General features: G+C 42.3%; 5 protein-coding genes and 2 non-coding genes across 11 annotated transcripts; 4 read left to right on the top strand and 3 right to left on the bottom strand.

The window, feature by feature from the left end:
* Window positions 1-31,296: 31,296 nt before the first annotated feature.
* On the bottom strand, window positions 31,297-62,584 carry COG3 (component of oligomeric golgi complex 3). 2 transcript variants are annotated; one of them, XR_015261675.1, is made up of 24 exons: window positions 62,345-62,584; window positions 60,107-60,253; window positions 59,476-59,537; window positions 57,615-57,780; window positions 56,747-56,821; window positions 56,533-56,625; window positions 56,092-56,217; window positions 53,803-53,883; window positions 53,556-53,599; window positions 53,224-53,350; window positions 52,625-52,716; window positions 50,019-50,158; window positions 48,642-48,802; window positions 46,619-46,724; window positions 44,822-44,946; window positions 43,112-43,201; window positions 41,085-41,205; window positions 38,715-38,803; window positions 38,481-38,615; window positions 37,184-37,259; window positions 35,409-35,536; window positions 34,460-34,558; window positions 33,680-33,862; window positions 31,297-33,293 (listed from the first exon to the last, which is right to left on the bottom strand). XR_015261675.1 is itself a non-coding variant. In XM_086771827.1 (23 exons), exons 1-23 carry the CDS (start codon window positions 62,504-62,506, stop codon window positions 33,264-33,266), a joined length of 2,475 nt encoding a protein of 824 aa, XP_086627953.1. In that variant the 5' UTR covers window positions 62,507-62,582; the 3' UTR covers window positions 31,297-33,263. The 2 variants fall into 2 exon arrangements, 1 of the variants encoding a protein (XP_086627953.1); XM_086771827.1 differs by lacking the exon at window positions 33,680-33,862 and having other exon boundaries at window positions 62,345-62,582.
* Window positions 62,585-63,647: 1,063 nt separating this feature from the next.
* SLC25A30 (solute carrier family 25 member 30) lies at window positions 63,648-92,974 on the bottom strand. Of its 3 annotated transcripts, none has more exons than XM_086771826.1 (10): window positions 92,844-92,974; window positions 72,609-72,687; window positions 71,042-71,189; window positions 69,884-69,978; window positions 69,519-69,604; window positions 68,228-68,327; window positions 67,537-67,657; window positions 66,872-67,010; window positions 66,035-66,115; window positions 63,648-65,279 (listed from the first exon to the last, which is right to left on the bottom strand). In XM_086771826.1, the coding sequence occupies exons 2-10, from the start codon at window positions 72,670-72,672 to the stop codon at window positions 65,238-65,240; spliced, it is 876 nt and encodes a 291-aa protein (XP_086627952.1). In that variant the 5' UTR covers window positions 72,673-72,687; window positions 92,844-92,974; the 3' UTR covers window positions 63,648-65,237. The 3 variants fall into 3 exon arrangements, with proteins under 3 accessions (XP_086627952.1, XP_086627950.1, XP_086627951.1); XM_086771824.1 differs by lacking the exon at window positions 92,844-92,974 and adding an exon at window positions 75,885-75,987; XM_086771825.1 differs by lacking the exon at window positions 92,844-92,974 and adding an exon at window positions 72,825-72,900.
* A 6,074-nt stretch (window positions 92,975-99,048) lies between these two features.
* On the top strand, window positions 99,049-103,418 carry TPT1 (tumor protein, translationally-controlled 1). Its single transcript, XM_086771823.1, has 6 exons — window positions 99,049-99,204; window positions 99,556-99,629; window positions 100,081-100,271; window positions 101,024-101,129; window positions 101,627-101,743; window positions 103,182-103,418. Exons 1-6 carry the CDS (start codon window positions 99,177-99,179, stop codon window positions 103,182-103,184), a joined length of 519 nt encoding a protein of 172 aa, XP_086627949.1. The 5' UTR covers window positions 99,049-99,176; the 3' UTR covers window positions 103,185-103,418.
* LOC147602353 (small nucleolar RNA SNORA31) lies at window positions 102,988-103,117 on the top strand. The gene has a single exon (XR_015257588.1). It is a non-coding gene; the product is annotated as a small nucleolar RNA SNORA31 (small nucleolar RNA).
* Window positions 103,419-104,129: 711 nt separating the features above from the next.
* On the top strand, window positions 104,130-104,265 carry LOC147602352 (small nucleolar RNA SNORA31). The gene has a single exon (XR_015257589.1). It is a non-coding gene; the product is annotated as a small nucleolar RNA SNORA31 (small nucleolar RNA).
* Window positions 104,266-113,675: 9,410 nt separating this feature from the next.
* On the bottom strand, window positions 113,676-210,244 carry GTF2F2 (general transcription factor IIF subunit 2). Of its 2 annotated transcripts, XM_086771821.1 has the most exons (9): window positions 210,014-210,242; window positions 202,399-202,472; window positions 201,893-201,911; window positions 200,329-200,473; window positions 191,111-191,149; window positions 166,989-167,070; window positions 129,039-129,138; window positions 121,081-121,224; window positions 113,676-114,563 (listed from the first exon to the last, which is right to left on the bottom strand). In XM_086771821.1, exons 1-9 carry the CDS (start codon window positions 210,077-210,079, stop codon window positions 114,444-114,446), a joined length of 789 nt encoding a protein of 262 aa, XP_086627947.1. In that variant the 5' UTR covers window positions 210,080-210,242; the 3' UTR covers window positions 113,676-114,443. The 2 variants fall into 2 exon arrangements, with proteins under 2 accessions (XP_086627947.1, XP_086627948.1); XM_086771822.1 differs by lacking the exon at window positions 191,111-191,149 and having other exon boundaries at window positions 210,014-210,244.
* On the top strand, window positions 176,247-177,652 carry KCTD4 (potassium channel tetramerization domain containing 4). Its single transcript, XM_010128257.2, has one exon. The coding sequence runs from the start codon at window positions 176,418-176,420 to the stop codon at window positions 177,189-177,191; it is 774 nt and encodes a 257-aa protein (XP_010126559.1). The 5' UTR covers window positions 176,247-176,417; the 3' UTR covers window positions 177,192-177,652.
* Window positions 210,245-234,928: the final 24,684 nt, after the last annotated feature.

Raw genomic sequence — 234,928 nt, 5'->3', positions numbered from 1 at the left:
CTTTCTGCATCACAGCACCCACAGTGCCAGCGGACCCCTCTGCTCCAACAAAACGGGGTGATCGCAGTGAGGAGAGTGCTTCGCTGAGGGCCTCAGTCCTTCCTAGGCTGTGGGCCTGAAAGCTCCTGAGATCAGATATCGCATCGTAAAGTCCTGCCACAAAGTCGCATCTAAACGAAGCAGAGGCACCGTCAGATGCCTTTCATTGCAGTGGACTATAGAGCAGGAGATTATAAGTCCCGTAGGATCAAGCAGACATTGCTTAGAGGGAAGATTCCCTCTACAAGCACAAATATCCTGAAGATAGCAAAGGAAAGTAGAGGCTGATTAAACTCATATTTACACAGCATTCTCTCCAGATCCACTGCGGAGTGGAAATTCCCCGGCAATATCTGTGTATGAAAGTGTATCTAGCCTTGTGTACATAGCACTCCTCTACCTTTTGGGATATGTGCAGGGAGCTTATGATGGGAATTAATTCAGTAGACATTTTGCGGTACGGCGCGGAGTTTAATCCTGACTTGATGGTGTTGCGCTCTCTGCCTTCTGCCATTGCCTGGGGAGTTACAGCTATGCAAAAAACACCATTTCCCCAGGGATGATCCCACGGATCTCCAACCATGTGTTTGCAGTACCCATCAGAGCTGCTGGGGGTGCTGGGTCCCACCAGCCGCTCCCAACAAAAGAGCTTGCTAATGTTTCTCCAGCCATCCCTGCACCCAACGGGGCACCCCAACCCGTGGTCATAGAAATGGTGAATTTAGCTTGTTTTTTAATAGGAGATGATGGGACAGCTCAGAGTAAGGAAAACAAGGTTTTGATGAGGAGGCGGTCAGCTGTGATGAGAATACCCACGTGGGGCTGGGCAGCTCAGTTTGCCAGCCTCACTGAGCACAGGGCAGTGTCCCAGGATGGAGATGGCAGGGGGTCCTACCATCACGTCCCATGGACAAGTCCACGCCCAGCAGTGGCTGAGAGGGGAGGAGTGAGGGGGCTGCAAGATGGAGTGTGACAGCAAGAGCCAAAGAAGTATGGGGGTAATGGCACCAGGGAGGCAATTGGAATTGCCTGTTATTAACACGAATACAGTCATTGCTCTGCCTTTGTCTCCTGATGAATCAGAGGAAATTGCCTCCCGATCCCTTCGCCTTCCAGCTACTTCAGCTGTGTTTTGTTTCTCTAAGATTCAAATATTCTGACTAGATTTCAGCATATTATTATGAGAACAGAAGAGCTATAGAGAAAGTGAAGCTTCACAGAGGAAATAGCCAATAAATGTTGCTTTGAATTCGCTTGCTTTTTATGGCGAGCTCTGATGTCAGGGACAGATATGGCTTTGGAGAAGATGTGTCGCTGTGCTGCAGATGTGTTTGTGAATACTTAGTGGACAATCTCCTGTGATATTGTAATGGGCAGCTTGCCATTATCTACCAGATTTTTAAGCCTGTCATTTTGATGTGACTGATATGTCTATTTAATACCAGTCCCCGTGAACTATGAGCTTACAAAAGCAAGAACACTCTTCTTTTTGTGACTATCCTGTCTGGCCAGATTAGCAAAATGGCTATTTGCATTTTGCAAAAAAGGTTGAGCTTTGTAATGAAAATATATACTGGGTCAAGTGAAAAATGTGATGGTTTGATATCAAAATCCCAGAATGGCTCATGATGGAGAGGCGGAGGCCAACTTCCAAAGAAGACATCTTTAATTTTGGCACTTTCAAAGCATGGTATTTCATCCCTTTAATTTGCCATGGGCTTTTTGTTTCAAACATTTCTTTTTGTGGAGGCAAGCACGCAAACAAAACAAAATAAAACAAAAAAAAACGCACTCTATTTAAAATTCAATAAAAGGCTTAATTTGATCCTCTTAAGTTTCCTGGAAAAGTTCAATACGAACATTCAAGTACTGCATTCCTTCAAATTGCGGGGAAACTGCTGATCCGTTAGTTGTGTGGCTTTGATGTGCCAAGTGCCAAGAGAGGGTCCTCCAAAAGCTACCCTAACCCATGCTACTCAGTAGGACCATCCCGATGAGCGTGAAAGCTCAGCTTGGCAGGCACGATACAAGCACAGAGCTAGGGGCCATCTGTCCTGAAGGCTTTACCCTCCTGGATCTACAATTCGCATACTGTCATCTATACAGTTTTGTGAGGAGTGGCACAGAGAGAATGTGAAAGTCTGTTTGAAATCACTTTCCACTGCTGGAAGAGAAGTTCTCTGCACTTGCTGTATAGGCTGATTTTTCTCTTTTGTTTTAGGGGGAATTCAGGATAGGAAGGGTGACAAACTCTCTATTAAGGATGAGATCCTGCTCCTAAGCACTGCTACTGCTGCACATGGAGATGGGCGGGTGAGCTAAACCCTCAAGTCCATGGCTCGCTCTCTTCTGCTGTGTTTGAAAAGTGCTCTTTTCAGTTGTGCTTTTATTAACTCAAATTCCTTGGTTTTCAGGTTGCAAGATTTTTTTTTTTAAAGCCTTATTAAGAATATACTATAAAACGTCCTTTAAAACGTTCAGGAAAGAGGAAGAGCTCAAAGGTGGCAGCCAGTTTTAAGAGGTGATGGTGCACGGGAACTTACCTAGGTGAAACACAGCACTTGGCTGGAGGTGAAGAGAAGCACCATGCACAGACACGGAGCTAGGAGAGCCTCTGCCATGCAGACATTGTGAAAATGACTCCAGCTTGCCCCAGAGTAGTCTCTTAGCTTGCCCAGATCCATGTGTTGTGATCCAAGGCAATTGACAATTACAGGACGTTAGAGCCGGGAGATGAACACAACACTGGGTTGGAGGAAGCAGCAACCAAAATGGCTGAGTGATACTTGGCTTCCAGACCCTGGGTGGAGGGACCTGATTATTACCCTCTACTTGGCACTGGTGAGGCATATTCGGAGTGCTGCCTCCAGTTTGGGGCTCACCAGTGTGAGAGTACATGGATGTACTGAAGCAAAGGGTCACCAAGACACGTAGGGGCTGGAGCCTATGTGGATAAGAGGAGGCTGAGAGAGCTGGAACTGTTCAGGCCTGGAGGAGAAAAGGCTCAGGGACAACTCATTGCTGCCTATAGCTGCCAAATGGGAGGGTGAAGAGAAGACAACCAGACTCTTCTCAGAGCTGCTCAGCTGTAGAAGAAGGGATAACAGACACACACTGGAGTATGGGAAATCCCAATTAAATATTAGCAAAAATATTTTCACCATGAGAGTGATTAAATACTGGAGTCAGAAAGGCTGTAGGATATCAGTCTTTGGAGATATTTAAAATTTGACTGGGCAAGACCCCGAAGCCCCTGCTCTAGTTGACTTGCTTTGAGAAGGGGCTTTGACCAAGCAACCTCCAGAGGCACCTTCTAGCCCGGCTTGTTCTACAAGTCTGCGAGCACAAAAACTTGACACAGGAAGCAAAAGGACAGCAGTACAATGATCAGTAGAGTCAATGACATCAGAGATGCTTTAAAGCGTGATGAAGAAGGAAAGGAATCTTAACATTAATTTTTTACGAGAGAAATGATAGAATTGTTCATTAAGAGCAGAAATGACAAACTTTTCCAAAGCTAGTTCTCTAAGGAGATGAAAATTAGGCAACGTAATTAGATTGTACAATAATTACATATTTTCTGTCCCAGCAATGAAGGGTGCAGTGTTAGACTGTCGCTGGTAAAGCTAGGTGCTTTAAGATCAGATGCAGACAGCTAGCCTGGGGTCTCTCTGGGCCGTTGGTATTGGTTTTCAGAAGTCCTGAATCAGAAGGAAAGTTCCAGAGAACTGAAACAAATTATCCCAAGAGAAGGACTGGAGACTTAAAGATCATCCTTAATGTGAATCAACACAGAGTTAGGGAATATGGCTTTTGCCAGACCAGCTCAGTGATTTCCTTTAATGAGATTTGTAAGTTCAATTGACAAAGGTAAAAGTATTGATACCCTATACTTATTCTTCTCTGTAGCATTTGAGTTGATTCTGCCAGGCACTTGTATTAAGAAACTAAACTAGGTCAGCCTTGTGGATTAAAACGAGCTAACCAGCAGGTCTCAGACCTATAGTAATGGATGACCATTGCCAGAGTACCACAGAGATGGTGTTGGCTGGGACCTCGCTCACTCAGTGTCTTCATCACGGATGGTGCTGTGCTGTTCCTTCTTGGTGTTTACCAATTTCTCAAAAATTGTCCCACTGGTGAAGCCCAGTCGAGGGGTGAGGAGCATGGCCCCCTGAGCAGTCCCCTGCACATCCACAGTGCCCATGTGCATGTTTGTGGATGGGTTCCCACAGCTGGTAGAGACCACCCTGCCCATGCAGACAGAGCGGGCTGCACAGTCTGGAGGCGATCCATGGCTGCCCCAAAGCTGACACCCAGGGCATTGAAAGGGTTTGGGCCTCCTGTATCAGTAAAATACCTGGAAACAGCCATCTCAGTTTGCAGTCAGTCAGAGCACGGGAACATCACGCCCAATGGGAACTGGCAGGGAGGGAGGGGGAAAAGAGGAGGTTGCAAAGCACTAGTTCTGCCAAACTAACCTTATTATTTTTCTCTCCCTTCTCTTTTGACATTAAACAGACTAAGTGGTTGAAGGGAAGATGCAGACACAATTAACCAGATAGTGCAAACAGGAGGGCGAGTCACTTTTTATGGCTAGTTTATGTTTCAGACACACAACTACGCAGAGTAATGCAATAACAAAAATCATGCAGTATTTACCCTGGGTTTATTCACTGCAAGTCCTTCGAGAGCTGCTTGTGTTTGTCTTTATTTAACTAGCATGGTTGGATGGCCACCAGCAGGTCCAATTAAACAGATTCTATAGATCCCACTGTAGGTTTTTATTTTTTTCTTCATCAGCATGTAGCATAAAATGTCCAAAATAATTTGTCTGAGTACTAGTAATGAATACAAAGTGCACTCTCTTCCAGCCTGCATACAGTAACTTTCAGCTGTACAGTGTTTTACAGCCAAAGCAAACTGGGTTAATAATAAAATCACTGATGCAATCTTTAGCGTAGCCTTAGTGGGGACAAGGGTGCCATTGCCTGTTACAATGCGATGTATTTGGTTGCTCAACTTCGAGCCTATCTGAGCACAGATAGGCATTATGTCATCTTTTTTAGGCATCTTAAGCTTTGGTATTTAAGTGTTAGGTGGAAACTATTTAAGAAAATCCCACCAATGAGACTTGGAATATCAGGTATTTGTTTAAGTGCTTTGTTGAATTGGAGCCTAGTAGATCCTCTTGAAAAGAAAGTGATTTTCAATCTAATAAGGTTATCTTAGTGTGAACATTTTAACTACATCAATCAATATGCCCGTCAGGAGTAAATGACTAATGGGATTTCTCTTTCTTTCTTTCTTTGTTACCAGAATGATGAATTGACTTTGCCTGTTGCTGAAGATTCTCATCTCCTTAATGCATTGCAGATATGTCTAATGGACGCGAGCTGTCAAGGTCTGGCAGTAACCAGTCCCAACCAAAAATATTTCCTCCTGGGACTGGTTCATCAGATTCCAGCTCCGCTCTCACAGTGGAAAATGTGAAAAGGCTGGAAAAGAAGTACACGACTTCTAAAGAAGCCTTCAATAACAGAGAGTACAAGATTATATTGGACACACTAATCTTGCTCCCTTCAGCAAAGGGTCGACTAGGAAAACCAGCTCAGAGCCTGTCTGGGATGCAGAGCCTGAAGGAGCTTCCTCACCCTTTCCCACAAAATAGACCGAAAATAGCACAGAAGTTTGCTGGAAGACCTCTAAAGAAATTTAAAGGAAAGATAAGCTATCAACAGGTAATTTTCAGTAATCTGTTGGAGGGAAGGAGAGAGAGTTAGACAGCTCTCCTTGATCTTTTCTACATTTCTGTTTGCATAGGTAAATACGAGTGCCGTGCATGGGCACCTAAAATGGTGATGGATTTTGAGGAGCAACATCTGCCTGCCCTTCCCTGCCTGCCAGTGTGGGCTATGGTTGTGTGGATCACTGGGCTGGTTTGTACCATGTTTTGGGTAAAGGTATTGAGCTGTGAGGGCACAGTAAGGAGCACCAGCACCCAGACGTGAATCCCAGCCATGCAGTTTGTCAGAGAGCTCATCACAAATGCAAGGTGCTAGTCTAGGTGCCCCGGCTGGAAAAAAAAAAAAAAAGGAGATTTTACCAGTAATTTAAACAGCAGCAGAGTAAAGCCAAGACAGAGTGTAAACACAAAACCCACACATCCATTTTAGGCAGCACTTCCGACTTTCCAAGGTGTTCAGAGTCCAAACACTGCAATTTAGTTTTCTCTGGAGCAGAGTTTCTCTGTTGCATGTAAATGCCAGCAAATTAATATTAGACAATTATCTCTCTTATTAGATATCTCAAGCTATGTTTATCTTTTGTGTATGTATATATATATATACACACATATAGACCTTGCTTTTAATAATGTTTTACAGCTCATTAAGTAATCCAGCCAATGTTTGGAGCCAGATAGCAGGGACAAAAATGTAGTTAATCCATGGAAAGGAAAACCCTCTAAGATACAAGAAAAAAAATCCCTTAAACTTGTCCCATTTTGGTTCTGGCTGCCTGTGGTGACACAGCCCATCTCCTCTGCTTGCAAGGCATGATTTGGCTTGTAGCTGTATGCAGGACAGGGTCAGAGCTGACCTCTGTAAGTGCATGAGGAAGGGACAAGTGGCTCCATCAAAAGCCACTGGAAGAGGACCACACAGAAGCCATGGGGAACAGCAGCTCTTTCCCTATTTGGGGAGAATCTGGCTTTCTGCAACAGAGACTGGATCCCAAACTGGGGTCCAAGTGGGACAACCTGGCCTTATCCTAAGTATAAATCTGGTTTTTAGAGGAAAGATTGGACTTTTTCCATATTTCTTCTTTGAACATGCTATGAGCATGCATTCCACCTGCTATAGGAGAGCCCCTAGAACTATGCCTGCCCTGGCACAGCCAGAAATGCACAGCCGGCATGAAAGAGCCAGGCTAAGCCTTGAGGTGAAGGGTTACCTATTTCCTAGAGAATTTATGCATCGGTCCTCCTTGGGGGTTGGCCAACAGAAGTATTTTGTGCTCACTTTTGCATTTTTACCAATGCAAATTTGCGAGCTCCCAAGAACGAGAAAAATCTACTGTTTGCATATGTAAGGTTTATTTTTTAAGAGCTTTCCACGTGGAAATCAAGTATTCTTAACAGACATACGCGTGAGCTGCATCCTTGAGGACAAATCTGCCCGGGCAAGAGGCTGAGGATCTGAAGCAGCCGCGAGTGACTTGACTGGAAGAAAATGCATGCAGAAACCACACTCAGTGCTATCTTAGGCAATTGCTTGTTGGATTTCCGCATCACAATTTAAAATTCAGATGAAATATGAAGTTACTTTCAGCCTGCTTCAATAAAGGGTTAGTATTTAGACACAAGCAGATTTACTAAGGAAAATCAAATATCGGAATGCCTCATTAGGAACCTAGAGTGAACAGTTAATATGCCTTCAAGAATTTGTACAGTACACTGACTCACAGGGCTTCTTTGGCCTTTTTCAATCTCTTTTCATTGCTTTTTGTCTTTCATAAAAGTGGCTTATGTAATCTGAGCAGTAACCTTCATTTTGATGCTTTTTCTGGCTCCCTGTCATAGCCATGCCTCTCTTTTTTTCTGTGCGTCTTACTCTTCTATGTTTTATCTTCCACCATCTCCTTTGCCACCCTACTGCCCTCCCCAAATTCCTTCATGTCCACACTCTTTCCCCAGGCCTCCGCATGCCCTAAAGCTCTTCCTCTTTGCTCTCTGTTTTTTTTTTTTTGGGAAATAACTGCCACTTGGGATGTTGGCACTGAGGTAGGTTGCATAAGTGGTGATTTATCTGATAAATCATTTGACCTGAGCTGAGATGTACAATTAACCCTGTATGTGGGGGGCTGCAATAGACCCCAGGAAACGTGCAGCCTGTGGCCACTGAATTAACGGAGACCTGGAGGAGAAAGGCGCTGCTACAGCAGCAGACACCCCCCCCCCAGCACCAGGGCACTTCATCTGCCCATACAATGTGTTTGGGCTAAAATTCCCAGTTTCCTCCCCATTCTTGTAGTACCACACCAGAGAGGGGCAGTTCCGGTCCCCTTCGCCCCGTTGCTCCTGTGCAGCTGCACCGGCACAAGCAGTGAAGGTGAAACAAGCATGGGAATACGCCCTCCCAAAGAGTCGGTGAAATAAAGAGGCTCAAGCTGCTTACAGACGGAATCTGAGCGGAAAAGCAAAGCAAATTAGCTTGTAACTCTTGTCTCTTCCTCTGCAAAGCCTGCCCTCAGTCTTCAGCAACTTTTTTTACAGCTCATTTTTGGGAGCTTTTTCCTTACTCTCTGGCAATTTATTATACCACTAAAACCGATGGGGAAAAATGTTCCTCATTAAGGTGGGAAGGTTCTACCTGAAATACAAAGTAATGAAATGGCAAGAAATCTCAAGGAAAGAAAAAAAAAAACCCTGCTGTTCTACACAAAAAGAGGATTTTTTAATTTTTTTTTTAAGAAAGCTTTTTCTCTCCCCTCTAGCAGCAGCGACAGATTCCCCATCAGCTCAGCCCACTGGCTCTAAGCCGAAGGAATCCAAGTAAGGAAAGAAATTGGTAACATTTTTCTATATAATTCAGCTACGTTAGGCTGTATTTATGCCATATGCGGGTGAGCAGCAGGAACACCTAACAACTGGAGATTTACAGTATGCCTGAGACATACGCAGCTGCTGCTGTCCCCCTGCTATTAATAAGCTGGAAGTTATGCCTGTCCGAATGGTTGTCTTTGGGCCCCTCAGCATTTCCTGTATTAAAAGCAATGTTGCCAGCCTCTGCAGAGGTTTTTTGTGGATGTTGTTGTTGTTGTTAGACAGATAAATCCCGAGCAGCATCTCTCGAAGTGGCTGTGATGCGTGATTTTTATTTTGCAGGCTGCTCTTCCAGCTGGGGAGGAGAGGCAGGTCCAATTCTCCAGCCACATTAAATCAGCGTAATACCACCCTTCATGCCACCGATGCTGCTGCAGCAACATGGATTTACATCAGCCAGGGCTGTAGCTCACTCCTTTCTGCTGTCCAGTATAAACATTAGACGTATCTAATCTTCCTTGCAGGCAGAGAGAAGAGGAGACAAGAGGAATTGGATAGAGACGCTTGTTCAAGACAAATAAAGACCAAATTGTTTTGCAGTGTGCTTTAAATGGCACTCATTTAATTGATAACATTCCTTACATGAATACTTGAAGGACGATTTGGCTTTTTTCCTTGAAGATGTTGCCACATGCACTTGGCACCAAAGGAAATGGATATAAGCAGATGTTTAAGGGAAGGCTGTTGGCATGAATGTGCAGCAAGGTGGTTTTTTCAATATAGGGATACAAATTTATAACTTGCCGCCTGAAAGAGCATAGGCTTTATTTCTTCCCCAAATTATGAAAATGTTATAGTCTGTTGTGATACCAAGGGAAAGCGGTCTTACAGTTTCCGGGCTGACAGAAATTCACTAGACAAATACAAGAAAAATGAGATTTTCAACCCATCTGAGAGGTTTGTGCTTTCCCGCGAGGTGCGGAGCTGCTGCTGTGGGAGCTGGAGGGGACCCAGCAGCCCAGCTCCACACAGGACTGGCCTGAGCTGTCCTTGAGGGATGGCCATGATTTGAGGTTTGTACAGCCAGCTGCCCACAACATCTGGACCCCTCACAAGCAGGTTGCTCAGTCTGAGTACATGTCTCGTCCTGGGGCAGCCATCAGCTTGGCCCGTGGAGCAGCCTAAGTCACCTGCCAACTCCTCAGTCCCACTAATGGGGGGGGCTCCTGTGACATTTGGGATCAATACCTGTCCCAGTTAACCTGCATGTGGCCCTTTACTGGGCTCTGCTCCTCATGTATAAGATGGAGATGACGGCGCTTTGCTACCTCAACAGAGCTGGGAGAGCAAACACACGATGCAGGCACCAGAGCATCACTGCTCCCCCTATTCCTCAAAGGTTTTCATCAGCAGATGCATTAATTTGTGTGCACTGTGCCTAGAATCCTTTAAAATTCGTAGGTAACTAATAAAAAAGCAGTCATGTGTAAAGGCCTTGTTGAATTACTAATGCAGATTTAAAAAAAAATAAAAATCAAAAACCCTTCACTCTGTCCCTTGAATCAGATCAAGTCAGGTCCAGCCACAGTTTGTTCAGCTTCTTTTTTGTTTTTTTTTTTTCATTTTCCAAGGCCACAGGCATCTTTAAATCAGTATATCACAGGGGCAATCAAAAGTTCTCCCTGCGTTGCACAGGACACTTGTCTCTGGGCACCTTGATAGCTCTGTGTCATAGGCTGGCAATGACTTCATACCCTGCGAGGCAACTGCAAGTGAAAAGAGAGAGTGAGAGGGGGTCTGGAAAGCTCCCCACAGCCCTCTTCCCCGTTGGCCATGAACCACCTACCAGCACCCTACCCAGTGTCACCTCTTTACAGATGATGTGTAGATGGCTCTCCTGCCTCCTGCCACAGCAGAAGACTTTGAGGACAAAATGACCCAGATGGAGTCGAGCTATTCCATCGAGTCCCTGGCTGCCAGGAAGGACAGTGAGATCACTTTAAAGCAGACTTGTCTGACATCCCAAGTACTCAGAACTGCAGAGTCTTTTTAAAAGTGCCTTTTGGCATCCATTTACCAAAAAAAAAAAAAAAATACTCACAAGGTAGGTTTTGCTTGGCAGAAATGTTGATTCAGTTGAAGCACTTTGACAAGGATAAATGCCTCTCATTACCAATATCCTAAGTTCTGTTGCCCTCCTGTTATTATGGCACAAAATGCCTTATGGCATTTTTCCTTAGACCCAGCTTTGGTTCACTTTCCACCTTGTTAGGGGTTTCATGTAGAAAGCAGTAAAAGGCAAACTCTCAGACCACTACGCAGAGCTGGTCAGACACCAGTGAGAGCCCAGGGGTGAGCCAGGGCCATGCTTAGCACCTTGCCTGATGGTGCAGCAGCTTACAAGCACTGGCAAGAGGGCTCGGAGCCCATATGACCCCAGCCCACCCTGTCAAGGTGCAGGGATGAGCTGATTTTGCAGTGAGCTGTCCCTTGAAGTTGGACTTGCTCTTCATCACCAGCCTAAGCCATGATGCTGGAGCTGAGTGATGGCACTTGCTGAGGTGGGAGGAAGCCTAGCAGCGCTCAGTATCTCCAGCTCATGCTGTGTAGGCATGAGTTGTCTCAGTCAACAGAAGTGGTCATAACCCAGAATGGAGGAATATTCTCATTTTCAGCTTCTTGACTTTAAGAGGCCTCCTCAGGCTGAAGAGAGGCAGTGAAGTGAACTTCACTTGAAGTTCATGAGTGCTTCAATGGTGCTGTCAATTGCAGGCTGCCAGCAATGTGCAAAAGCTGTTCTTTCCCTCCCCGCCTCCTGCAGTCCTGAGGTTGTCCCTCCTTTTTAACACCAGCAAGATGGGCCTCTGCAGCCACCCAAGGTCACTTTTCTAGACCAGTATCTCCTTTTAGGCTAATGCAACTCCTCCATCTCCAGCCATCCAGGTTCAGAAGGATGTTTGAGGGCCAAAGTCACATTGATTTCCAGGGGCACATTGGGCACCTAAATGTTTTAGGGGATCCTGGCCTAAGACCTTCTCTGTAAGAAGCACAGCATTGTCACTAGGCTGTCTCAGCCCACAAGGGTTTATGAAATGCTTAGCTAGCAAAAAAAAAAACATTAACTTCTTGGCTACAGCTTTCTGCCAAAAGATAGGCAGGTCGTGCTTCAATGCAGATGTCTTGTGGAAAAAATGTGCAGTGCATTAGAGAGCTGTGACTCATAGAATAATTATCCTCGTTTCTCATAGTTTATTAATAATTTAAACCCAATCTTGGTGTTATTGATCTATCATTGAATCGGAGATTTATTTCAGATCTGTAGTCACTGAAGCAGTAAATTTAATCCCCCTTCCCCTCCCACCCTTCCATCCACTAAACTCACTTTATAACTAAAACATGATGTTTAGGCTGTTTCAGTAATAGGAGAGGAAAAAAAGAGCTCACAGGCTGTGGGTGGTGGGAGCAGGCTTAGCCCACAGAAAACTAAGCTGAGTGGCTTTAAGGTTCTGGTTTTAATGCACCCTTTTTGACCCAACCGTCCTCTGCACGTGGTCTCAGGGATGCCAAAAGGACCAAATGCTACTTGCTGGCATATGCATCACAACCAGATCCTAAAACAGTTTTGCCTGTTTTCATCCAGGTTTGCTTGCCCATTCCAATAGCTAACCATCTGGTTTGCACGCATCCCAGTTGTGGATCCCAGTCCTGCTCTTTGTCCTTTGGAAACACAGATACAAGCTCACCCAGATAAAAGTGCCTGCAACTCATAGGCTGTTCCAGGCACGCAAGCTCCTGGGTCCAATCCTAATCTTACTTAAACTGACGAAAACCTGAAGCAGCTGCCTGGATGTCCCAGGAGTACCATGACTGTAAAATCAATTTAAGTGTGTGGACAATCAAGCCCAGAAAACTATAATGTGAAGATTTCTACAGCAGTGCTCACTTGGCTGTAACATGTGCCTGGTGCATTCACCAATATAAGCAGCAAGACCTGGCCTTTTAAAGGAAGCCAGGAATAGAAAACAGCATGCTTTATGGCTGTAAAGTGCCCAGAAGAACAATTTTTTTTTTGCAGGCAAATTAAATCTATCTTTATTAGACCAATTGTAGTATACAGTTGGGGTGTAAAACGTGTTCTTGGTTGTACCAACTCTTTCTCAGGTCTGAAAGAAAGCAGCAAATGTGCCCAAATGCTCATCTGTTCTTTTCCATCTATATTAATGGATACAATCAAAGATACTGCCATGCCCTGCCAGTCTATCCTCACTGCTGTCCTTAGGCCCTGCAGCTGGAACCACAGCAAGCGGAGGCTCTTGGCCACAGTTGGGGCTTCTGCAGCTTTCAAAATGTGCAACAGGGCCAAACTGTCACAGCCTTGCTCTAAAAAGCAAACAAGACTCAGTGTAACCAGGCAGGGAGGACCGTAGAATCAATAGAATGTTTAAGGCTGGAAAAGACCTCCAAGATCATCAAGTTCAACCATCAACCTAGTGTTGGTAGGGTAAAGCCTTAGTGTGCACTGAGGAGTGTGGCCTGTTAGTGTATCCGATGTTTCTTGCCCAAGTGGAAGACATCCCTACAGATGAACAGCAGAAAGCAAAGCACAACAAACTCAGTGCAGTGTACAACTATGTTTTCCAGAGGTATCATTCTTAATTAATAGTTGCGGAGCTGGGTTTTCTTTGGTTTGTGTTTGAGGGATTTTGATGTTTGGTCCAGGTTAGCTAAACCTGGAACAAGACCAGGGAAATGCTGCTATTTCATTGATCCCACAGGACAAGAGATGATGACAGCAGTAACACATCGGAGTGCAGGTGCTGGGTGTTGTGGTGCTGTTGGGAGGGGAGTCAAGCCAGGGAAAGCCATGGCTGGAAATGCTGCTGGGCAGCTGGGTCCCTGTGATGCTGGGTCCCTCCTGTCCTGGTAGTTGCCATTGGTGAGTCAGAGCTCCTGCAAAGTCCAGGCTTGCTGGCATTAAACCTTTCTCCTCTGTGAGGGCTGAGAGAGTGGACTGCTAGAGACCTGTGTCACATCACCCCTAAGCTAGGTGCCTACTCCTCCAGATCGCTTGCTGGAGGTGTCTTCTCCTTGCTGTTAACAATATTACCATAGAATCATAGAATCTTTAAGGTTGGAAAAAACCTCCAAGATCATCACGTCCAACCATCAACCTAACACCACCACGCCTACTAAATCATCTCCTGAAATGCCACATCTACATGTTCTTTGAACACCTCCAGGGATGGTGACTCCACCACTTCCTTGGGCAGCCTGTTCCAGTGCCTGACCAGGCTAATTCAGGCAGTTCACTTACAGGAATGACCCTGGGCCTTGGTTCAGCTCACACAGGTCTTCTGGTCCATGGGACACCCTCCTCAAAAAGCCCAGGTAAGGTATTTGCAGAGGCACTCAGTCGGCCCACCACCCTCCTCCACCCGGGCTGGCTGCAGCGGGGGCGCATGGTCCCTACCTCGCCTGGCACCCATTGGAGGCTGTGATGGTGCAGAAACAGTTTCAGTGCTGTGTCGTCACGCTGTGGGAAACTCTGGTCTTCCCTCCACCCACGGAAGTGCTCTCCAGAGACACCGAGGTGTACCCCAAGGCTGGGGAGATCAAGGGAACAGCCAAAACCGAGGAAGAGGTAGCAGCCAGGGATGGAGAGGAGAATAACCAAGCAGGACAATGTGAATAAAGTACAATGTGACATTTAGAATAATCACAGCCACTGTGGGATAAATCTGAGTTTTCTAGGTGCCCATCTACCATCCTTTGAAAATCCTAGCCTAAACTAAAAATCATTTTGTTATTAACAATGACCGAGGTATTTCAAGTCCTCCTTTTGCTGCCACAGATCAGAGACTAGTACTGTTTGGTGGCCATGGAGGACAAGTGATCCTGTCCAGTCATCCAGAGCCATAATAAAAATGAGGAGGGAAATGTGAATGGGAGCATTTTTGTCAGAATACTAGAGTTAGCCTCTAGGAAAGGGCCAAAGTGAATGCCTGGGAGCACCAGCCTTAAACAAAGAGGTAGCAGCCCTCTCCCTCCCATGGTCTTTCTCCTCAGTTTCGGTGGGTTTTGGTTCTGACACATCTCAGCTGGGTCAGCATGGGATGTCAGAGGCTACAGGAGGCAAAAAAAAACTGTGGTTTGGAGAAAAAGCAGTTGGGAAATGGGATGAAAGAAGGAAAACTGTGAATCTGAGGTCTTCCAGTACCTCAAGGGGGCCTACAAGAAAGATGGGGAGAGACTGTTCAGTAGGGCCTGTTGTGACAGGACAAGGGGTAGTGGTTTTAAAATAGAGGGAGGTAGATTTAGATTGGATATTGGGAATTTTTTTTTTTCAATGAGGGTTGTAGAACACTGGAACAGGTTGCCCAGAGAAGTGGTGGATGCCCCATCCCTGGAAACGTTCAAGGCCAGGTTGGATGAGGCTCTGAGCAACCTGATCTAGTCAGGGATGTCCCTGCTCCTTGCAGGGGGGTTGGACTAGACAACCTTTGAAGGTCCCTTCCAACCCTAACCATTCTATGATTCTAAATGGGAGATTAGAGAAGGAAAAACTATTACTAGCTGTGGAGATATGAATGAAAAACTAAGGAGGACAGACCCTAGGGAGGAGAGGAAAACAAGAACAGGGATTAGGAGAGAGACAGAGCAGGGACAGGGAACAGAGGGAGGGACATTGAAAGGGGAGGTAGATATAAATTAGTAGCAAAACTTAGAGAAGAAATTTAGCAAAATTGCAAAAGGAAACAACAAAGCAAAGAGTGGCTGATTCCAGAGAGCGGGGGAGACAGGCTCGGCAAGACAATGCTCCTGATCCTTCATTGAAAGCTTGGTGACAAAATAGTGCAGAGAAGGTAACTCCTCTTTTCTACTTCTGTCTGGATATCTGCAGTCTTCAGAGGAATCAGGCTGCATAAGAAAGACCTGGGACTGCAAAGCACTGCTTTTCTGTTTGGGATAAAAAGCACTCATTCTGGGGAGAAAAGGGGAAAGAGCGGAAAGAAGAGATTCTTCCTTTTCTTTTTTTCTTTTTTTTTTTGTTTTCTTAGCTTATAGTTTTCACAACAGACTTTGACACATGTTTGTTAAGCAGAGAGTGGCTGCCCAGAGCAGGGGAAATGCTCCATGGTGAGGTCTGCCCCAGCATTTCCCAGAACAGACACCAAGCAAATGGATGGGCACAACTACAGGGCCGCTGCCTGTGCTGCCTCCCTTTATCCACCCCAAACCTCTCAATCTCCCATCACTGGGGCGCAGCAGCTTGAAATCGACAGGAGGAGAATTCCTGGAAACCCAGCTCTACTCTTTCCCCCACCCTGCAGCTCATCCCTTCATCCCTACTTTTGCTTGTCAGGCATTTGTATAAATAGGATTAACATCTGCAGTTACACTTAGCTAGGCTGCAAATTACACAGGCTATCAAGCCTTGTGCTTCAGGGTATACACCGATTACCATCGGAGGGGCAAAAATGAGTTTTTCCAATAACATAATATTGCATGATTGACTGGGGACATTATGGGGCAGAGTGGATTAGCCTTTGCCATCAGTATCGGTTATATGTCATTACCACATCAAAGCTCCAGACATGGGCAAGCTGCTTCCATGCAGGCAGTGCTGGAGGTGGCTGGGTCCAGAGGAGGAGGGCTGGTTGCTAAAACCAGCACCTATTTCTGAACCTGCTTATAAAATGTGCCTGCAGCAAGTTGCGCTCCCTGCTTCTTCTTGCCCACCTCCTAGGCAGCACGCTGCCTGCCTTCGGCTCACCAGAGGACCCCCTCCTCCCGTCCCTTGTCCTCTTACAGCCAAACCCAGCCCTCCCCAGTGCTACTGCAGTTATCCAGCCATCCCAGCTCCCTGCCCTGCCGCCCTCTCTTTTGCCCTAACCCAAACAATATTCCTCTGGTGGTGGTTTCCCCAGCTCTGAGCCAAAGGCCGAGTCCTGCAGTACAATGTATAGGCTGCTGCCCGTAAAACATCATTCTACAACACGATTTTTCAGAAGCCAAATTCACACATGGGCTCTGGGGGCTCCCCATCACCAGTCCGATACTTTGTAGTCAAAGAGGAGGCCTTGACCTACAAAAAACTGGAGCATCTCCAGGTGTTTCCCAACTCTGGTGGGACCAAGGGGTATCAGATGCATCGGGAGGTGCTGTAACAGGAGAGTACCTGATGGAAGGGTCTCCTGACCCCATCCTTACACTGCTTCCAGGGGCTTGTGAGTGGGGCTGAGGTCCTCATTAGCTCTCTGTTAAGTATGAACGACTTTGCCCGCCCTCAACTTTCAGGCCATCTCATTTCCTTCATCTTGTCAGCAAATGACTGTCTCATTTGAATGGAAGAGCTAGAATTGACAGAAAATCTAAAATAAGAAACCTAATTAGCAGCAAAACTTTTAATTCCCCTTTCTAAGCCATTTCTAAATGTGTTAGTGCTTATTTATTGAAACTGGCTTGACATTTAGACAGCTCCTTTTAATGCTAATAGGGTTGATTACCAGGTTGAATCCTAGTGCTTAGAGGAAACTGCTGCTCAGTATGCGGAGCTGCCAAGTTCCCTCTGCACAGAAATACCCACCTCTCTTCACAAGAAATATGTATTATTCAGCACAAATACATTAAAATAAGGCCATTGCAGGAGTGAGGGGTCGGTGCCAGTGATGCCACACTGGCAGCCCGTGTGGCTGTGGGGCGTCCGGACTCTGCCTTTCAGTAGCTAAAAACTCCCTCCAGCACTGGTGGGATGGGTGGCGTGGCTGCAGTGCTGGGGGACACCTGGCAGGACCCTCATCTGGTGATGGATGCGGAGTCCTGAGGAGGAGTGGGTGAGAGATGCAGCCACAACAGTGGAGGAGGAGGAGGAGGAGGGAGAGGAGGAGGAGGAGAAGGAAGGAAAGGGAGAGGGAGAGGGAGAGGGAGAGGGAGAGGGAGAGGGAGAGGGAGAGGGAGAGGGAGAGGGAGAGGGAGAGGGAGAGGGAGAGGGAGAGGGAGAGGGAGAGGGAGAGGGAGAAGCCACGTGGTTCCCCATGTTGCAGCCAAGAGCTGGAGTTTCCTCCTCTTGCCCACCTGCAGTTCACACTCCACTTTGAAGACTCTTGTCTTCCTCCCTATCCTACAGAGCCAAATACAGGAAGGACTCCTTCCTAATGGCAATCTAGGGGCAAGAAATGTGGATGCTGGGTTAGGTTTTCTTTTTTCTGCAAAAATTGCTATCAGATTATTTGCTTCTGTGTGTGTAATGGATCTTTTTGTGCTCCCTTTCCTGCAGATCAATCGACCGGACAAATGTCTGATTGCCCTCCTGTTTCAATATATATCATCATTACTCCTTCAGAGCCGCTGCAAAATAGCACAGGTGTCAATAAGAATAGAATTTGGCCTTACATTTACTTTAAATTAGGCTTTATGGGTGAAAATGGTAGGTTTTCAGAAAATAAGCCTCACCTCCGCATTACTGAGCATGCAATGTCAACAAGACGCTGCTTGGGCGATGCAGCATCCTCCAGAAATAGGACAGGCTCCTCAACGCTGAAAGTGACGAGCTAGCCCAGCTTGACAAGCTTTGCCCAGGGCTAGCCGACTGCAAGGAGATTACCCTGATCTGGGGAGCAGAGATACTTGAGCTCAGGAATTTCCCCCCGGGGTGTGATTACCTTGTAATAGCCACTATCCCTCATGCTCATTTCCAGCTGGAATGGAAGTGCCAAGTGCTGCTCCTAGTTTGTATCCATCAGCTGGTGAACAGCCAAGGCATGGCTTTTAAAGAAAAGTGCACAGGGACACAAATGTTCCTGTCATTAAAGCAGTGAGTTTAGAGCCAGAAAAGGCACTTATATATTGTGCCATCACAGCATCCAAGCATTTGTTTTTAATTTACATGGGGAAAACCTGAGTGAGTCACTCAGATTTGGACTGACTGTTCGAGCCACTGCTGTACATTTTCTTCTTTTTTTTTTTTTTTTGCTCTCCCATTATTCATAACCATGCATTGTAAGCAGAACAGAAGCTGCTCTTTCAACAATGCCTTGGAACAATAAAAACCAAGATGATCCAGGTCAGGCTGGGGGAAGGTGATCTGACTGTCATAAAACATCCTTGTTCTGAGACACAGCTACCACCATGTCACATTTGCACAGCATGGTGAGATAACAAATTAGAGGTCCTCACAAAGCACAACGTGGATCCCTTGGTTATCCTTGGTGAATTTCAGAACAGCTGTGTTCATTTTTGGGTCCCTCAGTACAAGAAGGACGTTGAGTTGCTGGAGTGCATCCAGAGAAGGACAGCAAAGCTGGTGAGGGGTCTGGAGCACAAGTCTTATGAGGAGTGGCTGAGGGAACTGGGATTGTTTAGTCTGGAGAAGAGGAGGCTGAGGGGAGACCTCATTGCTCTCTACAACTACCTGAAAGGAGGTTGTGGGGAGGCAGGTGTTAGTCTCTTCTCCCAAATAACTTGTGATAGGACAAGAGGAAATGGCCTCAAGTTGCGGCAAGGGGAGGTTTAGATTGGATGTTAGGAAACACTTCTTTACTGAAAGAGTGATCAGGCACTGGAAAAGGCTGCTCAAGGAGGTGGTGGAGTCACCATCCCTGGAGGTGTTCAAAGAACATGTAGATGTGGCACTTCAGGATATGGTTTAGTAGGCATGGTGGTGTTAGTTTGACAGTTGGATTTGATGATCTTGGAGGTCTTTTCCAACTTAAAGATTCTATGATTCTATGAACTTGGCCTCCAGCCGAGGACCTGCAAAGAAGACTTGTCCGTGCAGGACAGGTGGACTGGACAGACTTACTCAGGTCCCAGACCTGAAGAGATGGTGCAAGCTAGGTTTCTGCAGGGGGATGTGTTTTTATTTATGTTAGTGTGCCCATCGGGTACAGCGAGCACTCAGGTGGCTTGGTGCTTTCCCTTGGTCACTAAGGTCTGCTTAAGGGCTCCCACCAACAGCCACAGAAGGTCACTGCTTTGCCTTCCACAGAGGGAGTGTCCCATGAGAAGGTATCCATGCTCTGAAGTTGTTGGCCTACAGAGACGTTCATTTGAGGAGCTACAGGAAAAGGTGACGCACAGGCCTACAGGTCCTCGTGGAAGGGTTTTTAAGCTGCAAATCACACCTGGTGTGTTCAGGCTGGAAAGCCACCAGACAGCTCTCTCTCTGTGACGCAGGGGGCTGTATCAGTAACGGTGACAGGCAGCAGTACCAGACACCCCTGGCTACATTTAATCTGCTTTGCCTTGGTGGTGGGAAACATGGGCCAGTGTGACATGCAGGGCATAAGTATGATCACAAAGGGTCAGCCCCAAAGCGCACCTCGGCCCAACATCCTGCCCTGGGCAAGAGCCAGCAGAAGGTCAGGAAGCAATACAAAAATAGAGCAAACATTTGTTTATACTTCCCAGAATACTCTCCATTCCCCGAGTGGTCTGTGACTCAGAAACCTCCTGAACTGTAGCTCGGTATTTAATAGCCCTTGATGGATTCCTCTTCCATCGACTAGTTTACGCCCTATTGAACCAATGCAAACTTTAAACATCCCCTGTACCCTATGGGAAGGAGTGCCACAGCTAAAAATCTCCTTTGTTTATTTTGAACTTGTCACTTGATAGTTTTTCTTTGATGATCACTCTCTTCCTTTGAAGAGCACCGAATAATGCAAACAGCTGTTCCCCAGCCATGCCACTCTTCCCATCACAAACTCAGTCATATTTCTTCTTCAGTCTTTTCTTCTTCCAAGATAAAAAGTCTTAATCTATTCAATCTTTCCCTGAATGGAGGCCCTTTTATGTCTTTGATCATCTTCAATTGTCTTCCTCTGTAAGTTTTCTATTTCTTCTATATCACACGAGATTGGTGAATCAGGACTGCACAATAGTTTTCAAGAAATGGAAGCCCACGGATGTATACAGCACCATAATGATTTCCTCTGTTTTGCTCTTTCCCCCCTTCCTAATAATTCCTAGCTTTCTGTTTGCTTTTTTGATTGCTACTGAGTGTTGAGCTGACATTTGCATAGAGCTATCTATTATAACCTGAAGATTTCACTCCCAAGTGGAAATAGCCAGCTCAGAGCCCATTATTTTGCATGTAAAGCTAAGATTGTCTTTTCCCATGCGCATCGCTTTACATTTATCTACATCAGTTTTCATCTATGATTTTATTACCCTTTTATTCAGTGCCATGAGAGTCTTTCTGCAACTCTTCACAGTCAGCTCTTTGCCTCAGCTGCCCTGAATATCGTCTGCAAACTCATCCTCTCCCTGCTTATTGCTATTTTGAGATTATTTATGAATATTTCAGAAGCATGGGACTGTGCTTAGGCTAATTTAGCAATTTTCCCTCTCAAATCTGAAGTGCCAGGTCCCAAGGAGAGGGAAGAAATGTAGTTTCTGAAGCTCTTGGGGTGTCACTAGAGATCAGTCAGTGCTTCTGGAGGTCATAGAATTATAGAATGGTTTGAGTTGGAAGGGACCTTTAAAGGTCATCTAGTCCAACCCCCTTGCCATGGGCAGGGACATCTCCAACCAGATCAGGTTGCTCAGAGCCCCATGCAACCAGGCCTTGGACGTTTCCAAGGATGGGCATCCACCACCCCTCTGGGCAACATGTTCCAGTGCTTCACCACCCTCATCATAAAAAATTTCTTCCATCCATCCAGAGAGATGACATTGTGACATGCTTCCTTCCCCTCTTGCACAAATAGGTGCAGGGGGTTAATGCAGCTTGCTGGGATGTGTGTCTGCCCCCTCCATCAGACTGGACAGGACGAGCAGGAGGCCCTGTGGTGGCCCTTTCTGCTGCCAAAGCTGGGCCCTGGCACAAAGAGGTATGCCAAAGTCCCAGGGCCCCAGGAGAGGAGGTTAAGGGGAAGTGATGGTTGGCAAACCCTTTCTCGGAGAAAAACCTCTGCAGACAAATTTATGAGATGATACTTTGAACGCGTAGGGGCTAACTGGCAACTCTTCCTTGCAAAAAGCCACATGGGAGCCTGTTGAGCTTGTCCAAGTGAGTTCAAGGCCACAGTTGGACAAGGAGCCATCGTTCACAGGAGGAGAGCATGAGGATGATGGGACAGCAACTGCCTAGTTTCGAACTAGGTGGTCTTTAAGGTACCTTCCAACCCAAACCATTCTATGATTCTATAATAAGTTTCTTCCTAGCAAAAGGAAGAGTGACCGCTCCATGGCAGTGGCAGAACGGAAGGGAAGAGGGACATGGGTAGAGGAGCTGGAAGGTGAGGAGGTCCCTGGTCTGCCCAGATGCCCCATGCCAGCCCCACCACTCCTGATGGGTGATGCATCCCACAGCTCTTTTGCTGCAGGAGATATAAGGAAATGTTTGATCCTGTCATCCAAGAGCTGATGAGCGAAGATGAAGCGAATTAAGAGCTGGACATTGCTCCCCATGCCAACCCTTCCCAATCTGAGCTGAGAAGCAAAATCAAGGAGAAACTGCTGCAGCAATAAGAGACCAAGGGAGACTGGCCAAGGCCCTGGAAGCCCCATAACCAGGTCCCTTCACTCTGGTCCCAGGGAGTTTCATTGGTGGGAACCTGCTTGTGGCATTGTGGCACTGCTGGTCACATGTACTAACAAGTGTTAAGGCATCCTAATGTCACTTCTACGACGGTACCACTGATAGGAAACATCCATCACCTGGCCTGGGCAGAACATGCTGAGCAGGCTACAGTGCTGAATGGGGCCGTTAAATGTTGGACCAAAACAGTTCAGTGCTGCTGAGGCAATACTTGCCTGAGGGTCCTCATGCAGCTTATCATCGCTGCAGTGCCCTTAGAGAGACACAGGATGGCTTGATGAGGAGCAGCTAGAGCTGAGGGCTCAGCAGCCATCAGCTTCTCCATCTCAGTAATTTTGGCATTGAAGATTTGATACTCAACATATTAGGAAGCTCTCTAGAAAGGGGGATGAGGTCACATGATTTCCCAGATGACAAAAGGCTTTCCCAAGTCAAACCCTGGGTAACTGTTCTTTCCTAAGAGACCCTGAAGGCATCTGACCCCATTCGTGGCCTCCCTCCCATCACAGAACCCCTGCACAACTTCCCACTGCAGTTGCTTCAGTCTCCACACCCAGTAGTCTTGGTGGGCATGGATGTGACTTCTCAAGATCCTCCCAGGCTGCTCAGCAGCAGAACAAGGGCCTAACTCCTGTTTTACCTGGCTGGGGATGCATCTTTCCTGGGGCACACCATGGGTGGCTGTGGTTGGGGCACACCGGCTTCGCCAAGGTGAGCAGGACCAAACTTCATCACTTGAGTTATCCATGCTCAGTTGCCGTTTCCTCTTTTCTCCCACTGTTGGGTCTTTTGGGGTCTGACTTGTAAGTGCCATCATATCTTCATGGGAGCAACAGCCCATGATGAGAGGGGCAGCACAAGGTTTGTGTGCCACTTTCAAAAAGCACCAACCCACATCAGCACCTGCAGAAGATCTGCTGGAGCCAGACAATGAGTTTGTTGCAGAGCACTTAAAGTAAGTGTGGCCTGTTGGATGTCTCCTTTTTGGTTTTCAGGCAGGGATTACAGAAAGTGGCATAGTGTTGAGTCTGCTCATACCCCGTGAGAGTCCTGCAGTTCCAGTCAAGCACATTTAGACATCTCCTATAAGATATGGAGAAGATCTTGATTCAGCAAAATGTTAAAATGATTATGGGTGGGCACAATAAGTGGGTGGGACATACCAGCTTGTGGATGTTTGAAGACGGACCAGATCAAATCTTCATGGCTGAGGCGGAAAGCCGAGTCTGGCATCCCTGCGGTTTTACCGGGGTGGTCCCCATGTATAAAGGGTTTTGCTTATGGAGCAGCCTATGCAGCTTGAAGGCTGAACAATACCAGCCAGTGATCTCCACTCCAGCCGAAGCCTTAGACCTTGGTCTACTCATTTCCATACTGTTCATCCCTCTTACCCTCCAAATCAGGGTGCCTTATCCAAACTGTCTAGCAGGGTCAGATCCAGGCTCCTTAGCCAGGAATCACGTGGGGGAGCGCTCCCAGTCTCAGGCCAAGCCCTGGCCCAACAATTTAACAGCATAGGCAAGTGCTTTACAGGGTCCAGGTAATCTTGAATTCATCAGTAGGGACATCACCACTGTGGCCAGCAAGGGATGAGGTGTCCTGAGGTGTCAGCTTGCACCCCAGCAGCCATAAGAAGCAGCTCCACAGGGTCTGTTGTCCCAGCCCCAGTGACCCTGGGAGGGCAAGCAGAGACTGGGGATCTGCTCATCAGCCAGGGACTGGATGGGACCTCCCTGCCAGCTCAGCTCCCTGCAGCACAGCTCCTCTCTTCCCCTCCACCTCTTCCTCTCCCTTCCCAAACCAGATGGCATTGCAGTTTCTGCAGGCATGCAAGAAAATTACCTGTGATTTATCACACAATCAGTGGTTTTGTTGGCTTTTTTATTTTCAACATAGAAGAGCATTATACTGCTCTCCCCTCTTGAAATATAGGGGTAGCAAATCCTCCTGCCTGGGACCGTCTGTCTTTTTAGCCTCATAAAAAGCCTAAAAAATGAAAGCAGGAACAAAATCATTGGTTTGTTGCTTTTTTTGTTCCCTTCCATCCCTTACAACCAGGAAGGAACTCTTAGCTATTCTGCAGAGCCAAAAAATGTGCATCTTCAGGCTATAAATCAGCGCCGCAGTTATGGCTGGAGTCAGCCACTTCGCCTGTATGAAACGCTGTGGAGAAGCCCTTCCGCTCCTCACAACAGACAAAATCCAAGCACGGCCCCTTTCCGCACGTGAGAATTAGCCGCTGCTGTTAACAATGATGTTAAAAGGGAACGGCAAGGTCCCCTCACTTCCCCCCTCTCCAAGCTGCTCTCCGTTCTTCCGGAGAAGCAGGCGGTGATGCTGCTTATTCCTATCAGGAAGCATCCAACTCAGCTCCCTTGTAAGGCTGGGAGCTAAGCCCTTAGCACAGAAATGTTTCTGTTTCGCTTGTCAGTGTGTTACAGGACAAATTCCTTGTGTGTCTGATGGAAAGAGGGCTCTTGGCAAATTATATCATCAGAGAGCAGCTGATAACATAAAATAAGAAGAGCTGAGCTTTGTACATAAGACACAAAAACACAGAAGTGAAGGATGAGTTTTCCTCAGTTATCTGAAAGTCTTTAATTAAAATGTAAGCTAACAAACCGAAAAAAAAAACCCAAACAAGGCTAGGGAGAAAGCGCAGAGTGGACGGTCTGGTTTGCCAGTGCTCTGGGGTTGGTACCAGTGCAGAGCGTCCCTGTCCCCCCTGTACGGGCAGGCATCCCCACGACACTCCCCCCAACCCCTGCTTGCCTCTCGCCCCCTTGATTTTGCCCCCGCAGCACTGCCATTCTCCTGAGCCCATAAGACAATGCTATCCTGGTGGACAGACACTTCTCCTGTTCCCAGATGGAAGTGGTCAGGTTTAGTATCCAGCAGCAATGACGCTTGGCGGTGGCGGGGGGGGAAGCTGCAGGAACGCCCTGCCTCAAGGTCGTTCCTTGGGGAAACCTGCCTCAGCCTCTTGGGTCAGCTATGCAACTCGTGCTGCTCTTGCAAGGAAATGAGCTATGCAACAATCTTACAAGGAAATGAGGTCTACAGAGCTGGATGCCTTGGGGGTTGGATGTTTGAAGAATGGTGGAGGCTTGGATCGTTTCCCTCCAGATACTATCCCGTGATGGTTTTCTTTCAAAGCATGCTTTCTGTGGGCTTTCTATGGGTTTGTCATTCCTTAATTTTTTTCTCAGCTACCCATCAAGCAACATGGCCGTTCTCACGCTCTCCAAGGAAGCCGTGTTCCCCTATTGCGTCCTGGAAGACAGCAGGTACCCAAGGATCAGGGCTGCCTTCGGGAGCCAGAGCCATGGGGTCTGCATCCAGACCCTGATGGCCACCTCTGGTGAGTGCAAGCCAGAGGTGATATCGAGTCCCAGCTCAGCACCCAGCCACCCTGGTGGCACCACTGGGCTTTAAGGCATGTTGGAAGTATCTTCATTTTTTGTTCCAATTTTCTTTTTTCCTGTGTGAAAGTGCATGGAAAGGAGAGGGCTGTGCTGCAGCCCATAAGAGCAGAGGCTTCTCATGTTGTGCACAAGGGTGCTGGGTGCAGGTGGCATGCATGGCGCAAGGGCACTTGGAGGTCACCCCATCTCATATGCCAGTGACATCTGTCTGGAGACCTCGGCATGAGGATTGATGTTGGCTGAGGTTGGCCACTCAGCCATGGAGGTGGCTTGGCCCCGTTACGGTGCAGAGACAAGGACACATCTTCTTCACCAGCTTCTCATGGAGCCCCAGGCAGCCATGCTGGAAAAATGTGAGCTTGTTATCTGCACTCATAATAGCCAGAGTCGGGTAGTTTGAGGCCAACCTTGCTTTTGGTTGCTTCTCATATCCAGTCAGTGTTTCTCACTAAAGAATGATGTAGGTGACCAATTTCTTGCAGTCTAAGTTGTAGTATGAGGTTACTGATGGCTTTCAGTAAAAACTGGGCTGGCATTTGAGCCATCAAACACTAATTTTTGACACCTCACCCCCAGCCTCCAAAGTTTCCCTTCATAAAGCTAGGAACTGGGAGAATCAGTAAATCCCACCTCAATTTCACAAGTCCTCCCTGTGCTGAGACTAATTAATGGACATCCTGAATGTCTAACTGGCTACTACAAATCATTTTAAATAGCTTCTGCAATAATGCTTCCATCAGACTCCTGCCGTCCTACCATTCGCCTGCAGATGCGCCGGTCTTTCATCCATCACCAGCAGCCAGGTTTTTACAGCCTGGCACCGAGACAATCCCTAGCAGCACGAAACCACCGCTGACCCTGCCATGGGGCTCTCCTGGCCCCGCTGGACCACAGGCATCAGCCAGGTGCTGGCTGCCAGCTTGCCACTGAGCTTGGGCAGGCTGCTGTGACCCTCCCAGCCTCTCCCAGCAGCTGTAAATTAAGGGCAACGCTAAGTGATTACTCTGATATTTATAAAAATATTAGGATATTAGCTTTGAGGAGAGGAAAAGAGTAAACTAACAGCCTGTTGGTAGGTTCTCTGTCCCACACAGAGACCAGTTCAGGCTTGTCCACAGCTGAAGCTGTAGCACATCACAGCTGCAAAGTTACACATACTCTTTTTTCCTGTTGTTTTTCTCCAAGCTGCAGCACGAGGTCATGCTGGGGGATGCTGAACTGCTCTTGCTGCCCAGTGAGAATCAACTTCATGCTGGAGCAGGAAAAACTCAATGTAACACACGCAGTGAATTACAAAAACTCCCTGAGTGCCATGGGGGGGAGGATGCTCCAGCACCCAGAGCCATCTACCCAGGCTGTCATGAGATGGGGAGTATCAATTTGTATTTTTATGCTGTAAATATGGGCTGTTTCCCCCCACACACTGCATTTCTCTCTCCTTTGCAGTTTGCCAAAGCCGTTTTCCATACCCTGCCACATGCATGACCACACGTGTATGCATGGAGGACCTGTTTTTTAGCATAAAGGGTGCCAGAGCAAAAGAAATCACCATGCAGTGGGATTTTCAGCAGATGTAGACATGCAGTAAGAAGAGCCCACACCCTGCACAAGAATTTTCTCTACTTTCTGGGGACTCATTGCTCTCCCCCAGGGGCAAGCCAATTTTTGTAGTGTTCTTTTACTGTGGGACAAAAGCTATCATCAAAAAACAATTTTTGACCTGATGCATCAGGTTCCAGCAGTGACTCTTGGACAGCAAAAATAAGAAGTTTGGTCCAGCTGCAGACAAAAATGTCATTTGGGACCAGGAATTTGTTGGTTCTGGATTCATCCAGCTTTGTGTTTGTCCCCAGGGCCACCATGGACCCCTGCACTGGGATCTGCTTGGATCAGGACTTCAGCCACCATGCTCACAGCCCTCCTTTCCAGTCCATCACCATGAAACTGAACAGCCACACCACCATTAAAACCCTGGCTCAGAATCAAATTGATTTATCGTTCACCAGCTGCAGCGACCGCATCCATCTCAAGGTGGGGTCCCCAGTTCAAGGTGAGCACTTGCTGTGGTAGCCCTGCCCCGCCGGCTCCTACCTGCCAGCTGCTTGGAGATCCGCAGCAGGGAAACGGCCCAGTGGAGATAAGCTTGGGGCTGCTGCACAAAACTGGTCACAAGTTTTCAGGTGGAAAAATCACCATTTCATTCAAAAACAAATTTCCTGCCTATGTGATTCTTAATGAAATTCCCTTTCAGGAAAGCATTTAGATAAGATTGAAATGCTGTCACTAAAGGGCAAGAACAGCTGCCTCACAAATTCGTTCTGAAATACTATTTCTTTTCAAAACATTTATATTAAATGTCAATACAAACACAAAGCTCCTGATTTTATCTAAAGAGCATTTCACTTCACGTGAAACAAGCATCTGGGGAGAGGAGCTCCAAAATCCTTTGGTATTGATTGTCACTCAGGTTTCCCACCTCCGACCCTTCCCTGAAGGTGGAAATGCAGTTTTGGCCAGGGTTCAGCTCTGCTCAGTGCCAGTGTGACTGTCCCACCATACTGGTGTGCATCCCAGTCCTCCACTGGATGCTAACACAACTGGTCAGCTCCAAAGCATCCCTGGAAACATTCAAGGCGAGGTTGGATGAGGCTCTGAGCCACCTGATCTGGTTGGAGATGTCCCTGCTCCTTGCAGGGGGGTTGGACTAGATGACCTTTAAAGGTCCCTTCCAACCCAAACCATTCTATGATTCTATGATAAAACGCGGGTCACATGTCACCAGGAGCTCATGCTTGGTTGGGTGCTGTGTCCTCAGGGCAATTAATTCAAGTTGTCTTCCTTGGTGCAGGCACAAACCAAATGTTGCCAGCCCTCGTTGCAATAGTCTGCAAGAGGCCACAGATGTATTACTAATGGAAACAAGCATCTAGGGTAGCTATTCAGAAAGGTGTCAACAGTCCAAGGTCAGTATGTGGAACCACAAAGCAGTGGCACCTGCTCTTCCATCCCCCAGATTCGGACTTCTTCTCAAGACCCATTGCTATGTTGGGTAAGGAAGTCATCTTCCTTGCTCCACTACTTCTGGGCAGGCCACTCCCACCAAAGGACTCTAGAGCTGTGAGTTTAGCGTCTCATTCCCCTTGGAATAGGATCACTTCCAAAGAGGAGCCATAGGGTTAGCGTGCTCCATGGACACAGAGGGAAGGGCACCCTGGACACATTGCACAGTTCAGTGTGAAAGGTTCGGTTACAAGGGACGCTCTCCCACTCAGCCTCCCTTCAGCAGGTTCAGCTTTAATGCTCTTCACTTCAACAGGCCCCCTTTGCAGCTGAAAGACCCAGAGATGTCACCTACTGAAGTGACCAGAAAGCGAAGAGGAGCTCTTCCTTCAGTCTGCAAATATTCGGCTCAGGACCCTGCTGTCGAAAATACAGAGAATGTTGCAATACTTTTGGCAACCCCTCTCTCAGTGATATCACTCCTTGTGTTTCATCATCCTCTATCTGCATGAAATACTGAAATGAAGATATTAAGATGTGCAGCTAGCAGTTACGTCAGCATTTTACATCGACTTTTCCTTCATCAAGGTGATAACAGTCACTTTGCAACGAAAATAAAGCTCCTTTGTTCAAGCACGCAATGCCTATCTTCCTGTACATCAAGTCCTCGTAACACCAAGCTCGTCTCATTTGAAAGCACTTGATGGATCAGCGTATGATCAGCGGGGTTGTGCACCAAATCTACAGTACTTTGAAGGAGACTTCTTCCTTCTTGTAGTGGATGAACTGGACTTTGGGAACGTGTACCAAGTGTGACTGACAAACCTGCTTTGGCTCTTCTCTAAACACCCATGCTGGTGGAGAGGACATGAGGAAAAGCAGCTTGGGTACAGGGACCAGCGGTAATGCAGGAGAGGGAAGCTGAGGGGCCTCTTGGGTGTGAGGGCTCCAGCTGGTGGTAGACGGTAAGTCCCATGGCTCACTGGCATGGCTGGCCACCACTGAAAGAGGCCAATTCATTCTTTTTTCTTTTTTTTTCATTCTGTTTAGAGAATCAAAGATCTGATTTGCCTCACAGTGTTGGCTTGGTTTTAGTGTTCAATGAGGATAAAAATGCACAAGGGAAGGAGAAAGCAGCAGTTGTGGACACAGGGCTGGATCTACCTGCAGTCACCACATAAGGTTCACGTGGTGACTTCAGTATCACAGGCTTTTTCCCTTTACCTACCCACATCACCTTGACAACACCAAATATGCAGAGTTTGAGGACAAGACTATCAGTTCTGCTTGGAAAACACCCAGTAGAGCATAAGCTATGCTGTGGGCATCACTGTTGCACAAAAAGAAGCATGAAAGCCTGGCCAGCTGCTTTGGCATTCACTTCATTTATGACAGACAATGCAAAGGGCCAAACCTCTGTAAGAGGCTCCAAGTGGTGACTAACTTGTTTAACCGTGTTTAATTAAAGATAAAATGTACAAAGGGGTCTCAGAAAGATAAAGGGAATGATATTGAAAAAGGAAGAAAATGTTCACTGAGCTCATCCTGGGATGAAGGAGGATCTGCATGGGAAAGGAAGCATCAAGCAAAGAACAACATGGCAGACATGGCCCTGAAAGAGGGGATGATGCCATAAATCTGTCAGAACAAAGAAACACCCAGATAAGCTCAAGGAGAGCAGACCTATTGAAGAAGCCCAAGCAGATAAGGAGGGACCCCGAGCATGAAAACATTTATTAAACTAAGGGGATGTATATCCTTGCAGGTGCGTAACATTGCTAAATGTTGTGAATGACCAGCAAAATCCCACTAATTAGTGTCCTCAAAGTGAACTCTCTCATTATAATATGAAAACCAGACCTCTAGTACTAAAATTGTTCCCTCCTCAGATAAAGACCCCTACTCACCGAGCATGCATGGTAAATTTAATGTAAGGAAAAAACCTAACCAACTGTAGTTAAGTAGGTGTGACCAAAAGGCAGAACTGCTATTTTGAATTGTAAATATGTAATGTGATTGTAAACGGGTGTGCTAGGCTTTGTGGATTTACCACGGAGCACCCACCTCTGCGCAGAAATAAAATAAACAAACATCTCTACTCTTTGTGTGATCAGCTCTCTGCACACTGGGCAAAGAATCCAGATTTGGGACAACACAAGCACCTAGGAAGCAACAGCCACGTGTCTCTGCCCCATACCAGTCAGATAGAAGCTGAATTCCAGAAGAAAGGAGCATTTTTCCTTCGGTTAGTTCATTCACGTGACACTGTCAAAGCCAGAGGGCGAAGGGAAGCTTCATGCTGCCATTGCAGGGGACAAACCACAAGCCTCTGGATGATGCGTTTCTGCAATACCAAAGGCCAGAAGAACAGTATGTGGTAATGAGAAACTATGGGTAGATGAGCCTGTGAGTAACCAGGCAACGAGAACAGCTACCAAATACAACAATACTTGTGATTTCTGCCACCAGCTCCCAAGTTCTCTCTTAGTAAAAGTCAACCAATTAAAATATGTTCTTGTATTACAGTTGTGGTTTCTTCCCCCTAACAAAAGTGCAAGCAAAGAGACCGTTTCATCATACAAGATTGTTTGTCAGTAAAGAAAATACAAACTTACTTTTATTATCACCATAAAGAGGCATTACTTTAACAATTAGCTGTACATTCAGCACTCAGGTATACATCTGTGCCAAATAAAGTCAATTCTCTTACTGCTAAAAAAGAACACTTCTCAGCACACACTGCCTGTGCTTACAGGATGTTTATTGTCTCTGTGTTACAGTTATCTTGACAGACAAGCCTCAGGATACAGAATAAAGCTTTACTCTTGGACCAAAATAGGAGGCAACATTTTTATTTTAAAAAAATTAAAAACAGCAAGTTTCTAGTCAGATAATATAAAGCATCTTAAATTAATCTTTTGAAAGTATTTACACTATTTGTAAACGTAAATATCTGAAACTGTACATGTTTAAACAAATGTTTGTTTAGCAAACAGGCTGTATAAACTGATTGCTCTTCTAAATTTTCAACCAGCTGTCCTAGAGCTGTCTGGGTACTCTAAAAGAGAAAAGATCCCAAGCACAAGAGTGACTACTGCAACGGTTTGCCCTTCACGTCTTTTCTGTACATCTGTATTATGTCAGTCACGGCTCTGTACAGCAACCAAGCAGTCCTTCTGTAAAACTTTATAAAAAACAAATATACATATATTACAATGTGCTGGACATTATTTTACAGCCTGTATTTCTACATAAGTAAAAAGAAAGGGTTTTATTTTTCTTTTCCTTGTTAATTCCTTTAGTTAGTCTTTAAGGAGCCACGTAAGGTCCTACGAGTACCATTTATTTACCTCAGCACCACTGCTGCAATACTTCTCATGGCAGCTTTAAATCCCACCATCTTAGTCTCCAGCCATGTGATTTATAACAGCAAAATTACTAAATCAAAACACCACCGATGTGCATGGAAATTTCTTCATATTTAAAACTACAGAACAGGTTTTATAAATAAGTTAAAAAACTGCCATGGAAGTCACCACATCTTTCTTCTGCAGTACTGCACAACGACTTACACACTGAGACACCCCAAAGCTGCTTGTAGTGTTTCAGTCCATTAACGGCCCAGAGTTCTGCGTTCAGCTTTCTGAAACAATGGTCAATTAATGCATACTGAACACTGCATTGTTTACCAGTTACCAAGCACTTATCCCCTGTTCGCAATGTTCATTTGACAGGCTTGCACATTCCATTTCTGGCATCCCCACACACTCTTACTAGCACTGACTGCAGCACAAAAGCTGTACCAGTCCCAGTCCCCACTTTAACAATCCACGCCACCATTTAATCTTGAGTAAGGCCAAAAACCAGCTCTAAGCCAAAACTAAGTACCTGAGAATCTCAATGCTAAGCTTTGCAGTAAAGCCTCTGAAAACATGTAGTTCCCTCAGAAAGAACAGACATTACATTGCACAGCTTTCCACTGCCAATCCCAAGGAACGGAGATTCTTAATGTGGCGTAAGATTAGAGCATGAAACTTCATGACAGACCTCACAGGTCCCAATCAACAGTATAAGAAAAACACCACATCCAGTGTTTCAAAAAATGCTTCACATGCGGGAAATAAAGTTTTCCCCACTAAGAACCTCTGAATAATTTTCAAGCACATGGTGGGTTACCAGTATTTTTGGGGAGTTAAAAAAAAAAATCAAAGCATGTCTGTGTAAGTCAAATTGTCATACCAATGTGCTTATCTCCAAGCCTTGCAAATACCTATTACCACTCCCATTTGATATCCTGCGCTTTATTTCCAGTGTGTCTGAAAGTGCGGCTTTTCACTGTATACATCAGCTTGTTAAAGGAAAACAAGAAAGGTTTTCACATAAAACCCCCACGATTTCAACTTTGAAAACATCTGATTAAGGCAGTAACTGAGCTTCCATAACAGTGATCAGCAAAAGGATTTTTGTCTTCTTTTCTCCCTCCACCCACTTCTGAAGCCAATGAACAGAAAGATGATCAACAAATCAATAAAATGTTTTGTGGGTTTTTTTTCCTTTTTTTTTCCTAAAACAGGGTTAAGCAGTCTGAATAGTTTTGATGCAGACTGGACTGCACAGTGGGATCCTTCGTTGACTTCAAGCAGATGTCTTTGCATTCCCTTCACTGCTTGGCATTCAGCTGAAGTTTACTTCAAGCAGCCTCACTGCTGGGCTACTTGGACATCGATAAAAGTAAGTTCACCTGAAAGACAAAAGGAAAGCCTACATTAGACAGAGCAGCTAAGTTTCAGAACTGATGTTCTATATTTTAACCTTTAAACATACGTATTATAACCTTTAAACAGAATTCCTAGGAAGCACATAGTCTTAGACAAATCAGGAGAAGACAGCTACAAAACACCTGGACAAAATTTCCAGTCAAATGCCTACTTCACAGGCTTTTTAAAATGCAATTAAAAAAAAATCTGCTCACTGGCAAAAAAAGTTAACATTCATCTCAAATATCTGAAATACATTTGGGATCCTTTGCAATACTTGTCTCCCACAGATTACAATAGGGCTTCCCACACACTTCAGTTTGTAGAAGTGATCCTAAGGATTAACAGATAAACAATTAGAGGAAGCCACTTCCTCTAGGATAATCCCGCCTCCTTCCAGCGCATCACTCCCATTCCGTGCTCCAGGATAGTTATCACACATCCCTGTAGCCACATTCACTGCAGGCAATATCCTCTAATCCATAAACCAGTTTATCTGGCTAAATATTGGCGTCCTGGGATAATCATGATTCCATCCACATTCCCTGGACCACTACGGTCAAAGTGAGATTTTTTTAAAACCTATTTGGTTTCTGTCAGAGCATCCTAATACAAAGAATTCTTAACCCCAATCACCTCAGAGACTAATGATCTCATTATGCAGGGTTACATTTCCATAAACATCTGCACATTTTCCCAACGCAATTTACTTCAAACGAACCCTTGTAATTCTTTCTCATGCTTCCTAAATGTAAAAGTTGCGTCTTTTTGTATTTCTCAAAAGCAAGACTGCCTTCATATGCACAGGCTTTTTTAAAGCACATTCACTAGCTTCAACATCTCTCCAAAAAGATAATGCTCAGAAATTGCAAGACTCTGCCATGATGCTGTACAACTCAATCCCCAGCAACATCAATCACCATTTTCAGTTTAAAAACTCTACTGGGTATTTGTTAAAAAACAAACAAACAAAACCCCCTTTCAGTTGAGAGCCTAGAGTTTGGATAAAGCCCCGAGTTTAATCATCCAGGATTAACAGGGATAATAAATAAGGGCTCTGAACACTGAAAAGACAGAAATTAAAACAATGTTTAAAAAAAGCCAGTCACACTAAAAAGTAACTGATAGAACAGGAAGCTTCAATATATACCTGTTCCATTGAAGGACAAGCTATGATCTGGAGATCTTCATTACTAAACTCTTCCTTTAATAAAGCATGGAGTTTCTGGAACATTTGTTGAACGTTATTCTTTTAAAGGAAAGAAGAAAAAAAACTCAGTATTAAAAAACACAACATCCACCTCAAACATGAACCAGAATAAGCACAATGTACGGTGAATAGCTACTGAAGTGACCAGTTAGGGAGAAGAGGTTGAGCTTTAAGAGTTTTTCTACTAAACAAGTCCCAAAAAAGCCACAAGGCACCCATGTTGGCTGTGACATCTGGTGGGTTTACAGAGGGTGTCCCATTGAATCTGTACCATCCTCTCTGCCTCCAGTGCTTCTGCCCATGTGTAATGGACCAAGCTGTACTGGTTTTGGCTGTGACAGAGTTAATTTTCCTTATAATAGCTCGCGTGGTGCTGAGTCAAAGATGTACAGAATGGACAGAACCACTTCCAGTTGCTTCCCCATAATGTGTGTGTGTTATGTAGGCTGAGTACAATGGAGAACAGGACAGCTTTTTGTTTCTAAAAAAAAAAAAAAGCTAAATATATAATTATGAAATATATTATTAGGGTTTTTTTTTTAATTTTATTTCATGTGTCTTTTCAACAGGCTTCTCAGATCAGCGACACCACAGTGACTGTGACAGTCTGTTCACTATTACGTGTGCATGGTATTTGTCACGTGTTTACTGGCCAGACTGGTAGAGTAGAATAACTCCACAGATATACAGACATGTATGTATGTGTGTCTGTATATATACACTTATAAATATATGCATACATACATTTATATAAATATATTATACATACAACCATACACACAAAGAAATATAAGGTGAACAATCCCACAAAATGTGTTGAAAGTCTTTAACTAAATGGAGGCCCAACACCCACAGGAAAACACGCCGAAGTACATCTAGCGATACTCACTCTAACTGGCTTAAACAAAATTAATTCTGTGTCTTTATTGGACAAGTACAACGACATGCTTCGTAACGTTGATGGCAGCTTTGTTTTTATTGTCTTGTAAGTGGAAGAGACCAGATCATTGATCTTTGCTGAAAGTAAAAGAAAAAATACTTAATAGGCTAAAACGGCATGCTGCTAGTTGAAATCTGCACTCCAGAGTATCACCTCCACTCTACTGGGGCTGATCGTAACCACAGGGTTGAGTGAAAGGGAAAGAGGGGGTGACCGAGCTGTGCAGTATGAACCCATCATACAACCACAACGTGCCAGACAAGGCTTTTGTTTTGGGACCTACTCAAGACATCAGCCCCTCTCTCCCTGCAGAAAATGCATCCAACCCATTTCTGCAAGAAAACACATCCTCCTAAGGTTCCTGAAGCCGCAGTCTTCCCAACAGCAACAAAGTTCTACATACGCTTTGCCCCAGAAATCTTGCCTGGAAAAGAAATTGCTGGGAAATAAACAGTACCAGTAAGGAGAACAGCATAGCACAAATTCTCCTTACTGACCACGGGCCATGTTTGTAAGAAGGAAGGCTGCACAGCCATCTGGATTTTGAATCAACTGGACAGGAATCCTCTCTCCAACAAGACCTTTCTTTATTTTAATGATTTTACAAGCTCTTTGCTTAAAGGGCAGGAGAATACTCCATTCATAGCTTTACATTACCAAAGTTAAAATATTATGTTACATTTCTACCATATCTAAATTTTCTACCTACTCCTGCTTTCCAAACAAATGACTCCAAGAAACAGCAGAAGCTCTGCTTAGATCTGCCTCTACACACATAATTCTCTCCAAACAAACAATAAAAATACTCTTGAAGAAGCAGGAGATGTTAAGTAGAAGCTTGAGTTAGCCCTTGAGTGTGACCCATAGAGCAGCACTGCATTATGAATGAACATGGCTGGCTTTGCATTTTAAGAACACCATGCAACAGAAGGTTCCAATGTATGAATTGGAATAATCAGATTTCTCAGTGTCACCCAGAAGCACATTTCTGTAATGTGAAGAGCAGAACCCAGGAACATCTAAACTACTCCAATGTTCCTACAAAGTATTCATATTTGAATTCTTAGGGAGAGGGAAACAAACTTGGATTCCATTTTCGCATAGTGACAGGAAAATTGAAAAGGAAGTAAGTACCAAACGTACAGACAATAAAAGGTTCAATGCAGATTAATTTTTTCCTACAAAATCAAAAGCTTTATCTTAACGTAATCAAATAATTCCTTAAATACATTCTGTATGCAGTTGCAGAAATGCTGTTTTCATGCAAGAATAGTGACAGCTTGAGAAATACTGAAGTAATTCATCTACCGCACCAATTAAATACATATTCTGAAGTGTGTCACGTTTTGACTTAGAGGTATCTTAAGACACTTAAACCAGCACACACGTAAAAATGGAAGCCAGGATTTTCAAGGAAAACGTAGGCAGTTTTTAGGCACTTATAATTTTCCAAATCAATCATAGTTTCACTGTACAAATTAATCTGATCAGTTTTTCCGATTGCTATGTTTTAGAAGTCAGGCACAGAGAGAAATGACATTCTGAAATACTTGAGCCCCATATGATAACGTAGCTTATACTGGTCTACTGAAAATGGTGAACGGAAAAGGTCTTTTCCTCCATTTGATGAGAAGTTTTTAGAAGTCTCAAAATAGTAAACGATCAGGGCTTTATTAGCCTACAAGCACCTCAGAGGTAAAAGGAATACAAAACCCAGCAAATACCTGGTTGCGCCCAAGGTTGCTGCGAAAGGCTGTATTTGGGACCTCCTTGAGTGGCCATTGTTTTTAAAGCAGCTACCTAAAACAAGTACAATCAACAAAATGATGTTTCTTTCAGTTGAATTCACAACAAAGTGACCAAGTAACAATTGCACAAGTCTCTTAGATACTGCAGCGTACAGAATCTCCTCTGCTCTCTTCTATGCACTGACTTAACACGACACAGGGGAAGCAGCTTGACAAAAATGCAGTTTAAAATTACAATCACGATCACTTCGTAAATTCAAAATGAGATTAAATTTACAAAGACATTTAGGCACCTAAAGGTACAAAGAAACTTCAGAAGAGATACATACTTAAGCAGGTTAGTCAAACTCTCCAGATTCCCAACGAATCATTTGGATTACCTGGACAATCTACCAATCTCATGGGGTACCCATCTGTATTTTAGGCATGCCACTGGCCCCTCAACCCAGCATGATAGGCATCAGTAAACGTAATATTGTAATCCCCTAAATTCTCAAAAGCCAGCAGCTGGGATATTTTTGACGTCTGTGCAATGCTGTAGCTCCCATTTCCGAGACATCATGCTGTGAAACCACTTAGTCTCAGCACACAAGGAGACACATCACACTTTTAATTTTCCAGAAGTAATAGATCCTGCTGCATGGTTTTCTCAAGATACCTAGAAATCCTAAGCTCTAGAGCAGGTTCTAGAAAGAAGTGTACTGTAAAACGACATCTTTTTTGTTCCTGTGCCCTAGGATGTATAATTTTTCTGACCAACTTTTATGAGGAATTTGGCACAAACAGGACTTGGGAGGAAAGTCCTGCTCAGACAGCATCTCACTGATGTAAAATATGCTAGGAACAGAAACTTAACACGCTTCACAGCCATACTCTGAGAGCTCCCTGAAGAATACGCATGACCCCATATTGTTTTTGAAGGCCTACAAATTCAGACAAGGTAGGAGCTTTCCTGCAAACAGAAAAACTCCTGTCAACTCTCACAGACCTGTTTCAACTCAACGAAACATTAAAGCTTCTTGATCGAAGAGCATAAGAGTTGCTTTTAAAATCAAACTATGTCACGTTCTATGTCATGTTAATTCACTAATCTCAAAATGCCTAGAAAATTGTTGTTGGAATGTAAAGGCAAGCCCAACCTTATAATGGGAAATGCTATCGTCTTCAGCTAATCAGACAAAACTTACAACTTCTCCTATACCCAATTTAAGTACTAATTCCCTTGTCCTACCAGTATTTCAGTTAGAGTAACGAACACACAACACGTCTGTACCTTCGTCATGAACTCCTCCAGCTGTTCTATGAACTGCTTGGTTTGCTGCTGAATAAACTGCTCACAGGCCGACTTCAGATGACGATCTACATCTTTCTTAGAGTCGATATAATGTTCTCTGATTTCTGGAGTACCCTTGAACAGAAGACAACAAATCTCTCCTTTTTATTTGCCAGAGATCACCACCCGCTTAAATGACCAAACTTTCCTTAACACAATAGGAATCCGTATTACCTCCAGTAAGAACTGTATCAAGGCGTTGTTGCTGTTTAGTCTAAAAAATCTTGAAACTGTCTTAGGGTTCAGGATTTTAAATGCTGCATCTGTAAATAAGAAAGTCACTCATGCTGTAAGTCAACAGGATTCAACTCCAGGAATTAAAAGCTTTAATCATTCGTTTACTCATAAAAATGGCCTAGCATGATTAGAAATATTACTTTCACAATTCCACTACCACTAGGTGTGGATGCACAAGTGCACACACACAGAAGCTCGATTCACTTTTTTTAGTTGCACGTATGGTAAAGAGTTGCACAGTGTAAGTGGATAAATACATTACATCAACCTAACAAATGACTGACACTGGCTGCAGTGCTCTCAGCACACAAATTGTGTGAGATCTTTTGTTTTTGTAACTATATTTACAAATCAAAGACTTTTACATAAGCTATGTAACTAAGCAGTTAAAGAACAATATGCAGAATTTGGCCCATGTTGGCTGGGAAAACCAAGTACAGTTGCCTGAAGTAACTTAGAACTGTCCCATTTTTCTTCTGTGCTCAATTATTTTAGTTAGGACTAAACAACAAAACATCAAGGTTGATATATGCTCATGTTTATGGTCTCTGCAGAAGTCCCAAGAAGTTGTAAGAATGCCCGCAATTAACACACGATACTGAAATTATTCCTATAGTGTTAAGGGAATGTTGTCAACTTGAAACCTAGTCCGACCAGGGCAAAAGAAAGTTATCAACACAGTTTCAGTACGGCTTGTTGCCCTAATGTCATTCATTTATCATCCTACACATCCATCTGCTTTTTTTCTTTTCAAAATTAATTCTGCACCCCTCTTGCTGTATAAAACAATGGGAGGGAAATAAAATGTAGGAGAAGTGCTGTCAAATGCGTTAAACAAAGAGGGAGTACTAGGTACGTAGGCATGTAGGCTTTGCACTGAACTAAGAATCTGCACTCTGATGCAGTTAAACGAGACTGCAGAGAAAGATTCATTTTGTTCTCTAAATTATTTCCCAGGAATTCTACTGATTCCAAAAAGAGCTTACGTTCTTGACTAGAAGCCTATGAACTAGACAGTGTGAAAGTCACTTCTTCCCACTGTATACTTCAGTTACAAGAACCTTAGCACTGTACTACTATAAAAAAAAAAATTGGGCAGAAGCATGACTTTTACATTAAGCAATGTCCCTTTGTCTATAACTTCCCAATTAAATCGTAAATCTATGTGCACACAGCTTGGCTAGAACACAGTAAAACTTCTATCAGCCATGTTATTTTTCTTCTACAACTCACCCCAAATATAAAAGCCCTACTGGCCTATGCTACACTACATCAAGAATTAAGCACAATGTACTTCAACACCACCACCACCCCCCAATACAAAGAAAGTGTTTTCCATTACTTACCACTACCACCAGAAAAGCCCTGGCTGGCACAAAAATTTATTCTATTAAATGAAGATGGAGAACAAAGTTGTGTGTCAGCCAGAACAAGACACCAAAAGGATGTATTTGCCCTTTAACCTCCAGTCAACTAGAAACTACTCAACAGGTAGGAGGTTTCATTGATGTTCAAATGCAACAGGTGAAATGGTTAGTGTAAGAATTGCTTGCTTCAGAGTTAAAACAGCAGCATATTAGACGGCAGGAAAGAAAAGTTATTTCTTCAGCTTTCTCTTCCGGAACGGAAGAAGAGAAACTTGACACACTTCCAATTATTTTCCCCATTATCTTTATAAACTTCACAAGTGCATGGCTGTTCACTTTTGTATTGAAAGGTTTTTTCCTTGCATTTTACAAAGGAACCACAGTACAATTTTAAAAATCATGACCATGGCCACTACCCCATTTTCTCTTCCTACAACAGACATGGTTGCTACACAGAACTAATCAACAATACTGCTTATTGAACTTGCAACATAAGAAATCCTTTCCTAAACAAAACCTCACAGAAAGTTAAAAATAACTAGTTAACCTAGACCTAACTTAAATTCATCTGCTAAACAGCAGTACCAAAAGATACGCCTTTAAAGGGTCAGAAAAGGGGAAAGACACCACTGTGCAACGGAAATGCAGATTACTTCACTGTTCTTAAAAAGAACTGGATAAATAAGTTCAGTCAGCAGCAAAAAGCAGTCAAATGCAATTCATACAAAAAATAAAGAATGTGTTAGATACATCTTGAATCAACCTTAATAAGAGAATGGGTTTGTTTGGTTTTTTTTTTCCAGAGAAGGTAAGAATAAAGTAAGAGGTTAGAACAAGCGTACAGGTCTTTGCAAGTGAACATAAAATAAACCTAGAACTTTTGCTGGCACATTAAGGGAGGACAAACCATCCCGTTCTGTAGCCAGCAACTGTTCAGTACCTCTAGTTTTCTTAAGGTCCAGGGAAATTTCCTTAATGGTGAAATCAGTGTGGAAAGGAGCAATTTGTTCACGAAGAATCAAAAGGTGTTTTATTAAGAAAAGCTGTCCATCAACCTGCGTCTTAAGCACAACAAGAGAAAGAACATGCATTATGTGTAAAAAACAATTAAATGAAGAGCAAAGTTTCAACACCTCCACTTTTATTAGTTATTTCCTATAACAAAATGAATACTAATAATCTTACTAACAAGCTTTTTTCATCAGTCTGTAGTGCCATTAACTACACCCTGGGATCAACAAATCCCACTCCTGTACTGTTCCTAACACATGGCTCTACAGAAGTAGACTTCATTCACATTTCTTAGAAGAACTAGATTACACAGTCATATTACTAAATGTCCATATCAGGTACAGGTATCCATTATTTGAAAGACACAAACTTATTCTTCATAAAAGCCAGGAATTATTTAATGTAATTCACATAATTTATAGTTGCAAAACATGAGGTTCTAAAAATTTTTTATTCATTGCAATGGTTAAGAAAAGCCAAACAGGCAGATAATCAGGGTTATTACAGAAACATTAACTGTGCTATCGTGTAAAGGTCTTACCAGGCATTTTTCTCATGTCATTAAACACAAAGCTTAGTTAATTTCTAAACAGTACAGCAAAGATATAAAGAATAAAACAAGGCCAAGTTCACATCACTGACATGATCACTTTTGCACTGCTTATTATTTTAGCTATGTGCTTTATACTGCATGCTGCTTTTCATCTTTGAAGTTCATGGCTCACTGAAGTTAATGGAGGAGGACTCAAGAATTCCAATTTGCTTTTGCAAGCTGGAACTTTCCTTGATATAATGTTAAATAAAACAGTAAAGAAGAAATTAGATTTAAATATGCAGTTTTAATAAATAGAAATGCTTACTAAAAATAAATGGTGGAAGGCTTTCTTGAGTTTGTTTTTTTTTTTTATTCTTACATGCATGATTTCACCAGATAATGTTAAATTACCTTGCATCAAGAATAAAGCAGTACAGATCCTAGTCCTGGGCTAACCTATGTAGGGCTCACTGCAGGATCAGTTTCGTTCTCGGCAACAAGTTAAGTCAACGCTGACCCAATATATAGTGCTGGAATGGATAATTAACTGCAGAACTCTGAAGCAATTACATATGAAATAATCATCTGCTCAAGCTAGAAGGAAACGCGGTTTGAATTTCTTTTTAAAGATACTACGTTTAACATGTATTTTTCAAAGGACACTCAACTAAATACTTCAAAACAATTCTTCATTTCCCATAGCAACTAAACTTTTTTTAATTACTAAATATTTACCGCTTATACAAATCAAACAATTTTAGCCTACTAAGACTTTCCTTCTATGTTTTTTAAATTCACTTCCTGGCTGTTAGGAATTAGCAAAGTACTACAGCATTTGTATTAAAGGAACTGTGTCAGGAAAAAATAGTTTAGTCCAACTACTTAAAGGAACACTTAAGGTTAAAATTACTTGATGAAACTGCACTGAATTCTGAGCAACACATCAGATCAAACCTTTATAGACAGTTCTGAGCACAGAATACTTAACAAATCTTCCCAGTGAATTTTAAAAAATTTTTGAAAATTCAAACAGTGGAGGCAATTTTTGAAAATTCAAACAGTGGAGGCAATGAGAAAGAGAAAAGAGTATCAGGCAATGAAAACAAATACAGAGAGCAGAGACTTCTAGCAGAATTTTTCTCTAGGTATCACCTTGATTGAATTCATGTGAATTAGAGCAGCCTGTAAACAAGATTGCTATGATTTGTATTCCTCCTTTTCCAATAGGCTAGCATGTGAATAATTATCTTTGCTTTACAATACATTAACCATAAATAAAAGCTGGCAAATCCACCAGGTCTCTGGGGGCAGAGCAACATGCTTTGACGGAGATTTCAACAGAATTCCGAACAACTGCTTCACAGCTTTAGACATACACAAGGGGGGAAAAAAGAAGCCATACCCAAAGCACAGATTCTGACCTTGTTTTTGCTGATAGAATCAGCAGCTCCCAGCAGCGAGTGGATGCAGGCAGATAAGGCCTCTTGCGATAATCCCTGAAACACTGCCCTCTGCAGAGAAGAAGAAATCAGAACAAAAAACAAAAAGGGTTAGCAAAGCTTAAGCAGGATTTAAGAGTTGTGGCTTGCAAAGCATGTGTTTACCAGCACATAAAACTCTAGATTAATTAGCTACAAACATGTCGTTTAAGTATCAAATAAGACAGGATGGAGCATTCATATCTAAAAGCTTGCTACAGCACTGAGAGTGGATACAGGTATACAGTCACGCACCCTCCGGCTCTGAATCTGCACCCAGGTAGTGACACGGTCAGCAACACCCAACGCATTCACAGCTATCTGCATGAACAATGCTGACTGGGTAACCTGACTGGACACTTCATGTGTCAGGGTAACTATCTGTGCGAGCAATTTATACTTGCTACAGACATGAGATCATTCGAGTGAGCTTAACCTCAAGCAAACTCAAATTACCTCACATTTGTGCCAGGTTAGTAAACAAACATGACAGCTGTCACGGCCCAGGTGACAGGGAGTAACTCATTAAGCTGCAGCAACCAGATCATACGGCTGAGCTAGCCGTGGGAACACGGCTCACCTCCACCAGCACTCCAGTACAGCACGTGACAGCCCTGACTGCCCCAAGACTTGCCAGTAACACTTCATTCATTTCTTCTATCTACAGGGTGCAGACAAGGCGTACCAGTGCTGCTAGAACATGCCAGTGAAAATATAAATAAATCACTGTGCAGATAACACTATAAATGAGCCTTGCAAACAACACAAAAATCACCTTTTCTCCAAAGATCTAGCTAAAAACAAGGGCAAATACTCATTTAACTTCAAGGAGATTGATACACTAAGCAACAAAGTATTAATATTTTGCAGCTTCTTTTTAAGCAAATAGCATCTTGGTAAGCACTTTCACATAACACGTATCAAAGATATTTTGAAACGCATTAAATCTATCTAATAAAGACACAACACATACAGAAAAGCAAAAACATTTGCATTATGTTTCTCAGAGACTTACTAGCCTTTTACGCTATTAGGTGACAAAACCAGACTCTAAAAGGCAAGTCTCAAAATACTTGTGGAGTAAACACCACTTTTGTTTCTGTTAGACATGAAGATTCCTACTGTCTTAAACTTTGGAAATGTCTCCTCCATTTTGGAAGGTGAAAAGACATGCTACAAAAAAATTTTGATAACATTTCCAAAATGTGTAAGTAGTAGAGTCACCATTTTTAAGACCAGAAACCACCTTGTCTGATGTCCTGCAAAGTACATAGCAAGAAACACATTCACCCCATAATTTCAGCATTCTCTGTAATTAACATAAAACTTTCTATTCTTTCTTGTCTATTCACTCCTCAACTTCAATGCAAAAAATATCTTGAGCTTCAGGCACTGAAGTATTTCTGCAACAGCAAAAGCAATAGATGTACAAACCAGTGCTGCTTTTCTAATCCTACAAATAAATAATTGTCTTGGAAATTATAACCTAAATTTGTCAACTCACTTGTTTTACATAAAGATAGCAGTAAAAAGTCTAAGAGATAACGGAGGCCAATAATCGTCCATTCCTAATTTATATTAACATATTTAGACATGGTGCTACATACTTAGTAAATTCATTTTTAAAAATTAGATACAGAAATTTTTGCATACATCTATACATCTGTACAGTTTGGAGAGACACACTAGAGTCCTTCTGACAGTGGGATACCACATTCCATGCAGATCTGCTGGTGAAATCGTGGTCTGGTGTCTGGGATTAAGGGATTCTGCCGAACCTGTTTAAAAGTAAAATACACACATGACAAACTTGGCCATCCGTCATTTCAGTTGCAGCAGACTGCAATATCGACTGCACTTTATATTGATTCCACAGTACTAAGACATATTTTATTGCACCCAAACAGGTTCGTGGGATTTTTCCTTCCGAGCAGGTCAGTACTAGATTTCTAATATGTATAGAGCACATGGCTGTGAAAGACATGAATTCACTTCCAGGGACAGCCCAGCTCGACCTTTTTTAGTAAGTTAGTTTTACAGGCATGTCTCCAACAACGCACTCACACACTTAGCTTAACAGCTGAAATGATCAAACAATTAAAAAAAAAAAAAAAAGAAAAAAAAAACCAAAGAAAAACCACAGTTAGTGATCATGGAACTACAGGAGATGCTCAAAAGGAAAAAGAAAAAAAAAAAGGAAAAAAAAACATTCCATCAATTTTAGTTCTTCATGCTTTCCTTTCTGCTAGGGATAATCCTACATGGATTAAACAGCTGCAGAAAGTGTAGAGTTTAAACATCATGTTACTAACTGCAAGAATAACGGCAAAACCAGTTTCATCATGAGGGAGTTGTAAAAACAAAAAAGTGCTCCTTCTGGGTAACCTTTGTAGTAGTTCTGTATGCTCAAAATGGATTTTCAACAACAATGAACAGACAGAATTCTTGTATTGTTTTCATTTTGTCCTTAGATCCTGGAACACAGCTGAGTCAACAGCATTAGAACTCTGATTCCAGGTGGGATTTGCAGCACTTGTGAATGCCACACACCTGGCTTGAAGCAAGATGAGCTCCACTCTCAATGGGAATTGTGCAGTCCAGCCAGAAACAGTCAGAAAGACCTCTGCAGGCCTTGCAAGCCAAATGCAAGAAACTACAGGGTAATCAGAAGGAATATGAGAAACAACTGACAAAGAGCTGAGAAAGGCGCTGCTGGGAAGAATAACACTGTACCATTCTAAACAATGATAAAATAAAGGAAGGAATTCTTCACGGATCTTAAACAAAAATTCAAAGGGTTTTAACACTCAAATGACTGGCACCAAAAAGAACCATACTCCATGGAATTTGCTTCCAGTTCACTGTAATTTACAGGCACATGGGTCACAAATTTAAAAAGTCAAGGACTATACTGTGAGTTACTGTAAACTGCTAAAATTACTAACAGGTTTCAGTTAAGTAGAAACACATTCAAAGGAAGTCGTCATCTTCCCAGGTAAAGGCACACGCAAAGACAGCCCCAGATGCTCAAAGCATTCATTTAAGAGACATGCCTGACACAGCAAACCACCCTTCTATCTTAGCACAGCTGACAAACAGAAGCATCCTTAAGTATACATTTTGACAGCAGGGCTACTTTGCAGCAGAGGATACAGAAGCACAGTTTTACACGAAGTACAACAGATGCCATCAGCTACAAAAGTAGTTGCTTCACAGAACAGATTGCACTGGAAGCACAAAGAAATGCCACCAAAAGAACAAGATTAAGTTGTTTCTCATTTAAAAAAAAAAAAAAATTATAAAGAACCTTGAAATGAAGTCCACTTCTCAAAATCTCTTAGGAAAACAATCCTTTAAGATACATGCAAGTTTCTCACCGATGGTTCAGGTTAACATTCACTCTCCGTGAGCTTTATGCATTAATTCAACAACATGAGATATATTTCATACCAGATTTAACTAAGCTGCAGGACTCAGGATCTTCTAGTCGGACATCTGAAAATGAAGCTTCAGACGGCAGCTTCTTCTGTTCCTCTTTTAAACTCTGTGCAATTTGCTGCAGAGGAAGATACACCACAATATATATATATATTTTTTTTACTCCTTAATGTAAGCGGCATTATGCTGCTTTGATTACAAGAGAAAAGCATACTAAACTGCAAAGAGAGTCAGCTACACTCAGCTCTCCAGTGCTTCAAAGACATTAAAAGAAATAGACAGATGCTTCCAAAACAGTAGCAGAAACATTTCAACATTAATTTAAGATTCACAAGCATGACACAGATCTGTGTAAAGCACTGTTCTTCCATTTTGCCTGGTTTTACTAATCTCTAAATAATAACCTGTGAAGCTACCTAGAAAGAGAAGCTCAAACTAGGGGAACCCAATTCAATACTCACTTGGATTTCACACAGGTAATTTCTGTGACAGCTTTATTCCCATAAACGGTATGTGTAGATGGCCCAAAAGTACCCTCTAGTTTATTCCCAGCAGGAGTTCAACAAAAAGCTTTCCCCTAACATTACTCAATGCTTCCACACTTCAACCTTTTTCACTACTTGGTCTGCTTCAAAGCAATGAGAGGCAGCAAGAATGGGCAAAGAACTGCATTAATATTTGAGCAGAACAGCACAAGAAATATTTCTGCCTTGTGCTTTTAACACTGGAATAATTCATTTACTCAGACAGAAGGTCTCTCTAAACAGCAAGGTTTTGAGGTTTAAAAGCAATCAAGTAGCAGAATTAATCTCAAATCTGATGAGTCTTGCAGGGACATATGAAGAGCAGCATAATTTCTCGATTTAGAATGAACTGTAAAATTCACTTTCTTCCTCTTCCTAACTGAACAACCATAGGACTCTAATTAGGAAACAAGGTCTTGTGTAGACCTCTTGTGTATCTGCATTGCTTGCCTGCAGGTTATAGCTAACATCAAAAATTTCTCACAGTCATTACTTTTATACAGTCCTATTCTGACAATTTTAACAAAAAAAAAAACAACCCAACCAAACAAATCTGCAATCCTAACAGTTATATTAGTAATACTTCTGATCACTAGTTGTTCTCAATAGAGGGATCCCATTTAACTACATTTTGTGTGGTGGGCTTCTCAATTACTATTTTTGCTTTTTCTTCAACAGTTTATTAGTCCTTAAACTTTCAGTATAAACGGCAAGTATCCTACAAACTCACTAGCTTCAGGATTTGTAAATACTTCCCTAAAAACCTATGAGTGTCTCTTATAATCACCAAAGCATAAACTGTAACATAATAAAAGCTTTAGATGTATATAAAGACAAGATTATAACAATGTGAGTTCAGGACTCAGAAGTTTCTCACTGTGTTTATCTGTTTACAGGCAAGAATTGAACATAGTAAGGTATGTTATACAATGTTGGTTTCTTCCAGCCCACAGCAAAATATATATGTAGCTACAAAGCTTCTGTGGTTTATATAAGTAATGCTCTGATCCTGTCAAACAACAGTTTATTTGCAGCTGACCAGTTGGTAAAGAAGTCCTACAATTTTCTAAGCACCACCAGCTATTCTGGTAGATAAATAAAAAGCAGAACAGAGCAATAAAATCTGGATCTTGCCAGTCCACATCGGAATAGCCAAATCAACCCTCAATCTTTTGACAGCTTGGGCCTCCCATTAAAAAGTGGATGGCACCAGTTATCTGTGGGGTTGTGGGGGGATCTTTATTATGCTTAATCCTTTCCATGCAACACTACCTTTCTGTTGCAAATCAAATGCAGCTTGCTTTAGTCAAAAAACCAATTCAAAGCCTTTCATCGCCCCCTTTTATTTCTACTAAGTAAGTAGTATTAGCTTAATTCCTTTCAACAGGAACATTGAGTCAATACACCTAAGAACTGGAAAACCCCATCTGCAAAGCACTATACTGCACAATTCTATATACTGCAGATAAAAAGAAAACCAATTAAGGACAATAAAAAAGCTGACGCTATACCTCCATCATTTCCAACTTGTCAGGATATGCAAGATCACCCGGAGCAGGCTTGTAGCCTGTGATATCAGTCTGAATGTAAATATGTGTCCTATAGACAAGACGCTCTTGTACATCTTCTAACATCTGCTTGACACCAGCTGCAAATGCACCCAGTTGTTCAGCTGACAAAGGTAAAAAAAGGCACAAATTTGTTAATTTAATCACAAAATAAGCTCATAGACACAAAAGTTTGAAGTACTGCATATAGAATCGGCATGAAATTGGCTTGCTGCAGATGAAATTAGACTATTTCTGGAGCAGCGGCACGCAGACAAATTTGTCACAAACAAGGAATTACTGAACTCAATATTGCAGATGCTTCAGCTCCTCAAATTTTCATTTGATTGTGAAAATGCGATCTCACACTGATAACATCAGATGCCACGTTAGAATTAAGCATTCTAATTATTTGAGAGCTGGGAACTTAGAGTGACTTCTCTCCCTGGATACCAAAACAACGTGCTTTGGTTCTATCACAGCCAACACCTGCAGTGGGACTGTCAGGAGCTGACAAGTTAACTCACCTACCTACCAGAACAGAAGATCCAAATCACCCCACGTCACTTAAGTCACTACTTAAGATTAGCTGAAAGATTATTTCACCATTTTTTCCTCATTCCCAACAGTGTTACAACTCTACTTCCAGGAAAATGAGCAATTCTTCATAATATTTACACAAGGAGCTATGTTGTGTTATATACCAGCTAACAAGTATGATTTCTGTTTGTTCATCACTTGGTGCAAGTTAAGACTGTGAAATGATCCCATTATGCATTGGTCGTACTAAGGAAACGAGACACCAGAATTTTTTATGATGATTAGCTCACTTCTATGAGACTACAAGCCCTGAACCCTTCCAAAATTCCAAAATCTCTGCCAGCTATGTAACTCCTCTGCTGAAGTTACAACTTCTAGTCTGGGAAACACTACAGCAAGGAAATTGAAAAAATCAGGTTTACTTTCCTTTGTTTTATCATCATATGTGCAGAAAGCTCTACACGGATGATGCATTAGCAGGGCCAAGCAAAGCAATTCATTGGAGTTCATTTAAATCGACCCTGGTGCATGTATATGCACTGAGTGGATGCTTGCTTGCATTTGTACAATCTAGAGAAAACAGGACTCTATAACATCAGTATATACAGAGACCCATCAATACAGACCTTTCTATTATAAATGAAAAAACATGATTTATTCAAAATAACCTCACCTCATCTTTAACACATTTAATACCATTAGAAAAAAAGAACAATCTAGGGATTTTTTTTGCTATCCAATTCAATAATTTTATCAGTTAAGAAGACAGTTAAAAACAATCAGGTTCCATCTATGAGTTACCATTGTTCTGTACATGATCTTCAAGCATCTCATTTTTGAGAATCCCGCAGAGTTCAGAAAGTGTCTCTAAGTGAATGACATGGATGATCATTGGCCTCAAGACATCATACAGCGAAAGACACAACTTCTCCAAGAGTTCACTATAAAGAAAAAAATAAAACAAAGCAAAACACTTTCAGGATCCCGCTACATCAAAAAAAAAAATTTGCCACAAACACAGATTATTTTATGGCAAAGATTTTTAAAAGAAGGGTGAGAAAACAATGCAACACAGTATCATAGAAGACTTAAGATAAGGACTGTTTAAAACATGAACTGCTGATTTCCTACAAAGTCTTCCAAGCGATGTACGATACCAATTGCTTTAAATGGTGGTATAATTTTGAAATCATTTTAAAACAATTAAAAAAAAAAATCCCAAAACAACCAGTAACCCACCAGTCACAAAGTGAAGATACTGCAAACTGGTTTACCTGGCTTCTATGTAAAGAAGGCTTCTGCTGAGCTCAGAAACACCCCTAATTTCCCCCTGAGAAAAGGTGCATCTGATTCCAAGTACTCCAAGTACTTAGAACCAGGGGCACATGAAAAGGGACACAGAGAAGCTTGGCAACCTTTTGTGTAACAAATTCCAACACTGCAGAACATACTTTCCAATCTAACTGAAGTTATGATATCAATGCAGTATGGAACACCAGAAATTCCACTTTGATTTAATTTTTTTCTCTCCTGTTCCAAGTCATGCATATCTTGGTTAAGACACCAGTAGCATTCATTCTAGACACTTCTGCCACTGTCAATACTTCCTTCACTAATCGCAGATTAGCTAGTAATGCTGTTGCCAGTAGCTGAAAATTCAAGTAATTCCGCAGTTAGACTTGGAAATACAAACACTAAGAATATTTAAGTATGTACAGTGTGGTACAGTTGTTGAGTTTATTACATTGTAATATTTTTTTTTCTAATTCAAGAAAAATGTCTGACAACAGGGCAAGGACACTTCAGTTTCTTTCAGAGCATGGACCAGAAACACTCACAAAAACGCTCACAGAATAAACATTTTGAATGTCTCTCTTCTGTTGTATTCTATAGATTCATAAGCAACTGGATAAAACAGTAACTCTCCATGTTAAAAGCATAAGCAAATAAGAAAGTTTCAAGACCCTTATTATTAAACACAACACTCAACCTTAGATCTCTACTCTTAGCTAGATTTCTGGTAAACTCCTTTTATCTGTACATAGACACCTAGGTATTATGTCTTCAGAGCACCTCAGCACTTCAGAAAAAAATCAGGCTAAGATTACACAGCTAAGAAAAAAAATCTAATAAAGTAGTTACTAATTGAAAAATTTTCCTCAAAATATTTTATTTGGATGTAGGCAAAAACGCGAAGCAAGTTCTTATGAAAGGAGGTAACTACTGTCCATAAAGATTCAGAAACAATCAGAATTCTATTCTTACGCTAGCGTGAAGAGCAATAGTGACAAAATTTCTGTCTAAAAAACATTTTACACTGTTTTCAATTAGGGATGTTTACTTCAGGATTCAGACTGAGATAGCTAAATTGGTTCTTAAGCGAATTTAGTTGTCACCTCAAATCCTGAGCATGTCCCACACAAGACCTCAACTTCTCAGAAAAAGAGAAACGCTGCTACTACTGTGGCACTACGGCTTATTTCTAGTGATGCTTTATGTGTTTATGGTTTTCCTTTAGCTTTAGATGACGGGGAGGGTAGTCGACAGTATTTTTTCCAGGTTGCACTTATACAACTCAAGCTGCACTTGATTTTAAGATAACAGACACGCTGTTTTTGAGTGTTGCATTATATGAATAGGAATATACTTTATTTATAAACTTCACAGCAAGGGAACGTGACCTGCCCAAATTTCAAAATTGAACATCGTTATTAAAACATACCAGCAAATTGGAGAAGGGAAATAATCTACTCAATAGCTCTAATGTTACAGGTCTGTTGTAAAAAAAAAAAACCACAAACCTACAATGCTTTTTTAATGCAGTTACCGTGTGAAGACAACAACCTGTCCCCCTTCTAGCTCTAGGCAGAGCAGATATAGATACTGTCCTTGTCAGGAGTCCATTACCCTGCCTTCCATTCAGCCAAAATACAGGTACACATGCAAATATTCCTTGACAGTAAGGGTAGCTGACTAACTCTGAATCCTTGACAAAAACTGGCTGAAGTTCATCAGCTTAATTTTTGCACTGGAGTAAATGAAAAGCACTTCTGCAACTGACTGTGCAAGTCATTGGCATAGGGGCAGTATAAAAACAGCTGAGAGCTGTAGCACCATAAACTTCTACAGCTATTTCCAAAGCAACTGTGTGTCTTCATCTCTTTCAGACCATCTACAGAGCATTTCCATTACCAGATTATTTATGGAGAATGTAAACTTTCAGCTTTGCTTGAAGAAAAAAGAAAACAAAAGAACATCAAGTTCTCATTAATAAAGTGAGGAAGGTTTGTTCCTTGCTGGTTCTTACCAAACCACTTCAATATAACCCTATTTGCCACGTAACATTACTACACCACAGCATAGTAAATACAACATGCAGTAAAACAAAACCAGCATGTACCACCTACTCCAGTTTTGGTGTTGGTTTTGTGAAGAATTCATTGTAAAGCTGGTGTTCATCCTGGCATACATGGACCATAAAGGCACAACCACTTCGTACCTGTATTCAAAGAAATACAAACAGTTTTATTTTCCTTGCATCAGTACCACAGGAGGTATTATAGATATTATTATTACATATTACATAATTACATTACATATGGTATGACTATTACTATTACTACAGCTATTATTAAATTGAAGCTTTGTGAAATTCAAAATTATTTATATCAACTATAAAACTAAGGACTGAAAAGATGTTACTAGCCAAATAAAAGATCACTGTGCAACTTCTGTCCCTTTTTGTTTCTGATGAAATTTAAGTAACCACATTTTATGTTTTTGCAAATGTCTCTTTATGAACCTTGTAGCACAGTTTTTACAGAATAATCTTCCACAAAACATGTACTACTTGAAAATATTAGTAAAATGTCAATGACTCAAAAAAACCCACAAAACTGACAATTCTGTATGTAAATGATTGAATTAAATGAGTATGTTTTACTGGGGGGGGAGGGGGAGGATTAAAACATAACAAAAACCCCCACAACACGAGTACTATACCTACCAGAGCACAATGATCTCTGTTGTTCTGACTGGTTAACTCTGTAACAGTGCTAGCGATACTTGGACCAAGCAACAGCTCCCTCTGGTCAAGGTAACATTGATGGATTTCATTGAGAACTTGTTGATACCTAGCCAAGAAATTAAAACAGTAACTACATCCTGAAGGCCCTTTTCTGGTAAACATAAATTAATTCTAATACACTCTTTTAGGTCTACATAATTTCAATCTTTAAAACTTCTTTCAAACTAAGAATGTGTTAAACAGTACTTAAACAAAAGTAAAGATTTTCAAAACTTAAAAGTGTTGAAAATAAATTATGTAGACATACTCACTCTGGCATTTTCTCAGATCTTTGCTCTACTTGTTCAATAAGAGTCTATCCAATAAAAAGAAAAAAGTATTATCAGCAAATTATTTTTTTCTAACAATTGGAAAACAGCTTGCAGTATTTTTCCATGGACACAATATGCAATCTTCGGACATTCACACTTGCACAATATGCAATCTTTGCATTCACACTACTAAAACTCAAACGCCATTTTCCATAGCCTCCTTTTTAACAGTTACCAGCCTACTTACTCTGACTTTGGGAGCAGCTGCTCTGAATTTTACATAAAAGAGAGTGAAGGCATTGTCAGAATTTGGCACAGCTGAAGGATCCTGAAAGAAGAGATGAGTAATAGATTAAAAAGGAGAACACTATATTTGGCTTCTAGTATTTAATGGCTGAGATAATTAGGCTCTAAAACAGGGTATTGGCTCTTTATGCCTATACTGCCAGTGCAACAACTCTTTGCCGCTTTCCATCTAGAAAGGCATGCTTGTTTCAGAACCCAGACAAAGCCAGATGGAAGAATAAAACCCAAAACACAAGTTTTAACCAACAGTCTCTACAGCAAAAGTTTACACTTCCAGTAATTACAGCATTCTCCATTATAGATAACAACTTTCTCTGGACCTGCCACAGTAGTACTGATTATTGCTCCTTAACCTGTGGTAATAAAATGGAGCAAAATTTCCCTTTTACCTGACAGTCCCAAGGCGGAGAAGCTAAGTTTCAGCTCACATTCAAGCTTCAACCGGAATGTCAAGTTTTGAGACAGTTCTCCCTGCAGCTCTCCAGCTTAGCTGAGCAGACAGCTTGAACTTAGACAAATTCTAACACTAACGAAGCAGAGACCCACCTTAGCCAGCAGGCTTTCTTCCTTCCTGATAACAGAGAGAAGCAGATGGCCTTCCCTTGAAACATGGTGGGGACAGAAAAAACTCTTCCACCTTTCCCACCTCCTATTTTCATCCTTGTGAGCAACCTGACCATCCTTCTACAAACACAGATCAAAATTCCCACTCACACGTGAGGAGTAACAAAGAAGATCTAGATCTCATAAGTCCCCTTCCACTCCTGACAAGACCTTGTTGCACTGCAACAGGAAATCTCAACACTTGATCACAATTAAAGACTGCTAGCCTGGTACTGCACTTCTAGCAGAAGCAGACACTAGCTGTTTCAAAGAAACACGCAAGATATCCACAAAATGCTCATGTAGATGGGGAAGGAGGAGGTCACCTGGCTCCTAAAAGAGGTCTCCTTAAAACTGCTAAGCAGCAATTCAAATACAGAAATAAGGTTTCACTTCTTTTTGTAGACATGCTTATTATCAGAGATGTCCAATTCTGCTTGAATTCAGCTCAGTTGTGGCAATCCATTGTCATCAAACCAAACTACAATACTTTTTTAAAAATAAAAACAAATTTTGTACCAAACAAGAAAAACATTCAATGCCACTTAAAGATCTTCACTCCAAGAGTATCCTTTAGCAAATTTCCACGAACATTGTCTAAAATTCCCTTCTTCTGCCAGTTCTCAGTTCTAGCTTCTTTCAGGTTCACTGGTTATCCCTCAACTTTGCCTGCAATAGGACTGAGCACAAGGCATATGACAATTAACTGGAGAAAAAAAGTTCCCCCCTCTCTTTTCTCCTCTGCCAAAATATTGCAGCACAAGACTATTAGCCTTTTAATGAGACCAAAAACCTCCCTAACTCACTTTTATGCCTAAATCCCACTGAGTGGGAGTAAAGCACCTAACTCTTCCCTGTGACTCTCTAACATTGCTGTCAACATTTTAAAACTAACCAAAAGATGCCGCCAAAACTGGTAGGAATGTCTCACAGTTATTCTCTGCATCTACACAAAGCACTGCAGACTTATCAAAAATAAATATACAGGTGACCAAGAGCACCCCAAAATACTTACTGCAATATAATACTGAAAGAATTATGTCATGAACTCAGAGTTGTTGTGCTTTAACACCCTTCATCCTGTAACACCCAGCTCCTGTACATTTTCTTCAAGCATTCCCTGCAACCTCTCTCTCCGTCTCTAACGATCCATCTCTAAGAGAGACCCCCACAGTACGTGTATTTCTATCCCGTACACTCCCATTTGGCAACACAGAGAGCAGCACGCACTGCCGCTCATTCAGAGCTACAGCGCACAAACTGGTTCAGGAAGGTATGCTGTCTGGCCAGCTGGCTGCTGCCTCTCTAACAGAGTCGTTTATCCATCCCTGGCCTTCACTGAGGTTACTGTTCATCTACTTCAATTCACCTACTTCATCTTCTTCAGTTTCCAGGACTTCTTAATTATTACTATTTTTAAATCTTTTGGATCACTAGGTCTCTATTAGATTTGACTGAAGCTTGGCCAATCTACACAAACACTGTGGTACAGGACTGACCTATTGTCACACAAAACTGCTGATGCTTCCCACCCTCAAAAAAAAAATTAAAAAAGAGAAGAAAATTGCACAGTGTTACAATAGACATTTCCGTACAGCTTGAGTTACCACTTACTGATTCACCTTACCCTTTTCATTAACTGGCTTGTGAGGTTCTGTAGTGTATTCACAGTGTATGTCTTGATAAGGTGCATAGCTTTAGAAAGGCATTGTTTAAACTTAATTAAATATACAGGATAGTCTTTAAAATTTGGCTGAAAGAAATAAAAAAAAATCCATTTTAAATACGAACAGTAAGGGAGTAAAAAATTTATCAAAACTTAAAATATTCTTTTTACTAGCTAGAAATGCTAGTTTGTACAAACTAAAAGCAGTATGTTATAACATTTAAGCAGAATATTAAGTATATTCAGTAAAAATTTCTTAATTTTATAAACCATCATCTTTGCTTTCTTACTCTGTTTGGTAGAGGGAGCATTTTATCGGAAAAAAACCGACCACAAAATTAATATGAATACATAATTTTGGAACTATTAAGATTTAACTAAAACCAATACAGAATTACTTACATGTGATGAAATATATGCAATACAATCATCAAGCTTAGCCAGCATGGGAATGAATCCTTCACTGTTCACAGACAGCGTAGGGGAATTCAATTTCTTTGGAAAACAAGACAAAGCATCATTGTAAGGAATCCAAGTAACTTAGTGTTGGTGACAAAGTGCAAAAGATCGGTACACTTTCATTTTCTAAGACTTTTAGCAGTGAAATAATACTTACTGTGTTAATGTTTTCCAGTTCATTAAAATAAGAAAGTTTCTGCTGGATGTTTTCAGCCAGGTCAACAAGCTCTGACTATTAAAAAACAATAAATAAAAGAAAATCAGCAACCTAGCAAGTAGTTTAAATATATATAAAAATATACATAAAGTTGCTCAGCTTCCCTTTCAAGCTCTCAGCACCGACCGGTGCTAACCAGCACTAGATAACTTGCAACTAAATAAGTACAGCAAAAGATGTAGAATTCAGCAGTGCTCTCTTGTTCTCTCTTAACAGAGAAAGACACGTTACTCTCAAAAGAATATTTAAAAACCACATATTCTACTGTTTGTCAGCATTCCATAGATACTATTGCATACAAACAGCAATGCTGTCATCAGCATTACAGAGAACTGTAGAAAACCTGTATTTCAGGACTGGAGCCTTTAAAAGTTCTCCCTTATCCAGTCACGCTAAAAAGACAGGTTCATTGTATCACTGTTGGAGCAGTTTATGAGGAGAAAGAAAGTACCAAGGAAATAAGCTCTTAACTTTAAAGAAACCTTTCTTCTTGCAATAACCAGCTCAAAATACTTCTGTAAGTGATACAAATTCTTAATCTCAAGAAAGTTTGCACTTGTCAGGCATCAGTTACAAAAGCTGCCCTCAGCTAGCTATACTTCTTGATTCAAGTGTGTAATGACACATACTGAACATTTTACTGCACAGGGCCTGATACCCTAGCTGCAGGTGGAACAAACCGAAAGTGAGGTCCAAAGCAAATGGAGGGACTGTCATCACAACTCACAAGTTTTTCTCAGCCTGAGAAAAAGAAACTTTCCTTTATGGTATCTTAGCAGTTTCCAGTAATCCTCCCATCAAAGATTACCTGCTCTTTCAAAAGTTGTTCACAGGCCTCATGCAGCGTTCCTGTCTTGGTGGACACAAAAAGATACTGTTTTTGCAGTGACTCCAAGTGCTGAAGGGCACTATTCACATCGTTCAAGATAGCATCACACTGTTCCTGAAAGCCAGACAAGTAATCCCTCATCTGTCTAGAAAAAGAGAATCAACAGATAACAGAAGTAAAATTTCACTTTCTGCATTTGCAAATCCAGCTGCCTGTGGAGACACGGACACTAGCTTTCCCTCTCTAGGAATAAAAGTCCACTGGCATCAAGCAAGAGTACACAATAAGTAGATGTTTTGTGACCTGCAGAAATAATAGAGCTGTAGGTCTTGGAAGAGCCGCTGCGGTAACTCCATTTCCCCAACATTTCTTACAGCCAGCCTACCCAGAAAGCAGCAGCATGCACCACAGCTAGAGCACGTGAATACTGTCTACATGACAGCACACACACAGGGACTACTGCAGGCTACTGCTAGTAGCCAAATTCTACCTGCCTTGCTTCCAACAGGAGTGTTAACTTGGGTCTCTCCTTCTATACAATTTTCAGTTTCCACTTAAAAATTGCTTTTACTGTCCTAAAATAGCAGAAATTATCCAGAGGATTCAAAACTTGCTGTGAGGACTGAAAGAGGCTTAAATGAAATAGATCCAGTATCTAATGTCACCAACTTTGTCTAATGCTCCATGTAGATATAAACTCTAATTGATCACTAAACGTATGTCAAGGATTCAGCTTGACTAAACATCATGTAAAATGAACTGCCCATGGATGTCAGCTAAAACTTCTGAGCTCTACTTTACCACATACAAAGCAGTACATAAAATCACAATTCCCTGTAGTCATGTGCAACCCTTCAGCGTACCACAGGCAAAGAACTTATTTTCCTCCCGCTCCTCTGGCCTCCTGCAAACAATTACATATTGGTCGCCCTACAAACCATTCTGCATCCATGGCACACTTAAGTATCTGTGTGCACTACTATGAACACGTCAGCTGACAAAGTGCAAGGGTGCTACTCTTCTCAGGTTGTTAACGATCTGATCACGGGCTTAGTATACGCCTAAACCTCCGCTTTTAGGAAATGTCACATCCTCAAATGTCAGAGCAAGAGAGGAAGAGCAGACAAAAGAAAAGCAGAGAAAAACAGAGGAGGGGAATACAGCAGCATCTCTTTGTAGCCAAAGGCAACTTTGTAAAGTCTCAAAACACAAGCCAGTTTCCATAAAAGCCATCAGCAGATTTGGCTAAGCCATTCAGCTGTACTTCAGACGAGCAGTAACTGCAAAAGTCAGTGGGAAGGGGCTCTTCTGAGCGTGACGGAAAAGTCAGTTACACAAAAATAGACGAGAATGCCGAGTCCCAAAACCAGAGCTGAGCAAAGTGTCAAGGAATGCAGGGAATGCAGATACAGAAGCACAGCCACAGCCACTGGTGAACTGAATAGTGAGAGCAGAAATGACTACCAGCCACACCTGCTTACACAGTCTCGCCCTCAGAGGATGCCATTGCAATAGCAGTGGCACTTGAAAAGGCATATGAAAGCTCTTAGATTCTCTTCGTCTGCAGCCCTGTCTATAAGCCCAAACTAATTTTAGTTTGTCTTAATATACTGGGCAGTTCAGAAGGAAATCCATGTCCCTTTTAACTGCTCTGCCACAAGGTCAGCAGCCTTCAGGATGGGAGTGGAGCATGCTGCCTTGGAAAGCTTCAGCTGTTCCAACACATTCCCCCATTCCTCACCAGCTGGATCTGAATGAGTGCTTAATATTAAACGGACAAGATGAAGTTCTTTAAGGTTTAAACTGCTTACAGTGAAAGGAACTGAGGAAGAACATGTACCTGTATTTGGCACCTTCATCTTGATCCATCTGTGTTTGTACCTGAGCAAACCAGGAGAAGAACTAGAAGAGATTTTATGGTGTGATCAATACAGATATCATATGAAATCAACTTAAAAAAAATAATAATCAGATCTATGAAATGAAGATGAGCTTTTGTTAAAAACAGAGCTGTTTCAGAACTTAATTATCAATCAAGGAAACGAACTATAACTCCTCATTGTAGATCCCTTCCAACTGAAATATTCTATTCTATTCTATTCTACTCTATTCTACTCTACTCTACTCTACTCCTCCACTAAATTAAAACGGGAAAGACTGAAATTCACCTGGGTTTATTTGCACAAGAACAAGGCTGTCATATTACAACGGGGACGGGACAACACACGACATTTCTCTATATTATGAGCCAGACCACCTTACTCTCACATAAGACTCCACTCAAAATGGGAAAAGTATCTGTCACTTAACAGATAAGACTTTAACAATTTTTCCCCCCAAGTTTCTTCATGCATCTTAAAAATGGCCCCCAAAATGTAAAAATCCACCAAAAGCTAGGCAAGGGACACAGAAACTCACAGAATTCTCTGAAGAAGATTACTACAACTTGGAGGTTATTCAGCATCACTTACCTGCTGTGCTGTTTCAATTCTTTCATCCTCCATCCCCAGTAGGGCAAATCCTTTCAGGAGGACATCCTCTGTGGATTCTGGCACTGCAGCTGTCAGCGTAACAGTCAGCGACTGGGATGCCAGGCTGCACAAATCTTCAATTGGAAGCTGCTCAGAAAAACCCACAAACTTTATTTAGAGAACTTACTAAGAGTGTATTCAGCTCAGCTACAATAACACAATCCAAAGCATCAACTTGAGAAAATCACAGGCGTCTACTTCTGAAGAAACAAATGCAATAGACATTTTATCTATCAATATGATAACACACCAACAACTACCATATCTATTCATTCAGAAACACCTAACAATTTTTCTAGTTAAAGTGAGCTATACAGTATTTTATGTAAGTAGACATTTGTGTAAGAAAGAAACTGAATGTACGTGTACCTGACGCACTGGTGAGCTATACTTCAATTTCCAATTTAACTGGTTCTACACTCAGAGAAATGCACTAGAAAAGTATCTGAGAATATAAGAATTCAGAACACATTCAGAAGCAAAAATAAATGCCACTATTGTCTACACTACAGGGCAACACCACCACACAGGAATTGTCAGATGTTTTTGCCAGATATTCTGAGAAAATTCAAGACTCAACACTGACTTTATGCAGGAAACAGTGTTTCATACTCTTTCAAATGCTTTTTAATGAAGAAGTGAAAATAAAAAGAGAGGCTTTTTTAGAAGGCAAGGAACACCTCTGCTGAACAGAAATTATCAGCCATAATGATTTTTTTAAGCAAGAAAAATATGGAAAAAACTTGAGAGAAATTGTGTTTCAGTATGATTGGAGACTATTCATTAGCTTATATGGAAGAAATTAATTCAAGAAAGCAAATATCGTTATAGGCTCTTAATGTAATACTCTTTTTCATTCATTTGACAAGTAAAGTACGTTTTCTATTGCTGAGAACATCAGTAACATAAAACCAGAAAACACTACTTAAATACAAATTAGTATCTCTCTAGAAAATTACTTGCTTGGTAAGATATTCATGGCTTGGTAATATTAGTCCATCAATAAAGAACAATCAGGATTTCAACTATTTGAGAAAAAGACAGATTGACCTATCTTGTCCAACTTCCACATATCTCTCCCCTTCACCCCTCCAAAACAGGCAGGATCCTAGCTGGGGAGCCAGGGTTTCTCTTGTGACTACTGCTGAGGAAAAGATGAGTTGAGCAGAGCTGAGATGTCACTGTCTCAATCTACTTCAGCAGGAGCCGAGACCGGCGGAAGTACTCAATGTCTTGGCATCCCTATTTGTCCTGACTGGCAAATACAGCACCTGCCTTGTTGCAAAGCTGGTTTAGATCCTTAAGAACACCCTCCAACAGCAGCCCATCCTTCTACAATCACTTTGGATGCCAGTCAGTGTTTACTTTAGTACAGTTGCATACAGCTTACACAAAAAAAAAGAAACCAGGAAGCACAAAATAAAACAGGTGCACTTCAGGAAGGATTTACCCCGTCTCCTTTGTTACTCTGACCTTTCCGATGCTTGCTGAGAGCCAGCTTTATTGGCTTTATGTCACTATATCTTGTGCTATGATCCTGTTCAAATACAAAACCTCTCATGAAAAGTGAAGTTAAGGAACGTAAACATTTTGTTCCTCTTCCTTTCGTAGGCAATGGAGCACTCCTAAACAATCACCTCGTCTGATATTTCATAACTGAGTGGGAGACCACGTCTTCCACGGTAGTGACAAAGTATCGAACTTTTTACCACTACTCCTGGCTTCCTACTGCTGGCTGAATCACCTGTAAGCTGTACCAGAAAGTAACAATGGTGCCAGCAGCTATGCCTTGATCAGGACCGAATTAAAAGGACCAGACCCAGGTGACTCCACAACTAAAGCTCTCAATTTCAAGAGGACGAACTTCGGTGAAGGGAGGGAAGCAGTGAGGACAGGCAGAGAAGGCCCCGTGGATTTTAAGAGAGAAGCTGCCACCGCTGCCCACAACCCCCCTGCAAGCCTGGGCGGGAGGCAGCAGGGGAGGGAGTTCGCGGCCCCGCCGGCCCGAACTCCCGCCAGAAGGCAAAACGCTGCCGAGCCCTGTAAAAACCGGGGGAAAGCGGCGGTCCCGCAGGCCCCAACCGGGCCGGGCCGCCAGCCCCGGCCGCCTGGCGACGTGGCACCGCGGCGCCCGCCTCCCCGCCCGCCCTCCGGCCCCGGCAGCCGCGGCCGCCTCACCTCGGGCGGCACCGGCAGGTTCTCGGCCGCCGCCTTCAGCTCCAGCACCGAGTCCGTCTGGCGGTCGCTGAGGGGGGCGGCGGGCTGCGGGCGGCGGTCCCACAGGTTCAGCCGGTCCCGCACCTCCCTGCCCGCCGGTTCCGCGGGCGCCGGCTCCGCCATGCTGGCGGCGGGGTCAGCGGCGGCCGGGCCGGGCCGGGCCGCGCCGAGGAGGGGAGCAGGGCGAAACGCAACGGAACGCTTGGGAGCGCGGCGGCGCTTCCGGGGGGAGGCACTGCGCGCTCCGCTCCGCGTCGCGTGGCAGCAGCGTCATTGGCGGGGAGGAGAAGTGCGTCAGCGAGCGGGGCGGAAGGCGGAAAAACGGCAGAGAGGCGGCTGGCTGGCACGGCGCCCCCTGGCGGCAGGGAGGAGCGCAGGCCGCTGCGGCACCACCAGGTCGCGGCCACCGTGCGGCACCAGCGGCTCCCCCGGGCACAGCAGGCCCCGCTCGGCAGCGACCGCCGGGCAGCCTGGGGACGGGGCCGGGGCGGGCACCGCCGCGTCCCCTGCGTTCCCCGGAGCCTCCAGCCGGGACGCCTGTGTCCTCCCTCCCAGCTGTGAGCTCCAGCAGGGAAGTAGGCTGAGGCAGGGGGCGATCGTTCCTTTTTGAGAACTGAAATAATTTTCATCGTTACGCATTAAACCTAATCCTAACCAAGGCATCTCTGAACTAAAGAGCTTGAAAACAGCACGAGGTATACACCTTCAACCGAGATCCCAAACTCCCGTGTTACTGTTCTGACACCTTTGGTGCTCAGCAGTTCATCTCAGCCCATCTTGTCCATCTGTCCCTCTCCAGCTTCCCCGAGTCACGGCTGCAGTGCGCTCCCGCCCTGCTATTCCAAACCTGCAGGTTCCTCAGCCCCTCGGAGCTGCATCCAGACTTGTGCTTCCACACATGAACTCCAGAAATCCACGCTGGTTTAAGTGGAACAAACATATTTTGCTGCTACACCAAACTAAGGCGATTGATCTGTTTCAGACCAAGCGGCTTTCGTAAGAGAGCGGGAAATGGTTTTGCAGTTCGAGATATGCCGAAGAACAACGAAAACATATGGTTAACGCACGTTATTCAGCCAGTAAGTCACAAGGACGTAAGCTTTTAACTACAGCCATTTTCGTCTGCCTTGGCTAAACAACCAGTAACACCACACAGGTCAACGCCAGCAACAGCTTTGCTTTGCTGATCACCTTGAAGTACTTGAGAACTCCCCCCCCTCCCATTTGAAACTCAAACTGAAAGCAGTTCACAGTAACTACATAGTGATTTTAAAACTTTTAATAAGCTTAAAAATGTAAAACATTAGTTGTTTTTTTTTTTTACACTTAGTTTACATAGTGTACAAAAATATTTACAAATATTTCTATTAAAGCATAGAAACAGCTGTAAGGAAAAAACACTGCACACAAGCATACCTACATACATAGAAAAACATTGTACCTTCGGAAGGAAAGTGCATTGTGCATTTAAAAATCCATTTGTGAATTCAAAATTAGTAATTTTAAGTGATGATAATTTCACTGCTATTTCAAAATTACTAAGTGGAATGTATGATTAACCAAAAATGTTTACGAGATTAACACAATGCCACAAAAATCCAAAGCTATGCACATGCTGCTTTGCTACCCTCTGTGAACACAGGATCACTGCAGGACCTGCACCTCACATGTTTCCTTTCTTGACATTCAAGAGCAACATTTGTAAGAACCTCGAGGTAACAGTTTAGTTAACAGCCCCGAAGTTTCGATACACATTTAAGCCACGGGGCAACGCTTTAAGGAAGTTGCAGCTGACTTCTACATACAGGGTTCACTTACATGTAACAGCAACTCGGGTCTATCTGCTCTACGGAAGTGCTTGGCAGTTTAGGGTTTGGGTGTCTTCCTAGAGAAGGAAAGCGGTCTTCATAACAGACCAAACCTCTTTGGAGGGGTTTGGTTCTTTTCACACAGGCACCTACATGACACAGCCTGAACTGCTCAGGGTACAACTTGCATCTTTCAGATGATACGTAACCACTACAAAAATAGTTCTTCCCAACAATGGAAGCAGCATGAAAAGTTTCTCTGCAAGACAGGCAGATGAGCATGGGCTCATCTGAAGTTCATTCCTAACTGCAATGTACACATGAAGATGGTGAAAAATCACCTATGCTGAAAACCAGCAATGACACATTAGGGAAAAAACAAACAAACCCACACAAATAAAAAACTTTCCTCAAGCTATGCAAAACTGGCAACTGTAGCAACCACACTTTCTAATGAAGCTGGATTAATCCCAGCAAATTACACAGACACCTAAAAACTTAGCACACAGGAAATCTCTACAACCAGGAGCAGATTTTGTATTGCAGCAAGTATCTTGCTGAACTGAAGGCCTGGCAAAGATGTCTCGTGACACTTTCAGTTCATTGGAAGCTAGAAACGATTGCAGTCAAATTGTATACACTTCTGAAAGCAGGAAGAGCCCAGCTCTTTGGCACTACCTATCTTCCTTTGGAGAAAGATAATTGTTTACCTCTTACACCTACAAAACACTGTGCCTCTGAGTCTCCACAGCATGAAGTTGCATTACATATCTTCACATTCAAGAACACTTAAACAGTTGACAGGTTCCACTTTGGTTCAGTCTAGAAAATAGTGCACATCATCCACGGAATCACATGAGCAAGCCATTGTCACAAGAACCAGTTTGCCTTGAAACCTCTTCCAGGTTGTTCTCCTTCACAGTCTTGCAGTGGCCTCTTCCTTTGGCCAGCATCTCAGACGATGAAGAGCAAATACTCAGGATAATTTACAAATTGCTCGAAACTCTAACAGTACATTAAGAGAATTCAGTACATGGTTCAGCATGTCAGAAGTCTAATTTCTTCAGCTGTTCATATGTCACAAAGAACTGCAACAGCTGATTAAGGAAAACTGTTTCCTGTTCACTCAGTGCAAAATGGTCACTTCACTACTAAAGAAGAGTAGCAGCTGTGTGAAGCTTTGCTTTTCTCGTAGTTCCCTCCCATGTAATAGTGCTGGATGATCATTTCTATGCAGAACAATAAAACTTGCTTCAGGGCACTTCTGTACATCAAAAGCTTTAAGGCTCTTCCTCAGGATCTTAAAAACAGCACTGAGGACTGAGGCCGGAGAGTACTTACAAAAGTCCTCAGAAACTTTAGCTTATTCAAAGCTAAGTGAGTAAAGTAAGCTTGCTCATGGTAAAAAACATTACTACCAACCCACTTCCCAGGGTTCCTGTCTTGACACACAAACCAAGTTGTGTGAGACTAAGATAAATACAACCTCATGACTAACTGCCAACAGTTTCCCCAGTTCTAGAAATAGCCCCCATTCTTAACTCATCTGGTCAATTTGTTTTAAAACTAGGCTCCAAACTAAGGAAGTGGACAGGTGTGAAATTGGAGGAACAGAAAAATGTTTTGCAAGATCACATTCCAATATTCACTCTCTCTTAATTACAAATTCAATCTGACCAGCAGCAGATGATTAAGAAAATGGTTAACTACGCAATTTTCCATTCATAATAACGGAATATTTGTGCTGACATGACACTTAACACACTGAGCATTCTGTCAGACCGCCTGTCAATACTTGTTGTATGGCTAGCTTAATAGTTTTGCACACCTTTGAAAAGGATACAATGATATTCCAAGGACCAAGCCTTAACCAGTTTGGCCAAAACCCTTTATATAGAGCAAAAAATCCTTCATTCTTCCATGTCTGGAAAAAAAAATAAACACAGCAAGAATACTAATAAAGAATTACATAAGTGTAAGAAATCTAGACAGGATCTCAGCTAACAAGGGGATGGCTTAGTGCTGTAACCTTGATTTAAACATACTGTATGATGGGACAAAGAAACATTTCATTAGATAAAGCCAAGATTAGTAATGCCTGCAGCATCACCTAGCAGGTAAAGATGCAGTCTATGCCACTCAGTACCCAACCCAGATTCACCCAAATAGCATTCCTTGACTTTTTTTTTCCCCTAAAATATCTTGCAGAGTACTGCATGTAAACCTGCAGCTCACTTTAGACACCCCTTTGAAAATTTTTCAGGTTGCTTTATGGACTTCACAGAATTGTATTGGACAGTGTGACTTGGACTGAAAAAAAAAACCCAACATCTGCCCCAGATGTTGTTGTTCAAGAACTGAATTACAATTTCCTATGAATATCCTAACATCACATAAAGTTAAGAGACAGTGCTGCTGAGAGACTTAGTCTCTTCATCCAAGGAAGGAAGGAAGTGCTTGCAGTACATACCAACTGTCTTCCTGCCTTTCTGTCAAGACAGGAGATACTTTTCACACCAAGTGCATTATTGGCAATATAGTCCTTTTGAGCATTACGGCAAAAAGCATATCTCAGTTACGTGGATTCATTTCTAGGGAAACTTAGAACAGTTGTGTTCTACACCAAAATCTTTCTTTGATTGCACCAGTTTCTACTTATGTTGATACATGAACTACTTACTTGTAACAAGCAATCCAAAGTCCCCTTGTAGTTTAAGTGTCCCCCATGTTGTTGGCTTCTCTGATTCATCATGCGTGTTCTCACAACATCAATTGGGTTGGATGCGAGGGCTCCAGCTAATCCACAAGTAAAACTTGAGCTAATAAAAGAAAGGTTTAATGAAATTTGACTTACCACATTTACACATGTACAAGAATTCCCCCTCTCCAGAAAACATGCAGTAATAAGGAGTCCTTAATGCTTTTAGTTAAAAATTACATCAGCTAATAGATGCAAAAAAAAAAATACTCTTCATGTACTATAAACCATTACTTGGAATATTTTATATATAGCCCTTATATACAGTTTCTGTATACTTGAATAGATATTTGTGAGAATAGCAATTATTTGATCAGAACTTCTCTAACCTCAGTTTGCACAGCTGAGTGATTCAGACCATCCACAAAACAAGACTCCATATTCAAGAGAAAGTTAAATCCAAATCCTAAGTAAAATTAGCTTTCCTGCTATGTGCTACCATTTGAGATGCTAGTGCATTAAAAAATATAAACACATCAGAAGTATATTTACATCTAGACCAACAAGAGAAAAATCAAAAGATTCATCCCCCATAATGAGAACTAATGAATCATAAGCTATGCGAGCAGTTAGTTACACAAACGTACAGGAAGTGAGTATATACTGTATCTCCCATAAATCCAGACATAATTATGTGCTTCTTGGTAAGGTCATACACTGGCAGTTCCACTCCAACAACAATAGCAGCTCTCTGTGCAGTCAATGATACTCCCTGGCAAAAAAAGGATATAGTTGAAGTTTAATTTTAAACTTTGTGCACCATCAGAGAAACCTAGTTTTTATAATACAAAGCAACACACCATGAAAGTGTTAGAACACTGTCAATTCAAACAAAGCTAATTAGTACAACTCAGAGGTATGTGCTCCAAAAATGCAAATTCAACTTAACACATAGATTTCTTTCCCACACTGAACTGCAATTTCAGTTCCTTTATGCCACTGCATCTCCACTTAACACCTGTTTTATTAGTATGTTTTAAACAGATCAGAGCGTACAGATTGAGAGGTGTCTTGCAAAAGGTTGTTGAACTAGAGCCAGTCACCCCAATTTATGCCTCCATTTGTCTCCCCTTTGAGAAGTGGCTAATGCTTGAACACAAGACTGGCAGTAATCCTTTGCCAAAATGCACCGAGCCATCAGCAGTGCAGCAGTCATGACAAACTATGTATGTATTAGCTACCCACTTCCCCATATTTTGGCTGAGAATACTGTAGAAGTACATGAAATTCAGTTAAGCAAGAATGCGTACTTAAAGTATAGGATACAGTTCAAAACACTTGCCTTCCATAACCCTTTAGTGCCTTCCTTTTGGTAGATCTGTATGAAGTTGCCCATCATTCCTCCTTGAATCACACTACCTTGGGCTTGCATTCTGATCTGAGATTCATTCGAAGATAAAATTAGAAAAATAAATACTTTTCAAACATAAAACCAATAATAGTTTAATACAGATTTAAGTTACAGTCTTTTAAGTAGTAAAGTCAATTTCTCTTTGAATACAAATGAATTGCTGACATTATCATAACCACAATGCAATCTTCTGAAGGGCCTTTGCTACCCAAATGCAGCTGCTAATTTTGAACAAGTACGTGGTGTAGTTCTTAACTGCATTAACTCATGACTATTTCTGTACTTGTACGCTACTCCATTTAGATTAGACTGACAGATGGGTTCTGCAGGATGTCCTTTACAGTGTTCTCACAGAACATGTTAAAATGAAAGGTTAAAAAGATTAGTTTCAGCTAGTGACAACCACGGTCTTCGACCTTGTGGACTTCTAAGAATGTCCTTGGGAAACTGTCAAGGTAACTACCAAATACAAGTTTGGTGACAAGCAAGTTGGTACATGGACATAATTTTAGGAAACAACTGATTGAAGCCACACTTGAAATAGAGGCTTATGTTTGAAAAACCTCTACATAACCACACTAACTCTATGAAGGATTAAGTTTTTAGTAGTTTTAGAAGAACAGAAAGTTGTCTTGACTTTTTCATTTGAGGCAGCCACGTAAGTCACATGCTACAGTTTTCTAAGTTAAATACCATCAACCCTTCTAAGTAACTGGAAAAGAGGTCAAATGACTGATGCTAGAACACTGTTTTCATAGGACACTGGATTGGAAAGAATCATACAGTAAAAGTAGTACTCACTGAAACTCTTGCCTCTGAATTGATCTTCACCTATTTTAAGCTCTAGAAACATCCTAGTGTAAGTGTTACCCAGAAGTATAACTAAAATGTGCAGTGTGGCTTCCACATAAACACTATAGCATGAAATTTAAAGCGTCATCTCAAATTATTCTCTTCCCACCCCCAGAAAAAGTTACACGGATCCAACTACCTCCCCAGCTATCAGTTTCCTGGTGCATACTTCTAAATAATTAGTACAGACCAGAAGGAGGTTCCAAGAATTCAGTATGTTAGTGACTTAAAAAAAAAAATAAAAAAATTAAGATAAGAGATGAGAATAAACAGGGTTAAAAACCAACAAATCCTGTGTTCATGATTCTGCATCTCCTCAAGGACAGGATAAAAACTAAGGACAAATTCTACGTAATACATACTTACCTTTAAGACATCTGTAGGGTTGGCAATAGATGATGAGATTACTCCCGAAAGAATGCCACACAGAACATTTATCATCAGGGTTTCATCTACTCCATAAACAAAGAAAAAGAGTTTAGCTGCAGATTTACAAAGCTTAAGATGCATAAGGGCAGGATGATGCCAGCCCTCCTTTAATCAGAGAAAGTGCCCATTACAGAAGGCTTATAAACTGCTCTGACAAGTTTTCCTTGCTGATTCACTTTGTTGTAATTAGTACAAGGAATATCTTCTCAGTAGACTTGTTCAAACCACTACAGTAAGATACAAAATGGAAACAACTAGCATCAAGCTAAACAGTTCTCAATTAAATCAGAAAACCCACTCACCTTCTGGACGCTCAACAAACATTCTTTTTAAACTCTGGTAAGTGCCTATTTTTATGGTTCCATATGAAGCTTGGCGTAGCATTGCAGGTGCAATCCTGTAAAAAATACAGTGATAATATTTATGCTCAAAATTGCAAAAGACTGATCAGCAAATACTTTTTAGAGCAGGAAACACTGAACACAAGATAGGTACCAGAGAAAAGTTTGATCATTTAAGTCAACAATTTAAACTCACTAGAGACAAAACAAGATTTAGGTTTTTTTCTTTCTTTTTTAACTAAAGCCTGCAAGAACATGAATGAACTGTGGACAGATTACTATTAGAGCATGCTTCAACTTGTGGTCTACAAAATAGCTGGAAAGAATGTCTGTAATGCAATACGTAGATGACATCTTTCCCCCACAATCTTGCATGTTTTAAAGAAAAGCATGCCCATTTATACACAAAATTTTAATTAAATTAAAGAGAGTTGAGGCTGAGAGTTGGGGCTGTTCAGGCTGGAGAAGAGAAGGCTCTGGGGAGACCTTATAGTGGCCTTCCAATACCTCAAGGGGGCTTATAGGAAAGGCAGGGAGAAACTCTTCAGCAGAGCCTGTTGTGACAGGACAAGAGGTGATGGTTTTAAAATAGAGTGAGGTAGATTCAGACTAGACATAAGGAAAAAAATGTTTACACTGAGAGTGGAGGAACACTGGAACAGGTTACCCAGAGAGGTGGTGGATGCCCCATCCCTGGAAACGTTCAATGCCAGGTTGGACAGGGCTCTGAGCAACCTGATGTTGTTGGAGATGCCCCTGCTCCTTGCAGTGGGGTTGGACTAGATTACATTTGAAGGTCCCTTCCAACCCAAACTATTCTTTGATTCTATAATTTTTTCTTCTGAGAGATGGAACAACCATAGCAGCATTATATAGAATAACTTTATGCTTAGCTTTTTATTTCCTAGCAGGTTTTGTTGTTTGAGGGTTTTTTTTAAACATTAAATGCCATTTCAGAGTGCAAAGATAGAAGCAATCTAAGCTTGGGCTTTCAACTTCCAGATTAATTGAGGCTAACCAAATACCTTGTAAATCTGAAACCCAAGAATTCACACACTGTAGGCTGATACTTATCGATAGACTGTTCATAAACCATTACTGCAAGTCAGTTAATTTTACCCAGAGTATAAGGCTTTCAATCCTTCTTCTCTGCATATTCTGACTAGTGCATGCACCATTCCACGGTAGCGGATCTCTTTATATTTGGCATCGTTAACTTGACCTTGAACCTGCAGACGTGTTTTGGTCAGATCAATGGGGAAAGTACCTTAAGGAAAAATCAGAGAGAAAATCAATCAAGTACCTACCTAAACAAAAATGACAAAGAACATGATATAAGAAACAGCAGCCTTTATTAAAAAGACAAAAATATTCTCAGGGGATAAGAGTCTCTCTTACGAAGACTTTCTTTTAAAGAAGTGGTTCATTTTATGTCACCTTGTTTCTCCTAAAAGTTTGTCAGAAGCCCTGCTTACCTCCTATGTTTACATTGTGCATTCACTATGTTTTCAAGCAACATAGTATTGCCTGGTTGTAAAGAGTCACACTGAATAGGACTTCGCAACCACAATCAAGTACAGAGCTTGGATGTGTACTCTTCTAATGTCTTTGAAGAGCATTTCATTGAAGGTAAATAAATAAATTTAACAGCACACGCTATACAGTTTCTACCCTAGAATCTAAAAAAAAAAAAAAAAAAAAGCAAAAGCAGCAGTACTCATTTCTGTTACTGCTTTCCTGTAGCCTACTGCTATGTCAAGTTCATGCTCTCCATGCTCCCTTTATGAAAGGGTTTAGAAAGCATAATCCTCCAGAGCTTATCTTTAGGAAAGGGAACACCTCAACATTCAATACTAACCCCAAACACTAATGGGAGTCTGGATTAACTACATCTGTTCTAACAAGGCTTCTATGAATTGCTTGCTTTCCTCACAAAACTTCTGGCATTATTGGTCATGTTCAGTCAAGTCAAGTAAGAGAGGTTTCAAACTCAAGTTTGAACAAGATTCATAAGAGAAGGTAGAAAAGGAAAACAATATAGTTTTAAGTGTAATTTTGTACTACATCTACTTTATTAGATAGACTTCACATGCAATCCCACCACATCAGACTATGTTCTGCTACTGTGAAAATACAGATTTCCTTTATTTTCATGTACATGCATTTCAGATAAGACTTTAAAAGGATGTTGGTATTTTAGGTTTGTCTTTAGAGTACCACTAAAACATGCACTGTCTCACAATTGCAGTTATTCTATGTTGCACATCAACAGAATTGTTCAAATCTAATTAGCCACTCGCATTCAAGAAAAGATTTAAACTGTAACTTAGCTACTCAGAAAAACTAAGAGAAAAATTTTACAAGTTAAGACCTTAACTTGTCTACTTTAGCAAAACAAAAGCTGTGTATGCTTACGACCATTATCTAGGAACACCAAATAATGGAATGCAAAAGTAAGGTCCGTATAAAAACAAGACTCACAAGGAATGTGAGTTTACACACAGAAGTGTTCTGACTTTGTAACAAAGTTCTGAGCAACTCTTCAGTCCGCATTAAAGAAAAAAAAAACTCATATGCTGTAGACCAACGTATACTACTGTGTCACTGATAGCATGGAATCAAGCTTATTTTAAAAGGGACTATCTGACTAAAGGAAAATGTGTAAACAGTTAAAGGAAAAGCTTACCACATTCTGCAGTGATTGATGCTAAACCTCCATAGATAAAGGGCTTCCAGTTTAGTGCCGACATTATTGATTCTTCTTTCTGTGAAATAAGACAATTTAATGCTCCTATAAGTACATCCGTTATATAAATATATAGGCTAACATTTAATAAAACTTTGTGCCTCATCCATTTAAGATGAACTTTCCAAGCATGCTAAGGGCAAAAACATTGAATACCTTTGACAATGAGAAGAAAGTCAGTAATACTGCATGAAGGCATCTGGGTTCAAATCAGTGTCTCTGCTATGTATTTGGGCCACCACTATCCTCACCATGAAAGGTTAGAGTAGTTTTTCTGTCGGGCATGATCTTAAGGAGCATTCCAGTGAATAACCTCCAACGGTTCTTACCAAGCTGAATTAGTTTGACTACATCCTGCCATCAAAGGGAACTTTAAGACAGTCATTACTAAACTTCTGTCCCATTTTTCCTGGTACCAACATTAATGTGAGCTGGTACACTTCAACAGAAAAACAGGTGTGCATACAGCATTTTGCTTCCATTAAGGTCTACTTCTGCTACCAGTGGTCACAACATTCATTCCTGTGAACGATATATAAAATAGTGTAATCAGTAAGAAAAGGCTGCTGTAAGTTTGAGAAAGTGACCATGCATCATAATTGGCATATGCTTGCTAAAGTAATCCAATTATCTTAGAAAAGATACAAGAACTGCAAATCAGGCTAATCCAGCCAATACAAGATTGTTCTTCTCAAAACAAAGTAGGTCTCTCCACAGCTCATTTTTTCCTCTTCCTTAAAATATAAATACTTTCAATTCCCCATTTTCTATAATATCCTCTTAAACATTGAATTCTACAGTTAACTTTTGCCAATTAATTTTGTGGAATAATTCTACTTGAAGCTATTTCCCTTGGCACTTCCATTTCCTGTTACTTTGTTTATTCACCTGTACCGCCCAGCTGGAAAATATCACAAATACACCAATTACTTAGCACCACCTTTTGTAAAGGGGAACCTTCGGTCACTTCCTCTAAAAGTGCCAATAATCCAGTGTCCAAATGAAGTTAACAGAAGTTGAGCATGCCTGAATAGTTATTGCAGCCCTGGTTTTCCTTTTATCATCTTTTCTTCATGACGAGTTACCTAGGTCTTCAGTTTTCTGACACTCAACAAAATAAAAACCCCATAGGAGCTCAAAGTATGCATTCAAACACTCAACAACCAAGTCCACAGAAATCCATCTTACTCTTTAGGCCACTTCAAAGATGTAAAGGCCACTTTAGGCCACTACTGATGTAAAAGAAAAAAAAAAAAAAAAAAAAACCACAAAAAAAGGCAAGTGCACCCACTCTATTACCAAAAAAAAAGTGCGGTGGAGAGATCATCAGCCACAGCCATAGACTATGCCAGCTTTTTAATACGAAAACATGAATATAATGCTGTGCCAGATGGAGGTGACTTCCAGCATCATGTTCTGCGTATTCCTGTCCTGCCATGATTAATGGCAGATCATTTAATTAATGGAGACAAAGCCCAGCTCAGTTTCCCCACTATCAGCCATGCACATGATCATTGCTTTTGAGAAACATGTCAAAATAGAAAATAATTAACTTTTTTTCCCCTCAACACATTAAAAGAAATTTTAATCTATCACAAATACTGTAACACTGATAAAACTAAAACATATGTATACTTTGTTTGTTTTGTATTTCACTCTGCTGAGGCAATGAAGGCTACTCAGTTTTTCTACGTAATTCTAGGACACTGACACAATGCAGAAGTGTGCGAGGACAGCCAAATGAAGTCTTCAATTTGTACACAGGTTTACTAATATTAGCTGAGATTTTTATATACATATAGGATACCGTAAAGCAGAAGTTTTATAGCACACTGTTCCTTTGACTTATCCCAAGGTAAAGGCCTTACACAGCACTATCAAGGTTTGTGGCTCTGAAAGGCTTACTAGTCTCCTGTCCTGCTACTTAGGCTAATTTGAGTCTTTCCATTTACTCTACCTTGCATCTCTCCTTCTAGCTTTCCATACTTAGAAGTAGAAATTAAAGCAGAGTGCTTTAATTGTCCACATTTTTGAGACTTTATAAAAAAAAAAATTCCAAAAACTACACCAGCAAGCAACGTTGCCCTTTCACCTCAGCTGTCTCATTTTCTGAATTCTTGTTTTGCTTTTAATTCAGAAATTCTTCCCTACTCTGATAAAAATAGTGTCTCCTTAGAAGAATGCCATTGACAATTCAATTGGCAAACTACTTAAAAACAGAGTACAGCCCTCATTATAGAATGAGCTGAGGTCTCCAATTTTACTAGAAAGAAACACTCTTTATCAAATATGCATTGTCATTCCCTGAACATCAGTAAGAGGACAGAGGTGATACTATCCCTAAAGGACACCAGGTTAGATAAATACAGCAATTCATTCACACACTCTTTACAAAAGTCAGAAGCAATGTTTATTGCTTTTAATTGGCCAATGTCACTGAAATAAAATCAAAAGCCCAGGTTCCATAAAAGAATGCATCACTTACTTAAAACAAATGCTTCGATATTTCCCTGTTGGAGAACAGACTTTAAAAGTCAGATATCAAATTCTTTATCGGTTAACAAAATTGTTAGTAGACTAGGCACAGAGTATACTCCAGCTTACAGTAGTTTTAGCTATTTAAAATGGATTTGACCCTTGAATGTCACAGAAGACTTATGCCAAATGACTCATTAGTCCTAAAAAGTTGTTACCTGTAACATAAGCATGCACATACACAGTAATTACTCAAGCAATACTTCCTAGCTGCATGGATTACACCGCAGTCACACAGCTCAGACTTTGTAATCAAGCAGTAAAGCATCATCAGAAAGAAATTAAAAAATCAGGGCTAAGGCTAGCAACTGTCCTGACAAGTTCTTGCTAAATATCAGCTGTCTTAGAAGCATGGACGCCAGTGAAGGCCCCCCCCCTTCCAAAACCCACAGGGATTCCCTGCAGCAGTCCCTCCACGCAATTATATCTTGCAAAAGGAGGCAACAACCACCCCCACACCGATCAAGGACACGAAACACACCTCCCCTCCGGTTTCGCTTTACGATGAAAGGCATCAGGAGTAAAGCCCAGTCGCCCTTCAGAAACGGCATTTAGCGAAGCTCACAAAGAAATACTTGAGGCCCCTTTTGGGCCTCGCCGGCCCCTCCGCCGCCTCGGTGCAAAGTGACCTCCCCACCCTCCACGACCTGAGAAGCCAGCAGCTGCCACCTCCCCACTCACCACCGAAGCCTCCTCCCACGCCAACAACCGGCTCTCTAAGCCAACAACCCGCTTTTGCCCCGCCGGTTATAAAGCCCAGCCCCGCTTCCCTCAGCCGCGGCGGCCGTTGGCGGGGCGGGAAAGGGCGGGCTCGCCTGAGGGGCAGCTCCGCCCCGGGAGACTGCAACCGGTATGTCGAGTATTTCAGGGCTCCTGGGTTAATGAGCAGGTCTCTCGCCCCCTCAGGGTTTCTCCTTATCGTTAACTAAAATGCCGTTGGTTTTGTCCCTCGGTTTGCAGTTGCAGGGCTGCCTGTGCTGCAAGGCAGCGGTATCTGGGTTAAGCTTCCTTAATTCGGTACAGGAACCTTAGATATCCGCTCTGCGGGGGAACAGAGAGGGGCAGGGTGGGTTTAAATAGCTACTTTGCTCTTAAAAATACCCCACTGAATATTTGACAAAATAGTTCCACAGATTATTTGATTATTATTATGACTATGCAGCTTTGTGCAATGCTATTTATTTGCAACGCTGAAATTATGCACTCAGTATGTAACCTTCACCTTGCCTTGCTTTGTAAGCGTATATCCAGTATCCAGTGCCCTTCCAGAAGGATCACAGTGTGCTGTACAGGACGTTGGCCGCGGCCACCATAAGGCTGCCTGGCCGGAGGAGGAACCTTATCCAAAAGTCTGCTCTACAGGTAGCTGTTACCAGTACACGAAGCCTGGAAGAGAACCAGAACTACGCCAGTCCCTTGGTTCAGGGCCCGCGGCTCCCTGTAAAATAGTTGAAATTAGCTTTCTCTTCCCCAAAAGGCAGCCGGTTCTGGCGACTCAGCACTTTCCTTTTCTGACTGAAGAGCTGCCAGACCTGCTTGTAGGATCTGCCCCCGCTGTGCAGCTCTGCTGCAGCTGTCACTCCGCTGCCTCGCAAGTGGATGGCATGCCTTACCCCTGAAAGGTCAAAACATCTTGCCATATTGCCCCCTCACTAATCTCAGGGCAAGGGTGGCAGCTGAGAAACTCTATTTAAGCATATTGGCTTCTGGTGGAAGGGATAATGCCCATTTAAATCTTGTTAAGAAGCTGGCTGTGGCCTTACATGAATCTGTTAATAACATAAGGAATGCAAAATTTGGGTCCCACACAGCTGTAAATGCTTCAAACAGGGAAAATAGGTCTACAACCATCCAAGTCCACCGGATAAATTTTACATTTCAGTTGTTAGGGCATGGGTAGCCCACAGAGTTCACGCTCCAGTCATAGTGTTGCAAAGTTGCCTTGCAGATGGGCCTTCTCAGAAGGTAGGTACAAACTCACACTCATGTTCACACCTCCTCCTGAAACTTTAGTAACTGTCTAGCACTTTCCAGGTTTTATATCTGAAGCGAGAGGGATCTTATTTGAGGTAAACTTTGAACAACTCCTTTCTTTTTGCACAGACATAATTTGAACTGATTCTAACGCTAAGTGATTTTGCAGGACAGCCACTTCTGTTCTCTGACTTCCCAAATTTCTGTTTCCTTTTAAGAAGGACTTTAGTTCCAGTTTGACCTTAAGTTGTCCCTGGAGTTTGGCCAGCTTCTTCCGCAGGCAACCGGTTTTTATTATCTCTGATGCAAACCGGTTCCTGCTCACACATTACAGCTTGCACCTGATCACATTTTTTAAATACCTGTTAGTACTCAACTGTGTACTTCTGCATAAAGAGGAATTCAGGCTAACTTTTGTTACTTTTAGTGACTTTTGGATGGATTCTCTGAATAACCTCCTTTCTTGTATTTTCAACCTGATTCATACCATGAGATACGTAATGCTTTTATCAATAGCAAAGAGACTATTTTTGGCAAGCTGCCTTGAGCGTGACATCACTGTCATATCAGCAGTTGACTTTGGTCCTCAGCATCTTTTCACATGTCTCTGAATGATTCATGTGCTACTGGTGTGCTACTGGTTACACAGTCTTACAACAGTTTTGTCAAAAAGCCAGTTCTTTCCTGCTGGGCTGTGTAAGGCTAAGGTTTAATTAATGAGTTCCCAGACCCCTAACCTTACTGCTCCTGAGTTTCCTCACACATTTTTTTTTTGTGTGTGTTTCTGTTTTAAACAAAAGAGGGCCACCCTCAAACAATTCTAGTAGAGAGCTCTGCTATTTGCGCATTGATTCTTGTTTCACTGTTTCCACTGCTATTTACGATGGAAAATCTTTTCTCTTCTGGTCTTTGCAGTGGTGAAGACAGTTCTGCCTGGTGTCCTACTGCTTACATGAATGGTTAGTGAAGTGACCCAGATGGTTATGGGCATTATTCAAAACCCCTTGTTGTTTTGTCACTAGTTGTAACCACTGGAGAGTTTCCTTTGTCCCTTGGAAATTTTCATAATTACTAGTCACGTAATTCTTTTGCTTTGTTCATGTCCCATTGGCTGAATGATGAAAGCAAGTCTGGCACATGGGAGCCAACCACTCCCTGCCCTGGCACAGCCTTTCCATCTTCAGTGTTTGCACTTTCTGTCTGAGCAGGAATTAATCTGACCCTAACTCACACAGCAGATGACTCTATTGGAAAAAAATAAACACTCAAGGTGCTATTGGCATGTGTAAAAATGTAAGACATAGGAAATAGTCCTTCCATTGCGTTTGCCGGGGCAAAGCCTCAGCTGGAGTGCCACGTGCAGCTACACGTGATGCATTTCAGGAGGGCTGTAGAGAGGAGTTAGGAGAATAAGTCTAGGGATACAAAACATGATCTACAAAGAAAGATTGAAAGAAATGGACTTGTTTATTCTAAAAAAAAAGATTGAGGATAACATAAACTGCAAGACTGAAAGGTGGACGTACACAGGAAAGGAATTATCTGTTCTCCACCGCTTGTATTAGACATGAGAACAGACTTTCTCGTGGTATGGACAGTGCTAGATGAGGCTGGCTGGGGAGCTTGCAGTGCCTTTGACATCACAAGCTTTTAAAAACTGTTAGGCAGCTGTTTTTCAGGAGTAATTTCAGTCTGGATGATCCAGCCCAAGCACAGGGATGGACTCTCCAGGACCTTTCCAGCCCTTTTTTCTGTAATTCAGTGACATTTCCTGCTCCAGCTGCTAGTATAAGTCATACAGGCATACAATGACAATACATCTTACAGTTTCTAACTTAGTAACAGACTCTGCTGTGCAGAGTTCAAGGAGAAAGGAAAGTGAAAGCAGCAATAAAAGTAAATTGTAGCCTTTTTGTTAATATTTTTTTTTTTATAATCTGATTCAGTTCTGGTGTTGGCAAGATACAAAGATCTTTATCGTATCCTTGTGTGGTGGATATAATAGGAGCATGTTATTTGCTTTTAATGTGTAGGGGGTGAAGGAACTGAGGACAGTTCCGGGCTCTGAAGTTGAAGGAACTGAGGAAGTTACGGGCTTTGAGTGGACGAGGGTGTCATGCAGCATGAGTTCCCAGCAAGGCAATTCTAGTAAATGTAAACCTGTAATCCAGACAAAATTTTCTGAAAGTGTTGCAATCTTCCAGCAGGTCCTGGGAAATTGATTTTTCTTCATTTCTGAGACTCCCTACAGAGAAAATAATTCCTATGTGTGTCACGGTGCTGGATTTGTTGTTATTTGAGTGGGCAAATGAAAAGCTGTTAAAGATTCTCAAACAGAAAGGCACTACAGAAGGCTTTTCACTGCTATACAGTACTTTCCAGCCTCAACAGGCAATCTGAGAAGTAGGCTGTTGTCCTCTGACCGCTTGCCAAATAAAGATCAGTCACAATTGCTTCACAGAGGCTTTTGTCCAACATGGCACGGCAGCTAAACAAGTAGCAGCTGGAAGAAATTATGCCAATTTGAATGCTTGTAGATGCAACACAAAGAAAAGCAAACATGTTTCTATGCCCTACTGAAAACCAGGCAGCATGTGATGTAAGATATGGCCTAACCTTTTCCACAAGAGGAGATGACTCAATGTTGAATGAAGGACAGAGAGGTCGGTGAGACACCAAAGAACATGGTACATACAGTATGTTTTCTACCACTTTAAGTGCACCCCTGACTTGGCAGTACTCAATATCCAGGGATAGTTGGAAGCTTCTGCTGGGGGAAACACATATTTGTGTTTGACAATCCTGTGAAAGCAGAGTTGCAGTTGAAGTAATTCTGCGATAGCAGAAATGTAACTCATACGAGATGATGGACAGTGAGATGTGGTGGCAGGTGACCCCAAGCCATGCCCTTCACAGTACAGGATTTAAGTTGATCAAAACACAGAAATGCCTAAGTAGGAAAAATTCAAACTTCCAGTGTTGTTATTTTTTAAAGGAGCCTCACTATTCTCTTTCCTGATTCTCAAGTTTTGATCATTTTCCCATAGTGTCTATAGAATATTTTGCATTAAATCATTACCCAAATAATCCAGCTTTTCTGTTTACCAGAGCCTGGCTGATTCACAGTATGACAACACCAGAGTCCCAGAACTAACACTGTGTTTGGCCAAGATGAGTTGATTGCTGTTAACCTTCAGCAAGGAGAGTTATTCTGCACAGCAGGGGAAAACAGCTGTAGGATTTTGTCCTTATGATTGTCATGTTACGAAAAACACATCTTGGATGAGTCACTCAGGTGTGCAGTGGGATTCCTTGCCAACGCTGCAAAGCAGCAGCCACAGGTAGAAAGTCACATCTCCGCTCACTTCCAATAACAAAGCCTGACAGAGTGGGAAAGGGGTGGTCTTCCAGGGGCTGAACAGGCACAGACTGCAGTGATAGACACCCTGGGCTTCTGGAGAAACGTGACAGCTGATGTGTTCAAAAACCTCCCTCCATTTTCCATCATTGTCCTGCCCTACACAGCGTTCAGTGTATGCCAGCTTTTGAACTCACTCATGCCTTAAGTGGCAGCACCAGTGAGCACAGCAATGTGCCTTGCAGCTGCAACAAAGGGTATTCTGCAACATGGCAGCACTGATGCAGCAGCTCATTGCCAACAAAAGAGGACGCTCCCTTACCTTCCTACATCCCCTTCCCATTTCCAGACACAGTTCCAGCCCTTTGCTTACACTGGTGATAGCTCTCATCTGACTCGTGAGCAGGTTCAACTCACTAAGTTTACAGAAAGTGCCCATCAAAACCTAGTCTTTTGCCAGCTGATGGAACTGAATTGGTGTTACGTTGGCACCAGCAGCAGTGCAACAGAAGCAGTAGGAGTGCATGAGTTGTAGTGGGTTAAGCTTTTTTGGAAGCGTCCAACTATGAGAATGACTAAACATCTCACAGGACTTAGCCACAAGTACCCGGCAGAGTGAAAATGTTTGAGGAGTTGCAGTATGCATCCTGCCTTTAAAGCCACATCCTAATACCTCTGGCCTCCTGTCCACTGTGAGCAGGAGGTGGCATTAACCACCAGATCTCGCACAGTGTGCTAACAACTTTTTCCAACCTTCTTCAAGGTTGGAGAGAAGAGCCTGCAAACAAGGCACAGTCATCTTACAGCCTCCAGGCTGCCAGCTGGACTGTGCATAAAAGCTCATCTAAGGACTTCGGATGGGCTCCTACAGTACAGCTAGAAATGCAGTCAGAGTCGAGCTAATTCACGCAGGAGATGGGTTGGTCTTGTTCCAGCATTAAGGCCATGGGGAATCCAGTTCTGTAGAATCAAAGAAACAGCCTGCAATATTCACTGCTTTTCATTTCAAATGCAAAGCCAGTAAGGAGACAGGGAGAAGAGAGACAAAAAAGCAATTAAGAGCGACAGATTAACAAGAGAAGATAGTGCAAATGAAGGCTGAGACAAGAGACATGAGGAGAACAGGCATGTATAAATTGTGCAGAAGCTGTTACTGGTGCTAGACTGTCTGAAACAACAAGAGGGTTTTTGTAAGTGAAAAGAATAACAGATTTTTTGAGAACAGATGGGCTGCCAGTTCTGTAATAGTTGACATGAGGATTAAGGCATTTAGGTAGCTTGCTCCAGAGGAAAGTGCTACTGGTGAAAGCTACTTCTCTTGACACCTTCAGGAGTCTGAGAGCCAAAATGTTCCAAGAAAAGTGGCTGGAGGTTGAGCTCAATTTCCTGGAGGAGGTCTTGAGGGACCTTGGGAGGTCACAGCACCATGCAGTCCCGCCTCAGGAGAGCCAGCATGGCCATCCTTCAGGCTGCTTGGAGAGCAGGACTTAGCAATAGATTATATACTTCCCCCTGGAAGGAGCTGAACTTGGGGTTTGTAATATCTGTAAATGTTATGAGAAGCTAGCCCAGCTCTTGTAGTTCTGACACATCCTGGATTTTATATGGTTCCAAAAGACAAACATCCACTGCTTTTATTATTTTTATATTTTAAAGTACAGTCCCTACCTGGCTTCTATAATGAATGTAATTGTATGTGTATGAAAATGCAGTAACTTATAGAGGCTACACAACTTTTTTTCAAGTGCTTCTCAGTAACATGCAGATGACAGCACTTTTTCTAATGTTGATTGTCACTGCAGGCTCCGTTGTAACACTGAATTTTGGAGATTATAAACAGGATGCTCTGTATTTCTAAAACCTTGGACAGCAGAAGCAATTCCAGAAATAGGGAAATCCCAGAAGATGGCTTTTGATCAATAATTGTACAGCATCTGAAAGGAGTGGGAGAGGTGCAAAGAGTGAGCAATGAAGTGTACAATATAGATGATCTTATTCTCTCTATACTGTCAGGCATATCATACAGGCATTTAAATGATGTGCTTAAAGACTAGGTGGGGAAAAAATCACAGTTTGAACAGTGACTGCAGCTCCATCTGGCTTATCTGAACAGAGCTCAGTCAATTAGCTCAGCAAGTCTCTAATCAGCAAAAAAGATCTTAGTTTAACCACTGCCTGCATCACCACTGCAGGAGATACAGCTCCCAAACTGAGCTGCCCTCTCACTTGGCCATGTTAACACATAGCTATGTGTCAGTCTTTTCGATCTAAATGTTAACACTCCTAAATTCAAAGGTGTCAGGTATCAGATGAGTTGTGTCTGAAAAGCCTTCTAAGATTAGCCAGACACTGGCTTCTGGATACCTGCCCAGAAATGGTTCTAAGAGTTTCCTTAAGCCCACGTAGCCCCTGCAGCAGCTCTGCGCTGTGCTGTGATCCCTTACCAACAGTGACAGAGCTGCAACAGCAGTGAGATCTTCAAAAGTTCCTTTACACATTGCAGGAAGACATCATTAGGAACAGAATACCTGGCACGCTGTCACAAGTGCAGCCCTTCTCATAGCAGGAGAAATCAGAATTGGGACTCTTACGATCAAAGCCGTTCTCTCTGTGCCACAGAGTTTTTTATTTTGCTGTTCCGTGTTAGAAACAATAAGAGCATTTTTGCATTTTCATTAATAACATTCTTGGTCAAAATCAGTTTACCCAGAAAGCTCAGCTGAACAGCTTTTTTTTTTTTTTTCTTCTTAATTCTTCTAAATCCACTGCAAAATACATCAGTTCTTTGGAAAACAGAGACAGGCCACAACATTTTTCCTCTCATCCAGTGCTCTCTCTCCCAACACTTTCAGCAAGCCTGGAGTGCATTTGCCAGGTTTGGACGTATTTGCCATTTGCTGACCAGAGGTGACGGGATCGGGCCCTAGAGCTTCTCATTGACATTCACTTCTTTCTCCTTTACTTTCACTGTTTTATTTATTTCAAATGCATTGAAACACTGACAATGTAAATGTTAATGAATGATAGGCTCATTAAATGGACCTAGGTTTGCCTCCAAATTTTAGCTGATCTCTCTTAGCCTTTTGAGGAGTATACTTTGAAAATACTTGGAAAACCAGAGCTTTGATTATACCAGAGGGCAGTGGTGGGAGGCCAACTATTATTTTGTAAAGCTCTCCGAGTGTAAGTTTTGGAAGCAAAAATGTGAAAAAAGTCTTGAATGAAAATCAAGAGCAAAATATGTCCCCCAGCTGACAACTGCTCATCCTACACTGAGGGTCTAACCTTACATCTTCAAATACTAGGCTGGACAAGGCAATGTTAAAATACTTCATATGCATTAGCACTTAAAGTGCTGCTGCAAAAGATGCATCTGAATTTATAGAGCAGATTATCCTCTTTAGTGTACATTAAGCCTAAAGACATGCTGTGACACCGACGTGAAGTATTGCACTGTAAATACTGAGATGTATGTTCAAACATTGCTCTGAGCTCATCTAGGCTTTGCTCTGTTGATTCTAGTTGACTGTGGCCATTGGAGTGAGGAGTCAAAGTGGCAAGGTGTAACAGTAGTCACTTCCAATTTTTGATGACACAGCCTGGCTGGTTTTATTTGTGCTAATGCATTAGTCCATCTTGGCTCCAGTATGTCTCCATTTTAAAATCTCCAGTGTACACAGAAATGTTTGCCATCACTGGCAGACCAGTGGTATACCCAGATGTAGATCGTTTCCACCCCACTCCCAATCTTATTTCATACTTGAAGAGGTGCTTCCAAACATGAACTTTAAAAGGTACACTCTTCAAAGGGCAGTCAGGAACTCTGTGGGGAAGGTAGAAATACACAATAAATCTCCTTTCTCAGAACTGCATCTCAGCTCTCGTTGCCTGTGTTTTGAGCCCAGATTTGAATGTCTGAACTTTTCCCTGAGTAGCGCGTGACAGAGCGAGTTTGTGCCAGGTTCCAAAACCGGCTCCCAGAGACCTCTCCTGACCACAGACAGCAGCCGGTGCAAGTGGCATAACCTTACTGCAGGGTCACTCTGCGCTGGTGTATTAAAAAGTAAGCTTTCTGCTTTACACTTCTGTAATGACATTTATGGATTCATGTCTCAGTTACTGCAAGCACTACAAAGAGAAAATACAGCACCTACAAAATAAAAGTGTGATCACAAGAAGAGTAGTGCAAATTAAAGCTGTTTATATATTTGTAGAGAATGCATAAGATCCTGTAGTAAATACATCATGACTAATATAGTGCTGCATTTTATATCAACTGTAAATTAATCACAAACATTTGTTAAGATAAGCTTTGTCTACGGAATACAAACTTACTATGCCTGAATACATTCAAGACATTCAGCATGTTAATTAATAACAGTGGCAATAATGATGATGCATCAGCTAAAATATTATGCCAACTGTGTTCAAACACAGTAATAATTCAGACCATCCTTTTCTTAGTTTAAAAACGCTCAAATGCATTTCCTTGCAGAGCAAGCATTGAAGAACAAGTGGGAAATCATGAAAGAACTGTACCCAAAATTTTGCAAATCGTCATTGTTTGGCTTCATTTCCTGCTACTATACACTATTAACATAAGAATTTTTGTTTGAACTAAGCCAAAATAAAGCCATGGTGTCACTTGCCAGAGCACGGAAAATAATACATTGTATTGTAAATCACAGCTCTTGCCTTGCTAACTACATGATTAAAAATGTAAAAACTACAGTCGTCTTAACGTTACTACTGTATCACACACCAGACAAAACCTGAACACTTGTATTGAACAGTCTTTACTTCTCCGATTTCTACTGGGCATTTGCATTAAAAGACTAAAGTTATCTGATCACCAGTATGTTCTCCGTGAGTTACATATGCAGGTCCATGGTGCAGTATAAGCAGTCTCTAGCTTTCACATTCTTCATATTAAAAAATTATTTATTAGCTAACAGTAGTTAACTTTGTATATGTATTAATATTATTTTTAATATTTTGAGATAAATATATGGATGATCACAGTATTGTTGAAATATTGGGGGAATAGGACAAGTCTGTCTTTTTCCCCTTTGTGCCTCCTCGTAAATCCATAGCTATCCCTAGTTACAGTTTTTAAGTTAGTAGGTCCTTCATATTAACAGTATAAAAGGGTAAATAAAGAACTTCAAAATTCTGAATACAACTGAAATTGCACTAATAGCGAAAAGAGGCTGGAGCAGTGCCTGCTGCTGTTCACCTCTCTGCAACTGGGCTCCAGCGAGGCAGCACAATTCTTACATGCTTTGTAATTCTTAGCCTTCTTCCTTGAGGCTTTAAAAGGATCTCATCCTGTATACTGCACTTCTGAGCTGTTAGTAATGAGTCTTCTGGGTACTTTTGTGTCATTAAAGTTACTGCCCACAGGTTTATTTTATGAGCAATGAAACTGAAATCAAAAGGTGGAAACCCAATTTGAGTGCCAAGAGCAAGATCTGAACATCACAGGAAGCTCCTACCTCCTTTGGGAATCAGAAGAAAATTATTTTGATTCCTAAATACAAATTTACAGGCTTATCCCTGAATACCCTATAAAGCAGCACTGCTCCAGCAGGGCTGGGACATGGCACTTTCCAGCTGCTGGTCCAAAACTCAGCCCTTTTTCACACGTTCCTGTCAGGGTTAACATTTTGCTAGACCAAATGCCGCAGTGCGAAAACAAACTGACAACCAAACTCCTGCATCAGCACCACTAAAATGTTTTATTGTGGTAGTATCTCAGGTTCCTACAACCCTTCTCAAATATCCATGATCTCCATACTTTTGTTTTCCTACCTATGAAAATATGTAACCACTTGTCACAACTGCATTAAAGCAAAAGAGAAGCTATTAATGAATAAACACATTTAGTCAGGACAGCCTACCAACAGTCACGGTTGTTTTCAGGAATGGAGAATATCAGCAGAAATCAAGGAAATTATGAAGAAGAATTTTCATGGCCCTTAATTTTCAGCGGGCCACAACAATCAGAAGATCCAGCTTTTGTGTTTGCATTTTTCATATGAAATCCTCAAAAAAAAAAAGAATTGCAAGTAAAAATTACTGCCCCGAGCCTATGTCTGCCTACGTGAAACTGCAATTAGTACAGACACATTGCACCTACAAGCAGTCAGGTTTTTCCTCTGGCAAAGCTGACCCTCAAGGAAGCCACTTGCTTATAAGCCAGGACTGCATGCAGAAACTGGAATGCCGCCTTTTGTGTTCAGCAGTAGCAGAAGAGTTCAACAAGCTAATGGAGAATTTGGGGTTTTTTTTGGTCTGTATTTCTTATATGAAACGTGTGAGGGCAGGCTTGGCCACCATCAGCAATCCAAAGCAGTAGATAATAAACTCAGATTAACAGAAAGAAAGAAAAACTGTCCCCATTTCCATGGCATTGTTCTTAAGTGCCTGGCTGGGGCTCGCCCCCTTTGCTTTTCTGCAGAGGAGTTTGAAAGCAGAGGCCAATTTCTATCCTGCTATTTAGGGGCTGACCACAGACAGCTCTGGGCAGCACCAGCTCACCGTACCCTGCATGATCTCACTGTGTGTCTGCAACACCCACTGTAACAAAAACCAACTCCTCAGCTTCTCTCTCAGATGTTCAGCACAAAACTGTTCTGAATGGTGAGGAAATGCACCAAAAAGAGAAGCTGAATAATTTACATACAGTTAATAGCATGCATAGTGCATCTGTTGCATGGTTTTCATATTCATGCTGTTCTCAGTGGAGAATCATTTGCTTTGTGCTGTAAGAGCATACGCCCCCGAGCTGTCTTCTTTTCTCCGCGTTCGCTTGCTCCTGTATATATTAATTATTTCAATGGGATTTCTTCCTAGTTTCCTATCCCCACAGAGTAATAATGATTTCTTCTATTAACCCTCACAATAGGTGGATAAACATTACTAGCCTCATTTCATGCACGGGGAATCTGAGACAGGAAGGTTATGCACTGACTGCCATCGCAGAGAAGGGCGGCTGTAAACACCAGTTTTGGCACCCAGGAATTTCCTTTTTGCCTCCCAGGTGCAAAATGTGCTGCCACCCCCGCTGCTGAGCTTTTCAAAATGGAAGGATGGCATAGCCTCTTAGGAAAAAGATAACAAACCCAAACCTAAGAGGCACTGTGTACATCATGGCCAGAGTGGTTTTCATTTAGAACAGAAAAAATACATGTGCTCAACTTTGGGCGTGTATACATGTCTCTTCTATCTCCTGACGCACTCTGCTTGCTTGCACACATGCACATGTTTGTGGGCTGAGGTGTGCTCATATGTCAGGATGTCCCAGATGGAAAATTTGCTGTCATTTAATGCCCAGTGAGCCACAGGTAGAGGAATATAGGACTAGTGCACATTGCGGAACGACTCAAAAATAAGACAGATGGAGGGAGCCTGTGGCTGCCCAAAAGACTGCAGAGGGTGGAGGTGACTTCTTGGCATGGCTGAAACAAAGCAACCTGACCTCGCAGCACCTCCGTAATCCTTCGCTTACCCAAGGATATCCAACACTGCCTGAGCTAGGCACTTGGGCACATCATTAAACAGTAAGGAAGCCGATGGCAGCTAACCCACCTGACGTGAGGGTTTTACTTGCTCTTTCAAATGTCAAAACCAGGTCAGAACTATGAGACAGCAAAATTAGACGAGGAAAAATCCTCAGGGAGGCAGCTAATGCAATTAGCATAGCTGGGAACTGGTGAGGCAGAGCGGGCAGCGGTCCTCCCTCACCTCAGCATGGCCCTGCAGCTTGCCAAGGGTTATTTCAGGCCAGAGAAACAGCCAGGGATGATTCCCTAGCCTTCTCACGACCTCTTGTTCACTCTTCCTTCCTGGAAATGTCCCTCCCTGAGGCTGCACATGATTGATAAGTTCATAAAGGGGATTCAAGGATATAGCAGATCTCTTCCAAGCGCTGTATCTCACAAAACCTACAAATCTATGCAGAGGAAGGTAACATTACAGTGTTAAATTCCCTGGCCTCCAGCAGTCCTTGGCTGAAGGGCTTCTTCCTAAGCCAGAAGTGCTTAATAGCCCTTTCTGCGTTTTTTCCATGACTCTTTCTAATTGCTTTTGCAATAGTCTAAACTTTTGGCATCCACAGCATCCTGGAGCAGTTAAGTTCCACAGTGTAACTACAAGGTGTTAAAAGGAGCCTTCTTTTGTCTCTGCTGAAGCTGTCACATCATTTTCTTGATTTTCCCATAGTTCCTGTATGCTGACAGGCAGTGAATAATTGACCTTTTTTGCTTTCTCAGTGCCACTGTTAATTTCAAAGACTGCCATCATACCCACCACCCCAGATGCCTCTTTTTAAAGCTGGTGTGGCCTATTCCAGTTTATTATTTTGCTCCTTGCCTCTCTTCTTGGTACTGTTACTATTTTTATCGTATTATTCTGACACAGGGAGGCCAGAACTGTACATGGCATTTGACATCTGGGCATACAACAGTCATATACAAAATATGTATGCATGTATGTAGATATTTACTCTGTGTGTGGGTGTGTCTGTGTGTGTATACAGACATATGCAGGGATGTTTCTGGGTTTACTCTCTATTTCTTTCTTAAAATTTCATTACTTAAAATTTCATTCACTTCTGATCTGCACTGAGAACTGCTCTTACGTTTTCACAGAAGTATCTGTTGCACTTCGGGCAACTCTGTCCTGAATTGTATTTATTAGCTAAACTGCTATATGTAAGGATTTGTGGTAGAAAAACATGAGTTGGGCTGGTTTCTCCATTTCTCCTCTCTACCTAAAGTGTCACAGCCCTGCAGATAGACTTCCATGTGACCAGTGACCCAGTGAAGGAACCAAAAGCAAGGAACACCCTGGTTCCTCCTGTGCGAAGGTACTGACAACTAATAAAGCAATTTTTCAGATAAATATGAAGACTGTGCAGCCAAATGTCAATGTAGAATGAGGCAGGCTGAGCTCCAGAAGGATGTGAGCACGAGATAGACCCTTCAATCTACCGTGGTTACGATCCATCCTATGTTTACAACACTCACAGGAGAATCGGAGGACCCAGCTCCCTTTTTCAGTAAATATTTGTTCTGCAGAGGAGGCTGGAAATCTCCATCATCAGGATATCTGAAAAACAAGGTAGACAAACATCTCCCCAAGGTAGTGCATGTCTAACTAATCCTCCTGATGCAAAAAGATTGGCTGGTTGACCTCTCAAGGTCCTTTCCTACCTTAATCTTAAAGTGCCTAAGATTATCAGCCATCTCATAGATAGATAAACAGATCAGCCCTTATTTTCTCAGGGTACATTTGTGGGGGACTGTTTGCAAAGAACTTCTTCTACCATCCTTCTGTTAAAATTCCCCATTTCGTAGCATCTCCTACAGTATGGCCGTAACTTTCTAAAACAATATAAACCACAGCAACTCAAAATCACTCAGAAGCCAGGTGATACCTCCTAATCCTCTAACATATCCTTTGTCGCTCGGGTCCGTTTCTGATATTCACAGAAGGGGGGAATATAGTAGACATAAAATCCGTATCAGAAAATAATAAATAACAAATCTGTCTTGAGATTTTGAAAATAATAGCATGTTTGTATTTGCAGCTGACAAGCATTATGAACTCAAGTTACTGTATTGCCATTTAGGAAGCTCTTTTCTAAAATGCAGTCTTTTAATCCTGATGCCTGTTTTCCTCTACAATATTTTAAAGTCATGCTTTGCACAAGGGGGAGACCAAAAGGTTGATCTACTCTTTTCTCTATAATGACACCTTTATTCCTGGCATTCTCCTACAGCATCTGCAGCAAGGTTTGCTTTATAAATGCAACTGAGTGTGTTCCTTCTTTCCAGTGCCAGGGTTTTAGGAATAACACCGTTAACATGCCATGTGCTCTGATTATTATTTCTCTTTTTACAAAACCGAGAGCTCACACTGCATAACAATGTACTAAAAAGCATGCAGCGATGGATTAAAATGGCAGAACTCAATTTCAAGCTTCAAAACACTTGTGAAGCAAATGCCATTTTGAAAAATGGCAAGAGAGTGAATTTAGCTTGGCAGGATTAGCCTCTCTAATGGTTAAAACTCAGTAGAAGCAAGCTCATCACAGGGGGATGCTAATTATCTGGAGACAACGGTATTTGTGTGCAGCATCCAACTGGCCTGGAGCCCAGAAATGGTCTATCAGTTACAGGCCTAAGATCAAATATTTTTTTTTTGCTGGTCCTGGGGCATTCCAGGTGATATGGGAATTAGACCAACACCAGTGGAAAAAGCTCTGGCCTGCTACCAAGGTGAGTAGAGCCCTGCCTGCCATCCACCAGCTCCTGTCCCGCCATCTAGTGGGGTGGCTCCATCTGTCACAGGCACCTGAATAAACAGAAAGTCTTACATCTGGAGGGCAAACATGGGTATCTAGAGGAGGGAAAGTCTTCTTTGAGTCTTCTCTATGGGGATCGCTAAGTTAACTGTGGGCATAGTTCAGCTCAGCGTCTTTGGGGAGAAAAATTAGGCAGAGAGGTTACTTGGCCTTTGAAAAAAGATGTTCAACTTTAGAGGGGTGTCTCTAGATAGAAGTTGTAACCTTGGCTCAAGTTGCAGTGAAAACAGCAGCAGTGTGGGACAGAGTCATGAGCGGCCATGCTGGGACCTTCTCCCCCCATGGCTCAGTAGTTGCATTTGCGCTCAGGCTCTTCCTTCACTCCCCACCTGCGTTAGGCTGCAGCCATGCTGGGCCTGGCCCTATATCTTGCTCATCCCAGCTCTGGTTTGACTTTGGACCTTGGTTCCACTCCACTGGCCTATCTGGGACACTGTGGGACTGCACTTGTGTTGGGGAGTACGCTGCCCCCTCCTGCCTCATCACCATCTCTGCTGTGGAGCTTAAATAGGATGAATTCCACTCTCATTCTTTCCAAAGCAATGAAACCAGCCAGGCATGCACTGATTTTTTTTTTTTTTTTAATTGGTGGATGAATTTATAAATCTCTCTCTGCAGAGAGATCCAGGCTTACTGCCTGCAGATAAGCAGAGTCCAATCACGGCAAGCACAAGTAGTTAAATCCCTGCTCACCTTTCCCTTAGGTTTGGCATGGAAGGAGCCTTTTCTGCAACATATCTCTAATCTGAGTCAAAGGACTGTACCACATTGTATTTAAATAGGACTGAAGTAAAAACTCGTACTAAGATAAAAGCTCTGGGCACTGCAGAACCTGAATGCTTCTCCCTCTGCACACATGTGATTTCCATGCAGACCCATCTTGACATGCAGGACAATAAACATATTCCTCTCTGACAACATCCCTTTTCCAAACCCTCATGTCCATTCTGAATAGGGATATGAGGATATTATTTTTATCTCAATTGTGTGAACAGGTGTAAATGACAGCACATAGTTCATCTAAGAATGACTGGGTGACACAGAATAGGGCTAGAAAAGACCTAGAGGCAGTCTGTCCTTCTGTTCTGGGGCAGGATCAGCTGATAGCGGTCTTCCAGTACCTCAAGGGGGCCTACAAGAAAGATGGGGAAAGGCTGTTTAGTAGGGCCTGTTGCAATAGGACGAGAGGTAATGGTTTTAAAATAGAGGGGGGTAGATTTAGATTAGAAATTAGGAAAAAATTTTTTACGATGCGAGTTATAGAACACTGGAACAGGTTGCCCAGAAAGGTGGTGGAGGCCCCATCCCTGGAAACGTTCAAGGCCAGGCTGGATGAGGCTCTGAGCAACCTGATCTAGTTGGAGATGTCCCTGCTCCTTGCAGGGGGGTTGGACTAGATGACCTTTGAAGGTCCCTTCCAACCCTAACCATTCTATGATTCTATGATTATCTATCATTCCTGGTGGAGCTAACATGCTTTCTGTTCTCACCTGAACAGGTTTCTAGCCTATTCTCAAAAACCTGCAGGGACAGAGAACTACCTAGACAGCTTATTCCTTGCTTCTCTATTGACACTACCAGAAAGCATTTCCAATGCCTAATCTAAAACTCCCTTGCAACAAAATAAACCAACTCATGTTCCTCCTAGCCAAAGTGGACATAGAGGACAGACAACTCCTCTCCTCTTAAAGAAATTAAAAGCTCCAGTGATGTCTTGTCTTCTCTTCTGTGTGGACAAAAACATTATTTCTGTATCTACATGGAGGCTGTCCTTTTCAGACCTCTACTCAATCCCACTGCTCTTGTGAACCCTCGCCAATTAGTCCATACCTTTTTCAAAGTGCATTGGCACAGCTGGAGCTGGTGCTCCAGGCGAGGTATTAGCAGCACTGAACAGAGCTCAGCCTCTCACATCTTTAAGACAGTAGAAGTTTCTTACCTAAACATCACCACTCACATATTCCAATATGGCGTGGGCTATGGCGTGGGCTTTGCTTAAAACAGGCAAGACAGATGACTCTGGTTCAGCTTTGACAGTATACCAGGACCCGAGATCTTTTCTGCAGAACTGCTGCCCAGTTCTCTGTCCTGTGTCCGTAGCTGATCATTTCTGCTTTGCACTGAAGAGCATGACATCAGACCAGCCATACAGAGTCAAATCAGGATCCGTCTAGTGCAGCACCATCTCAGCGTCCCCTGGCGTTTGCCAGCAGCAGAAGCCTAGGGAAGAGCAGAGGACCAGGCACAGTATAAGGCAGCACTTCCCCAGTACACCCTCTCAGCTTCTAGCAGTGTATGGCTCACAGCTTGCCTGAACCTCATGTGCATCTTTGAGTTTAAAAGCCCTCAATGGACTTTCCTTTAGTAAATTTGTCTGGTTGCTTATTGACCCACTGGCCTTGTCCAAGTGCATTCTATTGATTCAGGACATTTGTCCAATGTGTCAAGATAATTTTTTAATTCTAATCTCAATCTCCAGTGCACTTGTGGTCCTTCCCAACTTAATGTTGTTTGTTGCTTTAATGAATGCATTCTCAATTCCAGCATTCACCGCGCCAGCGCAATACTGAGTGGCAGCAGACCCAAGACAGGAGCAGGCCTTTCTGCCATAACTCTGTCAGTCACACGGATGTCTATAAGGTCAGTAAGTCTAAAATGTGGCTGCAGCTTTGGGCAGCACCTTGCTTCAAAGCTCTTTTCTTGGCAATCCCAGTCCTGTACTTCCCTGAAAATGCGCTAGTTGTGCTGCAGCCTGACACCCTCACACATCCTCACTGGCAGAGTTTTAAGTAAGCTGAATCGGTCCATGTGATGTCACAGATAAAAAGGCTTTTTGTTGCTGTGCAGTGACCTCTCTGTCTGTTTGAAGAAGTGCAGCCAGTCGTTAAGTGAAACAGAGCTGTGGGTGTACAGCCAAGGAAGATGCAGAGGATTTTCATGGACTCAGCTGCAACAGGAAGAAATGCAAATACTGCAAACGTCAGGGTAACGAAATCTATATTTCTTCTGAGTGCAGGAGGGGTTGCTGCTAAACTGAAGATCTTTCTCACATTCTAAAAAGTGATGCCTTTGTCTGGGATACCTTCATCTATCTAATCCAGTCTAACGTCATCTATTATTTGTGAGTAGATCAGACCTGATAAGCTACACTGATGATCAAAGCTCAACTCTTTAAAGTGCCAATCTTGGGATCTAGAACTCTGACTTAATACACTGCCAACATAGATCTAAACTATGAATTTTGGCTTGAGATCCAAAAGTCTCCAAGGATTGACAGGGACTGAAAGGCTAGCTGTATCATATAACCTAAGAACAGCTGAAAGAGTCAAACTGATGGCCTGGTTTTCTGAGGTGAATTTCCAATGAATAAAAAGGTTTAGTACTTAGAGATCAAATCTTCATTGTCCTGAAACTCCATGGAGAAGAAACATGAACAAAAGCAGCTGGAGCTACAGTTTCCATCTGGATGGGTGGCATGAAGGGCTACAGAGTTGCAGCTCCTGTTTCAGTCCTAAATTCCAACCAGGTTTACAAAGACACAAGCAGGTCACGGGCTTATTGTGCATCTTCTCTCCCAGTGCAAGAGCCTTTGTGCCAGGAGACGCACTGGGCACAAACTGCCCTGCCAGGCCTCTCTGCAGTGCTGTTGCAATAAAATTAAAAATTTTAAATTTAGAGTAATAACCAAGTTAACTGCTGCTATAGATACCCTTTTGTTGTAGTTCAGCCCCCATCGGGACCAGACTACGCAGTCTCTCTCTCGCTCCCCCCACCCTCCGAGAGAATAGGGGGAGATGATATAAGAAAAACGGCTCAAGGTTTGAGATAAGGACGGGGAGAAATCCTTAAAGTTACCGTCACGGGCAAAACAGACTCGACTTGGGGAAAACTATTCATTTATTTCTAAAATTAGCAGGAGAATGAGACAGGGAACAAGATAACCTCCCCCCACCCCTCCCTCTTCCCGGGCTTAACATTATCTCTACTACCTTCCCCTCCCGAGCGGCACGGGGTGGGGAAAGGGAATGGGGGTCGCGGTCAGTTCATCACACGTTGTTTTACGCCGCTGTATCATCGTCAGGGGAAGAACTCCTCGCATTCCTCCTCTGCTCCAGCGTGGGGTCCCTCCCACGGGCCACAGTCCTTCGTGAAACTGCTCCGGCGTGGGTCATCTCTTCCACGGGGTGCAGTCCCTCTAGAACAGCTGCCCCAGCGGGCCCTCCACGGGCCACAGCCTCCTTCAGGCCTCCACCTGCTCCGGCGTGGGGTCCTCCACGGGCTGCAGGTGGATCTCTGCCCCTCCGTGGACCTCCATGGGCTGCAGGGGGACAACCCGCTCCACCATGGTCTTCACCACGAGTTGCAGAGGAATCTTGGCCAGAAGCCGTATTACTCCTCCCCCTCCTTCTTCACTGACCTTGGCGTCTGCAGCCGTTCCTCACAACAGGCTGGCAGACGTCTCTCAGGATCCTTTTTACATCTTATTCACTTCTCATCTCCTCTCCACTTCTTGCAGCCGGGCCGGGCCGAGTTGGGCCCAGTCGGCTGCCTGGTGGGAGGCCAGAGGGTGAGGCCTGCAAGGCCCACAAGGCTCGTGCCTCCCCCTCTCTGCCCCCCGCTCAGCTGCTTCACATCTTCTCCTCCTCTTTTTCCTGTTTTCCCCTACTTAAATACGTTATCGCAGAGGCGTTATCACGGGACATTCTGCTACCAATCGGCTCGGCCTTGGCCAGCAGCAGGTCCGCCCTAGGCCCGGCTGAGTCCACTGAACAAAGGGGAGCGACTTCTAGCAGTTTCCTACAGAAGCTACCACCTTAGGCCCCCCCTCACTAACAAAACCAGAACACCTTTCTATAGCCATATCCTTAACGGTTTGAATCCAGGATATTAGTTAAAGATTTGTAATTTAAACAATGTGCTTTTGTCTGACCTGTCTAAAAGTAAGAAGCGTAAAATGATAAAATGGTAACTCCCTCAGAAACCGGTGAAGAACTGCTTAGGTTTGCCAAACTACTGAAGAAACTAGCGGAAAGGTAATTCTGGCATGGCCACTGACTTCTGGGCCCTCTACTCAAATCCTACCACTGACTCAAAAGAAATAGGCAGAGTAGCAGGACTGAGCATGCTAATTTTCATGCCAGGTGAAGAGATTCTGACCAATCATTTAATAAAATAGTGCATATGTATTAGAAAGTTGAATGCATTAATGTTTTGTGTATAAATAAAGACAATTTGGAGCTTTGAGGTGGGCTGTCTTGGGAGACCCACCCATACCTGTGCATGTATGCAATAAAAGAAAATACCTCTACTCTGTGTGCGGATTGGCTCTTTGCACACCGGCTGACAGACTCGCGTTATGAGATAACAGTGCCAGGTCTGGCTCAGTCATTTAGTCTTCAATTTTCCAGTTTCTCTCTACCAAGCTATATATATTTATATATATTCAAGACTCTCTCCCTTGCATCCAGCAAATGATGTAAAGTATCACTGCTACTACGTGACTTTCACACCTTTTAAAAAGGTTAGAAGAACACATTGGTGCCATTCCTTACATCACAACCCAGCCTCACCTCTCTTCCTTCAGCCTCATCTGTCCTTTATTTCCAATGACTGCACCTGGCAGGAGACTTAGCTGCAGGCAGGATCTCCTCCCTCTTCACACAGCTCAATGGGAGTTGCCACGATGGGCTGAAAATGTGCTGTTTATTTAGAGAAAGAACGGCAAGGTATCAGCTGTCACCTGCCATTTTAATACAAGACACAAATAATTAGTTGAGCACAGTCATATCCAGATGCTAATATGTGATGGAAGTGAGTGACGCTGCAATAATTCACGACTAGCTGATATCTGTCTTCCATGAGAAAGGCTTCTTGTGAGACTCTGCAGACACTCACCTAGAAGATCCTCCTCAAATGATACTAAAAGCCTCATCTATAAAAACACAGGACTTGTATCAGTCGGTGGGGATTTACATGTCCCCAGAGATGAGGTGCACTGTCAGGAAAACCTGTCACATCATGTCAGTTGGCACCTAAAATGCCCCCTGCTGTGGAGGGACCACCTTTTTAAACAACCATCTTGGAATGTTATAACCCTGGCTGGATGCGAGAGGTGCTTGAAGACATTGCCTGCATGGAAAGCAGATGAGGAACACTAAGGTTTTCTTCAAACAACGCTGGTTTCTGGGGAGAAAAAAAAAAGCAAGAAAAAGAAAAAAAAAAAGCATTTTCTATTTCTATTTCTTCGTTCATCATGAAGTATCAGCACATGACAGAATTATCTGTCTATATGGCATCACAGGAAATTTTCAGCACTGGTACCTCGATAAAGTGCTTCCTGCAAAGCCTACACCAATAAAAATATCACTGACTTAGTCCTAGGATTTATTCAGTGTTGTCTGAGTTAAAACAGTTTTAAAAGCAACTCTAGTTAAAAGGATGCAAAACCCTTTATGCATGTCAACACTCCTAGTCTCATTTAAAACTTTTTCAAGTTGATATGAATTTATCTTAACTCCACATCAAACTGGTGTTCACACAGGAGCCTTGACCTATTTAACCAACCCATTTAAGTAATATCTCCCTTTGCACAGCCGCAACTCTGAGTCCATCTACCTTAGCAGTAGTGCCAAAGGGTTTCTACCCTGATTCTCATAAAATGAGTCAACGGCTGAATTTCTAAGAGGTTTCAATACTATTGCAGAAATATTCATTTTTCTAGAACAATCTCTCCAAAAGAAAACGAAATCGAAGCACACCTACTAACTGGATGTTTTTAGCTGCACTATGGAGAAGGAGCCAAATGCTCCCCTGTCACTCAGCTCACTGCTAAAGATGGAAGTTGCTCTTTTTCCACTGTGATTTGTAAAAAGAGGGGCTATCTTTTATCAGGCCAGCTGCCACTGAGATAAGCTTTTGGGCAGGAGCCCCCTTTTCAGGTCTGAAATAGCAGCAGTAGTCTTGAAAGTGAAAACCAGCAGAAAACGACTTATAAATTGAATTAGATTATGTAAGCAGCTAGACCATCTGAAAAAAAAAAAAAAAAAGGCACTGATATCTGGAGCAAAGGAAGGGATGGCAGGGGAGGAGGAGATAAAAAGGGAGCTCCTCTGGCACACACAAAGAAAGGAATGAGTAATTTACTGCCTGAGGAGGGTGAGGGACAGGGAATTGTACCTTGTGCCCTGGTGTCTCTGTCAAGTCCGGGATCATTAGCAGCACTAAGCGTTGTAGGTCCCATGATGTGTTTTGAAAGTATTTTGTCAATGTCCCCTGAGAATCAGGGCTCACGGGAGGTTCTACATTTATTTCAAGTGTGACATGCTGCTGCAGAAAACTGTGTGTGCAAGCGGGAAAAAAAAGACGCCTAGCTACTGTCCTCGACGTCCTTCTGCCTTTCATCTTGACCCTGACTGCTGGGCTTACTCTCACTTATCTGTGGAAAAACAAGAAAAATATACCTGGAAAAATACAAAAAATATACCTGCCCAAGTCAGTCCTTCTGCAAGCACAGAAGTGATCTCTCTGAGCACACCCAACTCGATTTATCTGAGGGAGCACTAACGGGAAGACTCTAAGAGGTTCTTAATTATCTGTCCATTAAAAAAATACCATTCATTTGGAGAAGGCACAGCACTGGGCACAGTGAATACACATCAGGGCCTTCACAAGGTGCCAGGAGCCCCTCAGCAGCCAGTGAGCAGAGCCCCCATTGCAGCAGTCCTTGCAGGAGATGGAGGTGACGGCGGGGACACCCCGTGGGTGAGAAGGCAGCAGCCGGAGGCGGTCGGGGCAGCCGGTAACACACCTTATCCGGCAGCTGATGGCGTGATCACAGCAGGTGACATGGTGGCACCCCCGGCCGCGGCGGGAAACACGTAGCAGCCCTTCCTTCGAGATGCCTGAGGGTGGCTCGGGACCCCGGCTGAAGGCGAAGAGGCTTGGCCTTCCACTGCGGCCCCCCCGACCCCTCAGCACAGGCAGGCAGACAGCCGTCCCCCACCTCCCGGCCGCTCCTCGCCCCTAGGCCGCTCTACCGGCTTCCCAACGCCCGCTCCCGCCCAGCGGCCGCGCGGTGGCGCCGCGCGGAGGGAGGGAGGGAGGAAGGGGGGGCGGGGGAGGAGGAGGAGGAGGGCGCGCATGCGCGGTGACGCGCCGGGACGTGCCCGCTATATGAGCTCCGGCAGGCGCTGACTCGGCCCTTTCCGCCTCGCTCCCGCCCGCTCTCGGGTCGCTGCGCAGAGACCCGCGCCGCCACCCCGCCACCGCCGCCATGATCATCTACCGGGACTGCATCAGCCGTAAGGGCGGCGGCGCCGCACGGGGAAGGGGAACGGGACGGGAGGGGCGGGCGGGCGGTTGGTTGCTCCGTTTTTCGGTCCGGGGAAGCGGCGGGCCGCAGCTTGGGCCCGGCCGCTGGGCCCGGCGGCGCCGCGCATGTGCAGTGCGGGTTGGGGCGGACGGGGACGGTCGAGGAGCGCCCGGGCCGAGGCCGCGGGGCCCAGGCTGAAACGCCGGCCCCGGCGGTGGGGGCGAGGGGAAACCGGGAGCGGAGCGTGTCCCGGAAGGGCGGTGAGGGGAAGGTGGTTGCGGAGGGCGAGGCTGACGCGGCGGCGCCCGCCTCTATGTGTGTGTCTGTCCCCACCCCGCAGAGGACGAGATGTTCTCGGACATCTACAAGATCCGGGAGGTGGCGAACGGCCTGTGCCTGGAAGTGGAGGGGAAGGTGAGTGGCCCGCCCGCCCCGAGGAGAGGGTGGGGGGAGGCAGGCAGGCCGGCCTCGCCGCGGTGAGTCAGGGCCCGGCTGCTGCGTGGAGCTGGGCCCGTGGCGGAGGCAGGGCGTGGGGAGAGTGGGCTGCTTTCTTTGCGAGGGGCCCCGGAGGGGGAGACGCACCGTGGCCTGGCGCCTGTGGCCGAGGCAAGGCCGGCTACCGCTGCAAGTGGGGCATGAGAGGGCCCAGGGTGGCTCGGCTGGAATGCTGGTGGTGTAACGAAGCTGTGGTCAGGCACTGGGGTAGGAGCTGGGCTTAAGAAATCTGTGCTCGGGCTGCAGTCAGATTCCTTGCACTTAACTCTGGCTCTGAAATCATGCCCTGCTGTCAGGTCATAGATGTGTAAGAGCGGTAGTGTTAAGGTTTTTGCAGAGCCGTTAAGTGTTTTGATGTCTCTAAATCTAGATGGTCACCAGGACAGAGGGTCAAATTGATGACTCTCTAATTGGTGGCAATGCCTCTGCTGAAGGTCCTGAGGGAGATGGAACAGAAGCCACAGTCATAACTGGTGTTGATATAGTAATAAACCACCACCTTCAAGAAACCAGCTTTACAAAAGAATCCTACAAGAAGTACATCAAGGACTACATGAAAGCGTAAGTATTGGTAGGCTCTTTCTTTAAATGAGATTGCAAAATTGTTAGGTTGTAGAGATTTTAAAAACAGTGTTGAACTTTATTTGTAATAGGTGTTAGTTCTGATACAGGTGCCAAACTGGCTGTGAACATCAATAATGTCTTAATACTTGGCAAAACTGGGCCTCTAAGAGTTGATATTGGAATATCTAAGTTTATCTTGGCTGAGTAGAGGACTTGATCATGTGCTTTGGACACTATTTGTAACCTTGCTGTTTTGTAACCTTGCTGTTTTCTTCCTGATTCCACTGTGCTAAACTTTCATGGGGAAAGGTGTGGGGTGGTGGAGAAAGAAAAGCTTCCTGAAGCTAACTTGACATTTTAAATGTTCAAATATAATCTGATTAAGTGGAACTTTTTGCTAATTTAAGGTATAATTTATGTTGTTCAATGTTTAATGTGTTAGCATTAAAGGTGAAAACACTTTCTGGATGATAGTGATGGATAGTAGTCCTGATGCTGTGGAAATGGCTTGCTGATTTTTGTTTACCACTAGCCAAGAAGTAAAATGAGCTTGGTATGTGTGGCAGGTACTGTTCTGCTAAGTTACTAGCAAAATTATCAAAAATCTGGGGGGCTTTGAGTGGGGGAGAGAAACAGCAAAATCAAATAGTTTGACTGCCAGTAACTCTTTCTGCTATGATGTGATGCTGCACAGTGAAGTTATTGGACTAGAACATGTTTTTAGAGTTTTTTCTTTTTGCCCCTTCCAGAATCAAAGCCAGACTTGAGGAACACAAGCCAGAGAGAGTAAAGCCTTTCATGACAGGGGCTGCAGAACAAATCAAACACATCCTTGCTAACTTCAAAAACTACCAGGTAATAAAACTTACGTCTCCTTACAGCAGTTTGGCAGTGACAGAAAGTGTGATTGGTTCATCTGCTGAACTAGCTTGTAGGGAGTTTTGAGGACTCCTGTTGTAAGGACATCTAATTTGCCCTTCTCTGAGAGTATTAGAGGCTCTGAGAGTCAAGGAGGAGAAACAGCAAAAAGCTCTTAGGTGTTTGGGGATCTCATTTTAACTTGCAATGCTTGTAGTCAACTACATTTGGAGTTACTGCGATTTGGGACTGGTGGAGTTAGACTTGTAAGATAGATACAGCAGGGCCCAAGTGACCTTACTCTACTGTTCATAGCACAGTGTGGTAAAGTTACGTGGTACCAAAATGGACAAGCTGCAGAAAGCAAAATCCCTGCAGCTGGTCAGGGAGACCTTTAAACTGAACTAGTAGATATTACAGCGTTCTTATATAAAAAGGCACCTTTTCCTGGCACTTTTGCTCATTAAATGTCTCAGTAACACATTTCTCTCAAGTTCTTTGTAGGAGAGAACATGAATCCAGATGGCATGGTGGCTCTCCTGGATTTCCGTGAGGATGGTGTGACCCCATATATGATTTTCTTTAAGGACGGCTTAGAAATTGAGAAATGTGTAAGTACTGACCTGAGTTGGGTGAATGTGCCTAACTCCACAATTAGCTCTTTCAGTGCACCACTTGTTCTGCTGTATCCCTGTTAAAGCTGAACATTAGCTGCCAGTTTAAAAACTTAAAGTTCGTGTAAGTACAGCCAAATTGCCGCTTCGTATTCCACAAAGTGGCTGAAACTTCCCTTGTGTCCTGTTCATTTATATTGAAAGGGGACATAGTTTCACTGCAATGATTCATAGTAACTACATAGCTAAGAAAGGCAGAAAGAGTAGCCTTGGTGAGGTGTGTGTGATTGATAATGTTTTTAAAGTATTAGGTTAAAGATAACGTTCTCTGAAACAGAGCACTTCTACTGCCCCTCTTGTGAGCATTAATTCTGAAGTACCTTACATGGTTGCATTCTGTCTTCTTTCGCTTAGTCTGATGCCCTTATTTTGTTATGCAAGAACGATCTGCTAAAGTATTGCCCTAAATTTGGGAACACGGTAATACTTGACAGACTATTTAACCTTATTCTGTCTGGAATCTCCAATTACCTGAGCTCAGACAGCTCCCGTGGTTTACTTTATCTTTAACTACTCTATGCTGGAATGTGGTTGCAACAGAACAGTATTTGGAGCCCAACACTTGGGTTTTTTTGGCTTATTCGGAGAGCTGTGGAATTTGCTGCAGACTAGCAGTGTGGGATCACCAATTGCTTTGCCCAGTCATTGCGGACTTATGAAGTCTGTTTATAGCCAGCTAAATTTATCTGTAAAGCCTTTCGGGCTTTCTGGTATGCAAGTCACGTAAAAGATGAACCAACTTCTAGTGTGGAGCAGTAGCCCAACTAAAGGAACACTCTTATTGGCCAAAATGGACACACCACCTCATGCAGCTTGACTGAAGGGCCCTATCTGTCCTGGGCTCTAGAACAGGTACCCTGGAAGGTACCTCCTCAGAGCAGAAGCTTGTGTGCATCTCCCGTGCTTGGGCAGACCTTTTGGATGTGTAATTTGGGTAACTCCATCTGCTTCAAGATGGAGTAAAAGAATAGTAGCAGAGTGTTCCAGTGGGCAAAAAACTGTTCTAGCTTCTTGGTACAGCTCTTGAAAAAGATAGCCTGGACATTGCAAGCTTCAGTAATTTGTTCAGGACATGCTCTTATTTCAGAGGAAATCTGTCAAGCAGAAAGGGTGGGGAAGGGCATCTTGCCTGGCTTGCTCAGCAGCTGATGCCAGTTGCTCTGTATGATTGTAAAAATGCTCAGCATCCTCTGATAGACCATGAGCACTTTTCCTGTTGCTCTCTGGTTTGCACTAAGATGCAAAAAAAACTTCCTTGCGCTTTCTGCCTGCCTGACTGTGGCAGCTCAGATTGAATTAGGGAATACACAGATAAATTACAGAAACTTACCTGACTGTCATGACCTTGAACTAACACTTGCTACTCTTGTTTCAGTAACAAATCAAACAGTATGGTTTTGGATCACCCGTCTTCATAGCTGGCTGCTGTTTCTTCTTCATCGGCACAACACCAGGAATTGGCAATGTCTTAACAACTGGACTGATGTCATCTTGAGCTTTATTCACTTGTTTTGACCCTGATTTGGAGTGGAGGCATTGTTTTAAAAAGAAAAAAAATCAAACCCAAACATCTATCATGTAGGTTGTCTAAAATAAAACTCATTTAAACCCATTCTAGGTAATGCTTTTTGATCTAGTGTGTTTTTAGGGTGGCTTGCAGGAGAGGTTGCCGCAAGATGTTTGTCCAAGGATTTGGTACTGTCAGTAGCATAGCCTGGTCCTAGAGTGCTACAACCTGTCTCCAAACAGACCTCGCGCAGTTTCTACCTGTGGCATTGGAATGCAAGAGCAGGCTGAGGGAAGTAAGGCGAAGCTCAAGAAATGTCGTCATAGTGGAACGGACCTTCATCTTTCACGATTACACAGAGAAAGATGGATCTCTGGAAGATACCGAAATTAATTTAAAAAACCCAGCAGAATGGAGTATGTGCAACTCAAGCTGAGTGCTGGCTAAGCTTTGCCAGACAAGGATACCTGAGCCTGTCCTCAGTTGTAGTATGACTTCAGGATTAAGGTAGGAGGATGGATAGAGCACTATCTATGCCAGCACTCTTATCTGAGCCCAGGTGGTGTGGGAATTTTTTTTTTCTCCCCCCAACAACCTGGCTGTGATATTGGCTCCTCTGTATTTTGACAGCCATTCAGGAGCAGATTAACTAGGACTCAGTTGAGTGACAGGATTTTTGGGTTTTTCTGTACTTGCCTTCTCCTTGGAGAAAAATGTTGGAATGGCTTAGCCCTGTCCTAGGCTTATTACAAAGCAGGAGCATGTCTGGGCTGGAGCCTTACCCCAGTATTTATAACTTGTGTTCCTCAGTAGGAGATGCATCTGTTTGACAGACCTGGAGCAAACAGCCATTGCTTCTCTGGTTCTTCCTGAGATGCAACAGTAACAGGTTCCTTGCGCTTTCTACCTGTCTGACCTTGTGGCAGTCTGGATTGAATAAAGGAACACAAACACCTTCACAGAGCCCCAACTGGTGCATGGGGGTTTGTGTTGCTGCTGACAAAATGATTGTGTGAGTGCCTGGCAGGGAAGTTGCCTCGGACTGCAAACCATTACCTGTTTCCTAGTGCAGTGATGGCAGAGGTGTAGGAGGCTAAGCTGTCTGAAAGGAGAGGGCATGACCGTGACCTGCTCAGCAGCTGTTGATCTGTGTGACCTCAGGCCTCTGCTTCAGAGTTTTAGCATCTTTGTTCTCCTGTGTTGGTTTTTAGCCCCTGGCGCCAGAGGGCTGAGGTGGAGGTAGGTTTCTGCAGGGGTGAGATATGCGCAGCAGCAGGCGGGAGGAGTGAGATACTGTCTGTGGAAGTGGGAGTGCAGTGTGCCCTAGTTATCTCGGAGGTTCCTGTCTGGTTTAAACACACCCTATTTTAGTGCTATGAGAACTTCATTTCCATACCTTTTTTTTCAGCTTTCCCAAGAGAGGTCTTGGGCCAGCTGTGCTTCTGGCTGAGGTACAACTTTGGTGTAATCTGAGCAATATAAACTAATGCTCTGCTTTCACCCAGTGGGGCTGAAAGGGAGGGAGCCGGGTTCAAAGTCTAAATAAAATCACTGTGAGCCAGTTCTCCCTCTCCTTCCAGAGGAATTGTTCCATGGGGCCAGGTGAGAATGTTACCTCACCCTTCCTGTTGCATCTTTGTGAAAAAGTAGGAGCCTTAAAGGAAGGGGAGAGTAAGCACTTCCTTAATTTGAGACTGCTTGGTGGATTAAGCTTAGTGTGGGCAGGGCAGTGCTTGCATGGCCATGCAGCCTCCAAGAACCCTGACACCCATTTCTGGTGAGACAAAGTGTTTAAAATTGAGTGGAGCTGGGATGTGGGAGTGAAATTGCCTCTTCCTCCCTGCCTGGCTGCTTGGGTAGTTATGTGGAGGCTGTGAACAAGCCTGGAGCAAATAGCTGTGTGACAGCTGTGTGCAAATGATGAGGTGCTGCTTTGAAAAGCAGGTGCTTAAAAGTGTGATGAGCATGGCCTCGCTGTTAGGTTGAATGGCTTATGTCAAATTGCATGCCATCCTGTCTGCTCTGGGCTAATTGGGATATTTAATTGCTGTGTGCAAACATGCTTAACTAGTGGCTTACACGCTCTTGCTGATCTCATGCTTGTCTGTGTGGTGGAGCCTCTGATGAGAAGTTTCCCTTCAGCATGTTGTAAGAAAGCGTCAGTTCAAAGGCTCTTGAGATGCAAGATTTTGTTGTGCTGCTCTCTCTAGTGAGCTGCAAGAGATGTGGTTTTGCTGCTGGCTGCACAACGCTTTCCAGAAATGTCCTGCTGCCTTCATTTTCTCAGGGTAAAGGGCAAGTCTTGCTGCTCTGCAGTGTCAAGCTTGCCAGGCACCAGGGAGGAGAGGTTAAGCTGTACTTGGTGGCAGGGAAGGACTGTGGCAGTGACAAGCAGGGTGAGGTAAGGACAGGATCCAGCTCCTTGTGTTGGGAGCTGCTACATGCTGTTAAGTGGGAGGCCCGTGGCTGGTAAATGTACTTTTCAACCGCCTGTGACGCAACTCTGAGTTGGAAATGAAGTCAGTGTATTTCCTTGTAACACAATTCCTCCTCCTCTGGCCTCTCTTCACTTCAAGCAGCTGTTTCCTGGGGCTGAAAAGCTGAATTTTTTTTGAGAAGGCATGGCTCTGTACTGCTGTAATGCTACAGCTTTGGAGTTACTAAGTTGATAGAAATCCCCCATCACAACAGATTACCCTGGCGCTGCTTAAACACAGCCCGGACTGAAGGACAGCTTTAAAACCTATCCCCATCTTGTTTTAAAACACATGTTTATCAGGCTTGTATCTCACATTCCTGGGGAGATATTTTCCGTGGCTGGAAGTGTTGTGGAGTTGGGAAGGATCCAAATAACTTTCCCCCTGAGCCTTTTGGAGTGGGTTAAGCAGCTGGGTAGAAACCTTTTGTCTGCATGCTCAGATCTCGCCCTGTGTGGGGCCAGGAGGCTGCTCCTGCACCCACCATGAGCCAGCTGCTGGCAGGGGAAGGAAGGCTGATTGCTTATAAAGAGGAGAGAAATCTTCCTCCTTTAGTTTTGTATTTTTGTGGTTAAAGGAGTGGTGTTTTGGGGCTGGAGGAAGCAGCTACTGTGCTGGGTATGTGTCCCGTGGTACCCTTGGCCTCTTGCCCTCCCACCCCGCTGCTCCTCCTCAATGCCTGCACTTTGTCTCACAGTTTTGCTGCCCCAGCTTGGTTTTGGCCCATCTACAAATCCACTCTTTTTTGCCCTCTCAAAGCATCCCTGCAACATCTCCAGCCCACAGCCTGGTGCAGGGGTTCAGCCAAGCTGTGGTGAAAAATCCCACCTCTCATGGACCAGTGACTGTACTGTTAATATCCAAACGCTGCTGCAGCAGCTTGTTGCTCCTTGGTCGTCTGCTTTGAGGAGAAAGGGTACAGGTTTAGGGATGTTCATGCAATGAAGGGAACATCTAGTGTGCTGGGAGAGGTGCTGGTGGGGCCATGGGAGCTGGGTACCCCTGTTGCCCCCTTTTAGGTTCCCAGCCGAGCCAGCCTGGGTGGGTGATGGTCCTGGAGCCTTGTGCAGCCCTCAGCCTTGGCACAAGGAGGGAGAACCTGTGAAGGGAAAGTTAAATGAATGGATGTGGGGAACAGTGTTAGTTTGTTTTGGTTTTTACTTGCTTTAGCTCAAGGCCAGGAGGAACTTACTATAAGCTTAGGACATGAGTATTATCAGAGAAGCCTAGATAATTAAAAAAAAAAATTAAGAAGCTGCAACTTGTTCCCTTCCCTTAGCAAGTCTCTGACTGTTGAGCTGGCTCAGGCCAGCCTGCTGCAGTCCTGACAATGTTTTCAGTGACAGCTGTCTAGGGAGGATGCTTTCATTAACCAGTGACAGTGTCTGCATCAGGATACCTCTGCTTGCTTGCATGCTCCTGCTGGCTTGGAGCAGGTGAGACTCCTCCGCTCCCGTGGACCTCTGGCTGTGCCTCAGCTCTGCAACCATTTCCCTGGGATGCTACTGCTGTTGTAAACTGGGATGTTTTGCCCTGTGGCAGCTGGCAAGTAAATCTGTGGTGCAGCTAGCCCACAGCAGGAGAGCAGTAATTAAACACCATGTTCATTTAGCTTGTAGATAAATGTCTCATTGGGAGGGGGGGGGGGGGGGAAAGCCAGGCCAGCGAAACCTGAAAGTCTTTGCCATATACAGACCAAAATCCATTGCTAGGAGTGCAATCATGCTGGTTTGTGGTCCCTGTGCCTTGGCTGCTTTTTGGTTGAAGCCATAGCTGGAAACTGCTGTGCAAACTGGCTGGCGGCCTGGGGAAGCCTCTTTTCACTGCCGGCAGCCCTGTAAGTGCGTTCTGCAGGAATTGCAGTAGGGTGCTGTTGAGGATGCACATGGCTGCTGGGTGTTTCGAGCCATTAGAGCTGCATTTGTCATCCTCCACTTCTGGCAGAAAGGAGCCAAACACCATAGGAGGAGTTTTTAAGACTCTTCTGGTGTGTGATGCCAACCTGGCCAGTGAGGCAGTGGCTGAACACAGTGAGAAAAATGATGAGCAAGTGTTTGTCTGCAGCCCTCCAGTTATCCTGTGAGTGAACAGCTGGGATTCACCTCCCTGTCCCCAACCAGCAGCGGTGGGAGGAAGCACTGCTGGCATTTGAGTGGCCTCCTTTCCTCCCATCCTCAGCAAGGTGTGGGCATGCTGGAAGCCCTGCCAAAGCAATGCAGCTGTTTGGTTTTGTTGGGTTTTGGGGTTTTATTCCTCCCCCCCCCGCCACCCCAGGGAATGCCTGAAAAAAATTAGGTGTCCAAAAAGGATTTAAGGATTAGCTTCTGAGTAGTCCTGTGTTGTGGTTTATCCCTAGTCACCACAGAGCTTCTTGCTCGCTCTCCCTGTCCCCAGCGGGATGGGGGAGAGAACTGGGAATAAAAGAAAACTCGTGGGTTGAGATGAAGACAGTTTACTAGAATAGCAAAGGAAAACTAAAATAATATAAATATAAGGATATATATTATATAAATATATATATAAGGATATATATAAATATACTGTAACATACACCATGAATGATACATGATTTCTCACCACCTGATGTCCCAATACCTGATATAGCCTGTCCTGAGCAGCAAGCAAAGGAGTGAAAGGGAGGCAGCAAGGTAGAGTGATGCCCCACCCCCCCTTGGCCAACCCCCACTTATATACTAAGCATGATGTTTATGGCATGGAATATTCTCTTTGGCCAGTTTGGGTCAATTATTCTGTATGTCCTTCTCCCAGCCTCCTGCATCTCCACATCAGGGAGACCTGGAAAGCTGGATGGTGTCCTTGTTCTCATTAGCAACAACTCATATCATCAGGGTGTTTATCAACATTCTTCACATACAAAGTACAAAACACACCAGCTACTGAGAGGAAAATTAACTCTGTCCCTGCTGAAACCAGGACATCCAGAAAAGGCCACGTAAAGCTGGTTGCTCCGTGTTTACTGTGGATGCTCAGCTTGCAAAACCCCACTGTTGCTACTGGAATAGTCTGGTTCAAGGGTGGAGGTTCATCTCTGCCTACAGCTGTGTCTGCACCTGAGCCAGGCCCTGCCAGTGGAGGCAGGGAGGGATGATTTCTCTGTCTCCTGCAGCTGTGTGGTTGCTGTGGGCTGCAGCAATAAAACTGCCCGTAGTTGCTGGTGCTTGGTCAAGCTGCCCACAACAAGGGATTTAAGGGGGTCAGCGCAGCCCTTCTCCCATTGCCTTTGGCAACCGATTCCTGGCAGTGTGTGCTGTCTGGTTCACCTGTAGTGGCGGGGCTAAGAGTGCTTTGACCCTCAGAAACCCACTTGATTTTTAAGCTGAACGGGCAAGATAGCAGCTGCCCACAAGTAAAAGGGTTTTGTGTTCGTGGCTGCTTTGCTTACTGTGGGCCAGGCAGCTTTGGGAAGGACACAGGAGGAGGATCCCACAGCTGGGGGTGCTTGGGCTGGTGGATGCAGTGAGGCAGGCCTTGCCACTTGAGCCTCTTCTGTCACTGGAGTATAAATAGCCTCTTCCCAGGGCTGGGCTTGGCTGGTTGAGGGAGGCTCTCCAGGAATGCATGCTGGGTTTTATGTGAACCTCTCGGGCAGGGGGAAGAAAAAAAAAAGAAGACCTTAAATTAGATGTATAAAGCCCAGAGTGGGTTGGTCTGATTCCCTCCCCCAGTGCTATCAACCCTCACACCACAGACTGGTGGGGACACCTGGACAGGTGCAGGTATAGACCCAGGTGGCTGAGGAAGGACTGATGCTCCCTTTCCTTCCTTGGTTTTAATCAGGCTTTTGCCCTTGCCTGTTCCTCCTGTGCTCAGTACTTGGTTATCTGTCTTGCAGCTGCTGAAAGCCTTCTCTGCCTCCTGGAGGTGCTCAGGTCCCTGTGGAAATCCCACTTTCAAGAAAAAGCTCTAGAGGCAAAACTAGTTAATAGACCAGAGGTGAAAAGAAGCAGTCATTCCCTTCATTTCAAGATGGAAAGCCAAATACTGCAGCTTCTCCCATTTATTCACCTGTAATTGCAAATGCACTGCCTGCAAAAGCCCAAGTCCCCATGTGACACCGTCAGGAGCAGAAGGCCCCTTTCAGCCAACTGCACTCCTCCAAGGGATGTGTTTTGGCTGAGGTATGCCTAAGAGCAGTATGACCAGTACCAAGCAGCTTCTTGTGCTGTGATTTGCTGAGCTGGGCTAGACAACAGGGTAGCTGTAAGTTCAGCTGCTGGTGCTTGAATCTTGCTCATCATGCAAGACTTAAGTGATGTTCAACGGCACCCGTGTTCATTGACCCTCTGGCTTGGGCGTGCCCTGCGCTCCCTATCAAAAGGTATTTACCAATTCCCTACTCCAAAATGTGATGGACTGCAAAATTCTTGAGTTTGATGAGAGCTGAGTTTGACCTGCTTGAGCCAGACAAGAGATTTGAACCTTAAGACACTGGGTGCTTGGCTCTTCTCGAAAGGATCTTTCTTTCATCTTTCTGGAGTTTGCCATCCTGTGTGAATAATTAAGCACTCCTTGGGAAAGAGAAAGGCTGACCCCACAGACTGGTAGACACACATGAACTTGAGTAGGAGAGCCAAGAAAGAGTCCTCCAGTCCTGCTGCTGGTGTGAGAAATTGGGCAGGTTGTACCCAACCACAGCTCTTTGAAACACTCAAGAAGCGGAGCTGTATTCCAGGTGAGCCTGGAGCGATGGCTCAGCTCTGGTAACTGAAGAAGAAAAGAAGAAAAATTATTTGTTAGGAGTCAATAAATAGAGTGACTAATGAAAATGCCGCCTTGATGACAGGGACTTGTGAATGTGGGTGGGCATAGCTGACACACGCAGGAGGTGCGTTCGGTTGGAGCTGACTCTGAGCAGCTGGTGAAGACAATACGTAGCTGACTCAAAGCACAGCTGACTTTTATGGAAGAACCACTGGGATCGCAGCAGCGAGTGAGCACTGATCCCACCACGAGCTCTGCATCGAAGACATGGTGTTGGCAGCAGAGGTCTTGAAGTCACACAGCTTTCTGCTGGCCCATGGCTAATACTCATGGGCTGGCTGCAGGCAGATGTTTAGAACTGCAGGCCGGTGGGAGGGAAGCAGGGCAGCACTGGGACCAGCTTGTCCCATGTGCTGGTTCAAATCCACCCCACTTCCCCAGGCAGCAGTGTCAGCCCCCAGGTTCACACCTTCTCACCCATTCCCAGCTCACTGGCACGGGGATTTCTCTACTGGGGCAGCTCCATCACTGTCGCCTTGCACCATAAGCTGAGGCCCATGCTGCTACGGCCTGGGCTTACTGAGTATAAAATGTCTGATGACTCAAAGAACTGGTCATGCAGGAGAAGTAATGCCAGAGAGGACTCGCTTTTAATCTCATTTAATGGCGTTTAGCACATTGATATTTCTGCTCGTACCTATGGGACCTGCTCATGGCCCAGTGTTTTGACTACTGATATTCAATGACATCTGCATGAGTGGAGTTCAGCAGCGAGCAGAGACCGCAGCACATGGGAAGACCAGTAGGGAATCGGTGTTCGTCACTGCTGTGAGTTCAGAGTTTCAGTTAATCCAAATGTGGGGTCTGGGAATCAGACTTGAACGCCTACGAGCCTCCTCCTGTCATTTGGCAGATGGCAATCCTGCTAGAGCACTTGCATAAAGTCCCCTTGCAGAACAAGCGGACCAGAGCCGGAGAGTTTTTGCTGGTTATTATGTGCTGGATCCCAATGAGGTTACCCCAAATGCTAAATCATTATCGCAGCCTTGCATGAAGCTAGACCAGCCCTGCAGTACCTCGAGTTATTGCAAAATGGACAACGTGGGGCCCGTAGCAGCATGTCTACCCTGCTGCTTCTGGCTCTAGAGCAGTTTGTGCTGCAAGACCCCATCGCTTAGCTGCAGGCTGGATCATGACTTGCCAATGGCACCCAGCAACTCCTCCTCCATCCTTACTGTGTGCTCCCACCAGGCAGGAGGCAGCAGAGTCCTGGAATGCACAGCACAGGTCCCACTGTCAGCACAGGAGAGCATCTTTCATCCTCTTGGTCAGCATCCCTGCAGACGCGTTGTGCCCCTCTCATGCCACATGGATTTAGTGGCTGCTCTTGCTAAAATTCCAGTTGCACACTAAAAAGCTAGAAAGCCTTCAAAGTAATGCAAAAAGCAGGGGAAAAAAAAAGATGCTTCATGAGCTGCCTGGCTTCTAGACTGTCCATTTGATGTCTTTTCTTATTTTATCTTGGTGTAAATTTTCCCACTTGTTTTTCAAAATAGAATTTCCTCATTGTCCTGTTCCCCTTTTACGTTAAAAACTGGTGCTGCTCCAGAAAGGCACCTTGAAACATGGCACCTTGGCTTTCCTCAAGCTTTCTGTTGCTTGTTGGCTGAAAACTCCACTGCTCGTTTACTTCCAGCACTCTCCACATTTTTATTGGTGGCCATAAAAATACTTCTTTTTTTTTTTTTTATAAAAAACCCATAAAACCTATTAAAAATGGCATGTTCTGTACACTTTCCATTAATCCTGACTAGACCCTGTTTACCTTGTGCAAAGGCACTGTGCAGATCAATAAAATGCCTACTTAGTTCTTCTGGCATTTCATGCTGACTACATTGTCCCTCTCAACTGAAGACAAATTGTTAAGCAGGACACTCACATAAAACCAAAAATACAAGCAGATCCAAAATAGCTTCTTGCTAAGCTAATCCTGCTGGGGATCCCACTAAAGGGAAACTTTTCCCTCTGAAACAGCATGGTCATTTTCACCAGTGGCATTGAATTACAACACGACTAAATCAGGATTGGATGGCATTCCCCTGCATGGTTTTAGAAGATCATGTGCGGAGGAACACAAGGGAGAAGCTGACCTAGACTTTCTAGGTACCTTAGCTGCTCAAACAGGACATGAATCCAAGAAGAGCCTAGCTCATGAAAAGCAAGAGTTCTCATCCTACATGGTTGTGAACACCGGTCTCCGGAGGACTGGAACAGCATAAGGAAGACAGCAATGTGTGCAGGCTCTGGCTATTGCTGGGGAGCACATCATGTACCTCAGCAAAACACAAAAGCTGACTTCCTGGGTTCCTCTCAGCATCCTCAGATATCTCCCACAGCCATTAGCAAGCTGAGTCCCGCTCGTAGAGCCTAAGGAGACTGGAGTCAACAGCAATATTTATGAAAACATGTATACATGCATATCCCCGGAATGTGATCTGCTTTTCAAAAACTCTTAGTATTCCACCTCCTAGGAATTGGTCACTTCAGCCCACAGGAAGCTGAGCACCAGCAGGAAGCACATCTGTACAGAGACACCTACACAAACAATTCTAGAAAAATGAATTGAGCAAAACGAGAATGTGGGACTTATCCGTAAGGGGTCACAGTCGTTTTACAAACCTCCAAAGGCCTTCTGAAACATTCATTGCTTCCAAGTGGACCAATAATGCAATGTTTGCTTTTCACACAGACCTATTATTTTATTAGTGTGTGCAAAAGATGCACACATCTGAAGGACCTGAAGGAATGTGAAAGTTGTGCTATTAAACCTCACCTTCTACTTCATTTACAGGTATACTAATGAGTTTGTTTCCATGCTGTTTTCTTTGCTCTTTTTTCAACATAAAAGCTTTGAGAATATAATTAAATAGCCCAGTCCCATCTCTCTCCCTACTCCCTCCCAAAAAGGACGCTAAATAGACAACCCTTGCAATGTGCATTTCAAAAATGGGGGAACAGAGACACAGATGCATTAAGCAATCTTCCCCAAAACACACAGAAACCCAGTGGCAAAGTCAGCAATAAAAACATGATTTGAAAAAACGTCATACCTACACTATCTAAAACACAACGTGTCCAGTCAATAATGTAGAACATTGCATGATACAAATTAAAATAATGCTTTTATTGATATGCTTAAACGTAAAACATAGGTAACATCATAAAAACCAAACAAAAGATAAATCTATTCCTTGCTGTATCTAATAGACAGACATTTCTTTTTTTTTTCTAATCACTTGGAGGGGACTGTCATTTTCCCACTGACCTATGTATCAAACAGCCTTCGCTTTAGGGGGTCTGAACTGTGTTGATTTGTTCCCATGAAGTCTAAGGGTTATGATGAGCACCGCAGTTGTGCCTGTTTTTCCTAAAGCCTGATCCCCAAAGGAGCATCATGTCCGTTCCAACCAAACACTGCACAAAGGGTTGTGCATCTTTGCAGCCTTCCAGACAAAGCCCTGACAGATCCCAGCAGAAGTGAGGGTATCAACCTGGTTCTACTGGAATGCAAAACAGTTACGGGTTCCTCTAGGACACGTTTCCCTTCAAAGTCATCAAGGCTTGGAAAAGCCACAAAGCTACCAAGAAAAAGTAAGATTTGAGCTCAAAAGATTTCTAATAAAGATAAATCTAATACAAGTTTATTCTATAAATATTTTTTTTTTCCTGTCAAAAGACAAAACACTTATAGAAACATACAAGAAATATTCCTTGGGAAAAAAAATGAAGCTACAGAAAATTACAAAGTATCAGCTGCTTTAATTTAACTTGAACCTTGCAGAATTGCTCTGTGCTCAGTCCTGTCTGTAAACCCACCACGGTTCCCTCAGTGCAATCACTCCTATTCTCTCTTGCTTCGTGAACGCTTTTGTTAATCACTCTTATCTTCTCCTTGGTAGTGCCTGTATTCTGGCTTCAGCTCCCATGTGTTTTTGTGGGTCCCCTTCACGTTGTAGATGCCTATTTCTCTCAAAATTTCTTTCAAATATATCTGAAAGAAAACAAAAATTCAAATTATACAGGCAGGTGATTGCCACGGCTCCTACACGACGTCACACGAACCGCTCAATCACATTGGCTTGGTTCATAAGAATGACTTGGCAGACAGCAAGGTTGGCTGATCAGCAGTCACTTGTGCAATAACGACTCTGATAGACTTAAACCCCCCCGCATGCTAATTAGGGATTAAAGCAGCCTGGGTGTAATGCCCGGGCGCAAGCCCCAGGGATGCCGCAGGCAGCACCCAAGCCCCAGAGGAGATGGCTCCCCGGCAGTCCCTGTGCAGGGATGCGGAGAGGCAGGTACCAGCTAGACGGATGGATGCTTCATGGGCTGCCGAAACGCCTCCGGGAAGGTGATGCCGAGGTTACTGCAGACCTGCAGCAGCAGGGTGAGCTCACCCACGGGTGAGCTAGCCATACGCTTCCCAGTTCCGCTCTCAGAGTGCCAGCAAAATCAAAAGGCTCAGACATGCCCAATGTACCCCGAGTGTCAGACGCACAGTTGGTCTAAAAATCTGTGTGGTTACATTTCCCACACAACTGCGGAGGAGCAGGGACGCGGGCAGGCCTTCTGCCCTGAGAGCTCACTGCTGCCACAGACAGCGAGCTGTGCCAGTGGTGGGCTCCCTGGGGTGGTGGGACACAGCCACTGTGTGGGTCTGCACAGTGCCATTATTTCACACATCTTCTTCCTGCTGGAATTTATCCACCTGAGCTAAAAGCTCTTGGCTTTTCAGCTTCCTTGGGTTGGGATTATCTTGAAACTCCCTGCCTTATTTAGACCCCATCAAAGCCCTGAGCTGTTGGTTTTCATGCCATTTTGCAAAGCTTCAAGCATTTTATTATGGCCTCGTTTTCAGAGGAGAGCTGAGTAGCTGCCACAGGTTTTTCTAATACAGTCAAATATTTAGGCTAGAAAGAGAAATTTAAAAAAAAAACAAACAAGCAAAACTATGATAACCAGTAGTATAACCTTCCACACAAGACAGCTCACTAATATCAACCTCTTTTATGCTTTATAATAAACACCAGCGATTTGTTTCATTTTTTAAAGAGCCGTTTGCCTGCTTGTTTGTTTAAATATTAATCAGGACTGACTTGAGTGGATTGCCATGGCAACCACAGTCCACAGTTTAAGAATCCCCGCATTAAATTCATAATTGCTTTAGTTTGAGCAATTTAATCCTCTTTGAGTGCACATATTGAACTGGAATTACTGGAACCCTTGCATTTTCTGTACCTACAGTTCCACTAAGTTAAAATACCAACATACTCCAACTTATTAAAAAAAGCAAATATTCATTGACGACACAGGAAAAAAAAGAAAGGTTGATTGCCCAGTCTCTTTTTTACACTCTTCCCATTTTTTTGCTGAATGGAAAAGCTAGAAAATAAATAAAAACTATCTTCCCAGTCAGTAAAAGAGAAACTGATTGTTTCCTTCTCTCTAGGTACACATCAAAAAATTTACAAAGCAAAAAAATCCAGATCCCACACTAACGGTGATACTTTGTTTGGACTCATGGAGCAAAGTGGTTCTTAAAAATCTATCTCAAAGCAACGAGAGCGGTTTACAAGATCACTCTGTCCAACAAGTAACAAAGATGACTATAACAGACTGTGTATACAAATTAGTTTCTTAGGGATTTTTCTTCGAGCAGAGTGGCTGTGCACAGGAGCTGTGAGTGGGGAGCAGGGGTTCATTTTGCACTGGGGGGACGGCTCTTCAGTCTTCAAGGGTGCCCGATGCAAACCCCAGCAGATGGCAGCAGGAGATCAACATACAGCTCTTCACACACCTTCCCACATCTCATCTATCGCAGAGATGCTGTCATTATTTGAGAGTCAGGTACCTAAGACAAACGTACTCACTACAATAGCAATCAGTGTGCAAGCAGTTTTGCATGATGACACTGCTGTTGTGCAACGTATTTTTCACTGATGATGAAAGCAGCTGAAAAAGTGATTTCTATCTGAGTATGTGTACATGTGTATACCTGCATATCCACTGCTTTGTTTGCAATCCTTGTGCGTGCATGTGAGGTAGCTTTCAGTAGTGTCACTGACAGACACTTCAAAAGATGGCAGCGTGGGTGGAAGAAACACTCAGATTCAAGGTTAAATTGTGCTCTAGACCACACGGACAGATTAATGAGAATTGTAAAAAAATATAATTGCACCTCGTTCCATAAAGTACATCTATATGCAGCTCCTGAGCTGAGAGACCTAGTCTGCATTTGTGAAGCCAGGTCACAAGGCGTGACGATGCCGCAGGGCTTAGGCAGAACGAAACCGCTACAGCTGCACAGTCCATGGCTCCCGGCAGCTTGCTGCTGTTTAGTGCCAGAATCTTTGGGTGACATTTTGCAAGATGCAGTTCTCACCCCTCACTACGTGCTCACGCCTCCAAATCACCCACCCACTGAAACGAAGGTTACTTTTAATTGCAACTCATTGTCAGACCTGATTTCGCAGGCAGTTCTGCTTCCCTCTGGGCAAAACTTCCAAGAGTTTCAATTCAACAGCGTAACAAAATGGAACAAAACCAACCCAAACTGAATAGCGAGTGCCACAAGTAGGGGCACTTCAAGCTGAACGCATGAACTGCAGCAACTAAGGATACATACTCCCATTTGCCATCTCTGCTGCAGGGGGAAACAAAGAGCAATGGTTTTGGGGAGGGCAGCTGAGCGTGTTAACCCGAAAAATCACTTTGCACAACAAGCAATGCTGAATTATTGTAACTTTTAGAAAATTACAGACCAGGGACAATCCTGCTGTACTCAATCGTACTTGAGAGCAAGGGGCTTGACTAGATGAGTTCAGGAGATGTTACAATTTTTCCTGCAGGATCACTTCTCCTTCCAGAAAACAGGACCCTCCACCTGGGTGCATGCTGTGCCAGCTTGGTCTATACATCTGGAAGCATACTACTCAATCCGATACTATATCTTCAAGACAAACCCCCCACTTCCTTCAGTGGTGCCAAATACTGAATTTTAGAGCCAGGTGAGCACTAATCAGGGGCCCACAATTTCTTCTCAGATAAGGATTTTCTATGTTTATATACATATTATAACACAGAAGCTAATCTGTGGTAGGTCTGTTTATATATTTAAGGCATCCTCTTCTCTGTTACATCTTCCCTTATGATTTTTTTTTCCACAAAAAGTGAATGTTATTACAGAAATACAGGATAAAAAATTTCTGAAAAGTGGAGAGAGGAGTTAACTTCCAAGCTCTGAAAACCCTTGCAAAATTTAGAGGGAAAAAAAAAACCCCTCACCACACTTAGGATAACCATTACTTAAAGCCAAAATAAAAGGAAAAACTGCAATCTACGTCATTTTGAAAAAAAAATACAGTTCATATTAGAGTACTGGTTCTATACTGGTTCCATTCTTCACAAATATTTCATTGCTTACATAAAAAGCATATTATGTTCTCAGCCATTAAGGCCAAATCTAGCATTACTCCAGTATTTCCAGGGAGCACTCGGTACTTACATCTGGGTAGGTGGCAACAGATTCGCCTACTACTGCAAATTGTTATTTTTTGTTAAAAAGGAAAACAAATAAACCCAAGTTTCCCTTGGGTTTGCATTCAGAAAAGACTTGCTTTGTGATTAAAGAACAAAGATGGCAGCAACTTCCCCTGTAAACATGCAACATATTCTGTGGTAAGGATTCAATTTACTATTTACATTTACTGTTATATAAGAAAAATACCCTCATGTGTTTGTTACTTCACTAACAAAGATGTTGATTGCTTTAGAGAAATGTGTTTTCAATATTATTAGCCAGTGATGTAAGCACCTAGAACTTCATTTTAACAGGAGCTAAGGAGACAGCAGCAGCATTTTTTTCCTCATGTCTGAAAATAACCTCAACATTTAGAAACTCAGAGGAGAAAAATTAGATAGAGACAACCTTAGATACTATGACAGAAAATAAAGCAGTGAACACTCAGGAGAGATTAATTAGCAGGCAACCTCTGTACAGCACGGGGAAAACATGCCTATTCACCTGTTGGCATTTTACTTTTCTTTGTCAGGTACAGCTGCTCTGCGAAGAATAAAGTCACTGTGGGCACCGGGAACAGATACTTTATTGTAGAAAAAACCCAGAAATTGCACACCAGAGGCTGAAGTCTGCAGCACCAGCGATGCCTGCACACGAAGCCAACACTAGCAGGAACCAAGGGATAGTATTTTTAAATGGAAATGGACACTGTTAGCGGCTCCCTACAGAAATATTTTAATGGGAACCCAAATGGGAAATTAGGATAGCTTTAGATGAGGGTTAGATGACGTACCGAAATATAGTTTTGAATTTATCACGATACTGGTTACCCAGTGAATGAAAAAAGGCATCAGGAAGAGGATTTTGGTCATTTATTTCCTCAGGATATCTGGGTGTGAGGAAGCTGGATGAGCACCAACAACTATGGCAAAACCCCAGCCGGGAACGACAACGAAACCCCTAACTCACACACACAGCTTGAAACTGAGATCCCACAGCCCACTCCGGGGAAAAGAGTTTAACAGTTCGACTCATCTCAGGAGCCCTGAGGGACCTTGAGTCATCAGTAGAGACTCAAATAAGAAACAAAGATGCAAAGATATAACCCAAATAACATGAGATGTTGGGTCAAATTAGTTTACGATTTCCTTTTAACATATCTGTATTACTACAATAATTGGAAAAAAGAAAAAAAAAAGACTAGATTTGCTGAGATGAAAGTACACAGCACAGATCCACTATGCTATGGGCAGAATATATTCAGGAGCATGCGATGACAGCAGAGATATATAGACAGGCATAGAAATTTATCATAAATGTAATAAAAGTATTAATGTAAGGTATGTTGCAAACACAGAATACAAAATCACTATATACATCTAATCCTTAGGGCAGCAACTAAGACAAAAATTGGATTAATCTTGCCCAGCTTTTTGTGCTTAACAAAGAAACTTGTGTCAGACGCATAGCTTTTCCAGGCTCCTTTGAGCTGATGCAGAGAGACAGGTACATTCAAGAAGCAAATCACATCACAGGAGGAAGAAAACTTTTGTTCTCCCACGGCTTAAGTGGGAGTTGTAGGTGACTATTTCTAGCTGAAGTCGTATCAGACGGGATAAATCTGCATCTACTTACATTCAAAGTGTTCAAGACAGTGACTGTCACAAAAATAAAAAGTTAAAATTTTCTTGCCACTCCCTCCATATCTTCCTCCTGTTCCTTCCTCCTTGTCAGTTGCCATGACCCACACACCTTCTCTGCCACACAAATAAGGAGCTCACTCATTAGACAAATGAATGGAATAGAAGACATGAATACATTAACCAACTAGTTTCTTCCAATGTACTAAAACACCATGAACCTACACGTATTTGAATCGGGTAACATCACTGCGCAGCTTCTTAACCGAACGGACTGCACACCTTATATTATACAAATCCTCTGATACAGATCCACTTAATTCTAAACACGAAGTGAGCAAAACTGTTAAGCATCTCCATTTTAAACTCTCTTTTACAGAGGAATCATTTTTTTTTAACAATCCAGCTGTCACTGTTCCTTGTTCTGCCTTAGCTCTAACAACTTTTGAAACTGTTGCTCCATTTAGACTCAAACATAATTAAGTCCCTTTAAGTTTTCTGCAAACTGCAGCTGGGTTAAGGATAGATATTGAAGTCAGCAGTGAAAAACATCAAAAGCACCAAAGATACTTCATATGTCATTGTCTCCCCCCACTCCTGTCTGGTTTGTTCAAGGAAAGCTTGAACAGGAGTAGAAGGCAAAGAAACGGAAAGTTAGAGTTCACAGATGAAGGGGCTGGCAGACACTGCAGGATAACACAACCATCACGTGAACACAAATCTCTTCTTGTTTCTGTAGTGTTTAAAAAAAAAATCCCAAACCCCAAATATAAAACCACCAACCTCCTACTTTAAAAATTATTCTATTTCTAAAGAAAATAAAGTGGTTTTGGGGTACTGTCTGAGCTCCTAACATGGATAATGTGCGCATTTAATACTAATTCCATGAAATGCAATTTTTTTTTAGACCTACAGACAAAGAATAACCCCTGTTGCTATGCCAAGATAAAGTTCAGAGGCTGAAGGAAGAGCTGACCACCCACTTACACAAGCTCTCTACTGCTGACTGCATTAGAACTAGGCTATTACTTCAGTGAGGATGGGAGTAGCATGGGAGACACCAGAGCATTATAAAATTTGGTTTCTACTATTAAAGAGAACCCAAATAAGAAGGAGACCATTTAGGCTACTTAAATCACCTCTGCCAAGAAAAAGTCCACTCACTGCAATGCTTGGTATGCTACACAGTTCCACGACAGTGAACTTAAAAGACGATGATTTCCATTTGTTATCAAAGACACTTAGAGAACTGCATCAAAGGCATATAGCATATATTAAACTATTTTCTAGATATACACAATAGCAACTACTGCAAATGGTTATATTACAAGACTACTAGTACATACCACTGGCTGTTTGGTTATGTCCACCAGATCTTTTATGTTGTAATACTGATGTTTCTCAAACGCTGAAAAAAGCATGTCCAACACTTGTTGTTTATCAGCTCGAGCTCGTTTTCCATCTTCTTTCTTCTTCTTCTCATACTCAATCTATCAGATACAAAACACGTCTTAAAGACATTCATATGCAATGCTGCATAATTCTCAGTTATGAACATTAAGACATAAACCTCTTCTATTTAATAAAACACTGTTCAATGACTCAGTGCTTTTCATCTGGAAAATTTTCTTTTGAGTACTCAAATGTTCTTTTATCAACATAAACTAAGCATTTTGTCCTCAGCACAATAAGCTTTGCAGATATGCATCTCTGCTTTAACCAATAGAACCCCCCAGAAACAGAGCCTGTATGATGTGCCCAAACCTGGAAAGAGAAATCATATTAGTAGAGGAATCCAAACTGAGACGGTATTTTCACTCCACCTCTGTTGACATCAGCTCTGACATATAATGACAAATATAAAAAACTTACAAATTGCGATACTCAGGAAAATACACAGACAAACATGGCTACATCCTGCCCAAAGGATGCTCTAATGGCCCTTGGACACTGCCTCATCTGCTCCAGAAACAGCACTCAAGGCAATCACACCAATATAAAACCAGTCTTCACTAAGTGAAGACACACTTCAAGGACATGGACGGTATTTCTTCAGGAGAAACCTAAGTAGCACGCACAAAGTTACGGTAGTCCAAAAAAAAAAACCAAAAACCCTTCCAAGCAAGCAGAGGACCCTTGTTGCCACACATCATCCTATTTCAGAATGCATATTAAAAAGTATTTAACTATTATAATCTGCACAACATGACCATATATTTTTGCAGAAACTTTTATTGCTTCCAAAAAGACTTCCTGCATTTCCTCAGATTAATAATCAGAAGCAAGATTTGCAAAGACCAGCACACCCCAAACAAACCCCAGTCACCGCAGAGCCCCAACAACATCTGTCAGCACATCATCCCATCCACCCCCAAAACCACCCTCAATAACAAAAAACCATCAAGCTCCTTGGAACCAAAAAAGGTGACCCAGAAAGTCAACAAGTGCTTTCAGGCAAACTGTGTGGATGAATCCAAAGCAGCACAATGTACGGCAGAAGAGATGCACGTGATCAATAAGGGACAGACGCCTGGCTGCCAGTGGGATAATTTTGTATGGGAGTCATTCTGCCTCTGATGCCTCAAACCTCATCCTCAAAAGGAAGACCTTTAGAGAAGAATCCTGGAAATGAAAATTCACAAATCTATTGGATACTAAAATCTTATTTTTAAAAAGAGAGATTAGTTTTATGGCACAATTTATTTTTTCCTATGTTTCCTTGCCAGCTAACTCCCTCCTACTCTCTGAGCGAAAATAGCCTATCTCTCGGCATCTGTCCCAAAGTGGCTGAAGACTATTACCACCTTTGCCATTGCTCACAAGTCTCTGGCCAGTCAGCTCTGTCTTTCAAATCCTGAAACAGATGTCCATCATTAAACTGAACAGAGAGTGATTGTTCCCAACTCGTAGCATGAAGTTTGTTGCTTCTACTTAAAACCTAAGATGGGCTTGAACTTCCAAATACTTGTCTGCTTTTCCAGTTGTATGTTAGTGTTATAAAACCTCTCCACACAAACCTACACAATTTATTTTTATCCACTAATACACTTTGGAGTAATTATTTAACTCTTTAGCCTCTGCATTTTAAAAAGAAAAATCTTCAAAACAGTAATAAGCTTTGTAACTGTAGCAGCAAGTGAACCAGCTTCACAGTACATCATATTGGTTGCCATGGTCCATAGCAGAACTGCTACACCACAGAAACTAGAGTAGCAAAATAAATCTAGGACATTGGCCTTGCTATTAACAATAGCATGTCAAAATATTTTCTTCTTCTGAAAGTACAACAGACAATTCATTAGGGGCTTTAAAAGGTTTTAATTGTAAGGTGTGGAAGCCCTGTTGTGGATTCAATTCAGTTTCTCTACCAGTACAGTCTCACTATGCAGGATAATGCAAGCAGACTCCATCCAGTCATAAATGCATGAAGTAGAACTGCAAGAGCATTGAAATACATATTAACAAGTCTACTCTGCTGACACACTTCAAAACCCAAAATACATTCAGAATCCACTAATACAATCGAAAATTATACTACACAGCTAAAGGCTATAATGACACCATTCCTGCGGCTGTAAGCTGAATTCTTTTCCAAGCAGCATGGCCAGGGTGTGCTCAGGGTTATCTGCCTTGCAACTCCACCAACAAAGCAGTTGGTCACTGGGTATATTCACATGGTCATACAGGTGTTGGAGAAGCTGGGAAAAACCCATTCATCTAAAAGCCTACTACGACCTACAGCACTACTCATGTCCTGATAGGCGAACAAAGGTTTCTGTATAAAGCACCAAAAGAAATGATACAAAAAGTGGGGAGAGACTGGCCCTTCACTGCATGAAATGTAGGATGAAATATGAGGTGGGTGAGCGTGCCACCTGCAAGATCAACTGTGATTGCCAAAAAGGTCTTTGCATCTGATCTTCAGCTCATCTGTTGCTAGTCAGCTTGCAGCATTAAAAATGCTTTTAATTGACACCTGGCTTAAACCAGAATTTCCTAAGATGTATGATAAGCATTTACATTTTTCCTGCTAGAGAAACCATGTCTCCAGAGCAATCATCTACTACCACTGTCATGTCCAAACTCAGTGCAATGGTGTAGGGACTTGCTGCAAGGACATGGGTGCATGGTGAGAACATTTAAGTATGCAGGGTTTAAGACATGAATTTAAAATTTGGTTTAGTATGAAGCTGTTCCTTTGGTCTTAAAAAATATATAAATATGTCACATCTCAGTCTAAAGTTTATACCTCATGCTAGCATTGAAAAGCACCCGTTATGATCAGAATCCCATTGCACTGTATATTTTGGAAATCTCATTTCCATTTACAAGAACAATTTTGGTTTGTAATTTTCTAATAGGATTTGTATTTGAAAACCGCTTCTTTGCTTTGTAAACTGGAGAGAGTCAAAGGGAAAACACACTGTCATGTATCTAATGAGACTGACAATACTTCAAATAAATGAATTAATAAGACCATCATGAGGTATGTCAGTATCATCACTTTACATGGAATGAAATGAAGGTAGAGAAAACACCTGGCATGCACAGTTGCAGACAGTAACACTTCGTTTTCAAAAGAAAATGTGTAAATAGCAACCCAAACATTATTAAAAATAAACTAATCTAGTTGGGTACAACAAATATTTTTTTGGTCTTGTTTGAAAACTGCTCCAGATTCTTTCCCTTTGGTAGTTTATTGTCAAACACAGGAATTGCCATCCTGTAGGATACATTGTACCACACGGGAAGGAAAGCATGACTGCAAGTTTATGGAGTCCTCTTCAAAAATCAAAGCATCAACACCATATTCTCCTGGAAGCAGAGTTTTCTAATTAGCCACTGCAATCAGCTGCGGTGGGCTTTCTTTAAAGGTCCCTTCCAACCCTAACTATTCTATGATTCTTAAGCCTGACTTTGCAGCTTTTTTTGACTTAGGGATCCACAAAATTTTCCAGTTTCTCTGTGCAGTTGCTGATCAGGTCATGGCTGATACCAGTAAATAACACTCTAGTGGGTTTTCAACAGAGCTCTATTTGAGACACTGCCTTATGGGACACTAGAACTGGGGACAATAAAATGTTTTGAATATATGCACATGCTAACATTTTACAAGAGGAGGAGATGGATTCTCCAGCCTTAATTTGTTGCCAGAAAAGTCTCCAATACTTTAGAGGTCGAGTCCAGAAGATGGTACGAGAGATGAAGGCACCTCTATTTGCAATGCTTGACTGAATGATGGGTTCCTGCATACATCTGAGGTCACTGTTCAGTGTAAAGACTGAAAGTAAGCATTTGGTTTTGAGGCTGGCAACTTTTCTCTGACTCAAAAATATAGCAGTTGAAAGATGAGGTGTGAAAGATAAAGACAGTCAGTTACAGGCAGCATGACTCTGCCACAGCAGGAGCTATTATGCTTGTTCTTACCAATCCTTCTGCAATTTTCTACTTCCCCAAACAACAAAAACAAAATGAACAAGAAGAAAAATAACAGAAACATAAACAAACTGCAGCCTCCTCAGGTGGAAGGTCAAGCTGAAGTGCTGGAAGAAACCCATCCTCTCCATTTCTGTTTTTTGTTTTGTTTTTTAAGGAGCCAGAGCAAGAGTGAAGCACCGAGTTTATTCCTTCTGTACGTGGCAGAGCTACGGGAATCATGCGTAAGCAATATAGGCGTAATGGGAAAAGCTACTGGGACTCTCAAGACAACCTCTGAGCACAATAACAAAAAATCCGTGGTACTGTTTGTACCTCTTCAAATGACATATAGCAAGAATGTGTTTAGCTAGGAGCTAGCTACTAGCTACAACTCTCCATGTGTTGAAAAAAAACCTACTCACTTTAAAATTGATGCTTCCTACACAAAGGAGCAAAGTAACAATAAGGAAATTCTCAACATTACCTTCACCAATGTTAGGTCTCTGACAGGACTATTTCACAATTGGGCATAAAATCCTAATTATACAAATAATCATAGAATGGTTAGGGTTGGAAGGGACCTTCAAAGGTCATCTAGTCCAACCCCCCTGCAAGAAGCAGGGACATTCCTGACTAGATCAGGTTGCTCAGAGCCTCATCCAGCCTGGCCTTGAACATTTCCAGGGAAAATGGTCTTGTGGAAAATAACATGAAGTATTCTTTTTAACCAAAATACAATCTTGTTTTTGGTAGTAAATTGCAATGCCCAGCATTCTTCTTTCTCTGTTATTTTAGTGCCTCGGTACACTCTCCTCAGTAGGAGCTTCTATTTTACATTCTCTAGATGAGCTAAAGTAAATCAAGGAACAGTGTTTGTATTCCCAATATAAATGCAATGTGAATATTCTAATATTCTTCATCCATTAATGTACAAAAATAACTCACACAGAAAACTGAATATCAAACCCTCCCTTTGTTGAAAAGTTATTTGCAGCTGGTGTCCCCGTTGCCCACATTTTAATTAGCAACACTCCAGCATTCCCCTCCAACTTCAGCAACAGCTCCCACTGTTGTCTAAAAACACTGAGCGCATTGTGAAGTGCTAGTTAAAAAAAAAAGCATGGTATCTGTTGCTGTGTTCTTCTTTTTGTCTTGTCAATACACTGCTCATAGCAAGTTACAATGCAGCCTTTCATTTTTTTTTCCTTCCAGTTTTCTTTGCAAACAACATGCTTTATGCAGTAGGCTTAAAGCACTTTTTGAGACTCATATTACAGAGCACACATACACTGAACCTCATTAGATTTCTTTAAAACTGTGTGGTTTTTAAATTTAAAAAGCATCAAAATACAATTTAATTTCAAGGAAGGACCATCCTAAAACAAGCTATTGAGTGGAGAAGTTGTGACTTTATACCTGAAAGACTTCATACAGAAATCAATTTCTCTTTGTTTACCTTCCCAGTATGTTGCTAAGGTTGCTGAAAAGCTGCCAAAATTGCCTTCTTGAAGGTATCATTAATACTGAAGCTGATGTATTACACTGCTTCGGCAGACAGCTAATACAAAGGTGATAGAGAAGTGAGACTAAATCTAAAGTTTAATCTGAAGATGTCTGAAAGAAGTCTTAAAGGTTGTCCCATCCCCTGAAGCACGGATATCAACCTCTATAGTATGGGAGACTGGGAAGACAGGAGACCACAAAGAAACCTCTGAAGGGGTAACTAGGACCACCAGAGAACTTCTCTCGTGTATTACAAAAACAATTAAGTCACAGAAAGATTCCAGCTGCAAGTAACATTGCAAATTTGTAAACATGTGTAACATTTACAGATCTACAGAAATTAAGGTCCCTTTCCCAGAGAAGAAAAGCTAAGTTATAATCACGGCATATATCATAAAGGAATTGCAATTTCTTCTCGTGAAAAGGTGGGCTTAATATAATTGTTTTGGGAAAAGAAGAAAAAGAAAAATCACTATCACTTTCCCTGTCGTTACTAAACACAAAATTGGTATTCAAACAAGCTACTGCTGTTTCCCATCCACATGTAATTCCTTTCCCTCCTTGTTCCTCTTACGCGTTCATTTAGGGGTACATGGAGCAGCCACACTTAAGCCTCATTTAATAGTCTGTAATCTCTTCCTTCATGAAATCTTACCCCTTTCTTTCTTATTTAGTAGATCTCATTCTTTCCTCAGAAACTCCCTGGAAGATGACTGAGTGCATCAGTATACATGGTACATTTTTTTTCTTTTTTTCTTGTGAAAAGCCTCGTCCCCAACAGGGCTATCATATGATTACAAGCAACGTAGCAAGTTTTAAGAAAGCAACTGCTGCTTGAAAACAGCAGAAAAATATAACCAAGAGTTTTACAAAGTTCATGGACTTGTTCTCCCAGTTGTACATCCTTTCAGCCATCTAACCTGAACCGTAATAAAAGACTTAACAAAAAGACAGATGTTACAGAAAGTAGTCATGACTGGGCCCTTAGATTAAAGACATGGCCAAGAGTGACTCATGCGTAAGTATGTCCTACTAGATTTCTCCCATCAGAACACCTTTAAGGTAGACATGAAAAGTAAACACACTGCCAATGGATTTGCATTAGTATGGACAGCTATGTAACCAGTAAAAACGTTCCATTTAGGACACAAGAGCATCATAACCTTTAAGAAGTTTGGTTATGTCCTGGTTATACCCCCTGAATCTCACAAAAGACTTCAATTTCTGCAATGATATTACAACAGCAGTTTGCAACTGGAATAAAGGTTCAAAGATTGTCTCTAGGTTGAAGTCATATTGTTGTAATTACGCTAGTGTCAGGGAAATGAAACAGAATCCCACTAAAAAGAGAAGCCGTACATCACAGTAGCATCATAAAACAATACACTCATATAAAACTGCATTTACATAGCAGGATATACCAGCGTGACTATTTTGGTTAAATGTCATTCCCTTAGCTGAGATAATTATATTGGTATGATTATCTATGTATAGATCAGACTTTGAACAGTAACTACTACAAAACAGTCCCATGAGAGAGAAACGATTATTTTTGGTTCTGTGGAAATAGACTGCTTTTCAGAATAATGCTTAAATATCATCCAGTATATTGTCATTTGTTTTATGTAAATAAAATCTTAATAAAAAGTGTAAAAGTTTAAATGACTAACACAGTGACTCATTTTCAGTATGACTTAACATTTCTCACAGTCAACAGTAACAGCGATTATATATGCACACATACAAATTACTCAAAGAGGATCTTTAAGAAAAAGGACATTATAGTTTGTATGTACATCAACTGATCTGGAACAGCAGTGTGGGTGTAATATTGACAAAGCTAATGATGCAAATAACATGTACTATGAAGGTATGAAACTGTGAAAAATTATCAGCTGTTATTCTTTTCTACTTGTTGTCAGCTCCTGCAAAGAACTGGAAACTAATGATGCTTTTCAAGTCTTTTACCCACCTCCATATGATATTTTATTTGGCTCAAAGGAGTGCTTCTACTTCTCATAGCACAAAGCCAGAAATGCCTTTTATCCTTAAACTTCAAAATTACATTTAAGAAAAAAAAAAGACTGGCGGAAGGATGTAATAAAGCCACTAGAAAAGGCTTGGGTAAAGGCAGCCTGCCCTCCATCAGGTAACATGAGAGAGTCGGAATTGGCAGACCTCAGGACCAAGGGTGATACTGGTCTTGAGACAGAAAGAAGATCCCCAGAGACAAAATGAGGAAGAAATCAAGTAACACGGAGCGTTTCCAAAGGCAGTGGCTGACTGTGAGCGAAAGAGCTGCAGGACAGCAGCAGGGCAATTCTGGAGTCCTAAGCCAGACTCCTCCTGAAGAGAAGAAGGGAAAATACTGAAAGCTCCTTACATTATATTGATGATTAGCCACCGGTTTATAGTTTGTGGTTACAGCTTTGTCCAGCTGCTGTGATAGCCTTACAGGTTTAGAAGATTCTTCTATCTGTAATCTGCAAAAGAAAAGAAAAAGAGAATTAATAAAAATGTTCAGACAAGCATACACTCCAAATGAATTCTAAAAATCTGCAAGTATGAACCAGTCCTTATCAAAGGTCAGCTGCAAACAAATCATAAGGCAAAACAGATGCACTCTTCTGAATTAAGTTTTTCCTACTCTATTTTTGCTCGAGGACACTGTGAATTATTCAGACGCTATATGCTACAGAAGATACTGAAATGCTGAAAACCAAGCAACTGTGAAGATACTAAAAACCATGTCTGAACACAAATTTTATTCCAAAAGCTTGACACTCAGGTGGAAGAAAAGCCCTTGCTCTGAGGAAAGATCAAATTCAACCCAAATGAACCCAGAATCTCCCAGCTTACTCAGCTGAGGGCGGAAAAAAGCTTTTGATCCACCTCTGCTGACTCCCAGAGCACAGCAAAGATCAGACTCCATGACCTTCTCTTAGACATTGTAATGTAAAAACGTAAGTTTCTGTGACCTTTCTTTTAGCATTATAGTACAGTAACAGAGCACAAAAAACTGTTTTACAAGCACTTTTAAAAACATAGAGAAATCCACCCAGGTTCAAACCAACGTGCAATCAAGTCTCAGTCATACAGTTAACAATACATGAGCTTCAGTCCTCTTTGGGAAAGACTCTAAGAAGGTCAGAGGTTGCACACATTTTGTTAAGCTCATCCCTATGTCATTTAAATCTCATGTATGATGGTGTAGAAAGAATGCTCCATTTACTTGAGGTTTAGCACTCAAGAATTACCACCTGAAATGATGATGCACGAAATCAAGCTTTAGAAAGGAGCAGGACAACGTCCCTTCAGAGAAAATAGATGAATGGCACATACAATTAATATTGAAATAAACCTACGTTATCATCAGTGATGTTATTTTGTCTCCAAAGGTGTATCTTACAGGCAGAAGAGTAAATTTTTACTAAACACAATATTAGACTTAAAGCCCAATAAATGTACCGTGATGTTCACTTCTTTCCAAAGAAAAATTAGTATGGTGACATTAATGGAAATTATAACTACATGTTTATTTACTAATGTAAAACACAAAAGCTATAAAACAGACAGTACTTTAAAAAACACTGTAAGTGTTTGAGATCACAGATTTCTTTTTGTGAAAATATAACGTGCACCCAAAAAGCTAAATTTAAATTCAGCATGCATCTGATTTAACACCTGAACAATCTAAATAAATTACATTTGAAGTAAGCATTAAATTAAGAAATGAATTCTCTAGTTGTAGCAACTGGAAATAAAGTCAATTATCCTTCATAGCTAGCATTGCTGGATGGTAATTGCCAGCAGTTTTGTCTCATCTATAGATAGAAACTTGCTTCCTCTTGAATCTTTGTAGACTTGTAATTTGTTCTATAGTTTTAATTACCCTTAAGTGACCATTGCCTTGTATTCTACATTTCCAAATCAGAAGAAGGTACATCTGTGCCTTCTGTCCAAATGTAGTATGTTTTTCCTTAGCTTGAAGGAAAATCAATCGGAAGGTAAATGAGCAGTGAACATTTTTTACTCCTGTTCTGTCAAATAAAGGTAGAAGTTTCTATCACAAGAGTTTATCTTTTAGCCTTCAATCTAATTAAATGACTTTAAAGATTTTATTGATCTGGTTACCAAAGGTCTTCTAAACTCACCTTTCACAAAGAGGCACAGGCTAAAGCTAAATCAATATCTTTTCTCCAAATCTATCTTTTTCTCCACTTCTTCATTGCTTTTTTTTTTTTTTTTTTTTTTTGTCTCAATGACTTTTTTAAAAGTTTGGCTCTAATTTTTTTTTTAAAATATTTTCTTGCAATTCTTCACCATTTTTCCTATTGTTTTGATCCGGGGAGTTTTCCAGTCCTCCCTCTCCCCCATTGTAGATATTTTCCACCTCAGCTCTCCCCTCTCACATTTTCCCTCTCTGTAACGGAGATTTTCTGCTCAACCTTTTTACTGATATTGCTCCTGTTCATGAGACAGGGGCTCCTGGAGATGAATTGGGAATTCATGTCTCTCCTTTCCCCTCCAAGGCCACTGTAACACCTTCATGTGGACCAGACGTAGATATTTGATTTCTGATGTTATTCCAGAGTCCTTCTCATTACAGCTACAGCACCGGTAAGCGATAGACAAGGTTCTTAACAATATTAAAAAACATCAGATGGTCTCCTGTTTTCAGGGCGCGCTAGGCTTTCAACGGTGGCATTTCTCCATGATTAAATCCCCCCGTGCACTGAGCTTTACATTCATTACTCTTTACAATGTACATTTACAATATCCTCCATTACAGTAAAACAGCCAAAGAACATTGGTCCTTCAATGATGAAATTCCAGAACACTGAAAATATGGACTGAACACCTCAGGCTGTCCTCAGAAGGAAAAGCTTTGTAATGGTGATGGCAAACCCCCTCCAGCTTCTTAATAAATTAGATATTTAAGCATGCAAACAATTGATAGCTCTTTAGCCTAGAGCTTGTCATGAACTTCAGACACCACTCAGTGTTGAAGGTCTCTTCTTGTTCTGGCATTTTAAATTTACAATACAGGAAATTTCATTTCACATTGAAATTTGTGAAATGAATTTCACAACCCTCATTTCAGTGCAGCTTCTGTAAATTAATTTTTCTTTGCATAAAAGAACACCAGCAATTTATTTCTTAATATTTTTAACTTGCCATGCAGGATATGCATTTCAACCTTTTTATTTTAACCTGCTAATTTCCAAACCACTAGAAAACAAAATGTGTAGGAGAGCTAATGCACTTCTCAAAGGCCTCCAAAGGCTGATGGCAGTGAAGTTACATTTAACTTGTGAAGTTCCCCAGCACACAATCTTCAAAGCAATGAAAAACTTCTTGCCTGTTTAGGAAATGGGATGGAAGCCTATGAAGTGAAAATGGAAATGGACGATCTATGTTTGTCTATGTTTGGCAGAAGTCTTCAGAAAGATCTACATATACCGATTAACAAATATATCAGTATATAAAAAGTGGTGTAGAAGGAGAAGAGAGGGCAGAGAGAGGGAGGCGCGAGCCTTGTGGGCCTTGCAGGCCTCACCCTCTGGCCTCCTGCCGGGCGGCTGACTGGGCCCAACTCGGCCCAGCCTGGCTGCAAGACGTGCAGAGGAGAGGAGATGTGAAGAGAACCTGAGAGGTGTCTGCCTGAGCCAATTGTGAAGAATTTCTTGTGAGAGGAACAGCTGCAGACGCCGAGGTCAGTGAAGAAGGAGGGGGAAGAGTAATGCTGCTCCTGGTCAAGATTTCCCTGCAGCCCATGGTGAAGACCATGGTGAGGGCGGCTGTCCCCCTGCAGCCCATGGAGGCCCATGGAGGAGCAGAGATCCACCTGCATCCCGGGGAGAACCCCATGTCGGGGCAGACGGATGCCTGAAGGAGGCTGTGGCCCATGGAGGGCCTGTGCTGGGGCAGCCGGTTCCTGAGGGACTGCACCCCAGGGAAAATTGCCCCACGCCGGAGCAGTTTCATGAAAGACTGTAGCCCATGGGAGGGACCCGACGCTGGAGCAGGGGAGGAATGTGAGGAGTTTTTCCCCCGAGGAGGCAGGAGCAGCACAAAGCGACATGTGATGAACTGACCGTAACCCCCATTCCTTCTTCCCCCTCTGTGCCACTCGGGGCGGGGAAGGAGGTAGAGATAATTCAAAATGAAGTTAAGCCTGGGAAGAGGGAGGGGTAGGGAGAGGTTGGTTTTGTTCTTTCTCATTATCCTGCTTTCATTCTATTAACAATAATAATAATAAATAAATAGTTTTCCCCAAGTCAAGTATGTTTTGCCTCTAATGGTAGGTTGAATGATCTCTCCCTGTCCCTGTCTCAGACCTCGAGCCTTTCTGTTATATTGCCTCTCCCCGATTCCCTCAGAGGGTGGGGGGAGTGAGTAAGAAACTGTGCAGCTTGGTCCCAAGTGGGGCTAAACTATGACAGTCTCTCTGAAAGAAATTTCAGACGTATCCCTGTTGTACGTCAAGATTTCTTGCCAAAGGTTTCCAAATTATGACCCACAGATCACAGATGGTCTTAAGAAAACTGGCTAACAGTACAACGTTAACTTTTTTTTCTGTTTCTAATTGATGAAGTGCCATAGTGAGAACTAAAAATATATTACATTCCTGGTATTACTTTTTAATACAAGCAATTACAGCAGTTCCCACATGCCAATATGGAAATCTAAATGGGAAGCACGGTGACTCAGGAGGCAAACCTTTTTATTAATATGCATTTATTCTACACATGCATCTTGCTCTTCTCCCTAATAGCTGCCCTTCTCATTTCTTTTTCTGCAGCTTTCAAGACCTCCTGGAGAGTGACAGAGCCTCAGGCTGCCTTCCTTCCACCAGGCTTCCATGCAGAATATGGTCACGCAATCCTATGTGGAACACAGCTGCTGAACATCTGGAGTTAGCCTTCCCAGAATGCAGAAGTACAGGTAAAGGGCCTGACAAATGTGCTATAAACCCCAAATTAGCAAATGGTTCATGTGTGGATTAAGCACTGAAATTTGCTTAGTGCATTAAAGACAAATAGCCTGTAATCATTTTGTCTAGATGATTTGTTGCTACAGACCCTATTAGCAGGGAAAATAGGTTATGGTTTTGTTTTGTTTTTTTTTTTTCTTCCCCCAAAACTATGGCATAATTCTCGCCTATACAGAAAGTTGTATGTTTGGGTGAATATACTTGACTTTTAAAATTTGTATAGCTGTTGTTTGGAAAAAAAAGTGGATAAAATATATGTTTATACATTTTAGCAATTATACACTCAGATATTTATAACAAAAGCTATGAATTAGGCATTATTTTAGCCTTTTAGACCAATGTTGTAATGTGTTACAAATATTATTACTTTTCAATGCTCATTTCCTAAACAGAATTTTAAAAGTAGTATTAAACCAAAATATTATGAGGAGTTTTATACAGGTTTTTTTTTCAGAGTGGATCTGCTGAATCGTAATTGAAACTGTTGGTAGGAATAGAAAAAACAAAAAAAAAATCAATAGATACTCTGAGTCACTGGTGACACTGATTTAAAGGAGCAGTGGCTTTTTACTTATTACTCTTTATCATGATTTGCAGGAGTGTGACAGTTAAAAGCCTTAGTTATGGCTCTCTATGGAGTTAAATTTTCTACTTGACTCTTGTTGAAATAGCTAGGGCCATAATTCAAGCTAATACCTAACCTAAAAAATAAAAAGAGAAGGCAGGGTTTTTTTCCCAAATCTGCCAATAAATTAGTGACAGAGCAGCTACCAGCCTGCACACTGTGGTTTTCTCTTCCACCTCCAAGATCAAACATAGCTCTTCTGCCTTGAAATACAGCAAGTAACCAGCATGGCATTGAATTTGCCATAGTCATTTTCCAGCAAAATACATTTTATACTGCAACTCTGATTTGTCATTGTGCCTACAGTTGAATAAGGGGGAAAAAAAAACATTCAAACAGGCTGGAAATAATTCTATAGGACTTGTCAACATTCAGCAAGCTCATAAAGGGAGAGAGATGAAGGCAATGAATACAGTCCTAGGAAGAGATGCTCAATGGCTTTTAAATATATGTCTCTTCCAGCAATAAAAGATAAACCAAAGACCTTCAGAACAGATTATTTCCTCTGATTAATTTTCTGCCACAAAACAAATGTTTCAAAGATTAGAAGCAGGTATTAATCAGAAACTCTGCTAGGGCTTGAATTCTAGACATTTCTAAAGAAATTATTTCATGGACAGGACTGAAAAGTTTCAATACCTTTTTGTGCTTGGCTGTGTTTACACAAGGCACCAGTAAATAAGGAGCCAACCTTACTGTTGCAAAAAAGGAAAGACTGGTTTTCTTCTCCATCTGCAATATCATCTGACAGAGCTGCACTGACTGCCGCTGCCCAAAGCTTTGAAGGGGAAGAAACACAAACTCTCCAGCTCTGCACAGTTTTGCAGCTTTTTTTTTTTTTTTGACTCCTCATGGAAGTTCCCAGTCTGATACTAAGGGAGTGAAAACCACGGACTACTGCTCTCTTAGTCCCTTACTCTGTACTTCCATACTTGAACCAAACGCAGACAGCTGGATTACATGAAACTTTACCAAACCTGATAGGGCTTACAGAGATTTTTTTCTTCACCTTTCTATTTTGCTAAGCATCCTAAACACGACAGAAGTAGCTACATCCTACAGAATCACATCCAAAACAAGCTAATAAAATAAATGTAAGAGCATAGCTTCACACCGACTTCTCTTGTGTTCATTTGTAATGGATACATAAGGAGTGAGCAGATGATGGGGAAGAGATGAAAACTCCTGTGAGATGCTGAAACTAAAACTTCTCATAATTCTGTGAGAACTAAGGGAACTCAGCACCCAGTGGCGCACATGCTGCTAAAACCACCCCATGGCAGGGCCCAACCACAAAAAGTTACCAGAACAACTTCATCTCTAAAAATACACATTAATAATAATGATGACAACATGTTGCTACACAAAACAATCTGTCATACATTCTCAACGAAAAGAACTAGCAACATGCAAATTCAGCATGTTGTGTTTCATTGTAAGAAGAACGTTGTAAGTCTCACGTTAATGGAGGCAGATGACCGCAGACCATCGCACAGATGAATCTACTCTTCTCCTTCAGACATTGCGTTACTCCAGCACACACACCCAGTCAAAGCAAAGTGAGCCTATCCCTATTTACAAGGACTAGACAGGCAGGCACAGAAGAGGAAAAGCTGAATGGAAATGGCATTAAGAAGTGCATTTGACAGCATTAAATAACGAAATGTTTCAGATTATTAATATAGAATATGATTTATAACTAATTTTAAGTCCTGAAATCCTGGCATTTCAAGAAAAGTGCTGCAATTATTATATGTTCAGGAAACGTATTAGGTTTTTCTGAAGTTGACATCTTCAACTATTTATGTTGAAGGCTGAGCAATGAATCATATGAATAGAAGATAATTTCATGTCTAATAGACAGGCACCACAGTCATAACCGAAGACTCCAGTTCTACATATCTTTCTCCAGTACAGAATATGAGTATATGATCAGCAATTCAATATCTGCTCACGTTCTATGATTCTATGATTCTAATAAGTAACAATTTCTTACGCATTTTATTTTCTGGTTTTATAAAATGTGAATAATTTATTAAAAACACTAAGCTTCCATTTTTCCTTTTCAAGTTTAGTACTGGAAATGATTAAAAACCTTCTGCGTGGAGGTTGTGAGGATAAATAATGTAAAGATAAAATAAGACAGACTTTAGCATTCTAGAAGTGATATAATTGAATAACAACTTTAAACATTTTAAGTGATGCCCTAATGCAATTAACATGAAGAAAATTATAAGATCTGCGTGACATCACGGATATTTTTAATCAAGCTTATGTGTGTCTATAGATACTTGCTCTAGAAGTGTCCTGATGCTGATGAAATCAGGCTCTGGTAGTGCCTGGTCCATACTGGGGACATGGTGGAAGTGTGTTATCTGAGGCCAAGCTTAAAAAGGAGTCGTAACTCAGAGATATCTTCTATGTAATGTGACTGTTAAGTGAGTTTGTAAGTAGCCCATCCATTAGTGTGGCTGACGAAGTTTGTTTCTTGTCTTTGTCGCCATTAGGCTTGTCTGTCCAGGTTTGTGCATCTATATGTTCTGCTTGTTGCTTCTCCCCTTTAGTCAACACCCCTTTTTACACCAAAAGGGGTCCTTGACCAGATACCCTTAAGAGTACAGATGCCCATTCACACTTGTGGAGCAAGGCAACTTGTGCACCCTCCTTGCCAAAGAGGACTTGGGTCAACTCAGCATTGCCCTCTTCCCAAGTGAAAAGGCCATTCCACTGCTGTCATGCTATGGATTGATGGGAAGGCCTTGCACGGTCAATCATAGAATCATTTAGATTGAAAAAACCTTTAACATCATTGAGTCCAACCGTTAACCTAACACTACCAAGTTCACCACTAAACATATTCCTAAGTTCCACATCTACAAGTCTTTTAAATAGCTCCAGGGATGGTGACTCCACCACTTCCCTGCACAGCCTATTCCAGTGCTTGATAACGCTTTCAGTGAAGAAATTTTTCCTAGTCTGCAATCTAAACCTCCCTTGGCACAATTTGAGGCCATTTCCTCTCATCCTATCACTTATTTCAAAGAAATAAACATTTTCTTATTACAATTTATGTACTCTGGAAAGGCAGAGAAGTCTGCAACTCTGCAGTTGTTCCAAATGTAGGATTTTGCACTCCCTTCCACCCTACGGTCATCATATTAAATCAGTTAGTGCCTAAAAGGGAAACAAACCCTATATTATTGGTTCCTACCATAATTTCAACAGTTTCTTATTAGTACATACACCACAAACGTCTCTGTTCTGCCCAGTTTTCATCCCAACACAAATCCCAACACAAGCAAGAAGATGAAGTTCAAGAACAAACAAAAGTAGAGCTAGAGGGGACAATGTTCCCCAAGGACTAAGCCCGGGTGCAAGTGTATCCATGCAGGCTCTGTTACATGCTCTGTCTCTACTTGGGGCACCTCATCTTAGTTTCTAAGCAGACAAAACTGCAGGACAAGGTACATTTTTATACCAGGGTGCTTATATTTGTGGCTTATTCCAGTGACTAGGAACAAAGGGTGAAGTAAAACCTGGATGTCCTTTTGTGTTGTCCAAAGCACGTGGGGTACCTTGAACACAGGCATGAGACAAGGCATAGGACTGGCAGAGCGACAAGGTATGCTGAGCAGAAGAAATTAGGCAGCATGCCAGAAGAAACAGGAACACAGGTGAAATTTCAGAGGGAGCTCTGAAGAGCCTTGCAGATGCACATGACACATTGGTCATGTGAAAAAAGAGAGGGAGGTGACACAGAAGCTGGATGGGAACAGCCAGATAGGAAGAGGAGTCTGGTGGACATACTCCAGAAAACATCAAGGAAGGGGAAAAAGTAGGTTAAAAAGTCATAGTTTCCCTCTGGGTTTGTTCAGCTAAGACATGCACAGGAAGATCTACAGACCTCTACCTCTGAGCTAACCATCCGACATCATCTGTACAGCAGTCTGTACAACATGTGCAGATGTCCGTGTCTTAAATATCAGTAGGAATGAATAAGCAGTGAAAGCCGTTCCTTCCTTCAAGGGAAGCACCAGGAATCTCATGAGCCCAGTACTAATACTACAGAAGGCGAAGACTGGAGATCTACTAAGAGTGACTCATAAGCAATCTAAGCAGGACAGAAAAAGCCTTGCCTTTTAATTTCAACATGAAGATTATTCTCCTGGATTAAAGCCAGATGTATTCCTTTCAAAAGGATCACATACAATTTTAACTATGCATGCACACGTATTTCCGTTGTTCCTATCAAAAAAGATCCTTTAGGAAACAACTATAGGACATCACTTCTTCCCCTTTATGTTACTAGATATTTTAGAAGGTAAGTTGGAAAAGAAAATAAAGACTGCACGGTTTTGGGGAGGGTCAGACTTCTTGAAAAAGTACAAGTGAGCTTAAATACATGCAAAAACATATTAAGAAGTGTACTACTTATTTTTAAAATATTACTGTATGGAATAGTTTTATCCCCCCTGTTGCTGGCTCAAGACTTTTTCTTGCTTCGCAGACAGATGTTGGGAAATTTCTTGCCTCTTACTAAAAGGGACGTTTAGTCTAAGTTGTCAACAAAGAAAACCAACCAACCTACTGAGAAATAAAGTATCTGAAAGACTGTTGACAGCATGGGTGAAATGGCTAAAAATGACAGCATGGGTGAAACGGCTAAATCCTGCAAGCGCCAAGAACTTTGAGTTTTGATCTAGGTGACAAATTATGTCTGTGCCCTTGAGATTTTTGAACAGGAACCTGGGATAAGACTTGTTTAAGTCAAGCCCTGTTCCCAGCTCTGCACCCTGTTACACCATGTAGATCTGAAAATGACGTGTTTGGAGCCCCATTCTTATCCAAACTTTGGGGACGATCATGTCCTATATTTTAGGTCCATCCTGACTACCTCAGGTTGCACAATCTCCCACTAATATGAATAAACAACGTGTTTGCAAGTGTGCTGGTGCTTCTGCTCTGGAACTTGCAGCTATAAATTGTTTCCTGTTTAAGAAAAACTTAAACTTGAGTATTTTCTTTGATATCATAAACCAATTAGTGCCAATATGATACTTGGATGCCTGAAGAGATAAGAGGGAAGAAAAAATCTGACATCCTAATGTAAAAATCAAGACAAAACAGATCTTTATAAATGAAGTTACCTTCAGGTATTTATATATTTTAAAGACAGAAATGACCATTATAATCATGAAATGATAATCTAAATTTTTCTCCTGTGTTTTACTACCGACTGAAGAGTATCCAGTGATGCCTCAGGCTTATAATTTCAATTTCGCTACACTGCATCATTTATAGAAAAACATTTTGTCATTATTAAAAAAAATTATGAACAATCACTGTATGTTTATGACTTTTTATAATGTTTTAAAAGATACAGTCTCCTTTCTTACTTCTGTTTTCAAGGATGTAGTTTCCTTTCCTGCTCCCATTTTCCTCAGACTTCAAATTTCTTCATAGCAAATGGATTTTTGTTAGACGCTATTTCAATTTAGATTTTAGAAGAGGAATTTTAAATTCTCAACTATTAATTATTTGTAAAAGTAAAATAAATAGACTTGTCTCTAAATAACACAATCTTCATTTTTCTGCCAAAACTCATCTGCACTGCTTGTTGTTGCTTTGAAACCAGTAGTATAAATAATGGGGAGTAAATCCAGGCAACACAACGCCAAACACTTCTTACTGGTGTCTATAGATCAAGAGATGGTGTAATATTTTGCTAATGGAAACAAGAAAGAATAATTTTAGGAAGAACTCTGTTAGATGGGAAAGCTACATCTTTACCATACCCTGAAAGGCATAGATCTTGAATTACTGGTAAAAAGGTGGATAATGTACAAGCTTGGTCAGTTCACTCTGCAATGAAACCACTCACAGCTAAAGAGAAGCTGGAGAGAAAGAGGCAGACTGTTGGCTACAAGTCCTCAAATGAGGAAAAAAAACCAAACACAAACCTTACAGCATCCCTGCTAACTCTCCTCAGCCTGAACCTCTCCTCCCCTTCTGCAAAATGTCTTTAGTGAGTTACAGCTGCCAGCACTCTGCCCCTGACTACGCACTCCCATCTCTAAAACTCCACTTCCCAGATACCTCTCTACTCCTCCGATAGCTCTGCAAACAGCCACGGCATCTGGCTCCATTGGGGATCTTCCAGTTAAAATTTACTGTAAACAATTTAACAGTTTGTGGCAATCTGGGAAACATTTGGATTGCTTCCCTAGAAAACCTAGCTGGCTCAAATTCTTTAGGTTTTTCTCTGCCTCTTCCTTCCTTAGCCTGCAGACCTAAAATGCCAGATAGTGGAATGTCTTTTTGAGGACATCCACCTCCCTTCTGTTAAAATAAACTTGGAAACAACGGCAAGGGACTGCTGCAAAGGTCACTGAAACCCAACTGCTAGGAGGAAGCATTGCGCATGTCTGTTGATGTGCCGATGACTATATACTGCCGTTGATAGCTTAAAAGGTAATCTTGCACAGTTCGGCTACTGTTAGAGCTTAACCATATGCTTGCACTAAACTGCTGGATTAACCCACCCAACACTCATTCCCGCAAACAAAGAGAACCAAATTGTTGTTAACTGAACTCTGAAAACATGCTTCATGCAAACAAAATCAGTACTAAGTTAAAAAGAAAAGCTTTGTAGGCTCAGCAACGCTAGGAACTCTACACTATAAACAACAGAGCAAACATAGAAAGGGAAAGAAACCCATCCTTCTCCTTAGTCCATGCAAAAAAAAAGCAGTCTTGCTTATCCTCCAACTGGAAAACTCACCAGTTTCTCCTGCAAGCCGCAGAAAAAAAAAAAAGAAATGTAAAACAGCAAACCAAACAGCAGACTGAAAGATTTATCAGTTAAAGCAGAAAACATTTTTTTTTAAAAGCTGGATCATCATTCTTTCAGCCAACTGTATTTCCTTTGCCAACTGTACGGCACTGCTGCTCTGCTGTATTTGTTCACATACGTTAATAACATTTTACCTCCTCCTATTCTGCAAAACAAGTGCTTCCCCAGCTCCCTCTCCCAATACATTACATACCTGCCCACCTCTGCCTGAAAATTGATGCTGTGACATCCCTCAGCTCTTGTTCGAGGGGGGACCGTGCTCCCACAAACAGAGCTACAGCAGAGCCAGAGGCAGAAACCAGCCGTGCGGAGGGAGCCCGGCAAGCAGGAACAGGGGTGGGAGCTGCTGGGCTGCTCCGTGGCTGGGAGGTGATGGCAATGGGGAGAGAGGAGCCACTGTGGGGCCGCCTGCCACAGACCTCTGCTCTCACTAACCAGGCTGTGTGTGAAAGATGGTTTTACACCAGCCCTGCATCATTCAGCCTGGCTCGAGTCACCTTCCACAAGGTCTCATCTTTGAAATCCTGCTGTAGAGGGTAAACATGAGTGTCATTTTCTTAAAAAGCCTTACTTGGCTTCTGTGCATCACTGCAGAGGCTTAAGGTGCTGCTCACAGCCACAGGTGTATCACCATTGGCCCTTGGTAAGAGCTCTCACTCAGTATTTTGAAAATATCCTCAAGATCTGGAGGCTGTGGCTCAGCTTCAAGCTCTGCTACAACTTTACACTAACAATTCTCAAAGTTATTTCAAATAAATCTTTCCAGTACTTTCTTTTAAAAACACACCGATGACCAGAAGGCACAATAAGGACACTGCTAGGTTTTGAGGCAACTGAGCCCAGAAAGCATAAGATTTCATTTTGCATTTTTAAAATATAATTTAAAAACGAACTTTGCCTTTGGTTTGGAGAAAAAAAATCAACAACATAAGCCTGGTAGCTCAGAACATTGCTTTTTGAACACTCACTAGAGAGTTTATTTGTTAAGAAATAAACTTAGCTCCATGCACTTCTGAGCTCTGCTACATCAGTATTCTCCTCTTAATGAGAGATTTTCAGAAGAGTGTCTGCTATTTGTGAACATGAAGATACTCCCTCAGACTCTGTGAAGCCGTACCTATTCTGTTATTAAATAAAAAACCCCAAAGATTTGATTATAGATTCGTCTGGCATGACAAATTCCAAAACCAGTTAATGGCAGAAGCAGAAACGTTGTCTAGCTTCCCTAATAGGAAGCCGGATAATTTGGTTTGTCCTTAAGATCTGTGTGAAAGCAGACTCCATGCATGTGTAATTTGGTTGAGTGTGTCCTCCACAGAAAAAAACAGCCTTGAAGGAAGCTTCAGGACCATTACATTTTAAAGCTTGCTCCGTGTAGTTTTTCTTAATTATATCTACGACTGCAATTAAAAAAATAATACATATGTAAGAAAAAATGCTTCACACAAGTTTCACTGGTTTGTCATAAACCTACATGGAACTGAATTCTGTAGTCAGTTACCCAAACGTGTGTCGTAGTTCAGCCCCGATCGGACCAGACTACGCAGTCTCTCTCTCACTCCCCCTACCTTCTGAGAGAACAGGGAGAGAAAATATAAGGAAAAACGGCTCGAGGTTTGAGATAAGGACAGGGAGAAATCCTTAAAGTTACCGTCATGGGCAAAACAGACTCGACTTGGGGAAAACTATTCATTTATTACTACAAAGAGCAGGATAATGAGACAGAGAACAAGATAACCTCCCTCCACCCCTCCCTCTTCCCAAGCTTAACATTATCTCTACTACCTTCCCCTCCCGAGCGGCACGGGGGGGGGGGGGGGGAAGGGAATGGGGGTCGCGGTCAGTTCATCATACATTGTTTTACGCCGCTGCTTCATGGTTGGGGAAAGAACTCCTCGCATTCCTCCCCTGCTCCATTGTGGGGTCCCACCCCTACGCCACAGTCCTTCGTGGAACTGCCCCGGCGTGGGTCATCTCTTCCACAGGCGCAGTCCCTCTAGAACAGCTGTCCCAGCGGGCCCTCCACGGGCCACAGCTGCCTTCAGGCATCCACCTCCCCCAGTACAGGGTCCTTCACGGGCTCCAAGTGGATCTCTGCTCCTCCGTGGACCTCCATGGGCTGCAGGGGGACAACCTGCTCCACCATGGTCGTCACCACAGGCTGCAGGGGAATCTTGGCCAGGAGCCGCATTACTCCTCCCCCTCCTTCTTCACTGACCTTGGCATCTGCAGCCGTTCCTCACAACAGGCTGGTAGATGTCTCTCAGGATCTTTTTTACATCTTATTCACTTCTCATCTCCTCTCCACTTCTTGCAGCCAGGCCGGGCCGAGTTGAGCCCAGTCGGCTGCCTGGCGAGAGGCCAGAGGGTGAGGCCTGCAAGGCCCATGAGGCCTGCGCCTCCCCCTCTGCGCCTCTGCCCCCGCTCAGCTTCTTCACATCTTCTCTCCTCTCTCTCTTTTTTTTTTCTGTTTTCCCATTCTTAAATACGTTATCGCAGAGGCGTTATCACGAGACATTCTGCTACCGATCGGCTCGGCCTTGGCCAGCAGTGGGTCCGCCCTAGGCCTGGCCAAGTCCCCTGAACAAAGGGGAGCGATTTCTAGCAGTTTCCTCCAGAAGCTACCACCTTAGGCCCCCCCCTCACTAACAAAACCATGACAACGTGAAATATAATATATTGCAAAACTATTATTATTGAGAAAATAGTACAGTTTTCCAAAAACTTCTACTTTTAATTCAGTGTGCATAGACATATCAAATGGCAGTGTAAAACAGTGTATCTCAGTGTACTGGGTTTGGCTGGGATGGGGTTAACCTCCCCTATAGCAGCCCATGTAGTGGGTAGGAGGGTGCTGATAATGCACCCATCATTAGCTACTGCTGAGCAGCACCCGCACAGCACAGAGGTTCTCTCTCCAACAGCCTACCTGATGAGCTAGGGGTGGGCAAGAGGTTGGGAGGGGACTCAGCCAGGACAGCTGACTCCAGCTGACCAAGGGGATATCCCATACCACAGGACTTAGTGCTCAGCAATAAAAGCTCAGAAAAAGGAGGAAGAAGGTGGCATTTGTTATTAAGGCTCTTGTCTTCCGAAGCAGCTGCTAAACGTGCTGGGGCCCTGCTTGCTGCAGAGTGGCTGGACATCACCTGCTGATGGGAAGTAGATAATACGTCCTCTGGTTTTGCTTTGCCTTCTCACACAACCTTTGCCGTCTTTCATTAAACTGCCTTTATCTCGACCCATGAGTTTTTAATCTTATTTTCTCCCCTATCCTGCTGAGGAGGAGGAGTGAGAGAGTGGCAGGGTGGGCAAATGGTGGCCAGACAAGGTCAGCCCACCACACGCAGAAATGCTAATAAATTTGTAACTTTATAAAAAGTTATCTTGGGATTAGAGATTTTGAAAGATTTAAGTTTTAAAAACATGTTTAACATCAATATGGGAAGTATTCTGTACTAAATAACACACACACCGTTGCCTGCAGAGGAGACGCAGCAGTAAACACAGGTCAGCTCAGGATGATGTGAACTGCTGGGTACCTGTCCTCTCCTCCGTGGCATACATGGTATATTACACACACTTACTACTTTACAAAAATGCAGTTTTCATTTTCCCCACTCGTATATCTCCTATTAAGTTCCTTTCTTCTTACACAATACTATCACCCTGAAGTACACGTATTAATTCTTCTCATGTATTAATTACTAGCTTTGTACAAAAACAAAGTTATATGCATCTCTAGGGGAACGGAGAAACAAACCATATTTTGTGACAGTCGTGACATTTAACAGCTTTGGAGCTGGTCGACAGTGTTTAAATTGTGTGGGAGACTGATTTTTAAATGCTAGCCCTAAGTCCAGAGGAGCTGAGGACACTCTAGAGAGAAGAACTGGGAAACAGAATCCCTTAAAAGAAAGAAACAGCTGTAGCAAATACTTATTTCTCAAAACACAGAGAATAGTCAACCAATTACACAGAAATGTAAGAATTTTAACAGGTTTCTTCCAAATGGATGCTTTTGTACCATGTTATTTCTGCAGTATTTTTCAGACTGCTTGCTCTACTCCACCACACCCTTTAATTTTATTAACTCCACAAGATTTTGGAGGATTCCCACATCCTTCATTGGAGAAGGAAATGGAATATAACTATTTATCACTATCCCATCTTTATTGCTTGCAACATGTGTATCTAGAGCTGCAAATGTTATGTGTTTGTGGTAAGTGGGGAGAAGAAAGCTGTCTCTGATAGTCTGTTTCTTCAGCTATACAGAGCCTCAAGACTTTTATGGCAATTTATCATTTCAGCCTAAGTAGTTCCTGCTTTAGAGGTTACAGGATCTGTCTGAGCTGAAGACAGATACTATACACTGTATTCTTGTCTGCATTTGCCTTAGCAGAAACAGAACACAAACAGCTTTTCTGGCCTTGATAATTTTGGAAAATCCTCTATTCTGAACAAAAAAAAAGGAAACTTCTTTTTCACAATGGGAAAAATGTCAACTTATGCAAAATGCTGTTATAATAATTTGAAATTCCTCTCCACTTCATAAATTAAGAAAATTGTTTGCCATCATTTCTTCTCAAGTGCAAATTCTATTAATGGCTGCACAAAAACTAGGTTTGCAAAAGGGACTAGCAGTACACAGCTTTAAATAAAAAAGAGTAATGAAAAATAATAATATACAAAAATACCAAATTACAAAGAATCTAGTCTTGTGGATTTAAACAACATGCCTTTACAGTAGGTGTTCTGGGATGTGATACCCAGGCTAACACATGAAAAAAACACCTTACTGCAATGAAATACAAACAACCTGAAACGGGACTTCTCCCTTTGCACGTGTTCCATGACAGCCGGTACTGCAGTGCTATTTGCTGCAAACCAGATTAAATCAGTTTTAGAAACTGAATTCAATCGATTAACAGATTGCACCATCTGCTTCTACTAATATACATTAGAGAAAGTGTATTTTCCATAGCTGCATATTTACTTTTTAATCAGAAGACTACAAGACAAATAGGTATGGCTTAGCTAAAGAATGACTGAAACGCATCCTCATTTGTGGATGTCAAGGGTGTAAACAAAAAAGCAATTAGGTTATTCAAAGGCTGTGCAATGAAGTAATGAAATGAAATTAGGCAAAAGAAAATGTAAGCAGCACACTGGGACACTAACAGTCATTGCAGTGATGAGAGAAATACAAATGCAAAAAGCGTAGATGTAATAAAGTTTTTCACTTAATAATGTAGAAAAAAAGATAAATAATCGTTCAACTGAAGCATAAGAAGAGCTGGCTGGAAATCTGAATTTTTATTACATGCTTTTTGTGTTTTCAAGAAAAAAAAAAGCCTTGAATCAGGAGGTAAGCCAACATTTTAAGTTTTCATGGAACAGAAATCCTTCAAAACTTTGTTTTGGAAACCCAAACATGATGTTCTCAAAACAAAATATGCTTTCCCAGTATCCTCAGCAGCTGCTGACTGAAATTAATGCAATTCCTGTCATTTCACAACTGCCATTTCCATGGCTTGCTGCAGCAACAAAAACCACCTTAGACTCCACCCCATGGGCTGCCAGAGCATTCGTGGTGCCTTGTCTCTGGCAATCCAGCTACGTCAGTAGCCCAGGAATGCCAAAGCCCCACACCCTCAGGCCAGTTAGCTCCCTGTCCCACCCACTGTCAGGGCAGCCAGCCAGATCACTTCAGAAACACTGACATCTCATACACAAGACTCCTTCTTATAAGCAGCTGAAAAGTCAGGCTGACACATTGGTTAGATGCTCATTTGACATGCCAGCATCACAAAAATGAACCTGAACTAAATGCTTGAGAAGCCAGGGTGAGATTTCAGCACTATCATTCTACACATCCTCAGTAGCGAGGATGATTATTTCAAGGCCAGTAAGATATTGCAATTAATGAAACAGTATTTCATTAAAAATGGCAGTCTTCTCTTCTTTGAAAGGACAGTAAAAGAAATAAGAACTATTGGGGCACTATTATGCCCTAATGTAAATTCATAGAGGTATAGAACAAGTTATGTTGTAAGAGAAAAGAAATAATAAGACTCTTCAGGGCTGGAAAAGAGAAAAATGAGAGACGAAGATACAACTGAGGTCTACAAAATCATTTGGCCCAGGAAGACAACAACTAGGGAACAATTGTGTGGTTTGAATACTAGAACTAGCAGGGCATTAAATACAGAAGATAGGAAAATTCAAAGCAAATACAGGAAAGCAGTTCTTCACACACCTTGTAAATAAATGACAGAACTTCTTGCTGCAGGATATTATGGATGACCATATGGGTTCAAAAGGATAAATTCCCAAAAGGTAATTGTATTGATGGCTGTTGAAGACCAAGACAACCCAACATTCCTTGAGGTATGAACTGCTGGAGACTCCAGGATTGCGCTGAGGTATTCAGCAGGTGCTTGCCCTGTTCTAATAGTCTTGTCTAAGCCATCCATTACTGGTAACTGCGACATTTGGTAAAACAGTTTTTGCTCTGACCCAGCAGAGAAAGTATTAAATTCAGGCATAAAACATGTTATATGCATTAAATATAGCATTACGTGTATCAGAGGACAAGCATACATGCTAAATTTAGCAGTAAAACTGAAGAAACTCTGCACACCTCCATTCCCTTAAGCAGTGCAAGGCATGAGGTGTGCCCTCCACATGAGAAGTGAACAGCCGCGGAGTCTCTCCTTTATAACTACAGTACAGCTACAGGCAGGTCTGTAAGATATAGATGAAGATTTGGATGTGCTAAGTGCTCACTCTAACTCAATAAAATTGACAATCCAGAAAGAAAAAACATACCAGACATTGTTGTGATTTCTTCTCACTCACTTGAAATGACAGTCCTGAGAAATGTTAATTACTGGGCCATTAATCAAATGTCATAAACAGCTACAGTAAATGAGGGGAAAAAAAAAAAAAAAAAGAGAACTCTTATGTCATTCCAAATGTGTGGTAGATTTAATTAGCTTATGCTCAAAAGTACCTCTTAACAGAATGATGGGATCCAACACAAGGACATAAAGGCATATATTGTTACAATCTTATTGTTGGAAATAAATCTAAAAGATAGAAGAAAAATTCAAAGGAAAACTTTCTGAGTCGAGTAAGTATTGTTTCAAAAGCATGGCTTTTGACTTCAGAGTCTTGGAAGGAAGAAGCATCTCATATGACCCATATAGACAAAGGAAAATAAGATTAACCTGATTTTTGCCTAAAGCTGGGAAGCGACCATGACATAGAATTTCTGGCAGGACATGCAGAGGAACACCATCAGTTCACCTGCCAAATCTGGACAGGTCAGCTTCTTCATACATCTATTTCCCTGCTTGGAAATAAGGTATAAAATTGACCATCTAAAATGCAATGCCTTTCGTGACCCCTGGATATGCGCACGTTACAGAGAGTATTAACAAACCCCACTGGCCATGCCCTAAACATGCAAATAAACACAGAGGTGCCACTTTGGAATAACACGCAAGCTAAATAGTTAAGCCAAAACCAGGCATTTATTCCCGCTGGCTAATGAAACTGCAGAGAAATTAAATTACTTGTTCAAGACGGACATCAATGACAAAGCTAGGTATTTACACCCATGACAGAAAAAAATCTAAAAGAACTAAAATGTAGTTAAAAAAAAGTTTGGGAGTTACATTTTGGTAGGATAAAGCAACATAGTAATGACCTGATGAGGACAATCTCAAGCAGGGAACCTTATGCATCTGTACAGACATTCACATAGGCCCATCTCCTAAAGCTAGAGAAAATGAAGAATAAAAATGTAGACAGAAATTGAAGAATGAAAATGTACACAGAACACATTACAGAAAATCTGGAGGTTTTTTAATAACCAAGAAGCCATAATTACATAAATAAAAGAGGATTTCTTCAAAAAGGAGTAAAGGTACAACATGGAGGAACAAAGATAACCAACAAACAGAAAAGAAAGGCCAACAGAAAGCCATCGTAAGATATTAGTTTTCTGTACTTCACATAGGAGATGAGGGGATAGAATTTTGTTCATATACTATGAGTTCTTATGAGAAACACATCCATTTGTAGGGGGGCATAGTGAAGCTCCTATTGCACTTTAATGTCCATCCAGAAGTCAAAATAGGGCACCTTCAAGGCTATTTCAATGAAGAACAGAAACTGTTGACTAAGTCAAGTATTTCTTTCTTGTAATCTTGTTTATTAAAAAAAAAAAATGTCTACAGCTTCATTTTCCTTGGATATGGGCTTCTGGCTGCTTGTTTTGAGTCATTTACTTTGACAGAGTTATTTCCAAAAGCACCTATCTACCGCAGCCAGAAGCTATGTCTGAACAAGACGATCCTCCTGTCAGCTGGCTTTTATATAGCTAAATCCTCTAAACCCGACTTTTTTCCCCCGTCTTTATTAATATTGCAATGAACTGGAAGTACATCTGTATCTTGCCAAACTTTCAACTTTTTTTTTCCTTTAACTTAATAAACATTCTGAACAAAACCAAAGCAAAACTTTTTTTTTTTTTAAAGTGAGGAAGATGCCTGTACTCTGAATGAAAACTAGCGATTTGTCTTAACAGAAGGCAAAAAGGCAGCGTGTGCTAATTGCCTGGTCCCTGAGAACTCAGAGCAGATGACCCTTTTTAGCCTCAATTCCTTTCACAGGAGACTTTCAGTTCACACTCAAAACTGAAGGCAAAGCCAGGCTCAATTTATTTTATTCAGAGAGTAACTGAGTCCAGGGCGCTTACTTGTGTTCATAGTGATTAATAAGGAAAAGAGATGCAACTGTCAAGCCAGTGTGAGAAGCCAGGTTATCCAAAGAACACTTGGGTGACAAAGCAACACTTAATCATTCTGAAGGCAGCGTTACAGAATGGGTGGCCTCCACCCTGCATTTTGTTTCTAAAAAAACCCCACCATTATAGCAGTATCTTCTTTGCTTGCACAGCAGAGGCAGACCAGTGAGAAAAGAAAAAAAAAAAATCTAAAGAAGTAAACCAAGTATCATATGACCACAAAATACAGACAAGACATGGGATTCTGCACCATCATGAAAGAGCTGATTTTAATACCTGCTGCACCCGATGGAAGTCTTCCTCCTTGATTTAACAGGATTTAGGGATCAGGCTCTAAAAGCTCCTAATAACCACTTGGTTGGTGTAGCGTGTTATGAATTCAAAACATTGTTTGATTTTTGCCTTTCAAATTTTGCCAAATGTCTTGTACACCAGTCACTTTTTATACAGACACACAAATACATCAAAAGGCCCATATAAACATCAAAGCTGACCATGTAAGAAGATGTTTCCCTTGCTTCCAAAAAGGATATAAGTATTTCTGAACTCAGTAAGAGCTTGTGCGCTTGCTTTCCAGTAGGTTTTGGACATCTCTACCAAGTATTACTTCTACTTTGCACTCACCAGGTTTCCTAAATCCCAGAATAAATCTTTATTCTTTTATTAAAATAATGGCATATGCGACATTTGGGCAAACATGCTTCTAAGTCCTCTTCATGTTCTCTGGATGACACTTGCGCTTCACTCATTAGTTTCTGAAATCGATCTGCTCATAATCTATGTAACTCCAAATTACTTCATGCATAATTAGGTACTTCCTGATTTTCATTACTCATGTTTATTGCTGTAATATTTACACAGCACCAATCATACAGCTGCCCATGTACAGACTGGAACATATCACTAATTACATACGTTTAGTTTGGTTGTATTCCTCTAGAAGAGAGGATATTGTTTTCAAGGGCCTTGTTCCAGCCTCATCATCCAGATGTTCAGGGACCAAGAAGTCCCTGAGGTGTACAAACTCATTTGAATTTACTGACCCTTTCAGAGAAATAAAACCACAAGTGAAATATGTATGCCATTTTATTTCCTAACTTGTGTACATCCAGCTAAAACATAGCAGCTTAGATTCACTAAAGCTGGTAACACTTTACCTGTGATTCCTTACATACTGTTTTACAATATTTTTAAAAATTATATTAAAAGAAATGCATATTTTATCTGTTTGAAGTCTGAAATCTTTGTTGGAAAATAGTCTCAATAGATCAGTTTATTATTTGTTTGCTTTTCTCGCATCAATTTAGATGAACGCCTGCACCCCGTTTAGGCCAAGCAGCTGCTCTTCAAGCAGCCTTCACAAATCTTATTTTCCTCATACAGCTGAAGTCCCAGTATATATATACACAGATAAAAACACAGTCCTACTTATTTCCCCAAGACTTTATCCTACTCTCCATTTTGCCAGTTTCTAAACTTCCACAAATGGTATGCCTAGGTAATTAAAGCATGTGAAACCTCTCTTTCAGTTGTGCTATGCACATTTATAAACGTAGAGTGTAATAGAACTTCTTAGGTTTTAACAGCCTACAAAGTAATTAAACCAAATAATTCCCATATTCCAATCTATGTTCTGACAAATTTGATTACACAGACACAGGCTATGCAGCAACTAATATACTTCATTGAATACACAAAACCACAGCTCATTTTCCACCAGCACCGGTTCTTAGGCATGCTCAGGAACAAAAATCAGCATATCCATGCTACAGCTAACATACATCATTTACTAGCCTCACATTTAACTTACACACAGCTTAATGAAGTTTAAAAAAAAAAAAACCCTAAATGCTATAAAATAAACATCCTCCACAGAGTACAAACTAATATCCAAGTGACTATCAAAGTTACTTTTTTTAAAAACGATGTATTAATTGATAATTCTTTCTGTGTCACAGCAAGCAACTCTAAGAGTTCAGGACAGAGAAGGGGGAAAAATATCTGTGTATGATTGCAATAAAATGGCTGAAATTTGCTAGTTTTGTCCTTGCTAAGGTACCACAAACTGTTGCAGTTTGTGGGAAGCATTTTCCCTCCTAGAGTGGGGAATACTACATTGGGTATTTGTCTACTAATATAAAAAAGAGCCAAAAAGGGTTAAAAAAAGAAATACCAATAATATTAGTTTTAATAATCTACTCAGATCGGGTGATTTAGGTGTCAGATTATAAAACCTACACCATTACTCCTACTCCATTATGCAGCAGCATAACTATGCTGTAGGTGTTTCTTTCCAAGTTACTCTGAGTATCTCTCCTGGTCGATTTTGCAGGAATCTGTTACTTTGCACTTGTGGTACAAAGATAGGGGAAAAGGTTCAGGTGCAGACAGTAAGAAACCAAAACAGACACTTCAGTTCTTCTACAATTTAATAAGAAATATTTGTATGATTCAGATTCACAGCATGTGTGAACATAAATCCTCCAGAGATTTAATTAGCTGTATTTTATCATAAATTGCATTCCCATAGACAGATGCTGCTCCCGCATCATGCTGATAACAACAAAGACAACTTGACACTTAAGAGCACATCTGAAATGTGTTATTCTGAAGACTAGGTACAGTAAGAGAATCACTAAATAGCGCTGAATAAAACTATCAATGGTTTTCCCAGTTGGCTTACTATACTGACTTGAAGGGTAGTTTATTTTATATAGTATAAACAAATTAACCTCATGAAGTTATACATTTTGTTAATCTACCAAATGTATCTTTTGCTTCTGATACAAAAAAACCCCTGTGTATGAAAATTCTCAGTCTGCTGTACCCAGAGTTGTGCTTTACGAGAGCTTACAAAAACACCCACTTCTTTTAAAAATCATTATTTTGGTCAATTAACCTCTTGCCAACTGAAAGGTCATTTCAGCAATATAGCTATTTCTCAGTGCTCTAAGCACTTTGATCATAGCTTCAGACTTTTAGGATGCAGTACTTATTCCCTATATTTTACTTCAGAGGAAGAGTACCTACTTTTCAAGGACTTTGTGGAAAACAAACATGTATCACCACTTGCAAAGCAGTTAAATGATCCTGATTTTTCTAAGCAGTTCCCAAAGGTGAGAACAGGAGCAAACGTCTGAGTTGAAATCAGAATTCAAAATAAAGCAATTCTTTGAAATATAACTTGAAAATTACATAAGTTTTTCCACTTTGAAAAGTATTCTATAAATACAGACCTAATATATATTCCTCTCTCAGATATATCATGTAACATTTCCAGAAATGCATCCACATATCAGTGTTGATTTCTATGTAGTCTCCTATTTTAATCACACATTTTTATACTCTCGCCTACCCTCACATACACTAAAACTTCTCTTTCAGGCTGACTTCTCAATTCAAAATATATTCCAGAAAGCTGGGATTTTCTTCCCTTTTTTTTTTTACATTAAGAAATCTGGCCACGGATATTTTTATGCTCCTGTTTCTTCAGTCAGTTTTCCAGTTAGGAAAAAAGGAGTGAACTATGATACAGATAATATTCAGTTTTGTAAAAGGTTTTGAACATAGAGCTTTCTTTAACCTCATAAAGATATAGTTAACACTATTGGGATCCTTTCTTTTCCTTCTTTCAGATATGATAAAAGAACTTTTAAAAATGAGCTTAGCATCCAGAATATGTGTCTCATTCCTTCCAGCCCCAACTAAACTTTTTTTTTTAAATACAAATTATTTCACAAGTGATATTTTTACCTCCCTCTCCTTTAAAATCTGAAGCAGTTGCATTGTCGTGGTCATGACGGTCTAAGGATTAACAAGAGCCTGGGTTTGTGAGAAGTTAAGCGCTTGTGTTAGCCTACTTTTTACTTTATATTCTTCACCTTAAAGCCGTTGTCACATTCCTAACTTATTCCAACCTGAGTTAATACAGTTCAATCAATTCTGCAGAAGGACAGAAGCCTGTGTGTCTCCATCATCTGCAGACTGGAATCATGAAGCTAGAGCCTTATGTTATTCACAGAAATGAACCCTGTAAAATCCCAAACTTCCCTATGCCTATTAATGGGAGTGCTTTGCAAAGCCTCAGAATTGAATACAGTCCAAGAGCAGAAGGAGCAGAGGAGAGCTCTTTGGTGAGCTGTTTCTTTTCCTAATTCATTACTATTTCTTCTTTATCTTCCTCCTTGGCAAGGTCTCAGTCAGCACTCAAGCACATACACACAATCTGAGGGAACAGCAGGACAGTAATTCAAATTAGTATTACAAGTCGGAGGGTACAGTACCTCCTGATTCTGCCACTAGCATTAAAAAAAAGGGGTGAGCCAGATATTCCTGCAAAAATATTCAAGTATTCAAAGACCTAAAATAGATACTTCATTGGCATTAACTTTGGTTCACACTTACCTCAGTTATTGTTTCATTGTATCCAGCACCTGTGAGATAGTGCTGTACCTGATAATTTTTGTCAGGCTTTTTTTGGAGTTGCAGCAGAATTAATTCTGTGAAATGTCTGCCAGGATGGACTAATACATTGATAAAGTTGGAAGTTTGCTATCTCTGGTGTTAGTTATTCGTAAAATCAAATGTAGATTGTCAACAGAATACCTTGTATGAATTGAGCACAGAATTAAATTGCTTCATATTTAAAACTGCTGATGAAGATAATGCCTGGATAAACTCACTTGCAATTTCATCCGAGTCAGAAAGGGCCACCCTAACCTCCTATCAGCAAATCTTCAACAGTGCTTGGCAACACGAGGGGCATCTGGTACACTTAAAATTTGAGTGAGATAAGTACACTGGGTAAGAGAAAGGAAGGAAAAGTGGGGGGATGAAAAGATACACACAGAGAGTGAGCAACTGAAAAAACTCAGTCTGTCCTGCAAAACATCCCAATTTAGTCAGTCTGCTGCTATGGGTTTCACTATTGCCCTTCTCTACTTTGTAAGTTCTGGTCCGTGCACATAGTGGTTTCTAAACTGTTCAGAGATGGCTCAACTAGAAATGGCTTTAGATAGCTACGTTACAACACAATGGATCCCAAAGAGAAAAAAAATGTAAGAATTTTGATAGGGCAGGTGCAGGTGACATGTATCAACAGATACTGGTATGATATATATGGATATCAATAGGATATTAATTCCGCTGTGTAGAATCATTTTTAGTGCAGAATATTATCAGCATTTAGGTGTGTCAAAAACTTGGGTGAAGAGCACACTTCTTTTTTTTTAATCGTTATTTTCATTTAGTGGCTTTGCCATATTAATTACACTCTATTGGAAACTTAAATTTCAAATACCAGCATACCTCTCAGTTTCACTTTACGCTGTATCTTGCTTCCAAACTTGTGACTTGCAAGCACCTGAAACAGGAGGAGCTGACAATTCTCAGGTGTTACACTACTCATTTTAATTTTGTATTTGGACATTTCAGGCTTTTTGTGAGGCGTTGGGAAAGCACAGAGCAGTCACCTGGAACAGTTGCCTCCAAGGCAAAACAGATCTTCACAACTCCTCTGCAACATTGCATTTCTGCCTTCACTGCACAAGCAGGAGTCAGTTCCTTGCCTTAGGTATGAAACTCATTGTCCAGCCTTATATCCATAATTATAGAATCACAGAATCATAGAATAGTTTGGGTTGGAAGGGACCTTTAAAGGTCATCTAGTCCAACCCCCCTGCAAGGAGCAGGGATATTTTCAACCAGATCAGGTTGCTCAGAACCCCATCCAACCTGGCCTTGAATGTTTCCAGGGATGGGGCATCCACCACCTCTCTGGGCAACCTCTGCCAGTGTTCCACCACCCTCACTGTAAAAAAAAAAAACAACAAACAAACAAAAAAAAAAACCAAACTTTTCCCTGCTAAAGAGTTTCTCCCGTCTTTCCTGTAGGCCCTCTTGAGGTACTGGAAAACTGCTATAAGGTCTCCCCAGAGCCTCCTCTTCTCCAGGCTGAACAGCCCCAACTCTCTCAGCCTGTCCTCATAGGAGAGGTGCTCCAGCCTTCTTATCATCTTCGTGGCCCTCCTCTGGACCCTCTCCAACGTGTCCACATCCTTCTTATGTTGGGGGCTCCAGAGCTGGATGCAGTGCTCCAGGTGGGGTCTCACCAGAGCAGAGTAGAAGGGAAGAATGCTTTCACAGAATCACAGAATGGTTTGGGTTGGAAGGGACCTTTGAAGATACCTGATCCAACACCCCTGCCATGAACAGGGACACCTCTTACTAGATCAGGTTGCTCAAAGCCCTGTTCAACCTCACTTTGTACACTCTCAATGATGGGGCACCCACAACTTCTATGGGCAACCTGTGCCAGTGTCTCACCACCCTCATTGTAAAACATTCCTCCTTATGTCCGATCTAAACCTACTCTCTTTCTTTTAAATCAGCCTCTTGTTCTGTCACTACAGGCCTTAGTAAAAAATCCTTCTGTCTTTTTTTATAAGCCCCTTCTATACATTGAAAGCCTGCAACAACATCTCCCTGGAGCCTTCTCTTCTCCACGCTGAATCACCCCAACTCTCTCAGCTTTTCTTTTTAGGAGAGGTGCTCCAGCGCTCTCATCATCTTCGTGGCCCTCCTCTGGACCCTCTCCAACAGGTCCATGTACTTCTAACCTCAGGGGTTCCAGAGCCGGATGCAATACCCCAGGTGGGGTCTCACCAGAGTGGAGCAGAGGAGAATCACCTCCCTTGACCTGCTGGCCATGCTGCTTTTGATGCAGCCCAGGATGCGGTTGGCTTTCTCGGCTGCAAGAGCACATTGCCAGCCAATGTCCAATTTTTCATCTATCAATATCCTCAAGTCCTTCTCTACAGGGCTACTCTTAACCAATTTGTCACCCAGTCTGCACTGGTATTGGGGATTGTCCTGACCCAGGTTCAGGACCTTCCATATTATCATATATATGTGCATGCTACAGAAGACAACCATATTATACAAGAAAAAACTAAAACAAAATTGTAAACTAAAGTATCAGTGATCCTAAACCTTAATGAAGAGGTAGTTGTCAGAAAACTGGTCAGTTCCAGCTTTCTGTCATGGACAGCAGGGAAGGAAGGAACTCAGTGGTAGCGAGTCCGTTGCACTCTCACACTTTCCTGTCGGGGTACATCACAGCATTCAAGGTGCATGGTTAGCCCAGAAAGACCTTCTCATTCCAATCTCAGGTATGGATAAAGCACATCAGCCCTACAACGGCTTCACATGGACGCTGTACTATTCAATAAGCATACTTACAGTCAGATTTTTAACACTCGTTCTACCAGTGCAGGTGCATTTGTGTCAGGTCCCACTAATGACACTGGCTTAGTGCACAGCGCAAAACTTTAAGCAAAGCATCACAGATACTGAAACGACAATGATTAAATCCCAGCCAAAACCACTAACTGCAAACAAAGGAGGCAACAGCTTAATAGAAACATCATAACAGATGATAACCAGAAAACTCAGGAATTGTATGATTGCTGTCTATGAGGTTCACTTAAGGAATGCATTTCATTAAATAGCACAAAGTAACTTGCAAATTTCAAACTCAGCATAGACTCAAAAGAAAGGGGTACTTTGATGATTTGTACATCACTAGAACTGACATTTAAGTCACATTCTGCTGATAAAATACCATTTCAAAGAGGAACCATCTCATTCACTCACAGCTGTGTTGGTCTTACAATGGTAACAGAATTAAAATAGCAGCATATATTTCTCTTAAGGCCATAAGCAGATGTATCTGTATTTAAACACAGGCATGGAAAATACAAAGAATTTGAAAACCACAGTTCTTATAATATTGTTAAATTTATGCATGCACATGAACGTACGCAAGAAATATTTTAGACTGCGGTCCTTTGTATTAATTTCTGCTTCTTTCAAGCTCTTGAAAGTAGCATTCTGTAGAAGAGCTTTTGTGGAAAATATTACTGAAAATGATTTGCACTTGATTTGATATGTAAATAAAATCCCTAGGATTTTAAAGTTCCTTCACTGTATAGGCAACTCAAGTATAATTTGTTGGCCTTTGATACTGGCAGTCTCATTTTCTCTATCCAGATAATCCAAGGGGGAAAAAAAAAGTAGTTTAAGTATTCTAGGTGACTGAAATTCAAAGGATTTTACATTATCTCTCTCTCTCTCTCAAAAAAAAAAAAAAGTAACTTACTATTCTTTTTCATTTTATGGTGTTCATTTGAATTCAACTCCCAAGCTGTTTTAAAAATGTCCCAGACTCGAGCATTGGCAGGTGGCTGCACAATATCCTCTCTTTTGGTAAACACTTCAGGATTGCGTCTGAGTACTAACTGATGGCTGCAGTGCTTCAGTATCTTGTATGAATATCTGAGGAATTTAGAGAATGAAAGATTCTCCCACAAAACGTGGTGCTGTGATTAATTTCTAAAGCTGGGATCTTTTCCACCCACAGATCCCTTAAGGAGCACAGGAGATATCTCTGTTTGCTTCCCCCATGGTGTTTAATTCTTCAGGAATTACACCATCCACTGATCACAGGGAAACCCAGTTTGAGAAGCAATGGAGCCCTACAGACAGATGCTCCCTCAAAAAAAGAAACAGAAATAGAAAATGGATGGTTTGTCATCTATGAACTTGTCTAAACTTGGCGATAACCTAAGTAACAAATGCTGTTTGCATGGACACATACGTACCCTGTCACCCTTCAGGCCACTATTTTAGTGCCTTCCTGCAGTTCTATGGATTTGAGAAATATTCAAATAAAAGTCAGGAAATCAATAAGTCACCAACAGAGCTTGCCACTTGGCGATTCTAATCTTTGATTTTGCAAGGGTAACTTTTAGTACTCAGTGATATCACACAATTTTTGGAGCTCCTTGGCAGCAGAGTAACTGTTGGACGATACTAGTCTACTGATCTCTCACAAATTGCAAATACCATCAGTAGTATGTGAACAAAGTTGCTTAAAAATAGAAGATGTGCTGTGGTGCTGACATTCTACATATTGTGTAAATTTGAGCTCGTCAGCCTGGTAGTTGCCAAAGCAGTTTTGTAGAACCGAGAACACCGGCAGTACTCAGCATGACTACAGCATCTGGCATGGCGGCTAGGAAGAGATCCATGGGCTTCAGTGAGCTTTGCTCTGCAACACAGAATATGAAGATTTACATCTGAACTCTAATACCAGTGTAGAAATGGCCTTTTTTAATACTAGCTAGCTATCCCACCTTCCCTGACAGGGTCAAGCATGATGGTAAATGAAAAGAAAAGGTTAGTGTGTCTTGTAACACCGGATAAGTCACGATAGTTAAAACTGCACTCACTTTCAGAGATTTTCAGCGTGACTTTCATACTACAGATGGAAAAGAAGGTAAAAGAATGAATTGGCGCTGCCCTGGGAACAGGAAGGACATCCTTAAGTACTAAACAAGTCCCTCATTGAAATCTGGAAAGCACCTTAGCAGCAGAGAGATCTTTGTAATTATTGTAGCTCTGGTAACAGTAAGGTGAAAAGATCTCCAGCACTGTACAACACCAAAGACTTCAGTTTCAAGAGAAGGAATCTGTGTTACTGACATTTACGTTCAGTGGAAATACAACTATCCAGAACTTGTGGTGCAGAGCACTGGTACTGAATAAGGCTTTTTTCAGCCTGAAGAAGCTGGCTACGACTGAAGCCTGAACATATTCCAGGGCGACTATTTTTAGCCTTGCCCCTTTCAGAAGCTAAAAAGGAAATGGATGCTTTTTGGCTAATTATCACAAAGGCAAACTAGATACATTCTTAAATGCCTTTGATAGCAGGGGAAAAGGAGCAGTGTAACCAGCGGAAGAGGAATACTGTTTCATGAAGTCCATATTAAAGAAACAGGACAATGAGAACTCTCCAGTTACAACTATTGCTTTCCTTTCCCAGGGTATAAGGAAAAATCCATGCAATATTTGCTATTAACTCTTCTTAAATATGCATCCCTAAGCATCTTTCTTCTTTCTGAAAATGACCTTCATGCTATGCTGCTCTCAACAATACACCTTTCTAAAAGGCACAGAACACACTCAGTATGCCCACTATTAAGAAACACGAGAGCGTCCCAGCAGCATCTTACCACACAATTTCAATTACAGAGAAATGCAGAAGTGTCTGGACATGGTCTTGGGCACCTGGCTCTAGGTGGCCCTGCTTGAGCAGAGGGGTTGGACCAGATGACCTCCAGAGGTCCCTTCCCACCTAAACCATTCTGTGATTCTGTGCCTGTCACTTGGAAATGATGATATTTAAAAGACAGGAAGAAGGCAATTTTAATGCCATGCTGTAACAAAGCCATTTTAAGGTAAAACAAAAGGAGAATGGTAATTCAGCCAGCAAGGAAGCCTACTTTTTTCATCCTCTGTCACCAGGCCTTTGCAAAAGGAAGGAAACTGAGATGCAATTATCAGATCAACAGTCTCTCTCAGAATTTAAGAGAGCATCAGTTTCCATAACTAATATGATTCACATTCTAGAAAGTATATTGAAAAAAATAATAATAAAAAAGAACGTTTCATGCTTCTTTTTTTTCCTCCTTCTCCCCCTTCCCCTCCTCCCCCCCTAAATTAGCCCATATACACCTGGTTACTAGAAGCTGAAGACAATGGGGTAAAAAGGATGTGGTAACCTTCTGCACCCAGCAGCAGGTTTAAGAGAAACATGATAAAATATCTGCTGCATTACAAACAGTAAGTTATTCCTTATTTATTAGCATTATTATAATGGCTGGAAGCAGCGACCAAAATTAGAACCTTTTCATATCATTGAACAAAAAAAAGCATAGCAATATAAAAGACCTATTAAAATCCAGCCTCAGAACAGCGCTTGTAAGAACAGTAAAGGACAACATACAAAATGGAAAGGATGAGAGACAGAGAAGAGAGTCTAAAATCACAAAGAAATACGTAGCAAACCAAGAAAAGCAACTCTCCTGCCCTCTGAAATGGGGAATAACCACTCCTCCGTGTTGTTGAACTCACCTCACTTTAACCTCATTTTTCTTACTTGCTCTTCTCCATTACTCTATTCAAAAAATGTGAAAAATGGACCAAAAATGGTCAAAGAAACTTCCGTACTAGTGTGCCTGCTACTCTGCAGTCCAATTGTTCACAAGTAGAATGGCATTTTCTTGATTTGTAAAAACTGGTGGATGTCCAGGAACATATGGGAAATACAAAACACATCTCAACAGTACAGCTTAACCCTTACGAACATGATTATTAGCTAATTTTCTACAAATTGCACATTATTCTCCAGGAAAAATTGAAATTTGAAACATTTTAGCACTTGGGAAAAAAATAATTATGTTTCGTACTTAATGATGAGTTACTCAAAACATCCTAGGGAATGTCTTTTTGCATTATGATGAATCCTACTTCAAGACAAATAAATTAATCTTTGATGCTTGAAAAATCAAGGTTGCATTGACTGACAGGCAGGTGCAATCTCAGTTTTGCATAAAAATGGCGTCCCACTTCAAACAAATTGAACAGCATTTGTGCAGCATGTCAGCTTTTGTGGAAAATGCAGGAATGTATTCATACATACTTATTTTGAAAGGGAATTCACAGTGAACTAAGCAACAAGAATATATATGAAGTGGCATGCTGATCAAATGATTCATTTTCTTTTGCTAGTAGGGGGTATTTGGGGGAAAAAACTGGCATAATTCTCATTTTCAGAAATATACTGAACTGTCAGTCAGTCAATACTCTCTCAGTATTTTATAGAAGATGAGCAACTCATCTGCACTAATTAAATTTCACTTCCTTGACCTCGACCACAACGTGTCAGGACTTCTTGTGGCCTCAGTAATATGGTTGCAGAGAAATGTGACTTTTCAAACATGGAAGTTCATTAATTATTCTAGAACGTTTTGCAACCCATTTCTCCTAAAAGCCTATCATACATGTTTCTTCCAGTAGATTTTTCTAAGGACTTTCATCACACTCCCTGTAGAAAACTCATAAAAGAAAAAGCAAGAAGATACCCAAAATTCTTGCAGTCTTGCTACAAGCTGCTCTGTTGGCAGCTACCATTTTCAGTAATGATAATTCAAGATGTATTAAGTTACTTAAGAGGATTATAGGGACTACCAGCCTCACTGCAGTGTTTAATTTCAGCTCTTCTAGGCTTTCTGTAAGCCTGGGACTCTTTTTTTTTTTTTTTAATTATTATTATTTGGTGTCCAGTTTGGGAGAGTTCAGTAATTCAGATTACATATAGTTGAATCAGTCTCCTGAATTCCACTTTGAAAGGCAACCAGCATTTCACCAACATATTTGAGAATGAAACAAGGCTCTGATTTTATTCCAGTTTTTGCCTGCCCTCCACTGGCTGGGGAGGGCAGGCTGGAGAGGCACTTTCAAACACTGCATTCAACAACAGCTTGAGCTGCACTTTGCATGTGCCTTCAAAACCTCCCCAGGAACTGCCAGCCTGGTGCCCAGCCAGCCCATCGCAAAGGACCTGAGCAGTCCTGGAGACCTTGTTGTAGCTACTCAACACGACAATGTCAGTTGTCACTTGGCAGAGTCGCTCCCAGAGATTACCTTTTTTTTTTTTCTTCTTCACTTTTCCTCAAAACGAAATGTAGTTTGAGCATATAGGATACTGATGTGTTCAAATTATTTTTGAAATTACAATTCTTTCTGTGAGGAAATGGAGAAACAGAAGGAAACAGCAATGGGAAAGGAGGACTGAGAAAGAACTGGGGAAGAAGAGGGTTCGCTATGGTCAGAGGAACAAACAGAACAGACATTAAGACCGGTGCAAGGACAGAAACAGGTAATTTGGCAGAGAGGATGTTAGATGGAGTGCATGCCAGTCCTCTGTTTTCCCTCTTCCGTGCACAGCAAAAGACCCTTGGGAATATCAAAATATTGTTCTTATCTCCTCTCAAGTAATCTGGATCCTGAGAGATCATGAATGTTTGGGGAACTCCTCCCTGTGCCCTATTCTTCCCAGTGTAGCCCCATCTGTGACACACCACCTCTGGTACAACAGTTCATACACCACCATCTTCCTCTGTCTGACAGGCTTTATGGGGCAAGAGGGGAAGTATCAACCAGAAAGAACAGCGCAGGGACAGTATTTTCTGTGATCACCACACAGTAAAACTGTCCACAGTTGGGAACAGTCTGCCTATTTTTCCACCACACAGTCCAAATATTTTTAAGTGGGATCATGAGATCCACTCCCACAAGACAGAAATTAGGACATGTGCTTGGAAACCACATATTATTTTCCAGCTAGCTGCAACAGCATCACCAGCAGTAACTGCAAGTGTATAACTAATCATTAAGGTGCGACAAAGAGCAAACACGTTGTTAACAAAAAATTTCTAGGAAATTCAATAGCATGAAGCTTTACTAGTGCAGGACAGCAAGTGTTCCATGGTATCTGTTCCCCTTCTATGACTTGAAGTTCAGGAAAACAAACAAAAAAAAAGCCACCAAACAAACAACAAAACTTACAAAATTGAGAATATCAAGTGAAGGTCACACAACCTTTGTTTTACCTTTCTCACTAGTTATCCCTAGACACACATTTGTACCTTGTATTCAAAGTGTTCTAAACATCACCCATCTACACTCTTCCTGTAATCAAATCAAAAGCTGCTGTTTGGGAAAAAACCTCCCCTCGGTTACATTTGATAATGCTTTCATAGAATCATAGAATAGTTTGGGTTGGAAGGGGCCTTCAAAAGTCATCTAGTCCAACCCCCCCCCCCCCCCGCAAGGAGCAGGGACATCCCCAACTAGATCAGGTTGCTCAGAACCCCGTCCAACCTGGCCTTGAATGTTTCCAGGGATGGGGCATCCACCACCTCTCTGGGCAACCTGTTCTGGTGTTTCAACACCCCCGTAAAAAAAAATTATTCCTTATATCTAGTTTAAATCTACCCTCTTTTAGTTTAAAAGCATTACCCCTTGTCCCATCACAACGGGCTCTACTAAAAAGTTTATCCTCATCTATATTACAAGTCCCTTTAAGTACTGAGAGGCCACAATAAGGTCTCTCTGGACCCTTCTCTTCTCCAGGTTGAACACCACCATCTCTCCCAGTCTTTCCCCATAGGAAAGGTGTTCTATCCCTCTGATCATTTTTGTGGCCCTCCTCTGTATCTGCTTGATCAGGTCCACATCTTTCCTGTACTTCAGCCCTGGAGTACAGGAATCAGCAGATACTGTGTCCAGCTGATTCCAGAGCTGGATACAGTATTCCAGGTGGGGTCTCACCAGGGCAGAGTAGAGGCGGGGAATCACCTCCCTTGATCTGCTAGCCACACTTCTTTTGGTGCAGCCCAGCATGCAGTTGGCGTTCTGGGCTGTGAGTGCATATTGTCAGCTCATGTTCAGCTTTCCATCCACTAGTATCCCCAAGTCCTTGGGCTACTCTCAATCCCTTCATCCTCCAGCCTGTATTGCTACTGGTGGTTGCCCCAACCCCCGTGCAGGACCTTGCACTTGGCCTGGTTGAACTTCATGAGGTTTGCACGGGCCCACCTCTCCAGCCTGTCAAGGTCCCTCTGGATGGCATCCCTTCCCTCCAACGTATCAACTGCACCACACAGCTTGGTGTCGTCAGCAAACCTGCTGCGAGTGCAGTCAATCCCACTGTCCATGTCATTCATGCACGTCACTAAATTCTCTGCTTTCATACCCATCCTTAAACCCACACGTCACACATCACCCACCTAACTGCTGGCAGCCCCATCACAAGATTAGCACTTTGTCCTCTCACTGAAACTCTACAGAGCAGCATGGAAATCAAATGCCACGCCACATACCTATCAGCCGATTTCCTTCACCCAGATACAGATGGTAAAATAGACGGCATCCATATCTGCATTTAATACCAGGGAGGTACAATGGAGAACCTTTTGGTCACTGCCAGCTTTCAGAAAACAGATGATCACAGTTATCAGAGTGTGCAGCTTAACTTCATTTTCTAGATCTTCAAAGTATGAAGCAACTGCATTTATATGTTAATTTTATTTCCTTCCCAACTCAACTTACTATTGTGGCACTTAAAGCCTACACAACAGACTTGCTGTTTTATCAATATTATCAATTCCACCTCTGGGGAGTCTCTCTCATGTAAAGCACAATACTAAACATAAAAGTGAATAAAAAATGGTTTAATATAACACAGTTCTATAACTTATGTGGTTTATCTTCAATGCTGTCACTTTTTTTTAAGCACAAACACAGACTGCAGCATGTTGAGGGTGGGAGACAGTAAAGAGAATGAAGAGAGAAGTTAGATCCTACTACTCAAATACCAGAGATGGTGTTTGGACATAAACCAATTTCTTCTGAGGCTGTGACTGCTAGATCTGCTAAATCTTATGCTGATTCCCACCAGAAAATTGCTGGGTTTCTGGTTGTTGTTTTTTTATTTTTTTAAAAAAACTTTTTGGTAAAAGGCAAAAAATCTTTAACAACATGGAAAGTTAGAAAGTGAGTATACACTGCCTGACAGTACTTCTACAGGAAAGAAAAACCAATGGTACCATCAGTTTTCAGCTGACACCACTTCCAAATACAAACCCAGCCTTTACGTTTGTATCTTTATTGCTCCTACAGGAATTGAACACGACAAAATCAAAGACCAGGAGGTGCTGCATGCATGCGCGCGTGCCAGAAAGCAGAATGCTGAAAAAGTCAAAGTTTGGGTAGTATGCCATTAAAGCTACCAGTTTTGTTCTGGTCTCCTGCTGTGGCCTTACCAGAAGCAGCTTATCTGATCAACTAATAGAAAACTGTACAAAATGCAAAAAAGCACTTGGATCAGGCAACCTGCGATTGAAACAATTATGAAGCAAATAGATCCTACAGACTATATCCGTATATATTTAAAATTGCCAGATTGAAATGAGTCTTTTTCTAGTAACATCACCTTTGCTTCATACTCCATTTCACACTGATGACAAAAATAATGAAAGCAATCACAGAACACAGTCTGAAACGAAGTAGTTCACTGTACATGAGCAAACTTATGGTAGTGATTTGCCAACAGCTAGAACACAAAGTCTCAGAACTGAATGAACACAATAAGGAAATACTGGAGTAGTTTAGATGACAGAGGAGCTTAATAAAACATAGGATGTTGTAAGTGTAGCATATGACACACAGAAAACAGATCAGGAATTGGCGAAAAACATTACTTTGCCTTTTTTGTATTTCTTCTGATGAATTTAAAACAAGTCATGGACGAATCTCTTCCTGAAATTGCCTGCTTTGCACTTCTCTAGTTACAACAAACTCACAATATGAGAGTAATTTAATTAAAACCCACATGCTTAAAATGTATAAATATGTATTTAAAATAAGGCACAATTCAATTCCAAATCTGATTTATTACTAGAGGACATCATCACATTAATTACCCCTATGATATATGAATCACATGGTAAATTCTAGATGTATCAGACTCAATTTTCAGAAGTCACTAAATGATTCTGTTAAATATATGCCTTGTGGTTTCCATGCCACTTCTGACATTTTCAGCCATTACTTTTTCTAGCAAGCACACCAATTTAGGTCTAACACTTCTCCCTAAACTCTTTCCTATTTTTGGCATTTTAAGCAACTTTTCAGAGTTGCTCTTCGTCTAGCATGGCACGATATTAAGTGGAATTAAATTTGGACGATCCACACAGAAACCCATACTCAAGAAGCATGTCCCGACCAGACCAATGTAAACCTTTAAGTCCTCAGGAAATTCAGCTTTAATCACCTTTGAATACTGCCATACATTCCTATGTTCAGGTGTGAGGAGGCAGAATGCGTGCTCTAGTAAGAGCTTTGTGCATGATGGAATGCAGAAGTCTACATCATCCCACCAGACAATACCAGAGGGAAGTATGAGCCCCATGCCAGCCTTCATTCCCTCCTTACACTACATTCACTCCAAAGCAAGAACAGTTCCAATCCTGTACAAATCCTACGTAAGATCATGATAAAACTGAAGTAATCCATCCCTAGTAAGGCAATAATAAAAGCATCAAAGTCAGATACCTATTTGTAATAGAGCACTCCTACCTTTTCAGTTTCATATAATTTTCACTAGCTGCAGGTCTGCATTCAGCACGTTGCACCACTATTCCTTCCAAGGAAAGTTTATCTAGAATGAAAAAAACCAAAGCAAAACCAGACATTAAAATAAGATTCACCAACATGGTCAACATTTGAATTGTTTTTCACTAATTAAGCATTTATTAAATACAATGTAATTATAATTTCTCAAATTAAGTTGTAAAATCTCTGCTATTTAGACACTGTAGAAATAAGCAGGAAAAACATGCTTGCACAGCTGGTATCCCCTAGAATTCCTTATTTTGCCATCAGATCTTTTACGTATTAAGAATGAATCACAAAGACAAAATTTTAAATAAGAGATTGTAACCGTGTTGTCCTCCTTTCTCTAGATTCTTGCAGTTGGATTACGTAGGAACTGTCTTCTGGAAATGTGTATTGAGTACAGTCAGTGACCATGAAAAAAATAATCTACAAAGAGAATCTGATCAAAGTTCCCAAAATTAGTGGAAGATAAAATGAGAGCTAATTTTATTCCTGTCCTTAGAAAAAGAATAATCTATTTTCATCTTATTACCATTTTAAAAACCTTAAGTAAAGGAACATAATGCAATAATGTAATAATACTACATCTACATATGCTAACACTCCAGGAAAAGAAACAAAAACTTGCAGTTACTAATCTAGGAGGTCACATACTAAGCTTTAGTTGATACTGCTGTCTGTACATTCACCTCTGTCACAGAGTCACTTCATAATCCAACATGAATACTTTTTTGCCTAAAGCAACGACAACTAACAGAGCAGTGCAATAGCACTAGCCTACTCCATAAAAGTGGAAAAGCCTGAAAATTAAAAGCAATCTGATGTAGAAAGGAAGAGAGAAGTGATGGTGCGCAAATACCTGCTCCTCTACTATGATGTTCTAGTGCATAGTGTGTGTGGGGGGGTGCGTGTGTGGCAATTTGTCCATCTCTTTTGAGCAGTCAGTGCATTATGTGTAAAATAAACACCTCTGGAACAGCCTTGCATAACAAGAAAGGATGAAATTTAATGGCTTCACTAGCTCTTACTATTTAAAATGTCCTTCCAACGGAAAGTCTTGTCTTGCAATTGGTGTAGGGTACTACACTGTCACCATCACCTTCAGCTGGCAATGTCACAGAAGATAACAGAAATGCTTAGAAGTGTTGATGCCAAGTAAAACAAGGCTCTCTGAGACGCCTCTAATTTTTTAATTGCCTTATAGACTGAAATATTATTACACCTGGAAATCTAAGTCTGTTCTCCCTGAATAATGCACAGTGTGATTACTTCAATGCCACGTTTAAAATTATTTTATCTGAAATTTCTTGGTTTGATTTAAACTAAATCCTTGAAAGGAATAAGAATGCCATACTTTTCCAGGTAGTTTTGAAGGAAAACAAAGAAAATTTCTATTAAAACACTTCTGGTTTTACAGATTTCTAAGGTCTTAGGGTCAGGAGAGACAAGTTGGCAAATTTGCCTGGCCTGATCTGTCTGATCACAGACAGATACACTTTATCTTCTTTCTTCTGTGCAGAACTTGATAACTTATTTGTGGCTAAAGTGGTACTAATATTGCTGCTTAATTTCTAATATGAATTTGGCTTCAGCTTCTAGCAGTTGGTTCTTCTTATGACTTTCCATACTATACTAAATAGCCTTTTAGTACCTGGTGTTTTCTCCCTTCGAAATTACTTATACATTGTAATCAAGTCACTTCTCAATCATCTTTTCAATAAGTGAAGTAATTCAAGCTCATGCATTATCTCACCACAAGTCATTTATGCCACATTCAAATCAGTTTTGGGCCTCTTATCTGCATTTTGTTCTACCTGGCAATGATGTTTTAAGAATACAGAGAACAGAAGATAGATGTAATACTATTGTGCTGGTCTTACCAAAACCATATACAGAGGTAAAACAACAGATAGAAGAGCAGGAATTTCTCTCACCTCACTTCTGCCATCTCAGGGTTATTCAGCAGAATCTCTGAATTCAGCTGAGAGGTAAGAAGCAAGACTTTCAGGAGAAAATTGGTCCCATCTCTTTTACGATTCAATGATCTGCCCTGTGCTGGTGGGTTTTTTGCGGTTTTGGTTTGGGTTGTTTTTTTTTTTTTTTTGTGGGGGTGTGTGTGTGTGTGTCTGTGTCCCATGACTGTGCTTCATGTTTAGATGGCTAAAACTGGGTTAAGATCAATTTGTCTCTGAAAATCAAGCTCTGGGGGTTGATGGAGCTGACTGGCTATTATATCACTAATACATCTATTCTGAGTCTTTCCTAAGCCTCACATTTCACCTGTGCACTCTGCATTCCCTGTTCTGTGGTGTATAATTGCCCTTGGCTTGGTTAAAATGCATTGTCTTTAAACAGATTCTGTGAATTAAGTGACCCCCCATCACACCATGACAGTCCTGTCGTGGTTATTCACTGTCTGACCAGCATTTGTGTCAATCATGACACATTTTATAAGCAGTGATTCTCACTTATTAGTGTCCCTCTTGCTAATCCTGGAAGAAGCCCTTCAAACTGCAACACGAGTGGCTTCCTACTGATAATTACTTTCTGATAACTGTCTGCCAGTTTTTAATCTTGTTCTGTGTGTGTTTTTTTTTTTTTTTTTTAGACATAAATCAGACTGTCACAAGATTCTAAATTATATGCAATGCGAAATACTAACCAGGCTGCAAACATGCTGTTATTTTAAACTCACAACCTCCAAAATAAACAAAACTAGGCTTGTTTGACTAGAAAACCTTTAACATAAAGCCATGTTTGCTAGCGTTCATTATATTTCTGATGTTTTCTAGCGTTCATTATATTTCTGATGTTTTCTACCTCTTGAACTCCATGACAATTTTTCCACTAATTTCTATGGTACAGGTTCAAGGCTAACTAGTCTATACTCATCTGAGCAGCCCAGCTGCCTGAACACTGACATGCTGCTATCAGTCTCTCTGCACCTTGCACAATTTTGAAACTATTCCTACTTTTTAAGAATCAGGATCAGTGAACCAGACACCTCTCCCACACTAACTACTTAGGAAACGAACCTACCAGTTAAACATGCTTATTCCTTGTAATATCTCATCTTTGATGTCTTGGCTAATACCACCTTTCAATTATCACTGATTCGGATTTGGCTTTTAAATGTTCCAGTCACTTCACAGTACAAGGCTGTCCGCGGTCTCCAAGAACACTGCCTTGCAGCTAAGCTAGGCTGCTGTCAAAGCTCATTCACTGTCCAAAAGCCAGGGTTTATGTCCCGCTTTCCCTCCGCCCTCCTGGGGATTTTAAAACATCCAGAGAGACTAGCAGAATAAACCTGCAAAAATGCATGCAAACCTCCGGATGCAAGACTGTAGCGGGGGAACAGCTTTTACTCTCTTTGCAGCCTATTTAGCCCTCATTCACCAAAATCAAGTTCAGAGACTTGAATGTGTCTTCATTTGTTGCAGGACTAGAGTTGCAATGAAAACACATCCAAAGTGCTACATGTCTGCCCTGGTATTTCCACAGTCACATCAGCCTAGAAGCCAAAGGATGAACAAGGCATGGAACTGGCACCTCCCTGTTAAAAATATCTACTCAAAATAAAGCAGATAGTACAAGACAAATGAATAGAAGAGAAAACAGACATTTTCACAAGTGTCTTATGCTCTCAGTTGCCCTATGTGGGGTGGCAAGTACAAGTACATTGCAAGTGCAGCTCCAGACAGGCTGGTCTACATAACCTACAGCTTCATCATTAGCTGCCAAATGCATGCTCACTCCGACTTCCCTGCCTGAATGCCCTGGTGCCAATTCATAAAGGAATTTCAACTGTTGACTCTTTCAGTGAGATGACAGGAAGATATACACTGGGGAGATGCCAATTCCAGCTTCAAATCCTGCTGACAATCACCATCAAATGAACAGAATGTGGTTAAAATGCTTAAGGCTATCTTGATAAACATGCACTGGAGAAATTTACTGGAATTGTGCAGAAGATGGTCTGATAGGCACTGGGTTTTCTGGGGTTGTGTGGTTTGGGTTTTTTTTTTTTTTGAGAGAGATGGACTGGCTTGGAGATTTTAATGTGTTAGTTTTCTAGTCTGACTGCACACAGCTTCAATTTCCAGCCACTGGGTCTGGACCATTGACTGCTAAGTTGAAGAGCCTGCTATGAAAGCATTTCTGCCCATCCAAGCACTTATGTACTACTCAACTTTTATCAAGCCTAATAAAAATGAATCATGTTTTCTTGAATTTTCCATTAGGCCTATTTTTCAGCTTCTTAATCATTCGTATTGGCCTGAGAAAGTTCAGTTCATTAATGTCCCTCCTCAGCTGTGGGCCTCACAGTCAGACTTGGCAGTGTGTGGGACAGTATCTGGAGTTTACCAGCTCCTGCCTTCTGAGAGGTGCCAGGAAAAGAGGAGATGAAGACCTGCCTCAGGTCACACAATTCCCAGGCAGGAGGAAAAAGTGGAAAAAAGTGCAGTAAGGACAGGTTATGTGCACCTGTGTCTCCAGCTCCTCAGCAAGTAGAAGCTGGGCTGTTGCCTTCCAGCATCAAGTCAGAAGCCCCAGTAGCTTCCCAGGCTATTGCATGTGATGGCTGGACAAGGAACAGCTGCCTCCAACACTAGACATCAGCTCTGCTCTTCCAGACCAGAGGCATTTTGTGGCACCTCTTTCCATTCAAAAGGTACCTCAAAAGGTGCTCTTCTCAGACCACCCTTCCCTCGTAGCTACACAGCTAGAGAACAGAATTGCCCAGTCTTCCCTTGGCACTCCCTTATTTAGGCATCCAAATATATACAGTACATTTGTTTTACTGACCACTGCACAGTGACCCCATGCTCAGTTGTCAGTGATGCATTACACGCAGGGCAGAGTCTCTCCCCTACCCTGCCCGCAAACATACACACTGCAAGCCCCACACACAGTATATTCCTAGGTGTATAAACTTCATATTTGGCTTTATTAAAATGTCATCCTAACCTACTATCCAAATGGTTCTGCATCAGCAACAAAACTTCATACTGACCACATTCTCAGTTTGTATGATCTCCAAGCTTTATCAGTAACTATTTCCTCCTTGATCACTGACGAAAAAGAAACAAGACCAATAACCAAATCACAACAACATTTTAGTGATAATTCTCTGCTTCACATTTGCAAGTTTGAAACATGGCAAACAATTTTTCTATAGTTAAATGAGAGGGAAACTAACACAGTATATATTCTAATTCAAAAAACAATAAAACAGGGGACAATAAAACAATAAAAATTGGAACCTACTCAAAAGATTTAACAGAAAAAAAAGCATTACCTCATTTGCTGAACAAATTGTAATCAAAAAAAAGGGAAAAAAAAAGGCATAATCCATTTTTCCCTTCACCCACACTGATTAGTTTAATATTACTCTCCCTTAATTTTTAACTGATTGACTTCCAAGTCAGATGTTTTATTGTTTTTCATACAATCACTTTTCGTTTTTAAATACCTAGGCCATCCATTTCACCTTTCAAATACCAGCACAGCATTTGCTTCTTCAGTCTTGCAGAACTGCAGTGCTCAAAAATTATTAGAAATATCAACAGCAACTGTTGATAGAGTTTCTTAGACAGCTGTTTTAAAACTCTTGAATGAAAATGGTTCAGACTTGATGATTTGAAAACCTTAAATTTCAATTATTGTGTAGAGCTTGTCTTCAATGGCTGTTAATCAACACCCTGGAGTTATTACTGGAATGAGAATGTCTATGCTACTAAAACTGGGAGATAGTCTATTGAATGGTTTAATTGTCCAACAACCTGGCCAATTTTCTGTGTTATGACATTAAAGTACTAGCAAATTCCCTCGATAACCCAAATAGATTTCACTAGCATGGCTTCCTAATATACTTCAAAAATTCTCTGCCTCTTATAGCTGAGATTTCTCCTCATATCCTCTGTACTGTAATAACTAAAAGTAACTGTTTTCTGTCATTTTCATTGACAGCAGACTCTCGGTGAAGCTGTTGCTGTTCAGACATGCGAGTAAGCTGAACCCTAGGCAAAACACCAGCTTTTCCATGATGTGCTCCAATTCTTAACCCTCAGCTCCATAGTGTGCTCAAGCTTCCAGACCAGGCGATTCAGGAAGAGGATGGAAGTTGAGGAGGAGTGAGGTTATTTTCCAAAAGGAAACATATAGGACAGAATAAGGGGCAGATGCCTAGCCCCCTCCTCCTTGGATTTGCTTTCCTGTGTAGGAAATGCACTCCATTTTCACCATCTCCAGGATGGCTTGTCTGACTGTGAAGAAACTGAAAAGCTCTGTGGATTGCCCTCCTGGTACAGTCCAAAGGGTGAATAACTTGGAAATGGAGTACTACTACTACAGCCACTCTCTTAAGCATGTGCAAGAGAGTGTGCCTAGTGTATTTTCTGACTTAATCTGGAACCAAAACAATACCCCTGCCATTGCTGGATTCCAGCGGTATTCCTCCCTTGAATGACCAATCCCAGCAAACAGGTGACACTAACAATTTGCAAAGCAGCAGCTGCTTCAGGATTGCTAGCTACCAACACCAGCAAGCAGGATACTTCAGCCGTACAGGGCAGAAACAGAGGCAGTTCACTCATGCCATGGCAGAGCACAGAGCAGCAAGTTGCTCTGTCTCAATCCAAGTGGGAAGGAAGAACCAGGACACACTGGAAACATCTCAGCTATTTTGCACCTGGCACACAGCACAAAGACTCCCAAGAGCACAACAGTTGTCTAAGTCTCCACACTTGACTGCAAGAAATGCTCGCATACCTTTACCAAAATGAACTTTTAGATGATCTTCCAGAGGATGGACAAAAAGACATGAAAAAAGGAAATCCAGCTCTTCTAGCTACACCTTCAGAAAACACTGAGCTGTATGAAACCACTAAAATATTTCCTACCTCACTAAAACTAAGTGCACTGCCAGACTATACGTCTCACCAAACACATATGAAGAATGAGGGCTCTTTGGAGAAGTTCTCCTGTAGTACAGCACTGAAAGTGGAACATTTTCACAAAGACGTGCCAGCCTTCAATTTTGTGTTACAGATGACTGTTAGCTGCACTGAAGTAAAGTTACATGGGTTTATGGTGATGAAAATTTTACAGCAGCTCTACATTTTTCAAGTCTCAAAGGTTTAAATGTAAATATTCATGAACTCCACAGAGTATATTTTCCACATCAAATCGATTTTGAATATTTTATCACACAAACCACTAGAACGATTTTGCATGATCTTTCAAAGAATACTTATTCGTGCACAGAAGTGGAAAATTTCAACTGCAAGTGTTAGAACATTCAGAAGATTATGAGCACAAAGAACTAAGTGAGCAGATACTCTTCTGCAACTACTGTCTCTTAAAATAAAGACAGTTTAGCTGTCCATGAAATACTTCCTATCTTTTATAAATCCCAGCTTTCCTTGGAAATCCCTGCTTTCTTGTGCCAGGACATTCCTAGTTCAGCTTCAAAGTATTTCAAGATCACTATGTAAGATGAAAGCATCACAGAACTAATTCTCTTAGCGTTTAATATCCACTAAGATGGCTCAACAAAGTAGCTTTGCACTATCTAAGCAAAGTAACTGAATTTTCCATTACTTAGCAATAAACTAAATTTGAACAGAGGTCTCCTCTAACAGAAAAAAAAAAAATACTTGAAACTAATTGGCTCTTTCATTTTCTCAATTATTCACTCAATAATTGTGAAAGGAGTTAATTTTGAAAAAAGTCCAAATGTTTAAAAATTAGAAACTGCTTGAAATCTCTTTGACTGAAGTTATGCTAAATGTATCAATGGCACTGAAGAGTTAAAATTAAAACCATGACTAATTCCTGATAAATCAGATCTAATTAATAATATCTGCTTAATATATCATATACAGCAGCAGAAAAAAATTTGCATATCAGTGCTAGGAATACCCTGGCAAAGAGAATAGTGAGTAAAAAAAAAAAGTGTATTTATTTCTACTAGATTCAGTTATGAATTAATAAAATATTATAGTGATGACTCTACAGCATCAATAAACAGCCTCAGAGACAGTGGGAGCAGTAGGAATAAAATATTTAGAAATAGAGCAGAAGAATTTAGAGAGGAATAATCTGACCGTTGCTAATCGGGCAAAGCAGGAGACATCTACCTGTAAAGTGAAAAACAGATCTTGAAAAAGATGGGACCTCCTCTCTAGGTCCAGCCCAAGGTAAGCCTTCACTCTCGCTGGTGCTGGGGAATACATGCTGCAGCTCCTGCCCGCTCCCCAAGGAAACACACACAGAGATGTGTGGAGCTGCAAGCTGCAAATGTTTAAAGGGGAAATCTTTTCCTAAGAGGCAATCGAGAATGAACCTCAAAGCATAGATTCATGGAGAGAAGACAGCTATTCGATTCCAGTGTGCTCTGCCGATGTCTCCCCCTCCCCGTACCCAAGTGTTGCTAAGCTATAATGTTATGTGATGTTCAAAGCTATCTGTAGGCACACTAACCCTTTGTTCTGCAGGGCAGCTGAGCCATTTCTATCCAGAAAGAACAAACCGATGCTAGAGAGCCTTGGTGACTTAAAAAAAAATCATCAATATAAACAGTAAATCTCTCTAAAACAGTTTTTATCTGTGTCACGGAGAAAGGCAAAAAGCAAAACCTAACCAGGCTGCAGTTCCTGTGTTGGTGCAGATACTCCCATCGACTGCAAATGGAAGCTTTCACCACAAACTTAAAACAGTCAGACCAAGAAGTCCTCAGCATCATTTCCAGAGTATCTTCTGTGAAAACATCTTACCACTGTGCACGTGTCCGATAAATGAGTTACATGTATGTGCATGCACACCACAGACAACATCCCCCTGGTACAGAGGGACACCTTTCCTTTCAGTGTTGTCCCACTGTATGCATCAGGTACTGTAATCAGTACCAAAAAAAAAAATGTGAAAAGATACTCTGTGAAAATTAAAATTATTGAAACATAAATTAAGGTATCTGTTTAACGCCATAAGCACTAAACATGATTTGGCCAGCTGAGAGTATAAATCCATCTTCAAGTATTAAAAATAAGGTATCATTTAGAATAGTAATCTGCATTTCTGTGTACTATGTAAACTTCCTAGACTTAAAGGAAAGAAAGAGACAAACAGCTGTTATACCCTTCTTCCCTTACACAGTTAAATGCAAATTCTCCTTTACAGTCATATTCCTGATATATCCCTGCATACACAGCTGATACGCCACCTACTGCAAACCCGAGCTGACAGTCGGAGCAATGCTAGCAGCATTTCCATTCCAACATCGTGCTGGAGCTGAGTAAAGGTGCCTTTTTTTTTTTTTTTTAAAAAAATTCTCTTCGCAAGCTGACAAGAACAAAGCAAGATAGCTGGCTTTTTGTCTTTGCTTCGATAATGGAGAGAAAAATAAACAGAAGAGAAAAGGAATCCGAAGAAAAACACAGCAACTCCGAAGGCTCTGAGCAAGATAAGGACTATAAAACGTCCCTGATTACTCTGAATGTTGGTGGCTATCTATATATCACACAAAAACAGACACTAACCAAGTATCCAGATTCTTTTCTGGAAGGGATCATAAATGGAAAAATAATGTGCCCCTTCGATGCAGACGGTCATTACTTCATAGACAGAGACGGACTCCTTTTCAGACACATTCTCAACTTCCTCCGAAACGGAGAACTACTTCTACCAGAAGGGTTTCGAGAAAATCAACTTTTGGCACAAGAAGCAGATTTTTTCCAGCTTAAGGTACTCTCAGATGCAGTGAAATCAAGGTGGGAGAAGGAACAGCTAGCATCTCGAGAGACTACTTTCCTGGAAATAACTGACAGCCACGATCGTTCACAAGGACTTAGAATCTTTTGCAATGCTCCTGATTTCATTGCAAAAATAAAATCCAGAATTGTATTGGTGTCCAAAAGCAGGCTGGACGGATTTCCAGAGGAGTTTTCGATATCTTCAAATATTATTCAATTCAAGTACTTCATAAAGTCTGAAAACGGTACACGACTGGTCCTGAAGGAGGACAACACCTTTGTCTGCACCCTGGAAACTCTTAAGTTTGAGGCTATAATGATGGCTTTAAAATGTGGCTTTAGACTGCTGACTAGCCTGGATTGTTCGAAAGGGTCAATTGTTCACAGTGATGCACTTCATTTTATCAAGTAATCACAAAGGCAAAGGAAATGAGCATGCAGCCAGTAAACCTCCTTGACCTGCAGCCTCCCGGCATCACAAATAATGAATGTATCTAACTAGCCTTGTACCACAGAGCTCGGCTGCTAATCAATTGATGTGAGCTAATGGTATGTAAATCTCATCATGACATCCATCTCTGGCTTACTTAAGCTGAATGAAAATTTCATGCCTGAATTTAATAAAAATTATCTGCTAAAAATTGTAAACAGATTGGATGCTTTATGCTGTTTGTATATATGTTTTCTCGGTGATGTCTTTCAACCAGAGTCTAGCTGAATTTTTGTGTACTTGTATGACTAACATGCATACACCTAACTGCTCTGCTGAACAGCAGTGAGAGTATTTTCATATAATAAGCAGGTTTAAAATATGTTTTGGTTATAACAAATTCAGAATGGATTTTAACTGGAATAAATGATTTTGAATGTTCATTAGTGTTTATGCTAATCTATTGTACTGAATTTGCAAAAAAAACCCAAGATTGCAAGAGGGTTTATAATTAATCAACTTGATTTTAAAGTTCAACTCACTTAAAACCACATTTATAGCTGTGCTACTACATTAATAACAATTGCCAAAAACATGTAAACCAACAAAATATTGCTGGGAGGGATTAACTCTATTACAGGAAACGAGTTCAGTCTGCACAGAATGTTAATTTCCTTATTACATATACATATCCAATAGCTAATAAAAATATTTGACATAAAGTTACACGTAACAGGTTTCTAATATTGACATCCTACAAAGCTAAAGGTACTATTTCCTCCTAATAATTTGTGCTAGTGAGGAAAGGCAATTAACAGAGCCCTTGCTTTGCACAATGGCTTACTCAAAGCAACTAGCACTATTAGTTTTGAATAGACCACCTGCTGGCATTTAAGATGCATCACTCTAAGTAACAGAATAAACACCTTCTTTCTCCTCAACTCCACTATTTATCCAATCTTTTAATTTATATTTTAAATAATGTTTTAATAGGTTCTATGGAACAACTGTAACTAATTTAACCACAAGCATTAGAAAACAGTCACTCCACAGAAGTGGATTGAAAAAGCATCACAAAAGGCAAAAAGAAGCTGCACTAAGTTTAAGCTTTGTCCATCATTGAACCCAACCATCATTCACAGCTCAAATGAACCCAAAATCCAAGTAAAATTCTATTCAAGAAAGAAAAAACAGCCAAGTATTTTCTCAGCTTTCCCAAAACATCAGTGTTGTATAGGAAAAAAAAAATACTACGAATGTCAACAAAATGCTGTACAATCCACACTAGAAGTGACAAGTGAGGAAAACAGCTAACACAAGACAGGCTTAGCACAGTTTTCTTTCACATTTTAGAGGGAACAAATCCATCCGTACTAGCACTGTGAACGCAAATGAAGGTCCACTTATCCTTCAATGCAAAACCCTATTTCACTTACAACATACAGTGAGTGTTGTTAACTGAGTGCCTCACCGGAGCTGAATTAAGAGAGGGACTGTACATCTCCAGACCAGGCAGCAGTGACTGAAACATATTCCAATATGATTTTATCAAATGGGGAAATACAGCCTCTCCAGAATACTCCATCAGAATGAACCCACTGTCTAGAAACAACAAACTTTTCTATCCAGTCCCCACGTTACAGACTTACAGATCATAAAATATGTAGTTCCAAGCGGAATTTTCCTAACTGAACTGCTTAAAAATCAGACCACTCTTCATCTCAGACATACAAACTAAGAACTGCTCATGTATCCCAAAACTTCTCTGAGTCCGTCCAAATGCAGTAATTATCTACAAACAAAAAGATATATAATAATAATCAATCCTTTACCTACACCATCACTGTGTTCATCCTCCCTCATTTCCCCTCCTGCAAGTTATTTTCAAATTGGTATCTTAAAAAAAAATCCTCAATAACCACTACTCTTGTACATACAAGAATCTGTAGGACTTCTGTGAAAAGTAAATGTGAAAGCTCCCCTAAAAGAAAGCCAAAATCCTGCTGATCTTCAAGGATAAGAACTAGAAACACCATCACACAGAACAATTACATGAAAAGCCCTTTGTGGACACAATTCTCTATGCGAGCAAGAAACAGTGACAAGACAATCTAAAACAGCTCCGTAACTAATATACAAGTTCTAAAGAAGCATGCTCTCAGCAAAAAGCCTGGAGGAGGCTGTTGCTCCTAGGATGTCAAATCCATCCATTTTCACTCAAACGCTTTTGGTTATAACCTTCACTGGCAATGGATCTTTGCTTGAGATCTAAAATGTTGTTGCAGTTGAAAAGAAAAAAAGAAAAATAGCAAAAATATTTTTTTATTTCAAACAATTAATATAAGTTAATTAAAATATATTTTGGTTGCTTGCCTTTCAGTTGAGCTCTCTGGATGCCAAACATTAGCACTTCAGTACCAGAAAGCAGTACCAGTTTTTCATCATAGCATGACTTCACTCATGAAAAAGCTGTAGAGAATTCGATGGGTCTGCATTTGTTGTAGAAAATACTTCTGCAATATAAGCTATTCACAAGCTGGTAATTACAGGTAAAATTCAAACCATCTAAACCATCTAAGAATATCCTATAGCTATTCTTAAAAGATTTAGTGGAAAGCTTTTATTTGCTGGGCTTTTGGTTCAGAGTACCTACTTCCCTCAACCCATGAAAAAGAAAAGAACTTGAAACTCTTCTTTTTTAAAAAAGTGAAAAATGTACATCTCTAATCATCAGTAAATTCCTGTGTTATATTTGTTATTTAAAATTCAATTATTCATTACTAAACACTTCACTGCATCTTTAAAAACATTTCTGTGTAAATAACATTGACGTCTACAGCATAAATGTAAAATAATCTGCTGTAACATAAACTTCAATTTTGTGTTCTTTTCCCATTTTCCTGAGCGCTCATGCATTTCTACAAGTGTCAGGGTCTGAAATTTTTACATGACATCTCTGATTGAAAGTACCTCACTCAGCTGTTTGATTCATATACCAGAAAAAAGAAAGAAGATGGAGGTAAAAAAAAAAAAAAAAAAAAAAAAATTAAAACATTCTCTTCCCTGCTCATATTGAAGAAATCCACAACTATGTTGAACCACACCATATCAACTACCATCAGACACTTTAAACTAGTTATAAACATGAACAATTTTTCAAACCAGGGTAGGCAGTATCTTGCTTTGATATATGAACAAAATGACTACATAAAACCTCCATATTGTGAATAACGTTTCCTTTCTACTCCATAGATCTGCTAAATATAACATAAATATATTTTGCATATATTCAGTCACTCAGGTGGATATTTGTGTTTCATCACTGTAGGGTGTGCCAGAAAGGTACCCAGTTCTACATCAGTTACCTTTTCTGTCTTTTCTTTAAGGTTGGAAATTTTGTATTTACTACTACTACGACAACGAGAAAGCTGCAAAATCAAGTGCTTACGTCAGAAATGCTAACAGTTGTTCTAACAACACTACTTCAAATACCATGCACGTGCAAAATATTTATATTTTTCTTTCTCTCATTAATACTTACATCACAATGAACTTATCAGAACAGTCCTACGAGCATCAGGAAGGAATGACAATTTCCATTATTTCTCTGATGATCTTCAATTGCTTGGGTAGGAGTAAAAAGTAACTTCCCCCCAGCTTCCCCAAGGAGGCACTTAACCTGCTCGCAGGCTCGGTCAGCTCCACTTGCCTCCCTGCTCATTTTCTTGGGTGAGAAAAGGTGTCACCAAGCAGAAAGGACAGAGGGAGGTCAAGGCAGGACTGACGTCCATACACTACAAAAAGAATACCCCTGCCCCTATGAATTTCTTGAATGACTGCTCGTGAAAGAATACCTATAGCTGCCAAATTGAACAAAATACCAACACTTCCACCGCTGGAGGAGAAGCCAAGGGCTCTTTTATCACACTTGGCAGTACACTGGCATAGGTACGAACAAGTTGGTTTATTTCTACGTAAGGACAAAGCCTAAAAGTGGCTGCACTATGTCAGACTAAGGTCTGTCTGGCCCAGTGACCCCTGGTGACTGCGAACTGTTTCCATGCCCCTGACCCTTCACATCATTGGGCAGAATACCCATTTTTGATCCTTTGACCCTCGCATCTTATCTTATCACCCCTTATTCACCCTTATCTTATTACCCCACCTCACTATACAACTACTTCTCATTTTTCTTTCACAAGGCAGGTTCTAAGGCTTTGTTAGGGATGCCTAGGAAAGAATATAAAACCAGAAAAAAACACGTATGATGGTCCCTTGAAAGTATTTCCTCAGTCTCCAGCCACTTACTGCCCAATTACTTGTAGAACCAGATGTGGTTTCTGGAGGTAGCCTTGATGCTGTGAAATACACAGGCTGCACAACAAGGTCAAATTACAGCTCCAGCTTCGCACCTCCAGTACCTGCTCACCCACTGCTCAGTGTTTCACAGCATCATAATTGCACTATTGACATTTTCATACACTCGCGTCTCATTTTTAATTGTCTTTTTGCATTCGCACCTATTACAACTGTGTGACAACTGGTCACTTCTTTTCTACAGTAGGTAATATTTCTCTAGATTCTAAAAGGGAAAAAAATCATATCGTCATTTGCAGCAATCAGTGGCATTGTTATTTTCACCTTTTACCTAAAAGCATTACAAGGTTTCCATTCAATAAGATTATAGCTTGAGGAAATTATCTTCCTCCTCCTCTCCCCATTAGTATACAAGCAGGATAAGGGCAAGAAACAAATATTCCAAATTTAATAACAGCAGTGCCTCATCCATGAATTTATTTGGGTAGAAGGGTCATGTTGCCCTAATTATGTTGGCTAATGAATCAGGACTGGGGATGAAGGGGACAAGTTAACTTGGGTCTATGACAAAATAAGGCTAGAATTATTTCATCTTTGCTAAATAACTATTGCCTAACCCTAATTTTTTCTCCTGTCCTGCAATACAGGGCAGAAATTCTTCGCTTGACAGGAAAGTGACTACTAGTTAAAAACCTGAAAGTATTTTCATTTGAAGAGATAGGTTTGTGTTACTGGGCTGAAACAAAAGCAATTGATAAGGCATGAGAAATTTAAGATCAGAAAATTAACATTATGTGTTTTTAATTACTTTCAAAGTAGACATTCTGCAAGGCCTATGTATTGGTATATCAGAGAACATTGTCTCAAAACACTGCCTCTATAAACCATCCTCATTCACAATAAAATACCAGAAAACAAGAAGGTAAGGACTGGGGAAGGTAGGAGGGAGATGTATGATGACACCTGAGGAATGGGGATGAGCAAGCACTCGGGAAAAGAAAGCGCAGTTGCCTTTCCTTCTGCAAGAAATTGCATAATATTCTGTAGAACTAGACAGTTGATTACTTTTCCTAAAAATGTGTGTAGTAGGAGTACCACACACAGCTAAAGCAACAGTCTCCCAAAAAGCTATTTCTATCTGCACTGGTAACAGTTTAACATTATTGCCATTATCATTTAACACCACGTTTGTTCATTTTAAGCTTCAGAAAAGAATACTGCTCTGCCACTTCAGAAACAAAATCAACAAAGCTGGTACAATAATTATAGCTCTAAACAGCAGCAACTCATTTAAAACACTATTAGGACATGATAACATGCAAGTTCAACATGTTAAGATTTCAAAACCAAGCAGTTAGAAGATGACCATTACAAATTAAGGTCTGTAGACTTCTGATAATGCTCAAAATGACTACAGTATTGCCTTGTTTAGTAGTGGTGTATGGGGGACATAATCTTGGTTTACAGAGAGCTCATGAAACCAATCATCTTTCTGGACATTAAAAAGAGATTCCACTAGTTCTGCCCCAAGCATTATTTTCGTTACCTGAAAAACTAGATCTCTGTGTTTTTCCAGGATACATCTTTTTTTTTGCCTTTGACACCATCCCATCCCAAGCTTTCAACAGCAGCTTCGCTCTAGGTATGGAAAGCCTGGCCAAAAGGAGGTGGCAGGTTTTCTTGCTCACATCTCCTGAAGGGAGATTCAGTGTCATGTGTAGGGCAGTGCACTTCACCAGCTGCAGGAGCACACCAAGCAGATGAGAATTCAGATTTAAAAGCCCAAGGCTGCTTGCTAGGGAAATGCCCCAGGTAGATGAGGATACAAGGTGCCTGCTAGAGCATGGCTCTGATGCTTAAGGAAGCTTGCAGTGCTGGACTCTACGAGCAGTGAGGATGGGGAAGCAGCAGTGTGATGACAGAGCCTGCAATAGCTGAGTGTTCGGAGATGACAAGGAGGGCTGAGGGACCCCGAGTCAGTGACCGTCACCTAAGGATCTTGGGTTTATGGAAAAGGCAGATGCCCACACAGTGCAACACTTAAGCTGTACAACACAATTAACATCTAATTATCCTGAAATTACTAAATTTTAAAAAAATATTAATTCTCTTTTGCCTTTTCATGTGTCTGATTTCAGAAAGGCAATTTTCTATTTTGCAGCAGAAGTCAGAGGAATTCATTTTTAAAAAAAATTCTTTAATAGAAAACCTCAAGCTACGAATTTACTGCTGCAGCTCCACAGAAAGCTGCTTGTTATCTCAAAGAAGGTTCTTGAACAGATGAAGAAAAAAAAAGAACAGGTCAGAGGTGGATACAGACTCTCTCAATTAGGAAGAAAAAATTAAGCAAACAAACTAGCAATGAACAGGCTAAGCATCAAAAAACGTAAACAGAACAAGCAACTAACACCAAACTCAGTCATTTATTGCCTCTCTACTACTTAAATAAAGCCTTTGGCAAGTACTGGGGATAAAGCAGTACATTTTCTCAATGCTGAATCTGGTAATCTCAGAGGAGACAAATTAAAGGTCCTGCAAGCCAGGCTGACAAGAATCAGCTAAAGAGAGGAAAAGGTACTCTCAGGTTAGGAGTCTTATTAATACTAACTTTATCTCAGGCCTGCAGTATTGCCCGGTCTTGTGGTATTTCCAATACATTTTCTAAAATGAACAGCAAATAATGTTCATTCCCAACAGGGCAGAAATGTAACATGCTCTTTCACGCCTTCTCATATGATGATAGAAGTCCACCTCTGTAAGACTTTTCTGCCATGCCCAGGTGATGACTTTAGGGTTTGCCCACAAAGTACAGTGCAGAAATCCCTAAGACAACCTGCATGAGTAAGATAATATGCTGTAGTACAGCTACACGCTCTTCCTGCTCCTGTATCACCGCAGCTGTTGGCAAGATGAAGGGCCTGGAAAAGCCTTATAGCTCAGGAAGAGTATCAAATGAATTCTGCTAGACTGTTTCCAGACTCAAGCATACAGAAAGTTCAGGTCCTACCATGCTGCAGCCTTCAGTGCTCTCGCAGTTAGCAAAGGCAGAGGTAACACACAACCTTACAAGAGCTGCTTTTGCCTTTGCCTTCATTGCCTCTCCCCTTAAAAGTTACTTCCATGATTAAAAAGAAGAAACTTCAATCATCCCTGATGCAAGCTGTGTAATAACGTATAGAACTGGGAGGGAAAAAAAAAAAAAAAAAAAAAAAATCAAGAAAATAAAAAAAGCAGAGCCTGAGAGTAATAGTACCGGTACTGGATCAGGCTAAAGGTCTGCTTTGCTCAGCATCATGACTCCAGCAAAGTGGCCAAAAGTGGACATCCATGAAGAAGCCTAAGAGCAGAGGAGACATATAATTCTCTTATTGGGTATGCATCACAGCATCCAACAGACTTTCATAGCTTGAGGTCTCTTCTATCAGATGTCCTCTCAATCTTAGTACCCTTTGCTGGATTTTCTTTCACACACTTCTTTGGTCTCCTCTAAGGTCATGAAAGCCTTCAGCAAATACCACCTTCACATCCGCAACTTCTGGCAAGGAATTCAGTAGCTCAATTACATCCTGAGTGCAGAACCACCTCTTTTTATTTACTTTGAAATTGCCTCCTGCTAGCTTTACATCTGCTACACATTAGTCTTGGACTGGCCAAGACAGCAAGCATTTGATCTCCCTCTGCCCCTTTGATCCATCATTCAAGGTTTTAATTTGCAATACTGCAAAGGTCTGAATCCATCAAATGTGATCGTGCTGGTAGGTGCATAAACTGCAATAATCAGCAAAATCCCTGAGAAGACAAACACAATTTGTGGAGTGATGATCTGCAATGCCAGGCATAGCTGAAATTCCTGGGATTTCTCAAGAGTCAGAACGGAAGACCAAAAACTCTGATACGAGACAAAAGCATGCTTCTTCAACAAGCTGGATGCAGACATTGCTGAAGGACAGAATAGGCTCCTGGGATTAACTCTCGGTGTTTCGTATCGGGTTCTGTTCTCAGGATAGAGACTGCATGACAATAAATATATCAGTGTTGCTCAGGCAAACATAAATATTAGAACATTCATACTGTATACTAAAATAAATAGCCAGATCCTAAGGGACACTAAGGCCAATTACACAAGTCCTTAAAAAATTTAACTCCGGTTAATGTTGACTTACATTAAATCTGTGTCCTTTTTGCTATTCTACCAATGCACCTTCTCTGATTCCCCACAACATTTATTATAACCAGTACGACAGACTTTGACTACATATATCTTAAAGTAAGAATCATTACTTCTTTGTGGTTTTTAACAGCTACAAATGGAGTCTTGTTACCAATTATGGCTCCCGGATAACTACTGGGAAGCTTGTATTGTAAGTTTTGTTGCATTTATTTGCCGACAAAACCAGTCACATTTTCAAGACAAAAAACTGTTTCTGTGGCTTGAAAATGGCAGATTCCATAACTAAGTTATTTTCACCACTGGGTTTCAAGCTGGTATTTAAATTAAGAATTACTGTTTTATTCCTCCTGATGATCCTTTTTCAGTTAGAATTTCACTTTCAAAGTGTAATTAATACAAGTTAACTGCTTTAAAGTGGATGAAATAAAATATGCATTTAGCAGCTTTATACAGTTCTACGTCATAAGAACTCACAGAATCATAGAATTATTACGGTTAGAAAAGACCTCCAAGATCATCAAGTCCAACCATCAACCCAACACTATCACGCCTACTAAACCATGTCCAGAAAGTGCCACATCTACACATTCTTTCAACACCTCCAAGGATAGTGACTCCATCACCTCCTTGGGCAGCCTGTTCCAGCACCTGATCACTCTTTCAGTAAAGAAATTTTTCCTAATATCCAACCTGCCACAACTTGAGGCCATTTCCTCTTTCCTATCACTTGTTACTTGGAAGAAGAGACCAACACCCACCTCCCTACAACCTCATTTCAAGTAGTTGTAGGGAGTGATAAGGTCTCCCCTCAGCCTCCTCTTCTCCAGGCTAAACAATCCCAGTTCCCACGCCGCTCCTCACAGGACTTGTGCTCCAGACCCTTCACCGGCTTCGCTGCCCTTCTTTGGACACACTCCAGCAACTCAACATCCTTCTTGTAGTGAGGGGCCCAAAACTGCACATAGTATTTGAGATGTGGCCTCACCAGTGCTGAGTGCAGGGGCACAATCCCTTCCCTATTCCTGCTGGCCACACTGTTCCTGATGCAAGCCAGAATCCTGTTGGCCTTCTTGGCGGCCTGGGCACACTGCTGGCACATATTCAGCCATCTGCCAACCAGTACCCACAGGTCCTTTCCCGCAGGACAGCTTTCCAGTCACCATTCCCCAAGCCTGTAGCATTGCATGGGCTTGTTGTGACTGAAGTGCAGAACCCAGCACTTGGCCTTGTTAAACCTCATACAATTGACCTTGGCCCATCAATCCAGGCTGTCCAGATCCCTCTGCAAGTCTGAACTCTGCCTTTAACAAAAAATTGCTGATTTTATCGCACGCGGTTCAGCATTTATCACAGTGCTTACACTGAATTTCAAATATTCCAACACATGTATAATCAACACCTGATTTTTTTTTATTGCAACATTAAAAAATAAAGCAAGTGTGATCTACAAACAATTCAAGTGTTGCATATTTGTGCCTGCAGTCAAACATGTACATTTACAACTGCCAAAATTTTAATACTTGGTTCACACTATATTGTCTGCAGCAGCTCAGATGATTTATTCCTTTTACCAAAACTCAAATCAGAAATGGTCCCAGTGGTGCCTCTCCCTTCACTAGAAGGCATTTGTATTACTCACTGGCAGATTTAGGAAAAAGAGATGACTAACACCTTGTCCTAAAGCATGCTAAGTACTGAAGGCTGCTATTTGTTATAAACTTACATCAAAGACTTTAAGAGATTAAATTTGTATACAACAGTTCAATTGGCTTGAAGTAGTTTCAGGAATTTCAACTAGCAGGTTGCACATTAACAGTCCTTGGTGGACACATTCTTGAAGACAAAGGTGCATCTGTAGTTTGTGTTCAGAACTGATACACCTCCCTCCCACCCCCCAAAGCAATACCATGCTCTGAAAACTACATTCTCAAAGCTTAGGCAGCTGTATAATCAGTTGTTGCCCATGCAACTCTCATTTAGTGCACTTCCACAAAGACAGTACCTAACTACATTTGCTCTTACATGAGAACGCATTTCTTTACCATATCATTCTCAACAGATTACTCTTCTGGGTATTTTTATTTGGGGAGGCGGGCAGGTCACACTTGAACTGGCAGATATGCCTGCTTTTCACAGCTTCTGTAACCACGACAGTACTTCCAGGTAGGTGCAAGCAAAGCCATAAGCAAACAGGAGCTACGTACACATATTTGGGTTTAAATTACTTGCTCAGCATCATATAGGAACAAGAAGAGCCAGTTCTTCATTTCTCTTTTCCTTTAGCTGAGTGTATAATCTGCTACACCTCTTTCACATTTAACAGAAAGCAGCCTCCAGGCACTAAACACCATTGGTTGAATACCTGAGCAGTGTTTATCACAGGTACTAATCAAACAGGATTTTTGTTTGGAAAAAGTGATCTAAATTTATCAAACTGCATTTGCAAAAGGAACTCAAATTTAGTTTAGGTAAACTTGTCTCAGGTATGCCTTAATTCCTTAATATCTAGACTTTAACCATAGCATCATTCAAGATATTATGAATACTAAAAGTTTACATGGGCTCAAAAACCAACAGGGATACTTCATAGAAAGAAAATCCACAAGGGTCTGTTAAGTAAAACACCATCACATCTGGGTTTGGATTTCCCTGAACTGCAAATCAGTAAAGGCTGAAAGAAGTATTTTGGGGAGGTACTGCTATGCTTCTGTGTTGTTCTTATACTCTTCTCAAGGCATCTGCAATTGGCCACCACTGAGGACAGGATACCAGCTAGATGATCTGCGGTCTGACCCAGTACCACACTGTCTCTCTCCAAATGGTATCCACCAGAGTGGCAATATTGGTAACAACTTGCTTTTTGGTAAGTGGTTTACAACCAGCCCAACAACAAATATGGTTAGAAATGTCATATATTATCCTAATGATTTAGGACATAAGAAATTCTGAAGATTGACAGTACCTCCCCAATATAAAAATCTGGGGAAGCTTTTTAAGGACATAAATCAAAGGATTTCTGAATGTTGTCTCATTAATTTCCTTTATTTACTTTCTCACTACAAATAAACCTTACATACTTTTATTACAGTAATACCTAAAAGTAGTCATTAGGGCCTTGTTATGCCAAAATGTCACATAAATCCATAAAAAATACTGTCTTTCCCTCAAAAATACTTATTGTAGGCCAAGATAAAGTAGCTCAACAGCAAAATGGAGCACTCAGTAATCAGAAGTACTTTGAAAAAGGTCATCTGAGTTCCATGACAATTTTGATTTAAAAAGTGAATAAGCAAATAAGCACAACTGATGGCTGAGAGTCCTCCTTTAAACGCGCCGGTGTAACCAACGACCATCACTCAGAAACTGAATCCACAACCAGCTTGATTCCATCAAATGGGTTTAGCACTCGTCAGCATATTTAAACAGCTCACAGCATACAGTAACTCATTCTTCTGACCAAAGCAAAAATACAAACAACACGTGGCCATCTTACATAATATTCGCAGAACAAGGAGGAGACATCAAAAGCGAAGAGCAGACAATTTAATCATTCAAACACAAACTGAAACAGTACAAAAACCCAAAAGCCAAGCAAAACCAGGGGTGCAACCCTACAACTAAACCATATCAGAGAAATGCAATGTAAGTATCAAAATTCTGATTCATTTTAGCATTTAAACTTCCGAGATCTGCTTTACATGCGGCATCCCACAGCAGCGAGTCTCAGTTTTCAAGTGGTATAAAATATTAACCTCTAGAACGTAGCCTTTCATAACCTTCAAGCTGCACCACAATTAACACATAATCAGAATGAGCAGGTTTTAACAGGTAACTGAGAAAAACTGCAAGCTATAAAACAAACCTTGGATTCAGAACAAGTCACAGGCTACAACATTTCTATACACTAGTCTTTTGACATGCTTAACCCAGTGTAATAAAAAGCATCTCAATATTACAAAGAATTCCCTGCTACAAAAAAGAAAACTCAAATCCTACTCCTAGTCAGACACAACGTATACACTTCTGACATTTGATGCTGAAATGCAATTCAAATAAAAGCCAAATATTAGAAAAAAACAGACATATTCATGTTAAAGTGTTCAAAAAACTACTGAAGACATTTTGAAAACCCACTAGCATTAGTCTGCTGTTCAGAAATTGCTTTTTATGAGACTCTTTCCAGTCCATCTACTTTCTCTGCCATTACCACTTACACATGCCTGTCCAGTTCCAGTACTATTTAATCCACATGCATCAGAGGTAATCCTTCTACCAACAAGACTGAGATTTGTCTATATATTTTGTATTAGCTGTGTCTATTTTCCCAGGTTCACAGGCTCTTGCTAACCTTCGCACTTATTTGAGCTGGTATGTTAGCGATATTTTTTAAACATCTCTTCAAAAAAAGGGATTTTTTAAATTAAAGGCTGTTTAACACTAACTTTCTCATGCTGTTGCATGCATATCTGGGAATTTCAGTAATGTAAGCCCAAAGGCTTTAACAGAAGAGAAGGGAGCAGACTAGGAACACACAGCCTCCAGAGAGCTCTGCTCGAGCTGCTGGGGAACCGCGCTTGCACACACCTATGTTACAATAAGACTTTCTGGAATAATCTGCTTCAGGGACTGTAAAGGAAGCCTGCACAGACTAACTCCAACCTGAAATAAAATTTTTAGGATATCAGGTAGCCTTAGGAATCTATCTGATAAAAGCATGTTGCCCATTTCACAAAAAAAAAAAAAAAAATACTAATTGAAGGGCAATACTTTTAGTTACTACTCTGAAGTGAGTAAAAAACCAAACACTTTTACTATAGCAATCGCAGTTTGAGAAGCACCATTAGAATTTTAGCTGTACTTAAGACATTGTTGGACTGACTAATATGTAACTGGTAGGTAATATCAGAAAACTAACCAATTTTTACTCTTTCCAAACAATTCGTAGATCTTTCATACGGAAGATTTTTTTCATTAGAAAAAGTAGAACACTATTTTTCTGACTGTTTAGTCTATGCAATTAAAATCAAATAACAAGAGATTTAGAAATTCACTACAAACTTTCCAATCAAGAGAAAAGAATTTAAACTAAAAGATACGGATAATGAACCTAAAAAAAAAAAAAGCTGTAAAATAAAAACATAATCTAAAATAACATTGAAAAGAACATTACATTTCTAAAACTCTCCCTCATCATTTCCCCTCTTCATTTAAATAAAAACATTAATAATTTAAGCTTTTGATTGCAGTAGATAATCAGTGTAGTAATTTTTCAATTTTACGATACTCTACCCTAGAAATATAACAAAAAAGCCTCCTTTTTTTTTTTAATCTACTAATTTATTGAAAAGTAAAACTGAAAAGGTGCAGTCAGAAGTAATTTCTTAAGTGTTTCAAATAAAGTGTCCACACTCACCAGCACTGCTGCTTTCAGATTTTTCTTCTGGTTGGCTTTCTGGAAAAAAAAACAAATGAACAAAAAAGGAAACGTAATGTTTCTGTGTTGTTTATTTGAAATCACATCTAAAAAGTGGGTTGCAAAGTAAAGAATGATAAATTCTGATAAAATCACAATCACTGGGTTTGATTAATATTTATAAATTTACTTTCTGGAGAATAATTTGCCCAGGGAGAGACAAATAAATCTCCTTTAGTGCCCAAATTCACAAGTTAAATGAGAGAACTCCATTACACCTCTGATTGAGCTCTGCAGAAATGAAGTTACACATGTATACAAAGTCAGTAGTAGGATTAGACTTAAGCAATGAATATTATCCATCATCTCACTGGTCACTCTAGACAAATGAATATTATTTATATATATATAGATATATATATATAAATCAAGGTTCTGCAAAACAACGCTCTTAAGTGGTGTTAGGTGCATTTTTTAACTTGATCAACCTCTTCTCTACCCTTTCTGCAAATCACCCAAGGATTTATTTCTTCAGTCTTTTCCTTTCTGATCATTGGCCCTCAAATGGTACTACAATCCAACTTGTTAAGTACAAAAAATACACATAATCAGAAATTACTCCTGTTCCACAGAGCAGAGAATCAAAGTATATATGAAGGAAAAACCTAGACACAAGTGTTGCAAAGTGACTTGCCAAAAAATTATCAGTCGCGTGAATGGCAGAGTCAGATTCAGAAACAGCTTCCTGCATGACATTCCAATCCAGCATTTCAAAAGATGGCAGCTGGTGGATGCATCTTAGTAAACTGACCTCTAACATCTACCAAGTCCTGTGAAATCAAACCTCTAGATAAAATTGTCAACCTGAAGTTTGACTGCTCCTATATTTCTCCTTTTTATGCATCTTCTAAGGTAGAGAATAAAAAGAACATTTTCACTTATCTGAAATACAGTAAAAGATGGTAAAATATACTTGTCCTTAGTTTTCAACTCAGATACGTCACAGCTATCATTACAGGCTACTTACAGGCGAGAGGGAATTACTGCTCTAACTCAGAGAGTCATTTTTGAGTTCAGTTAGTTTGATAATTTCTGCCATTTACAGGCTGGGTATTAACAGAACTGAAAACATGAAATATTTTACAAAACCTTTTTCTTGTCACTGATCTTGCTGGCTTTCACGGCTGATGGTCCTGTTTTCTCCTTGAGACGGCTGACAGCCTGAGGACTAACATAAATGGAAAAAGCAGTATCTCACAGATCCTTCTTTCTTTACCAGTGGCTGTCATCAGTCTTAGCAGCTGAAGGCATGTGCTTTCTCACTGAGAAAACATCCTTGTGTGGCCTCTTCCCACCCGTAAGCATTCACAAAGTGAGTTAAGATTCCTGCCAACTTTCAGATATACATGCACGAGAGCCTATTTGCAGAAAAATACGTATTTTCTCATTGCCATTATTTTTGTGTGTGTATTTAGCACTTTTACAGCATAATGTTATTACCCAACCAATACCCTAACTCAGTTGTAACTTAATGAACATTCAGTGCACGTACAAGAAGCAAAGAGGACGTAACGAAGAGCGTGCAAACATACTAAGATACCAACCCCTGCCCGGACTGAGATGTAAGAAGCAGCTCGATTTAAAGTTGTTTCTTTTTAACTCTGTTTCAATGAAAGACTACCAAACCTAGCCAAAACTACTGCGTTACACATCACACTTAAAAATTGTTAATACCATCTCTGATTCAAATAATAATAAAGGTGTATGATGTCTACAGGGGAGTGTGTGTGTTTGCTTGTATGTGTGTTTGCTTGTTTGTATCAACAGAATCTCCCCTCAACAGCACAGACAAAAAAAAAAAAAAAAAAAAGACAAAATTCAAGCCTTGCAAAAAAGTGGTGGTTTTTTTCCTCATCATTAGACAATTTAGTTTTGTTATGATTAGGTAACAAGTCTCGGCACAATCTTCGCAGGTCTAATATCATGAAGAAGGTAAAGGAAGTTGTACTATGCCTACTCAATATATTTTATCAATGCAGACTACAGCTGCTCAGCCCCCTCCACAACATGCAAGATTGATAGATAAATGTCAACAAGTTGGGGTTGGCTGCTTTAGTTTTCTTTTCTTTTTTTTTTTTTTTTTTGGGGGGGGGTGTCTTTTTTTTTTTTTATACACATCAGTGAGACTGAAAAAAAACCAAAGAAATTTAAAGTCACTGAAGTAGGCAGAAAGCCAATTCTATTCCCATCACACTGAGTCCATTCTAAGTCACCATATATTTTGTGCACTATAGCCTCAATTGTTTAAATTTGTACAGGAATTAACAGCCTAGAGTTTTAATAACAAAAATTAAAAGAAAATTAGGAGCTTATCCCTGTTAGCCAGCTGAACCCACTTTACAATAACTTGTTAATCCTCACAACACTCATATGAAGTAAATAAATACAATTTCCATTTTTTAGAGATGGAGAAAAGAGAAGATGTAAGCAAAGCTGTTTTCTAAATGGACTGTATAACACACTAATACATACTAAATCTTGACCTATCAAAATGCTGTCTGTAATTAAACCAGCTTGAATCACATATTCTGCTTTTCTGATCATAGGTTGTATCTTCTTTATGATCCTCATAAATATTTGGAAATTTCCATAAATGCCAGAAATCTGAAAGGCTGCTCTTGCTTCTATTTCTTTTGATCATGAGGCTGCTGATAGGTTTTCCTCTTCTGCTAAGAGCTGTTCATAAAAGACTGAAGTACATAAAGGAACAAAGAAGCATCAAATAAGACCCCAAAGCACTTTGGAGACTGGTATGTGTGGTTAAGTGACAGCCTGAACAGAGACAATTGGAAAGTACTGTTAAAGTAGACAGGTACACATCAAAACTTCTCAGCAGGCAGAGCTGAGACTACAGAACGATGAGGGAGGGTGTTTATTTCCTAAATAACAATTGGATGAGAAATTTCAGAAGTCAAACATTCATCTAATGAGATTGGAAGTAGTATCACAAGACATCAAGATTCTGAGCACTACATATTTTACTTGAAATAATTAAATGTAATTAAAGGAGTAATTGCTTTAATGAAAGAAACATCTTTCCAGAATTTTTATTAATGTTTCTTCCCTTCACATTTCTTTAAATGGCTGGATACATCTGATCTTTCAAAATACAAATAAACAAAATACAGAATGCAAACCTCTAAATATTTATCTTCACTGGAATACAATTGCACATTGTAAGTTACATAGCAGGTATAATTCATGTACAAACTCATAAAAGGTCCTTTAATCTATGAGAAGCTGTATAAAGGCAAAAAAAACCCCAACTCAAAACAAGGGGAGAATATTCAAGGCATGTGGGAATAAATGAGTTGCTCTAAGGTATATAGGTAGAGTTATGTGTATTATTGAACAAGAATACAAAAAAAAAAATTGAATTTCATGAACTGAGATTCTGAAAGAAAAGATTCAGAAAACTGGAGAAGAACACAACCTTAAGAGCCGGCAATGTTCTGTGAAGCGTGAAACAGTGAAACAATTCATGCATGAATGCTGCTCAGAATGAAAGGTCTGGTAGTCATTCTGTCAATGGAATTCTCTAAACATTTTTTACTTTCAGTAAGATGGAATGAGCATAAAGAAGCTTGAAGTCACTGAAATAGGCTTTAAGGCAATCCCACTTATAAAGGGGGAGTTGTGAACATATATTGAAAATTTCAATAAAATGAGTCATCTCACCAACTTTACAGAAGTATCTTCTTTATCTTCTACTTTATTTGTGCCTACAGTGTAAAGCACTTCCTCTCCACCCATCAGTTCTTTACTGCTAGGGATGCAACTGCCTGCCAAGGTCTGTGTTTTCCCAAGTCACACCAATAGCACATTTTTCCAAGAACCAGCTCAGTAAGAAACTTTTACCACTATCTATAATACAGCTGCATTTTTTATTTCTATTTAGAGCCAGCAATCCTAAACTACCTGCTGGCAGAAAAGTTAAGCAACAGGAAATTAAAGCAGTAAGGGAATTAATCTAAGTTTGCTGTTAAATGTTTAACAAAAGCATGTTCCCATTCCTTCAACCAAGACAGAAACTATCAAATTATAGCACTTTGTTATGCCAGGGTGTCTGCCAGTAGGAAGCTCAGGAAAAAAAAAAAAAAAAAAAAAAAATTTTAACCAAATATACCCCATACCAGGCCCATGACTTGCCCCTAGATAGTTCTTAGCTATACACTCATAAGAAACATTCCTTTTGTTCAATACAACACATTGAAATATATGCAAAATGCTCTCCTTCCCTCCCGCCCAAAAAATTACAGCTATGATAGCTGATGACAAAGATAAGATAAAATGACTGGAAGCACAAATAGCATTGTTGCATAGCAACTGTTGATGTACATATGGTGATGTTTATGGAACAGAATGTAGTTCATATTTAATGCAGAAATAATACTGAAACCAGCCTAGACAGCAAGACCTAGACTGCAAGAGACAACTGTGCTTTGGATCCCTCTGCAGTCATCACAGAAGCCACACTTCCCGTCAGCTTTGCTAAACTGATATTCAGGAACACCACCGCAGGTCTGAAGTTACTTGCCTGGCAATGAGGACGATGCAATGTCTCACATGTACAAACAGCCTTGCAAAGGAAGCAGGGAGACACTTTGCAACTAGTACTTTTGGAGTACATTGTACTACTGTGTATTACTCATTAGAGCTACCCCAAAATACAGAAAGAGGAGAAGAAAAGAAACAGAAGAAATCCCAGAGTTAGTCTAAACAGAAAGTACACCATGTATGAAAGCCAGCATAGACCAGATTTTTAATAGTATCTGGGATGGTATCCACTTAATCCAGCTTTATATCAGCTCAGATCTGGTACACACACTGCAGAAGACCAAGAAACTGTAGTTCATTATACTGGACATGAACAAATGGCACCTCAGAAAAGCCTACTGTTGTTCATTAACTAATATGGGACCACCAGAGATGCACAGGTTTACAATATAACAACTAAAGGATTTCTTCCAACTACAACAGGTATTAGAAGCTAGCTTAGTTAAGACAAACAAAAATCACACAAAATCCATCAGAAGTCTAGAAATTACGTCATGCATGAAATACTAAATTAGTCAAGTTTGATCTCTTTTGTTTGCTCTAAGTGACCTGACAAGGCAATGTGAAGTGCTGAATTATCCAGAATATATAAAATCCCTGCAGCATCTCACAAGATTACAAAATATTTCAAAGGTAGCTTTGTCATCCCTCATTCACTTTCTGAAAGACCATAAAAAAGATGGTCACTACAACATAAAGATCCCAGAATTAGAGGACAGCACACAGAATAGATCTTAGGGCTTTTAATGTGCTCCAAAAAAAAAAAAACCCACCCAAACCCACAATGAACTTCCCTCCTCCTTTACAAAAGAAACCCAAATGCTTTATGCCATTTGCTCCATTTTTGGCAAGTTCAGTCCTCAAGAACGGTATTGACTGAAAGCAACAGTGCATGAAGCACTTTTTTAATCCATATTTCATTTGCAATTCCTCAAATGCATCCTTCCACATGCAACATTAACAATGCCATCTGCAGTTTCATACCAGCTTAATCTTTGGCCCACAGTTCAAAGTGGCATATTGATTCTGTTACATGGTGCACTTCACAAAAGAAAAAGGAACAAGATCATCACCAATGCTTTTCACAAAAATATGCTAATTATCATTTGTAGACAAATACTGGTCTGTGAATATATGAATGAATGAATTTCAATTTCCTGTGTCTGTCTGTTACTGCTGCTTGACTGATGTATGTTTAAGATTTTATTGAGTATTTTTCCACGGTTGATATAATTAAAGTGGGTTTTTTCCATGTGGACTTTCTGGCATCAAATTACAGTTGCAGGCTTTCTTTCAGTTGTGATACCCATATAGTTCTGCTCCACTCTTCAGACACCTGTTTTCACACTAGCCAGATATCGTAGTTTAGTCCCAGTTGGGACTACACCCTATGCAGCTGCTCGCTCACCCTCCCCACCCTCTGAGGGAAAGAGGGAGAGATAATACAACAAAAAGGCTTGAGGGTCGAGATAAGGACAGGGAGACATCACTCAACCATTACTCTCAGGGGCAAAACAGACTCACTTGGGGAAACCGATTCAATAACAATTGAATCAGAGTAGGACAATGAGACAAAACCAGATTTTAATACCTCCCCCCACCCCTCCTCTCTTCCCAGGCTTAACTTCATTCCCAACTATCTCTACCTCCTTCCCACCCCAAGCACGCAGCGGGGAAGAGGGAATGGGGGTTATGGTCAGTTCATCACACATCGCTTTATGCCGCTCCTTCCTCCTCAGGGGAGGAACTCCTCACATTCCTCCCCTGCTCCAGTGCGAGGTCGCTCCCACAGGTTGCAGTCCTTCATGAAACTGCTCCAGTGTGGTGTCCTTTTCCACAGGGTGCAGTCCCTCAGGAACCAGCTGCCCCAGCGTGGGCCCTCCATGGCCACAGCCTCCTTCAGGCATCCACCTGCCCTGACATGGGGTCCTCCACGGGCTGCAGGTGGATCTCTGCTCCTCCGTGGGCCTCCATGGGCTGCAGCAGGACAGCTGGCCTCACCATGGTCTTCACCACAGGCTGCAGGGAAATCTTGACCAGGAGCAGCATTACTCCTCCCCCTCCTTCACTGACCTTGGTGTCTGCAGGGTTCTTTTCTCTCACATCTTCTTGCTCCTCTCTCTGCTCAGCTTGGCTCCACTCAGCTGGCTGGGCCTGAAAGCCGCTTGGCGGGAGGCCGGAGGGCGAGGCCTGCACCTCTCCCTCTCTGCCCACAGTACTGTTTTATTTTCCCCTTCTTAAATAGGTTATCACAGAGGGATTATCACTGTCACCAATTGGCTCAGCCCTGGCCAGCAGCAGATCCGCCCTGGAGCTGGCCAGCTCCACTGGACCAAAGGGAAACTTGTAGCAGCTTCCTGCAGAAGCCACCCCTGTAGCCTGCCCACCGCTACACAAACCCAACACACCATAATTCACTACACACCATAATTCATTACAAAATTTGTTGAAATTGGCCATGGAGCTCAACACATATTGGCGATACACATTTAAACACAAGAGTGTCCTTGCAGGAACATGGTGTCTGTAAGAACCAGGACTGCAATTTGGAATATCTGTGTCACATTCATCTTTACAACCAAAAAAGCTGTACAAGAAAAGCGCATTAAAGTTTATTTTTGATTGTACTGCCAACACCAGCTTTAACAGAACAGCAACACATTTTAGCCATTCTGCATTTAAGAGAGTTTCGTGAAAACTCACTGACTACATATTATGCTTCCTTATCTCAAGCAAAAAACAATTTTGACAGAATCTGTGCTTATTCGGTGCTTCATTCCAAACATTTTTCATTTCACTAACTACCCTTTGCTCCTAATTAATATAACAACTCCTATTCAATACATCTTTAAATAACATTTTCTAGTTGCTAAGAAATGAAATTATTTTAATTGATTAAATAAAAATTGAACAGCTTCTAAGTACCTAAAGGTTTCAAGACACTGGTATTACAGATGGTAAAACAGAAATAAATGGGCATCTTCTAGCTATCTCACTCTAATGACTTCCCTTCTAACTGACGACAAATGTTCCACATTCAAGTTAAGCATCTGCACTCACTGCAGCTTAAGTTACTATTAGAAGTTTTTTAAGCAATATTTTCTATAAACAAGTGTCTTGGGAAGCAAAATCCCATGTGATTTGCAGCAAACGTGCAAAAATCACTGAACGTATGTTTTAAACACATCTTCACATTTGAAATCTCTCTCTTCTGTCAAGCATTCAGAGGTTGGCGCACAGAGAAATGAAAAAGGATAAGGTACTACTAAATGCTTACAACATTGTTGAAAACTTGCTCCTTATCTCTTTCCACATTTGTAACCTATGGATTATAAAACCCACTATTTTTGAAGTGCTGCAAGTCACACACATACAATATGTTTTTTAAAGTGATAAAACAATAACATGACTATATTGATTTCAGAGAAAGGAATACCTGAAAAATGCCCAAGTTGTACTACAACAGCTTGTATTTCTAAACACAATGATGACAGTCAGGCTACTTGTACCTTAATGTCTCAATGCTCAGCAATTAAATCTTGAAGTAGATTTTAAAAAGGAGATCAAATTTACTTTTCTAACTCTCTCCCGTAAGTTACGATTCTGCCTCCCTCATTTATTCAATAAAGCATCACACTGCCATCACAGCAATTACTTGTCAGCCTACGAACATCAGAAGCTGGTCACATGGTAGTTTTCTGCCCCACAGAAGGCAGAGGTATCAAACAAATATTACTATTATGTGTCTTCTGGGGACACCAGAACGTAAGTGCCTGAAACTGAGGTACCTTCTGCAGACAATGAGATGAGATATGCTCTGCAGACACCTTCCTTCTCTCTCCTACATGACCATGTAATCTTAGCAGAAAACCTTAGAGCACAGGGGAGTAACATGCAAGGCAGTCTGCTGAACTTACTGTACAGTGTAACACTACCGTGTCCCTCACGTCTAACGTGCAATTTAGGATGTATGATCTTGAATATCCTCATCACTCATACAGCTACTGAGCTGAACTTAAGGCAGGCCAAACAGCTGAAATCCAGTGAGAAAAATGACAACCTTATTGCTGCACTGTTTGGTATTATGACCTTATTAAGCTTTAATACATTTAAAACATATATATACTTCAAGAAAACGTGGTAAACAGACATGTTTATTGCCAAAATGGATCTGTTCAACAGGATGGAGGAAAACTCAGCATTCTTATAAAACTATGTTCACAGCAGAGACCAATTCAAGGAGAAAAAAAAATATTAGTTGATCCCTAAGGTATATGGGAACACAAAAACATTTTTTCCAGTGAAAACTGTAAAGGGGAATATACAATGCACTGCACTCCATGCACTCTCTGTTCTCTTCAGCAGACCAACAGCTGAAATGTACATGATAACCCTATCTGGAGAACTTTAATTAGTCGCTCAATCATATGAAGAAAAGAGACAGACACAAAAAAAGTACTACAGTGTTATGCATGCAGGTAACAACGAAACAGAGCCAAAATCTGACTTCTGAGTCTTCTGGCCTTTACAGTATTCAGTTTATTGAAATAATGTATTCTAACATCATAACATCATAACAAATAACTTTAATTTAAACTTACCTATTGAACTTTCTGTGAACACTGTTAAGGTCTGTCCTCCCACACTTTGCAAAAGAAATGGATGTTCCCTCGGTGCACTGACTGAAGCAGGTTTTCCTCCAATATCACTGATGCTTGCAAGTTCTTCATTCAAAGTAAATGACACCTAACAGTCACAATTACCACAGTGTTACTAAACAGACTCAATTACACAGCTTTACGAGTTATGGGGGAAAAAAAAGAGAGAAACCACAAGCCGTATAGCATATTTCCATTTCAAAAACATAAAGAGTGAGATAAAAGCCTTACTATATTGATCTCTTGCTGAAATACAGAATTTAAAGCTTTCATGCACGTAATAAAATTTACTCATCTTTTAAAAAAATTTAACTTACTTCCTCCTGAAGTCAGAGAACAATTTGATTTTACGTATTAAAAGTTAAAGCATAATAGGTTTTCAGATATTATTCAGTATGAGTGCTTTAAAATGTTTCACATAGCCAGCTAAGTTCCAGAAAAAGTGCTAATGTACCACAGCAAGCATTATTAGCCTGGGGACTGCTGAATTGTATGCAGCCCCGGAGTTCAAATATGGCTCCTTTGCTATGTATACATTGTATGCCCAATACAGGAGCTGAGGAGGTACTGGGGGGACTGGGTAACCAGAATCCCTAGCAGCAGGACACAGCAGGAAACCCAAGGAGGGACATTTCAGACCGACACTGTGTGCTTTTCCTGTACATCCTGCTTAGCCTCATTCTGCTATGCAACAACAGGGTCCCTGGGAAGCGACTCGTTCTCATGGGGCTCCTCACTACTTGGCTCTACACAGACTGCAAAATACTCTTTGTGGCTCTCAGCAATATCAAGGTTTTGGAGCGGGGCTCAGAAAATTAGGGAGGTTGGCTCATACTCCAGCCTAAAAGAGTATGATCAAACATCCAAACCTCCAGTAGAACTCCAAAATGAGTTTGGCCATGTTATCAAATGGCAAATGCAGGTTGCTTCCCTGTCATTTTTTTTGTCCACAGTTTCTTCCAATTCAGTGACAGACCTACATGGATTTAAATTAATTCTAACCAATGCAACTTTCCTTATCTACTGTAAAAGATAGAGGAAGTTACTATCATTCACTGAGGCTGCTAATAAAAGCAGTTACCTCTGCATGCAGAAAAACCTTCAAGTTGCTTTATATTTAGTAGAACCAAATTCCAAATAGAAGACAGAATACTTTCTGCAACTGCAGCCTTCCATTTCCAACTTCTTTTGCTTTATCATCATCCTCCTTAGTTCTCAGACAGCCTTTTCCACTAACACATCTCAAAATGTTTAGAGAGAAGGTCACTACTAAGATTGCCGCTTACAGATGGGTAAACGAACTTAGGGACCAAAGAGACCTGATGAAAGTCCCACAGCAAATCTATGGGCAGAGCTACAAACAGAATTCTCTTCTCCCGATTCTGTGGTACAATTCATTACAGGTGTAACAAAAAAATATGTGACACTAGAAACCAGTGCGTTGTAAACAATTTTTAGAATTCAAAATATAACACATTCACAGTCTTTGTATTTAGTAATTACTTACTTCTGTTCTTCCTTGATTTCTGCAAAAGAAAATATTTAATGTTTTAGTTTCCATAATCTAATTCCACAAGTTCAGCTTCCCAGATAAAAAAGCAAATTCAAATTCTAGTTTTGTTACGCATCTTCACTCCTGAGTTGCTCAATTTTTTTGTTATGCTGATGCCCAAGAATAAATGGGGAAAGTCAGCAGGTGAGAACAGAAGCAGCAAACCAGCACATTTAGTTAAAGAACATTCTCTAGTAACATGTGCATATTTCTTGGGTTTAAGAAATCAAACACCATGTAATGAGATACAGCCACTCCCTGGTATAATTTTGTATAATTTATATTCTTAATCACTACACAAGCAAGTACTATTGAGGTACTTCAGAGAAATATTTCAGAGAAATATGTACAGTGTTTGCAAGAAACAGGATTATGTATTATAAGACGTGCAACATAATCTATTTTACTGCAGGTAACTTCTTCTAAGAATTTAAACTAATAAAGGTACAGTAATGGCTTACTTGGCAATCCTTAGTTTTCCCACTTCACCTCTTCCTGAAGCTTTATTCCACTGTTGTGACAAGTATTTGGGGACCTAAGAAAAAAAGACAGATTAAGAAAAACAGATTTTTAAATTGCGTAGAAATTATGTATGTAATTCAGAATACAGTACGAGCTAAATATAATAGAAAATATAGAATCAAAGAATAGTTTGGGTTGGAAGTGACCTTTAAAGGCCACTGAGTCCATCCCTCCCTGCAAGGAGCAGGGACATCCCCAACCAGATCAGGTTGCTCAGAGCCTCATCCAGCCTGGCCTTGAATGTTTCCAGGGATGGGGCATCCACCACCTCTCTGGGCAACCTGTTCCAGTGTTCCACCACTCTCATCATAAAATATTTCTTCCTTCTATCTAGTCTGAATCTACCCTCCCTCTATTTTAAAAGCATTACCCCTTGTCCTATCACTACAGGCCCTGCTAAAAACTCTGTCCCTATCTTTCTTATAGACCCCCTTCCAGTCCTGAAAGGCTGCAATAAGGTCTCCCCAGAGCCTTCTCTTCTCCAGGCTGAACAACCTCAACTCTCTCAGCCTTTCCTCATGTGAAAGGTGCTCCAGCCCTCTAATCATCTTCATGGCTACTCCTCTGGACCTTCTCCAACAGGTCAACGTCCTTCTTATGCTGGGGACTCCAAAACTGGATGCCATACTCCAGGGGGGGTCTCACCAGAGCAGAGGGGCAGAATCACCTCTCTCGACCTCCTGGTCACGCTGCTTTTGATGCGGCCCAGGATATGGCTGGTTTTCTGGGCTGTGAGCACACATTGTCAGCTCATGTCTAGCTTTTTATCCACCAGTACCCCCAAGTCCTCCTCCTCAAGGTTGCTCTCCATCTATTCATCTCCCAGTCTGTACTGATACCAGGATTTGCCCTGACCCATGTGCAAGACCTTACACTTGTTGAACCTCATGAGGTTCACATAAGCCCACTTCTCAAGCTGTCACACATGTATATTCTGTTAGGGAGAGCAAAAACAATAATGTAGCACAAAAATAAGGCTGGTGTAGAGTCCCAGATTTCCCAAATGAGATAAAAATCTAACAATACCTTGAATCTCAAATACTGTTATCCAATCATGAAAGGCAAAAAAAAGATCAGCATCATATTCTTAAACTATGGAGTCCCAATAATTTTTGCATAAAAGTATAAAACTATACTTTTAAATATTCAGAAATAATCAATTTTAAATATTAGAAATTATCATCTGTCTGGGGAAAAAAAAAAACAACATCAAACCAACCACAATTATGAGAAGGTAGGCAATTACAACTCGGAGACCAAAAGGTGCTGTGAAGGGAAGGCTTAAGAGTTTGCGAATCTCAGACACATTGAGCAGCAAACCATAGCCCTACTCCCACTAGACGTCCACTTCTCCAACAGCAGAACTACCCTAAACAGATCTGCCTCCCATCACTCATTTGCATCCCTCCACTATATTGGGAAAAGTCTTTGTGCGGCTAGTCAGTGTATAGAAGGAGCAGACTGCTCTGGCTGGGAGGTGTGGGGGACTTCTGTGCTTTAGCTGTGCTGATTTTACATTTAGTGGGTGGAACAACAAAGCCAGCTCCCTAACCCATTTCCACAAAAGGTTGCACAAAACAGCAGTCAGTGCTGGGACAGGAACAAGCAGCCCTGCTTAACCTGATACATCCAAGGAATAAAAGCTTCTCCAGTGACGCTGACTCACCTACACACACGTTCCTTCAGTTACAAAGGGTTTGGTATCTGCAGCATCAGGTGACTTGGGCTCATGACGGACAGTAAGCTGCCTCCTTAATGAATCAAGCTGGAAGCTGGCTCTCCAAGTGGATCTGGGTTTCCTCTTTTCCCATCAGTGTAGCGTTAGCTGAAATTACAGCCTGCCTCTCCACACTCTGGCCAAAAAAGTACCAGCTAACTACTGCCAGGTAAACTAGACCCCAGCAGCTGGCACTTCCATGGCCAGCTCAACACCTTGCTGCCACTGCTGTGCTGCACAGTCATGCTTCTCAGACTCCCAGATGTGTCCCAGATATGACGATGCATGCACATGTGTCTGCAGCAGCAACAGCACTTCTGTTTTCTGGAGACAGTAATGCCAGAAGAATGTGTCCAGTGCTTAGCACAGTTACCCTGGTTCTCCTTAAGGATCAGGCGACACGACAAACAACATTTATTGTATTAAATCAAAAGGTTAAGTGTTTGTTTTGATATATGGTGCTATTGCTGATGAACACCTATAAATCTGAACACTTGTATAAGTGCAGAGGTCCCCGGGACTTCAAAAGGTGGCTTGTGCTGGTGGCTGCCACTGCCCTGCCCCAGAGAGGAGCTCCCAGCTCAGCCCATATGTCTGTGCATCCAGCCCTGGTGAGGCACTTCAGGCTTCTCAGTTTAGCCTCAGAGGAATGAGGAACTTCTCTGCCTTCTTTGCTCCACCGCAAGGCATGGTTCTAGGCATGTCTACCTTTCCTTGCAAGAAGCCAGCTCAATCAGGTATAAGCACAGAGTGCAACGTTTTGCAGATCACAGGTTTTTTCCCCACTATTCAGCAATTATGACTGTCTTTTCTATGTTGGCTTTCTATAAAGACTGAACTTGACACATTAGTACAACAAATGTAAATTGGAGCAATTTCCCCCCTACACACAAGGTATTAGATGTAGAAGTACTGTGGCACATTAAGAGATGGAATACAGACCTGAGGCAATAAGGACAATCTCACACCTGACTATTTAAAAGTAACCATAAGATGTTGAAGTGATATGGAAATTACAGATTTTTTTTTCAAAAGGAAATAGCTGAAAGCAGTCTAATAAAAGCTACTACTTCCTATAATCCCCTTTCTTTCTAATAAGGATACAGCAGTCACTGAGAGATCATCTTAAAGACCTACAGCAGTCTCAGTGTCTAGCAAAACAGTGACTTGTTAAAGGAAAAATCATTTACTGTTCCAACGCCACATACTAAAGTATTCCAATATAGGAATTTAATACCTTTTTTCTTCATATGCTCATGATACATCAGGACAAATCTACATTCTTTAATCTTGCAGCAATGCTCTTTACTGGTACAGCAAAGTTTATTCTGGCTCACACAGTCCACAGCTACTGAAAACATCTGTGCCCACATAGAAAAATGGTGTGAGACACAGCCAGTGAGAAAGAGAAAAATACTAAGCTGTGTCTGTGGCATCTTCTGTTTCAGGCACCAAAGTAGCACTTTGTAGTTTGATTTTTGTCTTGCATAGAATAAAACTAAGCCAAGTTTCACCACACAGCTGAAGAGGCGAAGAGCCTGTTCCAGGAACTTGCTGACAAACAGCAACCTGCTAACTAACTTCTTACAGCTCAGATTAATGTAACACTAACCTTATGAGTACTTATTCTTCACAAAAACCCAGAAAACATCTTGGTACTGGTGTTTAACACTTTCCTTTAGTCTCACAGCACCTTACGAAGTACTGTGGAATAGCTAGAAAATTCAGATGTCCTCCAATTCCTCAGCCAAATTAAATATCAGTCCAAGTTTCCACGAAGTCCTAACATAGGGTCAAAAATGCCACAACTGTACAACAGAAAGCCATGAATTGGCACAATCTATTGATATACAGATTTTCCACAGTTGTCAAAGCGGTAATTTTCTACAGTGGATTTCATGCCAGATCAGATATAATTTTCTTACTAAAGTCAAGGTAAATACTATGACATGTGGACTCAACAGCCCCAGTGGTCTCAACAGAAATATTATGTGCTCACACCCAATCTGTATCTAAATTATACTGCCAGGTAATAACGTAGATGCACATTCAGTACAAGTGGACAAGGAGCAAAGGACTCCTATGCTGTTAAAATCGCTAACTTGCTACATAATATAATCAGACAGGGAATTCATTCAGATTAAGAGGTTGCAGATCAATCATACTTCTTTCACATGCACGGGAAACAGTCTCAAAGAGTGCAACTAATCATCTTTTTGCTGGCCTATCTGCAGTCAAGGGCTATGCAGAGAAAGAAAAAGGGTTATGAAAGACTGATCAAAGGATTACTTCTAGCTACACAGAGATACCTCACTTAAAACCAGACGGTACTCTCAAAACCACGTGCTAAGCTCTATAGCTCCATGCTAATGGCATGAACAATCACAGGAAGGATTAAATAAAGTTTTACACACTGCAGACATCTTTATTTGCCACTTCCTTTTAACTTTAGCATAATAAAAGTTTAACTTACAGAAAACAGTTAGTTTGCAAACTCTTGACACTCCCTGAAAGAAGGTACAGAAAACAATAGCAACCTGCTTTTACAGAGCAGAAAGAATTTTCAAAGATCCTACAGGACGATTTTGAAAAATACATACCCATAGAGAGACTGACTTGTGGACAAGTACCTGCCATACTGAAAGGCTACTGAATGTTTTCAGGACAAGTGGTCTTTATTCTGGGATTTGAAGGTAAGAACACACTTCTCTCTCAAAAAAAAAAAGATACAATTTAATCGCAAGAAGAATTTAATCTGATGTAGTAAGTGGCATCACTTCAAGACCTCTTCACGCTGCTGTTTTCTTCTTGCTACTCACATCACACAAACACCCGGGCTCCAGTACACAAGGCACCCTGCAGGTAGTGTATGACATGAAGGCCCCTGCTCTACGCATCTTTCAGCTTATTCACAGCTTCCTATCTGCCTTCAGAACAAAACACACAAGCAGCTCCTATCTGTAATAAACCATTTCTAATTTTCTGTATGAAATTAAATTAGCTTTTTCTCTATATAGCAATCTGTACACAGTACATACATCAGAAACTGAGTAAGGCTGAGGTTAATATCAGGTTCTATGTTTTTGTTTTCCTTTGAACATACAAAAAATAAATTACCAAAAGATATTATCTTTCTAAATATAGATCAGTGCAGCAGAATAAATTAAAAAAAAAACAAACAAACCACCACACAGGGAACAAGAAATTAACAATTCAAATGGCTTTCCCCCTCTACTCTGTACCTGGAGTACTGTGTCCCGTTCTGGAGCCCCCAACACAAGAAGGACATGGACCAGTTGGAGAAGGTCCAGAGGAGGGCCACAGAGATGATCAGAGGGCTGGAGCACCTCTCTTATGAGGACAGGCTGAGAGAGTTGGGGCTGTTCAGCCTGGAGAAGAGGAGGCTCCGGGGAGACCTTATAGCAGCCTTCCAGTACATCAAGGGAGGCTACAAGAAAGATGGGGAGAGGCTGTTTAGTAGGGCCTGTTGTGATAGGATGAGGGGTAATGGTTTTAAAATAGAGGGAGGTAGATTCAGATTGGATATTAGGAAAAAATTTTTTACAATGCGAGTTGTAGAACACTGGAACAGGTTGCCCAGAGAGGTGGTGGATGCCCCATCCCTGGAAACGTTCAAGGCCAGGCTGGATGAGGCTCTGAGCAACCTGATCTAGTCAGAGGGGTTGGACTAGATGACCTTTGAAGGTCCCTTCCAACCCTAACCATTCTACGATTCTATGATTCTAACTGTATCAGACTAAAGGACACGTAAGTTCAGTGTCCTGATTCCAAATGCTGCCAACAGCAGTAATTAAGAGCAGGTGAGTACAAGAAGAAAAGGTATTTCCCCAGCATGCTATTCTAATTACTGTGATCTGACTCAGAAGCCTTGAGGTACGGAAGCACATTCATTTTTAATAGCTCCATCTGATTTTCTTGCTTGAATGTGTCTAATGGCTTTTTCAGCTTCTATGAAGGTTTGACATTCACAACTTCCTACTGCAACAAGTTCCAAAACATAACTACATGTTGTGCAAAACGGTACCAGCTGTGTTTGCTCTGAGCCCTATCAGATGCATTGACTTGACAAACCCCCAATTCTTGTGTTCAAACTGACTCTTCCCTATTCACCTTTGCCTGTTCACTTCCTCCTGTGTGACATTACACACTACTTCAGGCCTCTGTAAGATTTCCCAGTCAATCATCTTGCCAGCCTGAAAGGTAACAATGTATCTAAGTGTTCCCTCTACAGCTGCCATCCCTTGTTCCCCAGATCATCCCCTGTGCTCCCCTCTGTATCGTTTTTAGGTCCACTCTATACTTTCCATGATGGGGAGGATGAGACCAGAACTATATACAGTATTCAGGATACAGGCAATACGATGGTACATAAATATTTTGGTTTTTGTTCTCTGTATCTTTTGAAATCATGCCCAATGTTGAATCTGCTCATTTGACATGACATTCTTATAGTTATCCACATCTACTGAAAACCTAGACCTCCTCCTGAATGACAACAACCAGCAGAGGCCCAATCACCACGTACATTTAATTAGGACAGTTTTTCTCTATGCACATCAGATCAGATTTTTCAGCTCTGAATTTCATCTGCCATTTTATCATCCTGTCACTCAGTATATCATGATATACTTCTGCAGCTTTCTGCTGTCAGCTTTCATTTTTACCGCCCTGGATAAGCTATTACAATTAGAGCACTACGCAGTGTTCATTACGGTTTTATGAAACCAGACATTCTGGTGTCAGTACAAAAGAGGAAGTCAGATGCAGCGACTTACCCACCACCAGATATTATGGAGAGCAAGGCAAGTCTGAAATCGCCCACCATTTTCAAGGGCCACAGTAAGAAGTTTTGTTAGTTGAAGTATGATGGTGTCACACTCTCTTACCACCCAGGACCAGCACTTGTGTACTACCCTGTCCCCACACATCGAAGTTGATGGTCTGAGCCTGTTTCCTCCATCCCTAAAGGAAGAGGAGGCTACTGTTCCTCCCCAGACAGAACAAATACAAGCCTAGAAAATCGAGGGCACATCCACAGGGGACTAGAAGGGGGGCAGGGCACATACTCCCCCACTGGCTGTGAGTCTCCTGTTTCTTGAGCCAATGCTTGCTGTTGCCAGCAGAAGCAGCCAAGCCATCTCGACAGAAAGATCTGCCACAGAACAGAGCTGATATGTGGGCAGTGGCGGCCTAGTTAGCAGCAGACCTGAGCACGGCCCTGCACCAGAGAGGTGCTTGGGTTTGATTTGATGGTCTTTATACCTTTTCATAGCACCTTCACTATAGTTGTCCTTCTCTAGCACCACAGTGAACTGCAGTGACAAGACACAAGCGTTTATTTTCCATGTTGTTTTTTTAACCAGAATGTGAATTTAGGAGCACTCAAACTTTCTCTGACTCTCTGAGTTTTGGGAACATAAAAGTTACACTACATGTTTATTACCCCTAATAAAGCACGAGCCACGGACAGCTTCCAGGTAACCCCGTTTTCCCTGTTTTGTGGAATTTACCCCAGCAGCGACCCCGGCAGACGCCACGCGTCGCTGCTCGCCCAACCCCCGCGGCTATGAGAAGGGAAAGGGGGGCAACGGCTGCCCGGGGACACCGGGCAAGCCTGACGCGGGCAACCCCGGCCCCACGCCGCGGGCCGGCTCCCCCCCGCGCCCCAGACACGGCCCGGCTCCCCGCTGCCCCCTGGGCTCTTCCGTGGGACCCGCCGGCCGCCGCCACCCTGGGCCCGGCGGGGCCGGGATCGGAGGGGAGGCCCGGCCGCCACAGGCCGCGCCGGGCCCAGGGGTACACCGGCGGCTTCTCACCTTCACCAGCCACATGCCCGTGTTCTGCTTGGCCCCGGTGAGGTCCAGCTCGCCCTTCTCGCTCATGGCGGGGCAGGTGGTCGGGCTCAGGCGGAGGACGAGACAAGCAGGCGTTACACGCGGGCGGCTCTTCCTGCTCCCACGGCCGCTGTACCCGCCCGAACCCGCACGGCAGCGCACCACCGGCAGACGGTGGCCTACGGCGGACAAATCTGCTCCGCTCGCGGAGCACGGCGAGGAAGAAGCGAAAGGGCGGGTGCTCGCTTAGTCGGGGTCACGGGTTCGAGTCCCCACCTCGGAGCGGCTGCAGGCACGGCGGGCCCTCGGCACGGCGGCGAGAAAAAGTTGTGCAATCATAGAATGGTTAGAGCTGGAAGGGACCTTCAAAGGTCACCTAGTCCAACCCCCCTGCAAGGAGCAGGGACATCCCTGACTAGATCAGGTTGCTCAGAGCCTCATCCAGCCTGGCCTTGAACGTTTCCAGAGATGGGGCTTCCACCACCTCTCTGGGCAACCTGTGCCAGTGTTCTACAACTTGCATTGTAAAAAAATTTTTCCTAATATCCAATCTGAATCTACCTCCCTCTATTTTAAAACCATTACCCCTCATCCTATCACAACAGGCCCTGCTGAACAGCCTCTCCCCATCTTTCTTGTAGGCCCCCTTGACATACTGGAAGGCCACTATAAGGTCTCCCCGGAGCCTCCTCTTCTCCAGGCTGAACAGCCCCAACTCTCTCAGCCTGTCCTCATAGGAAAGGTGCTCCAGCCCTCTGATCATCTTTGTGGCCCTCCCCTGGACCTTCTCCAACTGGTCCATGTCCTTCTTGTGTTGTGGGCTGCAGAACTGGACACAGTACTCCAGGTGGGGTCTCACCAGGGCAGAGTAGAGGGGGAGAATCACCTCCCTCAACCTCCTGGCCATGCTCCTTTTGATGCAGCCCAGGATGTGGTTGGCCTTCTGGGCCGCAAGGGTGCATTGACAGCTCATGCTGAGCTTCTCATCTACCATCACTCCCAAGTCCTTCTCCTCAGGGCTGCTCTCAATCCATTCTCCGCCCAGCCTGTGTTTGTGCTTGGGATTGCCCTGACCCATGTGCAGGACCTTACACTTGGCCTGGCTGAACTTCATGAGGTTGGCATGGGCCCACCTCTCCAGCCTGTCAAGGTCCCTCTGGATGGCATCCCTCCCTTCCAGCGTGTCGATGGCACCACACAGCTTGGTGTCATCAGCAAACTTGCTGAGGGTGCACTCTATCCTACTGTCCATGTCGCCGACAAAGATGTTGAACAGGGCCGGCCCAACTTGAACCACTGAGGGACACCACTCGTGACCGGTCTCCACTTGGACATCGAGCCGTTGACCGCCACTCTCTGAATGCAGCCATCCAGCCAACTCCTTATCCACCGAGTGGTCTGTCCATCAAACCCATGTCTCTCTAGTTTAGAGAGAAGGATGTCATGTGGGACAGTGTCAAAAGCTTTGCACAAGTCCAGGTAGATGATATCCATTGCTCGTCCCTTGTCCACCGATGCTGTGACCCCGTCATAGAAGGCCACCAAATTGGTCAGGCACGATCTGCCCTTGATGAAGCCATGTTGGCTGTCACCAACCACCTCCTTGCTCTCCATGTGCCTTAGCTTGGTTTCCAGGAGAATCTGCTCCATAACCTTGCCAGGCACAGAGGTGAGTCTGACCGGCCTGTAGTTGCCTAGGTCCTCCTTGTTCCCCTTTTTAAAAATGGGGGTTGTGTTCCCTCTCTTCCAGTCATTGGGAACCTCACCAGACTGCCACGATTTCTCAAATATGATGGCCAGTGGCTTGGCAACTTCATCCACCAGTTCCCTCAGGACCCGCGGATGGATCTCATCAGGTCCCATGGACTTGTGCACCTCCAGGTTCCTCAGATGTTCCCGAACCTGCTCTTTGAGTACAGTGGGCGGTTCTTCATCCTCCCAGTCCCTGCTTGCACCTTTCACAGCTTGGGTGGTGAGACAAGAGCCCTTATCAGTGAAGACTGAGGCAAAAAAGTAATTGAGTACCTCAGCCTTCTCTATGTCCCGGGTAACCAGGACACCAGTTTCCTTCTGGAGGGGGCCTACATTCTCCTTGGACTTTCTTTTGTCCCCTACATACCTATAGAAACTCTTCTTGTTGCTTTTTATATCCCTGGCCAGATTCAATTCTGTCAGGGCTTTAGCCTTCCTCACCCAATCCCTGACCACTCACACAGCCTCTCTGTAGTCCTCCCAGGCTACCTGTCTCCTCTTCCACCATCTATAGGCTTTCCTCTTCACTTTCAGTTGGTCCAGGAGCTCCTTGCTCATCCACGCCGGCCTCCTGGCTTTTTTGCCTGCCTTGTTCTCCATCGGGATGCACCTCTGCTGAGCTTGGAGGAGGTGCTCCTTGAATGTGGACCAACTTTCCTGGGCCCCTCCCTGTACGAGAAGGGTTATCTCGGCATGATGGAGAACGGCCACAGCATGCAAAATCTAGACAAATGAGAAGAAGTATGGAGACAGGAGACACTGCCATGACAGTGCTCTCCTGTGTGGATGGGATATGGCAGGCTGGGGAGGTGCTCTGGGGAAAGGGGTCAAAGTGTCAGAGTGTGCTCAAGTGTCACAAAAGTTAGAAGAAAAGAGCAGGTGAATCATTTATCATAGATAAAAAATGAAGAATTAGGCTGAGCTTTCCACAAAGGGAACTCACAGTGAAGCATTGGAACAGGCTGTCTGAAGATGGGATGGCATCTCAGATACTGAAAATCATAGAATCACAGAATAGTTTTGGTTGGAAGGGACCTTTAACGGTCATCTAGTCCACCCCCCCCCCCACAAGGAGCAGGGACATCTCCAACCAGATCAGGTTGCTCAGAGCCCTGTCCAACCTGGCCTTGAATGAATATTTGTACCTGGGATTGCCCCAATCTGTGTGCAGAACCTTGCACTTGGCCTTGTTGAACTTCATGAGGTTTTCCCATGCCCGCCTCTCCAGCCTGTCAAGATCCCTCTGGATGGCATCCCTTCCCTCCAGCGTGTCAACTGCACCACTCAGCTTGATGAACTTGCTGATGGTGCACTTGATCCCACTGTCCATGTTGCCACAAAGATGTTAAACAGGGCCAGGCCCAGTACTGGCCACTGAGGAGCACCACTCGTCACCAGTCTCCACTTGGACATTAAGCCGTTCACCACACCTCTTTGAGTATGGCCATCCAGCCAATTCCTTATCCACTGAGTGGTCCATCCATCAAATTCATGTCTCTCCAGTTTAGAAACAAGGATTTAATGCAAGAGAGTGTCAAATTCTTTGCCCAAGTCCAGGTAGATGACATTAGTTGGTCATCCCTTGTCCACCAACTCTGTAACCCTGTCATAGAAGGCCATGTCTTAAGTCGGAAAAGAGCAAGCAGCTGCCAGTTCTGCTTTGAGATGGGGTTATTTGGTTTAGATAACCTCTCTAAGTGTGTATTTTATGACTCTGTCCCCGTTGCTGGGGAAGTTTTCCTAAGGTCTAGACTGTTACCCTTGTTGCAGTTTAAGCTTATTATTTGTCTTCTATCCATTGTGGACGTGGAAAGCATTTTAATATCCTCCTCTCTGCAGTTTTACTTTATCCCTTCACTGAGATGTATCCCTTGGTTTATCTCCACTTACACTAAACAACCTCAGTTCATTCAATTTTGTCTCATAGGTCATATTTTCTAGACCTCTGGTCATGCCCATTGCTCTCTGATTTCTCCCCAGTAGGGGTTTACATCCTCCTTGAAGTCTGGTTGCGCAACAGGGAAGGTCATACTCCGTCTGAGATTGCACCAGCAGCAAGCAGAGAATATTTCTGGTACAATACGCAAGACATTGCTCATCTGGCTTGCAGAAAACGATCCTGGTATTACATCTCAGATATGATAGTCTGTCTTTCTAATTATAGGCAAGCATCTAGGTAACCAAGGAGGGCAATGCTTTTATACGTATCTGAAGCAATAACAGGTAACATTGAACTATTCTGATTATGATTAATTACATTTAAAAATGACGTGTTTTTTGGTTTTTTTTACATTGGAACTGTACTTGTCTGCAGAACTCAGCTGGGAGGGTGAATGAAGCCGACTGTTAGTCAGCTTCCACTAAAAATTCAGTTTTCCTTAAGACAACCTTTCACAGACACACCAGAGGCGTCTCCTTGAATGGTAACAAAAATGGGAGCAAATGCATCTCAACAGTGGTAAAACCAGCCACCATTCCTGGGACTGTGTGACCCCCAAATATTATAGGTCTAAGACCCTTAGGTTTTATTCACCTGGAAAAAGGATGGCTCTACACAGACAAATGCTGTCACTTTACAGTTTGCTTTTGGGTCCTACTCCTCTGATTCTCTGTGCTGTACTTAGGGCAGTTTGTTACTGGCATCTCTCTGAGAACAAGCCAATGAATTCCCTCTAAGTGAAACCCAGAGGCACGACTAGATATTCAAGAAGGTATGGATGCAGCCATATCCCACCTCATTCTCTGTACCCAGCACAGTCTACCAGCGTAACTCCAAGAAACACTGCACGCTCAACCACTGCCAAAAGTGCTCAGGCCATTTTTCAGGACATGTGCCGTTCCCCACCCTGCTATAAAACAACTTGGTGATGGGATTGGCAGAAATGAGGGGGTCTGTGATATGATTTTCCTAGAATCACAGAATGGTTTGGGCTGGAAGGGACATTTAAAGATCATCTAGTCCAACCCCACTGCCATGGGCAGGGACATCTTCCACCAGATCACAGTGGTCAAAACCCCATCCAACCTGGCCTTGAACATTTTCAATGATGGGGGATCCACAACTTCTCTGGACAACCTGTTCCCGTGTCTCACCACCCTCATCGCGTGGCTGACCACCTCAGGACTGCTTAGAGAAGGAACTCACGAGGAGCCATCGCTCCTATTCCAGGTGTAAATGACAATAGTAAAAGCCTCTGTAAAAGCCTGGCAATTTGGGTGGCTCAGTTGGCAACCCAGAGGAGAAGGCGGCCAGGCAGAGATCTCTCCTGGCTCACTCCAGGCAGCCTCTCCAGGCCCGTTTCCATGGAAACTGAATTTAAAGGGGCAACAAGCAGGAAAAGAGTGCATTTTCATTAATTCCTCATTTAAAGTCTCAACCTTCTGTTTGCCAGGGAGACATTTAGCGCTACGGAGGAGGATCCAGAGGCCAGCTGCTGAGCAGCGGAGCTGTGTGTTAGTCACCAATTTTCTTCCCGCTTGCATGGAAACAGATGTTGTGTCTGAGGAGATAGGTGGCCAAATTCAGACTTGCACAACCTTTCTCTCTTTTTTTTTCCCCTCATCCAACTAGGTGAGATGAAGAGGTTGCAGTGCCATTGGCAACTGCACACAGTTTCACTTGCACACCCTTTCTCTCTTTTTTTTTCCCCTCATCCAACTAGGTGAGATGAAGAGGTTGCAGTGTTGTTGGCAACCACACACTGTTTCTCTACATTGGTTTTAGGAACGGAGTAATGGCTGCAGCCTGATGGTGCTGCTTGAAAACCAGAGCAGCAGAAGATGCAAAAGGCCTTATGCTGTCCTGCTGAAGCTGACAGGAGTTTTGCCATTGGGAATTCACGTGCTTCCCTCAAAGTCTGATGAGGATGAGAGGAGATGTGCTCCTGGTAGCTGGTACTGGTTCCACCCAAAATGTCAGTGATGGACACCATTGGACAAGTTTCACTGAAGACACTTCTCAGGCATCAAATGGAGTTTTTTAGGGGGAAAAGACCTACTGGCAAAGTGAATTTACATGAGAGTACTCGAACCACTTAGCTGTATCCTCTGTGCGCAAAACCTGCTTTACTGTTGGGTAGCACTAAAGTGTGACACCTGGGAAGGCTCTTCACCTCCTGTGTGTGCACATCTCCCCAAGGCACAGCGCTCACACATGTGTGGGTCACTGCTTTGTGACCCACTGGTTCCCACTGGAGGGATGGAGAACCAGACACGCAGGCAGAGAGCTGGCCAGCGAGCCTGGAGGCCACATGCTTTCTTTTCCTGAGCTCCCCTAACAGCACCAAAGGGAGGAACCCCCACAGACAGCTCTTGAAGACGTCAGGATTCCTTTACCCCAGCCTCACCAGTTTTAGTTTCAAGATGATTCAACACAGTTCTTATTCCCTGCCTGGCAGGAAGAAGTGATGAAATAACATTGTTTTAGAAACATCGGAGGTCCTGATGAAAACTACATTTTTTCCACATGTTTCATACACTAGATCAAACAAATCAGCTATAATCACACTAACCTGCAAGCACTGAATTATATTAAGCAGGTGGGTCCCAACTTGTGTTTCAGTTTATATGCAAGGCAGAGTGTGTGCGTGGAGTTTTAACAAGAGGAACAAGATTTCCCTACTCCAGGTGTATGACAACAGAGAAGATCATTGCTTTGAGTGACAAAAAAAAAACAGGGTCATAGCCTTCTCTGGCTCTGTTTCACTGCAGAGTTTGCAGACTCCCTGTCCTTATTACTTTCCATGTAGTGGATGAGGAGGAGAAGCGTGTATCTGGCACAAGAAGAGGAGGACGGGGACTGCAGCTCCTGGCTATGGTCTTGTGAAATCACATTGAGCACATGAAAGGCCCTTTCTATCTGATCTACTGCAGCGACTTTGCTGCTCTGGGATACATGCTCCAGATGTACCGCAGGGGTCCAACTGGGGTTCTGTCTGCAAGATAAACCACGCCACTGGGCCACAAGCTCTCCTTAGTGCAAAAGGCATTGGAGCACGGCCAGCAAGCTGTAGCAACAGGTATCCTGGGATGCTGCATAGTTCTGTAGGGATGGGGTCAGGAAGGCCCAGATACAGCTGGAGCTGAATTTGGCAAGGGATGCAAGGAATAATAAGAAGAACTTCTACAAGTATGTCAGCTGGAAAAGGAAGATCAAAGAAAGTACACCCCTCTGACGACCAAGACTGGTGAACTAGTAACAATGGATGAGGAGAAGACTGAGGTACTCAACAGCTTTTTTGACTCAGTCTTCACGGGTAACCCCTCTTCCCACACCTCTTGAGTGGATGGACCACAAGAAGAGGACTGGGGGAGCAAAGTCCCTCCCACTGTAAGAGATCAGGTTTGTGACCACCTGAGGAACCTGAATATGCATAAGTCTATGGGACCTGATGAGATGTATCCCAGAGTCCTGAGGGAACTGGCTGATGTAGTTGCCAAGCCACTCTCCTTGATATTTGAAAAGTCATGGCAGTCAGGTGAAGTCCTTGGTGACTGGAAAAAGGGAAACATTAGACTCATTTTTTAAAAGGCTAGAAGGGAGGATCCTGACAACTACTGACCTGTCAGCCTCACCTCTGTGCCTGGGAAGATGATGGAACAGATCCTCCTAGAAGCTATGCTGAGGCACATTGAGGACAGGGAGGTTGTTCAAGACAGCCAGCATGGCTTCACCAGGGGCAAGTCCTCCCTTACCAACCTGGTGGCCTTCTATGATGGAGTCACTACGTCAGTGGACAAGGGGAGAGCTACAGATGTCGTCTACCCAGACTTCTATAAGGCCTTTGACACTACCACAACATCCTTCTCTCTAAATTGGAGAGATATGGATTTGATGGGTGGACTGTTCGGTGGATGAGGAATTGGTTGGATGGTTGCATCCAGAGGGTAGTGGTCAATGGCACGATGTCCAGATGTAGATTGGTGACAAGTGATGTCCCTCAAGGGTCCGTACTGGGACCAGTACTGTTTAACATTTTCATCAATGACATACACAGTGGGATCAAGTGCACCCTCAGGAAGTTTTTAGATGACACTAAGCTGAGTGGTGCAGTCAACATGCCTGAAGGACAGGATGCCATCCAGAGGGACCTGGACAAGCTTGAGAAGTGGACCCATGCAAACCTCATAAGGTTCAGTAAGACCGAGTGCAAGGTCTTGCACCTGGGTCAGGTCAGCTCTCAGTATCATTACTGACTAGGGGATTGTCGTAGTTCAGCCCCGATCGGACCAGACTACGCAGTCTCTCTCTCACTTCCCCCACCCTCCGAGAGAATAGGGAGAGATAATATAAGGAAAAACGGCTCGAGGTTTGAGATAAGGACAGGGAGAAAATCCTTAAAGTTACCGTTATGGGCAAAACAGACTTGACTTGGGGAAAACTATTCATTTATTACTACAAACAGCAGGATAATGAGACAGAGAACCTCCTCCACCCCTCCCTCTTCCTGAGCTTAACATTATCTCTACTACCTTCGCCCCACCCCGAGCGGCACAGGGGGGAAGAGGGAATGGGTGTTGCAGTCAGTTCATCACGCGTTGTTTTACGCCGCTGCTTCATGGTCGGGGGAAGAACTCCTCACATTCCTCCCCTGCTCCATTGTGGGGTCCCACCCATATGCCACAGTCCTTCGTGAAACTGCTCCGGCATGGGTCATCTTTTCCACAGAGTGCAGTCTCTCCAGAACGGCTGTCCCAGTGGGCCCTCCGCGGGCCACAGCCGCCTTCAGGCATCCACCTCCCCCGATGTGGGGTTCTTCACGGGCTCCAAGTGGATCTCTGCTCCTCCATGGACCTCCATGGGCTGCAGGGGGACAACCTGCTCCACCATGGTCATCACCACAGGCTGCAGGGGAATCTTGGCCAGGAGCCGCATTACTCCTCCCCCTCCTTCTGAACTGACCTTGGCGTCTGCAGCCGTTCCTCTCACAAGAAAAGTTCTTCACAACAGGCTGGCAGACGCCTCTCAGAATCTTTTCACTTCATCCAGCTCATCTCCTCTCTACTTCTTGCAGCAGGGCCAGGCCAAGTCGGGCCCAGTCGGCCGCCTGGCAAGAGGCCAGAGGGTGAGGCCTGCAAGGCCCATGAGGCCTGCGCCTCCCCCTCTGTGCCTCTGCCCCAACTCAGCTTCTTCACATCTTTTCTCTCCTTTTTTTTCTGTTTTCCCCTTCTTAAATATGTTATCGCAGAGGCGTTATCACAGAACATTCTCCTACCAATCGGCTCGGCCTTGGCCAGCAGTGGGTCCGCCCTAGGCCCGGCCAAGTCCACTGAACAAAGGGGAGCGACTTCTGGCAGTTTCCTCCAGAAGCTACCACCTTAGGCCCCCCCTCACTAAACAAAACCACAACAGGGATTGAAGGGATTGAGTGCAGCCCTGCTGAGAAAGACTTGAGGGTACTGGTGGATGAAAAGCTGGACATGAGCTGTCAATGTACACTCATAGGCCCGAAGGCCAATCATCATATCCTGGGCTGCATCAAAAGAAGCGTGCCCAGCAGGTCAAGGGAGGTGATTCTCCCCCTCTACTCTGCCCTGGTGAGAACCCACGCGGAGTACTGCATCCAGCTCTGGAGCCCCCAACATAAGAAGGACATGGACCAGTTGGAGAAGGTCCAGAGGAGAGCCACAAAGATGATCAGAGGGCTGGAGCCCCTCTCCTGTGAAGACAGGCTGAGAGAGTTGGGGCAGCCTGGAGAAGAGAAGGCTCTGGAGAGACCTTTTAGCCGCCTTTCATTACCTAAATGGGGCTTATAAGAAAATTGAGGAGAAACTTTTTAGCAAGGCCTGTAGTGATAGGATGAAGGGTAATGGTTTTAAACTAAAAGCAGGTAGATTTAGATTAGGTATAAGGAGGAAGTTCTTTATGATGAGGGTGGTGAGACACTGGAATAGATTGCTCAGAGAGGTGGTTGGATGCCCCATCCCTGGAAACATTCAAGGCAAGGTTGGAAGGGGCTCTGAGCAACCTGATCTGGTTGGAGATGTGCCTGCTCACTGCAGAGGGGTTGGACCTTTAAAGGTCCCTTGCAACCCAAACTATTCTATTATTCTGTGATTCTAAGCTGCATATCTATTTCCTCTGGCAGCAAAGGATTCTCAGTGTGCCTCATTAAGGCCAAAATATATGTTGCAGACATTGTTCTGTTTTCAGACTGCCTTTGAGCAATACATTAATACCAGACTTTTTTACCCCAAGCTGTTCTGTGTCAGGGAGCGCAAAAGCATCAAGCTCATGGCAGAGTTCCCATTTCAGTACAATGCTAGGCAGTATAAAAACTTAAACACCACACTTCTGTCTGAAAACGCAACTCGAAAACCCAGTTCTGATCAGAAAGCAATCATCTTCATTAATTAATTAATCCCTTTAAATTCTTTCTATATGTTTACAGCCACACATTTTTTATGTATGCTATGCATTGGAGAACACCTAGTTTTCAGGTTAGTGGAACTGCAGCTGTGTTTACAGCTTCACCTACACCGTGTCTTCCATCACATTAACAATGTGCAGTGAGTTTGACTCTAGGCAGCTTGGCCTCTTGTTTGTTTGTGTTTTCAGCATATCAAGGAAGGAAAAGGAAAAAAAAGAGAACTGAAAGATGCAGCTCTATTTTTTTTTTTAAAGGAAGAAGGTACTTGTCAGAGAATTTCAGAGATATTTGATCTGAACCTAATTTAAAGTAATTTCTTTAAAAGTGACCATAAAATTAATATGATCTCTTTAACTCAAGCTCCTTTTTGCCTCTTTCTGGCATTAAAAAAAAAATGTTAGCTACTATTTTTCACCAGCATCTCTCAAGAAGGGCTTTTAAGCATGCAATATTTTTAACCCAGTAATAGCACAAAGGTAATGTGAGCTCTGAGGAGCTTGTTGCTTTCTAAAGTGCCTTTTCATTGTAGGTGAGTAGAAAATGTTACATAGAACTGAGTGCTACCTATTCTCCAGTGCTCCACTCTTTTATCTTGTTTCTAATCCTTGAAGTTTTCTCTGGTGATCTCAGCACAAAAAGTCAGCAGTACCTACAGTCACTCATCTCCTGGACTTTCCACTAATGACCTGGTGAAGAGCAAGGCATTTTCTATTCACCTACCAAAAGAAAAATGTTTTCAATGGATTTATTTCCCTTGTGTTACAATTAAACAAATGTGATTATATGCCAATGATATTGCCATAGTTATGTAGGTATAGACAACACACAGTTGCCAAGGTAAGTTATTGATATATAAATTATCTCCTAATGGACTGTTGTTTTGCAGAAGGAGCTTTCCAGTGACCCTAGGAGAAGAATGTGTGACTAAGCTGAGCTAACACAACATTAGTGACCAGAAGAACAAATCTAGAAGGCTACTAAAGAAAAACAGGATGCTCCTGTTGGGAAGCCAGCCAGCCTTTTGTATACGTGTCACACCGTTTGAACACGTATAGGACTGGCTGACAACGCCCTGCTGCTGCCCACAGTTGAAATCATAGGCAGGTAAATACAATTTTGAGATTGTGTACATACGTAAATGAGATAAAGGCATCTAGTTTGTGGTGCCACCGCTTCAGACGTGATTGCTCTGATACCTTGAAATGCCACATATTTACATGCTATTGTTAAAGGAAACAAACCACACGTATTTGCATCCAGCCTCATATCCCACCTTTGCACCTGGTTGCAGCTCAGCCACAGCAGTGCCTCCCAACAAGCTCTCAGCGAGATAATTAACTGGAGACATCAGACACGTCTGCTTCATTACTGCAGCCAACTGCCTGCAGGTTCCCTCCGAAGCCTTTCTGCCTAATGGCCTTTACTGCCAGCTCTTTTTTTTTTTCTTCCCTAAGTGCCAATTGTTGGCACTTGTCTAAAACAGTGCTAATGATCTAATAAATATGATTATACGAAAGTGGTTTGTCTCCTCACTGCATAGGCTAACAATGCTACTATGGATCAGAGCAAAATACGTCCTCTTTGCCACAAAGAGGGGCTTTCCTGCTAAATTGAAATGAATAAACTGGAATGAGTAGAAAGTGTTAGAGACCTACCACTGGATTGCATTTTACTGCATTTCTGTTGATGGATGAGGTTAAATAAGGTCTGAAATTTTGCCTTCTAGTTAATTATTATGAGTTAAACATGAAAGAAGAACAGAAATAGCATTTCAGTCAGTGGGAGGAAAATAAACAGAAGAGGAACAGAGGGAAACAGCAAATAAAACCAGTAAGCATAAGAAGATCTAATGAGAACATGGGTGCCAAAGGGTGGTGAGAGGGGCCCGGACTGCAGCTGACCCTGATCACCTCATGTTGCTTCCTTTTGTCTTCTGCAAAAGGCACATGGGGCTGGGGGAAAGAAATACAATGATTCTGGGATTATTTTTCATCAGAGGCTATTTCTTCATAGTCTGCTTCTTGCTGAAAACCACAGGCTTATCAATGAGAATGATTTCTCCCGGAGACTGAGTGTTTGGCAGCAGCAGCTCTCAAACTGGCATTTGCAGCTTGCAGGATATGTCCCCTTCCCTCCAGAAGCTCACACCCTGTTTCACATACACCTGCGATTTCTGGAGACTCAATGTGATCAGGAGTTCAACTCTTCACTTCATGTACTCTTAAGGATGAATCACTGAAGCTTTATCTAACAAAGCTGAATGTTAACTTCTTTCTTAAAGTTACCAGAAGAAAAAAAAAACATAAATAACAAAAGGCCTTTTCTGACTGCAGTGAGATTTCCTTTCAGAGCCTGCAATATTTTCACCAGCTTTGCAAACCTCATCTTGTTACTTCTCTCTGCCCTAAGGCTCACGGGACCTTTCCTCCTTTCATCCTCTGGCTTACGATGGCTCTCCTTGCTCTTCTGTGAATTTGAGCTCTTGGCCCTCATTTTGTCACATTACTTAATTGCACTCCTTTTTAACCTGCATAATTGTCCTCACGTAAATAGCCTTTCTGGTTGTTACAGCTTTTTTAAGGCTTTACCATTATATTATTATTCTTCTGCATACACCTTCTTAAAACCCCTGTCTCTCACGCAGCAGCAGTGCTACATCAATCATATATAACATTACACTTTCAGTATTCTTATTAGCAGAGCATTTGCCTAATCTGTCCTTCCTCAGTGTGGGCCTCAAAGGCCCTCAGCAAATTAGCAGCATCTTGATTTTCTACACTTTCTTCGAGAAAGAGCATTCCCCTTCTGTGTGCCTTGCCTTGCCTTGCAGATCTGGTTCATGCCCGCACGGCACATTACCTGGTTATTTCTTAGAGAACAAATGGAATATAATCCTTTTAGGAACACCCCAATATGAGCCACAACATGTCTCCTACCTTCAACATCTCTGCCTCAAGTTTACTGATTTGCTATTAAAGATTTGCCATCGTTGCTGACTCTGACTTGGCTGTCTCGCAAACAAACACCAAAGAACAACGCTGGCCCCAGCTGAGTTTCCCGCTCATCTCGCTGTCCTTGCTGTGCATCACCAGCACCACTGGTGGCCCCTGGCTATCGCTGAAGAACCTAACACTTTTGATCAGGAGTTGAGACAGCAATGATATGAAGCCAGCCACAAACTTTATCCTCATTTGCTGGCGTGTTACACTAGGAACATCTCCCTAACCGCATGATAGTTAAATTAACTGAATTTTCTTTGTTTGTGCGGAGATCTGGGGTGAGAGAGAAGGCATCTTTCTGGCAGTGTTAGGAGTAATGAAGTCTGATTTCTTATCCACTTGTGTCTCTTTCTTGACTGACTTTCAGGTCTTCCTTTGGCTCAAACAGGCTTTTCTCCCATCATTAAATCTTAAATATTAATATTACACAAACAGCTATATGTTACGTTTCAACATGTAGAGGGTTAAAACTGAAAAAAGGGAAAAATTTAAGGATCTTTTCACCATGTAGATATGTGAGTGGCAGAGCTGAGATTAAATTTATTGGACTTGCCTTCCTTGCCCTTTTGTTCTCATCTCAGTGACATACAATTGTGCTTCTGCTGAAGAAAACACAGACATAGGAAGCCTCTTGTGCCTGCCAGCCCATCGTGGGCTTTCTAGGCATACGGAGTCCATTACAGAGAGGAGCCCACTGCTGTATTAGAAATGTGGACAACACAAAATCATTGAGATGACTGCTCAATAAAATTCAGCTTTTGAAAATCAAGGCAGGTCGCGTTAAGTGTCCTCACATCTCAATGAGTTGTAGGTTTGGCATGTCCTCCATTTTGAGCACTTGTCAGTCAAGGCATTTTCCGTCTTGTAAAATGTTATTGTTTGAACCACAATTATGGTTTTGATGAGGGACATTGAAGTGGCTGTTGGAGTAGCAGGCAAATTCACACAGAAAGAAGGAAATGTGAGAAGAATGGGTAGCAATTTCCTTTGGGCCAGATTTGTACTTATCTGACATGCCTGAGCATAACAAAAGGCCTTCATATTAAACCATCATTGCCTCTGCTGAGTGACAGTGTGTATTATTTCTGACAGCCATTCAGAAGTGCTTAATTTAAGCACCCAAAACCGTGCAGCTCTTCACTGGAAAATTTGCTGGTATTTTGAAAACATTGTGATATTTCCCTAGTCTCAGAAATCATTGACAACCTGTCAAAGACAAGAGTTGGCATCTAAGTCTCTACACTAACAATTACTTCTCTAACCTTCTGTAGAAAGTGCCAGATATTCACCTTCCTCTTAGGAAATGTGAAATCCCTCGCAGCTAATAACACCTTTTTAACGTATTTACAGCAATTGTCCATTCTGACTCTCTCCAGAAATGTAGCTTCTGCGATCTGCTTTTGAGAGTGACAGGAGAACGCTTGCTAGCAGCAGATTCCCATTCTTTCACTGTTGTTAGTCTGTACTTGTAAACAGTGACCCAAAATAGAAACATGAGTGTTGTTTGAACAGCTAATATTTGCTATGAAGAAAGCAGCCCCACAACTAGGGGCAGATCCCACAGCCTCTGCTCAGGTGAGTCATCCCTCTGCACACGAGTGGTGCTGTCAAGTTCAATAAGCCAGCCTGTGCAACGCTCGAGGATCAGACTCATCAGCCTCCCATCGTCTGCGGCATGGGGACAAAGATGTGGATGGCTTTTGCATTGCTGATCCTCTGTGTATTTGTGCATGTGTTTGTGAATCTACTCTTAGTTGGGGAGAGTGTGCGTGGGAAGAATGTAAAAAAGGTGAAAATCAATGCAAAATTAAAAGGCATTTTCCTCCACCTAAACACAACTCATCGAAGTGCCATCCCATGAGGTACTGCATTGCATGTAAAAATGCTTCTTTGAAAGAGTCATTAAAATTGCAGAGTCAAGTAGCCAAGGTTGAGAGAGCCCAAAATTTAGGCTGCCCACACAGCATTATTTCTGTACGTCTATTTTTCTGCATTATAATAGAGCCTTGAATGAACGTCATGATTATGTAGCATTTAGCTTGTTTTCCTATGGAAAGGAGGCCCTTGTGGTCATGCTGCTGTGTAGGTGTATGTCTGCTTGACAGTTGTCCCCTCCCTAGCTTTTGAAACCATCCACCAGTTTCAATCAAATCTCAAAGATACTATATTGCCATAAATATATGGAAATTGGAGGTGCAATTGAGGAAAGAGATCCTGCTAGAGATCCAGTGAGACACAGAGAGCAGTGCAAACCCAGCCCTTACCAAACACCTAGACAAGCAGCCTGAGGGAGGAGATGCTAAAAATACGCCAGGTATGAGAAAAGCCCTAGCTGGTCTCCATGCTGGTCTCCATGCTACACACTTGACTACAGTCAAGACTTACCTCTTTTGTTGGTTCTCTGAATGGGATAAACATGTATTTGGGAGACACTCCTTCAGTAGGTCATTCTGCAGGCTGGGTACCCGCTGGTCCCAGAGCTCCTCGCTCTTCTGCACAGCCCACCCTCCTGTGGTCAGCACTTTCCATGGGAGCATTTCTACAGCATTGGCTTAGCCCACACTGTGGGTAGTCCTGCATCCTCTGCCCTGCACACTGCCTTCCACAAGCAATGCTCCTTCTCCATGGAATCTTCTACGGTGTCTGTGAGGGCTTCGCAAATATTAGGTAAGCCATCTTCAGAAGCTCCCAATGAGGGTACCTATCTTCAAGGAGAAGAGATTCAAGTCCTCTCCTGCTGTGGAAATGCACTGTAGGGATATTATGCAGATGCCCTGGGAGGTATTGTAGGACACACTGTCGTACTCATGCAGTAAGTTGACAGTCAGATGCTGTACAAACCCCTGGAAGAGAGCAGTGTGGGTAGCTCCCTGCAGAGAGACTGGCCATGGTCAGAAGCAACCACCAGCAGCAATGGAGAAGCAGTGGAGGCTGAGGGGAGACCTTATCACTCTCTACAACTACATGAAAGGAGGTTGTAGCGAGGTAGATATCAGTCTCTTCTCCCAGGTAACAAGTGAAAGGACCAGAGGAAATGGCATCAATTTGTGCCAGGAGAGGTTTAGACTGGATATTAGGAAAAATTTCTTCACCTAAAGGGTAATGAAGCACTGGAAAAGGCTGCCCAGAGAAGTGGTAGAGTCACCATCCCTGGAGGTATTTAAAAGACATGTAGAACATGGTTTAGTGGTGGACTTGGCAGTGCTGGGTTAATGGTTGGACTCGATGATCTTAAAGGTCTTTTCCAACCAAAATGATTTTATGATTCTGTCTTCTGTGAAGCACATCATAGTGTTTGTTCTGGTTTAGCCCGAGTCACCACACAGTTTCTCACTCACCCTCCACCTCCCCAGCAGGATGGGGGAGAGAACAGGGAAGAAAGGAAAACTCCCGCGTTGAGATGAAGACAGTTTATTACAATAGCAAAGGAAAATTACAATAATAACAGAATATAAGGATATTAAAATATACAAAATGAACAATGCATGATTTCTCACCACCCGATGTTCCAGTGACTGATATAGCCCGTCCTGAGCAGTGATCTTGGACACAAAACTGAGCAGCAAGCAAAGGAGTGAGAGGGAGCCAGCAAGGTAGAGGGAATGGTGCCAGACAGTGAGAGAGAGATGCCCCACCTGGCTCGGGCAACCCCCACTTATATACTGAGCATGACATTTATGGCATGGACTCTGTTTGGCCAGTTTGGGTCAATTATTCTGTCTGTCTCCCAGCTTCCTGCACCTGCGCGTTAGCGAGACCTGGAAAGCCAGACAGTGTCCTTGGTCTCATTAGCAACAACTCATAAGATCAGGGTGTTTATTGACATTCTTCACATACGAAATCCAAAACACACGAGCTACTGAGAGGAAAACTAACTCCATCCCTGCTGAAACCAGGACAGTGTTACACCTCTATTTTTTATAAACCAGACCCAGTTTCACACTGCCCCTCCTACTTCCAGTGTATGCAGCCTTTTGGTGTGGCAGTATTGTTAGATCCAAAAGTTTAAAGATAAAGATTTTTAGATAGGTGTAATAGCTTTTATGAAGCTGGAGAAGGCTGATGAATTTTGGGACGGGCACGCTCCTCAGGAAAGATGCAATGAGTTTCAAACCTAACTGCACATAGGGAACAACTGGGTTTAATTAGATCCGTGTCTGAGCTGGACATCCAACAGCACCCATGGAATATATAGAGAATATTGGTGGTTGTCTCCTAAGGGGAAAAGAGAGGCAGGTAATTTGTAGAAGAATAGTAGCACAGAGATTCGTGGGAATGGCGAAAAAAAGGAGAGTGGTAACATGCTCTAAAACATTAGTATTGAGAAAAGTGTTGAGATACAGTTCCCAGATTTACCTAGGGAAGGTTTTGTAAGTTTTCTTTGAGAATCAAAGCTGGGAGATCAGAAGTGGAATGACTACACTGTAAGAAATATTGCCTGTTGGAAGCACTCCATCCCAGCTGACTTGTGTGAAGAGTTGAAGATTTTATCTTTTGACAGGCTGAGAAAAAAAGCTTTCTTTTGCCTTTGCAAAGTTGTGCCTATTGCATTTCAAACTCCCAAGCATTTGGCAGATCTTCACTGTCTCAGCTTAGCTGCCAAACCCAGATTGCTTCCCTGTGAAGAGTTTTTAATGTGACTTTGCAACCAAAACTGCTTGGCTGCTAATTGAGGGGTGTGCAGCTGTCAAAATAGGACGATGCCTCAGCTGCCTGCATCGTGTCTTGTCTCTCTCGCTGTTGATATTTGGATGCTGGTGGGGGTCCCTGCCTTTTCTGTGCGCCTAAAGCCAGCCAAGAGGTTCCAAGTCCACTATTGGACAATGTTTCCTCCTTAGGACAGGAGGGATACAGAAGATAAAGGAGGAAGCCTGACATCCATGTCCCAGGAGGTGTCAGCCTGTTGGGCCATGCCCATGTCCCAGTGCTACTGAACCACCAACTGGTGGTCAGGTAGCTCCTTCCACCCTCAGTTTTCCAAGACCTTGATGAGCAGGATTCAACACATGGGGATGGGACAGAAATTTCAGTGGTTGCCTCAGGTGTTAGTGAGACATCTTTTTATCCTAAGAATAGACAAGGTGAAGTGCATATCTCTGCATCCTTCAAGAGAGCGGGCCACGAGGTTCCTGCAGGGCGGCCCAGTCACATAGAGGGAGAAGACTGGTCCTGTGGGGTGGACAGGCTCCCTGCTTACAGGTCTGCTCAGTCTGGTATTGCTGCAGCTGCTGCCTGCCTGGGGAAGGAGATCTCAGCCAGCCCTCTTGTCTGGGGGTACAGCATTGCCAGAACAGGTCTCAGGGAGCTGCTTCTCAGGCTCCAACCAGTCTCTTTTCAGCATTTGTGACCTGAGACGGTCCAAGGCTTGTAGATGGGGATGGATTTGGTAAAAAATAAAAATCTTCCTGATGCTAGCGAGACTCCCAAATTTGCCTCTCCCAAACTTAAGTCCGTATTCCAAACCAGAACTTCTCAGCAGTGCAAAGCTCAGAACTCTTTAATATCAGCAGTGCTGCTGAAATTTGTGCTCTGAAACACTTGAAAAAGAAAAGTGACACAGCGTCTTGTGGGTGGATCAGAGCTGACACCTGAGGTATGTAATACCAACTGTCAGAATATTTCAGGAAAGCCACAAATACCTGGAAAGGAGTGCCTCTTGATGCCAAATTTTTCAGGCAACTTTTGCAGCAGGTGTCATTGCCAGGTCCTGTTCTGGTTCCTAGCCATGCACTGGTTCCTGTCAGAGAATCAGTACTATGCAGAAATCTCCTGAAGAGCATCATCCATAGCCCCCAGGACTATGGTGGTGGTCTTGTGCTATCTTCTGCCCTAACAGGCTCAGCCTGGCACCTGTCGAGGCTGAGTTGTGTGAAGGTGATGGAAAAAAGACGCTGGACCAGAGACAGCAGCCATGATCTGGGCGTGTGTCTGTGAGCTCTGTGGGAAGCTAGCATTTTTGGAGTGGGCTCCCTGCCTGTGCACAGCATGATAGCAACAGGAAGAACTGCGTGAAGCCTTCAGCAATGGCCTTGGTTTCTCTGCTCTTAGAAACTTTCTTTTTATGGACAATAATGCGTACATCAAAGAATTAAAGTATTGCATTCGGTGTGTGACTGTGAGTGCATCCTCACACTGTGAGTGCACATGTGCTCTTGTTTTCCTCTCTCGTGCTGATTTTGAAGAGGCAATTAAAACCTGGTGGCTTTTGTAGCAGGCAATCCAAAGGTGACAAGCACCTTAGCCATGTGACCCCACACGTGAATAGCTAACTGGTTCTCCTGTGACAGCAGCCCAGTTCTCCTGTGGTTGCCATGGAGATGAAGTTTGGGAAGCCTTGACTCCTTTATTTCCCCTGAAGACCCCAAGACGGCCTTGAGGCAACAGCTGAGCCCAGCTGGTGCCGATGCTAGGCCGGTGGACTCGTGGATGCTCTCGGGTGAGCACGCAGGGAAGGCCAGAGCCATGTGGTGTGGGCACTGAGGAGCTGCGCATTAACAGGGTCCCTGGGCTCTTAAGTCATGACTCCAGCTGGAAAGCCACCTGTGGTCATCTTGAATTACCTGGCTTCCTTGTGACGGCAAGTGAGTCGTGCAGGTTCGAAGCCATGGTGGCTGTATTCCTCCTTCCTGGCACTTTACCTCGGTGGGCAGATGTGGAAGGGCAGAAGGCGAGCAGCCGCTAGCAGAGCAGCTGGGGTAACACGTGGCATTCCGGGTGCATTTCGTTTTCCAGCTCAGACCTACTATTTGTATTCTGCCCGTGCGCTTGTAAAGGCTGAGCCCCACCTGGGTCGCAGAAGACGGAAGTTACCTTGGAAACCGCAGCAAGCCCTTGATGGTTTCTAGACAGCTTACCCCAGGCTGCAGGCTTTGTGCACACCAGCAGCCGGCCGGTCTCCTTTTCCTGAAGTTGCTGATTTTCCATCGTGCCTTTTCTCCCTGGATGGGAACTGACTACTGTGACTTACTATCTCCTGGTGCTCCGAGGGCATCAGATGCTGAGGGTGGCTGCACTGGGGAGCTGCAGTGGGAGGTGGGCTTGGCTGCTTTCACGCAGCCCAGACGTCCCTCTAGGCAAGGCCAAACCTCCATCGCCCTGACAGGAGAGGTACAAAGCAGCTGAACAGAAAAAAGCAGACCCCAGGCAGTGGAAAGTATCATTATTCTTCCATGGCCTCACTTTAAGTCCTCTCCAGGCCTCCTGCGTTTAGCATGGTTGAGTCAGCCTGTGCGAGGTGAACTGGACCCAGTCCCCATGGCCCTTGCCAAGTGCCGTGCAGCGGCTGTCCCCAGCTGCCGGTGAGGTGGGACCAGCCTGCCCGCTGTAGCGACAGGCAGTGGGACGGCGGTGGCTCAGGCTCCTGTGGCTCAGCATATGGCTGACTCATTTGACCCCATTGAGTTCTTCTTGTCAGCTGTACCTGCCTGAAGGGCCCATGAGGCCAGTGTGCCATCCACAACTCCTCATCCACTGAGCAATGGGAGGAGGGAGAAGGCAGGCAGAAGAGGAAGATGCCAAGAAACACAACTCAAAACCACAGTAACGGCACATGTGGGCTGTGTAAGAGCCAGGAGGGGAAACACCACACTCTGTCCTCTCCTATGAAAAGTGTTTCTTACAAGAAGTCTAGCTCTATTGGGGTCCCAGAGACCCCACTCCCAAACCTACATTTAGCTCCTGAAAATTACACCATAGGAGTCCCCTTTTTGAATGATGAATGGTGTTCAGGACCTCCCATACCTTAACATCTTTATGGTGTCTGTGGACAACCCTGTCCCCAGAAAAATCTCATTTGCTGGAGGATTTTGTGTGGGAGAAGAGAGATCCAGTGGCTGCAGAGCTCTGATGAGAAGCACAACATGCCTTGAAGAGTATGCACATGACCTTTTTATGGGTCATGGAGAAACATCAAAAGGTATTTAGACAAGATGATGGGTGTAAGATACGAGATGTGATGGGAAAAGCATTTTGGGGATTGTCTACGCCTTATTTTGGGATGTTTGTAAGGGGCTTTATGGGAATGTGCAAGACTTAGTTCAGGATGTTGAGAGGTGGATTAAAAGTGTGGAAAGGAAGGGACTGAGGTGGATTGGGAAGGAGCAAATGTGGGAAAAAAGAGGATAAAAAGGGCAGGTCAGTAGGCTTGCCTGAGCCCTGCCTGCATTTGATCACTGCAATTTGTGCTGTATTCTCAGTAAAACCTGTTTCTAGCTCCCTTCAGTGGGGTGTGCTCTCTGGTCTGAGTGGGGATGTGGGAGCACAGCAAATGTGATGTGGAACTGGATGATGAGCAAGAGTGGAGGGTTGAGTACCGCAGCTGCAGCAGGGCTGTGAGCTGGGGGCTTGCACGTCCAGGTACCAGTAACGGGAGAGCAGGAGATCAGGGACAAGCTACGGTACGGTGTGTCCAAGGACAGCTGTGTGTGTGCGTGTACGTACCTGTCCACATACGACTAGTGGTCCTCAGCCCTGATCAGCTGTTGGGGAGGAAGGGGATGGGGCAGCAGGCTCCTCTCCTCTGGGGAGACCAGCCTGCTCAGAAGAAGTGATTGTCCACATAGCAGGACGGATCTGAAGCTTTGCAGAAATTCCCAAACCCTTCAAATTAGACACAGCTCTAGAGATGAGGTTTTTTTCCTTTCAAAGCTCTTATGCTTTTCTTGACCTTGGCTCTTGAACGCTCAGTGGGGACACAGGTTTGCCAAAAAAGACATGGATTGCACTAATACAAAGTTAAAGCCAGATCTACAGATTTTGAACAGAGACACAAGGCGGCCATGCTTTTTGCACATAAAGATCAGCCATCAGTAGGAGGCAATATTAACCACAGGAGCGAACTAGGAGAGGATGTTACTGCATGGGACTTCCACGAGGATCAGGAGCAAACCATCCGCTGGGCTGCCAGGAGCTCTGCCGCTAACTGTGGGACAGAGGGGTGGCCACCCTTGATTCTCAAATTTCTTCTGCTGTGTTTGTAATGAAGAAATTCAAAGTAGTGCAGGACATAGGATATCCTTCGTGCACCACCCTCCTGGTTTAGAAAAAACATGATAGTTTTAATACCACCTGAAGAAAGCCTACCTATCTTTGATGCTCTACCATTGGGCATGAAGTTGAAAGCACATTGCAAAGCTTTACAAGACATTACATCAAAGACAGTCTTTACAAGACACTACAAGACAGCCTTAGAGACGCCCGCAAAATAAGCTTTAGACTAAATTGCAGAGAAGAGAAAACAAGGAAGTATTTTATTTATCTGGAGCAACCTTTGTGGGTTATTCAAGCTGCATATATTCCATGGAATATACTGTGTATTTTGTATACAAACAGAAAATGTTGTGCATCTGTATTTAGAATTGCAAATACCTGCAGGTCTGGAGCAGCGGCAGCCCAAGTGTGGTCCCAAAGGCTGTCATTTCATTTAGAGGCTGGGAGTGGGGAGAATTTCAATCACGGTTTTTATGTTCTGCAATGGCCTTTTTAGCTCCAGCTAAGGCCTGGCACTGCAGCCCACGCTGTCACACTGTGGCTCATGGGGAGACTTGTTAACCCCTCACAAACATTTTCTTGCCAAAAGGGAGCAGGTATGTTACAGCAGCTTTTCTAAATTTTTTTTTTGTCCAAGTCTATAGAAAAAGGAAAACTTCTTCAGTTGCCAAGGATATGCCTCTCAATAGCAAATGAACACCTAGAAGAACACAGCTTCCAGGGTGGCAGCTCCTGGCTGTTAGGCAGTGCTGAGCTCAGCTGTGCTCAGCCACCCTGAGGACTACAAACAGAACGCTTTCTTAAAGGAAAACTGGGGTCCCTGCGTACAATCACAGGTCTCCAGGGTCTGTGGCAAGTGGAAACTCACTCGATCTGGGCAACAACCATAATCTTGATTTCCTCATGACTAAAGCAGTGATGGTGAAGCGCCCTAGGAACTACAAGTGCTGGCCACCAGCTGCATCCTGGTGTCTTTGCTCCTTTGTATGTATGCCCCTCCATCCCTTCCATGCTATGATCCCTGGGGATGCTCTTCCCAGGACTTTGCTCCATGTTAGAGAAGAAAACTCAGGAGAGCATTTGGTACCTGACGGTTAAAGTGTGGCAGAGCACAAATTGCTGCATTAGTTAATCCTGGTTGCTCTCAGGCAACCTGGGAGTCCATCTCCCTTCGCCTGACCTCGATATCCCACAGGCAATGACATCTTGGCCTTTTTGCTCCTTCATGCTTATGCCTCTCCAGCTCGTTTTGGCTATTTGCCTCTTCCAGGGAGGTGACCTCTGGGAAACATTACTTAAAGTATATTGCCAGTGGGAATGAAAGCCATGCAGAGACATGTCTAATGGGATCAAAATCCAGCGTCCCAACCACATGCACAGCCATCAAGTTTTTAACAGTGCATTTTTCTGATTTATCTGTAACCAATGTGGACAATAAAGAGAAGCCACACCAGAATTTCCTTCCTGATAATATCTGGAGACAGAATTTATGGTTCTAAATGTTTGTGTCTTCAGCATCTCCTAATACTATTAGAAGAAGGAGGAGGAAGAGGAGAAGGAGGAGAAGATGAAGGAGGTTGGCTCTGTGGGGTGATGGGTGCCAACCCCATACAGGCCAGCAATATCTAAGGACAGATCCTGGGAAACAAAGGAGTAAGGCGCAAAACTCTGCAGTTGGCTGCTTCTTAAAGCCAGGCCACCAGGAGAACTGATGGGGAGAGATGCAGCCACTCTTCCAGGGCTCACACAAATCAAGACGTATCAAAATGTATTTGTTGATATGCATCAAGTGTTTTGTAGTGGCTCAGGTCTTGGTATACGTAGGGAGCAAGGCTCCTTGAAAAAGACAGTCAGAAAAGGACAGAGAGAAGATGTAATTTACCCCAAGGCCAGGATGTTGTCAAATTCCTGGTCAGGTGTACGCATGCAAGCACAAGTGGTTACAACCCTATGAAGTGAAGCGAGCGATGGCAATGTTAAGCAGCTGAGAGCCTGTGCCAGCCGCTTTTTTTTTTTCTCCCTCTAAAGTCTGCTTATGAGAATTGATTTTGATTATTTATGTTTGGATTGGTTATTTGGAAGAAGTCACAGCTGCAGCTGCTCCTGCTGAAGTGACAGTCTGTGCTGCTGTCTCCTAGAGACCTTAAGTTCCCACTCTAAAAGACTTTTTTTTTTTTTTTTTAAAAATAAGGCTTGGTTTGCCACACTGATTCAAAATGGGTATAATTTCAAAGAGCAATGAGATTTATTACTGGTTTAAAGACCAGTGTAAGAAAACAGATGATCGGAACCCAAGGAACGAAGATGGGATGATGGAGAAAGGGTTTTTGCCTGTTGCAGGGACAGCCACTGCGGGAGGACCCGGAGGTGGCTGCTGTGGAAAGATCAGCTCTGCATGGGTAATACCTCGGTCTTCACATCATGATTGAAAAGAACAGAAATGCCACATTTGGGTGAGTTATTGTTGAGGGTCACCACTTCCCATTCAGCTGCCAGAGCTGGAAGCATCAGGAAGACAACTGGAGCCCGCCCTTGTGCTCCTCACTGGCTTTGGGCAATGAGACACCATTAGTAAGCACATGAGAAAAATCTAAAGCTGTTGGTTGAAAGACACCATATAACTTAATTTTCTTCCCTAGAATCTAAAACACAGCATATAGTTCATTAAGGACAGAAAACCACATGCATGTGATTTATTTGAGAATTAGTTAATAATGCAATTAGAAACTATATGCAATGTATGCAGGTGGGGTGGCTGAAGTTGAAGATACATGTATAGAAAGTTTTCA

Source organism: Chlamydotis macqueenii, chromosome 1, assembly GCF_036417535.1.
Source record: "Chlamydotis macqueenii isolate bChlMac1 chromosome 1, bChlMac1.mat, whole genome shotgun sequence".
Taxonomy (NCBI): domain Eukaryota; kingdom Metazoa; phylum Chordata; class Aves; order Otidiformes; family Otididae; genus Chlamydotis; species Chlamydotis macqueenii.
Note: the sequence above shows the minus strand (reverse complement) of the source record. Positions and strands in the feature narration are given on the sequence as shown.

Bases quoted from the DNA above. Each gene is read 5' to 3' on its own strand.
- COG3 (XM_086771827.1), bottom strand. From the start codon at position 62,506: ATGGCGGAGCCGGCGCCCGCGGAACCGGCGGGCAGGGAGGTGCGGGAC. The intron at 60,254-62,344 runs GTGAGGCGGCCG...TTTTCTGAGCAG, and splicing joins ACCTGCCGGTGCCGCCCGAG to CTTCCAATTGAAGATTTGTG. The intron at 56,218-56,532 runs GTAAGTAATTCT...TATTTCTTTCAG, and splicing joins TTGCATATATTTCATCACAT to CCAAATTTTAAAGACTATCC.
- SLC25A30 (XM_086771826.1), bottom strand. From the start codon at position 72,672: ATGTCGGCACTAAACTGGAAGCCCTTTATCTATGGAGGTTTAGCATCA. The intron at 69,605-69,883 runs GTGAGTGGGTTT...TTTATGGAGTAG, and splicing joins GTTTGTTGAGCGTCCAGAAG to ATGAAACCCTGATGATAAAT. The intron at 67,658-68,227 runs GTGTTTTGAACT...TTTGCCAGGGAG, and splicing joins TAAAGGGTTATGGAAGGCAA to TATCATTGACTGCACAGAGA.
- TPT1 (XM_086771823.1), top strand. From the start codon at position 99,177: ATGATCATCTACCGGGACTGCATCAGCC. The intron at 99,205-99,555 runs GTAAGGGCGGCG...CCCACCCCGCAG, and splicing joins CTACCGGGACTGCATCAGCC to AGGACGAGATGTTCTCGGAC. The intron at 101,130-101,626 runs GTAATAAAACTT...ATTTCTCTCAAG, and splicing joins CTAACTTCAAAAACTACCAG to TTCTTTGTAGGAGAGAACAT.
- KCTD4 (XM_010128257.2), top strand. From the start codon at position 176,418: ATGGAGAGAAAAATAAACAGAAGAGAAAAGGAATCCGAAGAAAAACAC.
- GTF2F2 (XM_086771821.1), bottom strand. From the start codon at position 210,079: ATGAGCGAGAAGGGCGAGCTGGACCTCACCGGGGCCAAGCAGAACACG. The intron at 202,473-210,013 runs GTGAGAAGCCGC...TTTTTTTCTTAG, and splicing joins CGGGCATGTGGCTGGTGAAG to GTCCCCAAATACTTGTCACA. The intron at 167,071-191,110 runs GTGAGTGTGGAC...TTTTCATTCTAG, and splicing joins ATCTGAAAGCAGCAGTGCTG to ATAAACTTTCCTTGGAAGGA.